General features: G+C 34.6%; 34 protein-coding genes across 63 annotated transcripts; 18 read left to right on the forward strand and 16 right to left on the reverse strand.

The window, feature by feature from the left end:
• The first annotated feature begins 8107 nt into the window (after positions 1-8107).
• LOC140866029 (uncharacterized) lies at positions 8108-10843 on the forward strand. 4 transcript variants are annotated; one of them, XM_073270888.1, is made up of 5 exons: positions 8108-8716; positions 9457-9600; positions 9717-10131; positions 10249-10277; positions 10380-10838. In XM_073270888.1, exons 1-3 carry the CDS (start codon positions 8151-8153, stop codon positions 10078-10080), a joined length of 1074 nt encoding a protein of 357 aa, XP_073126989.1. In that variant the 5' UTR covers positions 8108-8150; the 3' UTR covers positions 10081-10131; positions 10249-10277; positions 10380-10838. The 4 variants fall into 4 exon arrangements, with proteins under 4 accessions (XP_073126989.1, XP_073126988.1, XP_073126990.1 ...); XM_073270887.1 differs by having other exon boundaries at positions 10249-10407; positions 10728-10837; XM_073270889.1 differs by having other exon boundaries at positions 9460-9600; positions 10249-10843.
• A 5051-nt stretch (positions 10844-15894) lies between these two features.
• Positions 15895-17736, forward strand: LOC140867636 (exopolygalacturonase-like). The gene is made up of 4 exons (XM_073272690.1): positions 15895-16050; positions 16135-16437; positions 16753-17268; positions 17376-17736. The coding sequence occupies exons 1-4, from the start codon at positions 15901-15903 to the stop codon at positions 17601-17603; spliced, it is 1197 nt and encodes a 398-aa protein (XP_073128791.1). The 5' UTR covers positions 15895-15900; the 3' UTR covers positions 17604-17736.
• Positions 17737-17911: 175 nt separating this feature from the next.
• LOC140865380 (pentatricopeptide repeat-containing protein At2g42920, chloroplastic) lies at positions 17912-20131 on the reverse strand. The gene is made up of 2 exons (XM_073270003.1): positions 18309-20131; positions 17912-18183 (listed from the first exon to the last, which is right to left on the reverse strand). The coding sequence occupies exons 1-2, from the start codon at positions 19902-19904 to the stop codon at positions 18178-18180; spliced, it is 1602 nt and encodes a 533-aa protein (XP_073126104.1). The 5' UTR covers positions 19905-20131; the 3' UTR covers positions 17912-18177.
• Positions 20132-22923: 2792 nt separating this feature from the next.
• On the reverse strand, positions 22924-24809 carry LOC140866953 (glycerol-3-phosphate acyltransferase 1). The gene is made up of 2 exons (XM_073272016.1): positions 24008-24809; positions 22924-23850 (listed from the first exon to the last, which is right to left on the reverse strand). Exons 1-2 carry the CDS (start codon positions 24761-24763, stop codon positions 22963-22965), a joined length of 1644 nt encoding a protein of 547 aa, XP_073128117.1. The 5' UTR covers positions 24764-24809; the 3' UTR covers positions 22924-22962.
• Positions 24810-27055: 2246 nt separating this feature from the next.
• Positions 27056-34011, reverse strand: LOC140860023 (protein MEI2-like 2). 10 transcript variants are annotated; one of them, XM_073262763.1, is made up of 15 exons: positions 33868-33928; positions 33729-33774; positions 33505-33533; positions 32383-32422; positions 32114-32251; positions 31562-32028; positions 30948-31106; positions 30740-30856; positions 30487-30638; positions 29538-29629; positions 28506-29439; positions 28337-28421; positions 28191-28259; positions 27885-28064; positions 27057-27697 (listed from the first exon to the last, which is right to left on the reverse strand). In XM_073262763.1, exons 4-15 carry the CDS (start codon positions 32408-32410, stop codon positions 27590-27592), a joined length of 2529 nt encoding a protein of 842 aa, XP_073118864.1. In that variant the 5' UTR covers positions 32411-32422; positions 33505-33533; positions 33729-33774; positions 33868-33928; the 3' UTR covers positions 27057-27589. The 10 variants fall into 10 exon arrangements, with proteins under 10 accessions (XP_073118858.1, XP_073118864.1, XP_073118866.1 ...); XM_073262765.1 differs by lacking the exon at positions 33729-33774 and having other exon boundaries at positions 33841-33917; XM_073262760.1 differs by lacking the exons at positions 33505-33533; positions 33729-33774; positions 33868-33928 and adding an exon at positions 33366-33412 and having other exon boundaries at positions 31562-31668; positions 31744-32028; positions 32383-32472.
• Positions 34012-55007: 20996 nt separating this feature from the next.
• On the forward strand, positions 55008-61401 carry LOC140894437 (mitogen-activated protein kinase 20-like). Its single transcript, XM_073302943.1, has 10 exons — positions 55008-55521; positions 56942-57350; positions 57688-57815; positions 57913-57972; positions 58482-58631; positions 58740-58895; positions 59458-59669; positions 59746-59844; positions 60266-60408; positions 60519-61401. The coding sequence occupies exons 1-10, from the start codon at positions 55498-55500 to the stop codon at positions 60980-60982; spliced, it is 1845 nt and encodes a 614-aa protein (XP_073159044.1). The 5' UTR covers positions 55008-55497; the 3' UTR covers positions 60983-61401.
• A 1004-nt stretch (positions 61402-62405) lies between these two features.
• LOC140894333 (transcription factor PAR2) lies at positions 62406-62804 on the forward strand. Its single transcript, XM_073302830.1, has one exon. It carries the CDS (start codon positions 62429-62431, stop codon positions 62783-62785), a length of 357 nt encoding a protein of 118 aa, XP_073158931.1. The 5' UTR covers positions 62406-62428; the 3' UTR covers positions 62786-62804.
• A 1909-nt stretch (positions 62805-64713) lies between these two features.
• On the forward strand, positions 64714-66228 carry LOC140865497 (peroxisomal and mitochondrial division factor 2). Its single transcript, XM_073270159.1, has 2 exons — positions 64714-64899; positions 65085-66228. Exon 2 carries the CDS (start codon positions 65094-65096, stop codon positions 65982-65984), a length of 891 nt encoding a protein of 296 aa, XP_073126260.1. The 5' UTR covers positions 64714-64899; positions 65085-65093; the 3' UTR covers positions 65985-66228.
• Positions 66229-69434: 3206 nt separating this feature from the next.
• On the reverse strand, positions 69435-70657 carry LOC140894559 (xyloglucan endotransglucosylase protein 1-like). The gene is made up of 3 exons (XM_073303107.1): positions 70348-70657; positions 70056-70249; positions 69435-69962 (listed from the first exon to the last, which is right to left on the reverse strand). Exons 1-3 carry the CDS (start codon positions 70618-70620, stop codon positions 69587-69589), a joined length of 843 nt encoding a protein of 280 aa, XP_073159208.1. The 5' UTR covers positions 70621-70657; the 3' UTR covers positions 69435-69586.
• A 2406-nt stretch (positions 70658-73063) lies between these two features.
• LOC140894367 (beta-D-glucosyl crocetin beta-1,6-glucosyltransferase-like) lies at positions 73064-74420 on the forward strand. The gene has a single exon (XM_073302872.1). The coding sequence runs from the start codon at positions 73064-73066 to the stop codon at positions 74417-74419; it is 1356 nt and encodes a 451-aa protein (XP_073158973.1). The 3' UTR covers position 74420.
• A 2793-nt stretch (positions 74421-77213) lies between these two features.
• LOC140894380 (xyloglucan endotransglucosylase protein 1-like) lies at positions 77214-78670 on the reverse strand. Its single transcript, XM_073302890.1, has 3 exons — positions 78328-78670; positions 78013-78206; positions 77214-77878 (listed from the first exon to the last, which is right to left on the reverse strand). The coding sequence occupies exons 1-3, from the start codon at positions 78577-78579 to the stop codon at positions 77479-77481; spliced, it is 846 nt and encodes a 281-aa protein (XP_073158991.1). The 5' UTR covers positions 78580-78670; the 3' UTR covers positions 77214-77478.
• Positions 78671-82414: 3744 nt separating this feature from the next.
• LOC140894379 (phosphatidylglycerophosphate phosphatase 1, chloroplastic/mitochondrial) lies at positions 82415-89387 on the forward strand. Of its 3 annotated transcripts, none has more exons than XM_073302886.1 (6): positions 82415-83145; positions 83228-83305; positions 83504-83577; positions 83680-83787; positions 85108-85200; positions 89322-89387. In XM_073302886.1, exons 1-6 carry the CDS (start codon positions 82512-82514, stop codon positions 89370-89372), a joined length of 1038 nt encoding a protein of 345 aa, XP_073158987.1. In that variant the 5' UTR covers positions 82415-82511; the 3' UTR covers positions 89373-89387. The 3 variants fall into 3 exon arrangements, with proteins under 3 accessions (XP_073158987.1, XP_073158989.1, XP_073158988.1); XM_073302888.1 differs by lacking the exon at positions 89322-89387 and adding an exon at positions 85758-85778; XM_073302887.1 differs by lacking the exon at positions 89322-89387 and having other exon boundaries at positions 85108-85378.
• On the reverse strand, positions 85758-89307 carry LOC140894378 (taxadiene 5-alpha hydroxylase). Its single transcript, XM_073302885.1, has 3 exons — positions 86968-89307; positions 86603-86790; positions 85758-86181 (listed from the first exon to the last, which is right to left on the reverse strand). Exons 1-3 carry the CDS (start codon positions 87932-87934, stop codon positions 85885-85887), a joined length of 1452 nt encoding a protein of 483 aa, XP_073158986.1. The 5' UTR covers positions 87935-89307; the 3' UTR covers positions 85758-85884.
• A 2564-nt stretch (positions 89388-91951) lies between the features above and the next one.
• Positions 91952-93509, forward strand: LOC140866248 (uncharacterized). The gene is made up of 3 exons (XM_073271195.1): positions 91952-92300; positions 92519-92864; positions 92957-93509. The coding sequence occupies exons 1-3, from the start codon at positions 92165-92167 to the stop codon at positions 93300-93302; spliced, it is 828 nt and encodes a 275-aa protein (XP_073127296.1). The 5' UTR covers positions 91952-92164; the 3' UTR covers positions 93303-93509.
• A 2381-nt stretch (positions 93510-95890) lies between these two features.
• On the reverse strand, positions 95891-97879 carry LOC140866182 (uncharacterized). 2 transcript variants are annotated; one of them, XM_073271093.1, is made up of 2 exons: positions 97820-97879; positions 95891-97446 (listed from the first exon to the last, which is right to left on the reverse strand). In XM_073271093.1, the coding sequence occupies exons 1-2, from the start codon at positions 97827-97829 to the stop codon at positions 96398-96400; spliced, it is 1059 nt and encodes a 352-aa protein (XP_073127194.1). In that variant the 5' UTR covers positions 97830-97879; the 3' UTR covers positions 95891-96397. The 2 variants fall into 2 exon arrangements, with proteins under 2 accessions (XP_073127194.1, XP_073127195.1); XM_073271094.1 differs by having other exon boundaries at positions 95891-97320; positions 97820-97878.
• Positions 97880-115753: 17874 nt separating this feature from the next.
• Positions 115754-120860, forward strand: LOC140894719 (probable galacturonosyltransferase 15). Of its 3 annotated transcripts, none has more exons than XM_073303308.1 (7): positions 115754-115907; positions 116112-116483; positions 116598-116641; positions 117781-117966; positions 119153-119734; positions 119832-120134; positions 120308-120860. In XM_073303308.1, exons 2-7 carry the CDS (start codon positions 116228-116230, stop codon positions 120590-120592), a joined length of 1656 nt encoding a protein of 551 aa, XP_073159409.1. In that variant the 5' UTR covers positions 115754-115907; positions 116112-116227; the 3' UTR covers positions 120593-120860. The 3 variants fall into 3 exon arrangements, with proteins under 3 accessions (XP_073159409.1, XP_073159410.1, XP_073159411.1); XM_073303309.1 differs by lacking the exon at positions 115754-115907 and adding an exon at positions 115920-116011; XM_073303310.1 differs by lacking the exons at positions 115754-115907; positions 116112-116483 and having other exon boundaries at positions 116601-116641; positions 117786-117966.
• Positions 120379-125006, reverse strand: LOC140894717 (zinc finger BED domain-containing protein RICESLEEPER 1-like). Of its 2 annotated transcripts, none has more exons than XM_073303307.1 (4): positions 124812-125006; positions 122037-124025; positions 121874-121942; positions 120379-120515 (listed from the first exon to the last, which is right to left on the reverse strand). In XM_073303307.1, exons 2-3 carry the CDS (start codon positions 123982-123984, stop codon positions 121884-121886), a joined length of 2007 nt encoding a protein of 668 aa, XP_073159408.1. In that variant the 5' UTR covers positions 123985-124025; positions 124812-125006; the 3' UTR covers positions 120379-120515; positions 121874-121883. The 2 variants fall into 2 exon arrangements, with proteins under 2 accessions (XP_073159408.1, XP_073159407.1); XM_073303306.1 differs by having other exon boundaries at positions 120393-120529.
• Positions 125007-126652: 1646 nt separating this feature from the next.
• On the forward strand, positions 126653-127993 carry LOC140866310 (HVA22-like protein f). The gene is made up of 5 exons (XM_073271281.1): positions 126653-126851; positions 127053-127079; positions 127174-127296; positions 127415-127658; positions 127731-127993. Exons 1-5 carry the CDS (start codon positions 126805-126807, stop codon positions 127755-127757), a joined length of 468 nt encoding a protein of 155 aa, XP_073127382.1. The 5' UTR covers positions 126653-126804; the 3' UTR covers positions 127758-127993.
• A 922-nt stretch (positions 127994-128915) lies between these two features.
• Positions 128916-134589, reverse strand: LOC140864712 (uncharacterized). 2 transcript variants are annotated; one of them, XM_073269038.1, is made up of 5 exons: positions 134475-134589; positions 134199-134245; positions 133524-134094; positions 130030-131914; positions 128916-129856 (listed from the first exon to the last, which is right to left on the reverse strand). In XM_073269038.1, exons 1-5 carry the CDS (start codon positions 134499-134501, stop codon positions 129768-129770), a joined length of 2619 nt encoding a protein of 872 aa, XP_073125139.1. In that variant the 5' UTR covers positions 134502-134589; the 3' UTR covers positions 128916-129767. The 2 variants fall into 2 exon arrangements, with proteins under 2 accessions (XP_073125139.1, XP_073125138.1); XM_073269037.1 differs by having other exon boundaries at positions 128916-131914; positions 134475-134587.
• A 12556-nt stretch (positions 134590-147145) lies between these two features.
• LOC140863102 (serine/threonine-protein phosphatase 5) lies at positions 147146-156387 on the forward strand. 2 transcript variants are annotated; one of them, XM_073266263.1, is made up of 13 exons: positions 147146-147487; positions 147613-147782; positions 147892-147963; positions 148770-148920; positions 150164-150376; positions 151413-151521; positions 151683-151800; positions 152805-152952; positions 153147-153395; positions 155203-155328; positions 155429-155529; positions 155726-155800; positions 156028-156387. In XM_073266263.1, exons 1-13 carry the CDS (start codon positions 147403-147405, stop codon positions 156085-156087), a joined length of 1677 nt encoding a protein of 558 aa, XP_073122364.1. In that variant the 5' UTR covers positions 147146-147402; the 3' UTR covers positions 156088-156387. The 2 variants fall into 2 exon arrangements, with proteins under 2 accessions (XP_073122364.1, XP_073122365.1); XM_073266264.1 differs by lacking the exon at positions 150164-150376 and having other exon boundaries at positions 147151-147487.
• Positions 156388-157130: 743 nt separating this feature from the next.
• LOC140860408 (uncharacterized) lies at positions 157131-158609 on the forward strand. The gene has a single exon (XM_073263425.1). The coding sequence runs from the start codon at positions 157158-157160 to the stop codon at positions 158607-158609; it is 1452 nt and encodes a 483-aa protein (XP_073119526.1). The 5' UTR covers positions 157131-157157.
• A 3364-nt stretch (positions 158610-161973) lies between these two features.
• On the forward strand, positions 161974-165139 carry LOC140865745 (ubiquinone biosynthesis O-methyltransferase, mitochondrial-like). Its single transcript, XM_073270489.1, has 9 exons — positions 161974-162220; positions 162321-162410; positions 162625-162703; positions 162841-162918; positions 163117-163165; positions 163829-163878; positions 164111-164260; positions 164694-164774; positions 164882-165139. Exons 1-9 carry the CDS (start codon positions 162009-162011, stop codon positions 164987-164989), a joined length of 897 nt encoding a protein of 298 aa, XP_073126590.1. The 5' UTR covers positions 161974-162008; the 3' UTR covers positions 164990-165139.
• A 1166-nt stretch (positions 165140-166305) lies between these two features.
• LOC140864201 (glutamyl-tRNA(Gln) amidotransferase subunit A, chloroplastic/mitochondrial) lies at positions 166306-170984 on the reverse strand. 2 transcript variants are annotated; one of them, XM_073268198.1, is made up of 10 exons: positions 170428-170984; positions 169127-169450; positions 168536-168715; positions 168341-168435; positions 168085-168160; positions 167848-167925; positions 167518-167611; positions 167362-167411; positions 166915-167028; positions 166306-166770 (listed from the first exon to the last, which is right to left on the reverse strand). In XM_073268198.1, exons 1-10 carry the CDS (start codon positions 170950-170952, stop codon positions 166678-166680), a joined length of 1629 nt encoding a protein of 542 aa, XP_073124299.1. In that variant the 5' UTR covers positions 170953-170984; the 3' UTR covers positions 166306-166677. The 2 variants fall into 2 exon arrangements, with proteins under 2 accessions (XP_073124299.1, XP_073124300.1); XM_073268199.1 differs by having other exon boundaries at positions 166308-166770; positions 169139-169450.
• A 167-nt stretch (positions 170985-171151) lies between these two features.
• On the forward strand, positions 171152-173433 carry LOC140864385 (large ribosomal subunit protein eL20y). Its single transcript, XM_073268539.1, has 4 exons — positions 171152-171211; positions 171362-171477; positions 172472-172535; positions 172909-173433. Exons 1-4 carry the CDS (start codon positions 171197-171199, stop codon positions 173248-173250), a joined length of 537 nt encoding a protein of 178 aa, XP_073124640.1. The 5' UTR covers positions 171152-171196; the 3' UTR covers positions 173251-173433.
• Positions 173434-182213: 8780 nt separating this feature from the next.
• Positions 182214-185588, reverse strand: LOC140860409 (uncharacterized). Its single transcript, XM_073263426.1, has one exon. It carries the CDS (start codon positions 185586-185588, stop codon positions 182214-182216), a length of 3375 nt encoding a protein of 1124 aa, XP_073119527.1.
• Positions 185589-186506: 918 nt separating this feature from the next.
• LOC140865791 (urease accessory protein G) lies at positions 186507-189243 on the reverse strand. Its single transcript, XM_073270562.1, has 7 exons — positions 189094-189243; positions 188791-188967; positions 188512-188572; positions 187466-187667; positions 187221-187342; positions 187025-187129; positions 186507-186851 (listed from the first exon to the last, which is right to left on the reverse strand). Exons 1-7 carry the CDS (start codon positions 189171-189173, stop codon positions 186768-186770), a joined length of 831 nt encoding a protein of 276 aa, XP_073126663.1. The 5' UTR covers positions 189174-189243; the 3' UTR covers positions 186507-186767.
• A 6777-nt stretch (positions 189244-196020) lies between these two features.
• LOC140863004 (actin-related protein 2/3 complex subunit 1A-like) lies at positions 196021-202376 on the reverse strand. Of its 5 annotated transcripts, XM_073266082.1 has the most exons (16): positions 202238-202376; positions 202059-202142; positions 201865-201950; positions 201547-201623; positions 201218-201312; positions 200738-200807; positions 199570-199639; positions 198511-198584; positions 198385-198424; positions 197781-197862; positions 197448-197536; positions 197285-197370; positions 196977-197040; positions 196549-196643; positions 196386-196444; positions 196021-196287 (listed from the first exon to the last, which is right to left on the reverse strand). In XM_073266082.1, exons 2-16 carry the CDS (start codon positions 202126-202128, stop codon positions 196223-196225), a joined length of 1122 nt encoding a protein of 373 aa, XP_073122183.1. In that variant the 5' UTR covers positions 202129-202142; positions 202238-202376; the 3' UTR covers positions 196021-196222. The 5 variants fall into 5 exon arrangements, 1 of the variants encoding a protein (XP_073122183.1); XR_012143814.1 differs by lacking the exon at positions 196021-196287 and having other exon boundaries at positions 196549-196636; XR_012143813.1 differs by lacking the exon at positions 196021-196287 and having other exon boundaries at positions 196391-196444; positions 196549-196899.
• A 637-nt stretch (positions 202377-203013) lies between these two features.
• On the reverse strand, positions 203014-207286 carry LOC140865622 (uncharacterized). The gene is made up of 11 exons (XM_073270310.1): positions 207102-207286; positions 206778-206819; positions 206479-206623; positions 205735-205964; positions 205488-205545; positions 205082-205159; positions 204874-204962; positions 204268-204349; positions 203927-204115; positions 203671-203819; positions 203014-203338 (listed from the first exon to the last, which is right to left on the reverse strand). The coding sequence occupies exons 1-10, from the start codon at positions 207254-207256 to the stop codon at positions 203673-203675; spliced, it is 1215 nt and encodes a 404-aa protein (XP_073126411.1). The 5' UTR covers positions 207257-207286; the 3' UTR covers positions 203014-203338; positions 203671-203672.
• Positions 207287-207769: 483 nt separating this feature from the next.
• On the reverse strand, positions 207770-216615 carry LOC140865066 (probable LRR receptor-like serine/threonine-protein kinase At1g07650). Of its 5 annotated transcripts, XM_073269570.1 has the most exons (24): positions 216345-216614; positions 216030-216204; positions 214836-214907; positions 214473-214541; positions 214291-214362; positions 214101-214172; positions 213936-214007; positions 213565-213636; positions 213416-213487; positions 213233-213304; positions 213078-213149; positions 212843-212911; positions 212669-212734; positions 212342-212404; positions 212220-212258; positions 212032-212087; positions 211544-211926; positions 210925-211120; positions 210357-210500; positions 209906-210024; positions 209420-209630; positions 209074-209314; positions 208619-208769; positions 207770-208303 (listed from the first exon to the last, which is right to left on the reverse strand). In XM_073269570.1, the coding sequence occupies exons 1-24, from the start codon at positions 216454-216456 to the stop codon at positions 207926-207928; spliced, it is 3048 nt and encodes a 1015-aa protein (XP_073125671.1). In that variant the 5' UTR covers positions 216457-216614; the 3' UTR covers positions 207770-207925. The 5 variants fall into 5 exon arrangements, with proteins under 5 accessions (XP_073125671.1, XP_073125672.1, XP_073125674.1 ...); XM_073269571.1 differs by lacking the exon at positions 212669-212734 and having other exon boundaries at positions 216345-216615; XM_073269573.1 differs by lacking the exons at positions 216030-216204; positions 216345-216614 and adding an exon at positions 215170-215226 and having other exon boundaries at positions 214481-214541.
• A 7034-nt stretch (positions 216616-223649) lies between these two features.
• Positions 223650-227937, reverse strand: LOC140860410 (protein trichome birefringence-like 43). The gene is made up of 5 exons (XM_073263427.1): positions 227693-227937; positions 224875-225046; positions 224617-224795; positions 224285-224443; positions 223650-224215 (listed from the first exon to the last, which is right to left on the reverse strand). Exons 1-5 carry the CDS (start codon positions 227935-227937, stop codon positions 223930-223932), a joined length of 1041 nt encoding a protein of 346 aa, XP_073119528.1. The 3' UTR covers positions 223650-223929.
• Positions 227938-232469: 4532 nt separating this feature from the next.
• Positions 232470-235082, forward strand: LOC140860317 (heat stress transcription factor A-4b-like). The gene is made up of 2 exons (XM_073263275.1): positions 232470-233216; positions 233743-235082. The coding sequence occupies exons 1-2, from the start codon at positions 233001-233003 to the stop codon at positions 234784-234786; spliced, it is 1260 nt and encodes a 419-aa protein (XP_073119376.1). The 5' UTR covers positions 232470-233000; the 3' UTR covers positions 234787-235082.
• A 4021-nt stretch (positions 235083-239103) lies between these two features.
• LOC140894520 (cytochrome P450 72A225-like) lies at positions 239104-241518 on the forward strand. Its single transcript, XM_073303038.1, has 5 exons — positions 239104-239485; positions 239682-239899; positions 239969-240211; positions 240315-240698; positions 240788-241518. Exons 1-5 carry the CDS (start codon positions 239212-239214, stop codon positions 241211-241213), a joined length of 1545 nt encoding a protein of 514 aa, XP_073159139.1. The 5' UTR covers positions 239104-239211; the 3' UTR covers positions 241214-241518.
• Positions 241519-244498: 2980 nt separating this feature from the next.
• On the forward strand, positions 244499-246843 carry LOC140863744 (cytochrome P450 72A225-like). The gene is made up of 5 exons (XM_073267362.1): positions 244499-244838; positions 245121-245335; positions 245414-245661; positions 245755-246136; positions 246267-246843. The coding sequence occupies exons 1-5, from the start codon at positions 244565-244567 to the stop codon at positions 246690-246692; spliced, it is 1545 nt and encodes a 514-aa protein (XP_073123463.1). The 5' UTR covers positions 244499-244564; the 3' UTR covers positions 246693-246843.
• A 3057-nt stretch (positions 246844-249900) lies between these two features.
• On the forward strand, positions 249901-251888 carry LOC140865485 (cytochrome P450 CYP72A219-like). The gene is made up of 5 exons (XM_073270146.1): positions 249901-250171; positions 250327-250541; positions 250635-250879; positions 250973-251354; positions 251463-251888. The coding sequence occupies exons 1-5, from the start codon at positions 249901-249903 to the stop codon at positions 251886-251888; spliced, it is 1539 nt and encodes a 512-aa protein (XP_073126247.1).
• The last annotated feature ends 16525 nt before the right edge of the window (positions 251889-268413 follow it).

A 268413-nucleotide genomic window follows, 5' to 3' on the forward strand; every position in this document is an offset into this window, starting at 1 on the left:
ACGTTGGTTGATATACATGTATGAGGCCCACCATATCTGGTTATTTTCCAATAAACTGTTTTCTCCTTGAAAGATGCGCGAAGACCCCAACGACATCTGACGGTGGAAGAATCATTTTTGCATTGAATTTTCCACAAAATACGTGTGCTCTCAACAACAAGATATTCACGCCTAGAAACTCTGACCGAATAATCCTTCACAGATGCAATCAGATCTTTTTTATTCTTGAAAACCATGTTTACACATAGTTATCCTCTCTCCTCATTATAGTATCTTGTCCGCATGTCATGAGGTACGCCAATAGAATCAAAAATCTCTTCTCCAAAATATGTATTAAAGAAAGATGGCATATCAGAAGTGGTAGAAAAGAAAGGAATATCTTGCCTCTGTAATTTCTGACGAGGTGGTGGACGAGATGATGTTCCATCATCAGTATTTGCATGGATATTCACATGTACATCATCATTCACATCTTCAACATCGTCATCATCTTCTTCCTCAGACTCCTCGTATGACATCTCTGGCTCTGTATCGCTTATCTGGATATCTTCATTTTCACTCCTAGGATCATCAACACGTGGCACAAAGTTTTGAATTTCTGAATTCCAATTTGCTTCACCATAATTTTGTTCCCAAATACGTGTACTTTGCGGCCAACTTGCAGGATCAGGTTCTGATTGAAACATCCTAGACTTATAAATTTCTAAAATGCGGAAAATTTAAAAAATTTTCTTTTTCTTTTAATTTTAAAATAAATACTAAGTAAAATATATATATATATATATATATATATATATGCCCATACATATATGTACAACCATAAAAGAGATTTAAAATTTAATAAATAATTATGCAACATAAAAATAATTACTAAAACGTCTGAATCATGCAATACTTAAAATAATTCAAAACAATTTAATCAACAGTGCATACACTAAAAAGTTGCATAAAAATAATACTTAAATCTCAACACTGGAATAAAATCTTCAAATAAAATAATGTTTAAAATATTCATGCATAGAACACTAGCACGATGCAGACTACGGTCACGGGGCCACTGCAGCTCCGCTCATACGTCCTCACCACCGGTAGGGGTAACCTGCTCCTCTACGTACTCACCTGCACCATATCAGTGTAGTGAGCCTAGAGGCCCAACATGCATACTAACAAGGGTTTAAAATAATTTAATACACTTTCATACATAATACTTAACCTATAAATGCATGAGCATGCCTCAAAAATATTAACATAAATGTTGCTTAAAGAAATCACTGAATTATACATAACATACATAATATCATACATACTTGAGTTGTTGAGCACTTATTTTCTTAACATCGAATGGTCATATCCGTAAGTGTGACCCATACTTATAGTGCGACTGATCAGTCTAAGAAACCATCGTACGAGGCTGGTGGCGAACCACCCATACATAAATGGCAGAAACTGCCCATACATAAATGGCCACACTACTTCAATTTCCACCTAAAATATTTTATTTGCTCAACCATAGAACTTCAATCATAGCATAAAAATTGATTTCATGAATGCATGTACTTTAAATAAATTGTGTGTCCTTCATTTATATTTAATTTATTTTATAATATCATATAAATATTCAAATAACTTTTCATGCATAAAATAATTAAATATAAACTCAGGACACATGAAATTTCTCATGGTTTGATTCAACTGATGTCCCTAGACATACAAGCCCATTAAGACTAACTTAGGCCCAATAACACTGTTCCTGTCCCAATGGGCCCAAAAGCCCAAAGACTGACCCAATAACTTTCATGGGCTCCCAAGCCCATAAAAATTTCTGGCCAACTTAAAAATTTAAATAAAAATTAATAAAAGCCCAAAAATAATTAAATTAACCCAAAATAATTTAATGGAGCCCAAATAAATTAAATGGTACTAATTAAATTTTTGGGAATTTAATTAGCCCATTTAACTCCTAATTAACTTAAAAACTTAAAAATAAAAATACCCGAGCCCAATTAAAATAACCCGGACCCGGACCCAACTAACTTAACCCATATTATTTTAGACCCGACCCGGATCCACCAACAACCCAAAAACCCGAAACCCTATTCTTCCCTCTTCCCCCTTGCCGCGGCCGCACGAGCAGCAGGCCTTCACGGCCTGCTGCAGCCCAGCTCCGACCACCGTGGCCAGAGCCCCGCCGGCAGGACCTCCCCAGGGTCCTGCCAGTTCGAACCATGCCCTGGCCCGAACCCCATGCTGCCTCCTTCCCCAACACCGAACCCTCTTCCAAGACAACCCTAACCTGCGCGCCCATGGCTTCCCTTCTGAAACTCGATCGGCCGTGACTCCTAGCCCCAACCCAGCCAAAGCCGACCCATCTAGACACTCTAGGGACCCCGTAGGACCTAGCCAGCAGCCCCCTTCAAGCCATGGATAGTAAAAACGTGAGCATGAACATCACAAAGCCAAAACCGAGTGCATAAGAGAAAGAATTTGAAAACTTGCTGTCAAAAATGATAGATCTCGATGCTACACACCCACACACATACATACACCGATATAGGATTGAAAAGAGAAGAAAATCATGCCTTTCACCGTAGACGAAGAGAAAAACCGAAAGCGAGACGATTCCGGGACGACGGGGCGACGACGATGAACTTTGGACCTTCAAGACCGAGACTATGGAGTTTTCTTGGGGATGACTGGCCGAAGAAGATGAATATTGAATGGGGTTGGCGGCTGAGCTTAGGGAAATCGTGGGTTTGGGTAGCTTAGGGTTAGTCTAGGTTTTTAGTTTTAAATAAAAAAATAGGTTTTAGGATAATGAAATAATAATTAAAAGTTTTAAATATAAAACATAAAATTTTAAAACTCTAAATAAAAGTTACAATCTGATAATTTAAATTAAAAAAATACAAAAATCCCGAAATTACAAATTTAGGGAATTTTAAAAATACTAAAAAGTCAATATTTTGGCTTATTTTGAATAAAAATGGACTCCTAAAATTATATAAAATTAAATACTTAAATTTTTGAGATAATAAAACTCAAAATAATATTTTAGGGCTCTAAAAAGGCTCATAAAATAATTTGGGTGGAAAGTTGTCATCTCGTCCGTCCACGGTCCCGTCTACGCGATCAAAACAATTAATTAAAATACTAAAAATCATAAAAATCACTAATTATGGGTTAAATGCTTAAAAATAAATTAAATCATGCACAAATAATTCACATAATTATTTAACCCATAAATCTAAAATTTAAATAATTAAATATCCTAATTATGCATGCGGATTTACGTATTTAAAAAAATACCGGGTGTTACACTGATGTTCCGGCGATATATTGATCTCACGATCTACTTTCAGGATAAAGATACATGTTGTCCATTCCTTCGGTGACGTGTAAAATATCCGATTCTTGGTCGACATGACCAACGTGATGGTCAATTTGGTTTGCTTCCACGTACAAATGCAATATACGTATATTGGGAGATTGCATCATAAACTCTAAAGCGTTGTCATCGACAAGATTGACTTGAATTTCATGCCAAGATGAATTTTCCATGAAAGAATATTTCGTTGACAATTTGAGAGTAAAAGTAGTTGGATCAATCCTCAATATTTGATGCACAGCTTCAACCAACTCGGACAAAGTAATGGTACGTAGAACTCGCATCGGTCTAGTATAAGGAATACTATACACAATCGATCCACTATTCACAATAATATGACCACCAAAATATAAAAATATATCAATGTTTTCCATTCTCGATATATTTTTTTGAAATAAAAATGAAAAACGGATAAAAGAAAAGAGAAAATTTTAAAGAGTTTAATATTTGTATGAGTGATATCCGAATAATATTTGTGAACATATATATATATATTAATACAATTACGCGTAGAATTAATTGTTTACGCGTTAAATTAATTCTTTACACGTTATATAATATATTTAAAAATTTATTACGCGTTCAATACGCGTTATATAATATATTTAAAAATTTATTACGCGTTCAATACGCGTTTTTTTTAATTAAGTCAGTGTTAGATGATTTAAAATAAATTTAATTCTCCACTTAGGCATAGCGTCCGCGCTCCGTGGCGCGGACGCTGCCTATTTGGCAGCATCCGCGCCTCGTGGCGGAGGACGATGCCTACGTGTAAATGAAAGTCCGCTTTCAGATTTGGAGTTTTACAATATTTGTAAATTTTTTTTAATTTTACATTATTTTTGAAATTTATTATTTAATTTACGGTAAAAATAAAAAAAACTAAGATACAATAGTTCATTTTTCTTAATTTTATATTCACATCCAGCTAAATAAAAGATGCTCACTGTTTATCGCCTTTTTCAGTTGGATATCATATATAGCTAGTACCATATGATCTAGGTGATTGAATTTAAACGCTATGTTTTGCTTTAAAATTTGCATTGAGAATTTCTGAAGGAAATTTTGTTTAGAAATTTCAATTTTTCCTATATTGTATTTTGGATTATGCTATTCGTTTTTCTTATTTTTATAGTTATGTTATAAAATAATAATATTTTTTGTTAAAATATAATTAGTATGATGTTGGAATTGTCTAAGAAAGAAAAGAGAAGTAAAAATAAGAGACAATAAATTACGAAACAATAAAACAGTGAGAAAACAAACACTCGGTATTTCGACGGATATGAAAAAAAAAAAAATCAAGATATAACTTAATTAAAATTGTTTTAATTATGAATACAAATTGTTTCACTTTATTTTTATTTTTATTGTTTGATAAAAACTTGAATACATTAATCACACCAAATTATCTGAACAGAGTTCAAAAACAAAGGGATAGCAGGAAGGTTCAATCTTATTCCATGGGTATTATTTCATGGTATAGGTGGAATTATGTGATAGATGCAAATTATGTGGATCCACATAATTATGTGGGGCCCACATAATTAATTATGTGAGATCCACATGATTTGCATCAATCACAAACTTTCATATCACCCCATAGATAGATCGAATTTTCCGGGATAGCATCCCTGAAAATTAAATCTTTCCTACCCTGTCCACAAAGTTGCGCCATTAAATGCGCTGCATTATTAACAAAACGAGAACAGTAGTGGAAAGATATTTGGTAGAAACATCTTGATAACCTCAACTAGCTGTGCTTCCATGACAAAAAGAGATAATGTTCTAATCACATTGAGAGCTTCCGACTCAACAATCAAGTATAGTTTTCTTTTGCTATGGCAACCGCGTCTTTAACTGCTACTATCTCGACAAAATAGACCGTGAAACAACCAGATAAATGTGCTGCATTATTCACTTTATTGTTGATGATTCATATACTTGAGATAAAAATATCGAAGACTTATTAGTTGAATATTGGTTAGATCTCGGGTTGACCTAAACCCGACCCATATATATATCATGACAACTGAACATTTTTTTGAAAAAAATATAAGAGTACATTTCGTTGAATTTTGGACGAAAGGATTTGAATTTAAAGGGGTATTTGAACCAAATTTAAAATTACTCTATATTAGGATAAATTTGAATTCACTCCATTAACTCAAACAAATTTAATTAGTTAAATTTTGCTATTAAAACCAATTGATTTGCTTTATAGATTTGAAATCTGGTAGATGAGATCCTAGCATATGGATAAAAAATAATTAAAATAATTATATTAATATATATTAAATAAATGCATTAGTTTCACCAATACAATAGATCACGTACACCAGTAAAAAGATCAGAAGCGGACAAAAAGAGTAAAAGGACTAAAATCCGATGCAAGAATTCCGATCTTAAAGCTGAACATATCGACAATTATTACAGCACACTATAATATATCAATTGAAACAACATGAAAACCAATCAAAGCCTGAGTCAAATTAAATTGAATGATTCTTAAAGAATCAAAGAAAACAATCTCAAAAATGGCAGCCACAGCACAGATAGAAGACACACAGAGTGGAGACAAGAACAATGGCTTCCACCACATAAACAACCTTGAAAATAACATCGTCCACTATCCATTTCTGCAGCCCCCATTGTTTCCATTTCACAGAAGAAATTCTCCATTGCACCACCACCCGCGCTGCTTGTACTTCATCCCCTTCAATGACCAAAACCTCATCATCGATCTCAGTTAAGTATTTAATATTCCTCTGTGTTTTGTACGTGTTTGATGTGTATCTTTCTTCAAAAGTTAATTTATGGGAGATTTAAATCGCCAGCACCTTTGTTCACAGCATTGTTTGCATAACGGGCAAAAGGGTATATTTGCTGGCCGAGGCTAATAGTTCTGACTGGACTACCTAAACGAGCCGTCAAAAAATCTATGTAAACGAACGTTTTGCATTTCATCAAAAACTATAGCTATCAATAATCGTATATATAACTTCAATATTTTAAACTCTAAGTCGGTCCAAGCGTATATCAAAGTATCAAATGTTGCTGCCTTCAAGGGTGTTCAAGTTTGCGTCAATCCAAAGATTTACCCAAAGCGTACTAAAAGGTAGCTCTTGCGGATTTTTACGTAAAAAAAATATATATATATATATCAAACGTTGCTTGCGCAACTATCTTACAAAACCCGAATATTGATATTGTGATGGAAGAGAATAGAGTTCTTTTTCAATTATTAACTAGTAGAAATTGCCATATTGGCACTTTAAAAATATGAATAAAAAAGGAAAAAAAATATATAATTAAGCCGTTGAAGGCAAAGGTCTATAGCTCACAGGAATTTGGCCCAAAGATAGATTAAACGTCCTCTCAAACTATTTCCTCCTCTATGAGCTTAAACAACTGTTGAATTATTTTATTAGCTTGACATGATGGATCATTACCTTATATACAGTTTGATAAATATTCGAAAATTTAATTGACTTTGCAACAATAATAAAATATAAAAAAAGGGATGAGGATCTTGAGCATTTATTATTCCAACGAAAATAGATTTTATATATACGTCTTTATTATTTAAAACTTTTTTTTTTTTGTAAGTATTTTGTTACTAGAAAGCTAAAAGTAATATAAAAAAACTATTGGGGGAAAAAGTTAGTAACATGAGACATGTTAGCTAGATAAACTCGGACTTGCTATTTATTATTCTCTTGACTTTTTTGTCGTCGTCATCTTCCTATATTTGAACGGCATACATTGTTTCTCATTCAAAAGCAAATATAATGAACTTCAACAATCAACACATAAGACATAATCATTTCATATTAGTTGATTTCGAATTCCAACACCAAAATTTAAAAATAATATTCGAAAAGTCAATTTGCTAATAATTTCAAAAAAAGTTGGATATAAAGTTAACTAATATACATATAATTTACAATCCAATTATGCGAATAAGACCAATGACTAATTACAACTTAATATTTCAGATATAAACCCACAACGGTCTCATAAAAAAAATTAGATGGATGATTTATATTCAATCTGACACGAAAATCTCAAATTTGAAATAAGTTATAGAGTTAGGGATCCAGTTGTTACAAAATCCCTCCTCAATAACACAAAAAATGAAATTAAGTAAATATATATCATAACAATAAAGCCACTACTCTTTGTTTCCCCCAATTTCAAAGATGAAAAATTTAAAAGACACGCGGGTACAAATTAAACTTTTCGGATATGTATGAGGGGAAAATGTCAACATTAAAAAGTAAACTAAATACGCGTAATAAATTTTGTAGTAATTAATTACATAGATGTATGTACTTGCTTATTTTGAGTCAATTTTAACATTTTGGTAATTAATCAAATTAACATGAAGAAACTTTCAACTTCCAAAGGGTACATTTCCTCTCCAAAAGCATATTCACATTAACGCAAATTATAGGCATCGCATGTAACATTCAACATCATTTCATCATGACCATCTCTTAATCTGCACCAAGAAATTAAAAATAAAAAGTAGATCTCATGAGGAATCATAAAACTTATAATACAATTTTTTTAAAAAAAAAAAATATTGTGAAAAGAATAATGAGTTTAATTCATTTAATTAATTATAGTTGTTATTCGACCGCTACAAAAAGGAGAGGAAAAAGCACGTCAAAAAGGTTAAACCAAGTTATCCCAAGCTAGCACACAATAAAATGAAAACAAAAGTCTTTTTTGCAACCCTTCCAAGAACAATAATTGATATATGTTCCCTCAAACCACTTCTCTCCATTCACATCTGGATCAAGAAATCTCTGATCCATCCATGTCTGATGAAAATAACAATATTATGAATTCTCAGCAAAACAATATTAATCCTAATTTTCACAACTATCCAAACATGGGTGGTTCACATCAAGGGTTTTCGTTTCCCTTCAATATTATTTCTGACCAAACCTGCAGTGATTTCAGCCCTTTTATGCACAGCCAGCTGCCGCTGAAGCATGAGCAAAACCCTAGTCCATTCGATCCCTTCCAAATGACTTTCACAGGCGGCAGCTTGCATGAGTACAACACTATATCGAGCGCTTTCGACTTGTCTTGTTCATCATCTGATCATCATGCAGTTTATAATCATTCTGTGAATATTAATGATTCGTCGAATCAGAATGTTGTTTCTGCTGCCGAAAACCCAGCTTTGTCCACGAATTCTTCGGTGTCGGTTTCTTCATCCGAGGCTGGAGCTGCAGAAGAAGAAGGTTCTTCAAGAAGCAAGATGAAAGATCTGTACCCTAAAGTTTGTGAAGATGGGGATGTCAAGTCCAAAAAAGAGTAGGTTTTTTTCATTTTTTTTTTTAAATGTTAATTTAATTTCTAAAATAATTTTTAGTTTTTGCGAACTTGAATTATAGCTTTTACACTAAATAACATCGAGTTGGAAAAAAAGTGGGTTTGTTTGTTTTCCTCTCTTTTTCGGAATTTGGAGCTTGACATTGAAAAGGTTGTCATTAAATGATGCATTATTAATTATTAAGTACTTCCGTGTACATAATTAGATAAACTTAATTATCCTACTTGGATGAATTTAATTAGCTCAATTTCAACGATCAAGAAACCAGGCTAGGGAAGATATATATAGTTTGTTTCCATTTTTCTTGAATTCATAAATATATTCAATTTAAATCCCTTGTTTTTAAGAAAAAAATTTAATTGATCAAATCCCTTTTTACTATATTGCATTTTCCATTGTTTTAACTCGTCATATTCAATATTTCAAGGTAGCTTGAAATGATGATGCTCCAAATTAAAATATGATTGTAAGTAAGGAAAATTAGAGTGTAAATAATGAAAAATGCCACCTCCAGTGCTATTAATTATCTGAGTCTGAGTCAATTATATTAAGGATATATACACAATGACAAAGAAAACTGATCAGATGTTATCCAGCACCAATTTTTCTTGGTTGGTTATTACTAATCATGTAATATTTTTTTTAATTTGGTGCTCATATATAGTATTTCTTTTTTAAAAAATAAATTCATGATCAACAATTTCTTGTGATATTTTTGCAGCAGCAAAGCGAAAAACAAGAAGGAGAAAAGGCCAAGAGAAGCACGCTATGCCTTCATGACCAAAACCGAGATAGATATACTTGACGATGGATATAGATGGAGAAAATATGGACAAAAAGCCGTAAAAAACAGCCCCTTTCCAAGGTCTTTGTCTAAACAACCAAATGGAATTTTTCTAATTGTGTTATATACACTCATCACAAGTACATACACTGATCAAAACTGTGAATTTATTATAATGCGGGGTTTTCGCATTTCAGGAGTTACTACAGATGCACAAGCAAAAAATGCGGCGTTAAGAAACGCGTAGAGAGATCATATGAGGATCCTTTGGTGGTGATCACAACCTATGAGGGCCAACACAACCATCACAGCCCCGACACTCTCCGTGGCAACGCTATCGTCGCTATGTTGCCGCATTCTATATTATCTCCGCCACTTCCTCCAAGCTTCACTCATGGCTTCAATATTTCTCCCACCAATAATATGATCCATTACCAAAACCAACAAGTCCCCAACTATTACGCGCATTTGATGTACCCACAACACCAACCGCAGCCGCCGCCTGATCAAGTTCCTGACGATCGATACCACCCATTTTCTGACAAGGGATTTCAGCTCTAGTTCATAAACCTCGTCCTTGAATGGTTATCATTAAAGCCAACTATTTTCGGGGTATGTATCTTACAAAAATATCGTTCTTGAATTAATTTGAGACTAGCTAGATTATCGCATATGAATTAAGCACTCATATCTGAATGCAATATAATTTTCGCTATATATATTCAACAGGGATTAATTGTATAGTTCAAGATTTCAAGGTAAGAAGCTCTATGATTGATCAAATTAAGGAGGAGGACTTTATTAGGTTTCAGATATAGGTTAGCCATCTAAACAAGAAACGATATTTTTTGAATTGCCAGAATTTGATGATCAAGTTTGATACAGCAGGTACGTAGTAATTCAATTACTTGACTCAAAATTGCTATTATTTTTATTATAATATGTTTTTAGGATGCTTGGAAATTAATATATATTACAACAACCTTATCTAAAACTAAAAGGTTATTGTTGGAGCTAGTTGGAGAAATCTAAAATTTATCATCTCCAACAAATGAATATTTCTCTCAGTCAAGTAATATTCAATGTTAATTTTCTTAAATGCAGTGTGTACAGATTTTCATTTCGTTTTTTAAGGATTCCGTATGAATATATATAAGTTTTTCAACATTTTGCAGCACTTTTATTGCAGCATGTATGTTTCTTTTCAGGCTAGATAAGACCTGGGACAAGAGAAGTATCTATCTCTACATTTACATTTCATTAGTGAATAAAAATAAAGAACATATATATAAAAAATATATTTAAAAAAATGTTATATGTACACATATAACATACAATTGGTTACACGTTGTCATTGAAATTACAAAAATATTTAACTAAAGAGATGTTTTCATTTGTGCATTTTGGGATAATTCTGTAATTTCAAAAGCGGTGTGTATTTGTGAGTATAATATAACCAAATGTGTACGTGTACATAACTACAAAATATATGGCAGAAATAGTATTTTAATCACAACTTTCCAATTGCTTTGTGACGAATAAAAATATATAATTATTTACAAAACAGTTATTTTATATGATTGATTGATTAAAACCTCCACCAAATTAATTACGGGCAAAAAATTTGTAAGAACCCTATTCTTGTCACGGCTTCTGCATTATTTGATTAAATTAATGCCGTGTATATGTATTTTAATTTATATATATTGACAAGTGGAATCATAATTATGGTGAAACTGATCTCTATATATTCCTTCTGCCTCATTCTTTCACTATATATATAAAATAATATATAGAATTTTGGTAAAAGAACACTGGCAAATATAATGCAAGAAAGAGCTAGCATGACATTGTTGACCTTAGTTTCTGCAAATAATCAATTGGTAAGAAAGCATATATACATACGTGTTGTATTGATATCTCTTCATTAAGGAGCACTGTTGACAATATATAGCTAGGTAGGTTTTGTTTGGTTTAATGGAAAGCGACTTTTAAATATTGAGATTTATATTTTATATATCATGAAATATAAATTGACCATAATTCATATTTTTATAAATTAATAATTAATAATATACGAGTGGAGGAGAAATACATTACACGTTTATATACATGAAATTTTTATATAGACAGAGAAGTAAGCAAAGGGATAGTTCCGATTTTTTTTTAAAAAAATATTAACTGCGCCTACAAATTAGGCAGGTTCGTGCTTCATGCATGCTTGAATGAGTGAATAAAGTGAGTCAAATTATAAAATATTCAATAATTAATCAAGAGTGCTTTCCGATTGTATTTTCAATTATTTATTTAATCGTCCTTTTATCCTCTCATAAAATGATTGGAAAGCTACGTTACTCTCTTCCAAAGATTGGTGGGTCAACTTATCAAAAATATATATATTGTTGGTCATAAAATAAAGCCCATCAGATCAATTCCAAATTTTGTTGAATGACAATAACAAGAGCAATATGATTATAAAAGTATATCAAAATGTACTCATTATAAAACTTAAAATAAATGTGGAAAAATTTGGACTCAATCAATCATACTAAGTATAGGACAATGTCTTCTAAGCATGACGAGCTCATGTGCACAAATTAAAGAGATGATTCTTCTCACGATCATCTCATCTTCTATCCATACATAATATAATGCTTAAAAATGGTGTTATTTAGATTCAAGTTTATGTAGAGTTATGCTTAAAATATTCATGTGTAACGTGTTATATTAAAATTTATCTACTATATTACACACACAACACGTGCACGTTAATATGAAGAATTGGTAATGATTAGTGTATTGATTTGATGATAGACTAAAGAGGGAATCCAATTAAAATTGATGGTACTGAAATCTAATAAATGGGCCACATCTTTTTGAAAGTGGGCCAGAAAAGGGCGATGGTTGGAGTTCATCTATAGTCCACATCAAAACCAAATTGAGATTGAAATTGGAGAGGCCCACGTTGATTGATTTGAGATAAAAGGCAGCTCAGCTCTACTGGCCATCCTACGAAACTTGTTCATTGCACCTATTCCATTTCAAGATTATCATCACAAATTCCATTTTTTCTCAATTTCATGGCATGGGACCTTTCCATCCAAGATTTGACATCTTATTCGTCTTTTAATACAGACATTCCATTATTCACGATACTCCTTACAGCCGGATCTACACTACATATATTAATTCTTTTCAGTTACATTAATAATATATATTAAATTAAACGACTATATATTATTCAAAACAACTCCATTTGGATTGGAACATTTGCTTCAGATTAGGAAACCATGGATTTCATACGATTCCATGGGGTAAGAATTTGAAAACCATGATTGGGTTTTTTTAAAAAAAGTAAATGAGAATGATAAATGATTTCTAATCCCTACGTTTAGAAATTAAAACAAACTTTTGATTTTGTTAATGTTTTATTTTTTTATTTTTTTGAGCTAGGGGAGGAGATTTTTGTTATAATTGGTTCTCGAACTCGAGATGGTCTGGCGAATATATATGCACGACATGATGAGGCGGCCGACGATCCATATTTGCAGTAAAAAATAATATTTTCATGAGTCCGAACAAATGAAAGATTTTTCTCACAAAGATAATAAGTGAGATAGTCTTACACGAATTTATTTATTCAGATAAAATCCACGATCACAAAAACTGAGACGGTTTATAGATTAATATTTGAGACGGATCTAACATTTGGGTCTCAAAAAAAATATTGTTTTTTTATTAAAAATATGACACGAATAATTTAATATGTGAGACTGTCACCCAAAACCTACTATTTGACCATTTGTTCTATTGGCATGTGAAAATCGAATTCATGAACAAAGAATGTAAACCAATCCTTGCGGAGTTGCCGTGAATTATTATTATTATTATTATTATTATTATTATTATTATTATTATTATTATTATTATTATTACGGATGCATATATTATTATTATTATTATTATTATTATTATTATTATTATTATTATTATTATTATTATTATTATTATTATTATTATTATTATTATTATTACTACTACTACGGACGCATATATATTAGTTGTGCGGACAAAAGGAAACTTTCTATAATAAATTTCTTATACCAAATTTAAATTGTAAAACCAAGAGGCCATTTTGTCAAAATCTTATAATATTGTCCCCAAACATCTTTGTGATTTAATGAAATAATTGGATGATTGTGATATAATTTTTTTAAAAAGACGATTATATCCTCAAATCAAAATTTTAAAGTAGATTAAATTTGTATTTTAAAAGATAAAATTTTCGGTATTTTTTTGGCATAAACGCCCTTGTAGATTCGAGGAAGTAATTATTTTTTCATCACGATAAAAATTTGATTAGAAAATTATGGTGTTACATTGTGTTTACTTATGAGGAAAAGAATGTGTAGGGATGATTTGTATTGTGATAATTAAAATAATTGAATAGGATATACCGTGATTGTGGATAAATAATAACATGATTAATTTATTTTTAATTGATGAAGATCGTGATTAGAATTTAGAATTGTGATTAAAAAATCACTAGTTTTTAAATACGATTACGATAGAAGGTAATGGATTAATTAAGGGTTTATTATGAGATTTTTTTTTATTTTTCTTTCTATTTATAAATCATAGATTGTTTATCCTTTACTTTAATCAAATGAAGGATTAAAAATAATTCTCAAATCCAATTATTAACGAGTATCGGTGTTTTAGATTTTTTTTTTAAAAAAAAATTGTAAGTCTATACTGTATAAATTGGATAAATAGCAATATTAAACTGAAATTTGATGGTTGATTATTTCTTAATTGATTTTTTTTTTCATTTTAATAAGAACAAAAGTGGTATGAAAATATGCATAATAGTATGCTCCATATGTTCAATATTTTTCTTAACTTTAGAATATGTATAGTTGTATAGTGTTTTTTATTAAAAAAATCTCAAACATTTAAAATCGACTCCTTGTAAATTTTACTGTTAAATTAAGTTGGATCGATCGATGAAATAAATTATGTTGATATCAAATTCATATAAATTTATTAAAATTAATGTAGCGAGATTTCATATTTCATTTCAAGAAATGTCTTATTATAACTTTTCAATAAGCATTTTATTGTATTCTTTCAATATTTTCCAAATGAAATAAATATATATATATTTTAGTACAAGTACATTAGATATCAAATTACATCAAATTGTAACGCTAAAGAATAAAATTTTCCGCACACAACCGACAGGACTTGAGCATGGACTCGAGACGTGCTTATCTCGAGCAAAGAAAATAATTAAATCAACCTAAATAAATTAAGAAACTAACCCGTAGTCAGCGATAATCGAATATGAGACCTCTTGGTTTCAGGAACTCAATCTTGACCACTAGGCCAAGACCTCATTGACAAATATATATTTTTAAAACACTTATCATTTAAATTATATTATCTTTTACCTAAAAAAAAAGCAAAGTATATTATCCGAGGGTAATTATGAGGAAAGAAATTATAAATTGGGGTCTAAAGGGTTTCTTTTTTTGGGCTATAATAATTTGATTTTTCGCTTAAATATAATTTGATAATTGAATTAAATAAATTTGATTTGATTTGGGCCGAATCTCAACTCGGCTCGTGGATGTAACTTTAGCGAGTTATTGATAATGAAAGTAGCAAAGCCCAAAAGACATGCTAGTACAAAATGTTGTACATAACTTTCCTTGCGGAAAAAAAGAAAAGAAAAGAACCTCTAAATACATTAGGTGTATCTTATTATTATTACAATAATTATGATGATGAGAAAGTCAAAATTGCCCTAATTTATTTGAATATCTTTTAAAAATTGATTATAATTGATGTAATTGAAAATTGCCTTGGAAACCAATTTGTTCATAATGGAATCCCGAGTGCAAATTCTTGGGTACGCACACAGACTAAAAAGACAAAGCATTAAATGTTTCGGTTAGAAGTATTTGACTGTCCCAGAATCCCAACAGTTTCTTTTGCAATTTATCATTCCTTAATTAATTCCCTTTTGCCCAAACAAATGATGGCTAATATTTTTTTTTTCCTCGTGTGCATGCAATAAATTAAATAATCATTCTTTCTGGTCAACTGTTGGTAATCTTATGCAAAGAAAAAGGAAATTAATTCATTAAATAATATGGCTATGGATCTTCGTGGATTGCAGCATCGCATTACGACGACCTATCAGTGGAAATTACAAAACCCCATTAAAATTCATTCTCCAAATAACTACCAAATCATCCCATAAATACACTCCACCAGTACTATACGTACAGTGTTTGTGTGTGTATATATATATACAATATAAACTCATCATATATATATACATTCCAAGAAAAAAACATAACCAAATCAGAAGAAATGAAAATGGAATCGGTTTTCAAGATGGTTTCATTTCTTCTCTTAATCATGCCGGCCGTCTCGCTCGTTAATGGCCGCAGGCCACGTGGGGTACTCTTCGATGTCGTGAAATACCGCACGGATAAATCCGGGCCGTTGGATATAACTCAGGTGAGTCTCTTTTTGTCGTTGAAATGATCGAACAGAAAGAAGGAAAATCTTGTTTTTTTTTTTATTTCTTTTTTTTTGTGGCAGGCGGCGCTTGATGCGTGGGGAGATGCGTGTAGGCATGTAGGGGGTGGTCGGGTTCGGATCCCTCCGGGGAAATTTCGGCTGGATTCAGTGACGTTTGTCGGGCCATGCAAGGGCCCGATGACCTTCCTCATTCAAGGGGTTTTGATAGCTCCGACGGTCAATTTTTTCAGGGATACTTGGATCGGTTTCCGGTACGTAGATGATTTAACGGTGACGGGCGGCGGCGTTTTGGATGGCAATGGGGCGGTGGCATGGCGTTACAATGATTGTGCAAGGAATCCTAAGTGCAAGATTCTCCCCGTCGTAAGTTCTTTCGTTACTCACTTACTATTTACTCTTCAGTTTCTTTTACCTTTTTGGTTGTTTTTTTTTTTTTTTTACGTCGAATCAATTTTTTTCCATATTAAGTTGAATATGGTAACGATATTTATTACTTTCTTCCCAAAGAAATGTGGTAAACCATGATTATTTGAATAAGATGATGAAAAGTTCAAATAAAGCGATCGAGTTAATTTGCCTTTTGAAGTTAATGGACGTTTCATATTCTTTTGCCATCTTTCTGCCATAAATTTCTCCTTACAAATTAAAGCATTTAATTTTCTTGTTTTTCTTTGGCAGACGTTCAGGTTCGATTTCATAACGAATGCAAGGGTCCGAAATCTTGCATCAATCAACAGCAAAAATGCCCATATCTTCCTATTCGCGTCCCACAACATGAACATCAGTCGTTTACAATTGACAGCACCTGGAAACAGTCCCAACACAGATGGAATCCACATAGGACTCTCAACAAAAATCAAAATTGCGCACACCAAAATTCAAACAGGCGACGACTGCGTATCCATGGTCGCAGGCAGCCAGGACATTGATATTTTCGACGTAGTTTGCGGGCCTGGCCATGGGATAAGCATCGGAAGCCTTGGGAGGACTCATGAAAGGGAATATGTTTCTGGTATACACGTTCGGAACTGCACTTTCGTTGGTGCACAAAATGGACTGAGGATCAAAACATGGGCACCCTCTTTATATAGTGTGGCTTCTGATATCAGGTTTGAGAATGTTATCATGCAAAATACAGGCAATCCTATTATCATCGATCAACAATATTGCCCGTCTGGGAATTGTAAACTGCAGGTAAACTCCAAGTTATTTCCTGAGTTTTTTTTTTTAAAGCTAGCTCCCCTTTTGTCAAACCATGTTAATTACACATTCTGATGACTCTGTTTTTTTATTGTCTCTAGAGTGTCTCAGCGGTGCAGATAAAAGACGTGACATTCAGGAACGTAACGGGGATTTCGAGCACAAAAGTTGCCGTGAATATACAATGCAGTGCGAGTCTGCCTTGCAAAAATGTTCAGCTAGTAGACATTGACTTGTCCTATGGTGGCCAGGGAGGACCGGCGACATCTTCGTGCTCTCACGTGCGTGGTTCGGCTTGGGGGAAACAGAAACCGGGCGGTTGTGTATAGGAATTTGATTTAGCGGTTTCTGCATCACAGGGGTGGTTAAAAACTTGTATTTTTGTTATAACTTCTCTAGAACCCGAAATATCTTACTACATGTAGTGGTCTATTAAGTCATTTAAAGACCAGCATCCTCATGTTAAATCATAACATTTGAAGGATGTAACATTCTGCTTTTATGAAGTAAACTTTAAGTTTTAATATCTATCTTACAGAAAACAAGTGACTGGAACACAAAGTTTAAATCTGAGTAAACTATTTTTGTATCTGTACATGAGACTCTGCTCCCTGCCAAACTTTTGAGGGGCAAGGTTTTGAAGCTCCGATTTCTTTGCTTCATCCTTATCGTCAGTCAATCCATGGCTTTTCCAGTCTCAAGCAGAAAATGCAGCTGCTAATATTGTTGCTCCAAACACGAATAAACTCACGTAAAGTATTGAAAAAATGCATGAAACGACCGAATGGGAAGGGCAACACCACAACCTTGGAATATGCCAAGCTATGCTGTACTGTGAGGCTCTGAGCCATGGATATCAAGTTTTATTTAAAGGATTCCTGCTTGAATATGCCTCGATATGTTTCACGACTAAAAAGAAGAAACAAAAGATGTCTTAATTAGCACAAAATATCTTACATTCTGATCCAAAAGTTCTAACATTTGATATTGACCACAGTAAATAACATAGGAATATAAAGCTCATGCTTCTAAACCTCTATCATAACTGTCTCGTTCTGTAAAGACCACAAATCCGGCACTTGAAATTGCCACTTCCCACCTGCTACAAATTCATGCACTTCCCCATTCACTTCAATCAAACTACATCCTGGTTGCTTCTGCATCTGTTTATTCTTCATTGAAATTCTTTCCTGTATTGCTTTCCTGATATGACCCGAGGCTGCATAAACATTCGACATAAGCACATGAGCACTAGGGTCACCAGGATTTGATAAAATCAAATTCTTTGCTGCCCATTCAGCTATATCAACGTTGCAGTAACTGCTGCAAGATGATAGTAATGACCCCCATATAACAGCATCGGGTTTCATCGGCATGCTTTTTATCAGCTCCACAGCTTCTTCAATGAGTCCTGCCCGTCCTAGCACGTCAACCATACAACCGTAATGCTCAATGGATGGCTCGACTTTATACTCTTCTTTCATCAATAATAAGTATTCCCTGGCTAGATCAACTTGACCCGAATGATTGCATGCCGTTAGAACTCCAATAAAAGTGACAGCATCAGGTTTTATGCTCGAAGACATGAGCTCCAAAAACAACTCATTTGTTTCATTTTCAAAGCCATTGGTTGCTAAGCCTACCAACATGGAGTTCCAGCATGACAATCCTTTTCTTGGTGCACTTGCAAACACTCTTCGTGCCATTTCAATGTTTCCGCACTTGCAGTACATATCTATTATTGATGTTACCACAATAACATTCAGTTCAATATCATTCTTCTTGATATAGTCATGGATCCATTCTCCTTGTCTAAAAGCTCCTAATCTCGCACAAGCATTCAACAAGCTTACTAACGTGAATCCGCTTGGTTTGATGTCCTTCTCCCCCTGCATTTTATCAAAAACATTCAAAGCCTCCATCCACTTTCCATTTCTCACAAAGCCACTTATCATAGTATTCCAAGAAACTTCATTTCTAAACGGCATTTTATCAAACAATCTACAAGATTCCTCAACTTCCCCGCACCTTGCGAGTCCCATAATCATTGAGTTCCAAGCAACAACATCGAATTCATCATCCTCATCAAATAATTTTCTCGCATCCCCCAAAAGACCACAACTTGAATACATATGTATAACAGAGTTTCTTATAAAAGAATCAAATCCCATTCCTAGTTTAATGATTCTTCCATGAAGCTGAGCACCATCTTTAGCCAAACCGAGTTGAGAATAAGCCTTGAAAACGGAAGGGTAAGTCAGATTTCCCGGTTGAACCGCAGAACAAGCCAACATTTCCATGAAAAGAATAATTGCAACAAGAGGAGATGAACTCTGAGAAAACCCTCTAATAATAGTATTCCAAGTGAAAGGATTCAACTTTTCGATCTGCCTGAATACCAATAGCGCATAGTCCATGTGACACGCCGGGGAAGTGGCGCAGAAGGCCAAGACACGGCTAGCCGCTATGGTGTCTTTTACTAGACCAGTTTTGATGAGTTGGGCATGAACTATTTTCAAGTCTTGGATCGTGCTGCACTTTGTTTCCAGCATCGAGAGAAATGGCTGGTCTGAGATAAACTTTGAGATAGAGGTTGAAGGTGGATTGAAGGAGCAAAAACATGGTGGCATTCGACTCTGTGTGTGGGTGTGTATCTTTTCTCGTTAAATCGTGAGTATGATTGAATGATTATCGAGACTCAAAAGAGTAGCTTCTTACCTTTGCTCCCACGGAGAAGAAAATGGAGTTCCGGTGAAAGCAGAATCATCGGGGACAACGGATAAGGTGTTATGGAGCCAGTGTGAAGATAATTTGATTTTGTCTTTTTGGCTTTCATTTCTTCGTAGCTGTGGATAATTATATCATCATTACAAGACCATAAAACCAACTTGAGTAATGGGTGATAATGGCTTTCTTTAACTAGTAAAATTTTTGGGCCTAAAAAAAAACTAAAAAAATTGATTTCGAATATATATTGAATGTGGATTAATTGATATAGGCTTTTCTTGAATCATGGCTTTATAATGCATCAAACTATATATAAATAACTACTATAGTCGGACTAAAATTAAGTTGGCCCATATAGATTGACCCAAGCCCAACAAGACAATTTGATCAACACAGGCCCTATGAGTCTAGTTTCCAACATTTGTTTGTATCAACTTTGTTACGTTTTTATGTTTATTTTCTAAGGTTTACTAGTGGTTTTGTGCCTACATTAATTACTTTACTCAACTGAAAAATCTAAATTAAAGGTATTCTTGAATTAAATTAAGAAATTAATAAAAGGAGAATCATCTTCCCCATTTTGATTTAATTTGAAAAAAAAATTGTAACTTTGGTCTTGTATGTGCTTATTTGCAAGTGTGATCATCTTCATTACCAAAATTTCAGTTTGATATTATATATTTAAATTTTACAACATTAAATATCAAAATTGCAACTAGAAAAATATGCATGCCCTAAAATACATTTTTCTCGGTTAATTAATTAATTTGGTTAGAACAATTAAAGATTGTGTCTCAAGTTCTACCAACTGGTAAACTGATGTTAGAACTTATAACCAAAATAACAAGTCTTACAACTACCATAAATCCAGTCGTATATATTTAATTGGCTCCCTCTTCAGTAGCCTAATGGCTATACTTTTAGTTCATTTGATGTGGCCGATAAATGGTAATTGTTTGTGGAGTATATTAATAATAATATGGTATGATTGGTTAAAAGGTTATTTGTCATAAGTAATGAATTTGTTGGTTTCAATGATTTATATATATATATCCAAGCATTTATTGTTGCATGGGGACATAAATTAATATAATACCGAGGATTTGTGCATGCATGGAATGGGTCTTATAATTTGTGGCCAAGTACATTTATCCATTCATGTTCATCGTTCATCCATGGTTTTTATATAAATATAAAATTTATAATTTGTACTCCTGCCAACACAGTTTCATTGACTAACTTATCGCATAGGACTTGGCTAGTGCGGTTTACTTGACTGTCATGATTTGCAAGCTATAGCGTCACTTCGAGGTTTAATACTCAATGTGCATCGAAAAAAAACGACAGCAGATTCTCACGTCATATTTTTTTATTTTGATAATTTGGTTCGCTAGCCCAATCAGCACCGTCAGTTTCCCTCCATTAATTTATGTTGACTTTGCGATCAGAGGGTGAACCTAAAAAATTTATGAAATTAAAAGAAAAAAATCACCTAAAAGTTTAAATTTCATTAAATTTTCTTACCAAACAATACCCATTCTGTGATATGCTTGACTGCTTGAGGAACGTCGATTAACTTTTTATAGAAAAAATAAATATATCTTCATTTATCATAATGTTTGCCATTATTTTGTTGTGTATACATGTTATACACATGATATATAGCTAGTACTGACCATAATTTCATATAATATTTGCAGGTTATTTTGCAGCATCACAAATTTGTATGTTAGTTTCCTTTCCTTATAAGTATATGTAAAAAAAAAAGTTATAAAATAAAAATAATTGTTTTTTTTATCTGATATAATTTTACGAACCCAAAACAAGCACATATATATTTTGTTATTTGGGCATGCGCTTTATTCATAATAACTAGGACTATAATATAATATATATGTGTCCTTAATAGAAGCTGGCCACGTGTATTGAGTCGGAGCTGACTCGAGACAAGATTGTGATAACTTGAGACCTAGTTCGCTATTTTAGTTAGTTCAACTGCCCGTTGGCTAATGCAACCTGAAATAAGGTCAAATTGAAATTTGAAATAACTAGCTAGCTAGCCCCTTCGGCTATGCTAAGAAAAAAAGATTTAATGGCCGTGGACTTTAGGCCACATCTAGAGGTGTCAAAACGGGTCAGCGGGGCGGGTCGACCCACAACCATCGTAAGGCGGGTTGGGGCGGGCCGGCCCACCTTTTAGGCGGGTTGAGAAAACACCAACCCAACCCAACCCACCTATTTAGGTGGCGCGACGGGCTAACCTGGCGGGTTCACGTTTAAATTGACGGGTTTTAGCGGGCCAACCCGCAACCCACCATTAGGCGGGGCGGGGCGGTGCGGTGCGGGACGGCCCACTTTTTAGGCGGATTGAAAAATTATCAACCAAACCCATAAATTTTGTATGGCGGGGCGAGCCAACCCGACGAACCTAACTCATTTTGACAACTCTGCCACATCTATTCATAAACACATCTATCCATTTATGAATTCACATAAATAACAAGGATATATAGATAAACTATATTCGTTTTCACAATTTTTGATTCGATGCTAAGGTTAGGTGACATCGTCGCATCAACATTTCTAGTGATAAAGTGATAGGTGGAGTATTTAGATGAAAAATATATTAAAATCGGGGAAAAAAATACTTATTAGTGGACTCAATTAAACAATAAATTTACTAATGACGAATGCAAATTCTCTGATAAAAATGTAATCTTTTCATAGTTTGATAGATAATATATCACTGAATTAAAGGCGCTGAAATTAATAGTACAAGTGATCAGCTTAATATATAACATCATGCACCTTGTCCATGAAATTACACACAAGAAAAGGGGAATTTTATACCCACAATTAAACATGAGAAAAAGAGGTGGTATATATATTTAACACAAAAAAAAATAATAATAATACCGGTAATTCGCTAAGATAAATAAATATATATAATGTAAAAGAAAATCACAAGAAAGTTTTCGTTATTTTATCCTGGACGACCCCTTCATTCCCTGCTAGCATCAAATACTTGTCTCTTCTTGTAAGTGTAGTGCATTCAAACCCCAACACATTGCTCAACTCTTTCTGTATATAATTAGCCACTTCGCAGCAAGTTTTCCCACCGGCACAAGTCAGCTCCTTGGCCAACTTTCCCAGAATTTCAACACTGTAGCTTGGTCTAGGATTCATCATAAAAAATATGGGGTCCAAACACTTGAAACCTCTCGCTGTTGTCCCATAAAACATGGTCACGCTCGTGTTCATCGCGACAGGAACTATATCGTCCGCCAATTCCGCAAACAAAGAGCTGAATCTCAGCAGATACGGCTCCCTGCATGTAGTTCCTTCCGGGCATACAACCAAGTGACCTTCTTTCAACAATTTCTGCATAGTTTCACCGTCTTGTTTTCGGTCTCTCGTTAGCCTAACTGTTTTTATCGGAGCCAAGATTTCGGACATTTTGCTGAGGCTGTAAGTTACAGCAGTTAAGGATTTACCAAGTGAAATGCTAAGAAAAACAGGATCAAGAAGGGTTCTGTGAGTGCAAACATAGAGTACTCCTTTGCCATTTGGTGAGATGTTTGGGGCCGATCCCTTCACTCTCAGGTTGATTCCGCTTAAAGAGCCTAAGAAAATGGCCAGTTTGAAAGGAAAACAGACTCCAACAAAAATTCTGAAGATCGAAAGTACAATCCCGACAGGAAGCCACATGAACATGGAGAGAGTTGCAGAGGGAGTGGGCAAGAAAGCTAGCCGGCCGTCATGAAAAACCAGAGGCTTTGGATATTTGTTTCTTGGCATCACTGAACTTGGATTGCATTTGGTGTCTTCTTTGTTGATCACGTATGCTTCCTGTCAAAAGTTTGGCAAATCATTCAGTCCCACAGAACAAGATAAAAAAATTAAGCAAATTAGGGGAAATTGAAAAAAGATCACATGATCATCAACATATAATTTTCTTGGATAAATAATTTACACAAAAAGTCTAAACTAAAGGCTTCATGCATACCTTGCATAGGGAGATAAATAAGTGGTCATCAAAGCTTGAAGTTCCAATACCAAGATCTGGCCTTTTATCACCTAAGAATTCTTTAAGAGCCTTATACTTTACAAGCAACCCAGCATCAGATACCAAACCAGTGAAAAACTTTCCTAGAGTATGCAACTCGGTCCCTACAACAGAATCAACACTTAGATATTCCTTAAGAAACACTTCCACCATCACTCTCGGCACACTCGTGAACACCATTTTAGCTCCTGCTGAATCCAACACCTCATAGGCATGAAGATTCAGATTCTCAAGATAAAACTTAGGCAGAACAGCTCTCGAAACACTTTCCATGTCTTTACACTTGAGCCCACAAAAAGTAATGAATATCATCATCCTCATTTTCAGCTCATGGTTCAAAACACAAAGAAAAGGACATGATAAGAGAAGCAACAGAGCTCTGAAAATGCTGCCACCTTCAAATGCAACAAGCATAAGGTAAGGAAAGAAGGATTGGTTCCTTAGCAATCCTCCGTGGATATCACAAACAACGGTTTGCGCCTTTCTTCCATGCAGATTGCATTTGGTTACACTCGGATACAAAGGGAATTGGTGAGAAATTTTCGTGGTGAATGGGTTTTTCAGCAAGAAACCATGGTTCTTGACTTTCATTACAGCTCGGTAGCAAGAGTTGGCCAAAAACTGGTACAAGAACCAGTCTGCCAATCTGAGGAGCACCATTGGGAACTCCATTGTTTTTAGCGGTGATGTTTTCATTTGAAAGTGTCCGAAGAAAAAAGTTATATGGATTCTGAAAGAAGGAGAAAAGCAGTATATATGGCGGTGAAGAAATAAGGGACATATATCAGTGGTATTTATAGTGAGAGGGAGGGAGTGGGGAAGGTTGACCATAACAAATTTGGGAAATGCTACGTGTACACATTGAGTTACATATTGAGTTACATGCTACACATGAAATTATAAAATTATTTCTTCACTTGAATTAGAAAAAATCTTTCCAAAATACATTAAGAATATTTATGTAATTTCAAGTACAATGTGTAACTCAACGTGTAACTCTCAGTGTACATGTAGTATCACCAAAAAAATTTTGTTCGCGTATTGCATTAATTGTCATGACTGAAATACCAATTATTGTCATTTTAAAATTATTATTACGTTTTCTGAGAAATTGCACTACGTGTGGTACATGCATTTTTCGAAGAAATTTCTTCAAACATTATGTGTTTATGTTACGTTTTATGTTGTAAAAGCATATGTCATGTGGACAAAAACTTTAAAAATGTAGAGTTTTAAATCTATATATTTCTTTATAGTATATTGTAATAATTGGTAGGTTATGTGTTGTTCACTGCCAAATGAATATTAAAAAAAAATGTAAAATGTTATCTGAATATGTGTGTGTTTTATAATAAAGATAGGTGTTTTGATTTTACAATGCGCGTTGGATTGTGGGCTTGGGACCTCCTGTTTCTATCACCATTCTTGAGATAAAGTTCAGAGAGGGCAATCAATGTTGTTTCAACTGAAACTCTAAAATTTATTTCTGATCAATTTTGACCTTTTTACTTGTATTTTTTAATGAGGGGAAAATTGACAGAGAGATGAAATCACTGCCGAAATTAATTAAGAATCCCACCAACTGTGCGTATATAGTTGACCTTTTTTTTTGTGCTTAAAAAATCTTTAACACCAAATTGTCTGTTTCATTAAACGATGATATAAAATTGTAGACTTAATTTCATGAATGAACTGAACTAAAAAAATTGTATATTATATATATATGTGTGTGTGTGTGTGTGTGTGTGTGTGTGTGTGTGTGTGTTATGAATAAATTGAATTCAATATTCTCAAAACATATAGGACAACTTCCGATGTTGCATTTAGGACGACTTCCAATACTGATATATTTAAAAAAAATTATTTATAATAATTTGCACGTTATTTACATTAATTACCTAGTTTAAGAGAGAAAAAGGTTTATCATCATGTGTGTGAACTTACATTTAAAATTTGAAACAAGCAACCTACAAATCAATTATTACAAGGAAGAGACAATTAGGGAGTTGTTAATTATAATTCCAATGAAATTTTAATTTCACCAAGAATTTAAACAATTAATTAGTTTGCTATTTACCAATGCAATATTATTGATTTGATCCGATTAATTAGTGGTTAGAATAATCGGAAAAAATGCATGCCAACATATATATCACATCATCATAATGAAAATTTCAAATTTGAAGGCATCTTTTGAGTAATTCAATTCTAACGTATATACGGTTTGAAATCTTCTTTGAATCCAAGCTCATGCAATTCTCGTTAAAAAGTCTGGTGAGGATTTAATCATTTGATGTGGATTATCTTATAATTCATTCTTGCATGAATTTTGCATGCAACTCTGTAAGTTTGAATAGTCCAACCACACCTAATATGTGTCCTTTTGGTAGTACATATGTATCTCAAACAATTCTTTTAATTAAATATTGTATATACAATTTTTGTTACATTTCTTCTAAAGTTCGGATTTTTAACATATCGTGCTATGTCAATTAATATACACAACTTTCTCAAAATTTTGAGTTTCTGTTGATCCTAATTGAAGACTCGAATGTTGTATATTGCTTTTTGTAGTCGATGCATCCATTTGGCGTTTGTTGGTCTCATTTGTATTTTATCATGTCACAATAATTTCATTTGCAACATGTTTAGAGTTTGAAGTAGTCTTCACGGGCTTGATGTGACATCAATTTGATATTGTTGATATACTTTGGTGTTTTTGGCTTTTTGCCATTCAAGCATTTCAATTCTTATGAAATATATTATATATACATTTTGAGCATAATATATTATATATACTTCCACTCAAAAAATATATTTTATATATACCAAGTACCAAGCTACAATCTACAATAAGATTTTGGCATTCATGAAACCCTAATAACATAATAATATTTTATGTTAACATTACCATTTACTAAATTTCTTAAACGAAATCTTGAACTGCAACTAATTTTAGTACAACACAAATCTATCATACGTACTTACACACTTGAACGTGGGTGTGCCCAATGTACTTATTTAAGTATTTCTAAAAATGACGAGATTTTTTTATACAACAGTAAGTAAATCATATGTTCTGAAGCCACAAAGGTATTAATTTGATGTCATAAACTCTTGGTTCAGATAGGACAAGAACACAGAAAAACAAGACGAGTCTCCAACTGTACATTGCCCAGAAAATCCTTACAGCTCTCCGACACTCAAATCAGCTCTATAAACTACTGTACACTTACCAGAACCGAGGGCATCACAATAGAATAAACCGAAAAACTGGGCAAGAATCCGCCTCGCCTTGTTCCTCTCCCTTTGTTAAATATCACTTGCTGCTATGACACATGTTGAAGTTCCACTGCCACTGCCACTGCCTCGTCGAATACCCCCAACCAAGGGGGAACGAAAATCCATATCCATCACAAGACGTTGACATTTTTATGTACGCGAGAATTTCTATACAAAAAATTAATAATGTTCCACCAATGATTATTGAGAATCTACAACTTCACCAACAGATTTAAGGTGCTACAGCTTCTCATCTGAATCGTCCTTTGGGCTGTCGAGGGAGTCTCCAGCATAAGATCCATCTGGCTGACGTATAAAAACATTCAAGTTGCCAGATGGAAAAGATTCCTAAGTATCCATGAAAAAGAATGGAATTAATTACACAAATTTCTTACAAGTTTGTACTGCAAAACCAGTAATTATGGTGAGTGGAGGAAATATACAAGGAAAGTTGTTTAGCTCGTAGCTAGAACTGGAAAATTCTTATGTGCCAATAAACCAAAATTAAATAGCTCCAAAAAAAACATTAATGTACCAGGTAACCAGTCCCTTGGCCCTCCGACTGGAAAATAATTGGTCGACAGCGTTTGTCTTCATTCATTAAACTCGAATTCTGGAAGTGCGAGACAAGACCTGCCTTTCCTTGGATTCTTGCATATGCCAAGGAAGCAACCTTTTCACTATTGAACTTTTCCCATTTCTTCCCATTAAACACCTAGCAAGATGTGCATGATCAATTGATTTGTCAATTGAAAGATCAATATGTTATAGAGAAATATTGCTTGAAAGTATATTAGATATCTAGAATTCCTGATTCCATAAAAAATTTTGGTGCACAAACCTGATAGAAAGTCACAATGTGTGAAGGAGACACCATATTTATGAAGGCATACCCCACATTGCACTTATTCTGGACCAAAACAAATACACATTGATCACCAACAGTGAAACAAAAATATATATGGATACAACCAAATGCGAAGTTACCTTAAAATCGATCGGTAAATAGAGAAAATCATATGTACCCTTGTGGGTTTCATCGATGGCTGCAAGCAGCATCTTCGACGTGTATCTTCAGAGATGTAAAGAAGAAAGATAAATAAAAATCAGCAATTGAAAATAAGAAACCCACACAAAGAAAATGATTGAGTTTTACTTGTTTGGGATGTTTTTAATCATCAAAGTGGTCCTGCTATCTTCACCATTCACGATCTTTTCCAAATCAAGTTGATACTGCCTTTTATTTTCCGTATGGGTACCACTCTCAGCCCTTCTATTCCGAGCCCGGTCAAACAGTCCGTCGTTAATTATCGTTCCCATGCCACCAAAAGAGCCATTCTCAAAATACAAAGGACCGTTTCTCGACAGTGGAATCATTCGGGAGCTAGGAGAACCACTTTCCGTAAAGTTTCCCGCAAAAGAAATTCCTCTGCTCGCAGCCCCAGGAGAACCAAGATGCACTGCATGAATACCATGGTTGAGACCATAATTTTTTACTCCAAAAGCTGCTGCTTGGTTTATATAGGATGGTTCTGGCGATTCTGGGAAAAATCCAAAATGCCTGTCTAGTTGAATACCAGATGGAGCAGATCCCACATGATGACCTGAACCAGCAAACGAGCCATGTGGACTAGTATGTGGAAAACCAATTCCTTGCTTGCTCAATGGGAATGGACGTCCTTTCAATGATGATGACCAGGGTGAAGAATTTAATTTTTCTGAGGTGATAGTAGGACTTCCCCAGAGAAATTGAGGACCAGAAAGCGTTCCATCACTCGAAAGCTTGGAATCACCAAATGGTGAGACAGGATCACAACTCGAACTTAACTTGGGATCATAAACAGAGTAAGGATGCTGATATGCAGCTCCTTGTGCTGTCTCAGATTTAGTAATTACTTGGCTAACCCTTCTGGGATCTTTACCTATAGGGGCCATCTTCGGAGAGTTCGAGTCATGGGTGGGAAGAATAGAGGCCAACCCAGGCAAGTGATTGCTTCCCCCAGGACTAAGACTTACCAAATTAGACATAGTCGGACTATATGCATGGAATGAATTGTGCTCAACTGGGCTGCCAAAATTTTGCCAGCTACCTACAAATAAAATGTCACCAGTTAAAGTTCCAAATTATGCAGGAATGATCCCAGAAACAAGAAATGGTTTTAGATACATAAATCGCCCATCAACATGCCTGGAGGAGAGTTGGCTATGGGCGAACCGACATGATGCAGGAAACCTAGGGCTTCATCTTGATCCGGCTCTAGACTCAGCTGCTGAATTAAGCTGCATAGAGAAAGAACAACCATTGTTGTTATAACTATACTTGAAATTTGTTTCCTACACCAATGAGTTTCGACGGAAGATTTGACAACAGTTCAATTAAAACTGTGGACCGAAACTAAAACTAGAACCTACAATATGAACCCTTTTTCAGTTTTGTTTTGAAATCACAAACCATATGAAGAACCTAAAGGTTCTATTCCCGTTTCCAGGAATTATAATAAGAAATTTTTTTCTTAAAAAATAAAAAAACAGAACTGAGGCCAAAATCGTAGCCAACTTAAGTACTCTAAATTATTTGACTTGCAGAAATTAAGTTCAATACCTGTTTCGAATTTTTTCGTTTAGCCAAAATCCTAATTCAAAATAATTTAATCTATTTGACAAATATAAATCAAATTAAAAACGTGCTTTTATTTAAACTTTAAAAATATCCATAACATTTTGTAATACAAGTAATCAATATTTAATCTAATTAATTTAATGGTGTGGTAACCTCAAAATCCGAACCACTATTTTTCTTAACCACGATGAATGAGTTCATAAAGTATCAGAAACCTAGGTTTCTACACGCACCGCGCGTTATTTGTAAATATGCACATGCTACAGGGTCTAACTTAAGAACAGCAACTAAAGAAGACAAGAAGTCAAATTTCACATTAACCATGTAGCAGTCGAAGTTAGATTGAGATTCTGCCATTCTTACTTTAACATATCACTGTGTCAACAACATAGATAGATATTCAAAAGTTTAAAATTCACCAGAAATTCAATAAATCTCAAACACAAATGGCATAGATCAGGGTTGCACAATAAAAGGAGAAAATCAGCATCTAAGGATTGATAACGAAATAATGTACCTTCTACGAGCTCCACCAGGTCGGCTAGGTTCAAGTTTTATGCGCTTCCCAGCAATGTCAATTCTATTTAAAGCCTTAAGAGCTGCATCCGCATCTCTTACGTCATAAAACTCGATAAACTTGTGGTGCCGTTTGTGTGGTGTTTCCCTTATCTGAGGTCAATACATCACAATAAAAATAGCAATTTAGCTATCAATGCAAAGAAACTCCTGGAGAAGAACGGTGACAAATTGGCACAACAGTGAAACATTACCTCCTTAATTTCCCCATAAGCTCCAAATATTTGGCGAAGATCATCATTGGACACAGATGCATCCAAATTGAAAACAACCAGAGTCCCTTGGTTCACATCCTTTTCTGATGGGTTATCCTGCATAAACCAAGAAACAAAGGATAAGAAAAAATATTCAATTCAAAGACAATTCAATTAATTATGATATGAATTATATCTTGGTTTGCACCTTTGGAATTGAAAAATGAATATCGAGTTTTCTTCGTCTCAGGGGCTTGTTCTGTAATGAACGCATTGCAGTTCGAGCAGCTCTGATATCATAGTAAGATATCATCACAAATCCCCTGTGCTTGCACGCAGTATAGAGAGTTCTGATATCTCCAAAATGCTATTGAGAGGGGGAGGAATAGTGAGAAAGGTAAAGTGGAAAAAGTTCAGTATTTTTACCCTAGTCCTGAAAATAAGTAATACCTAAATAATATTGATAATTTACACTTCCATCAAATGCACAATCCTTTGAGAGGCAAAATAAAGAATTTTCTCACAGTTTAAGGAATCTAATCATGTTTTTTGTTCAAATTAAAGCGATGTTAGTTAACAGGTAATTCTTTTGAGCGAAGACAAAGCAACTTGAGTCGATGTGTCAAGCTTGAACAGAAATTTACTAGTCAATTGGCACGGCTGCTGCTCTAGTCAGTGTGAACAATCATTGCACCATACAAATTCATACAATTCAATGAGTTTTCGTTCTCTTTTTGCAAGCAAAACAATCAAAAGGTGAGAGACAACTAAACTATGTGGACAGCGAACCAAAGAAACAGGATTATATTTATTTAGCAATACCTCAAAGAGAGACTTAAGTTCAGAGTCCTCCACGTTACTGTTGATATTCCGAACAAATAAAGTTCTTGAAGGGTGCTCTCCGTATGGATGCTCACCACTTACAGTTCCTGCGCCATTAGCCAAACCATAATGAGCAGCACTGGCTCCACTGGTAACATCAGATGTAGATAACCGTGATATACCATTGACTAAACTCTCATGGCTTTCAGATTCTATTTCCAGACCCCCTCCACTTTCAAAGAAGTCATCATCCAAATCCTCGAGTTGAGTCGGCAACCCAGTAAGATCGAAATCATCCATGAGACCGGCGAAAAGTTCATCTTCATCACCTGGAAGACCGCTTCCTATTGCACTTGGTTCGAGGTCTTCGAGTGGATCCCTATCTTCATCTCCCATACGAAATTTACTAAGGCTAGGAAAATCATCATCATTTGGTAGGCCAGTTTGTCCGGATTCGCTAAATTTAACTGATAAAGGAAGCATTCTAAGAAATTGTCTAAAGCAAAAAAAAGTAAAAACATTATAATCAATCATTCAATTGCAAATGCTCACATGTCTCATGTCGTATGACAGGTAACGAGGTAGAAAACAAGCTAGCATCACTAGATGTATGATATACATCAGTCCCGCTAGGAAGTCTCCATGGATTTTTCTCTTTTGAAGATGACGGTGAGAATGGAAGTTTATGACCTACATACACCAATATGCAATAATCAAGACATCATGGTAAACAAGAACGAATTCCTTGATATCATACGTTAACATCTGTTGTGAACAAATGATTGATAACACTTTGATGAGGACGACAGGGCTAAACTAACCAGAAACATTTTTCAACTGTTTCTCCATTGGAATCACTTCCTGCAGAAACAAAACATTAAAAGGAACCAAATCGTCATAATCGCTCTGAGCTGGCAAAGCCATAACAAACTGAATGTCAGCATTTCAGCCTTCGAGATTAGGTTTCTCAAAAATGCCTAATTGACACAAGGATAAAACAAAATGTTGATTGGGGGAAGTGCTACCTACATACAGTAGTATCACGAGCAGCAACCACAATCAATTACAGCTATCCAATCAAGTGTAACCAAAGATGAACGATAAATAAATATGGGTTTGTTAATTATAAAATAACAAAGATAAGAGCCTAGACCAAGTTTAGGAACAGCAAACAGATAGTTTCACTAATTTTACCGTTTCGAAGATAGCAATTACAGAAAACAAGCTCAAAACCACACAAACACATTGTAAGTCGAAAACAAGATTTTGACCTTCTATACCAAAGCAGGGTACAAATAGCAAAAGCTGTATCAGAATTACAAATGAACAAAGCTTGGACCATAAAACCACTTGATGGATGAAATAAAAAAAATTCTGAGTGAGAAAAAAAAAAAGGACAATAAATAAGGGACAACTACAAAAGGAGGCATTTATAACGAGTTTTTATGTTCTAAACTCAGAATATAAGAATCGAAGTGAGAGCGTTATTCATGTGAAAACTCCACCCGTAATCGGTGAAATACAAAGGATACATATAGATCAACCCGTTTAAAGAAAAATACAAACCCCTTTTGGTCAAACTACGCCCAGGCTTCAAGAAGGAAAAAATCAACAAGAACATATTTTCCAAATCACATAAACGACCACTATCCGTGAACTTCAATTGGAACAAGGCATGTCCAAAAAAAAACACAAACCACCGAGAAGATTTCATAATTTAGGTACTGCACAGTGCACACCATATAAAAATCGTAACTTTACCTACAAAATATCTGAATTGGATGTTTTCAATAGAAACCATTACCTTTGAATACCCAGTTAAGCATAATACAAGCAAAGGAAAATAGAATAAAAACGAGACCAACCTCAATTAAACAGTCAAAATCGAGCATAAAAATCCCAAAACAACAGAGATATAGAAAGAAAGAAGGGGGAAAGAGTACCTCATGAGCAAGATGAAGAAGACTGATAACTGCCAAAAAAGAAGATGTAAGATAGAGAAAGAAAGAGACGCAAAGAACAAAAATAATTTTTTATTATTTATCAAACCAAAAAATCAAAGGCTTGATTAAAAGGGAGGCCACTGGAGAGTAAACCACAAATTTACAAGCCCGCAAAAATCGAACAAATCAAATCAAAAACAGTATCGTAGAAGCAAACAAGTTACTCTCTTGTACTCTCACTCCTCCCCTGCATAATACCCAGTAAAATGTCTGCAAAAGAGACGGAGAGAGCTAAAAAATAAAAAATAAAATCCCACAGAGATGGAAAAAGGGTACGATTTTCTAGGGAAGAGAGAAACCCACGAAGCAAAATGGTCCAAAGGGAACAACACAGTGGAGAATGATTGGAGGGAAAAGAGATGGATGATTGATTTTACTTACCAAGAAAATTGAATTGATTATTCTTTAGATTAAATTGTTTCAAAAAAAATTCAATCTTTTGTTAATTGCAGATACGAAATATCCTTGCTTAGTTGCTTTTACATTGGTGCTTCTTATTAATTTCCCATACCCGTAAGGCGCTGTTTGGCACTCTGTCTAAGAACAGAGCTCTCCCAAATATGATAATTTAGAAAATTAACTTATGTTTGGCTGACATCTATGGTATTCTAAAAAAAACACATATTTGATAAATTAAAACTAATGTCTTTATGTACGCGTAAATAATTATCTGAATATTATTTTTGTCATTTTAAAAATAATAATTTTTCTATGTTTTTATTAAAATTGATGCAACCATCTAAAGGTTTTTGAAATTAGATAAATATAATATTAAATTTATAAATGTAGATAAATATAAGATTGAATAATTTAAAAAAAATTATTTCAGGACGATAAAAAAATTTAAACAATAAAGTTATAATGAAGAAATAAGTGTAGTTTTAAATAAAATTTCACCAACTTAATTTGAAGTTAGTTAATATGAGGCATTATTTAAATTACATAGGAAGATGTTATTTTTAAAATAATGATAAATATTATGACATGACAAAAAAACAAATTCACCAAAATTATATATCTAGTTGATACTGCTAATAGACATATTAAAATGGGCGAAGTTTGTCTGGTTGATCCAACCTGTATAGAAAATTAGGTGAGTTTGTTGGCAATTTTTCAACCCATTAAAATGACTGTCGATCCGCGGCCCGCTCCGCTTAATGATCGGTTACGGGTCAGCTAGTCCCAACTCGTCTAATTTCGCATAAATTGAGATAAAATCTGCGGTTCAAAACCAAATTATAACAACTCCAACTTTAAAAATAATTATATATAAGTACGTCATCTAAATTAATTGGTGATTTAATTTTTAAAGGTCTTTCCATGTGTTTTTTATGATTATTATAAAATCCTTCATCTGTTTAGATATACGTGTGTGTGTTTTTTATTCACATAAGAACTTGAAGAGATAAAAATTGCGATCGTTAATGTGCCTCTCTCCTCCTCTTCCTAATAATGCATCCAAACAAACCTTTGGTGTTTTGATTATTTTTCTATTAGTTGCTATATTTGGCTGCAATTAAATTTGGTTTGAGGTCCGTTGACCGTACAAAATTCATTGTTCAGGTGTCTTATTTAATACAGTTTATATTTATAATTATATTTATACGGATATAAAATAAATAAATAAATAAATAAGGCTCAATTTTCCGTAAATTACAGGAAATGCCACCCGGCAGATTGTATGGCAGTTGGCCAGTTCATATGGATATTGATAAAACTATGCGGCAATTGCAGTACAAAAATTGTACAACCCACGCCATCAAATTTGAATTTCAATTACATAAAGTAAAATATTTAATCTTGTGATGGATACCTAATTAATAATCAATATCTTATCATATCAATCGAAGTGTTTATAATTACTAAAAATAAGTAATTATTAATATTTTTTCACATACTTGTTAATAGCAATTTTATAATTACTTATTTTTACAAATTGCAAACACTCCATAAGTTATATCTAAAATAAATAGACCCGATACATAGCCATGATAGTAGTATTTTTTTCGATACAATCCACGTACATTATGGTATTTTTATTTATTTGATTTTTTAAATACATTTTATAATAAACACATGTTTTTTATATCTCAATGATTACTCAGATTATGGACGAGTTATATTTATTTATAAGTCAAGTCGAAACAAAAATTCATCTCATGGAATTAACATGTGAAATGATTTCACAAAAGTTTTGTTTATATTGTTTAATACATGTGATAAGTGATAAGGAAAGTGAAAAAATAATAAAAATAAATCAAAACCATCACTGTTTGAGAGAAAATGTAGGATGGATTTGGGCCATATGTGTCAAAATTATGTGTTTTCTAAAATTAATTTATATTCTTTTCATATTATATGTTTAGTTCCTTTTGTTTGTGTGCATATGTATGAGATTGAGTTTGCTCAAGACAATAACACGGTGACATGTATCGTTGTCAACTTTTAGAAGAAAGGAGCTTGCATTAATTTGGAGTGGATGATATTGGCTTATTCCTTGGCATGTTTTGCTTGAAAAAATGGGAATGCGATATTTTTACAAAGAGTATATAAAGATGGATATATGAGGCAAAGTAGTGGACTTAGGTAGCGTTTGAAAATTTTGTTAAAAAAAAATCGAGAAATATTTTTTAGTATGGTTGTCAAAAATCTATTTGTACAAATGTACCCTATTTATTTTTCTCAATCACTAAAACTTCAAAACTTACATATAAAAAGCATACATAAAATAAAAATCACGAGTACTATATATATTGAGTTAATTATATATATTAATTATTATTTGTAGTTAATTGGATTTTTTAATTTATTGATATATATGAGTTTTATTTCAAGTTATCTAGGCTTCTAAATTTTGTGTATATATAAACTATTTCATTGAACATTCAATATATTGAACATGATATGCTATTGAGTAGAAAATAACATCATAAATACAAAGTAAATCTATAATCATGTACATTATTAAATTCAAAAATTTATACTTTATAAAATATAAAACAATTATTCAACTTATTTTAAAGAGAAATTTTTTTGATTCATTAACCCATCAAATTTTCATGAATTTTTTTATAAAATATAATTTAATTATTGAAATACATTCACTATTGAATATAGAAAATATTTATAAGGATATTGATATATTAAAATTTTGTGTCATTACTAGCATGATTGATGTTCAAAATTGTTTTTAAAATCATAAACAAGTTGAAAGATATATGAATAATAAAATACTAACATATATCTAATATGTATATTGATCCTATGATTTTTATTCATATTTTTTCATATAAAATTAGCCCCCTACGCCAAAATCCTGGGTCCGTCCATGGTACAAAAGATCCATAAAAATGATAATCAATCGGCATCAATATTCACAAAATACTCACAACTTCATTCATTACGTGAAAATTTTTAATATTGGCTAAAAGCCTTAACTAGTAACGTTTTGCTTATAATAAACAAATAAGATGAAAAATTATAGCAACGGACTCATGATGTGTTATTTTAAAAAGTTATTCCATAAATAGTAACTTTGAAAGTCCACTAGCCCATTGGTACGAGTCTTAGGACTCCGTTTACACATGGGCCATGAGATTATTCGGCCTTAAGAGGCTCGAAAAAGTACGTAGCTTATAATTGGGCCTATTGATATATCTATCGACCAATGAACTTTATACAACCGGCCCAGTTTGAGGTGCTAAAAGGATTTGTACTCTAAATTTCATACATATAAAATTTTTTGAAATATCTTACTGTAATTTTTTATTCAAGTAAATATCAATTCGAAAATATTAAGCAAACAAGATCTCACGTTGTTTGACAAGCACATTAAAAGTTATCCCCTCAAGAAATCTACATAACATTGACAACATTTTGTCAAAATATTTTTCCCAAAAACAGAAAAATTAAAATAAGATATTGTGTGTATTTCTTAAATAACAATAATGTTTTTTAAAAAATGCATTTTGTTCCCCTTCTTTTTTCAATACAAGTTAAAATAATCTTATAGAACATTTTTCTGCAACATTCCGTGCGACACCAATAATTGATTGTCATGTGCATCAACCATCAAGTTTCAACATATTTTTTATTAATTGTATCAGATCGTCTCAAGAGTTAATTTTATTATACGGATCTTCAACTTGATCTATACATACAATGAAAAGTAATACATAAATATTAACATTTTTAAGGTCAAATCGATGTTAATTTTTTTAAAACTGATCAGTTATAAGATTTCATATGAGTTTATTTTTTAATAAAATTAAAGTATCATCACTTTTTTAAAAAAACAAAATCATCACATATATCTTTCCGATGAAATTGACAAAATTTGTATAATAATAAAATAATAAAATATTAAATCAGACACCGATTACCATATACAATCAGCTTCCACAGAATATTTACTTTTATGTTGAGTGGGTGATTTGCTTTTCGCGAACACTTCAACTCCAACGACTTTTTAATCTAATTTAGGCAGTGTTTGACTGAGTTTATGAAAAGCAATTCTTAGCTTTTTTTAAACAAGATTTCACAAAATTTCAAAATTTTATTAACGAAGAGTTGAAAAGTTTTTTTTTAAAAGTTCTATCAAACACTACCTTAGAATCCCATTTTTCCGTGAAACAAATGAGTTTTTTAATTAATTTTTATCACAAAACACACGTGATACTACTATATTGGTCAATTTTATGAGACATGTTTTTTATTTGGAATATACATGAAAAAATATTGTTTTTTATTATAAATATAGACAAAATTAACCCATTTCATGGATAGAACAGTGATACCATCTCGTAATAAACCTAATCTTTTTTATCATCGTTTCAATTATTTATTCATATATTTCACTATGAAAAGTAAAGTCGAGAGTGACATTTGACCTTTTGGTGGTTCTTTTTCCTAGATTTTGCTTTACATATATACATGAAACTTATCTAGTATTATATTAATTTCACGTGTAAAGATAAATAAGTATTTTATTAGGATGTAACTATTATAGATTATATGTTAAAGCATGAAAATGTTGGAGAGAAAATTGAAGGAAATTGGAGATATTTACGGAAATTACCGATTTTATCCGTAAGATAGGTCAACCCAACTCATATTTATAAAAAAAAAATACTATTTTTGACATAAAAAAATTATAGTATTTTTTCATGAGAGACCAAAATAAAGGATCCGTCTCGCAAAATTGATCCGTGGATCGTTTTACAATATTTTTGTGATATCGAAATTAATAACAAATATTATTTAAGTGTAAAACGGGACCAAAAAAAAAACTATTTGTATCATAGGGGACAACCAAACTGTAAATACCATGATTCATAGCATCTCGTCTCTAACAGGTTTGCTGCTCCTGTGGGCAAGAATTGTGTGGACAACGAGGTCCATTTAATACCACCCTGATTTCAAATGGTAATTGAAATTGTGGCCAAGCTCAAGAGTATCGAAATGAGGTGTCTGGAAATTATAGAGTATGACAACTCATTGTTTTATTACAACCTTTTAAATTATATATTATATATTAAAAGTATATTATTTTGATTTTAAGAAATTAAAAATATAGATAGATAGATTTTATTTGTGCAAAATAGGTTTATGGGTTATCATGTCTTCACTTCTCGAATATGTTCTGGGTATACAAATTGTATAAAATCTTATAATGTCGTGTATGAAACGACACTTTTCAAATGATAAAAAAAAAAAAAAATTGAACCATAAACAGTGTTTTAAAAATCTCCGCCTAGGCGGTGGGCGGCGGCATGCCACCTCGATTAGTGGCTGGGCGACGCCTCTTGGCGTCACTCGATTAACTGGCCACCTAGGCAGCCTGGGCACCTGTCGCCTAGGCGGTTTAACCATTAATAATAATAAATAAAACTTTTAATTTTTTAAAATAAAAAAACAAACTTAAAAAGAAGAGAAAGGACCACAAACTCATAATTAAGAGAGAAGAAACAAAACCAAAAAAAAAAATGGAAAAAAACAAAGAAAAGCCACCGTGAACTTGTCTTCAATCTTCAACCTTACTGTCTCCCCAACTATTGAGTATTGACTATATTAGTATATATTTTACTATATTATTAAAATTTTAAAATAATTTTATACAAAAAACTGGAAAAACATAAGACATAAAAATTATTTTTCATAATAAAACTAATAAATATTCTAAGATTTTAATTTTTTAGGTTAAAAAAAACCGTATAGGCGGCTAAGCGCTAAGCGATAGGTCGCCGCCCACCTATCGTCTAGCGCTTTTTAAAACATTGATCATAAATATGTAGTTGGTAATTCGAACGTATAATGTTGGTTAACTATAGTATAATCAAATTGGAGGCTTAGTAGGATGATTAATTCAAAATCCCACCAATTAATAAATCTAATCAAATAAAGAATAACTAGGTGGCTTATGTGATTAGTTTATTTCTTCACTAATATGAGATAATATAAATCTTGTTTTGTCTCATATTTGTCACACTTTCTTTAATTTACTCTACACGGCAAACAAGAGTTAATTGTAGAGTGAATTGTGAATAAATTTCTAAACTCAAACCTAACTTTTTTATAAATTTCTACAATAAAAATTCTTTCTTAAAACTCCCTAGGACCACCAAACTTGTTCAAATCCAATGTTTAATTCTTGTACCCAATTTATGCATTTATGTACTTCATTTATGCTATTTTTGTGCTCAATTATGGTACTTGAATCATCCGCAAAATTGGTATCAGAGCTTTAGGTTAATTATTCAGACTTTATATTATTCGTTAATTCATACTTTTCTTTGTTGTGGAGAAGATTTTCTACAAAAGATGACTTCAAACGAAGGTTTGAATCAAGAGAATTTTATTCATATAAAATCTTATAAACAAGTTAATCTACTCATAATAGATTACTTACAACAGGTTGTGATTAATGCTCTTAATTTTGAAGGGAGTAAGAAAGATGATCTCTAACTCTAAATTTTTAGAGATTACCCCAGATTCCTCTAAACTCTCCGGAGATCTTAGAGAAATTCAAAAGACGGTACAATATTACAGCAATCAGCTGTATGAAATACCTCGGAAAATTGAAGAAATTCTTAAGAAACAAGAAGAAATTCTTGGAACTCTAAAGGATCTTCAAAATAAAATCATAAATCTAGAACACACTTCTGGTTCTAGAAAAGGAAATACAGGAGGAAGGTTACCACTTTCGTTTGGTACTGAACCGTTGTTAAATCAGAAAGGTAAAACCAAAATGGTTCAAAAACTTTAACTGATGATGAAAGGATGATTAATCTTATAAAAGCAGTATCAGAAAAAAAACACTATCTGATGACTACTTTAGAAAGATTAAATCTCGAGGATCTACAAGATCTTGCGGATTCTTTTGCGAATCTCAAAGTAGTAGATCTAAAAATGAATTCTCCTGAGGGTGAACAACCCATAGGGAATCCCCCAAGATATGTGGTTAAAACAGAAGAACCACGTAGTGAGTTCCAGGTTGGAGAAAATTCACATCCAGCAGGAACCAGATCAAGAAGGAGTAAAATCCCACTCCATCAAACTCCTTACGGAAAAACTGTTTTAGATCCAATACATCCTTACGGGATTATGTTAAACCTTGATGTTTTGGACTTCAAAAACAGAGAAGATCTTATAGATGATTGGACGTCAGCTATAGAAATTGCAGCAGGGACATTAGATCTCAATAAATAAGGATTCATTAAACTTCTAGAAATGAGTCTAATGGGATCTGTCAAGATTGCATGGGAGATGACTATGCCAGATACGAAGGAATCAATATTAGCAGGAGAATCCCTCTGCGAGATTGGAGAAAGAATGGTCACCCTATTTAAAAGTACAATTCATAGGGGTAGACTATTTCAATAATCAAGATACAGAGAAAAAGAGAAGATATACTCAAGCTCTGTATAGCCTCGAGTTACATGATATCTGTTTAGTTGATGAATACATTATGTTATTCACCAAATACAGATGAAATTCAGGAGTCGAGAAAAATGTAGCTATTCAGCTATTTTTCGCAAAAATGCCATGTTCCTGGAGAGAAATGTTGATTAAAGAATACGTTCCAGATCATCTTGATACATTGGCAAGACACGCGTCCTTTTTGAAAGGAAAATTGGCAGAATGGTGCCATATGACAGCGTTACAGAAGAACTACAAGAAAATAAGGGGTATAGATAAACGTACACCTTTATGTTGTAGAGAAAATAATCTTCCAACGATCATTGAAAACAGATCACATGGATTTAAAAGGAAGAAATTCAGAAATAATCTCTATAATAAAAGAATGAGAAGTTCTTGGAAACCAAGAACATTTTGGTCCAAACAAAAGGCCAGATCTTATAGATCAGGAAGAAGAAGTGGACCTACAAGAACATCCCCAGTAACAAGCTCATCACAAAGCAGGGGAAGAACACCATCAAGAAGAACTTTCAGAATAACTCATACAAGAGCAAGTGAAAGTTTGAAGGATTGCAACTGCTGGACATGTGGAGCAAGAGGACATATATCTACAAATTGTCCAGAAAACGAGAAAAAAAGAGTTAAACTCTTTGAAGCAACACCAGATATGGATGATGCGGTCTCCTTTCAAGATCTAGTCCAAGTATATCAATTTGAGGATATCCCCTCAGATGAAAGCATATACGAAGAAGAGATATTGTTTAGTCAAGAAGATTCTGATGATGAATCAAAATCAGAATCAGAATAAAGAAGAAGTGTTTCGGCAGGAAACACATGAAAGTTTGGCTGGATTCTTTAGCCAAACCACGATATCTCATAATATGGTCCAAAGCATTATGAAAAAAAATCCAACGTTACAAAAGTACTAGGGATTTTTGGCAGGACAAGTAGAAAGAGTCTTAGGCAACCTAGGACTTAGACAAAGAAGACATAATTTGATTTACAAAGTATCCAGAAGGGAAATGACAATCCCCATGGAGTTAACAAGTAATCAAATAGAGATGCAGTTAATTCATTTTGAAGAAGTAAGAGAGGAATTGCAAAAGTTGAAAAGTGAGGTAGCAATGACGATGTCTTGGATTCATATTGGAGCAATCCAAATAATGATTAAAGCAACTTTTAAAGAAGGAATAGATTCACCTATATATATCGTAGTATGCGATAAAAGAATGGGGAATATTCAAGATGCTGTCCTGGGTACTATCTCAAGAAATCTTTGTGCAGGAAAAATTGTAGGAGTTATTTATCCAAGAATAGGCCATATTCTATTACATATCAAAACTTCAAGGAAAAAAGACGAATGAAGGAAGGTAATAGGTCATATTCTATTACATATCAAATTGCATATGTTCTTTCTAATACTCACCATTCTGAATTATTTATTAAAAATGAGTTCATTGAAATTCCAGAGATCTTTGGGAAAGTTGCTCATGCGATATACCCAGAAAGAATCGAGTTTTCTTTAATTCAGGAAACAGACATTTAAATTCAAGACAGACCAGTTCTATACAGAGACCTTAAAATAGAACCTCGAAGGTTATCTTTCCAAGGAAACCGAATGACAAGTAGGAGATGGAACAAATCTCTTATTCAAGAAATTCCACCAGAAGAAAAATAGTTTTCTATAATAGGAAAACTTAGATCTCCAGAAGGATGGAAATAAGTAAAAATAGTATTCGAAATTACAAATCATCGAAACTAGTTCCATTGTAACTCGATTTACTATTTGGAACAACAGGAAAAAGGAACTTACCAAGGATTGATAAATATTAGAGAATTGAAAGTTCAAATCTGTGGAATTCCAGGAAAAGAAGTGGATCAGCTCATTCTTGGCCTAGAGTTTCTGGAGGACCATAAACCATGGAAACGCCTTGAAAAAGGAATAAAGTTCATGGCAAAAGAAAAGACTTGGAGGATTTAATAAGAATTCTACGAAATGGAAAACCAAGAGAATTGGATAAAGGACAATCCCTTAATCAGATTCGAAAACTCTGTTTACAAACAGAGAAAGAAGCAATTGTTGAAATTAGTAAGTCATGAACATGATTTACTAGAACGCATTGAAGAGGTAGAAAGGAGTAACCATACTCTACCTTCTGAAGCCTTAGGAAGACTAAAGGCGAATAGTCTTAATCGGATTACTGAGTTACAACACATGCTGTTAAAAATGGCAGGGCCATTTAGTAATCCCTTTAAAAAATGACAACAAGTGCATTCTCCATATACATTCCGATAGGGATGTTGTATGAACAATATAAGACTGAATACTTTGCAGCTTATATTGATTCGGGAGCAGGAATTTGTACAGCAAAAGAGGAGTCTTCCCTGAAGAATGTGAAGAAGAATTACCAAAAATTGCTGGACGAGATTTCTCTAGAAGAATTTTAATTCTTTGTAAAGGAATAAAACAAGCAGATATCCTTATGGGAGGAGCAGGTCAGACACCTTTGTACAAGGTAAAGACACCACCAATCTATTTCCATGATACATGAGCTGATATCCTGTTGGAAAATAACTTCTTACAAATGTTTAAGAAGTACACACAAGACAATGAGTCAAGAAGGTTTATGTTCACTACAATTTGTGATCATAAAATTATCGTTCAAATACTCAAGGTTGCTTTTTATCGACAATTGCTGATAATATTTCGCAGCCAGCGTGGTGATAAAAGACAAATTTTTCACCCAAAAATGAAAGATTCAATAAAGTTTGGATAAACCATGTTGAAAATAACAACAGAACAAGAACTCCAAATAGAGGATATGGAGCTTCTCAAGGTAACTCTACATCACAGAGATATAGAGTTAGAAAATAAGGTATCCCTTGAAGATGTCAAAAAGAGGCTCAAAGAAAGTTATAACGAACATCCTTTGGCATGGTGGGATAGAAATGAACTCAAAGTCAGTCTTACTCTAAAGAAAGACAAAGAGTATGAATTCGTCAGATATAAGTCTATCCCGATGAACTTAACAGATCAAAGGGATATGCGAATGATTATCAAGGAATATTTGGACCTTGGTCTAATCAAAGAAGGAGTTTCACCATATAGCAGCCCAGGATTTCTGGTCATAAATCATGGTGAAATAAAAAAAGGAAAACCCAGGTTAGTTATTAATTACCAAGGTATTAATAAAATCCTGAAGTTTGATGAGTACTTCATATCCAGTAGAGAACATCTAATTAGTTGTGTACGAAATGCTAGAGTGTTCTCAAAATTTGATCGTAAGTCTGGATTCTACCAGATAAGAATGGAAGAAGGCATTAAGAAATTCACAGTCTTCTCTACTCCACAAGGACACTATATTTGGGAAGTTATGCCTATGGAATTGGCTAATGCACCCCAAATATTTCAAAGAAAGATGGATAACCTTTTTAAGGATTATTTCAAATTTATGTTTGCTTATATTGATAATATTCTTATAGCATCAAAAAACATCGACGAACATGTTAAACATTTAGAGATTTTCTCTGAAATTTGCAAACAAGAGGGATTGGTCTTATCTGAAAAGAAAGCAGTCATAGCAACAAGAAAAATTGAATTCCTTGGTATTGAGATTGATGAATCCGGAATAATTCTACAACCCTATATTGTGGAAAAGGTAAAGAATTTTCCAGATAAACTCAAAGACGTAAAACAACTCCAGAGTTTTCTTGGAGTAGTTAATTTTGCAGGGATGTTCATTAACAACCTAGCAATGTACAGAAAGGTGTTCAGTCCTTTGTTAAAAAAGGATGTTAAGTTTATATGGACCGATGACTATACTAAAGGGGTAAACCAATTAAAGGAGATATGTAAGAATCTCCCAAAAATGGCTATACCCGTAGATGAAAATGATCTGGTGTTATTCACGGATGTCAGTGACGAATGGTGGGCAGCAGTCCTTACCAAGATCACCCCAGATGGAGAAATACCATGCAGATACTGTAGCGGTCTTTTTTCAAAATCAAAGGCCATCAGATGGCATATCAACGAGAAGGAATTTTATGCAGTTAAAAGGGCTTTCGAAAAATGGTCATTATTTTTACTTGCTAAAAAATTCACACTCAAGGTTGATAACACCCAGGTAAAAGCTTTCCTAAGAAATAAGATTGAATCTAAACCTGAGAAAGCTAAGTTATTATGATGGCAAGCATTATGTCAAAATTATATTTTTGACATTGTTATTATTAAATCTCATGAAAATATTCTTGCAGATTTCTTAACAAGAGATGGAAGGCAGTGACGTGGATTCCATCATGAAAATGCAGAGGCAACACAGGGAAACCTTGGGTTGCTTCAAACCGAGTTCAATCAGTTAGCTATTAATGTTGAAATGGCCGACAGGTTACAATAAGCTGATCGGATCAAAGTATCTAATCGAATACAGGATGTATGCAGGATCAAACACAATTTTGGGCTGCTATTCAAGGGCCAATTGTGAAGGCTATAGAGAAACCATTGGTTTCTCATAAACAAGATATGCTAAAACCACTGGTTTTAAAAAAACAAGAAATACAATCACCGATTGTGAAACAAGATGTTGAGGGATCTAAAACTCAAGAAACAAGTGTGAATCTATCATCAGTCTTTGATGATTTGGATGAAGCAACAATTGACGAGGATAACTCATCAAGTCAACCCTTCGCCTCTGGGGTAAAAAAGAAAGAGATCAATCTTAGGCCCAACACAGACAAGGGCAAATCTAAGATCGATACTAACCCAGCTATTATTTCTCCATTTCAGGTTTATCAACAGATGTGGGAGAAATTAAGTACAAGAAGTGAAATTAACCCTAACACTTGCAGGGTTGATGTAGCAGGGATATATCCAAGGGTTTGACTAAAAAACAATGTCAATCCTAAGGATGTAAAGCTCTGGTATGAATTTGGGGCTTTGGCCTCAGTTTATACAACGTCACCAAGCTTTCCGGAGATATCACAGTTACAAAAATGGATTCAGGAAGCAGTCCAAGAAACATGGGCAAATAACGACCATTTGTCCAAAGGAGATGTGCTTGAATTATATTTCTTTAGTGCAGCTCCAGAACCAACCGGAAAAGGATCACACGAGCCCTTTCATTTCATCAAGCTGAGGAGACCTGACATGAATAATAAAAAAATCATCAAGGATCCCCTATCTGAAGAAATACCATTAGTGTCCACTTTTGGAGAAGATGAAATTTCAACCAGAAGGGCATGAGGTATTTGGGTTTGTCTCACCGAGATGGACAAGGTCAAGTTTTCGTTCAAATTTTATCAGAATTCTGTGAACGGAACATTTCTGTTAAACACATTGACAGGAAAAACTACGGCTTTTGCGGAAGAACTCTTCGAAAAGAAGAGAACTTTTTGTGGAACAACAAGCTGCCGGGGAGTAAAGAGACTCGCCGAAAATTTTGTAACATGGCTCATATCGAAAGATGGTCAGAAAACATCTGCCCAGAGTATCCAAACCAGAAGGAGCCAGAATTCGAAAAAAACTTCAGACCCCGAACGGATTGAAAAGAATTTTCCGAGACAAGCAAAGGTGGACAGGGACCACCAACGATGCATTTTTTTAGGGGACCACTGCAAAAGCAGAAGATGCCCCGACAACAATAAAAAAGGCATGTGAGGAAGATAGAGCCAAAAAAAAAAAAGGACAGCATGTGACTCCTCCACCAAAAGATGCCATCAATAATGGCATAAAAGGACAAGACAAAATAGCTGTAAGATACCCTGAAGTTTCTTGGTGAAACGAGTGAAAACTCAGCTATAAATACAAGCGTTCAAGGAAGCTGAAGACATCGAGCATTTCCTTCAGTTTTCTTACAAATAAATTGTTGTAATATTTCTCTTTCTATTGTAATAAATTTTCTGTTTATGTATTTCAAGAACAAAGCTACTATGAGTAGCTAAACAAGTTGTCTTCTTCTCTTCAAAGGAGTTGATTTATGTAATAATATTATGTCTGAATGATTTTTCTAAAGTTTCTTGTTCTTTCATGCTCATATTTTATAACTAAATTCATATACCATACGCCTTAAGGTAGAAAATGAATTAAGGCTGTACTAGGTTTCGTTGAAGGAGCTTGTGCAGAAACCATCTGTTGCGACTGCGTGGTTGGAGTATGAGGAGCACTTCGTAAAACTCGGCAGGTATGACCCGACGACACTATGGTCAAAGAGGTATTTGAATTTAATTCATCTTACGGAAGCATGTTGGACCATAATCCAGAGTATATCGGCTGGAAACCTTGCGTAACCGATAGTTCTGCTTGGCCTGAACGGGTTCGATAGGTAAAACAATGCCACGTACAAATGATTAAATGCTAAACACTTTGTTAAGACAAATTTGGAAACGAAGTTGAAACAAAGAAATTTGAGTGTAGGGAGTTAAGAGAAAGAAATGTTTGGATTTGGAGATTTTAAAATAATTTGCCCTTAATTGTATAGAGATTCAAACTCTATGTACAAAGTCCAAATTTCAAAAAACACTCTTAAAATATTACTTTATCCGTCATAATTATATAGTTTTTTTTTTCTCTTTTTTTTTTCTTTTTTCTTTTTTCAATTTATCATGCACTTCTATGAATTCCAACAATATTCAATGTTGAGAAGAAACTTGAAGAATGGCAGAAATCTGATGCAATATCGAATGCCTAGTTCCTCTTTATGAATTTATCCGAATTCATGTTTTGAATGATGGATTTCAATCCGTCGATAGATCTCCGCACATAATCTATCATCATATTAGTATATTACGCGTCTTCAAAGTTTATAAACAATTAATTCTACATGAAATTTTCCGTTCTATATATTTGATACAATTTACACTAATAAACAATATATCCTACATAGTTGGGATACGAGTATAAGAGGAGGCACGTTAACATCCCAAAACTTGTACAATTTAATATATATTTGTAATTGGTTTTAAATTATGTAATATATATAATAAATATTTCATTATATCCTATCAATAATTCCAAATAACCCTACTATATATATATATATATATATATATATATATATATATATATTAAAGTATCGTGAGCCACAGTCCTTGCAAGCTAGCGAAGAAATGAGTTGATAAACGAAAGAGACAACCTATCTGCCTGTTTTGATAGGTAAAGTTTCTTTTCCATAATTTTAATATGTGACAATAAATGCTCTCACACACAATACAAGGCCCATTCCCTTATTTTAATAATATATAATATATAATAACAATAATAATGAATGTTGTCCTCTGTATAAATTATAACCAAACGAAGTCGGCAGCTTTGTCAAGTTCACGTTTCGAATTGATCTCCTTAATTGCCCCATCCTAAAGTCGATTGGTCGAAGGTAAAATTCAACGAGGGGCAAACAATAATCAAAGAAATTAATTACATTTGGCCCTACTAGTTTGGCAGATCATTTTCCTCGTGTTTAATTAATACTAGTGTGACATCCGGAGCCAAAAAATTCTAGGGCGGTACATGGTCCGCAATATGGGTGGTTAATACCTGAAAGATGGAAACCCCACCAAAGAATGGGCGACGGGTGACATGAATGAACCGATCCCACACCGGAATGAGAGGTACAAAAGATTTGATATGTACAACTCATATTAAGAAGGTGCATCTTCTTTTCGTGAGCTCATCACATAAGAACTTCAAAGTTAAGCGTTCTTGACTTGGGGCAATTAAAGAATGGGTGACCCCCTGGAAAGTTTTCCAGGGTGCGTGTGAGTGAGGACATAAGCACGCTGAAAAAATACGTCTTGATACAGTGTGGCGTTACAACTAGCCACTAAGCATACACATTGCGTGTGTGAATCATAATATATAAATATAATGTATTGTTTATTTAATGTTTTTTAAAATTTTAAAGTACTTAGTTTATCCTTATTTTTTGTGCTGTGAATTTTTTGCCAAATTTATTAAAAATTTAGTTGTTGTAGAAATTCAGTTGCAAAAAAAATTGACGAGAAGCGAAATGATAAAAAAAGTGATAAGAGAAAAAGGTGGGAGAAGTGAGTAAGAGGTGGAATTGGAAAAAGAGTGCAGTGGTATAACTATAAAAGAAACAAATTGGAAAAAATCACCATGACACCAAAAAAATAGTTTGTATATGTCTCTCACATTTAATAAAATAGTAAAGATATAAAGTGGTTAAATTTAAAATTGTACTTTTAAAAGGGATTAATATTCTAGAAGTTTGTCAAATTATGAAAGTATATGGTGTGAAACAGTCTCATTAATTTATATTAATTAGACGGATCTACATGACCTAGATTACAATAATAAACAATACTTTGACATAAAAAATAATATTTTTTATAGGTAAAATTAAATAGGATATTTGTTTCACAAAATTAATACGTGACGAGTTTTAGTGAAAATAATGACTATTTTGTGGAAAGCAGGCTTCGCACAACAACGACAACAACAACAACGACAACAACTATTGCTAATGCTTAAAATAATATATTTCGACTCCTGATAATATTGTGCGATCGAAAATCGAAAACTTTTAAAAAATTTAAACGTCCATTATAATGAATTTAAGTCTGTTTTATTTTTTGTATGAGAGTTACAAACTTATAAAGACAACAAGGAACATAAACACAATTATGGGTGCAAACGAGTCGAGTTCGAGTATCATATTACTCGAGTTCGAGCTCGAACTCGTTTTTTGTTTACTCGAACTCGAACTCGAGCTCGAGCTCGATCGAGTGAATAATTTCATACTCGAGCTCGAATCGTGTATATTTTGAGCTACTCGAGTTCGAGCTCAAAAAATAAACATATATATAAATATTTTTGTTGACAGTAACATATATATAAATAAATATATATTATATATATTTTATATTATTTATATTATATATATTATATTTATATATTATTATGTTTTATAATATAAAAATACATATAAATATAATATTATAGTTATATATATTTTTCTCTAAAAAATAGTTATATATATTTTTAAATTATTTTTATTTATATAATTATATATTTTTATATAATTTTTATTTTTATTTATATAATTATATATATATCTTATCGCCACTCGAACAAAAACAAATGAAGCTCGAGCTTGACTCGAGCTTTTGACCTAACTACTCACGAGCTACCCACTAGTAGTTTGATTCCCTTACACCTCTAAGCACAATATATTGCAACTAAAAAAATAGTAACAATCACAGTATATTGCTTTATATGTCTATCTACGTGACTCATAAGGTTCGAAGGATGTTGGAGTTGGTGGAACATGTAAATATTTAAACAGTGATCTGAATTTTTATTATTCTGACTAATACCTTATGTTACAAGCCTATTTCATAGGCTTATTCAACGATTTACCTAGCTAACGTGATTTGAATGCTACTGCGTTAGTATATATACTTACCAAATTTGTACCTAATGATAGCGATTACTACTGGTTTTCATGTCATAATAATAATAAAAGAACACTGAACACACTGATATAAAATGTTTTTGACCTCAAAATTTGATTTAATATGCATCGTTAAATATACAGGAGTAGAAGTATAAGAACTAGTCATTCCAATCAGCGGTAAAAACTTACTTTGTATTTGAGTAAATAGAATTTACTGAATTTGTATGAAAAGCAATCAAATCGAATTGGTTGTTGTCCCAATGGGGTGTTCAACTGCAAGCTATTGCGTTAATCCGAAAATTTACCTAGTGCGCATCGAAAAATAGCAGCTGCGGGTTTCAAGTTATAATAATAATAAAAAATAATCAAAGTTATTAAACTAATTAACTAATTCGATCTGATTTTATTTAAAAAAATAATCAAAGTTATTAAACTAACTAATTCGATCTGATTTTATTTGAGTTGAACATAGATTTTATTTTTTTACACCCTACAAACGCATGAATCATGAGTCATGAGACTCATGACCCTTCTTTCCCCGTCCAAAATTAGTGGTCAAAATCAATAATAATAAAACCATAAAAATTCGAAATATTCAAGTATATAACCTCCCTTTCACGCCGAACCACTGGTTCCATTAAATTAAAATAATTTAATATTTTATGGGCTTTTTTTTAATTATTTCACAAAAAAGAGACCCACTACAAAAAGGGCAAAATATAGCAAAATCCAACCGACTGTTTTGAAAATTTTGGAGTTTTGTGTTAAAGTACATACGACGTCAAAAATATAAAACATGTGTATGTAAGGTCCACACGGATGCCTAAGTTTCAGCATATCATTTTAAAATGGGAAAATTGCAAATTTAGTCCTGTATGTTTGTCACTTTGCGATTTTGGTCCTTTATGTTTTCACATTTCAGTTTTAGTCCTGTATGTTTCGATTTTTGGCAATTTCGGTCCTTTTTCTTCGAAAATGCTGACGTGGCACTGTACACGTCAGCTCCACATCAGCATTGAATTTGTGCCACGTCAGCGCCACATCGGAAAAAGGACTAAAATTGCCAAAAAAATAAAGATAGCGGACTAAAACTGCAATCTGAAAATATAAAGGACCAAAATCGCAAAGTGACAAACATACAGGACCAAAAAAGCAATTTTCCCTTTTAAAATCATGGAAAAATCTATAAAAAATTATTGAGATTAATAAAAAAACAGTAATTTTTTTAATAAATGGATTGTCTTTGAATTAACCTACTTAATTAGGTGAAGACAAAAAGTACTTGGATTTGCATCGTTTGATCAGAATTTTGATTCATAATCTAGAAGGATATGCACAGGTTAACTAGGCACTCGCACATTTTCATATTCAACATTATAAACAAATAATGTCACCAAGACTCGAATTATTGATCAAATTTTATTCATTTTTAATACAACTTTAGATACATGTAAAGCAGATTAGATACATAAAATGAATGCAATACGTTGAAACTCACTTGCTAAGTTTACTGCATTAATCTAGAAGTTTGTCAAATTAACACCGAAGAATTGATCTAAAAAAGTATTCAGCTTGTTTTTTTTTAAATAATAACAATAATAATAATATTATCACTTTATAGAAAGCGTTGATGTAATACAGTGGGCTAATGGCATTTCACCCTTTGTGAAATATCTATATACCACAAAACCCCCTATAAAAAATAATTAGCTATAAAGTTCTTTATTTTTCAAATAATTAGCTAAAAAATTTTTGCAATGAAAATTATAGTTACACGTGCTTGAAATGCAATTTGTCATATTTTTTGAACTTTTTATTTCTACAAATGACAAAAATACCCTCAAGTCTATTAGTAATTTAGTATATTACTTATTATTGGGTTTTTTCTTGGACCTTGGTTCAACTATTTAAATGTGATTTTTGAATTTTATTATTTTAATTTTTTTAAATTTTATGAAGTTGGAAAACACCATTATTTGAAATAGTTAATTCACGAAATTTCTCACCAAACATGTGTTTTTATTATGTTGTACTGTTAAAAATAAATAAATAATGCAAAACATTAATAATATTATTGGTAATAAAAAAGTAACATTCAACAGAAAAATAATAAAAATAGTAGTGAAATTTGAATACAATATAAGGGTGTTTAAAAATCAAATTATTCAAGTTAAAAGAATTTATCAAAATAAAAATATATAATTAATGAAATTCTAAACTTTTATGATTTCTTTAAATAAATTAATATTTGAATTAACGATTGATCTTTAATGTATCTCATTGCATTGAGCCGGATTATTCGAATATAATTTGATTTTACATTATTAAAATTTCTATCTAATTAAAATCATTGTATAATTATACTTAAAGATTTCTCGCTTTCAAGTATTATAGAAAATTTGGGTCGTAAAATCAAAACAAATTTAAAATGATTTATTAATTTAAATTATATGATTGAGAAAATTGATTAAATTTTTTTTTTTATATCATCTTGAATAATAACAACATGTGATTAATTTTGAATCATTTGAGAGATAAAGAAAAATGGATTTTTTACTCATGTATGTATAATTGAAAGTTAACTGAATAGTTATTTCATTTTGCTAATGTTATTAATTCCATGTTAGACGTTTTATTATTATTATAATTTATTTAATATGTTTTAGACTATTAATTCTAAAATAATTACTTTTATTTCGTATTATTAATTCTTATATTCATTTGAATATTACTATTTTTATTTAGTTTATTATTATAACCAATCATATTATTAATGATTTTTATTATGAATTTTAAAAATTACAAAATAATAAAAATAACATGTTTGGTTAGCAAGTTGGTGAATTCACTATTTCAAATAGAAAAAGTTAATCACAAATAATATTATAAAAAAATTGAGGGTATTTATGTCATTTTAGCTAATAAAAAATGAAAATAAGCAAGACATTTTGTATTTCAAGCACGTGCAACAATAATTGTTGACGTAAGAGTTTTTTAGCTAATAATTTGAAAAATGAAGGACTTGATAGCTAATTATTTTTTTATTGGAGGTTTTTATGCTATATAGATATTTCACAAGGAGGCAAAACGCTATTAGCCCGCAATACAGTGATTTTAGTTTATTTTTTTGTTGGAAGATAGTATTTTTATTTCATTGGCTTTAAAGGGATGACTATTTACTCTATTTGAATTTATAGATTTTTTTGAATCTGATTAAATAAATGGATAATTAATTATGAAGATTTTCGGATTTGAAGATAAAAACAAATTTGGTAACATTTTATCCATATTCGATCAAATATCCAAATAAAATTATATATATATATATCTATAAATATGTTTATACATACATACATATTATTTTTTAACTAGCGATAACGTACATGCGTTGCGTGTGTAATGTAATACATAAATATTATGTGTGGTGTGTATAATTATATAACATTTATTTTTAAAGTGTGTTCTCTTAATATGATATGTTTTTTTTTCTTGTAATTTGACACTTTTATGGGTTTTGTTTGTTTTTATTTTTATTTTTTTTGCAATTTGAGATTGACATACCAAGAGACTTACTTAAGTGCTCTTGCTTAATATATAGTATATAGATATTAAAAAAATATTAATTCTAATATGTTTTTGCTGAAAGCATGAAAGAGGATAGTTTGATTTTTGTCGGATAATATAGTTGAGTTAAACTATTTATAAAATTTTGTTCAGCTTGCTAATTTGTTTTTTTTTTTTAATTTTTCTATCATTCTGTTAAGAATTCGGAAAATATGTCTAGCTTTATCCAAATAATTAAAGTTTGAAAAAAAAAATACAATAGTAGATTGTAAAATATTTGTGTAAATACAATTGTATGAGGATGATGTTAAACTTGAATAGAACATCAGGATGAAGATGAGGGTAAATACAAATACAATGGATGTAGATTTGAGAGAGAAGATATAAAATCCTAATCGAATCCGATCGATTGATATCCGTAATGAACTTTGGTTAAAAAAAAATAACGTTTATTGAGGAAAAAAAATTAATTTTATTAAAAATAAACATTATACTACACATATATATAGGCAGGCAGCTCCGCCATTGCCACGGATACGTAGCGTAGACCTTTTGGCAAGCATCGTTTAATTACTGAATATAAACACACACACACAGAGTCATCTGCTGTATTTACAAAACCCCTTTCGCCCCCAACTTTCTCTCACTCTACTCTGTGTCGGTGACAGATCTCAACAACACCCCCACACCCCACCAGCTGGAAACGGTTCCTTTAGATCCACACATTCTCACACTCTTTGTTTACTTGCATTTAATATTTGCAGAAGAGGGTGATTTTTTTTTTTTGTGTTGGTAGAGGAAACTTGGTGGTGGGTTTTGATGTTCTGTGATTGTTGCTGAATGAAGATGAAGGAGAATACTTGCGGTGCATGAAGGATCGGTTTCTGTTTGATTTCACTGGTAATTCCAGGCGGAAGAGGTGGGATTCCTCCTCTGAGATCAGAAGCGGCGGTCGATGGAGGAAACGTGGTTCTAGATTTTTTTTTTGTTTGAATTGAGGGTTGCTGCGGAAATTATTTGAGGGTTTTGAATTTCGTCGACAATGCAGGCGGATCACCGGAAGAAAGTGAGCTGTTTGTTCGAGATTTTTAATCCATTCTGAAATTAATCGAGTCAAAGAAAAACTGTTGATTTTTATTTCCATGTTCTATGTATGTGTTTTCTGAAAACGAGTTGCTCTAGTATTCGCAATTCGACCATGCTTGTTTGTCTAATTCGTGTTGATGATAGGATCATGTTTTACCTATTACTGTGCAGTTATGAATTGAGCTGCTCTTGGCGTGATTTTAGAAAGTCAATTAGGTGTGTGGACCGAACAGTGAGTTGCATTTTGTAGGCTAATTGTACTGTTGGTCAATTGAGATCGTGGGATTTTTTTAATGATTGTTGAAATCATGAGTAAGATTTTGTTTAATTCAGATATTTGCATATATTTCACGCGGATGTTCTGCACATGAAAGTTTGAAGAAATGAATGCTTTTGACTGCCCTCACTTTTTCACGTCCTTTCATTTTCTTGTTTCTTATTATGGCATAATTATGCGAGGTACTTTTCTTTTTCTTTTTTTTTTCCTGCATTTTACTGGCGTCTAATTTTGTTACAAATCGGGAAATCATCCTTCCTCTGCCTTTTCTTCGTTGTATTAATCTTTGGATCATTAGTTATTGTACTCGCACTCCTTTGACTCATTTCTCCCTCTTACAAAGTATATTTTTGGTTAATGAGATGATGACAAATTACATTTTTGCACTTCTATAATGTTATTACTTATCGATTGTGAGTTTCAATAACTGTGAGTTTTGAGTTAAATTGAATTTGACTTTTAGATATCCTGTCCAATAGCTCCTGTTTAAAGATTTGTTTACTATGGATTATTGGGGAAGTTTGTTTTGCCCTCATGGTGATTTTGATCTTCAAAAAGAAGGAAAAGTTAGAATTTTTTTGCGCTAAAGTAATTTATACAATGAGTATCATTACATTTAATGTTTTTGGTGTACAGGAGACTATGATATGCATTTGGTTTCATTAGGTTGCGCTTGCATTGATGAATTTGATTTGTAGGAAGATATTTGATTTGAGAAAGTATTTGATGAATGATCTGCAAATTCCTTGAATTGTGTACATCCAAAACTGTCAAAGAATTTGAAATCTATCAATCCAAGCACAAGTGCCCGAGTACTCAACTCTTTATCAATAAAAATTGTTGGTTCTGAGTAGAACTTTGTTCTTCAAATAAATAAGTGTTCCATTAATCACCTTTTTTTGCATCATCTGTATGCAAATATTTAAATAATTTTTTCGTCAGTTGGCAATTCTCAGGCATGTGCTTCGGTGCACTCTGTTATCCTCCTCTAGGAAAATCACATGTTTAATGCATTACATGTTAAATTGTATTATCTTTCATGTGTTTCAGCATTCAACATGTACTGCAAATTATATGCTCTGTATATTCAGAGGACTAAAGTTTCTTTGTGCTCGGTGAACAGAATTCAGCAGAAATGGACTTCTTTTCAGAATATGGTGATGCAAGCAGGTATAAAATTCAGGAAGTCATTGGAAAAGGAAGTTATGGTGTTGTTTGCTCAGCAACTGACACCCATACTGGTGAAAAGGTGGCAATAAAGAAAATACATGACATTTTTGAACACATTTCTGATGCTGCTCGAATTCTCCGAGAGATCAAGCTTCTCAGGCTTCTGCGACACCCAGACATTGTTGAAATCAAACATATCATGCTTCCACCTTCTAGAAGGGAATTCAAAGATATCTTTGTTGTTTTTGAGCTGATGGAATCTGATCTACACCAAGTCATTAAGGCCAACGATGATTTGACACGAGAACATTATCAGTTTTTCCTGTACCAATTGCTTCGTGCCCTTAAATACATTCACACAGGTGATCCCCGCTGTTACGTTTCTCTGACTATCTTGTGTTTTGTTCCGTTTCTTTTGTTCAGCTGTTGAAGACAAAAAGAAACTAATAATATCAGCTTAGCTGTCACATCTGACTGCTGGATTTTGGTGTCATCATGAATTTCTGTGATGATTAGAGTAATTTTAATATACTAATATGTCATTCAGCTAATGACTTAAAATTGACAATTGTCAACAGATATGGCTTATGTTGTGTTAAAAATGTTTTCAGCATCATTAAAGCATTTGACGATTTAAGCTAGTTAATAGTTCGTTTTGAGTTTGGGAGAGTGTCTGATGATTTAAGTCTTTGGATGCAGCTAATGTTTATCATCGTGATTTGAAGCCAAAGAATATTCTTGCAAATGCAAACTGTAAACTCAAAATATGTGATTTTGGATTGGCTAGAGTTGCTTTCAATGACACGCCTACAATGATATTTTGGACGGTATGCCAATCAAAAAAATATGTACCTTAATAATCCTGTACACTCACTACAACTATTTGCCTGGTTCTTAGACTTCTAAGTTATGGCATAAATACAGGATTATGTAGCCACAAGATGGTACAGGGCTCCAGAATTGTGTGGTTCATTTTTCTCGAAGGTATCATTCTACATTTTCTTGGTTTTTTCATTGTAATTTAATTCTAAGGGAGTCGTCGTTATTGACTGTTATGTGTGAAAAGGCTGTGCATTACCCAATAATCCCATTCCATATCAATATGTGAGTTTTTCTCTTATTCCTAATTTTTAATTCAAATTACAAATCATTTTCCATGCCTATTAAATCATTTTTATAGCGTATGGGAAACATGCTGCGTATGGGAAACATGCTGATTTCCTTGAAAGGGATTTAGATTTAATTTAGGTGGATATACTGAGGTTGAAACATGTTTATTTCATGTGAGTTGCATGGGTTCTGATTCCCTTGTATTCCATTACTCATACTATATATTTGCTATCAGCTGTGATGATTGCCCCATGTTTAGTAGTTATTATAATCCTCTATTTGAACATGTATAGGTTTTTTCCTTGTCAGTGTTTTATAGCATCAAAATACACCCTTTCTCAGTAACTAGACGTGATATATCTTGGTTTTTGGTTGCTTCTCAGTATACAGCAGCGATTGATATATGGAGTATTGGCTGCATTTTTGCTGAAGTTTTGACTGGGAAGCCACTTTTTCCTGGAAAAAATGTTGTTCACCAGCTGGATTTGATAACCGATCTTCTAGGTACACCTTCAAGGGATACCGTTTCTCGAGTAAGTTAAACCTTCTGTATGAATTGTGGTTACTGGTATTTGAAATTGTTTGGCAGTATGGACAATCTGACCTATTCGTGATATTTGAATTATTGTATTTTTGTGAAGGTGCGAAATGAAAAGGCTAGAAGATACCTCACAAGCATGAGAAAGAAGCAACCTGTTCCGTTTGCTCAGAAATTTCCAAATGCTGATCCTTCTGCCCTTCGACTCTTGGAGAGGCTGCTCGCTTTTGATCCTAAGGACCGTCCGACTGCTGAAGAGGTTTCAAATCTCCTAGTTTCTTCTAAAACTAATTTTCTGTGTGGAGTCCTTTAAATTTAGGTTCCTATTTGGGAACTTTATACATACATCTTTTACTCACCTAGGTTAATCATAGGAGATATGACATTTACACAAAATTAGCTTCTTTAATCTTATATGGTCTTAATGCTTTTGAACACCAGATCAACCCTGCTTTTTGTCTGAATGTTTTTAGAAATGTAATGTAAAGTGTTAGAATCGGCAGTAACTTTGTGATCAAGTAACATGTATGACTACAAAATTTCATCAATTTCTATAATTTTTCTATATATATTAGAATTAAACCGAAATAATTATTTTTTAAGCTGATAGCAACATGATTAAGTCTCTCGTTCTTTCCAAGTCTGGATTTAGATGATAAGCTGATCTTTTAGAAGATATATTTAACACAGTCTATCCTAAATTGGTTGTCTTTCCCTTATGTGCATTAACACATCAGGGATTTGATCTTTAACTTTATGTTCTCCTTTGAAACTGGCTACATTCGTGGTCATTTGTTATTTTAGTTTCTCTGCATTTTCAGGCATTAGGTGATCCTTACTTTCGAGGATTGTCCAAAGTCGAGAGAGAACCATCCTCTCAACCAATTTCAAAGATGGAATTTGAATTTGAGAGGCGGAGGGTCACAAAGGAGCATGTTCGAGAGTTGATATTTCGGGAGATACTAGAGTACCATCCTCAGTTGCTGAAGGACTACATCAATGGTGTTGAGAGAACTAATTTCATGTATCCAAGGTGATAACTCTTTCGTTATTATGTCTGTCCTCTACATTTCAATGTTGCCGGTCCTGAAAAATATGCCTCTTGACAGTGCTGTCGATCAATTTAAAAAGCAATTTGCTGCTTTGGAAGAAAATGGTAAAAGTGAACCGGTGATTCCCCTCGACAGAAAGCACGTTTCTCTTCCCAGGTATATGCTGAGCTTAACCTGTTATATTGTAGAGGATTTGCCTTTTAAAGTTGCATTGTAGAGCATACTTAAATTTTCATATTTCATAATTATGAAAACTCATCTTACCAAGTCTTATTTCATATTTCATTTTGAAGAATATCATAACTAATCCTAACTTTCGAAACAAAAAATCTGCAAAATAGTCATGTATTATGTCACACACCATTACATCACACACACGTGTGCCTAGTCGCTAGTGTAGATTATGCAAAAGCAATGATGTATCCTGTTGAAACCATCTCACTTCATTCTTCCTATCTTAGTTGCACAACCCAATTGTGTCCTTTTTGTGTTGCCATATCTTTCTGTTATCATGTCTGATCTCTCACATGCCAGACCTGTTGTGCTGTCATGCATAAAACAATGTTTGATGATGCAGGTCGACGATTGTACCCAATACAGTGCTTCCCAAGGAGCTGGCAACTATTGCAAATGCCAAAGATCCGCAGAATGCTGAAGAATCTTATGGGTTTCGTAACAGTTTATCAAGAAACTCACAACCCCCACAGAGGATCGTACAAGGTAATTTTGCATCTTAAATTGTCGGTCCTTCCCCATTGTTTTGTTCCAGTTGAGTCGTCCTTGTCTATTCGGTGAATTAATTTGTTCACCCGGAATCTTTCCGTGCTCAGCAAAACCAGGGAATGTCCGTGGTCCAGTTGTGCCGTATGAGAATGGAAATGTCATCAAAGATTCATACAATCCTAGAAATCTTGTAGGAAATGCAGCCCTTTCCACCCAATCATCTCCCTCGACTTACTATTACCATAGAGGTTCGCCTGGACAACCAGAAAGACTGGTAACTGAAACACAGAGAGACTTATCTTCACTTTCCAAACAGATACAAAACTGTGGCATGGCTGCTAAGTTAGCTCCCGATATAGCTATTAACATAGATTCCGCCAGTCCATATTATACTCCACAAGCTGGAGCGACCAAAGTCGACCACAATCATGTTCCAGACAGTGTCACTATCGACACAAATCTACTGCAAGCCAAAGCTCACTACAGTGGACTCGGCATTGCCGCAGCTACAAATGCAGCTGCCCATAGAAAAATTGGCAGCGTTCAATACGGCATGGCAAGTATGTATTAGAGAAAGGTTTGAAGTTAATGGAGTGAAAATGGTGAGATTTAATGGATGGTGGATTCGGACCTATAATCCTTTGTTGGGAGGATTGAACACATTGTAATCATTGGTGTGGTGTACAGAAGGGGAAACATAGTTTCTTGTGAGAGCCGATACGTCTCTTTTAGTCGTGGGATCTCTTGAAAATTTCACATCTCTATGAATAATAAGATGGCATAAAGTTTACGGTTGCAAAATTTGTTGTTGCTTTTTTTATTGGAAAAGGTGGAATAATTTGTTTTAGGCGGTCAAAGAATTTTTGAGATACCAGTCCAAATTATTTTCTTGTTGGCAAGAATTCAGTTCAACCTTCCATGGCGTCATTCGACTTGTGTCATGATTTATCGTGGTAGTGTGAAAACAATGTATATTTTTTTTATGGAAGGGAAGATATCTTTAACATCAAATCAAGCGATTCTCCAACTTTTTTACTGTCATCTCAATCTGTGTGGCATGTGAAGGCAAATAGAGAATCATTAAATTAATCGTACTTCCTCCTATAATCGAATCAGATCTTGTCTTTACTAATGGCAACTGATCCAAGAATTTACTTATTACGAATGCACGAAAAAAATTTAAAGTAATGCAAGCAAATGTCGTGTGTGGCGGTAACAAAATGGGGGTAGATTTTGCTAGCTAGGTGGTGTAATGTGATCACATGGAACCCTAAATGCCCTACGGTGTCTCCTAAAAGTCATAATTACTAAACTCACCCTAAAATTTCCTCTACAGCCGACTCATGTCCCCTTCTAGGAAACACCATTACTTGTCTTTTATTATACTAATACAAATTAAATGCACACATACGGACCTCTCTTTGAATCAATTATCTACGTACATATCATATATTTTATGCGTAAATTAAAGTAAAAAAATTAAACCAAATATTTAGAATATTGGCCTCGATTGTTTTATGTGGCTAATTATGGGAATAGGGTGGTGGAGGTGTGGGGCTCTAAAAGACCATAGAGGGCGAAGACATAAGCTAGGGGATGCACATGGGGGGAGGGGAGAATTAAGGTGTAGGGTTCGAGAATTTCATGTGATAACATGTGCTTTTAACCTTTTCAAGCTGCCACCCTATACATCCGCCCTTAATTCGTCCCCACGACTTTCCTAGATCTCATTTTATAAATTACATTTTTTTTTCAATGTGAATGATGAGTTATAACTTATAAGAGACCATTGTGAATATTTTAACCAAATTATGATACATGCATGTCGAATTTTATGCGCAAAAATTATGATTATTCACCATAAACAAGTGTGTTTATATAGACCATGGTAGGACCAGCTTCGTTGGCATTGACATTTCTTTCTTCCGCAAATAATTTAAGACACAACCCCCCCTCCATTTCCTCGTATCTCTCCATCCTTAAATCTCTTTCTTTCTCCCCTTCGATTCTTTCTTTAATGAAGAATTCCGACACAACTATCCCCACCTCCGAACCCGAATTAACCGACGCCGCATTATCGGAAAAACCAACGGTGAAGGGCAGAAGGAGAAGAACCCACACGAGGAAGATGACGATCTCGAGAGACGACATCGAAGAATGCAGGGAAAAAGATGAGGATGATGATGATCAGTTTGAGAAGAAGATTGTGGCGTTGAAGAAAATAGTGCCCGGAGGTGAAACTCTAGCGGTGGAGAATCTGTTTGAAGAGACTGCGGATTATATAGCGTCGTTGCAGTACAAAGTGGAGGCTTTGAGGTTTCTTGTCACCTTTGTTGAATGCTCCCAAAATAATAAACGGAAGCTTGGTGGTTAATTGATTCGTAAACACATGCTTTTTCTTCATTTTATAAGTTATAACATTATTATTATTTGCTCTTTAAAAAAATTATGACATTATATATATATAGATCTTGATTTATGATAAAAGTTTTTTTTTTTTTTCCAATATTCTATTTCCTTATGGCTATGATATCGATCAAAAACTTAGTGCACATCTTCAATCAATAATATTATATTGTTTTTTGGATCACCGAACATGCATGCTCATGACAAAAAGCGAGATATTAATTAAGGTAAATGATGTGATTTATATCAAAATTAAAGAAAACTTAACCGATGAGTTTAAAGTACTCAATTGCTTTTTTTTTTTTAATTTTTTCACTTTATTACATTTTTAGTTTTTGGCATCAGTGCTTTCAAGTATACATATACACGAATTGATAAACAAATAATTAATGTGTCTCCCACCACCCTGCACTAACAGTAGTTACTAGTTACTGCATGCATGTGAATAATAATAACATTGATAATTAATCATCACTTAACTCAACTTCAAAAGTTAGCTAAAAAAAAAATCAATTACCTAAATCTATATATTAAACTTCAAAGATATTTACGCAATCGATGTTAGACATAATTAACACATCAACATATATATATATAGCTAGCTAGAGATCGAAAAAATATAGTTTAAATTGTTGTGCACATTATTCAAATGCATAAGTGTCTTCACTGTTATATATTAATATTACTGTTATTATTACAATTTATTTATTTTTTTAAAAAAGAAATAACCAATGACATTAATGTTATAAATTATGATATCAGAAAAAGACCACGAAATCTTGGGATTTCGAAACAGGCATATTCATGGATCAGCCACAACGTGATGGGCGGTACCACTTGCATTGAAAGAAAAAACAAATTATATTATAATATTTACACCCTCACTTTTTCTACCTTTCAATTTCGCGACATGAGATTTGGAAAAATGTTAAATGTACACTTTGATTTACATAAATTAATAATTCTCTTATAATTTTTCTCATTAAATACAAAACTATCCATGATAAGAAATAAATATCTCGTTAGTCAAAGAAAGTTTTGTAATTAATAAATAAAGGTGTAAACCAAAGTATACACTATGGTGCATGTACATCTAGCATTACTCATAAGATTTATATTTATTCTAACAACGTCTTGTTATTTTGTATAAAATCTTTCCAACTTGTCATGTTGTTCTAGAAACCCAGAGAAGAATACATTATACATGTGAATTCAGCCCGCCCTTTTGGCACAGAAGGAAAATTACCGACCCAACTTACTTATTTTATATGGTATAGTTGGCTGTTTCGACAAACCTAACCAATTTTATGTCCAAATTGATATGGTGTGCCGACTCATCATTTTGACATGTTAGAGAAATTATCAATCAAACCTATTTATTTTGTATAATAACACGAACTGCATGTCAATTTTGACATATCTAGATCCTCACACAACCAGGAAATTATATATTTAAAACAATTAATAGATAGATTTTATTAAAATTTTATTTGTGAATAATGAATTACGATGTTTAGAATAATGTTTTGTCGCTATTAAATTGACTAATAATCTGTTACATTATAAGTTCAGATTAAACAGTGAAATTTAAAATCAATTTCAGTAAATATTTCTCACCATGTTTTGTGTGCTAGTATACTATGGCCGAAGCAAACATTTTCCGCGTTGTTATATAGGTACAATACACTGGATTTAACTATTTAAGGGTCAATAATTGTTTAAGAAAATATTTAAAATTTCCGAATATAAAATGATGGGCCTTTGGATAAATTGGATTATGTTATTTCGTTTTGCAGGCTGGTCCTTTGGGTAAATTGGATTTTGTGATTTCCTTTTGCAGGCCAAGGCCCACCACACTTCTGAAAGCACCGTGGCCAGTGGCCACTTCGCGACAGCCCACCACACGTGCTACGAACATTTCTGAAAGCGCGGCGGCCAATTATCCCAAACCCTAATTTGGCATTTTTGGAGAGGGAAGGGCAATATATCGTAAATTTTTGCTTCGTCGGAAATCCGATTTGACGCCGTTATTGCCGTTTGTTTTGCCACATTTGGTTCGCTGCTTTGGATATTTTGGTTGAGGTCTGCTATTAGCTTAAACTAAATACATAATGCTGTTTTTGTTTATTTATTTTGTAATTTTAGAGTATAATCATCGAGCTTTGTGATCTCGTCGAATGTTTTATTTTTTTTCTAATTACTAAAAATTGAAATGATTTCTTGTTTGTCGGCTCAATTTTGATGCTTTTTTTTTTGGTCTTGTTTAGGGATAAGAAATGGCAGATGAGACGATGATCAATGGGGAAGTTTTCGATGATCCGGAATTGGAAATTACTGGGGATGATGCGTCGGATGCTTCAGGGCTCAATCAGAAGGTCGATGACCTTAAGCAAGAAAACAATGAAATTGCACGGGAGAACCGGGAATATAAGCAGAGGATTGATTTGTTGAAGGACTCTGTCAACGTGTTAAGAGATGAGAATGTGGAGCTAAAAAAAAAGGTTGATGAAGCAAAGTCAGAAAATAAGGCTTTAGGAGCAGTGGCAGCTAGAGCTGCAGAACTGGAAGCTGAGGTAGCAAGGCTGCAGCATGATCTGGTTTCTACCATTAGCGATTTGCAGGAGTCGACTATTGAATTATCCGATTTGAAGAGGGATTTGACAGGGGTGAAAGATAGGGAAAAGGAGAAGGATGTTAAGTTGGAGGCCTTGCAGAAAGAGAAGAACTTGCTGTTGTCCAAAGTTGAGGATTTGGTGGTAGTGCAAAGCAGTATTAGGGGTGAATTGGAGGGAAAAGATAAGTATATCTCGGATTTGAAGAAGAAAGTCGACGACTTGGAGTGGGCTGTGGGAAGAATCAAGACTTTGGAGTCGTTGAAGAATGATTTGGAGAAGACAGTTGAGAAAATGAAGGTGGAAATAGGCGATTTAGAGAGTAGAGTGGATGAAAAGGAAGAGATGATTAACGATTTCATAATGAAGGAAAGAGCAGTTCTGGATGATGTTTATGGTGTTATTAATGGGAACGCTGCAGTCGTGGATGGAAGGAAGGGATTCATTGGTAATTTGAAGCAAAAGGATTGGGTGGTGATGGCTGGCTCAACCTTTGCTGCCGTAGCTGTGATGGGGGTCGCCTGTTATATTCATCAGGCTGCCAGGAAACAATGATTCCCTCATAATTAACATTTCCAAGTCGTAGAGGTGAGAAAGGCTTTCTGAATGGAGAAGATTCAATTTTGCTTAGTCGTTCCCTATGGTTTGTTAACTTCGATTTCTTTAATAAGAAATTTGGTTTACTTAGCTGACAGTTTTATATGTTCGAGAGCTAGTTCTCGAGAAACATGTTTTGCTTTCAAAATTTGTGTGGATTGAGTATATCGTGGAATAAAATTCACTGCATACATTACTACGATTGATTTTGGTAACATAGTTTTGATCACGAGGCTCCTTTTCTTTTTTGAAATGATACAAATTTCCTTTTGACATGTGGATGTCCTTATTTCTTCAATTCTTCTTACCTAAAAATGATGCCTATGTGGTTATGTTAGCTCTGTTCTACTCAAATGGTGATGAGAGTTTTCTACATTATTGTGGTTCACTCCAAGTAATGTTCGGTGATTCAAGAATTTGGAGGCAGCATGTGATAATTAATGTATGACTTTTAGTTTCTGTACATCAAATGAGATAGGTCCTCGTGTGCAAAAAAAAAAGGGGTACAAATGGTTAGCAAACATTACGAATTACTCTCATTTGAAGTAATCATAGTATTTTGTTGTGTTTAAGACATGTAACAATATCTCTAGCTAGGTGTAGCATCCTTGAACCCCATTTATCACAACATCAGAGGTGCAGTAGATATCACATAGATAATCTGGGGTCTATTTCAATTACCAAATAATAATAAAATTATATCACTGTCATATGATTTATTATAGCTATATTTTGGCCAGACTTGTGAAATCACAATGGTTTAAATAAGATTCACTAATAATATTCGATCTCTTAAAAAATATATATCATAATCTTTATAATAATAAATTTGATTGTTAGGCAATTTCATATGGTTTAATTAACAATTAACCAAAAATTTGTTTCCCCAATTAAGTTCATAAATCGGGGTCATTTTTGAGTAGGATTGGTTTAGTACATCATTAAATTTACCATACGATCGATCATCGATATAAATTAATATTTAGATTCTAATATACGAATGCAAGATTCCCCTTGTAATCCAATAAGATAAAGTGCTAATTTTTATCCATAATTTTTATAGATTAAAAAAATTAATCTATACGTAATGAGTCGGCTACATGCTGTATATCACCCCTAATTAATTATTTAGCACCGATTTTTACGGCAGTTTCAATTTTCAACCTTTTTCCCTTTGTTCACATCTTCACCCAAGCTTTCCTCATCCTCGTAATTCGCGTAATCTCCATAACCCACACACGCCCTTCACATTATACGTTACGGATTCCTCTTTGTTTCAATGTACAAGCATTGTACTCTGTGAAGAAAGGGATAAAGAAACTGTGTCAAACTAGCCACCCACGCAAGCCTTCAGCTCTCCGCCATGGCTTTAGGGGTACACTTTTTTCAACTCGGGTTTTACTTTTTTTCCTTTTTAATTTTTGCAAAATACATTTTATTTATTTGCTCTAGTCCTTGATGGGTTTTATAGATATTTTATGTATTTGCAAAAACTGGATTTTGCATTTGTTTAGATGTAAAACCAATATAATTTTTCCTGACATCCCTCTTCTTTTTTTTTTTCCCCTGTTCCTTCGATGTCAAATCAAGTTTTTGCTATTTTTAGTTTATGTTTCTGGTGAATTGAAACTTTGATTTAGTGACATTTTAGCTTTTTGACAAAATTGAGTTTTTTTTTGGGCATGTGTCTATATAGTATATACTGACCATTTGTTATCATTTTTTTTCTTGGGAAGAAAGATTTGTACTTTATATCTATGAAGTAAAAATGCTTTTTTTAACCTTTATCTCTTTGCTCAAACCATTGTTTTTTCCTTTCTGTTTAATCATTAGATGTTAAAACTTTCGCATTTTGTTGCATTTTTTTGGCAGTTCTCTGGTCGACTTGCATTTTGCAATGTTAGAAGAATTAAGGTGGTTTTTCATGAAGTGTATATTTTCAAGGTAGTCAAAGGCAAAATCCTATTTTAGGCATCTCATTTGACTTTGAGGGTTAAATGTTATATTCATGTACACTTTACCACTCCCTCTAAATTTCTTATCAACACAAAGAATCATTGAAGACATGAGTTAGGTCAGGGTTGTTTAAATGCATGGCATCAGGTTATGGCATAAATATTTTTTTGAATTTATCGTTGTTGAAGTATTCAAATACTCGGAAATCTTGAATAACAGTTCTAACATTATTCAACAGTCTTCTTTGTTTTATGCATCTTTAACATTTCTACCTATCTTCATGTGTATTTTTTGCATTAGACCTAAAGATTTGTTTTGGTGTTGATGAAAATTGATATGGAATTGTTTCCTAATCAATTCAGTTTTGTAAGGTAGGAAATAGATTGATGAATTAGTTATTAATAGGCCATCGAAATTATTCAGTTTTTTCATTCACATTGTCACCAATATTCTTATTTTCCCATCACTTGCTTTGTGTCAGTGAGTTAATTGCAAAAGCGTTTCATATTTTCCCTTCCATGAGTTCGTACTTTAGGATAATTCAGGTTTTTGATGAACTGAAAAATAGTGAATCCGAGTGATGCATTTAGAAGATGGCTAGGATAATCGAAACCATTGTCAAACACTCTTTTTCCTCTTCTTCTTCCCTTTTTTTCCTATATATTTTTTTAAAAAAAATTTGTATCAGTTCTTTTGTGCTGATTTTGATAACTTGCTGAGCCCGTTAGATTACAACTTCGCGCATGGAATATCAAGAATCTGACATTTGTTTTCATTGTCTGTAAATCTCATTTCCCAGATCTTGAAATGGCCGGGATTCTTTGCTTTACTGAGATCAACGGCGACATAGAAGTTAATAGGCTCATTCTGAAGGATGTAGGTTGATAAATATATCATCATTCTCGTAGGGAATGAAGCCATTGGTCCGCATTGGATAATGAAACTACTGTAGCACATTGAAATTGCTTTAGGTTGCGCTTGAATTGAAGTATTTCAAATCCATGGATTTTGATTATAATGTTAGTGTTAACAATAGAACATAGAGGAATCTCAAATTTATAACTTAATTATTTACACATGGATTAAAATGAATTTTAAATCACCACTTTATTGGATGAACTTAAAATTCATTCTAACTAGCATGAATTATCATATAACCATAAAAAAAATGAATTTGATGTTTGTTGTGTAACTTCTCTAAACAATAAAAATGCATTTTAAATCCATGGATTTGAAATACTTTCTATCCAAGCGAAGCCTTAGAGCGGGATTGATTAAAAAAATTGCATATTTTAGCTTTTCATTATCATTCAATTCTTTCCTTGTTTTCATTTTGGTTTTTAGTAGCTCCTCCTGTTTCTTAGTTTTCTTCCAAGTATGCTGTTTCTTGAAGTATCGAAGGGAAAGAAATATAAAGGGATCTTGGCAGATAATGAGTGGCAGAACCAACCGGAAAAGAATAATATTTATCAATATATATACTTTCTTTTAAAAAACTACATCCTCAGAACACAAGGCAACATTGAATGAAATAATGAAAGAATAAAGAATTCCTGGGAACTGTAAATCAAATTACATATGAGAAAAAAAGAAAGATTGAAGCTTTAGAATCTTGAGCTCTTGCATTCAGCGGGGATTCCCTGTGGAAACCTCTTGGTATCAGTGCAGTAATTGTAAATCATATAGTTTTGTTGAACCCATCTCAATCTGTTTCTTCCATTGGCATCTAGTGCCTGAGTCTGCCAAGCCTGATTGTTATTCAAGGAATCCCCAGGCTTCGAAGAAACAATGTTGAAATTCCTGTAAGTCGCCACAAATGGAGCTTTAGTCCAATCTGTCTTGACTCGGCCACCTTGTGTCGCCCAGTCATCTGCATTCCATAAGCTGCAGTATACTCTCATGGCTTGACTTTTCGGGTATGGAGTCCCGATTGCTTCGTTATTGTTGAATACTCTGAGTGGAATATTGTCCACCAAGAATCTGCAATAAGAAAAATTGTTCAAACCCCATAAGAAACTGAAAAGCTTTGTCACCCAAATATAAACTTCAACTAGCTAGTTTCATTGTACATACATTATGCGTTGGGAATTCCAGACGATGGAGTATGTGTGGAATGCCACCGTTGGATCGAACCAGAGGCGGAACTGCTGTTCTTTGTCTCCTTTCCCTTGTGCATAAACATTTGTGTGAATGGTGTATGGCTCTCCAGAAGAATTTCCCAAGAACTCGAAATCAATTTCGTCGTGCCCCGCACCCTGAGACGACAACTGTACAGAGGTAGAAACACATACGAGTTAGATAGATGGAACACAATCTGATGGTGAGTGAGAAGGTAATGAAGTATGACTACTAAATCACTGCTTACAAAGAATGTGGTGACAGTTCCGGCAGAATTTCCAGGAACAAGCTTGAGCTGTACATCGAACCGTCCCAGCAAATACGCGTTCTTGGACTGGAAGCCGGAGCCGGAATACTGGTCCAGGGACAAAGTTAAGACACTGCCACCTTCAAGAATCTTGCCACGGCCTTGGCCCCATGAGATGTCAGCATCCCTGTAGAAATCAGCCGAAGAGGTGATGAAGAAAGAAGAAGCCATGAAGATGGAAAGTAGAAGCATGGTTAAATTTGAGATTGCCATTCGGAGATGAGAATGTATGAAAAGATTATGAAGAGAGATGAATGAAGTTGCATGGTGAAATGTGAGTTTATATAGAGATTTGTTGGGGTCGGGGCCAGCTAGCTGTGTATAAAGTATCCGTGTTAGTGTGAGCTGGATTGGAACGCGTTAAAATTTTGGCATTTATTACCAAATATTAATGCCCATAAATCCCCAACTCCACGAAGCTGCTTGATTGGGCTGTGGGCTGCAAATTAATCAACAGAGGCCTTTTGATATAATAACTTGCGGGCCTACATTACTCTTTGAAGTTTGAACCATCACACGTAATCACTGAATTCACTCCCACACCGACAATATGTATGGTGTGCATGGGCTAATTGCATTAATATATCTTTTGAAAAGTCTAAAAGTCATAAAACTCCATAAGAAATATTAATTGGCTAATACATCTCTCAGTTTTCCAAAATGTAGCGCATTTCACCCCTATGTTATACAAAATCGGGCATATTTATACCATTTTATAGCGGTTTTTATGCTAATTTTTTTAAAACATAGGGTCTAACATGTTATTAATTATATACAGAGTGTTTTATGACTTTTAGAATTTTCACCGGGGGTGTTGATGAAATCGTAACCCTTGGATCAATGCATGTGGAGCCCATTTAATTAAATATATTTGTACTTTTGAATTTTTAAATTAAATATTCATCTCACTCATAATATAAAAATATATTATAAAAATTTGTTTATAAGGTTTTTAATTTGAATATAATCTCTTGAAATTCACAAAAAATTATTTAATAAAAATTTTAATTTGTAAGAGACAATATTATATATATATATATATATATATAATTTGGTACATTAATTTTTATTGAGTAAATTGGTATGTAAGCACGTCTAAATTCGAAATTTATATCCGAATAATATCTTATATTGTTTACAAATATTCTATCGAACTATGGACATATATAAGTAGAATCGAAAGCCGGGTCAAATACTATCACACTTTGAATTTTATTTATGTACCCCCCATAAAACAATTAAAAATTTCTCGTAAATTTATTTATGTTTTCAAATAATGTTCTTGTTGTTCCGATGAGTTGCATAATTCCATGTGAAGATAGTAAAGGGTTGGCACTTGATCCCATCATCCACATCGATTATTCATATATATAAGAAAATTATTATTATTATTATCATTATTATTATTATTATTATTATTATTTGCCCTTGACCCTTAATCACATTTTTGAGATTCAAACTATTCTACTACGTACTGTCAAAATAGTCCCTTGACACGATAAAAATAAACTTAAAAGATGTTGATTGATTTGCATAGCCAATGCCAATATAAACCAAACCCATCATTAATTGAGATCTATATAAATTCAAAATTTTATTTATGCTAGTGGGTCATGACACACACAATCCATGTCGTCTGTCTAAAAAAAAATTGAGAAAGTGGATTTTTAAAAAATTGAAAATTAATGAAAGTCATCAAGTTTTGAAATTGAAATGCTAAAACAAAAAATAAGATGAAAATAAAAATATAAACATGGAATTGAGTGGATATCCATGGAATTATGAAAAAACTTTAACAACATACCAAAAGTTAATTGCTATAAGGTTTAACTTTCAATAATAGTATAATTTTTTGAAGTTAGATATTTCGAAACATCGACCGTTAAGACATTATCTCATCTTGGAAGCCAACATGAAATTTTACTTCAAATAGACTCACAGTAATCCATTAAAAATTAAATTTGGTAAGTAAATCTTAAATTTGTAAGGAAACTTTATTTGAAATTTCATATTATTTCTCGATCGGGTCAAAGCAATTATTACTTATTAGCAGTAACTCGCCTTATATTTGGATCATTGGAATATAAATTTCAATAGTTGAATACAATTACCAAATTTAAAATATGTATTTTTTAACATGTAGATTTGTTTACCTATTTACAAATGTGACTACATTTATGAAATTAACAACAACGTAGAAAAAAAAACAACCATATATTCTAAACACCAAAAAGTCATCCAATACTCCAAATTTAACAAGTACTAAATAAGTAGATATAATGAACTAAAATTGAAATTTGATTGCGTAATTAAGTTAATTTAATCGATTTATTTCCTAAATTGACGTATAAATGATATGGCTCGAAGCCAAAGATTATGTTTCCTTTATGATACCAAGAAAACTTCACATATCAGTTCCTAATTTAGCCATATCATCCAAAACTGAAAAGGACGTTTCCTTACACGTCCATTTGCAAAAAAAGGAATGTAGAATATTCAACAATTATTGTGGATTTTTCCCTTATCCAACTTCCACAATAACCGTTATAAATCAACTGTCATTCTTCAATCTCTGCAAAACCTATAACCAAAAAAACTAACAGCATAATTAAGCTTCAAGTTCACAAGTTCTTTTTTCGAGTCAATGGGTTCTCTAATGAATGGCAACAAAACTCTGCATGTTCTTATGTTTCCATGGATTGCTCATGGCCACATCTCTCCATACCTTGAGCTAGCCAAAAGGCTAGCGGCTAGAAACTTCATCGTCTATCTATGTTCCACTCCCGCGAATCTGAGTTCCATAAAGAACAAGATTAGCGAAAAACTTGCTCCCAAGATTCAACTCGTTGAGTTACATTTGCCTGTTTTACCTGGTCTTCCTGCTAGCCTTCACACCACAAATGGCCTCCCACCACATCTCATGCCAACTCTCAAGAAAGCATTTGAGATGGCGGCCCCGAAATTTGCTTGTATTCTCAGGGCCATCATGCCCGATTTGCTTGTGTACGATTTTCTCCAGCCATGGGCTCCTTTAGCTGCTGCGGCGATGAAAATACCTGCTGTTGAATATATCACCAGCAGCTCCATTATGACAGCCTTCATGTTCCATTCTTTCAAGGCACCGGGAGTTGACTTTCCGTTCCCTGCTATATTTTATCGTGATTATGAGGAAGTCCATCGTGCCAAACTGCTGGAGTCGTCGGAGGACGAAAAAGTGAAAGAGATTGCTTTCCAAGGGATCGAGAGGTCTCATGGGATAGTTCTGGTGAAGGGTTTTGAAGAAGTTGAAGGAAGATACATTGGCTATCTTTCTAAGTTGCTTGGCAAGAAAGTTGTCCCTGTCGGGGCGTTGGTTTCTGACCCTGGTCTTGAAAAAGATGAGTCTTCCGAAGTGTTGGATTGGCTGGACCAGAAAGGTGAGAAATCCACTGTTTTTGTTTCCTTTGGAAGTGAATATTTCTTGAAGAACGATGATATGAAAGAACTTGCTTTCGGTTTAGAGATGAGCAAAGTGAATTTCATATGGGTCGTTAGGTTCCCAAAAGGTGAGAAAATTGAGCTTGAAGAATACCTACCAAAAGGGTTTTTGGAGAGGGTTGGAGGTAGGGGTCTCGTGGTTGAGGGGTGGGCCCCGCAGACCAAAATTTTGGGACATAAGAATATCGGTGGATTCGTTAGCCATTGTGGATGCAGTTCCATGATAGAGGCCATGCATTTTGGCGTCCCTATCATAGCCATGCCGATGCACCTCGACCAGCCGATCAATGCAAGGTTGATCGAAGACCTTGGCGTCGGATCCGAAGTTGTCAGGGACAAGTATGGGAAACTGGACAGGGCGATAGTCACGGAGGTGATTGAGAAAGTGGCGGTCGATAGGTCCGGAGAACCTATCCGCGACAAGGCGAGAGAGCTGAGCCAGAGGATGAGAAAGAAGGAAGACTCGGAAGTTGATGAGGTGGTTCATGAGTTTGTGAAACTGATATGCTGCAATGGCAAACGTATGTTGCATTGATCAAATCTTCATGCAATATTAGTTATTTGGTTTAATATGTTTTTGTTCTGTCTGGTTTTAGTTTTTATACATAAGACCGGACAAGTTTAGGTTTATGTTTTTGTTTAGCATTAGTATCCAATCTGGGTATACATGCAACTCAATGGTCAATATTTTGTAATTAATTTGATCAAATTGTCTCTTATTAATTGCATTTGATCAATATGTTATTAATAATATATCTGCTTATTTGAAATGACCTCCTACTAACACTTATATATATTATAAATTTTGCCAAGTTAATTAACATGTTATGTTCCAAATATATCATTTAAAATATTTTTGATATATATACAGATATATAAATATATATAACATTTAAAAAGTGTTTGACAGAGTTTATAAACTTTTGAAAACAACTTATAAATTATTTTAAAACTTATAACATCTTTAAATTTGTTTGACAAAGTTTTTGTCAAACAACTTATTAGCAAAATGCTTTTTTCAATTCGAGTATCTTAATTTTCACTCCCAAGTTCGAATTAAAGATATATTTTACCAAAAAAACGAATTGATAGATATTTTTGAACTAGACTACACCGATTATAACTTTAGTTTTATTTTTATTTTTTTTACCTTTCGAGTGGCAAAAATATATTCCATGATACAAATTTATCATTAGTATTATTATAATTCCGATCATTATAATTTTTATTTAGGAATCTCTTGGATTTATTTGCGGTATAGATATCTGTTGAATGATATCGATCGAGTCCTCACCCGATTTAGCATTTCTAATCCTAATCTCTCGATCGTATCCTTTTATATATGGAAACAGAATCAATTATCCAACTTTCTTAATTTCTCAAAGATATAAAATAAAAAATTGAGAAATACTAATTGCAAGAACAAGAAGATCGTTTCACAAAATTCCGAATGAGATTTTTTCGATCGAGATAATTAATCCTTCCCTCAAAATGTTTAAAAAATCACATTTAATTACGATAAATATTCTCTTATTGGATCGTGAATCCATAATTCTTCTGACTAAAATATTGTATATGAACAAGTACTATAATTAGTAAAGTCTTGTTCTTGTAAAGAAATGTTGGCCCGAAAAAAAAAAGTTCGAGAAAGAGAAAAAAAATTAAACTAAAATCATAAATATTATAAGAGAAGTGAAAATTTCTATCATATAAATAAGAAACTCAATTTTTTTTTTTTTTGGGAAGAAGAAACTTAACTTGAATATTGTAAAATTGGACAACAAATAATAGAAAAATATTTTTAAAAAATTCATTAAATAATTTTCTAATTTAATATTAGCGTGTAAGCGATGTAACCCTCTATGTAATAATCTTTGTACACATAGCATTATCCAAATCAAATCAATACTATCAAAAGCCAAAGTTATAAAAAAAGTATTTTCTTTCCATTAAGCATAAATTATAAATTTTATGTGAAGATACATACTATATATATACACACACAGTTAAGATCTGACAGTTGATCCAACGTCGATTATTTATGAACTTTGCAATAAAAAAATGTTATTTTTAAAATTATTTTAATCATATAATCAAGTGTTTTTTAGATTCAAAATATTTTACTACTGTCAAAGCCGGGCAGCCCTCACGTCACGATAAAAATAAATTTAAAAGGGAAAATTGCTTTTTTGGTCCTGTATGTTTGTCACTTTGCGATTTTGGTCCTTTATATTTACAGATTGCAGTTTTAGTCCGCTATCTTTATTTTTTTGGCAATTTTAGTCCTTTTTCCGATGTGGCGCTGACGTGGCACCAATTCAATGCTGATGTGGAGCTGACGTGTACAGTGCCACGTCAGCATTTTCGAAGAAAAAGGACCGAAATTTCCAAAAATCGAAACATACAGGACTAAAACTGAAATGTGAAAACATAAAGGACCAAAATCGCAAAGTGACAAACATACAGAACTAAATTTGCAATTTTCCCAATTTAAAACAAGTTGATTATAAATCAGTCAATGCCAAGGTAAACCGATCGGCCATTAATGAGCCTGCAGTCAACGTTTTATTTATTCAGAATTTCACCACTAATAAATTATATATCTCATCTTCCGGATTTTGAAATTCTACCCATGTAAAATAAGTTGAGCCTACATGAAATTTTAACTTATTAAAAATTTATTTATAATAGACCATTAGTGACCCGTTAAAAATCAAATTTGGCGAGTATATCTTAAATTTGTAATGGAAACTATATTTGAAATCTCAGGTCAACTACTAGGCAGTGTTTGGAAGAGCTTTTTAAAAGCAATAATTTTTAGCTTTTCCGTTAACAGAAATTTGAAATTTTGTGAAATTTTGTTAATGAAAAGCTGAGAAGTGCTTCCTAGAAGCTCTCCCAAACACTATCTAACAGTCCAACACTCGCCTAATTAAGTAATTGGATGATTCAATAATAAAACGGTAACATTATAATTTTTCGTGTTATACTTTTCACGTTTTTTTAAAAATTTTTTTTTGATCTTGCTCTCATTCAATTCAGGATTTTATCATAGTATTTGGCACGTTTTTTAAATTTTAATCACTTTTCACTCGACTTTTAATTTGATATCGAAAAGTGATGACACATTTTAAAAAATTGATAACGTTTCAATGTAACACATGCGTTCTTGCGAAAAATAACTAAAAAAACATGCAAATTAAATTGTAAATTAACAGATAACGTGATTAAAATGAAAACGTACAGGACCATAATAAATTTCAATATAGATGAATATTATCAGGACCAAAATTCAAAAAAAATATTATGCCAAAAAAAAAAATCATAGGTATTCTACTATGTAAATTTGTTTTCAAACTTCGAAATGTGGTAAATACACCAAAACAACAGGAATTAAATAAAATAAATTCTTATTAAAAAAAACACCCATATATTTTAAACACCAAAATTTATTCCGTGCTCCAATTGTTTCACATTAATTGGAGGCAAAAAATAAAGAAATATATATCAATCAATTAAAAATAAATAAACACAGAGCAAAAATATAGAACTTTGCTCAATCTGCAGCAATGGTGGCGGCTGCGCTTCCATCCCTCAAAACCTTGGGAGCTTGCATTCACTCGGAAAAGTACTATTTGGAAACCTCTTGGCGTCGGTGCAGTAATTGTAGATCATATATTTACTCTGCACCAAACGGATCCAGTTTCTGCCATTGGCATCCAAACCCTGCGTCTGCCACGCCTGGTTCCCTACGGTGGAATTTGCGCAAGAATTGCCGGACCCGCTAACAACGCAGCCATTGGCGTTGTAATTACTGTAATACGCAGTGAAAGGAGCCAGCGTCCAGTTTGTTTTCACCGTCCCGCCTTGTGTGGCCCAGTCATCGGCGTTCCACAGACTCGCGTACACTTTCATTGGCTGCGTGTTTGGGAATGGGATTCCTTTTGCTTCGTAGTTGATGAAAACTCTTACCGGTTTGTTATCCACCAAGATACTGATTACCCACAAACAAGAAAATGAAACCATATAAGATATTATGTACGTAATGTTTTCTTCTGTATATAACATTGATTGAAAACAATGTGTTTGTGTAAATGTGTGTGTGTACGTGTGTATGATGCTGCTTACATGATTCGTTGTGAGTTCCAAAGAATGGTGTAAGTATGGAATGCCACCGTGGGATCGAACCAAAGCCGGAACTGCTGCTCCCGGCCGCCTACGCCTTTGGCGAAAACGTTCGTATGCAAAGTGTAAGGCTGCCCACTGGAATTCCCCAAGAACTCCAGATCGATTTCATCGTGGGCATTCCCTTGAGACGACATCTGCGTGCAGTTTATTTATCGATCAGCTCAGACGTAACAAAAATAAAACTTAGAAGTGATTCCTATAAGCTCTAGGAAACGCTATTTTACTATATTGGTCTTTTTAAGAGACTGGACTTACAAAGAACGTAGTGACGGTGCCAGCTGAGTTGTTGGGCACCAGCTTCATTTGCACATCAAATCTTCCAAACAAGAACTGGTCGTTGGATTCGAAACCGGAGCCGGTCGATTTATCGAGGGACAGGGATACGAGTTGTCCTCCGTTGAGTATCTTACCGTTTCCATTTCCCCATGTTACGGTGACATCTTTGCTGAAGTTACCTGCGGCCGCCGCGCCAAACATGAAGGCCACGGCCACTAAAAGCTTGAGCATTTTCTCTTTTACTCTTTAATGGGAGATGGTTTTGCAAAGAAAGATAGCGCGTAGGAAGATTAGTAATGGAGATGATCGGTAGAGTTTTGAATGCCTTTTGTGTCTTCTGTTTGTTGATCAAGAAAAGGATTTGTATATATAGGGGAAAATGTTAGGCCTGCCATAGTTGACATGCTTTCCCAAGGGTTCATCACAGGAAGAAGGGATCCAAAACAACTGCCTACAGCTAGCTAGTTTTTTGGTGGGGAAAGTTTATTAAATTAATTAATTAATTGATATGTTAAGCATAGACAATTAATGAAACTCCATTTGTCCTCCAACCATTGTTTCATTTTATGACAAAAAAGATAAATTTATAAATAAAGATAGTACTCTATAAATATATAAATTTTTGAAGAATCTAAAATAGAAACATGCATGTAAAGTAATAAGTTTTTAACTTCTTTAATACCTAATATTTATATGCATGATAAAATGTTTTTAAAAAAATATTTTTTAAAAAAAATCTAAAATCAATACACATATCCTCACGTATTCTTGACTAATTTTCCCTATGAGGCTAATTTTGGCAAAGAGGATTAATACTTGGAAACAATTTTTACTCGAGGAAGGATCTTCTATTGTGTGGGGGCTAAAGTTGACATCTTCCGAAACGCGTATGTTCTCTTTTAAATTCCTTTTCCCCAAAAGCTTTCTGTGTACCTGTCTCTTTAATATATATATACATATTTTTATACTTTGACTCGTTCCATATTTTAATAACTGCGGTGGATTAAAGTTTGCTAATATAAATTATTTGGATTGCTAATAATTAAAAATTGTTCCTTAATATTGTATGATTAACTTTACAACAATAATAATTACTATAAAATTAATTAGAAGTTGTTCTTAGAGCTTTGCCAAATATTTCGTAAATCATTCCAGTTGTCATGCCTACTCGAGCCAATTCAGCCTTGATTTGAAAGATATATAGGAAATTTTCATAATTTATTGAACATAATTTATATACACGATTGATTCAAATACAAGATTAGAGTGAATATTGAGATTAATACATAAAATATGGAATTTCCATAAAAAAAAAAAGAAGAGATAATTAAGCTTGGTTATTTAGAATATACTGCGGGGTACGTAAGCGAATTTATTTCGAGGAAAGCACGATCGAACATTGCGAACAGTTTTCAACTCTTTGAACTTTTTTATTTTCAGTTCCCTTTCATGACTTCCATCTGGCTTCTACCCGTCTTCTGTTGCCAGCTGGCTATAATTTTCAATTTTACAATAATACGATAATATATATATATATATATTTATATATATATATATAATAGACTGCATACTTCTATTATAATGTTTAAATTTGGCTCGGAAATGAACTAAGAAATAACTGATTACAAGGGGATATTTTAATTTAATTTAACCGAAGAAATTGTTCAAAATACGATAATTTATTAATCATTGTAATTTGTTGGGTGTAAGTAACATATGGTATTATGATTATTCTAATTTTTCGAGGAATCCCTGCAACAAAATATATATAGGGATAGTACTTCCATCTGTTATAGCTATGCCGAACGTATAACGTATTAGCACATTCAGGATGGTCTTCGGACCTATTTCTTTGGTGGTCCATACGATAGTAGTCTTTAGGCGGGTGAGAAAGAGGTCGAGTTCATATTAATTATATCTTAATGTTAAATTGTTCAAAATTGATTTGATAGTAGCCTTTAGGCGGGTGAGAAAGAGGACGAGTTCGTATTAATTATACCTTAAAAGTTAAATCGTTCAAAATTGATTTGAAAATATGTTATTCATAAAAATATATTAGTTACTCTACGTGATCAAATTAAATTTAGGCACTTAAACACAAAATATGAGAATAATATCTTTATATTCGAATCTCATCGAAAGTAAATCATATTCACGACATACTATATTATAAAACTTCAAGTTTTTTAACATTTCCATAACTTCCTTAGTATTTATTTTTTATTTAATTTTTTAAACTACCGTTAATTTTTTTACAATACGAAAGTTTTATACTAATTTTTTTCTAAAAATTATATTTCGTAAATCTATTAAAAAAATGAAATAAGAAAAGTAGAGATCGCATTACGATTTCTCAATAATCGAGTTTCCAAATAATTGATTTTAAAACTTTAACAGTCGAACACTTTTTTCCGAGCAACTCGTATAAAAATTAATTGACACAAGCAATTAGTTCCTTTTTTTAATTGTTATTTGGGATGCAATCGCCAATCGCCAATCGCCATCCGCAACTTCCAACAAAAGAAAGCTGGATTTCGTAATCCAATATTTTCCAATGCTTAACCCAAATGGGAAAAAAAAATACAATTAATAAGCACACGTGTACTTTTATAATGATTGAATTGCTTAATTATATGAGATAATATACAAGCTTAATAACTGAAATAAATATTAATGATAGGGACGATCACTTGTTCTTTTGTAATATTTGATAAATTTCATTAAAAAAATTAAGAAATTGATAAGTTTCAAAAATAATAATACAAGGCTAATGTTATTAGGAATCAAGATTCGATGAAAGGAGTGGAGTTGACAACAATTCGTTTTGAGATAAATTTTCATATGTACCATAGTTTTACAAATGTTTGCATCTTTTCGATTTTTTTATAGACGGTTCAGATAATAATTTACCATGTATGATACTTATGACCTTCTTGTGCTATAGCATTGGAGTTTCGATCACTCTTTGATAACCAAACTTTTTAAACCATACAACATATGAAAAATACGGTAGCACATTCTGTAGCTCGAGAAGCTCTCTCTAAATTTTCAAATTTGGAATAGATTAGCAATCGTTTTTCACCTTGATTTTCAATTATTGTAGCTCACGGATTAGGTAGTATTTGGAAGAGCTTTTAAAAAACATTTCTCAACTTTTTCTTCACAAAAAAATGAATTTCGGTGAAATTTTGTGAAGACCTTACAAGTTTCGTCGTAATGGATGATCTATACTCTAAAAAAATTGATGTAGCCAAAAAAATACAAATACTGGTACGTAAGGTCTGTAGTCGGAACCTTGCAACGTAGAGCACTCACATAGCGTAAGGTGAACACGTAGCGTAGAGTGAACCTCGCAACGTAAGGTAAACACGTAGCATATAGTGAACCATTGCAACGTAGAGTTCTCACGTAGCGTAAGGTGAACACGTAGCGTAGAGTGAACCTCGCAACGTAAGGTAAACACGTAGCGTAGAGTGAACCCTGTAGCGTAAGGTAAACACGTAGCGTTGAACCCTGTAACGTAAGGTGAATCTTGCAGTGTAAGCTGAAACTTCGTGGATCGTCACCTGCGTCACAAACAAACGTTAGAGGCGTTGGGCGGTTTCTCGACGTAGGCACTCCGACGCTCAAGTCACCAAAGAGCACAATGATAATCTCTCAAAATAAGAAAGCTCAAGTTAAAAGAGAAAAAATGAGAATGTACCCTCGATATAAGATAGACACATCTATTTATAGATGTTTTAGGAGAAGCAAAGTTGTGTCATGCATTTTTTTGATCACTAGTAATAATAAAAAAAATCTCGGTGACTAGGCGTGCTCTGTGAGCCAGCAATGATAATAATTCTCATAACTTTGGAATTTTAGTATAATAATAAGTTAAAATGAATTTAAAATGTATCATTTTGAGTTGAATAAATAATTTCTTATTTTTACTTGGATCTACAAAATTTAAAACTGTCAATCAAGGCCCAAGATAGTGAAGCCCAACAAAATAAAGCCCAACGAAATAAAAAGATTTCGCGTCGGAAGTTGGAAGGCTCAGAATCTTCAAAGAAACGGACAAATTAGAATCCCTAATTTGCCCAACTTTACGAAATATTCGCAACAATTATGATTGTTTACCAAATGCATAAAAAAGTCTGATAATCAATGTTGAATTGAATATGCACTCCATTTCGATTGGTTCATGGCAGGCATGCTATGACTATCCTCTCCCGAAACATCTCCCTTTTCACAGCAAGGTGACACTGGATTCCAAACCCAGGAAAATACAGTGCAAAAACTGTAGCTTACTCACTCTCGCTGCCACAAACAGCTGCAGCAAGGAGCAAGAGAAGAAGCGCAATCGTTATTACTCGGAGAACACGAATTACTTGGATCAAGAAAAGCACAAGCTTTTTCAAGAGTTTTACTCTTCGTTTGAAATCCAGGAGCCTCAGTTTGAAGAAGGTGAAGAAGAGATAGGGTCTGTGATAGATTGGGGCATTCCATCGATCATGTGGTGGGCGGATTTCAAGGCTGCATTGGGGCAGAGGATTAATTTGGAAGGGATTACGTGTTCCGTGGGGATTTTATCCAAATACCGGCACTTGGTGATGCCGCATGCTAGTGTACCTGATATAAGGTATATTGATTGGGCTGAGCTGAAAAACAGTGGGTTTAAAGGCGTGGTCTTTGATAAGGATAACACTATCACTGTTCCTTACTCTTTAAGCTTGTGGGAACCACTTGCATCATCCATAGAACAGTGTAAATTCTTGTTCGGAGATAATATTGCGGTGTTCAGTAACTCTGCTGGTACTTTTAGAAACCTTCTAAAATTTGTCGTTACAAGTCTATTCTTTTAATTGAATGAAATATTTAGAGTACGAAATTTTAGGATTGCATGAGTATGATCCTGATGGTAGAAAAGCTAAAGCCCTCGAGGACGCTATCGGAATCAAAGTAATAAGGCACGGTATGTGTTTCCCTTTTCCTTTTGAAGCCTGCGATGCTGTTCTAAAATGCATCTACTTAGCCACTCTTGAATTTAATCAGGAAGTCAAATGGTTTCCATGCATCTACTTAGCCACTCTTGAATTTAATCAGGAAATCAAATGGTTCCCATGGATGACAACGATATTTGGATATCAAACTTATGTTTACATTAACACAGGGGGAAAGAAGCCAGGTGGAAATGCTGATGAAATCGAACAGAACTTTGGTTGTGAGTCATCAAAACTTATCATGGTGAGATCCTTGATTTGTGTCCAATTGATTTAGTTAATCTTCTGCTATTCTTTCTCTCTTGGGATTTCACGACATCAAGTGTATTAATTATCTGAAGGACAGGTGGGTGACCGGCCCTTCACTGATATTGTCTTTGGAAACAGACATGGTCTCTTCACGATACTGACTGAACCATTGAGTCATACAGAAGAGCCTTTGATTGTGAGGCAGGTTGGTCAAATGAACTTATTTTATCTCCCAAGAATCTTAATTTCAGCAAATTTAATGATTTCAAGCATAAAACGATTTGATTCAGAACTCATTCACGCTGAATGCCTATGAGAGAGATGCTTATGTAGTGGAAAGTAGAGTGTTTTTAGCTTCTGGATATCGATAATTTACAATGTACTGGATATTGGAATAGATTACAGCAGAGTTAAGTCCCACTTCTTGTTAGGTATCATTAGTATCTCAAATGAAAGTCTACGATTGAAGTTTGATGTCAGTGAACAATAATTTATTGGCTGTGATGGTGTTTACAACCTCCATATTTCAAATCACGCCAACCTTGCATATGATCCTTGCTATTTAAAACAAAATTTAAGCACAAGTGAATAGAGATGTTTATTGGGGACAAACATTATGGTACATGAAACTGGAAGAAAATGCGATCATTGTGTTACGGAAAAGTGGGATGAGTAGTTGATTTTGTCAAATATAGTGGCTGATGTGTATGGTTATAATTTCCTCAAAGATAAAATATGCAGGGGAGTGAGTGGTGAGTAGTGAGAAGTGAGAGTTTAAATCGATAGGAGTGTAAGTTGGTTTTATCGGTGCCAATATGATACACCCCGTTAGAATTGTTATTTTTGGGAGAAGTTGGGAGATGTTTACGGTACTCATTCCTGTTGTTTAGGTTGTTGGATTTTCACTTCAGATAGAAATGATTCCGTAGATGTTATCATTTTAGCTGATGGAAATATTGTACTTCAATCTTATGAAATTTACTTGGTCGATGCTTGAGCTTCCCCATGACTAGTTGCCATGCAGTAAAAGAATTCAAAAGAATATGAGTTCAAGTTGTGATGCAGGCTGCACAAATATAGTTCTAAGCATTAAGAAATCACTTCTTGCATTCTTTTTTGCTAAATGACTCCCTTGCCATGGTGCCTTAGTTTATTCTCTTTGTTTTCCCCTTAAACGTTATCACTGCAGTGGCTGTAGTTTTACAAGGAGACAATGTGAATCTGTTTCTGTTAAATTGCTTCTTGTATATAGTGTCCTAAAAATGAAAAGTGTCCTTCAATAAATTAAAGCAGTAATTGTAAAGATCGGTTCATTTTATATGTTTTTTTCCCAATTTGTTCTCTGTTACTTAGTATCTTGACTGATACAACTGGCAAAATCAGGTGGTAATTTTGAATATGGATACAAGCCTGAGTCTTGGCTTTTTAAATAGTCATCTGCATCTCTCCTCATGCATTACTTCTTTCCAGCTTTATGCAATACCTTTTTCGCAGAACCTTGACTGATAGAACCAATGTCTGACAGGTGAGGCTGCTTGAAGTGGCTATTGTTAAGAGATGGTCTGAGAAAGGCTTGAAGCCAATCACTCATAGGCTTCTTACCGAACCGACGAAGTGTGTAAGTGATAAACCACTCTGATACATGTTTTTGTTACTTAGGAACACAAATCTTTCTTTATTTATTTGCTCTTACTGTTTATTCAAGATATCTTGAAGCAGATTAAGAACAAACTGTATGTGACATTGCCTTGCACACAATACCTTGTGAGAAATATATTTATGGATCTCGTTCAGTATTCTGTCACACCATAGCTCTTTCTGGTCTCTTTACAATTATTCTTAAAAGAAATTAGGTGCAAATGTGAGCAATCTAGCTTACTATATTACATTTCTTAATGATAAATTTCATTTTATATATTTTTCTTTTTGCATAGCATTCAGTCATCATGTGTCCATACTTGCAAGTAACATTGAACTTGTGACTCGCGATCTCTCATCATGCCAAGTCTAAGTTCAGTATTATCTGGATTACACGATGACATGATGTGCTTTGGAGAAAACTAGGTTGAAATGTTAAATGCTAGTTGTCAGAAATAGACTTCAACTTTAGAATGTGCGAGAGGACTAAAGTGACGTATTACTTTTTATATAATTATTCTGTTGCTTGTCTGTCAGGACTAATGCGCCATGTTTGTCATAAACATGTCTTGTATGTGTCCAGACATTAGTCATTATGTAAGAAGACTTATATATAATATGACTTCAAAGATGATTTGAGTACATATTTCGAACAATATTGGGTTCATGGCAATTTGGGAGAAATCTTGATGGGCATTCCTTGAGAAGGGAATGGAAGTGGATCACTAGCAATTGGCTCATCAGGATTTACCAAGGACCAGTCATAACGTGTTACTACATAGTGCACAAATATGAGGATATTTAACTTTGCCAACTGGTATCCTGCGCATAGTCTAGGTCCTCCTCCGAATGGTACAAAGGCATATGGTTGAATTGGCTCTTCGAATCTACTTGGATTAAAACTCAAAGGATCTTTGAAATACTTTGCATTGTGATGTGTTCCATATGTAGTCCAAAGCACCTGTATCAAAGGATAGCAATATGGTTTAAATGCACAGACCTTAAATATTGTGCTAGTCAATTTAACTTTAGGGCCTTCTATAATTAAGAATAAACAACTCTTCCAGATCCCTAGTTTTACTTATGTTAATCGTTGATCACTTAATGTCTGCCTCAGAGATCTCAGAGTTCATAAGTTTCTTGATTAAATGAACTTGTCGATGGGGATTTCTTACCGAACTAATCATCTTAACTAAAACAAAAACGTGTGATTTTGCAGATTTAACCTTCCTTTCTGTTTATTTTCTTTAGTTTAAGGTTACTTATGAGAATCCAAATTCGATCAAATATAATGTAGTTACTCCTGGCGTAGTATTTCCTTTAATATTGTATTATAGGAGGTTGTATCTCCACACTCCAGCATCTATTTAAAAGCTTTTTACCTTCCATCCTCTTGGAATTGTGAAGCCTTCATATTCAATATCATCAATTGCCTTTCTGAAAGATCCGAAAATGGGAGGGAAAATCCTCATACTCTCCCTTGCTACTTGCCAGGTATATGTCATCTTCTTCGTATCTTCATATGTTAATGTTTCATCCCCATTTTTGCTTCTCAAAATCTCATCATGTTCTAACATATATATGATAAGAGAAACAGAACATGTTAGTTGACTAAATGACAAAAATTAGATTGTTTTCAGTATTCACAACGTGGCACTTATGCTGCAGATAGCTTGAGTTATCTGAATCTACTATGAATAAAGTATTTGTAAGTTTTACCATAGTATTTTTTGAACCTAAAAGATACCTTTAAGAAGGTAAGAGTAGCAAGTTGGATGAAGAGCCAACATCCTAAATGTCATGGCAATGGCAAAAGACGTGGTGTCATGTGCTGCAAATACAAGCAAAACTATATTATCCAACACTTCTGATTCACTTATCCCGCCATGAATAAGTTCTGCAACTAATCCAGAAAGTAGATTATCTTCTTCCTCTGCTGCCCCCCTCTCTCCCTCCAGTTCCATATCAAATCTCTTCTTCCGAATAACATCAACCAACATCTTCTCTATATCCTTGCGTGCTTTCTTAGCCCTTGAGAACTTCGATCCTGGAACATTAATAGGTGCAGCAAACACACCTTCTAATACCCTTTCGAAAATCTCCAACATCCCTGGTTTCACCTCAATTCCAAGAAAACATTTCAACACAATTGAAAATGTCAAAACTTTTGTCAAATTGTAAAGACTGATGGTTTCTTTGCCACCATCCCAGTATTTTTCAAAGTGAATTTTAACCATCCTGCATATTTTTGGCACCAGAGATTCCAGACCAGAAGAATTGAGACTTTTGGCCACGATCCCATGCAGAAAATGATGCTTCTCCCCTTGCTTTTCCATGATCGAATTCGTTCCCATTAGCTGCACTGATGAAGCAGGCCACGAGCTTATAACTAACTTGAACTCGTTTGACAGAAAAAACTTATTGGCTTCTGCTCCATTAACCACAACTGTAGGGTATCCCATAAGCCTTGTTTTGAATGTTTTCCCATATTTTCGGATCCGGGGTCCAACAAAATCTTCGTATAGTTGGTTCTTCCTTTGTGCTTTGTAGAAATCTAAGGTTTCACCAATCCAGGGCCATCCCATTTGGCCTGGAGGAAGCTTCCTGCTTTTGTGCTTGGTCCAGTTATATCGTATCAAGAAAAGGGCTAAAATGATGGGAAAATTAACTAAAAACAATGGAGAAGTAACAAAATTCATGAATGAAAAAGACATGAATAAGATTGAGGGCGAAAGATTCAGATTGTTTTTTCCCTTTAATTTGTGCTCTGAATTAGCGTTTGGACTATGGTTAATGCTGCTGGTAATCTTGTTTATATATGCTATGCATGAGAAATCTGTAATAGAATATTATTATTAATTTTGTCTGAACAAGGGTTGAAAATTGAAGAATAAAATAAATTATTTGGACAGCACATCCAAATAGTGATTAAATTCGTGATCACAAGGGTATCCCTAGAGATCTGGTTTTTCTTATAATTAATTTAGATGGAACTCGAATCTTTACACACTGATGTGATTATAGTCAAGATTTGAAGAAGGAATAACTAATACATAAGGGTTCTGAATTATTTTAATTTGGGTGATTTCATTTTTAGGAAGTAAAATAAAATGAGTTATGTTACATGTACACGTTAAGTTACACATACTGTTACACGTTATTTTTTAAATTACAAAATTATCTCATATACATTAACTAATGGAAAAATCTCTTCATTGAGATATTTGTGGGACTTAAAAAGTAAAGTGTAACCGAATGTGTAATTGAACATTTACATGTAGCATTTTTCAAATATTAAACATGTAGATGTGAAATTTTGATTCCTTTTCTTCTTTACGAAAACATAAAATAAAAATGATAGGACTTGGGTGTCGAATAAAGTGTCGGGTACTTTGTGCGAAGACACTGCAAGATATGTTATTAAAACAATCATGCATATGTAGTGGATCTGCATGGGATGTGGACAGCATTGTTGACGGTCCGGATTGAAAAATTTTGCCGAAAATTAGATACAATTTATTAGAACTTAATTTATCAAAAAAATCAATAATTTGGGCTTAATCTGTTGGTATCGTTTGGCTCGTAGATATGATAAAAAAATATGATATAAAAATAATAGATTAAAGTATATGGAGATATAACAATTTATAATCTTTGTAGAATTTGTGTCAAATAAGAGTATATTTTTTCATTTTAAATGTTTGGGAATAAATCGATAATAATAATAATTATTATAATAAATAAAATGGTCAAATTCTACTTCAGGGTTGGAATAATGCTGAAATCTCTAAAGATTAGTGAATCTTACCAAAATGTTTAGATTATATTTCATTAATACAGCCCGCTTCACATGTCGGTGATTTAGTCGCCCAACCAGAGACATACCAACAGTAACACATGCTCTGTTGGTTGGTATTTGGTCATACTTTATTTGCATATATATTAGATTTATTTTATGTAAGTTTATAAGATTTGTCTCAAAACAAAACACATTATATCTTTCCATTATCAAAATTAGTATTTTATGTGTTATCATCATCTTTACTTTGGTGGTTGGCTTCCCAACTGGTAAAAGTTACATCTCCACCTTTTTCTTGTCAGATTTTACAAGCTCAACTTAATCCACTGATTGGATCCTATTATTCGCAATAATTTGTACACACCATTATTATTATTATTATTATTATTATTATTATTATGATAAAAACTCTCGTCAAATCTTCTTTAATTTGATGAGACAAATGTTTTACTCGACTCCACTTATTAAAAAATATTAGTTTTTGTTCAGCTGCTATTACTTTTCTCATGATATAAAACAACTTATAAGTTCTATGAGCTTATAAGTTATTTTAAGAGTTTATAACTTTCAGATCTTATAAAAAATAAGCTCTTAAAGTGTTTGGATTAATTTATTTTAAAAAATTTAAAGATATTGATGTGTTTAATATTATAAAATATTTTTATTGTCAAAATTACCAAAATATTAATCCTTTGAAAGTAACGTAAATAATAATATATATATACAAAAATATTTTTAAATTTATCATAAATGTTAAACATATATTTAATATATAATATTGATATACAATATATTATATGATGCACACACGATGATGTTGTGTACACTATTATTTAAATTTAAACTCCTTATAGTAAGTGACTTTTAATATGTTGGTGAAATTTTATTATTATTTTAAATTTTATAAGTTGGTGAATCTTTTTTATAATTTCAAAAGTATCCTTTAGTCTCTCAATTTATATTCTAACTTTTCTCTTTTCATTATATTTTTCTCTACTACAAATTTTATTTGAAACCCGATTCTCATTATATTTCTTTTATATATTATTTTTTTCTCCATTTTTTAATACATGTCATATGCATCGTATCTGTCACGAGCCGCTGATGTACATGTATTATACATATGCTCGGGACCTTATGTTTGTAGGTCATTAGACATGGTCTGCGCTATACATGTAGCTTAGTGAAAGTTCTATTGGGAGGATAATAGCATGCAACTTGCAAGTGAATATAAGCGATTATTCATTAAAAACATCACGCGTTTTCAAGTCAAATAGTACCCAAAAAAAATTTTGAATCTCCAATTTTTTTTATATATGTAGACCAGTGTAACACAAGCAAAAAACAGTAGTCAAAAGAGGGGCCATTGACAGGGATGAAAGCTCAGAATTCAAAGGATTGAAAATATATATTCATTTACGATAAGAATTGAATGTGGCCTCTATAATTTTTTCCAACTCCTTCACCTACTTCTCTGCCACGCTCATTACTCCGATTAAATTCATACATTACACCTAATTTATTTTCATCACTGTGTAGTAAAGTTCAATTGCCCCTCATTTGATACCCACACTAGGTAATCAGATTTTTTATGTGGTCCACATGTCCCTAATTAAATGAGTTATTATCAATGCATAATTAATTATATTAGGAAGTTCATTTGAAAACCAAACAATTTGAGAATTATAATTCCAAGTTCTTTAAATACCAAATGTATTTATTATTACAAATCAAATTGCTCGCTCATAATTAATTAATCGATATCCATGAAATGCATGCATGAATCATGATGCATGTGGCCAATATAATAATAAAGAAAAAAATACACGGATAATTGAACCAAAACGATATGAGAAGATTTTAATTTTTCCGACTCGATCGGCCAGAAATGGACTATTATTCTATCCATGTTACGTATGTGAAAATAGAAATGCATGTTACGTTGTGGAATGACTTCGCAAATTTCTTCTCTATATTTGCTTTCACCTTTCTTAAGTTGAAGTTGGTTTTGATAATATATTTTACGTATCATAGTTTACTAGTTTAGAGATTCTATATATAGATAGAGACTTTATTCTATATTTTATATAATATTTTACGCAAGGAGCTGGTCCCAAGTTCAATAGGATACAAGGCTAATTTGTGTTGAAAGAAACCAAGCAATTAAGCAAATGAGCGAGCTTGAGCAATGCGCCACAAGCTTATATATATGTGCAAACGAGATATATGCCATTCATTAACAAGAAAATTCACTTTTCAAATGGAAATGGTAGAAAATCATGAAAGATTAAAACCTGTTTCCCCCTCCGTCCAAAATATAAATTCACATTTTTTTCATCCATCCCAACTATAGTTTATTTTTTTATATTTAATATTATTTTATCTATTCTTTTACTACTAATCTATTTCTAACAGATTTTGTTTATCCTATTAAACATTAATTAAATAAGGTAAAATTGAATTGACCCTACTCCAAGGACCACGTATAGTATGATGTCTGTTAACCCAAAAAAGTTGGGATGTGAAATGGGTAAAAACTAGTCAAACATTTAGGCAAACACTTGACAACATTTTACAAGGTGTTGGGATAAAACAAAAAATCAATATAATAATTTCATTCCTCAAAATCTCATAATATATTAAATACAAAATCCTGAGTAAATGTATGTAAGCAACAATTACAATATATTTGAGGTATCTTTACTATTATTCAAAAATAGTATACTGGTTCTCATGAGTCCTAGTGCCACCCAATAAATGGAAAAAAAAAAAAAAGAAGATCAAATTTATGTGTGATTTTTATACTATCATGATTAGTATTTGAGGTATCATGCTGAAACTAAGCGCGCGAAGGTTTTCGAGTTGCAAGGCCAAGAACACACTCTGAGAGTGGAATAGAATTCTTTTTCGATAAATAAAAAAAAGTAAAAACAGTACGTACTAGGGAGATTTAAATGCGCCTGCAACACATACAACTAACCACATACTTGTTTACCTGCTTATATTTACTTCTGTCTCTGATGATCACTCTTTATATACACTGCTGCCTCTTTGGATCCTTCCTCATCTCCGAGCAGCACTCTTTCTTCCTCTATTTTTCTTCAAACCCATTGGAATTAGTTTCTTGAAATTAAGACTGCAAAAAATGGAGAGGTTGAAATGTAAGCATGCGATGCTGCTTCTCATGTGGGCTGCATTGCTTTCCCAAAGCTTGCTCAATATTCCTGTCATGTCTGCAGCAAGTTTTGAGGATCAGAAAAACTACTATCCTCCAATATCAGGTCATTCTCAGACATATATAAGCTCATTCATGCACAACTAAATTTATTACGTCGATGCATGTTTCTTGACGCATGCTTGAAAGAACTTTCAGTGATCAAGAAATTACAATGAAAGGGAGTGAGTTTTAACATTTGAATGCAAAAAAAAAAACCCTTTTCTGATTCACACGAGTGTTTCAAGTACATTGGCGAAATCATCTGTGTTTTTCGTGTTACAGGATCATACACCCCTCCATCACAAGGTTCAGGAGGTGGCCATGCAACTCCAACACCTTCTCATGGTGGCGGCAGCGGTGGAGGTTCTACACCAGCCAACTGCGGTACCCCACCGAGCGGCGGACATCACCGAAGTAGTCCATCTACTCCAAGTGGAGGCGGCGGATACCACTCCCCTCCCACCTCAACCCCTTCCCCAACGACTCCGACACCAGGTAGTGGAACTTCCCCAACCACCCCAGTCGTCAACCCTCCAATCGTCACCCCGGGGACTCCAAGCACTCCCGGTGTCACAATTCCGTCACCTCCATTTTCCTTTGGTCCAACCTCTCCACCTTTTACTTGCATGTAAGTAACCACTTGAATAAATATATATGATTCAAAATATCTTCGGGTCAGAAGAAAGGCAATATTTAACTCACTTTACCCGCAAATTGCAGTTTCTGGAGGAATCACCCGACACTGGTATGGGGATTAATTGGGTGGCTTGGAACAGTTGGCGGACCAGTAAATGGAGGAACAATTGGTGGCACATTCGGTGTGCCTACTGTACCTGGATTTAGTCCCAACATGAATGTGCTTCAGGCTCTTTCAAACACACATACCGATGGCTATGGAGAACTTTACAGGGAAGGTACTGCAGCTTTCCTCAACTCCATGGCACACGCCAGGTTCCCTTACTCAACCACACAAGTCAGGGATAGTTTCATTGCGGCCCTTAGCTCAAACAAGGCAGCATCAGCTCAGGCAAAGCTCTTCAAGCAGGCTAACGAGGCTAGAACTTAACCAAGAAAATCTGAAAAGCACTCAAATTCTTTTATGTTATGGATCACTATTTCTGTCATGTTAGGTTTGGTTCTTTGCTGCATTTCCAATATTGTTTGTGTGAAGTCCTTTAGAACGAGATTGTTTACTTTACTGTAATGTCATAGAATCAAGATGGATACCGACCTTATGCTTTCTTATTATAATAATATTAGTTGTTTGCTTGTATTCCATATTTCATCTATATTTCTGATTCAACCGTTTACTTTTCTACGACATTGAGAAACACAGATTTGTCCTCAAGACAGTTCCAGTCTTTAAAGCAAGAAAATGAATTCTTACAGTATACAAGTTGCATATATAGAACATAGTAATTTTTTAATGAATTCAGATTAAACTAGGCATGGCAACGTGGTGGATGTTGCAAGATCTACAAAGAAAGTGGAAAAATATGCTAACCATATATTCATCACAGGCGTGGGAGATATTAATTAATTAATTGACAGGTGAGAAAGTAATTGACCTTACCTTCCAAATGTATGTAACAATATATAAATTTTTACATGCATCATGAATAATTCATGATGCCCTTCATATAAGAATTTGTTATTATTCCTTTCATGATGATTGTACGTATGAGATGATATTTAATTAAGCTTGAGAAGTTCTCTCATGAAATGTTTACTAATTGTTAGGGCTTCCCTACTAATAACCCATAATTTGAATTAGTTTCATGTTAGCTCAAATCTTGCTTAATTTATATATTAAGAAATACGCCATCCTTTGAATTAATTAATTAGGTTTCAGAGTAGCTCAAGTATTGTTAATTATACTAACTTTGAATTAATTAATAAGCCAATACTAGTTCAAATATCAAATATATTGATTATATCATAGAGCTGCCCAAATATTTATCACTGGTATTGATGGAAGGAATAAATGCAGATACAACTACAAAATAAAGTTGGTGATAGTGGCTAAATTATAAACAGAGTGACACTACAAATCTAAGCGGTTGAGCTGAAACATGAAAATAAATGTTACATGGTTTATGTCATGCAGCAAATGCTAGTGTCAGCCATCATGCAAGATTCTTGAAGTAAAATAAGGGGTTACTGTCACAAATAATAACAGGAGCTTCACTTGTGGAGAACCATAAATTGTGGAGCTTAACTCTCACATCTGGGACTATATTGACTTGCTTTAGCCTGCAGCTCCACCATCCAAATCTCTCTGCATGTCATGGGATTTCCTCAAACCAGATAAAACCAGACCTTCACAGCTTGATAATACAATAATGAGGCCAGCAATCGATAAACAGCAAATCTTTCTATCAAAGTATTTCAGTATATTCTAACATAAAGGTGGGTGCATGGGTAAGGATGATATTTAATTAATGTAGAGACAAGTTAATGTAGAACAGAAGTCCTAGTTATGGTTAGACTGCTATTGAGAATTGATGCCAGTCTTCATTTTTTTTTCTTTTTATTGGGACTGATGCAGTGCATAAGGAAAGGAGACTCCACAATTGTTTATACAAGACTATTGATGAATGGAATTGGGACCATGGGAACCAATAGATATTGCTACACGTGTGGCATTCAAACTTCATGCAGATATTTATCTCCCTTTCATTTTCTGCTAGATTGCAGATTTCTTCCTCACAAGCATGTTATCTCATATTTTAGCAACTATTTAGAAATCAGCTTTCACTGAACGCAATGCATTTCATGCCTTGCAAGTAAAAGGCCAATAGCCTGATGTCAGCTTCTACTGTGCTTATAAAGATCTTGACCAAATGACTACGGACACATATTTCGTCCTTAGTGGTGCCAGATAAGAAAGAAAGAGTGCCACCATTCATACTTCAGCCTTACCCAATTATCAAACATTATCCCTTGTCGAATGTGGAAGTAAAGATTGGACTTATAATCGTCGACAGTGGAATTCATATATGTTATGGGATATTTAACTTTAGCACTTAAAAGATATTTGATCTAAAGCTGTGTTCAGAGGTTTCTTAAAAATCAGTCCACCTGACGAGCTCAAGGGTTACCTTGGGTCTTGGGTAAGACATAGTCCTAATTGTGCAACTAGGCAACAAAAGTTTTCCGTTCAGATATGAAACCGTGTCTACTTTTTGGTATCTAATTTGTAGGCGAGTATAAAATAACAAGATTTCGATCAGCAACCAATGGATTCCGTGGCACATCTATATCCAGATGACATGCAAGTCCAGAATGACACCAACTGCCACAGCATTGATCATAAGGGGAGGTAAAGCTTGTTAACGGTAAGCATCTTTAGCATTTCAAGCTTAGGAACACTTGCAAGCATGTGTTTATACAACCGTAAGATCTCTCTATATGTTTAAAATTAGGGGGAGTTGTTTCTACAGTGGATCCTCCATTCATCTGGTGTATTAAGCACCATTTTAAAAAAATGATTAAAACAAGAAACAAAATTACAATAATACTTCATAAGTTACATGAGTGATGCCATTTCATTGGTAAAGTGACTGCTTGCTGTCAAATTAAGAAAAAGCATGGCACAAATCATCCGCCAAAATATGAAGTTATTCCTCGCCAAATAAACACATACGTAAAAATACAAACACTGTTTACAGCTATCATTATCATTCTCTTAGCTCAAACTGTAAGCAAGGTAGTTCTAACAATACAAATCCAACGACAGCAGATATGGTGTGCCGAAATTAGAGATTCATTCAAAGATTGTACAATCGAAACAAATAAATGTATTTGTCAACAATTTAATGTAAATATATCTCCTAGTACTTTCTAAGAAGATGGATCAAATTACTTCACCAATTATTTTAACAAACAGTTAGAGCAACAAGACTCTGTCTCAAGGCAGCAAGTCTACTCAGCATGTGAAGATGTATGGAGTCTCTAACTTTCGCATCAGAAACTAACTGGCCAGTTTCAAGCTAAAACTCGTTAAAACTTCTGCTTGCACAACTCACAAATTTGGATAGAGGAGATAAATATAAAACGATGTTCTGTTGCTCCAATCTTGAATCAATTTCAGGTCATGACAGAAACATCATGTACAATTCTTGCCCAGGTAGAAGGAATGCAGAATGTGACAGGTGAGCATCAACTCTTATGAGATTCAAACCAGTCAAAGATTTGCTGAGACTGTATGCTGGTCATTTCATGATATGCAAATGCAAGATTCATTTCCTCTTGAATGTGATTGACCAATGATTTATCTGGAAGAAGGATATTTCTCTCCTCGAGAGCAGTTTTCCATGGTATTGCGCGCCCATCGTCCCTCATGTAACCTTTCTCATCGATAAAACCTCGGTCCTGAAAAACTTTGAACAATTTTGCTGACAGCGATTGCTCAATACCAGGAATTCTGTTGGCAAATAATTCAGGGGTCAAAGGGAATTCCATGCACTTAATTTCAGTAACATCAATTCCCATCCCACTCATAGCCATCATATACTTCTCAATCCTCTGTTTCCTCGTTTCATCTTTGGGCATGTGCACAAAAAGTGTAGCAGGGTAGTCCTTTGTGATATCTAAATGATTAAACTCGCCTTCAGCAATCATTAAAGAAATACCTTTGAATCGTACCTCCATGGCAAGCACAGAAACAAAATATCCACCAGAGGATGCACCTAATGCAAATAAAGGAAGCTTTCCTAGCATTCTCTCAGCCACCCACCATTGAATAATATCTTTAGCAATCCATCTTTCCTTCCTAGGTGCCCAACAACGTCCTTTACTTGATATGGCAAGGACAGCAAATTTTCTAGCCAAAGCATGAAGCACTATGAGCCTCTCCTCAGGCAAACCAACACAAGTTGGGCAATTGGGGGACGTATCCCAAAAGTTCGCTGCTCTGCCATTACATCCATGAGCCAAGAAAAGAACTGCCTTGGGTGAGTTGGGTATCTGCCAGATTAAATCGGTCCCGTTCCTAAACTCCACTGTGGGATCTAATCGAACTAAAGAGTCAAAGCTATTCCATTTTTGGCTCTGAAGCTCGGGAATTGAACTGGATCTATAGCCTATTTTCCCAAACATAACAAACAATGACACCATTAACAAAACCAGAAACAAAAGAAAAACTGAAAGCTGAGTATTTCCCGCACTTCTTGAATGGTTCAGTAATCTGTTTCCGCGCCTACACATGGCTGAAAACCACATATTATAACATGAACATTACATGACCGAAAAATACTCCAAAAAATCAAATGGAAGTTGAAATCCGACGTAGAATAAAAATTATTCTCATTTCCTTGAAACTTTAAAGGTTGCATTTCTTCCTATGAATGAGATTTGAATCATTAAAAATAATCACATTAAACCATCAAGTCAGCTCATAGTTTTAGTTGTCATATATTTCATCAAAGAAGTCAAATTTTCACAGTGCAAGATGAGAATTCAATAACAACTAAACTTGACAAACAAAATTTTTTTGAAAAAATAAAAATCGGAGGCTGAATTGCTACGAACCGAGAAACAAATAAATCGATTCAGGAGCATTTAGTTGATAATCACAATCACCTGGAAGCATAATCAATCAGCGGTATTAATACGAAACGCGAAATGGATCCAGATTCGTTTGATTGCGAAGAAAGATTTTTTTTTAAAAAAAAAATTATTACTCTTTGAAGTCAAAACATTGTCCAGTCGGGTACTTTGGATGGGCTATTACATGGGGCTCTGTACAATGGCTGGCCCATGGGCTATCGATAGTCTACACAGGCCGAAAATTCCTGCTTAATGGATTTGTTCCTACTTGTTTGGGCATGTACGATGTGTGGCCACATATGGATTGAAGATTTGAAGTCAACAGTAATTAATTATAATTAATATTGGGTAACTTCAAAATAATACTAGAGCTTGCCTTCATATCTTATTGCTAAATGTCTCGTTGGCTTAATTTTTTTGAAGTTGTATATATGAATTTGGATATTTGAGTTAGTTTTTTGGGTGGAGTTGGTTTCAGTCCATGATGTTTAACACTTATATTTCAACCGTGGTCCAATATTTAATTTCTTTCAGAGCGAATTATACATATATATAATATTTGTATCCATATGATGGAAAATTTTATTTATGAAATGATTGAATAAAAATCTTGCTCTCGAACACCTAATATTGCATACATAAATTTAAATTTGGGACCGAATGGCATGTTGTAGGGTTGGAATGAAGGAGGGCATGATGTAAAACGAGAAGATGGCGAGGATGGCTCTTTTGTTGACAAGTTGGCCAACCAAATTATTTGATCCCCACGTTTCACTCATTATTATTATTATTATTATTATTATTATTATTATTATTATTATTATATATATATCCTATTTTCCCCCTATAAAGTGGCTGATGCACTCACAAATACACACTTCGCTTCTTTCAATTCCAAAAATTATATGTTCCAGTGATCATAATTACATCATATAACATAAATATCAAATATGATCTCATTTATTTCTTTATAATATACATTTTAAGCCTATTATATATTATATATATATATATATATAATATATATATTTCAAAGCCCGAAATGTGTGGGGCGTTGTTTAGTTATTCTCCTCTCATGTAAGTGGCGTTTCCATATAATCAGCTCCGACACTTACCATGTGATGTAAACTCGTTGTTCTGTGTGTAACGTTTCTGCCATCAATTAATTTTCTTGACTTTTATAGGTTCATTTCATGTTCATTTCAGTCGTACATCTTTAAGATAAGACTTCAATATAAATATATCACGTTGTCTCGGCAATGCTCACATAAATATTTACGGTCGACGTTCATCATATCAAATATGTATATATAGATACCGTTTGGTATCATGGATGAGATGTACGATAAATAAATAAAAACATGATGAGATGTGGATAAGCAAGACATAAATATAAATAATATGTTGTTTTGTATGTTTTTGATTTTGTAGGATTATTGTGTTTATCTAATTATCATTGTCAATTTTACACAATTTCACTTATATGACACTCATCCTCCAATAATATCATGGCTTGAGAGATATTTATCATCAAACATACATCTAATGTTATACTGGGCCTTGAGATATCATTGAGTTAACAAAAAAATGAGAGAAACATGAGATGAGTAAAATTTTGTGTTTCATCTCACTTTCATCAAATGTATCAAACGATACCATAATGTGGTGACGAAATATGTATTATCTTTTATATTTTTAATAGCATCGACCAATTATTTTTAAATCAAATAAATGTGAATACTTAACAAAAAAATTATAATAAAACAAAATGTTTAGTTGATGTTTAATCTCTATAATATCGTTTGGTACATTGGATGAAAGTGGGTGATCCATAAAAATTTTCTCATCTCATCTTTCTTTCATTTTTTTGTTAAATCAATGTCATTTCATGGCCCGATATGACATTAGATGTGGGTTTGATGAAAAATTTCTTTCAATCCATGATATTAGTGGAGGATGGGTGTTATATATGTGAAATTGATAAGGACAACTAAGATATTCTATAATAATAAACACAAAAATCCTACAAAATTAAAAACATACAAAACAACATATTACTCATATTGGATACCGTTTGGTATCATGGATGAAATGTACGATAAATGAATAAAAACATGATGAGATATGGATAAGCAAGACATAGTTATAAATAATATGTTGTTTTGTATGTTTTTTATTTTGTAAGATTATTGTGTTTATTCTCTTAATTGTCATTGTCAATTTCACACAATGTCACTTATATGACACTCATCCTTCATTAATATCATGGGTGGAGAGGTATTTGTCATAAAATCTACATCTAATCTCATACCGGGCCATGAGATATCATTGGATTAACAAAAAAATGAGAGAAACATGAGATGAGTAAAAATTTGTGTCTCATCTCACTTTCATCTTATGTACCAAACAGTACCTTTATGTATTACTTATCCATATTACATCATGTTTTTATAAAACTTCTATTCATTTCGCATACGTCTCATCCATGATATCAAACGGTATGCCGAGATTATTCAAAACCGATAAATCGAGATTTACCGTAAAATTGGACAAGCTGTACCACCACGTTGTGGGACTCAAATCCAAGGTTATTTGTGTATTTCAATAAAAGCATTTATTCACTTTTTTTTTTATTTAAAAAAAGACATTTTATCTTAATTAAAGCAATGATACTTTGTTCAAGATTATTTAAAACTGAATTTACCAAAATATTAATTTTCAATTGACGGGTATCCAAAGTCACCGATATTATGTAGTAATTAAAGATTTGTGTGGACACATTGAAATTTATCACGTCGGCATTAAAATTTAAAATCAAGCACCCCGAAAGTCGAAAGCGCATTAAAATATACCTATAAGAAACAGAATCTCAACCCCCAACAGTTGCCCTTAAAAACGCATTGACTTCCTTGCACGAGTTTATCACTTTACATGTACATGAGAAAGAACGTGGGCATCCATACAAGTCGTGTGAATCACCATAAAATGCAAAAACGTACTTTCTTTAAAAAGCAAAAAATTAAAATTTTTTGACGTTGAACCGACTGTTCAAGGTACTTGTTCTAGTGATGCGATGCGGACCCTTTATTTTAGTTTATTAATTTGGCTGAAAAAACAGAAGAAAAATATTTAAAAACGCAGCTAACATATCATACAACAATATTTATAATAATTATATTGTGAGATTTTGTATTCGATATGACATAAAATTTGATAAATAAAATTTTTGAATTTATTTTTTATAGTGTAAATTGTATATATTGTACAAATTTTGTTGTACATATAACATTACTCAAATCAAAAGGCAAGCATATAAAGTATTTTTTTAGGGGTTCTTATTGAAAGATGTATCAATATTTACCAAAGATTAATTAAAGTTTTAAAATAGCATAACAATGTGCATTATAGGAAATCAAAAAATAACAACAAAAAGACTATCCCACGAGACCTCTTGCTTAATACATACTAGCAAATAAGCACACACAATGTGTGTGATATAAAAGAAAAAGAAATGAATGTGTTTGAGATTTGAGTGGAAAATATGAAACGTGAAAATGTAGAGAAGTGGGGTGATGAAAAGTGCCAAAGTGGGTTGATGATAGTTTAGATATTTTTAAAAACAGACCAAGACATCGATTAGTTATTCTAGTATGCTCACCCTTAAGAAATAGTAAAAGATATTACATTGGTTTCCGTATATATATTTATTTTTTTAACAGATTAAGGTAGTGTTTGAGATAGCTTCTAGAAATCAATTTTTAGTTTTTTTTCACGAAATTTTGTAAAATTTTGTGAAGGAAAAACTAAGAAGTGCTTTTTAGAAACTCTCTCAGACACTATTTAAGGATTTTATTGAAAATTTAAATTAATAATCAGATTTTCTATTTTATGATTGCTTGATTGCTTTTAAGAAATTGTTACACATTTTTCTAAGACTCGGTTTATATTGAGAGAGAATACAACATATATATTTGGGGACGACTGATTAAGTTTTCACAAAATTTTGTAAGTTAAGGCTCTAAATTTATTGGGTTTTTTATATTAAGGTTGCGTTTACTTGCTGTGATAAGTATAAGATTATATAAATAATCCTAAGCAATCACATGTTTACTTGCTTTTTTAGGGCTCGTATTAACTCATAAAGTCCATCTATAGTTACCTAATTTATATTTTAAACTTTAATGATTTATCACAAAAAAATGGTGTGATAAATAATCATTATGTTTTTAATTAAAAAAATTACACTAATATCCTTAATTTACTTCCCAAAAAAATAATATGTGAAAATCTCATTTAAAAAATTATATAACATGGATATAAATTTCAAATAAGTTAAGATATATTAATACATTTTATTTAATTTACATATACGAAATGCCCATTTTAAAATTATAAAACATGAAAAAAATTCTAATAATTTAATATATGATTAATACATTTCATTATAATTTATCTTTATTCATGGGGAAAAAAAAATTTAACTCAATTTATTATTTTTTTAAAAATAAATTAATAATATTTATACTCAATAATTTTTGTCAATTAAAATAATTTACATGTGGATTAATAATAATTTATATTTTTCAATAAAAATCACAATCTCAATTTTATTTTACAAATAAAAGCTAAAAATAAGATTATATATTATACATAAAGGACAAAATTGTAACTCGTCATTTAATCATATATAATATCAATCACAACATTGATCCATTAAAGTAAACATGTGATTATTTATGCATCATTATTCAACATCCTATAAAATTAGTTTAATAATCTTAGTATTATTTATCTATATATAATTAATCTCACTAAGTAAACACAGCCTAATAGTATTGGTGTACGACTGATAAATGGATTATGTGCACCGTTAATTGATTCCACTTGGAAGTTTATGGAATGCCTACTTCAATTAATTGTACGTTACCATGTTATCGTGCTTCAACATATTTACTGTAAAAAAAATTGTTAATGACCCATTAAAAAAATTAATGTTGATTTTTTTTTTTTTTTTTTGGAGTAAAATGATGAAGAATTCATTGTGCCTACAAGTCATATTATTATTATTATTATTATTATTATTATTATTATTATTATTATTATTATTATTATTATTATTATTATTATTATTATTATTATTATTATTATTAATTATGAAAAGACTATTTTGAAAGAAAATGAAACACGAAATATTCAGTGTGTACAACTCATGAAATGGAGTCAAAAATGGTGCCAGCCACGGAGTGTCGGTGAAAGGTTCCCACATGGCAAATATAGATGCGACATTGGTGCTTCCGATTCCGTATGAATATATATTATTGCTTCGAATAACATTTATGTCTCGTAAGAGCATCTATGGTTTATTTTAATTTTAATTTAATATTGGTTTCTAAGCTGAGTATAATACTCCTTTCAAAAAAAAAAAAAAAATGGAGTAAAATACTAATAAAGATATGATAGAAAAATTACCTAAAGACATGATAAAAATATTTTTGGGGTAATTATTTTAAAATCCCTAAACCTAAACATAAATTTCTCCTAACTCCCTACATTCAAATTTTTTAGTTTGCACTCCCTAGTGGTCCCCAATTTTGATTAAACAAGTATTCAACTAATCTTTTGTACTTTGGCGTTGTTTTACCTATCGAACCAGTTCATGTCGTGAAGAACTATTGGTTGCGCAAGGTTTCCAGCCTATATACTTTAGATTAGGGTCCAACATGCTTTCGTAAAGTAAATCAAATTTAAATACCTCTTTGACCATAATGTCGTCGGGTCATACCTGCCGAGTTTTACGAAGTGCTCCTCACACTCCAACCACGCAGTCGCAACAGATGGTTTCTGTACAAGCTCCTTCAACGACACCCAGCACAGCCTTAATTCGTTTTCTACCTTAAGGGTATGGTATATAAATTTAATTATAAAATATGAACATGAAATAACAAGAGACTTTAGAAAAATTATTCAAACATAATATTATTACATAAATCAACTCCTTTGAAGAGGAGAAGACAACTTGTTTAGCTACTCATAGTAGCCTCGTTCTTGAAATACATAAACGAAAACTTATTACAATAGAAAGAGAAATATTACAACAATTTTATTCGTAAGAAAACTGAAGGGAATGATCGATGTCTTCAGCTTCCTCAAATGCCTGTATTTATAGCTGTAGTTCCACTCATTTCACCGAAAAACTTCAGGGAATCTTACAGCTGTCTTGTATTTCTTTATGTCATTATTGATGGCATCTTTTACTAGTGGAGGAGGCAGCTGTCTTGAATTTTTTATGCCATTATTGATGGCATCTTTTACTAGTGGAGGAATCACATGTCTGCCACTTTCTTTTGGCTTTATTCTCCTCACATGCCTGCTTTATTGTTGTCGAGGCATCTTTTGCTTTTGAAGTAGACCCCTGTGAAAACGCATCTTTGGTGGTCCTTGTCCACCTTTGCTTGTCTCGGAAAAATCCTTTCGATCCGTTCGGGGTCTAAAGGTTTTTTCAAATTCTGGCTCCTTCTGATTTGGGCATTCTGGGCAGATATTCTCTGACCATCGTCCAATATAAGCCATGTTACAAAATTTTCGGCGAGTTTCTTTACTCCCCGGCAGCTTGTTGTTCCACAAAAGATTTATCTTCTTTTCGAAAAGTACTTCCGCAAATGCTGTAGTTTTTCCTGTCGTTGTGTTCAACAGGAACGATCCGTTCATAGAATTCTGATAAAATTTGAATGGAAACTTGACTTTGTCCATCTCAGTAAGACAGACCCAAATATCTCATGCCATCTGGTTGAGATCTCATTTTCCCCGAAAGTGGACACCAAGGGTATTTCTTCAGTTTTAGGATCCTTGATAAATTTATGACTATTTATATCAGGTCTCCTCAGCTTGATAAAATGAAAGGGTTCGTGTGATCCTTTCACTGTTGGTTCTGGAGCTGCACTGAAAAAATATAACTCAAGCACATCTCCTCTGGACAAATGATCATTATTTGCCCATGTTTCTTGGACTGCTTCCTGAATCCATTTTGGTAACTGTGATATCTCCAGAAAGCTTGGTGACGTTGTATAAACTGAGGCCAAAGCCCCAAATTCATACCAGAGTTTTACATCTTTAGGATTGACATTGTTTTTTAGCCAAACCCTTGGATATATTCCTGCAACATCAACCCTGCAAGTGTTCGGGTTGATTTCATTCCTTGTATTCAATTTCTCCCACTTTTGTTGATAAACCTGGAATGGAGAAATAATAGATGGATTAGTATCAATCTTAGATTTGCCCTTGTCAGTGTTGGACCTAAGATTGATCTCTTTCTCTTTTACCCCAGAGGCGGAGGGTTGACTTGATGAGTTATCCTCATAAATTGTTGCTTCATCCAAATCATCAAAGGCTGATGATAGATTAGCTCTTGTTTCTTGAGTTTTAGATTCCTCAATATCTTGTTTCACAACCGGTGGTTGTATTTCTTGTTCTTGTAAAACCAATGGTTTTAGTATATCTTGTTTATGAGAAACAATGATTTCTCTATAGCCTTCACAATTGGCCCTTGAATAGCAGCCCATAGTTGTGTTTGAGCTTGCATACATCCTGTAATTCGATTAAATACTTTGATCCGATCAGCTTGTTGTAACCTGCCGGCCATTTCAGCATTAATGGCTAACTGGTTGAACTCGTTTTGAAGCAACCCAAGATGTTCCCGGAGATGCCTCTGCATTTTCAGGATGGAATCCACGTCATTGCCTTCCATCTTTTGTTAAAAAATCTGCAAGAATATTTTCATGAGATTTAATAATAACAATATCAAAAATATAATTTTGACATAATGCTTGCCATCTTAATAACCTAGCTTTCTCAGGTTTAGATTCAATCTTATTCTTTAGGAAAGCTTTTACCTGGGTGTTATCAACCTTCAGAGTGAATTTTTTAGCAAGTAAAAATAATTGCCATTTTTCAAAAGCCCTTTTAACCGCATAAAATTCCTTCTCGTTGATATGACATCTAATGGCCTCAGATTCTGAAAAAAGACCGCTACAGTATCTGCATGGTATTTCCCCATCTGGAGTGATTTTGGTAAGGACTGCGGCCGACCAATCGTCGCTGGCATCCGTAAATAATACCAGATCATCTTCATCTACGGGTATAGCCATTTTTGGGAGATTCTTACATATCTCTTTTAATTGGTTTACCCCTTTAGTATGGTCATCGGTCCATATAAACCTAGCATCCTTTTTTAAAAAAAGAACTGAACACCTTTCTGTACATTGCTAGATTGTTAATGAATATCCCTGCAAAATTAACTACTCCAAGAAAACTCTGGAGTTGTTTTACATCTTTGAGTTTATCTGGAAAATTCTTTACCTTTTCCACAATATGGGGTTGTAGAATTATTTCAGTTTCATCAATCTCAATACCGAGGAATTCAATTTTCCTTGTTGCTATGACTGCTTTCTTTTCAGATAACACCAGTCCTTCTTGTTTACAAATTTTAGAGAAAATCTCTAAGTGTTTAACGTGTTCGTTTATATTTTTTGATGCTATAAGAATATCATCAATATAAACAAACATAAAGTTGAAATAATCTTTAAAAAGATTATCCATCTTTCTTTGAAATATCTGGGGTGCATTAGCCAATCCTATAGGCATAACTTCCCAAATATAGTGTCCTTGTGGAGTAGAGAAGGCTGTGAATTTCTTACTGCCTTCTTCCATTCTTATCTGGTAGAATCCAGACTTACAATCAAATTTTGAGAACACTCTAGCATTTCGTACACAGCTAATTAGATGTTCTCTACTAGGTATGAAGTACCCGTCAAACTCCAGGATTTTATTAATATCTTGGTAGTTAATAACTAACCTGGGTTTCCTTCTTTTTATTTCACCATGATTTCTGACCAGAAAACCTGGGCTACTATATGGTGAAACTCCTTTTTTGATTAGACCAAGGTCCAAATGTTCCTTGATAATCATTCTCATATCCCTTTGATCTGTTATGTTCATCGGGATAGGCTTATATCTGACGAATTCATACTATTTGCCTTCCTTTAGAGTAAGTCTGGCTTTGAGTTGATTTCTATCCCACCATGCCAAAGGATGCTCATTATAACTTTTTTTGAGCCTCTTTTTGACATCTTCAAGGGATACCTTATTTTCTAACTCTATATCTCTATGATTTAGAGTTACCTTGAGAAGCTCCATATCCTCTGTTTGGAGTTCTTGTTCTGTTGTTATTTTCAACATGGTTTCTCCAAACCTTCTTGGATCTTTCATTTTTGGGTGAAAAAGTTGTCCCTTATCACCACGCTGGCTGCGAAATATTATCGACAATTGTCGATAAAAAGCAACTTTGAGTCTTTGAACGATAATTTTATGATCACAAATTGTACTGAACATAAGTCTTCTTGACTCATTGTCTTGTGTGTACTTCTTAAACATTTGTAAGAAGTTATTTCCTAACAGGATATCAGCTTCTGTATCATGAAAATAGATTGGTGGTGTCTTTACCTTGTACCAAGATGTCTGACCTGCTCCTCCTATAAGGATCTCTGTTTGTTTTATTCCTTTGCAAAGAATTAAAATTCTTCGAGAGAAATCTCGTCCAGCAATTTTTGGCAAATATTCTTCACATTTTTCAGGGAATACTCCTCTTTTTGCTGTACAAATTCCTGCTCCCGAATCAATATAAGCTGCAAAGTATTCAGCCTTATATTGTTCATACAACATCCCTATCGGAATGTATATGGAGAAAGGACTTGTTGTCATTTTTTAAAGGGATTACTAAATGGTCCTGCCATTTTTAACAGACTGTGTTGTAACTCAGTAATCCGATTAAGACTATTCACTTTTAGTCTTCCTAAGGCTTCAGAAGGTAGAGTATGGTTACTCCTTTCTACCTCTTCAATGCGATCTAGTAAATCATGTTCATGACTTACTAATTTCAACAGCTGCTTCTTCCTCTGTTTGTAAACAGAGTTCTCGAATCTGATTAAGGGATTGTCCCTTATCCAATTCTCTTGGTTTTCCATTTCGTAGAATTCTTATTGAATCCTCCAAGTCTTTTCTTTTGCCATGAACTCTATTCCTTTTTCAAGGCGTTTCCATGGTTTATGGTCCTCCAGAAACTCTAGGCCAAGAATGAGTTGATCCACTTTTTTTCCTGGAATTCCACATATTTGAACTTCCAATTCTCCAATATTTATCAATCCTTGGTAAGTTCCTTTTTCATGTTGTTCCAAATAGTAAATCGAGTTACAAGGGAACTGGTTCCGATGACTTGTAATATCGAATACTATTTTCACTTCTTTCCATCCTTCTGGAGATCTAAGTTTTCCTATTATAGAAAACTCTTTTTCTTCTGATGGAATTTTTTGAATAGGAGATTTGTCCCATCTCCTACTTGTCATTCGGTTTTCTTGAAAAGATAACATTCGAGGTTCTATTTTAAGGTCTCTGTATAGAACCGGTCTGTCTTGGATTTGAATGTCTGTTTCTTGAATTAAAGGAAACTCGATTCTTTCTGGGTATATTGCATGAGCAACTTTCCCAAAGATCTCTGGAATTTCAATGAACTCATTTCTAATAAATAATTCAGAATGATGAGTATTAGAAAGAGCATATAAAATTTGATATGTAATAGAATATGGTCTATTACCTTCCTTCATTAGTCTTTTTTCCTTGAAGTTTTGATGCAACGTCAAGGCTCGACTAAAGTCCCTGTCAGGTAAATTGTAGGCTATTCTTGGATAGATAACTCCTACAATTTTTCCTGCACAAAGATTTCCTGAGATAGTACCCAGGACAACATCTTGAATATTCCTCATTCTTTTATCGCATACTACGATATCTATGGGTGAATCTATTCCTTCTTTAAAAGTTGCCTTGATCATTATTTGGATTGCTCCAATATGAATCCAAGACATCGTCTTTGCTACCTCACCTTTCAACTTTTGCAATTCTTCTCTTATTTCTTCAAAAGAAATTAACTGCATCTCTATTTGATTACTTGTTAACTCCATGGAGATTGTCATTTCCCTTCTGGATACTTTGTAAATCAAATTATGTCTTCTTTGTCTAAGCCCTAGGTTGCCTAAGACTTTTTCTACTTGTCCTGCCTAAAATCCCTGGTACTTTTGTAACGTTGGATTTTCTTTCATAATCGTTTGGACCATATTATGAGATATCGTGATTTGGCTAAAGAATCCAGCCAAACTTTCATGTGTTTCATGCTGAAACACTTCTTCTTTATTCTGATTCTGATTCTGATTCTGATCCATCCTCAGAATCTTCTTGACTAAACAATATCTCTTCTTCGTATATGCTTTCATCTGAGGGGATATCCTCAAATTGATATACTTGGACTAGATCTTGAAAGAAGACCGCATCATCCATATCTGGTGTTGCTTCAAAGAGTTTAACTCTTTTTTTCTCGTTTTCTGGACAATTTGTAGATATATGTCCTCTTGCTCCACATGTTCAGCAGTTGCAATCCTTGAAACTTTCACTTGCTCTTGTATGAGTTCTTCTGAAAGTTCTTCTTGATGGTGTTCTTCCCCTGCTTTGTGATGAGCTTGTTACTGGGGATGTTCTTGTAGGTCCACTTCTTCTTCCTGACCTATAAGATCTGACCTTTTTTTTGGACCAAAATGTTCTTGGTTTCCAAGAACTTCTCATTCTTTTATTGTAGGGATTACTTCTGAATTTCTTCCTTTTAAATCCCTGTGATCTGTTTCCAATGATCGTTGAAAGATCATTATCTTTACAACATAAAGGTGTACGTTTATTTATACCCCTTATTTTCTTGTAGTTCTTCTGTAATGCTGCCATATGGCATCATTCTGCCAATTTTCCTTTCAAAAAGGACGCGCGTCTTGCTAAAGTGTCAAGATGACCTGGAACGTATTCTTTAATCAGCATTTCTCTCCAGGGACTTGACATTTTTGCGAAAAATAGCTGAATAGCTACATTTTCCTCGACTCCTGAATTCCATCTGTATTTAGTGAATAACATAATGTATTCATCAACTAAACAGATATCATGTAACTCGAGGCTATACAGAGCTTGAGTATATCTTATCTTTTTCTCTGTATCTTGATTGTTGAAATAGTCTACCCCTATAAATTGTGCTTTAAATAAGGTGGCCATTCTTTCTCCAATTTCGCTGAGGGATTCTCCTGCTAAGATTGATTCCTTCGTATCTGGCATAGTCATCTCCCAAGCAATCTTGACAGATCCCATTAGACTCATTTCTAGAAGTTTAATGAATCCTTCTTTATTGAGATCTAATGTCTCTGCTGCAATTCTCATAGCTGACGTCCAATCATCTATAAGATCTTCTCTATTTTTGAAGTCCAAAACATCAAGGTTTAACATAACCCCGTAAGGATGTTGTAACACCCGGTATTTTTAATTACATAAATCCGCCTGCATAATTAGGATATTTAATTATTTAAATTTATGATTTATGGGTTAAATAATTATGTGAATTATTTATGCATGATTTAAGTTATTTTTAAGCATTTAACCCATAATTAGTGATTTTTATGATTTTTAGTATTTTTATTATTTAATCGCGTAGACGGGACCGTGGACGGACGAGATGACAACTTTCTAGCCAAATTATTTTATGAGCCTTTTTAGAGCCTTAAATTATTATTTTGAGTTTTATTATCTCAAAATTTTAGGTATTTAATTTTATTTAATTTTAGGGGTCATTTTTTATCCAAAATTAGTCAAAATATTGACTTTTTAGTATTTTTTAAAATTCCCCTAAATTATTATTTCGAGATTTTATTTAGGTGATCAGGTTTTTAAATGTTTATTTAAGAGTTAAGTTGTATTTTAACTATTTTTAAAACCTTTTTATTAAATTATTTAACCTATATTCTAATTAACCTAAAATTATATCCCTAAACCCTATTCTAGCCGATCACTCCTTCTTCCCTAGCATCAGCCGTCACCTCCATCTTCTTCTTCACTGAACCAACCTCCAAGAACACCATAGCCATTATTTCGAAGGTTCCAAGCAAGCCAAGGCATCCCGTCGTCGCCCCGTCGTCCCGGAAACGTCCTACGCGTGTGCTAATCGTCTTCTACGGTATTAAGGCATGATTTTCTTCACTTTTCAAACCTATATCAGTGTATGTATGTGTGTGGGTGTGTATCATCAGAATCGATATTTTTGACAACAAGCTTTTCGATTTTTCCTCCAAAATTGCTCTCGGTTTTGACATTGGTGTTTGCATGCTCACGTTTTCATGTCCATGGCTAGGTGGGCTGCTGGTCCACGGTTAGAGGGGTACCTTGGGGTCCCTAGGATCGAAGGGTGGGGTCGGACATGGACTGGAAGGGGCTAGGTTCGGCCTGGTTCAGACTGAACCATGACTGCCCATGTTTCTGCACAGTTTAGGGTTTCGGAAGAGGTTGCTTCGGGTTCCTGGTTTGGTCGTGCATGGGGCTGGGGCCTGGTCAGGCTAGGTCCGCCCGGACGTGGGCTACGTCCGGGCGGCGGCGCCCCGGCCAGGGGCGGCCGGAGCCGGCCGGCAGCAGGCCAAGAAGGCCTGCTGCTCTCGGCCGAGGAGAATGGAGGAGGGGGCAATCGGGTTTTAGGGTTTCTAGTGGGTTTCGGGTCGGGTCTTGGGTCCGGGTCGGGTCTAAAATAATATGGGTTAAGTTAAGTGGGTTCGGGTCTGGGTTATTTTAATTGGGCTCGGGTATTTTTTATTTTTAAGTTTTAAGTTAATTAGGAGTTAAATGGACTAATTAAATTCCCAAAAAAATTTAATTAGTACCATTTAATTTATTTGGGTTACTTTAAATTATTTTGGGTTATTTAATTATTTTTGGGCTTTTAATAATTTTTATTTAAATTTTTAAGTTGGCCAGAAACTTTTATGGGCTTGGGAGCCCATGAAAGTTATTGGGCCTGTTATTGGCTTTTGGGCCCATTGGGCCAGGGACAGTGTTATTGGGCCTAAGTTAGTCTTAATGGGCTTTGGTTGATTTATGGGCCAAGTCTTAAGTTAATGGGCTTGCATGTCTAGGGCCAGCAGCTGTATCAAACCATGAGAAAATTGCATGTGTCCTGATTATATATTTAATTATTTTTATGCATTTAAGTTATTTTAATATTTATATGTTAGTAAGAAAAATTAAATTAAATATATATGAAGGACACACAATTTATTTAAGTACATGCATTCATGAAATCAATTTTTATGCTATGATTTAATTCCTATGGTTGAGCAAATAAAATATTTTAGGTGGAAATTGAAGTAGTGTGGCTATTTATGTATGGGCAGTTTCTGCCATTTATGTATGGGCAGTTTTCTGCCATTTATGTATGGGTGGTTCGCCACCAGCCTCGTACGATGGTTTCTTAGACTGATCAGTCGCACTATGGGTCACACTTACGGATAGGACCATTCGATGTTCAGAAAATAAATGCTCAACAACTCAAGTATGTATGATATTATGTATGTTATGTATTATGTTATTTATGTTTATTTATGTAAGTTATGTTACGAAATTTTTAAGCATGCTCATTCACGTATATGTATGTATTAGTATTAAATTGTTTTAAATTATTTTGAACCCTTGTTAGTATGCATGTTGGGCCTCTAGGCTCACTACACTGATATGGTGCAGGTGAGTATGTAGAGGAGCAGGTTACCCCTACCGGTGGTGAGGACGTATGAGCAGTGCTGCAGTAGCCCCGTGACCGTGACAGCTTCTGAGTCACCATGCTTGAGTCTTATGATACATTTTATTATTTTTTTGGGTTGAGTTGTTTGGAATATTTTATTAAATAATTTAGTGCATGCATACTTTTTATTTATTTTAATTATGCAGTATATTTTTAATTTATAGGGTTGACTCAGATATTTATTTAATTCATAGAATGCATTTTATTTAAGTATTTAAATTGTTTATTTATTTAGTCATGAATTTATTTTAAGATTTTATTCTGTGCATATATGTATGGGCATATATGTACATATTTTATTTAGTAGTATAAAAAAAAAAAAAAATTTCCGCATATTTATTTATTATAGAGTTAGGGTCGTTTCAGATGTATTGGATCTAAAACAGTTTTTCCGTAAGGAGTTTGATGGAGTGGGATTTTACTCCTTCTTGATCTGGTTTCTGCTGGATGTGAATTTTCTCCAACCTGAAACTCACTATGTGGTTCTTCTGTTTTAACCGCATATCTTGGGAGATTCCCTATGGGTTGTTCACCCTCAGGGGAGTTCATTTTTAGATCTACTACTTTGAGATTCGCAAAAGAATCCGCGAGATCTTGTAGATCCTCGAGATTTAATTTCTCTAAAGTAGTCATCAGATAGTGTTTTTCTCTGATACTGCTTTTATAAGATTAATCATCCTTTCATCATCAGTTAAAGGTTTTTGAACCATTTTGGTTTTACCTTTCTGATGTAACAATGGTTCGATACCAAACGAGAGTGGTAACCTTCCTCCTGTATTTTCTTTTCTAGAACCTGAAGTTTGTTCTAGATTTGTGATTTTAGTTTGAAGATCCTTTAGGGTTACAAGAATTTCTTCTTGTTTCTTAAGGATTCCTTCAATCTGCCGAGGTATTTCATACAGCTGATTGCTGTAATATTGTACCGTCTTTTGAATTTCTCTAAGATCTCCGAAGAGTTTAGAGGAATCTGGGGTAATTTCTAAAAATTGAGAGTTAGAAATCATCTTTCTGTCGTAAGTAATCTATTGTGAACAGATTAACTTGTTTATAGGATTTCATATAAATAAAATTCTCTTGATTCAAACCTTCGTTTGAAGTCATCTTTTGTAAAAAATCTTCTCCTCAACAAAGAAAAGTATGAGTTAACGAATAATATTAAGTCTGAATATTTAACCTAAAGCTCTGATACCATTTTTTGCACATAATTCTTTGTTCCAGAATAAGCATTAAAACATGAGATATAAGCACAGAGATCTTTAGATATAAGTATAAAACCTTCAGATCTAAGCACAAAATAATCCATATTGAGTACAAGAATTAAATATTAAAATAATCAAGTTTTGTGGTCCTTAGAGAGTGCAAAGAAAGAATCTTTAAGGGAGGGAGTTGGGAGAAAGAAAGATTTGGGTTTGGGGATTTATTCATAATTGACTCTTTTAACAACCTATAGTTTCTATATTTTTACTTTGACAAGTTAATTTATTCAAGATTTTTAATAATTTAATTGACAATGCTATATGTATTATGTACATAGACTCTTACATAGAGGTGTACACGCCCTATTAAATTAGGAAATAATTTTAAATTCTTTTAAAATTTCTTTTTTTTTCAACCTACAATTTTTTGTCTTGCTCAAAAAAATATATCAAATTATTTTAAAATGTTTTTATTTTCAACCTACGATTGTTTATCTTTTTCAAAAAAACTCTTAATGAAAATATTGTTATTATTAATTTAATTATTTATTGTGAAATTTTAGGGGTGTCAAAATTGAATCCGACCCAAGTTGATCAGTTACTATAGGATTAAGACTGATTTTTGGGGTTCAGGTTAGACCCAAAATATTTGATTTTTTTAAAATTTTTAACAAAATAATTAAATACACATAATAATAATTAATATATTTTGATTTAAATACATAATAACAATATCTCACTTATATAGTTCTATATAACTTAAATTTGAAAGTCCAAGTATACAAAATTTAAAATAAACTTACTACACAAAATAAAAATTATTTTTAAAAATCAATGTTTTACAAAATAATTATTACATGTTTAAAATCTATAATACAATATACAATATTTTTTTTTCAAACATACAATATATAAAAATATACTAATTATTTCTTAATTCTAGAAATAAGTACAAAAACTTTTTATAAATTTCTCAAACCAAATCCGAATAAATCAATAATGATCGACTCGAACTCGACTAACACGATCAACATAAACCAATATGATTTGATTTTTTATTTTGTTTTTAACAAAATAATTAATTATTACACATAATAATATTAAATATATATTTTATCCATAATAAATTTAAATATATAATAATAAATCTCGCTTGTATATGATTTAAATTTGAAATTTTAATTTTAAAAATTTTAAAATATATTTTCTATAAGAAAATAGACAATTATTAATTTTTAAATCAATTAATAATTATATTTTCATAATTATATTTTAAAATTTTATAAAATAATTATTTTTGTGGAACTGAGTAAAATTAATTCTACAAGTAAGTAATAAAAAAATAATAATATTTTCTTAAAAAGTTTTTTGAGTAAGACAAAAAATTGTAGGTTGAAAAAAAAGAAATTTTAAAAGAATTTTAAATTCTTTTCTAATTTAATAGAGCGTGTACACCTATATGTAATGGTCTGTGTACATATAACATTGTCCTAATTTAATTATATTACTTTTAACTGCACGTACTCTTGCACAAAACAAAGATGACAGTAGTTCAACGTTTCATTATATTATATTATATTTTATGACATGAAATCTGCAATTCGTTATCTTTTGGTTTGTAACACAATAGCTCACAACATATGTTAACCAGGTAAATCATAGTCCATAATAGACAAGTCTTGTGAATATATTCATCCAAAAAAATATAAGGAAGAATCGAAGTTTTGATCATTTATCAAGTATTTATCTACTCCATTAACTCGCACATTCCATAAAATCAATGATTTGTTTTATCAGTAGGGGAGATATTTTATGAACTTGAAAGAAGGAAAAAAAATGGAAATCTTAGGCTATTGAAAAGAATACAAAAAATAAAAGATAAAATAAAAAACACAAAATTTTTTAAAAACAATCTCACAAGTCAATTTTATAAAACATATATTATATTCTGGTCATCTATTAAAATATATTATTTTTATTTTAAAATTATTAATTTTTATTGTAAATATAAACTTCAATAAAAACGGTTTCGCACCAAATCTAGTTTTCGATAATGCCTAATTCTGACGTAGGTTAGTAGTGAGAGTGATGTCATCTTTTCTTTGACAAAAATTCAATATACAGTCAGATGGAGACTCGAATAAGTTCATGGATACGAGCTCTCTCGCACACGCAAATACTGATGCCGTTGGCATAAATTTCTATCCTCAGCTTTATTGAATTCCCAAAGGTAATTTTTATTGTTGCACTGCCTTTTTTTCACAAATGAACTCTCTCTCTCTCTCTCTCTTTTTGTTTATTCTTGTGATCTGGTGTTTGAATTGATTGGAATCAGTATGTTTTTGGATTAATTTGCTCTTCTTTTTCTTTTCTTTTCTTTTATTTTTTGGTAAATCTCTGCTGATGTTTATGCTGCGATGAATTTTTTTCGCAGGCGCGAAGATTTTGGAGTTCTGATCGAAAAGAAAACCAAAGGAATGGATCTGGAGCTGAGATTTGAAGTGCGATGGGCGTTTTTATAGAGCAGCAGCAGGAATCGTGGCTCGTAATATGAAACTGTACATATCCACGACTAGGACTAAGAGAGTCGCAGCATACAGTGCCACCGCCGAGGGCGCCGGCGTTGGAGGTACTCGGAGTGAGATGAAAGGGAAGAATCCGCCGTCGACTGCGTTCGGCCGCAGATTGTACCATCGGACGGCGATTTTACCGGTGGTGCTGTTGTTTGGTCTGGTGTTGCCTTTACTCTTCATTAGAACTGCTTTTCTAGTACTTGAATCCGCCGCTCTTTGCTCTTCCTCCATCGGTAAATTTTAGGCCTTTTAATTTCATTATCTTTCAATTCTTCGATATAATCTTTAAATTTTACTTTTATGAGCTGGCTAAAGTGTGATTGCGCGTACATGACCATGTAATGTAGGGTGTATGACACTAAGGATTTTTGGCGGGAGCGATGCTGCTCTGGTAAGTCAAAGTGCTGCTTTTTTGGCTAGATTAAGAAGATGTACATATGCAAATCACTATGCATGAAATTTTTGCCAACTGATTGATATTTTGAGAAATTTGGGCGACCAAGTACCAAATACTTGCTTTTTAAGATATTTTGCGAAATTTGGACGACCAAGTAAACCCAGATACTTACTTTTTACCGTGAATTTTGTTTTTTTTAAAAAAAGATCGTGGACAAATTACTGAAATAGTACGAGGATTTATTTTACGTCTGTAAATTGGACCAAAAGGCGACTGTATAAACAGTGGGTACAAATTATTTCGCGATTGTCGGTATTCAAGCTTCACTCGGTGCTTGGCTAAAAAGTTGGCAAGTTGCACTGCCAGCCGATTCGTTAAGCCAGCTTGATCTTATTTAATTATTCCCTTTTCATCCTTCATTTGATAATGATATTAATAAGTAATAATACTCAATGAAACATGGGTCGTCTCTGACGTGACATGAAATTAAGATTTCTATTTGTCTGAAGATAAACATGAAAATGAGATTTTAACTACTACTTTTTCTTCTTCGTTCATTATTACAGTTGAAAATTTAGACTCCTGCTTTTCCTTTAGATTTATATAATACCCAGAGGTTACATCAGGTTGAAATTTGAGCCCCAGAAGGTTTCTTTTCAATTTGATCATTATATCTAGAATTGACCCCGAACTTTTAACTTTTTCGTCTGGAGTAATTTGGATATCTGAAAAAGGTCCAGCAAATGAAATCAATGGATGATTCATGATCACATATTTCGGCATCGTATGCATAATGAAAACAAATATTTGTAGAAATGACAATCTTTTAGAGATTTAATATAGAAGAAAGATTCAGTTTGAGAAAGGGTTACCATTTAATGTGGAGATTAAGGTACTTGAGTTTTCGCGAATGGACTATTGTGATAGAAAAAGAAATGTGAAAACAAACTCTTCAACCCCGCAGAGGGCATTCTGTTGTGATTAATAAATGCTGGGTTCACCAAATTGTTAAAATGATGAATGTAAATGTTTAAAAAATAATGATAATAATAAATTGTTGAAAAGATTACGCCAGTATTGTAGTTATGTTTTGCTTATGATTTTCTTCCTATTTTGTGGCACTGCTTAAAAAGCTCAGAGAAGAGCTGACACGGGCCCTACTGGAGGCAACCACTAGTAATGATGAATATGGGGGTGGAATCGGAATTGGAACAGTGGAAGGTTCAAATCTAATACCAGTTACATTTAAGGATCTAGTGGAGGACATGACGTCCAAGAAACAAGACGTTAAAGCCTTCGCTTTCAAGACCAAAGCCGTGGTGAGTTAGCAAACATTTACTGCCATTTATTGCAGCCCATCATCCTATTGGCTATTGCTATTGCTATTGCTATTGCCTATTCTTGTGTTCTTTTTCACTTGATCACTACTCACGTTAATGTCCACTCTCATAATGGCCTGCAGTCACTGTCCTGCCATTATTAGGCATAAATGGCTCCCACTTCTTTTTTACCTGAAAATGTATGGTATCACCCAAACCACTTGTTTCAGAGGGGAAAAATATAGCCTTACTCAGGGGGCCTTCTATTTCTGAAAAATATTGCCATTTACCCATCTCAACCGTGTTCTTCTACGTTCACCGTTTTTTAAAATGAATTATCTTAAATTAAAAATTAATCTCCATAAGCCTCCTCCCACGTGTCTAAGGTAGTGTTTAGGAGAGTTTTTAGAAAGCATTTCTTAGCTTTTCGTTAACAAAATTACAAATTTTTATTAAGTAAAAGTTGAGAAGTGCTTTCCACGCTACCTAAGAAAATCGGTGTCCCATTTTAGCCATGTGAAAGTTGGTGTTTTGCGGCTAGGTAAAGTACTACTGTACTAGGTTCGGTAATTCCGTTCAAATCACTTTATTTATGCCTACTTGTACCTTCCGGGTTTAATGGTCCTTCGAAGTAAAACATGTTCGGCATAAAGACATAATGCTTGCATAGATTACTAGAGGAAACCAAACATAAACGAAATAAACAAGTTATTTACTTTCGCGTATGCACGACAGAAACAAAGATAAAAGTTTATCGATCCCATTCACGAAGAAGCAATATTAACTTGTCATACAATCAATCATACACAAGGGATGGATTTGGGAATCCTGAGGGGTCACTCTTGACTCTTTATAGAGAACTGTGTAAATGGTGATTTTAAGTATTATCTGTGCTTTTTCTGCCAAAAGGTTAAAGCCAATATGAAAAATGGAAAATGAAAAACCGACAACATTACTTGATATGTGATTAGCAGAATCTTGAACTAGCATCTCTTTAGTTACCGATGTAGTCTAGATATGTAGATCATAAATGTATTTTAACAACATATGTTTTATGACGGGAATCGAGATCTTATATGCTAATAAAAAGAAACATTTCTCTAGAGGTTGTTTGTTGACACACATGTAATCAGTGCTTCGACATTAAACAAATGACCTTCACTGAGCTTTTGTATTTTATGCGCAGATTGAGAAGATGGAACACATGGTTAAAACAGCCCAGTGGCAGGAGTCTGTTTACTGGCATTTAGCTGCTCATGGATTACCCAACAGCATGCACTGTCTTTCTCTTAAGTTGACCGAAGAGTATGCCATAAATGCAGTGGCTCGTTCTCGCTTACCTTTGCCTCAATACGTTTACCGCCTCACTGATACTTCATTTCAACATGTTGTTCTTTTGACTGACAATGTCCTGGCTGCATCTGTTGTAATATCCACTGCCATTAAAACTTCAATCAATCCCAAAAACTTGGTATTTCATGTGATCACCGATAGGAAAACATACACCTCAATGCATGCATGGTTTGCATTGAACGCAATAGAATCCGCAGTCATTGAAGTCAAGGGCTTGCATCAATACGAGTGGTCTCATGATGTAAATGTCGGTATTAAGGAGGTGTTTGAAATTCATCACCAGATCATGAAGTACAATTTGAGAAATGCAAAGAAGGAAGGCTTTGATAACAAGGAAGATTATGATCACAAACTAGGTGTTCTAATCCCCAGCAGCTTTTCGCTTTTGAATTACCTCCGCATTTATCTCCCCGAGGTAAAAATACTTGAATTTTACTAGCATGAACTGATTATGATAATCTATCATCCTTACAAATTAAAATTCATCTGGTGTTCAATTTTCTGTGTCGCAGCTGTTCCCAGATCTCGACAAGGTTGTGCTATTGGACGATGATATTGTAGCACAACACGACTTGTCATCTCTATGGGACTTGGACCTCAATGAAAAGGTTGTGGGTGCAGTTGTAGATTCATGGTGTGGAAGTGGCTGCTGTCCAGGAAGAAAATACAAGGATTACTTCAATTTTACAGATCCAATCATAATATCTGACTTGGACCCAGATCATTGTGGATGGCAATACGGGATGACCATCTTTGACCTAAAAAAATGGAGGAAGACAAATATCACTGCAGTGTATCACCAATGGCTCAAACTTGTGAGTATCTTCCTCCGATAGTAATGTTAGTAACCATGTTAATTCCTAATCAATCAGTCCCACATTCTGAGTGGTCAATCAATCAATATAAAGATTTAGAAGTACATAAATATTGTTTTCCTGACCAAAATGGTAGTTATGGCTACTTCATTATCCTCTCACATGTTTTGTAGAACCTAAACTCTGGTTTTACACTATGGCATCCTGGAGCACTTCCTCCCGCCTTGATTGCTTTCAAAAACCATGTGCATCAAATCGATTCTTCATGGCAACTGGCTGGTCTGGGTTATCGTTTTCCCCAAGTTGATGAACAGATGTCAGAAGCTGCGGCAGTTTTACACTTTAGTGGGCCAGCAAAACCATGGCTCGAAATCACGTCCCCTGAGGTAAGAGACCTTTGGACTAGGCATGTAAATTTCTCAAACGATTATATAAGCAAATGTGGAATAGCAGGCTAAAGGGACAAAGTTATATCCCATAGCTCAAAATTTTGAGTTACTTGTTACTGTTTTAGGCCATGGAGTATCCTCTGTGACAGAGGGAAGTAGGTTTAGCCTTCAGCCTCTCACAGGCCATTCTCCCTAGCTTGTTGATAAGTAACAATAGAAGGTAGATGAAATACATTTACTCTCAAAATCTATATATCAAACACAAAGTTTATAGTAGGAATGGCATGTTCGATGTATATTTGTAATTTTCCCATAAAGAAAAAACATATTCTCATGATCCTTAGACATTTGTTTAATTTCGCTTATATTTGCTCACATGTGATGCCCTGTTTGATTTGGTGTCATGCTTAGCTAGCTAGCGTCGAAAACACAGGCTTCGTTTGGCTTGAGATTGTATTAAGTTCGATGGCATTTTTACTTTGAGCATGAAATCAGCCAAATAGGTGCGTGTTTAGAAACAAGGAAGGATGGGAAAAAATATCATTGTACACAGAAAACGTGAAAACGGAACTAAATGTTTTGTAAAACAAAACCAAACATGGCCTATTTATTATTCCAGGCATGTTAAGCTTGTCGGCACCATCAATAAACCGAATTATTATGGGTGAAAACTTGTATCCATACCAGAAACACAGAAGATACAAATGCTAATAAATACTTGTGGTTAGTTATATATTTGGAAACATTGAAAATTATTTAATTTATCCAAAAATAAAAACTAATTAACATAAAAGCAAGTCCTTCTTAGTATAGATCACCACGCACATACCTAGCTCCAAAAAATTTTCAAATTCGGATAGACTAGGCTAAAATTAAACCTAGCCCCTCCCTACCAAAATCCATGCTCTCATTTTAACACCAAATGGATGACACCATCACAAGCAAAGGGTCTACTTGTAACAGCTAGTTAAAACATTTGAATAATTTAAAGCCTAATACATTATTCATCGTTCAATCCCTAGTTAATAATATATGTAAGGCTAGCAACGTTAATATCTGACCAAAACCAAGTTGCATGTCAATATAGCACAGTCAAGCACGTGCTTTCAAGGATTTGAAACCCACCCTCCATTCTAACCCTATTCCTCCACAAGTAGTGTGACTTCAGAATTCAGATAATAAATTAATAATATACGATGAAGCCCACTGCATCTGCCAATGATACTCGAAATGTTGCTACTTCAGGAGTTCTACACAGAAGTTATATCTTCTACCAAATAAAGCTTCTAATATTTCAGAGAAAAATGCTGACTAAATTTGTAGATGGCAGCCGAAAGCAGAAAATTATACCAGTAATATGTTAGTTTGCATCGTAGCGCAACGCAAAGGTAGGGGTCGGGAGAGATTTCGACTCTGTCACTGCAGAATAGAGAAAAGTCATCTGTTAGCTGCAACCACACAAAACTCAGTAACTCACAAATAGAAATGTGGCAAAGAAAAAAAACACGGTTACCTTCTATTTCATGCTGCATCCAATCCTGGGAACAAACCAAAGCTTGCAAACTATCTGGCTTGAGTGGACTCCAGCAGTGATTAAGGGCCCTGTCCCGAAAATCAAATAGAGACTCAAGGGATACTTTCGAGATCGGAATCCCTAAAATGTTGCGCGCCATCATGGACAGCACAGGATATCTTGGTTCATGAACCTTCCACCAATTCAATATACTGAAATCCGCACTTCGTGGGAAGAGTGGTTCCTCCAAATACTTGTCTAGGTCAGATTTTATGTTTTGGTTAACGGAATTTTCATGCAGGAATCGGTCAAAGCCAGTAAGTCTATCCTTAACAGCACTACCACTCGTTTCTGAATTTGAACATTGACCATGAGCCGCTAATGGGCTGTAGATAGCATGACCATTGTACAAAGCTTTGATACAATTTGAAACAATATCTATGCAATCTAGAGCAGTATCACCATAAATTTGTGGATAGTAGTACTCCACTAATTTCATTTTGAACCTGGGATCTAAGATGGCTGCAATGGCCATAATCAAGCTGCATTTCTTCCAATATTCGTCAAACTTTGTTTTCAGTTTCAATGCTAAACTGCTAACGAAATCATCTGGCTTCTGGCACCACTCGATCAGTTGCAGATGAATGTCACAAATCTCAGCAAAGTATGAATTAGCAGTGGAATGCTTGCCTCCTGCAAAGACATTGGAAACTTCATGAAAGAACTTCAAGATACTAGTGATAGCTCGCAGTCTGTCCCAATCTAAACAAGATGGGAATATTGAGAAGCCAGGGTCATGTTCTTGCAATTGAGACAGTGCTTCTTTGTACTCTAAAGCAGTTTCAAGCATTAAATAAGTCGAGTTCCATTGAAATGGATTATCAAGAGATAAGAGTTGCTGGCAATTAGTCCCAACTATCTGAACCATCTCTTCAAACTTTTCTCTAGTGGCTTGACAATTTTGAACAAATCGTATAGCTTCACGAACTTTGTCACTGATCTCTTGTGATGTTCGAAGTACATCTTGGACCAACAACTTAACGGTATTTGCTGCACAGCGTACATCAAATAATTGGCCCTCACACATCAGGAACTTGTGCTGGCTGAGTTGGTCTCTGATTCTATGGACAATCCTGTCATAGGTGGAACAGTTTTCAACAGTCAATGAGAACAACTTTCTATCAATATCCCAGCTCCTAAGATTTGTCATGATAACCTCTGAAAGCAAGTCTTCTGCTTGAGAGGGATCAATGGCTAAAAAATTCAAAACCTTCTTCTTTAGTTCCCAAGAATCATCGATAAAATGTGCTATCAAACTCAGATACTCTGTATCTCCATTAGAAGTCCATCTCTCAGCACTAAGGCTGACTTTGCCAGGCAGTTTATCAAGCTCCTCATATACTCTCTGTTTCTCTTTTCTGTAGATCTCCATACAGTCAGCCTGAACTCTATCAACAGTCACAAGATCAAACAAGGGCTGAAGATTTCGAACGAATGTCTTGAAGCCTATGTCGTCAACCATGCCCAATGGATAACCATGCATAATGATCATGCGTGCAAGATCTGTCTGACTCTTCCTCTGATCAAGATTGAAATTTCCCATGCTCATATTTCCACTTTTTAGCCCTTGTTCACGGGTGCTACTTGCAACAGTGACCATCTCATTCTTTATTTGAACAGGGTTGTACTTGGTAAGGGCAAGGGTGCTTTGCTTTCTCTTGCCCCTTGTCAAGTATTGAGTAATGTCATGGTTTGATCTTTTACAGCACCTAGTCAAATGATTTCTCAAATGAGATGTTCCACTGGTACTTGACCCGCTAAGTATTCTTTTACAGTGCCGACAGACGGCCATGTATGTTTCACCTCTTTTAACTCTATCAAAATCATTCCAGACAACGGATTTCAATCTACTAGAGTTAACAATGACAGTTTCATCTGAGCCATCCATTTGATTTAAATGTTATTCCTCCTCCGCAGGCTCAGACAAACCTGAAAACGTAAATTAAAAAAATTATGACAAACTTAAAACAACCAAGAGCATATTTGTTCGGATCGTTTTCTTTCAGAAAGGCTAAAGGAAAAAGTGAAAGAAGTCAAAATAACAATACTCTAAAAGAAGAAAATTAATGCTGTTTACCGTCTTCAATTCTAGAATATAAATTTGGAAGTGACCAAAAACTCGTTCTTGGCCGGAAACTGTAATTTGTGCATCAAAACTCCTATGGCTTAAGCAAAATCATATAAATATAAAACAGAAAAAAGGAGTAAAAGCCATAAAAAAAAACCACTGCAACAATCAGACCAGTTCAACTTACACCGTGCTAAAATCCAGCAACGTTAAGAAAATTTGCTCCCATTTCGAACTAAGGACTTAACATTCGAAACAAAACGCCAATTTATACATGCACGGATGCATTAATTCCAATCCATGTTCAAAAATTCGGAGTTAAAATTTAATGACGGAATAATTGATTAAAAAACCCACAAAAAAAAAAGGCCAGCCCATGTCCTGTTTGCTGAAAAAACCCGAACTTTGATGGTATAAGAAACCGACCCGATGAATTAATGAACTCTTCGGGTTAATCCGGAAATTACTCACAAAACCCTAACACCGGATTGATCCATACCCGTTCAACGTCATTCGATCCTCAATAGTATTATTTTATCATTGAACCGAAAACATAACAAATATCACTATTCGAACTTCAGATAATATCCATATCACCCAAACCACACATGGCTTCATTGCAGATGCTGAGAAAGGAACAAACTTACAGAGAACCGGAGTGAAATCGATAATCGCAGCGAGAACTAGGGTTTCTCCAGCGGAATGCTCAATCCATATATGCGGATACAAAATCTTTTCTTTTTCCTTTTTTTACGAAGAACACAAAAATCTTTTTTGGGCTAAATTTGGTTGGGAGATTGAAATGGAAAATTTAAGAAGAGCTGAGTTGATTTAGGGAAATTATTTCTCTGCCAAGGCGCCAACCCGATTGAGTTCGTAGTCAGTGGGCTACTCTTTTGGGCTGGGTTTGGGCTTGATCGTTTCATCCACACTTTTAGGCCCAGTCCGAGCCCACTCTATAGGTGGTTTGGTAATCCATTTTATTCCAGGAATATTAAGTTTAATTAATTAATTAAGGAGAATACAAACATCATTACTTTATTAGTTAATTAAGAGGGTGTTTGGCTAAATTTATTAAAAAGAGCTTATTAGTTCTTAGAGCTTAAAAGCTATTTTACGAGCTTATAAGATGTTAGAACTTATTTTAAAAATAAGTTGTTAAAGTGTTTGGGTAAACTTATTTTAAACAACTTAAACAGCTTATTAGTTCTTAGAGCTTAAAAGCTATTTTACGAGCTTATAAGATGTTAGAACTTATTTTAAAAATAAGTTGTTAAAGTGTTTGGGTAAACTTATTTTAAACAACTTAAAGATATATTTTTGGTATTATAAGATCTTTTTATTGTCAAAATTACCAAAAAGAGTATAATTCTATGAAAATAATATTTTGAGTTATATATATACGAAAATAGTTTTAGAATAAACCTATATTAAAAATAAAATTGTTTTAATATTATACTTTTAAAAAAATTTATGTGATTTGTAATTTTTTTAAAATAATATTTAATATATAATGAGTAGAGGATAAGATGAAGATTTATTAAAATATTTAAGGATATTTTAGAGAGATATAATATTAAAATAAGATTTTTTTAAAAAAAAAATACCTCCTCCCTTATTTTTTTAAAAACAACTTATAAGCTATCAAACATCTTATTTTGACAGCTTATAAGTTTTTTTAAAAAAAAATTTATCAAACACATTTTTAAAGCTTAAAAGCTCTAAAACAGCTTATAAGCTGTTTGAAAGAGCTTTTAAGCTATGTTAAACACCCTCTAAAACATTACTAAAATAAAATATTTAATAATATTATAATTAGAGTAAGGATTAATGAAAGTAAATCGCCCCCACCTAGGTATGATGAGTCGATGACAATTAGCATCCACCGACGCAAGACCTTTAAGTTAGGTTAGGTTAAAAGGGAGCTTGACTAAATCAGCATGCCTTAATTAATTTAATGATGGAAACATCAAGCAAAGTCTTGTCGATGGCTTATTATAGTCAATCGGACAAAAAGATCAAAAAACGAAGACGAAATATCGAGCTTGAAATTCAGTTATGATAAATATCTTCCATAGCTCGAAGCAAAGACTCAAGCATGTGGTCAAATTTTCTTACACAATATACAATACGTGAAATGTCTAAGAATACACATTAACTTTTCGAACAATATCAGTATCCAAGTTTATTAAGATCAAAATTAAATTGTGGTCCGGTACCCCCATTAATTAGAATATCAAGTTTTCAGGCTCGAGACAAATAATACATGCGACGCATTAATATATTTGGTAATATATCTCTCATTCGAGATTTTGCATTAAAAGGTAACGATAAGAAATCTTTATTTTCATGAAGAAGAATTATAGTCGTCTATCGTGCGTGGTGGGGTGGGTTTGGGCGTGTGTGGTTCTTTATTTTTAGATTTAATATCCCTTTCTTTTTATCACCCTTTCTACCACATAAATTGCTCTTGGGGAATGACATATACTTTACTTCATAGCATTAAATTCCAAACCCAATAGCTAGGCTGTACAAAACCAAAGGCTTAGAATATATTGCAAGTCCAGAATTTAAATCCTATATTTCACCGAAGAAAACAGTTCATTGTTTTGGAGTAGTGAAGAAAACAAGAATTTGGATATGGGTTTTCTCGGGACAATCGCAAGGAATTTGGATACACTTGCTGGGTATATTTTTTTTAATCATTAATTCATGCCTTAAAGAACGTTAATTTTTTTTTCATTCTTTTGTGGTGTGTTCGTTCGTTTAGAGAATGTAGCAAATCATTTTTTTTGTTTTGTAAAATTTCTCCCACTCCTAGTTTACAAATGTAAACGTGTTGATATAATAGTTAACAGCAACTTTACTTTGTTTTGATTGTGAAACAGACCTGGAGTGATGCTGTTATATCCCCTGTAAGATCCTACAATACATGTAATTTTTTTTATGTTTATTTGGTTCAAAGATTGATGAAATAATATGAATGCCAAAATTTCAATGGATCAACAGATATGCATCCATGAGAGCAATTGAGAGCCCTTCAACACTAGATGATCAGCAATGGTTGACATACTGGGTTCTGTACTCGTTCATAACGCTGTTCGAGCTTTCTTGCTGGAAGATACTTGAATGGTAATTCGTGTTATCGTTTCTGTCACATAACCATTTAACTTACTAGCGTTTATAGGTCGATAAAGGGTCGCGAACATACAAAAAGTCAACTTAAAATGCATGTTGAATGTGCACACAGGATTCCGATATGGCCATATACCAAACTGCTATTTTGTTTGTGGCTGGTGCTGCCAGTATTCAATGGTGCAGCTTATATATATGAGAATTTTGTGAGGAAGTATGTGAATATTGGGACTGTCAGCTCGAATTATCCCGAGGGACAGAGGAAGGTTCTACTGATGATGAGTCCTGATGCAAGAAAGTCTGTTGAAAGATACATCGAGAGATACGGGCCGGAAGCCTTTGATAGAGTAATCAAAGCGGTAAGAAAGTAATCGAATGATAGCCCCAACCCCAAGCAAAAACACCAGATGATTCGATTATTTTTGTTGCAGGCTGAGAAAGAAGCAGGGAAACGCTGATGCATGGAACATATATCAACTGATCATAGAAAGCCAGAGCATGGGGTGAAGGATACAGGAGAGTAGATCATCAATAAGTATAATGCTTGTAAATTTTTCGGATTGGAATTTAAGTTATATCATACAAGGATCTTAAATAAAACCAGTACCTATATCTAACTTTGATGGAACCAAGTAATAGAACAGAGGACAAAGTATGTGATTTTTAGCTGCTGTTTTCATTGAATCATTCTCCTTTTGAACATAATGGTTATCTTTCTGTCATGGTGTTTCATAATTTAAATTTCTACAGAAAGGCTGAAAAGTCAAAAGAGGATTCTTGGCTTTTGATATAAATCAATTGCTAACAAACAATTCGTGCACAATGGATAGAAATAAACGGGAAATTTCAAGTTACCCTTAGGATAATATCATAATTATGCATCTAATGGTGGATATTTAATAAAAGGCGTGTGGGGTTTGATGCTGAAAAATCAATGAGATCCCATATGTATTGATAGATGTCCGTCGTAAGATGAAGTCTTAGGATACCACAAGGGTGGCATCTCATTACCCAAAATAAACTGTGTTATTGAGTTCACAGATGCCAGAAATAGTTATCCATGAAAACAGATGTTAGCATTTATTTTTGTTCTCCTTCCTCGTATCAAATTTTTCTTCTTCCCTACATCTCTCCAGACTCCACATGATAATTAATTAATTTTAACTAAACTTTTCATCGTTTCTCAGAAGCACTCTATTAGTATATCTAATATATGTTATTTTAAAATTTTAAATAACTTATCCAACCATTTTTTGCAAGATTTGACACGTAACAATTTACCAAAAACCATACTTCCCTTGAAAGTCTACTCCCCAGGCAAAACCAATCATCGTGATTACCTTTTTTTCCTCTGGAATTGAAGATTCCGTTTCTGATGTGTGGATTCTAATGACAATGTTAAGTTTTTACCTGAATAAAATGATCTAGGTTGCAGTAAACAAATTGACAGAAAGTTAGGCGCCAAGACTTTTATATATGTCCAGGAGCCTGTTATATTAAGACATATCTTCTTTCTTTGTGTCACACAATCCCCATCAGCAACTATACTTGCACGATAATCCGCATACGACCAGTTATTCTCAGGACAGGATAAATATGCAACAATGCATGGGATATATAACACCATCAGACTAGAACAAGGTGGAGTGGCATATCATACCTGCGTGGTACGATTTCGACGATGAGGTTAGAGGTTCATATCTGCGTGTCTATTCGACGAACTGTAATGTTTTTTTCAAATTGCAAGGAGTGATACATCAAACCGGAGTGTATATGGCAACCGCATGATCCCATTGTTGAGGCTTGAGATCATATCTGCTTGTATATTCAACAAACTACTGTCTTCCAAATATACTTGCACATTTAGCAAATGGCAAGGTACATAGTTCATAAATTTCAGCTTTGAGGAAATCACAAGCCACATGTACATACAAATTGTTACTTCTAGCTGATGATAAAAGGGAGCATTCCTCGAGCATTGCAAGAAGGGGGGGGGGGGGGGGGGGGGGGGGGGGGGGTTGAAAGAAGTAATATGATCAGTTTCGACAAATATGATCGGAACAGTACTAAAAAATGTAGATTTTCACACTCCAAAAAACTGAAATCTGCTGTTGTTGCCGCAAGGGGACCGCTTTGATACAAATGTTGGAAATCTTCAGTATATGCTTGTTCCAGTTGTCAGCCTAGCATTACATGAACTTGAAAATTGCAATTTCACTGAAGAATAATTCTCACCACTTCCTAATTTTTTCAAAAAAAAAAAAACATTTGGCTAAGTGGCTTTATCAATATCTTAAATCGTTTTCGAATCTAATACTCATAGGCTTCGATGGGACATTGAAAATGTTACTGAAATCCTAAACTAGGGATCTTTTGGGGAGTAAAGGAAAATTTTGGCACAGCTAAAGTTGCCTTTATGGCTTTCTTGTTGTGATAGAATCCTCTAGTGTCAATTCTTACTAGATCCTTTATCCAGTATTCTTTTCGTTGCAATATATTTTTTGGCCAGCAGATCCGTCCACGCATGGGATGGCAATAAGCTTTAGGTTAAGAGACGCTGAAAAAATCAATCCAATAGATTAGTTCCAAGCATTGCAAGTGAATGGTGTCCACCGCCAAAAGTACAGTTTGAGTGACAGTATCTGAAAAATCTTCCCTCCTCTAAAACATCAACAAAGAATGGGGTTGGATTCAAAGAAGAACTTTGAGTCTGAGTAGATAGGGCTTCACCTTCAATATCCGGGTGCATGAAAGGAAATCTGACAGCTGATTTAGGACTGTGAAGCCAATTCTGGTTGTTTTTCAGTTCATTGGCCCTACATATCACAATGGGGTGTGAGTCCTGAAGAGCAGGTATTGGTGTGGGTAGCTCAAGGCTGAATATCTTAGATTCGCATGGATTCGTCAAGGCTTCTGCGAATACAGGTTTACTTCTGTTTACTGCAAACGAAGCATCTGGAGAGACAGTACCATATAAAGTCTGGACAGGAAAATTATTCTTGTGCATTGTAGTTTGACCATGAAGCTGAGGGAGAGAATGCATACTTTCTGAACTGAATTTCATTTCTGATGGACAGGTCAAAGTGTCTCTGAGTTCTCCTAATCTTCCACCAACTATAAATTCTTTACCCATCAAACGAACTGTTGAAATAACCTTCTCATTTCCTGGAAACTTCTGGAAATCTAATTCACAATTTCCTTTCCCATTACTTTGACATTTAGAAAAATCAAAATTTGACGGAACACCAAGAGATTTTGCTTTTAGATTGTCCTGAAAAGGACACAAGTTCAACTGATCCACTGATGTCCTACAATCCCAGTTTCTGCAGTCTGGATTATTACCCAAGCATTTTGACATGACATTGCTAGGTGTAGATAAACTGGGGGAAGGATCTGCAGTCGTGCTTGAATTCATCTGACAAAAGTCCCAGTCAACACTTGAATTTAATTTGATCAACTCTCCTTGTAAGGTCAGAGGCAATCCTAAGAAACTTTCAGTTACGCCATATATGCCTCTTTTTTCACAAAGATATCCTCGTTGGTTCCCATAAGTCGAGGCACATAAAGAATGCATATATTCCATTGGAGAAATGGTAGGAAATGTTTGATACAGAGAAGGATGGGAAAATAAATTTTCCATCTTGCTTTGAGATGAAACTTGAGGAATATAGTTGACTCCTCCCCTATTATACAGATAAGGAACTGAAGGCTTTTTATATGCATCCAAATAATCCTCCAAACACAACGAATGGAATCTTGCACCAGAACTCCGTAAATCTTCAACCAGGCTCCCACAGTTAGGATTCGATGGATCACACATCATCTTGATATTTTGAGTGTGACAACACTCCAGAGGCCTGCAAAAGAATCCAGGAGGATAGGCATGCACTGGAATTTGAGGTGCTTCTTTGAGGCCACTTTCAAACAAATATCTTTTTAAGTCGTGCAATGTGTTTTGTTCTGATGTTGCAGACCCGCTAAAAAATTCATCCATTTTGTGCTGCTTTAAGTAGTTAGTTGTATCGATCGAACACCAATGGAAAGTTGATGGCTCCTTACATGAATGTCCAATGCTAATCTCCTTCTGTATTCTGTTGGATAGTTCCTCATTTCCACTGGTTTCCCCAAAACTTGAATCATTTTCTATCCCCTGAACATCATCTCCACAAAAAGAAGCAGCAACATCATCCATATCTGAACCATTTAATATTGGCACCTTCAAACATTCTACAGAAAGCAATGATTTTCTCGCCAATTTAATCATGTCATCCTTTTTGGAGAAAGTAACGTGTTTGTTTTCTTTTTGTTTTCCACGATTATTCAATTGAAGAGGCTCCTGCAAGATATTTTTTGCTGAATTCTGAACCGAAATTATTTTCGAGTGATTCTTTAAAATACCACGCAGAGGAAGTATTTGGTGGTGGTTCTCCGACATAAACTTATAAGCTTTATGAGACTTGGTCTTCTCATCTGCATCTAAATCACGCGGTCTTGACTTTCTCTTCTGGATCGAAACACGATCATGTATACCATATTCTGACTCCGTATTGTATAATGGAATTAAATTTCCATTAGCATTATCTTGAGTTCGCGATTTGAGCTTTAAACTTTTTTCCTGCCAAGGTTTGGAAAAGATTGAAAACAGAAGGAGAATCTATCACAGGCAGTGGCAATAGAATAAAATATATTCCCAGTAAAAGGTTATATGGATAAGAAATTATTATCATGATTAAATTAAGAGAGAACATTTGTGATTATAACTAAGTAAAACATTATAACCGACACAAAATGCTATTAACCTACAAGTTCTCCATAAAATAAAGGTTGTAGGATCTTAAAGAAAATAAAATCTTTTTCAAACAAAGAAAAAAAGTTAACGCTATTTAGTCCATAATTATAAGCTGTGTTGACTTTGTTACATTTTACGCTTAACAAAAATTCTAAAAGTTATATAATACTACACTCAACACACAACGACGGAAGGTAAGTATGAAGTGAAGATGAGTTGAGAAGGAAGCCAAAATATGGATTTAGCTTCATCAGGAAAAAAAATCTAAAAACTAGTGATATCTTATGTAACTGATCAACTGAAAAGAAATAGACTACACCAAAAAAAATATTGCTGAAAAATGTTATTAGTGATATAGTTTCTTTCTTTGCAATTACAAAACCTTTAATTATGTTTAAGGGAAATATAACAGGTGAATAGCTTATGATTTAGTTTCGATAGCCGTCTTTTTAGGCATACATTCGTGACAATAAGGTTGCTTTCGCGTTGAAGGATTTGAAATACGATGATTCTCAATTTCATATAATAAATACATTCTAGTTGTCTGAATGACTCTTAAACTTAAGGATTTCAAATCCTTTATCTACAATTTTATGCTACATTTCAACTTCAAAAACCCTATTTCATTCCAGTAGTCCTCCCAAGGTTAGAGCAAATATGCTGTAACAAATAAGCCTAGAATTGAGTATTCCATCTATCCCCGCAAAAAGGAGAGTGACAGTTTACTTAATAGCTGATTGATCCCAAGTCTACACATTGGTGTAGATGAGGATAAATCTGTGGCATTGTGCTGAAATATGCGTCGTCTCAAATTGCAATCATGAAAACTGTCAGATTAATAAAATAGACCGATATTAAGATACACCAAAATATCAAGACAATGATTGTTCATGAGAAACTTATGAATTTACTGTAGACGAAACAACGTGATTGATTTAGAACACTTTCTAGCTACCTCATAAAAAATATCTATGATAACCGTACTCCACATGCTGGGGCACCATCCCTCTTCCCTAGGTTGCTCATATCTCCCTAACACGAGAATCCCATCTAATTTCTGGGTTTTTAAACTTTCATATCTTTTGTATCGAATCTCATAGCAGCAAGTACAATAACAAAACTATGGCTCACATCTTTAAAGGTAAGCTACCAGCCTACCAGTATCTTCACCGATATTGATTCTATTTTATAATACAAGTAATAATAATGTGGTACCGTATTCTGGTTGAATCGTACCAAAAATGAGCATTCATGTTTCAACAACTAGATTAGAATCCAAAAGACCGTAAATACCCCCAATATTTTATGCTAAAGTAGTAAAGTTAATCATCATTCCTCAAGATTTCCTCGATATTTCATGATGGTAATAAACATTAAATTAAACCTGAAATATGAGTATGTGTAAGAAACATAGAAGAAAACCAAAATCACTAACCTTGTTTGGAACTAAGATATCCATTTCGTTATATCCTCTCCTCATCTTGCTCTTGAAGTTGTCCCTTGCTTTCTTCGTATTATTCAGCTTCCTCAACACGGTCTCCTTATTTTTCTTCTTTTCCTTGCTCTTTTCATTCCTTTTCCCTTTGAGGCCCCACTTGGAATTAGCGGAAAACCCATCTAATTCTTGATCATAATTATCTTTCTCCTCACCGCGAGTAATCACCGTTTTCACGGGGAGCGGCGCCGCAGCAAAAATCTCCACAATTGACCTCTTCTTGGGAGCCTTTACTACTCCAACACCTTCAACATCCATATCAGATTCCTCCACATCCTCTACGCCTCTCAAAGAGGTTTCTCCTTTTCCTTCAACCCTTTTCTTCTTCTTTTTTGAGCTTCCGACATCAATAGCCATTGATGAACGCGAATATTCGAGCTCATCAACCCACCAAGAGAATTTCTTGACTGTGATCGGAGGAAGGAATGAATCTACAGTTCGTTCAGTGGGAAAGGCATCAAAGGGCCAACTTTTTACCATGTCAACACTTCTCATCCTCGATGCATATTCTCTGCAGACAAACAATTACCCAGCACAAAATAAAACGCTTATCGAAAAAACACACGTCGTATCGGCAAAAAAAAATCTTAAAGATGGCATCTTTTTGCTACTCACCGGATAGAAAAACCCTCCTGCATCTCGGCGTCCAAAGCTTCCTTCACCTAGTGCGAGAAAGGAGCATAAAACCACGCAATAACGCAAATGTAAACCACACGGAAGCTACAGCTTGTAACGAAAGCAAAATTAAGAGTTAAAAAAACAAACAAGAAACAGAAAAAGCACTGCCGCACAGAAAGGATTACAAACTTCCCGATAGACCCATGAATTTTACAAGGAAAAATCACAGCCAGAAAAAGAGATGCGAATCACAAAAGAGAGAGAGAACAGTACTAATAACTTGGGGAGAAGGAATGGCATGTAAGATGGGGAATTCTTTATGCGTTTTCCCGCTTGAAAAGGAGCAGTAAGAGTGAAAGCGTGGTGTGTGAAATGGTGGTGTCAATCCATTTTTCCGCTCCCTATTTATGACTGAAAGCGACCTATGAGAACCCCAAACCGTAACCTGCGTACAAAAACTTTTGATGTAACTTGTAGGAATATTTTTAGTTTATTTATATTTATATTTATTTAAATAGGTTTTTTTTTACCCTATCTCACGGATTTTATATACTAATATTCCACGCACTAAAAATTCGCGTGCATAAATATTTTATATTATATTTAAAAATAATAAATATTTTTTTTTATATTTTTAAATTGAAAGATGATAGTTATTAGTATTAAAAAATATTTTTGTTCATCCATTAATTTGACTAAGATAATTATTCTAAGGGGTTCATGTATTATTATATTGTATAGATGCATTATTATAGTGTATAGATATATAGATACATCCGTAAAATTTTATATTTTTGATATAAAAAAATATAATATTTTGGATAAATGATTCAAATGAAATATTTGTCTTATAAAATTAATCCATGTATATTTTAAGAGTTTTTGTATATTTAATTATTTATAATTATAATTTATTTGCATTCACCTCTCTGTATTTCATGCATTTTATATTTATTATTATATGTACTTTGCGAAAGGTAAAAATTATAATAGTGAGGATGATGTGTGGATATGAATGTTATATACATGAAATATAATAGAGTTAAAGTGCAAATTATCTATCAGTCTATTTTATTTTATTTTTTTGTAGATATTTGATATTCATCTCATTTATCAAACGTGAAAATTATAATATATCAATGGAGATAAATATCAAAATATAAAAATAGTGGTGTTAAAAAGCATAATATCCATATATTTACTTTTTTTTTTTGTTTTTTACGTCGAGAAGAAAATTATAATTAAATTTTGAACTCGAAATATTATCTCAAATTTTAGATTTTTTTGCCAAATTTATTATATATGATCTGGTTTCGTTATTTCTTTTTCCTACTGTTTTTATATAGTTTTACGCTCACATATTTTAAAATTATTACATTTCAAAAAAAATTATTTAATATTCTCAAAAAGTGTGTGTGTATATATAATATCCATTTTGATTGTTATATCTGAACTTATGTTTGACTTTTATTTTATAATTTGCGTAAAAATTATATCAACATTTATATATATAGTTATTTTATCTCAGACATCACTATGTGAACAACGATGAGTGTCATGAGATGGTTTCGTGAACATCTGACGAAAAATTAACTTGCTCATGAAGGGCCCAACAAAAAATCGCAGCATCTCAGCACAAACATCTCACGGGCAATGGCGAATTTTTTTTAAAAAAAGTATGTATTTATAAATTTTTAATAATTTTGGATTAATTTTATATTAGTTCGGATAACTCAATTCAAAATATTAAAAAATTTGAGAGTTTACAATTTAATCCGGATAAATAAAAAATCTTGGCTCCGAAATTACTCATGGATGCTCATGCGGTCTCAAGATCAACATATCAAAATTGATTGATTGTTTAATTTTGTGTGTGTATGTGTTTCATGGATATAAATAATGAAAATTCATATAGCACATAACCAAGGACGGAGGAGCCACATCCAACCTGTGTGACCCAATTAAAAAAATAATAATAACGAGCCTAATGATTTCGTGTTCTTCCCAAATTCATTCTCATTCTTTTGTCAAAAAAAATATAGTTTAAACTCTGTAGGCCCACATAATTTTTTCTGATGAAATTCGGTACAAAACGTTAAAATATGGTACAAATACATGATATTTGAGTATCAACTGTTTCAAATCTAGTACAAATGTATGATTTTTTAGTACACAAATATGTAAATAAATATCGATATTAATGACATGTTGTCTTCTTTGAAAGAAAATCGATACAAAATATCAAAAATATGGTATTAATATATGATATTTGAGTATCAAATATGTTAGATCTAGTGCAAATATATGATTTTTGAGTACTAAGAAAATATTGATACTAATGACACATTTATCTTATTTGAATGGAAATCGGTACAAAACGTTGAAAATATGGTATTAATATATGATTTTTGAGTACCAAATGTGTTAGATATGATACAAATTTATGATTTTTTAGTATTCAAACATATGTTGCAAATTAATATTAATAAAGATGTTTCAGGTTTTGTACTCAAAATTTTATTTCTCATACCCGATCTTAAATAATTAGTACTTGAATATCATGTATCCGTACTATATTTTCAATATTTTGTACCGAGTTTTTTTGATTTAGTATTCAAATATATGTTGCAAGTTCATATTAATAAATATTTTCAGGTTTTATACTCAAAATATTATTTTTTTATACTCAATCTTGAATAATTAGTGCTCGAATATCATGTATTCGTACCAGATTTTCAACGTTTTGTGCCGAATTTCATCCGAACAAATTATGTGAGTCCAGGGAGTTTAAACTATATTTTTTCTGACAAATGACTGAACATGTATATGTATTTTGGGTTCAGTGACTGAATGCTAATTTACACTATATTCAATCCAGGGTTTTAATGACTTTTTAAAATGATAAACTTATGTGGATTTTTATTGAATTTTATGAAATCTCACGGATTTACAAACAGACTTCCGTGGATTCTTTGTAGATTTTTCGCATTAATTTTATAGAGATTTGTAAATTTTTCATAAAATTACATGAATTTGTATATTTAATATATCTTATCATTTTTCGTGTATTTATTTTAGAAAATAATTATTTGACATAAATAAAAATTTAATTTGATTTTTTTTATTATTGATGAAAATAAATTTCATTTATTTTAAATGTATATATATATATATTAATTTAACAAAATTAAAAATTTTTGCGGTTGTGTAAAGTTAATTTTTTTTAAACATATGATAACTTATAAATTATTTTATCAATTATATCATAAAAATTTATCTGTCAATTTTTATTTTTTTATCATTTCTGTTATGCGACTATTCAAATATTTGAATTAAGTCATGTTATAATTTTTTGAATCATATATTATTATTATTATTAAATATTATAATTATTGGTATAAATCATATATTAAAAAGCACAAAACAATTCAAAATTTTCAAATTTTTGAATAATAATTTTTATTTTGATTTCAAACTATTCCAAGAAATTTAGGAAAAAAACGAAGAAATACGTGAAGATATATATATATATGTATGTGTGTGTGTGTGCATTTTGAATATGGAAGAGAGTGGGAATGTGAGATAGATAGGAGCGAGGAGATGTGAGAAAGAGATAGAAATAGTGTGTTTAATTTTAGAAATCCATCCAATTTTTTTTTGAGTTAGATCATAGATATTTTTTATAAATATAGTTGTATCGTGAGCATTAAAGTTTGTATGTCAATGAATTTCATGGAATTATTAAAAGTTCATTGACATTTGAATAACACCATACATTTGTAGATTTTTTAAAACTCAAGGTTGAATACCACTTGACTTTCAACACTCTAAAAAAATCTATTTTGAATACCACTAGACTTCTAAAATCCACAAAAATCATCAATTCTCCTCCATTGAATGCACCCTCTAAATCTGCAAATTTGTTATTGATTTATGTAATTCAGAGTCTATTATTTTGATTTTCGTTAAAACAAAAAAAAATCATCTCATATAGATTTGAAACTCTAGCTCTGTAATGGTACATAATCACTTATCAAATAAAATATATTCGTGTTTAATTTAGATAACTAAAAATGAGCAATCAAAATATTAGAGTTATTTACAAATGTTATTTTACATAACACATAGAAATATATTATATAGGTAGTGTTTGAGAGAGCTTCTAGCTAGGAAGCACTTCTCAACTTTTTCTTAACAAAATTTTGAAATTTTGTGAAGAAGAAGCTAAAAAGTGCTTTCTAGAAGCTCTCTCAAACATTATTATAAACTAAATGTGCACGTATTTGCAGGTTGATAAGGTAAATTTGTGCGCAATATAAACATTATATATTATGTTCGCAATTAAACGTATACTCATCGATCATGTCCTTACTTTCAAATATGTGTAAAATTGTTTACTTTTTCACACAGATTAATAATTAAAAAACAAAATTTACAAACATTAATGATTAATCTTCCTTATCTTCCTTGTACCCAGGTAGGTGCGGCTCCACTAAGGGACAAGAGGGGGGCAACTTAATTTTTTTTATTTATAAACATACTAAAATACTCCTACATTTAAAATACAATTGTAATTTATGAATATAAATTAGGGACCAAATACGAAAATATAAGAGAGGGGCAAAAAAATTTAACTTAAGTTTAATTGTTTAATGTATGCAAGGTGACCCAAAAATTTGTGGCGCATAGTCTAAAAAAATTGAAGCCCAAACATTAAGTTTTTAAACCTAAGCACGAATGAGTTTTAAGATTTTTAAACTAAAAACAAATTGTCGAAGCAAGGATCAAAGGCATACAAGATTGTGATTTTGACTTTGATTTTACCAGTCGCAACAGCTGGAGTTAACATATAATTTTTTGCTGTGAATATTATTACGAATATTAATTACTTATACTGAAAAATATATATTATGTAGTTTGTCGAATAAAATTATTATTAATTATTTTCAGAAAATGTCAAGTCATATGGATAAATTGTAAGTTAAATTTGAAATCTAACAATATTATTTTAATTTCAGTACCATATTAAATTTTGTTATATGTAATGATTATATATATGTGTGTGTCAGTGTGTGTGATCTTTGGTTTTGTCCGGCTGTCCTCACTTGATAAAATTTTTGTTCCGCCTTGCTTGTATCCTTATTTATTTTATTCAAAATTTAGTTTCACCTTTTCATATACTTATATAATAGAGGTATATTAGTAACCATAAAAGGAAAAATTCTTACTGAATGTAGAAATTGGATTATATATTTGGGACAATTTTAAAAAAAAACTATATATTGGAGATTTGGGAGGGATGAACATTTAATATATGTGATAATAATATACTCGATCTCATAAAAGATATTAAAGGCCTTTAATTTGCATGATATATCTCGTGGCATAATTTATCTTATCTTTTCAGACACTACTCTAATTATATATTTAAAAGTGAAGATTTATCAATATTTTTAGGATCACTGAAAAATAGTATGACTCATATATATTGATAAATCTCAACTCTTAAATTTATATTATCATATCTTTTTAATCGCAAACCTGGTAAATATCTAAACATACCCCCACACATATATATATATATATATATATGGCAAAATTATCTTATACTGATATATTGTTCACTTCTATTTATAATAATAAATTCAATCTTCCGTACATTGTTTGCTACTTTTTTTTTTCGAAAGAAGATAATAGCATTAAACGGAGTCAACAACTATTACATCGGAAATAAAGGAGGGTGAAGGGGAAACACGACCTTCCGAATCAGACACAGAACCTACTACCCTAGCTAAGGCATAAGCAACTTGGTTCGCTGATCGCTTGACAAAAATGGTTGCTACTTATAATATTGTGATTGAATCAAAATATTTCTTTAATTTCCTCATCATTTCATGCCTCCATTTTACTTATCATGATTCAAACTAGGGCGGTTTTCTGATCACTATATTCAAACCAAATTGTGATGTACGGTTGGGTTTGAAAAATATTTTTTATCGCGGTTTTTTATATAAAAGTATATGTACAGTTTCGAATGGTGATACGATTTTTCTTATGAACAAAGAGTGATAAAAAAAACTTACAAACAAAAGAAAATTTTAAATAAATAGAAGCTAAAATTAAGTTAATAATAATATTAATAATATTAAATGAACAATAATGTCTTTCAAATAAAAATATAATCTAAATTATGTAAAATAAAAATTATAGAATAAAACAATAATTTAACCATGCAATCTTATAGTTCAAAATAATATCAAGCAAAACGAAAGAAACAAATGTTTTAGTAAATAACTAGTATTACTTATTTCACAAAATATTTGAAGTTTTCAACAAAGTTTCGAAGAGAATAATACTTATAGTTGACAATTGAGAAAATATAATAAATTATTTGACCACAGTTAAAGCAGTGACATGAAAATAATTTTTATTTAATAATCAATTTTGCTCATATACTTATTTTTTTATTTATAAAAAAAGTTTTAAAAGTATATTTTTTTTCAGCCTACAAATTTTTCCTTAAATGTGCATGCATCATAAATAAGAATATAAAAAAATTAATGGAAATGTGAAATAGTATCATTAAATTTTAATCCCTCAAGTTCCGTTTATTGTATTTAATTTTTTTATTTTGCATCATCATGAATTTAATATTATCATTTTGAACATTGTGTAAAATTGAGTCAAAATTGAACAAAAACTCTAATAAAATTAGGCTTTATTTACTAGCCGTTTAATGTTAAATATATAATATTAAATATAATCATAGTAAAACACTACGCGGTGCGATCTGTACGGTTCTTCATTCAAATTGCCATCACACCATTATATGAAGTGTTGTTTGATTGTTTATTTTCAATCGCGGTTTTAGTAAAAAAAAATCACACTTGGTGGTGTGGTGTGGTGTTGTGTGGTACGGATCGGTCGGTTTGAGCGGTTTTTAATAAAATTTGATCGCCTCTAGCTAATTCAAACTTTAAATTAACAGCGTCCGAATTTTGATTGAAAATTAAGGATGCAAGCCGCATCATATGTATTTTATGTGCAAATTAAAAGCTCTCGTCATAAATATGATCTAAATTGGATTTGTATCCGTATGAATCTCAAGCCTTTAAAACGAATATGGATCTAATTAGTAACTTCCAATATATAACTACGAGAACATTGCCACGGGCGTCGGATTCGAATCCGAATTCGGAACCGTGGATACCATGATAGTGTTTACAACCTCTAAAAATAAGTGATTATATAGATTCGCTTAACAAATTATATACTTTATTAATCTCATACGATTTTGTGTGATGATAACGCTAAAATACATATAAATCAATTAAAATTTCATGGTATTAGCTAGATAAAGAAAATATGATCGCAACAATTTAATGAAAACAACCAAGAACCGTTAGCGAATTCCTAACATGCTATGCATTTTAAACGAGACAAGCTATAGATTAGCACAACAACTGCACAACATACAGTGGATCGCGAAGTCTGATCAATGTTCTGGATATATATATATATATATAGAGTTTTGTTATGCTGTCCATCAATCGTGTCAATCTCTGTACCCTTCATGTGCAATAGTTGAGTGTTTTATACATGATGGGCACAGAAATTGGCACGGTTGGTGGACAACATATCAAAACTCTATATATATATATATATATATATATATATATATAACAAAGTACAAGGAAGAGATAGAACAATTGAGACAAATAATAGTCATTTATCTACATGATATAAACAAACAAAGATTCAGCTACGAGCAATGTTTGTTATCAATTCAGACAAAAGACGACATCGAAACCAAATTGATTTCCATCTACGTATCTTCAAAGTTCTCGAGTACTGTTTGTAAACTCTAAAAAATATTAAAAAGCTAAGTTACCTTAAATTATGTATAAGAAGATTCTATCAGTACACAATTTTTTTGCGAATATATATTGCACAAGGTACATGTGAACTTAACCAGGAGCTTTCAACAGTACTGTGAACATATATGTCCAACTTCACATATTTCCCTTGAAATTATACTAATTAAACCCCTAAAAAAATCGTCAACCTTTTTTTTTAAAACAAAAAAATTAACTGGGAGATGTACGTTTCCCTTATCTCACGGTAAAATTTGTCGATCTTATGGAATTGAGTTTACGCACATTTTTTGTGTTCAATTTGAGTCAAAATATATACCAGTATTGTTTAGTTACATTAAAAAAAATGCACTCATCATTGTGGCATTGTATTAATTAAAATTTGTATGATTAATGAAAAAAAAAGAGTTAATTAGGATTCAGTACCTATTCATAAGTTTCATTATAATTCAGTCCCTGTCAGAAATTTTGTTTTTCTGCACTCTCTAATTCACCAAAAGGTTTGTTTATACTCCATAGGCACGCAAAGCATTTTCGAAGTGAAAAATATGTATAAAAAAGTAAAAATCAGGTACACATGTATGAAATTTTAGTACCAAATATTTTTAATATGGTATAAAAACAAGAGTTCTTGGTATAAAGTTTTTTGTGTTATGTTTTATATATTTAAAATCGAAAATATAAATCATAATTTGGTACTCACTTTGAGGCAGTTGATGCCATAAATATATAAATCAGTTCTCAAATTAAATATATTTGTACTCAAATTTCTTAAATTAGTACATATAAAATTGTTAATTTTTGTGATTTTTGAAATACTAATGTATGTATTGATTAATAATGAACAAGTGCATTAACGTCAATATTTGGTATATAAACATGTATGTAAAATATCCTTTTGATGTTAAAAAATTTGTTTCAATATTATACTCAAAATCTTAATTTTTGTACCAGATCTAAAACTAATAATATTCAAATTTCATATATTAGTATCATATATTTAACTTTTTATACCTATTTTTATACATGAAAAAAAATGTGAGACCAAAGAGTCAAAACAAATATTTATGACATAAGTACTGAATCTTAAGTTATTATTAAGCTTAGAAACTGAATTCGAAGTAGCCAAAAAAATGGCCAAAGGTGATAAATATTCCAATTAACAGAAGGTGATGGCCATGGCCATGTTGCATGTTGTTAACATAGGAAAAAAGTTGGAACACAAATCGAGAGAGTTGTCCCCATCTTTTTTCCTATATATTCTCGAAATGAATAATATTACTGGATGAGTACTCTCTCGATCTGCCCACAACAACCTACCTCTCATCATTCTGTGATTTCATTTATTTCTGCCTAGCTACCTCAACCTCTAGCTCCCACCTTTTATTATTATTATTATTATTTTTTTAAAAAAAAAAAATTGTTAATTTTCTCCAAAATTCATGATTGATACCAAACACCAAACAGTACCCCTTGCAATCATCGCCAACCGCAAGTCCGCAACATCATGCACTGTGCCAAAATCATTTTTTTTTCTTTTTAAAATTAAAAAATGTCTTTTGGGTTGATTGTATAATATTCAATTTCTCCTGTGAATTTGTGGAAAAGTTTGGAATGGTCGAAGGGAGCAAAGGAATCCGCGATGCCGCGAGCTTACTTTAAAGTATGGAAATGGGGTTGTGTTTTGGGAGAGCACATTTTATATATATATATTTAGTGACTGTCACTGTCTTCATCGATATATACGCTTGCTACAATTAAATTGCTACTACAATTTCATTATCGCCAATTCTACGTACGAAACGATATCGAAATTGAAAGAAAAAGTTTCAATTAAAACCTAGCTCCGATACTCGGATTAATGGTTTTGGTCTACAAACTGTCAAAACCAAAATCGACGAGATATAATTAAACTTTGATACTTGCTTCTGAGTTGGGAGGGTTAAAAATTATACGTTACCTTTTTATTCGACGTCTTCCGTCATAGAATTAATGATAGAATCACGTTTATTTCATAGTGTAAAAATGGAGACTCCAAGTTAAAACTTTGTCTCAAACTTTGTATTGGTAGACAGGGGTAAGTAATTCTATCAAAAACCGAATCGAATTAATCGAATTATTTTTAGGTTAATCTAACCGAATCGAACCGAACCGAAATTATTTTAAACCGATTTAATCGAACCAAATTAAAATCGATTATTTCGATCGATCACCGAATTAACCGATTTTTTTACAAAATAAATTTTAAAATACAAAATTTTATTAAATTAATGATTGAAATATGATATTTTTATCATAATAAAACACATTAAGTTTTTTAAAAAATTAAAATAACAAAAATTAAGTACAATATTAAATATAAACACATTAAAAATATTATAAATTATACGTAAAGCTTAAAAAAAAATCGAAATTTAATTATTTATAATTCGATTAATTCGTTTAACCGAATTGTTTCAAACGAAAACAAAAAAAAAAACTGAACTGAATTAATTGATTTAACCGTAATTTTCTAACACTAAAACCGAATTTTCAAATTAACCAAACTGGATTTTCGAATTCATTCGATTCGATCGATTAATTCGATTTAACTGAAATAATGCTCGACCCTATTGGTAGATAATTATAAATCATCGCGGCTCCTTCCAAAGAATCCAAACTATTGTTAGTTAACCGGTAGAAGCTATTACACCAGGTTAACATGTTGCCGTAAAATGTTATTTTCCCTCTAGAGAAATCTGCTTGCGGATTGAATTGTTTATATTAAATATAATGTACAAAACACTCTGATTTGGTACGAGAGATGAGTTAATTGAATGATTAATAAATGAATGATAAAAGACATGATTGGTAAGAATTGGTAATTTGTGTTGAAAATAATATAATGTCTGATTTGATTTTTAAGAGTAAAATTAAGTTAGAGTCTATAATTGATATACAAAAAATACCATTTGTTTTTTTTTGTAATTAAATTAATAACGAGATTTTATATCTTCCCCCAATGCATATACAGTTGAGATGTGAAAATTCATGAAAAACAAGGCATTTCATTTTTTTCAAATTCCATTTTTTTTTTGAAAAAAATGGAATGCCTTGTTTTTCATGAATAGGCGAGATTTGTAATAAACTTTTGAGACAATAGGCGAGATCCTGGGTCGGTTCATCAACGAAAACTGGAAAAAATCGATCACAAGAATATGGTGGTTTATGGGTTGGAGGGAAATGACATAATTGGAATTTTTACAATTGATAAAGATGTGGTTAACTTATACTAGGGGTGAGGAAGGTTTATTTAACAACCCCTAATATCATTTTATCATGACACAAATGGATAGACTTGTTTAGTAAAAATGCTACCAAACAATGGTTAAAAATACAACTCACCCACAATCTTACCTTATCATGGCTACCAAACACTGCCTCAAGTGATACATAAAATGAAGATGATGCACAAGTAGGAAGCATTATAAATCAGACAAGTACGTTTCACACCAAATCATTCGTGGGCGAACAAGGTTATTGCGAAAAGATATCCCTATTGTTCTGTTCTATAAATTATTTTTAGAATTGATTTTCGAAAAATTAAATCCAAGAACATGACACCTCTTCGAATTTAATTGTTTGCATTGATATTTTTCAATAATCAATTCTAAAAATAATTTATAGAACAGAGCAATAGGGATATCTTTTCGCAATAATTCAATTATCATGTACCATATCGTGCAGGAATTTAGTGGATTAGTAATACTGTTTAATGTATTTTAATATTTTGAAATAAATTTTTAATTAAATTAAAATATAATAAGTAACGTGGAATGTTTTTTTTTAATGGATCACGTTCCTGATAATTTTTTTTAAAATAAAAAATTAGATGATTTTTTAACAATAAAATTTCTTCTTCTTCTTTTTTAAAAAATAAAAAAAGAAAAGAAAAGTATGATATCACATACGAGTATAAATGCACTTTCGACAAACTAAAACCTCGAAGACCCACCAACACTATTTCTATTAGATGAATTTAACAATGATTTATATATTTATAAACGACAAGTGAGTGACATTTCACTTTATTAAAATATTTAATTTATCAATTTTTCCATCTTCGAAGTTTTGTTTAGAAACAATGGTAAATGGATTTTATGAAAAGAACAAATAAAATAGAAATGTAAGTATTACCGGCCATTACATTTTGCAAACATTTAAATAATGGGTAAGTTATATATGAGAAGATCTCATAAATGTTTATACATGAGACAGTTCGACTCGTACTGGAATATAATATTTTTTTATGAGTCAAGTCGAGAAAGAGATACGTCTCATAAAATTAATCTATGAAACGGTCTCACAGAAATTTTTACATAAATTGTTTAGATAGAGATGTGTGATTAGGGATGAATTTTGTTGCTTCAATTTGTGTTTTTATCTCATGCTATAATTTGTTACCAAAAATTATTTAAAAAATACAGAATAATTTCAATAAGTATTTTTGAATGGTGTTTTATTTTTTCAAAATTGACTCGAAAGAGACCTGCTACTAATTAATTTATTTGGTTTATAAATATTAATATTCTATTCTACACTTCCTAAAAACCAACAAGACCATTCCTAAATATGCATTCAATCACATTCCACTTCTCAATTTTTTCATACTTCATAACATTTGTTTCTTCAATATCTTGAAAATTATGTAGCTCATTTCCAAAATGTAATTTATTCCAAAAAAAAGTTCATAATCGACCAAATTTTTCTCAACATATAAAAAGTTTAAAAATAGCATATAGTTTTAACTAAAAGAATACAACTTTACTTTGCGTGTACTCCGATGGTTAGTCTTTAGTAAATAAGAATTTAATGTTTTTGTAATTTTGACAAAGATATTTTTGATACATAAAAAATACAAAAAATGATTATTAATCTAAGACCTTAATGTTTTGTAATATAGCAATTTACCCATAGTATAAATTTGGTTCGATTTTAATAAAAAAAGAAAATTAGTATCTTGTCTCATTATCGTATGCAAACGTCATTGCCTAATCAACGAGTGGTGTTTAAAATACAAATGAAAGATCGATTGAAGCAGATTCCGACCGGCATGGATAGAATTTGTGGAAGTATACTTGGGGGGACTAATTTGGTACTAAACTAGGGTTTGCATTATTGTTGTCGCGGAATTATCAATCACACCTAAAAGCCCTCTTTCTTCATCTCTCCTTCCCTCTTTTACACGCAGACACACAACAATTCTTGACACACCAACATTCGATCGAAAAGCCAAAAAAAAAAAAAAAAGAAGAGAAAACGATAATTGCACTGTTTTACCTCGTACTATGCCCCCTAGCATGGCGACAGAAGATTCCAACAACGATTCGCAAGCTGAAGAACTCAAAACCCTAGCTAACGAAGCGTTCAAAGGTAATCTGACCAAACATCTACCCATATTATCGGATCTTATCTTAGGAGTACCCGTGTCTTGGTGCCAGGTTTATTGTTACTGTCGATTTTCAGGATGGTTGTTTTTCTGTGTTTTTATTTTCCAGCGCGCAAGTATTCTCAGGCAATTGATTTATATACTCAAGCAATAGAAGTGAGTAGCGATAATGCGGTATACTGGGCTAACCGTGCTTTTGCGCACACCAAATTGGAGGAATATGGAAGTGCCATACAGGACGCTACCAAAGCTATTGAAATTGACTCCAGATATTCCAAGGCGAGTTTCGGTTTCTTTTGGATTTCTTCTTTGAAATCGATGCGTGTATTTTTTTTTAAAAATATATTTGTAAATGTTGGTTGGTTCTTCTTTTTCTTTTTTAATACAGGGGTATTACAGACGTGGTGCAGCATATTTGGCAATGGGAAAGTTTAAAGATGCTCTTAAGGATTTTCAACAAGTGCGAACTGTTCATTGTGTTTGTAATTCGTTCGCACTTCATGAAGTTATATGGTTTCGGTTTAGCAAAAAAAAGATGTTTTGCCAGGTTTTCTTGCAAATGATTAAAAGCATGTGCCTTTGTTAGGTGTTCCGTGTTTTAAACTTTTTTTTTAAAATATTGCATGCGATGGAAATTAGAGGGAAGAACAATTAGATTAAAAGCATTTAGGTGTTCTGTGCTTGAATTTGCTAAACAATTGGACGCCCATTGATGGAAACTATTCAAAAATATAATATGTGATTGAACCTGCATATTACGGAGTCATGATTCATGTTATATAACAAATGAAAGTGACAAAGGAAAGTGTTAGGTTTTTCGCTGCATAAGGACGGAGGAAGGTTCCATGGGAATGGATAAGCTAAATGTAGAGCGTATTCATGTTGATACAAATACAATTTGAAAGATGTAGCATCTTAGAATATGCTAATGAGGCTCTACACTTTAGTGGATGATCAAAGATAATGTATGCAGTTTGATTTATACAAGCAGCAGAGACGTTGCCGTGTAAGACACAATATGCCTGACTATAGGAGAGAAACCCGCCGGTTATGAGTTGATAACCTGCAAAGAGAAATGCTGCTTAGGTCGTGATACTGCTATTTGCTTAGCATATGTACTTGAGATACGTGCGCCCGTGCACACACACACACACACACACACACAGATATAACTTTTCATTCCTATTTTTGCATATGATCTGACAAGTTAATGAGAAATTAATTGTTATGGTCTGTTTGTTGAAACTTTACTTCATATTAATATAGGTCAAAAAGATTTGTCCAAATGACCCTGATGCTACCAAGAAATTGAAGGAATGCGAGAAAGCAGTTATGAAGCTAAAATTTGAAGATGCAATTTCTGTACCTCAATCTGAAAGACATTCAGTAGCTGATTCTATTGATTATCACACTATAGGTATGCGATAATGTTATCACTGCCAACTAAAATTATTTGTCACCTCTTTCTTTGTGTGGATGGTGTTAAAATTGTTTCCAGTCTTATCTGGTCTACTACCAACACTTGTGTCCCCGAAATTTGTTAATTGTTGTGACACTCCTCTTAGTACAGTCGAGTAGCAGGAGTTTTGAGTCTAAAGTTTTAGGTGGTGACGTGGTGTTCGGATGTGATTTCTTATCTTGGCATTTTGAGAATGGGTAATCTGAGTTTGCTTAGAAACTGTTGTAATGTGTTATGAAAGTAGAAAATATTTTAAACTTGCAATTGATTGGTGAATTGGAAAAAGGTTATCTAGATGGGGTTCAGAGATGAGAAAGCTTGTTTCCGAATCCCACCAAAACACAGGTTTAATGTTTAAACTTGTAATTCCTAGCCTTCTACCCCTCTCTATTTGAGGGATACTGGGAATGGAACATTTCAATTACCGATCGAAACCTCAGATCTATCAATTAAGCAATATTTATTTTGAGATCTACCTTTTGAAGATTTTTTCTGCTGCTTAGCAGCTATCTATTCACGAATTTCTTTGTACTTGAGAGCAGTGTGTGGAGTCTCAATATTGAGTTGTATTTGGTGTTTCTAGTTACAATTTTTTAATCTAGCAACAAACCCCTTTTCACCCATTTAAACCTTGCATAAATGACCAAGTTACTCTCCAGTTCTCATGACATCCTTTGATATTTACGATTCACTCATTCACATTTTATTATTTTGTGGTAGTTGAACCTTTAAGTAGTAAGCTTATTATATTTTCTTTTTTTTCCCCTTTTTAAGAAATATCATTTGTCAGAATTATTTTTGTTTCCAAAAACTGGGTTTAAATTGTGGACTTAAGTAAGAATGATCTAAAGTTTTTAATGATTCAAATATAAATCCATTTATTAAAGTGTAATGGGCTATTGACCATTATAATAAATTTAACAGATGCTGACAAAGGCACGTGAAATTCTTTTCCTTGATATATCATCATTTTGGTAAAATAAATGGTGATCACTAAACATTTAAGATATTTTGTTATAAAATAAAAAAATAAATATAACAAATGGATGAAACCATAATATAAGTTTTTTTGAAACTGAATTGTAAGTGTCAAATACAATTAGTTTAGGTAAACCTTATACTTAGTCATGTTAATAAATATGTAACTGTGGATGTCGGTAACTCTTACACTTACTAGTATATTACTATTTTATCATTATAGGGGATAGGGCAGGCTCATCTTTTGTTTCCCTGAGAGCTACTGCTGTAGCAGCGGCAGTCGCTGTAGTGGCAGTAATGGCAGTATATATGGGGGCTAAAGCAGCCATAGCAGTGGCAGCGAGAGCTGTGGTGATGATATTGGTGGTCTGGGTAACATTTTGGCATGGTCGCCGCAACGAAGGTGTCTTTACCAAGGGTCAAACATTTGACTTAGGTAGAACTTTTAAGATAAACTCAATTAATGAGGACCGAGGAGATATAAACTCACGATCTTCTAAGTTGGAAAAGTCGACCTTTTAATTGTGGATAAAATATAAGTTCTAGGCAAGTCTGTGTGTGAAAATTAGTTTAACACAGCTAAATATTATCATCTCTTTGATGTTGCTGCCTAATACAATTGCGTTTGTTGACCCAAGGAACTTTAGTAGTTGGAGATTAGAGTTCAGTTGTTCCCTATGGTGTCTGGTCTAACTCTACTGAGTGATAAGTAGAAGAGAATTGCTATCAACTAGTTGGACAAACCACGAATAATTGTCTGTTCTCAAGTAAGGTTTCAAATTTTCACCAGTATATCAGCTGCAAAGTTCTAAGTTTCAGACGGACATGTTTGAAAAATAATTTGTTGAAATTTTTAGATATAGAATGTGTTATCTGATGACTGATGCTGCTTCTTTTTTCTCTCGTTTTCTTGCCAAATCAAAAGTTTAATTATTATTGAACCACTCTCAGGTCTGCCTTGCAAAATTTCTAGATCATATAGTGAATTGGGTTGGTTGTTGAACCAAACATAATCTAAAGTTGTATCTTTAGTGGAACCAAAGACAAGTCATAACAAACTTTATTTCAGACCCCTTGTTTGACAAAAAAGCGCCAACTTGTTAGTGCCAGATAATTGAGGCCTAAATCAGATCATGACATTTCAAAACTTGTTCGTTTTGGTTCAGAAGCATAGATTAGGAGAAAAGAATTGGTGTGGAATTGGCGATGCGTGGGTGATATTGGATTTTTGAACAATGTTAGTCGTCATAAACTTATCTGATGAATCCATAACATTTATGATCTGGGTTTAAGGTGCTTACCAACAGGCTTAACATTCCTGTTTAGTTCTTGATGTTATTTGTATGCAATTATTCTAAAAAGAATGCCAACTTGCTAGAACATCATAAAAATATTTACTGCTTCATGCTCTATATTCCTTAACCAATTTATAAACCTGAAAAATTAACAATGATTGTGTTTTCTGTTCTTAGACGTGGAATCTCAATATACTGGTGCTAGAATAGAAGGAGATGTTGTGACTTTGGAATTTGTGAAGAAAATGATGGATGATTTCAAGAACCAGAAGTGCTTACACAAAAGGTATACAATGGTACATACTACTTTGACTGTCATATGTTGTGACAAATTTAAAAAAAACTTTATATTTTGGAAGGTCCAAGTCGTCTATTTTTAGATTTGTGAAATGATATTTTATAGAAGAAGTTAGATGGATCTGAATGTTAGTTTCCATTATATTACAGATACGCCTACCAGATTGTGCTACAGTTAAGAGAGACGCTTCGGGCACTGCCATCTCTTGTTGATATCAATGTTCCCGATGGGAAACATTTCACTGTATGTGGTGATGTACATGGCCAGGTAATTCCTCTTCTGTCATTAATTTTCTCTGAACAATCTTGGTTTGTTATCTTTGCCTTATTTTGTGAGCCTCACTTAACATGATAATTTTCTAAAATGCATGTTCAACAATTGTTTTGTATGTGCAAACATTATTTCCTGAGGACTTGCACTCTTTTACTTGGCGGTAACAACCTTTCTTTGTATATTCTGTTAAAACTATTTGTATGCTAAGTATGTTGAGAAACTTGCAGCACATTGCTGGGTATAGTGGATTTGTTGAGATACTTGATTAACTTTCAGTTTTCTTTAGCGTTTGGAAGGTGTAATTAAAAAAAGTATGTTTTGCATGTAAAAATCTATAACTCACGCATCTAGCCCTGATGATGGACTCAACTTTTAAAATGTTTTGATATCATTTTAAGAGTTTCTCTTGTTTTGTATCAATTATTGTTTTTGTTGGTTGCTTATGTGGTTTGGATTTCAGTTGACTGACATCTCTTTTGGTTTATGACGTGTTACAACTACACAAAAGTTTTGTTTGATATTTTTCTTTTTTCTTTTTAAAAAGTTACTCTCTCTCTGTACATACATACATATATATATATGTATGTATCTATTACTATATACCAAGGGAGAGTGCATAATAGAAACTGTCATTTGGTGAAGCGTTTTCACATTCCAATAATACCTTTTTAACTTCACCCACTATCCACATTAATTTTCTTTTTTTTTTTTAATAAAAAAAAACCTCATCCAATCATGTTAATCCACACATTCCTTTTTCTCGCAAACTCACCATTTTTACCACGTAGCGTCTACATTTTGATTGGTCGATCACTAAATCTATTAATAATGTAAATATTAAAATTTGTATTAGATTTAGATTTAATTTGATATAGAATTGCATAAAAAATTCATTAAAAAAACTAATGTAAAAAAGTAAAATATTCCATGCGTGTGCATTGTAGCTAGCATGTATGTATGTATGTTATTGATTGATGATTCATATTTGGTGATTGCAGTTTTACGATTTAATGAATATATTTGAGCTCAATGGGCTTCCATCAGAGGATAATCCGTATCTGTTCAATGGAGACTTTGTAGATAGAGGTTCATTTTCTGTTGAAGTGATACTCACACTATTTGCCTTCAAATGCATGTCGCCATCAGGTATCCTCCCTATGTTCTTGAATTTTGGATTTCATTGCACTATACAGTTTATTCCGTCACTGTTAGGGTACAAACAGATTGAACCAAGTGGAGTATTATTTATTTATTTTTTTAAAATTGATCTGTTCTCACTTCTCAAAGAATTACTGCACGTAGGATTGAATCTGATAGTATTTTTTCCGCAATGGTTTCAGCTATGTACCTTTCTCGAGGGAACCATGAAAGCAAGAGCATGAACAAAATATATGGTTTTGAGGGCGAGGTCAAGTCGAAATTGAGTGATAAGTTTGTGGAACTATTTGCTGAAGTGTTTTGTTGTTTACCTCTGGCTCATGTCATAAATAAGAAAGTTTTTGTGGTCCACGGAGGACTTTTCAGCGTTGATGGTGTTAAGCTCTCTGAAATCAGAGCAATTGATCGATTTTGTGAGCCTCCTGAGGAAGGTAAGCAAAAGATGTGGTGGTATAATTATTTGTTAATTTTGTTTGACACTTCTGTTTGTTGTACGCTTGTATCCATGTAGCCTTACAAGGAAAAGAGCTTCAAAGATATTTATGTTTTTACCCATTTCCATGGCATTAGTTTTACCCAACGTTGTTCTCGTTGACGCTCTTAAAAAAATTGACTGCTTTTAACTGAAGCTTACTTATACGAATTCTAGTAATTACTGATACCTTAACACACATTTACCTGGTAATGGGTTAGAGCACCCACAATGGGTGTTCAATGCATTGTGGGTGGGTGTTAATAACACCCACCCCAAGGAGAGAGGAGCCGGGCGTTAACGCCCGGCTCCACTATTCCTTCTTTTTTTTTTAATTGTGCGTGCATGCACGGCCAGACACTTTGTGTATGCACGCGCCATTAGGAGAGTGAAAAGTGCAGACGCGTGGGGCCCGCGTCTGCACCTTTAATATTTTTTTTTTCAATTTTTTAATTTAAATAAAATATAAAAAATGGTAAAATTGTTTGAAATGGTCCAATTTTTAATATTGTTTTAAATTAATAAAATTAAAACTAGAAAATAAGAATATTATTTAAATAATAAATATAAATTTAAATATTTTAAGATATGTTTAAAATATATTTATTAAATGAAAAGTAATTTTATATTGATTGTGTGGAATGTGGGACCCATAAATAATGAGTGTTATTGTTAAAAGGGTTGTGGGTGTTATAAGGTATGCGTTATTAACAGTGGGGTCCAAAACTTTTGATGATGTGGAGAGTGTTATTGTGTTAATAACGAGATAGCACTGCGGATGCTCTTAGGATGTTCGTTATATGCTCGTGTCTCATGAAATATATGTTGACTGGCTTATTTTTCGGAATCAGTATTCCCAAAATTCTTGATGACTGTTCCCTATCCCTCTCTTTTTTCTTTAGGAAAACTTCAAGTAGGATTCTAGGATATTAATTATTATACACGTGTTATAAGGGGACCGAAATCAGGAGTAGGAGTGGATAAAGGGAATATACTAAAGTGAGTGAGGAGATTGAGCCGATTCAAGAGTTCTGTTTATTTGTGAGAGGATGTATGAACATTCTTTACTCAGTTAGACAAGTTGTAACTCCCGTCTGCTTTATGAAATCTCTCTTTACAGAGATCTCATGGATGTTTTTTTTAACCTCATTTTAAGGGAACCGGAAAATATAGTTTTGAATTTTAAAGTTTGGGTTTATCTGGTAACCTGATTAAATGCTCTAGAAAGGTGGTTTCAACACGGCCACTTCTGACCCTTCTATGAAAGCTGATGTTTTTTTGACACAAAATTCTTGTATAATAATTTGTAATACAACCTAAGATTTTTTTTCCTTTACATGGTGCTACGGTAGTTGAAGCCTGATTGTACCTGCTCTTCCTTGTCAAGTAGATCCTAGGTTATGAAGTTGCAGTAACACTGCATTCGATTCCTCACTTGTATCACCTGGAGCAAGGGTGTCGTGTTGATGATATCTGAAGGATCTATTTCAATGTCTACTGCTTTGCCATCTAAATTTTGGATAAGAATTGACTGCCTTTTGTGATTTGTAAACGTTACATAGGGTTGCTTCTAACATCCTAGTTCCTGTGCTTTTTTGTTTAGTTGAAGGCATATCTTGTTACTCTTCCTAAAGATGATTGCTTCTGCAGTTAGGTTGATAATATCATAAGCTGAATTTTTTAGACAATTAATAATCACATGTTACACGATGCTGTTATCTGGGGTGTAATGGCAAATGTCATGCATTCTTTTCTATGGTATTCAGGGTTGATGTGCGAATTGCTATGGAGTGATCCACAACCTCAACTTGGGAGGGGACCCAGCAAGCGTGGCGTTGGTCTTTCATTTGGTGCTGATGTAACAAAAAGATTTTTGCAGGACAACAACCTAGGTTGTTTTCTATGGATTTTATTCAAGTCCACGGCATTGTCTATGCACTTTATATTTTCACAAACTAAACATCTTCACCTCAACTTGTTGATGCTTTACAGATTTAGTAGTGCGGTCGCATGAAGTCAAGGATGAAGGTTACGAGATCGAACATGATGGTAAACTTATCACCGTGTTCTCTGCCCCAAATTACTGCGATCAGGTAAACTTCTTGTCTCCATTCGTCTTACACCATATGATTGTTTTGAGCATTTTTATGCAACCATGTCGTTCCACAAACATGTACGGGAACGGCAAACTTGCTTGTATAATGCTATCTTGCTTTTGTATGGGATAGTTTTTTTTCTGACTTTATCTGATAGCCAGATTCTGGTTAATATTTTATCTGCTTGTTGCAGATGGGAAACAAGGGTGCCTTTATTCGTTTTGAAGCTCCTGATCTGAAACCAAATATCGTCTCCTTTTCAGCTGTGGTTAGTAGCTTCCCTCCTGCACAAATGCCCCTAACCACATACCACAAAATTAGCAAATGAAAATTTTTACCACTATCGTTTTCTGGCGTACCTTCTAAATTTTACCTGGAGGGCGGTTTGAATCCTAGTCTGCGCGAAAACAACCATCCCGTTTCATTTTAGCATGAATTTACACTGTTATGGTTAGATAACAAATTTTGACAGTGAAATCTTTTGATCAATCACAGCCGCACCCAGACGTCAAGCCAATGGCCTACGCAAACAATTTCCTGCGAATGTTCTCATAAACCGTGATCTCCTGACCTGGGCTGCCTTTTATCCCAATTCTTCACGCTTGTTGCCTAACAAGTGCAAAATAGCAGCAGAGGGCTGAAAGAATTCGTTCACGTCAAGGGAAACACGTGTATTTGCCTATACAGACGGCTCTTTTCTGACTTGCCCCAATGTGGATTTCAAAGTTATAGGCTTAGCAGGCTACACACAGCGGTCGCCATCATTTGTATTCATGTTATATAATCATTGCTCATTGTGATTTTAATTTGCCTTGGATATCAATAATCAATTTTGCCTTATTATGCTACGTATCAAGCCGCAAGTAATGAGCGTCCCTTAGTATTCTTTTTTAAAAAAATTATAAAAATTTAAGGGTTGCATCATTTTTTTTGTAAAAAAAATCCAAAACTTCTCATGTCCAACTAGAATGTGGGAAACATAAAGGTTTAGCAGCAAGTCTAGAGATCAATGTTTATCAACTTGTGAAGTTGAATTCAAATTACACAAAATTTACTAATGTACGAATAAGGAGCGAAAGGGACATTCCATTCGAGCATGAAACATCTTTACACAGAAAGACATGAACTGTGTAACCTGTCCCATGAAAATTAAAATCAATGTTGAAGCACCGGTTACTTACACTGTTACCCTTTTCCTTTTTTCATCATCAAGTCATTTCCCCTCTTTCCCTTTTCATCGCCATTCAATCATCAAGTCTTGATCAAATGAAGCACTCCTCGGTTTTTGACGCAATTATCATGTATTTCGTGTTGAATCTTTGGAAATTTATCATTCTTAGTGTTCTTGTACTAAACCATTTGCCAATAATTTATCCTTGATCACAAAACATGGACTGTAAAATATGGGAAGATTTGAATTGCCATCTCCCGGCATGGTTTCACTCTCATGATAATAAAATTAGATTCTTGACCCTACATTAGCTTCAATTTTCTCACCCAAAATCATACCCCACCCATCACGTCAATCAAATCTTTGCACAATTTTCATTTACCCATCTCCCTCTTTCTAGCGTTTGAATCCGAAGAAGGCTCCCCAGCATTGTGAGACCACCATTTCCACTCCAATGACAAATTTTATTCACCAAATTCAACTCAAAATAAAGAAGATGCTCTGTTCATTTTCACGTCCATGTTCCCTTCAAACACTTCTCCTAACACTAATTTTTCTTTCATTATCTCCTGTCTTCTCCACTATTCAGATTGATGCAAACAGCCAGCCAAACAAGTATCCCCCTCCTAATATGGATCCACTTGAACTTGAAACCTTGTTCAAGATTATGGAAACCCTGTCATCTGATGAAAATTGGAGAGTTTCTTACCCGGACCCTTGCCAGCCGGGTTCATCCTGGCCGGGAATCGAGTGCAAGATTACAGGAGATGACATTCTTTTCCATGTAATTAGACTTGATTTTGGCACCCCACCAAATCCAACATGCAAGAAAACAGCCACGTTTCCTTCAGAAATCTTTCATCTCCCGTATCTTGAATCCATTTTCATTTTCCAGTGTTTCACTCATGCCCCGACAGTTATTTCGGTCTCACTAAACGAATCGTCCATCAATTCTCCAATTCAACAGCTGAGTTTGAGATCAAATTCTAGACTTGTTGGCTCAATCCCACCTCAACTTTCCTCTTTGAAATCACTCCAAATCCTCACATTGTCACAAAACAGGCTCGCAGGGCCAATTCCAGTTGAAATTTTCAGTTTGAGTTCACTTTTGCACCTGGATTTTAGCTACAACTTCATCACTGGAGCAATCCCCTCTGAAGTAGGCGATTTTAGAAACCTTGTGGGCCTTGATTTAAGCTATAACAAGTTCGTGGGACCAATCCCATCTGAAATAGGACAGCTAGTTGAACTTCAAAAGCTTGACTTGAGCTACAATTCTTTAACTGGAAGCATTCCAGAAAGCATTCAACAGCTGCATGCTTTGGTTTTCTTGGATTTGAGCAGCAACAAATTGAGCGGGAGACTCCCAGATGGATTCAAAGGGTTGCAGAATTTGCAGTATTTGTTATTGGAAGATAATCCAATGTTTATATCTCTGCCATTGCAATTCAGTCATCTCAAGAAACTTCAAGAACTCAGGCTCGGAAATTGTGGCTACTCGGGAACAATACCAGAGAAGTATTCAGAACTAACAAATCTAAGCACACTTTCATTGCAGAACAACCGTTTATCAGGTGAAATTCCAGCGGGTTTCGGCAACCTGTCACATATATATCACTTGAATTTGAGCAGAAATTTTCTGAACGGGGTTGTGCCTTTTAACTCAAGTTTCTTGAAAAGGCTTGGAAGAAACTTGGACCTCAGTGGCAACCCGGGGTTGTGTTTGAGTCCATCTGCAGCGGCGGATGATGTTCATGTTGGAGTAGATGTTTGTGGGAATAATAAATATGGGTCATCAATTCAGCCGCCGGAGAAATCTGAAGCTCCAAGGGATCATATCACATCATTTTGGTTCAATGTTGCTCTGATTTTTCTTGCACTGAATGAAATATTGTGTCCTGCTTAATGGTTTGCTGAAGTTTCTTGCTGATCAAATGTTGCTATTTTGATTAGTCTTATGTTTCTTTGATATTGGTAGGTCATAGACTCGTTAATACTCGAGCAGAACCCGAATCAAGAAAAATATAGTGATCACATTTTATACTCGAGCTCCAGAATCCATAAACCACTTTTGAAGTCATAAAGACAACTTAATTTAAATGGTCTTTTAACGGATTCGACTAATCAAAAAATCTTTTCATACATCATTCTTTTCTCTTCGTCTGTCTGTTCTTAATAAGAACATCAATAAGAGCTCCCCCGTGTCTTGATTCGTCGTCGTGCAGTCGATGTGAAATAGGTAACATTTGATTCTGGACATCCTAGTAGTTGTAAATTGAGTTGCCTTTGGTTCTAAAATATTTGATGATATTACAAGTGAATAGTTGCAAAAAGAGATCAACCGGAAACGGCACTTTCTTACTCGCCATCTCAATTCACCACATCTGCTATAACATGAGAATTTTCAGGTCACTTACCTGACCTGCAATATAAAAAAATTCGGTCAGAAACAAAAATGACAAATTCTTGGTTTACAAAAATGACAAATGGAAAATAAATAATAAATGGTAAATTTTTTTTTAGGCGTAATTAATTTCAAGAAATGGTAGAGGATATGACATAACAAGACCACTGGAAAACAAGGACAAGTTCACAGACAGGAAATGGATCCCACATTTCTATTTTGTTACTTTTACCTTTGTGGTACAAAGGTTGCACCTTCTCTTGCAGGTTTGCCCCTCAGTTTTCCTTTGATGAATCCAAGCTGTTGATGCAAGAATTTGGGTCAGTTCTGAAATTCTGATTAGTGATCTGTCTTTTTCGAACATGCGGAGGTTTCTTTTACTGTCATATGTTTTTTGCCATTTGCAAAATCACCACTCACGGTTAAAAAATTGTTAAAAAATATTGGTTTACAGTTACTGCAGGCTACAGTCCCTTTGTACAGAGAAATTTATGTTACTCCTCCTTTACATGGATAATCAACATAATAAACATTGTTTGAAAAGTTCATCGGGCAGATTTCTCAAGAGTTTGCATATACTCCACGGTAAATAAATAAAGATGGTACATGTATAATAAATATACACGGCAATATTGTGAAAGTGTTTATTGTGGTTATATGAACTTGGGTCTGCAGGTTGTTCATTTATAACTGTCTCATTCTCATTTGAACTATATTTAGAATTCATTTTGAAATATTGTGTTTCGGTCGGGTTTGGATCCTCTGCTGTGTTGAATACACAACATCGGATATTGTGCACTTTTTACCCAAGATGATACTTTACAATCTACATACTGTCAGATAAATTTGTAAAGTTGTCAGATGAATTGAGATGATCGACTAATCATCTTGTGTAAAAAATGCACAATACACTGTGTTTTCAGTCACACTAAAGAATCCAAATCCGTTTGTGTCCTTCACAACTCCTTATGTTCATTTTATTTGAGGTAATAATAATATTATTGAGTTTCATTACTTTACATGTATTGCAAGACTGAAACCAAATGACCTATAAATAAGATTCCTACACGCCTAATAAGTAGCTAGGTACCAAGATGTAATGGTCTAAAGATATAGCTGTCCTAGTAAACACTACTAAAAACACTGAATAAATGGGGGGGCCTTCATTCAATTCAACCTTTTTTTCCCCTAATAATGCCATCCACTATCGGCTATCCACTTCTTTTATCCCAGCTCCTTATAATTCGGTGATATATAAATCTACCTTGCATTCAGATTAAAACATATTTCAAATCATTATATTATGTAACAAAAAAGTATGAGAGACTTGTGTAATTAACAGCAAAAATTCACCAAATGAATAGCGTTTGCTCGTAGCAAAAAATAAAATAAATTACAGCATCACATAAAAAATGAGTGAAAACAGTAGTTGAAAACGTGATGTGCACACAAACACAAGAAAAACTTCTACTAGATTACAAATATTTAGTCAATGAATGTTTTTTTTTTTTGGTTAATATTTTAAAATGAAAAAAAAAGAAAAAGAAGAAGAAGGTACATTTGCTTTGATTATGAACGGTTTTTGTAATTTGGTAAAAATCTGTTCATTCATGCAAAGAATTTATGTTCATGAATACTTTGTATCCATATATAAAATCAAATCAGTAAAGCACATGCTAGAAAGAATAAAGTTCACTGGTTCAATGGCTACGAAACAAAAGCCATACCATCCTCTTACTATTTTTCCTTAGAAAATTTTAACTAATCAGAGTAAGAGTAATGTTCACTCAATCACTTGTCACCCCAATCCCTCAATCGATTACTATTTTCATGTGGTAAATTTAATGATACGTCAATGCCCCAAAAATTAACTTATCCGTGCATTTTGACTTCTGTTGCAACCCAATAAAATTTTAATTTTTTTTAAAAAAAGAAAACAAAATCTACTGTTGTTCTTGAAAAATAATCACATCTACACTAAAAAAACATCATATTGGTATAATATATGTTTTCTTTAAAATTTATTAAGATTTTTAGTATATTAATTGTATAATATTCTTGTTCAAACTTTTTTTTAGATTTTGAGGAAACATGGAACAAAAACATATACTGTATGATTTGGTATGTGAAAAGGAAAGGTGCACAGAAGAACATATGAATCCCATTACATTCAGAACCTCACGTGGGGAGACTGCCCGCTTATAAGTTTGCATTGTCATGTACTATTTGAAAATTCGTACACTACTCTCTATCTATATATATGCTATGGAGTTTGGTTTCATGTAACTAGAATTATATCAGAAAGCAAGGTGTTTATTAGTAACGGTGAAAATAACACAATTTGGCACATTGCTTAGCATGTGACATCTATGACAAACAAAATTATATTATATTCAAGTGAGAAATATTAAAAAAATATATAAAATAAACCCGAATTACTTTTTCTAAGGCTTTAGTTTCTCTAGGGGTGAGCAACATTTCGGTTAAATCGATCGAACCGGATTAATTCGAAAATTCAATTTTTTATGTAATAAAATCGGTTTGGTTTGGGTTATTGTTGTGATTGTTCGGTTAAATTAAACCGAATGAACCGATTATATTTTTTTTGAGGCAAGAACCGATTATATTCTTTAGTTTAGGGCCATAATAGTTTCGGCCATTGGGTTTTGTTTTGATTGGCCCAGGTTTTTTTTAAGAAATAAGAAAATCGGGCTTCTCACACAAAATTGTGCCCATTGGGTTTTAACGGAATGCTCAATTTACTGTTTAGCCTAATATACGGTGGCCCAATAGAACACAGCCTATATAAACAATCGTTGGCCCATTTTCTGAAGCCCATTGTTTTGTTTTACAGTATCGTCGCCAGGTTAAGCAGCGGCACTTCTGTATCAGCTTGCTGCAATGGCTTCAAAGCTTCTGTTGAAACGACTCCAAGCCCTAACCAGGTCCTCTCCAAGGTTCCACAATAAGTTTTTTCGATCCCAAAATCGATGCTTGAATCTTGTAAGGCATTATTCGGATTCCGTCAACAGTCCACCAGCTCCCGGTTTTCAGTTAAAGAGCTCGTTGAATCAAGATGAGCTTAAGAAGTTCTCCGCCATTGCTGAGACATGGTATTTTCAAAATTTTTGGCGATTTCCGGCTTTTTTTCATTCCAGTTATTGTTGAAGATTTTCTTCTCTTTTTTGATGTTTTTTGTTGAATGAATTGGAGGTGGGATTCGGAAGGACCGTTTAAGCCATTGCACGTGATGAATCCTACCAGACTTGCCTTTATCAGGTCCACGTTATGCCGGCATTTTGGGTAATCATAAATTATTCTCAATCTTTTCGAGTTTGAAAAATATGTTTCTTAATTCTGCTAAACCGTAGTTTCACTCTGAGTCAAGAGGTTATCGATCGCTGTTGAACGTTATCAGGCCTACTTGTTGTAGGAACCTGAGAAATGGTGTCCCGCCTTGATATTCCTCTCGTTCTTGTTTTTCTTATAAAAACTAGTTGGTATCGATTTGTTTCAGAAAGGATCCACACTGTCCAAGGCCATTTGAAGGATTGAAATTCGTGGATGTTGGTTGTGGAGGGGGTATTTTATCTGAGGTATGCATCTTAATCTTTGGCTCTCTGGGAGGGTAGTAATATCTATCCCTTGAGACGGGCTTAAGCCTTTTAAATAAACTTGGGTACTAAAGTTCCTGTTTTGAAGTTTTCTAATGACTTATCCTTTTAAATTTCAGCCTTTGGCTCGCATGGGTGCTACTGTAACAGGAATTGATGCGGTAGACAAGAATATTAAGATTGCACGTGTTCATGCGGTATGTTACTCTTAACTACCTAAGTGTCATTGTATGAGCGTGGGAAAAAGATATTATGGGCATGCCCTTCTTGATGGTTTCATTTTGTTACAAAAGGATTTGGAGTGTAGCAGATTTACATTTTCCTCAAGATTTTACCTTTTAATGAGGTTCATCTTTTATTTTGCTATTCATTTATAAGAGTTTGCATCTTTGCAGGATCGGGATTCAGTAACTTCTTCAATTAATTATCAATGCACAACTGCTGGTACACATCATACTTGTTTGTTGCTGCGAAGGTTAAATTATTGATCTGTCGTTTGTGCTTTTTCAATTTTAATTAGTCTTTGGATTCTTTGTGCATGTCGCGTTTTTGTATTTGGTGGTAACTCATTTCTGCTTGCTATTCCTCAAATCTTACTATTTTCTTCCAATTTCCCTATCTGTGCTCACCCACAATAACGAGCACAAGATTTTTGTTAGCTCTTCCATGTGTTCTTTTTTATTTTTCCTGTAACACCATGGGCAATTATATGTTTGTTTTCTTTCTGTTTTTACCTTCCCTGTTCTTTTCCTTTTTTGCCTTTAATGTTTGATGGAGCAAGCAGATTAATGGAAGTGATTAAAGCGTGTGTGATCACTGATCTGTATTTCCTTTTGCTTTGGCATGGAATGTGATTTATTGTTGTTCACATCTAAAAATTCCAAAAGTATAAATGTTTCATTTTTACATCACCGTTTTACTCGGATTGTTTATACAGCACACCATGTTAACATTTAAGATTCTGTGTTTCATAATTTGCATCCGTTTGTGCTTTGTTAATGATTTTAACATCTTTATATATTTCTTTCTGTCATTCATTCAGGAAACCTTTTCTTTTGAATTTGAAAACCTTTGTCAAAAGCTGATGCCATCATTTTTGTTATACAGAAACATTGGTGGAAGAGAGGAGAGAATTTGATGCTGTAATTGCTTTGGAGGTGTGTTAGCTTATTCATACAAATGCAGTTACCAATGGTGCAACTTGTGGAAAAATAAGGGTTGCACTACTAATATGGCTTCCAAAGCTATTTACTAATACTGTTCATTCTGCATGGAATGAGTGGATTCTTTGATTGAATTCAGTTTTTTTTTGTTTAATTATGTTCATTTTCCTTATTATCGTGTTTATAAGAAAGTGGACAAAATCTGATCGTCTAGCATCCTACCTAGGTAATTGAGCATGTGGCAGATCCTGCTGAGTTTTGCAAATCTTTGTCAGCATTGACAGCTGTTGGTGGAGCTACTGTAATCTCAACCATTAATCGATCAATGAGAGCTTATGCAACTGCCATTATTATTGCAGAATATGTCTTGCATTGGGTATGAATACCATACAACCACTCATTTTTTCGCACTGTTCGTATGCTTGTAGACCGTGGACTAGATAGAGGCATACGTAAAGTGTCTTACTTAGTCACCTTGAAAGTGTCGCTTGTGCGTATCATGTGTGTTTACATTTATCCAACTTTTCTTAAACCTTTGATGCGCGCGGATGGTCACGTGACAGTATCTGCCACTTGTATTGACTCCAGTGAATTTTTCTAAAAAAATTCTTCTGGAAAAGTAATATGATGCAATGCCTACAGATGAGTGTTATCTGCTTCTAAATTTTGACTAATGCATATATTTTCTTGAAAACCATCTCTATTTACCAGCGAAATTTACGTGTAAAGTATATAAAATATGACTTAAAAATGGTCCCTCTTTTTCATCTTTGTTTGGTATTAAAGAGTAACATTTTGTTAACATACAGCTTCCAAGAGGTACACATGAATGGTCAAGTTTTCTCACGCCAGAGGAACTGGTCCTAATCCTCGAGCGTGCTTCAGTTCATGTAAGCATAAAATAAAAGTGGCTAGCTTTCTCATTCTTGTTTTCCACGGGGTTGACTGTCTCGTTTTCCCTCGTTTGATTTTTGTTTGTTATTCCCATTTTCATCAGGTTCAAGAGATGGCCGGGTTTGTCTACAATCCTCTGTCAGGGCAATGGTCTCTCGCTGATGATATCAGTGTAAATTTCATTGCATTTGGAACAAAACAAAGCGCATAGAATAACAGAATACACTGCTTTTGTATAGGTTATTTAATTCATTTTCCGGTTTACTTCGTTTGATGCATTCATACGCACGCCCCTGCAAATATGTATTCATGCATGCAACACTTTGCGATAAAATCATACCAACACCAATCTGATGTAATATGTAACTGTAGTGATCAGTTTGTAGGTTGTTTCTATTTGTTTTAAAAATAAAATGCATTTTTTTGACAAATATAAACATTCCTTTTTCTATTCGTTATCAATTATTATTTTCAATTTAAAATGATAAATAAAAAATAAAATACAAATATCATTGCTTTTTATGGGTGGAGTTCATGCTAGCATGATGATATGATTCTCGTGTTACATCTAATGGTCCAAATTTGATTTGGATGTGTCAACCCTTTTTATGATAGATATTTGTTTTTGTCGTTTAATATATATATGGTTATTCATAAACTGATGCTTCTTTGTTTTGGAATTTCATTTTACTCTAATAACCAGACGCTAGAGACTAAAACAAAATGTGATACACCTTTTCTCCCAAAAGAATCCAAAAGTATATATGCGTGCAATTCAAATAAAATACATTTTTAACTTTATACGTGAATACATTATACAACAAATGTTTATATCTGTATAATAAAAATTATAACGGAGGGGAGGTTCTCTTTCTGAGAGAAATAACGGGCTAATTGCATCCACACCCCTGTGAAAAGTCTAAAAGACATAAAACCCTCTGCGTAAAATTAATAGCATGTTAGATCCTATGTTTTAAAAAAATTAGCATAAAAACCCCTATAAGAGGGTATAAATGTGCCCAAATTTGTATAAAATAGGGGTGAAATGTGCTACATTTTAAAAAACTGAGGGATGCATTAATCTATTAATATTTCTTAAGGGGTTTTATGCCTTTTAGACTTTTCACAAGGGTGTGAATGCAATTAGCCCAGAAATAACTGATAGGATTTAATTTTACTCAGGAATTTTATATGAGTAGACTAGGTGCAAAATGCCCTTTGTTTCCTGTTAGGTTTTTTTTTTAGTTTTTAGAAAAAAAAAAATGTAAACCATACTGCATTATTAAGCTAGTAGTTGCAAGAGCTTATTTAACTGTTTTCGAGCTTCTAGTTAATGAAATATTTGGAAATTATATGTAAAAACTGAAAAACAATTGGAATAAATCATTGCAAACACTCTTTACACATGAACTAAAATAAACCTCAAGGTACATATATAATGAAGCATCATGGCTTGTACCGAGTTCAAACTATGTTCAAAGTTGTTACATTATCCAAAAAAGCACAATAAGAAAGTGAGATTTCATTCAATGCCACATTATAATGGTCAAGTTTTTTCGGGAAAATAAGCAAAACCAAATATTAAGGCAACTAATGAAATTTGACGCTATACTATCTCGTGAAGGTGAATAAATTTAAAGTAATTTATACACGTTCTCTGTCCTATGTCTTCAATTTTCGGGTAGACAGATCACGGTCAATGACATGAATGAACTTCACTCCTAGTCTAACTTAAAATCCATAGCACAGCTAACTTTTTCAAGAACATCTGATAATGATACAAAGGAATAATAATTTTTTTTAAAAGTAAAAAGGTGGAATGAAAATCTGTAGAAAAATTCGAACCAAAAATCTCATCCTCCCGCAGAATATTTGCATGCAATCGACACCACATGGTGATTAAGAACCCCATTCATCAGCTATAATTGGTGGGATAAAAGAACCACCCTGAAGAGTCTGCTCAAAGATATGCCCTACACTCAACAACTTTTCCTGCATCATCAACATTCAGACAAATGCATCAGAACTTACTTTATTTTCTTATAGGAAGAGGACGCATATTAGATAGCATTGAGAGATGTATAGTGGCAGAATGAACAGGTTAATTTTTTGGCTAAAACAAGAATATTTCCTCACCTCATCAAATGCAGCTCCAATCATTTGAATTCCTACGGGCAGGCCCGCAGATCCCCCTTCAACAAATCCACATGGCACAACCAATGCAGGCAGACCAGCCAAGTTAACATTGACCTGCGTTTACAGATAAAAATTTAGAAGAATGGCAAATCAGAACCTTGCATGCGCAGCAAAGATGCCTTGTAACCTTTGTGCATCTCTCCCTCTACACATACACACACACACACATTTGAGATCGTTTCACCAAATGGGAAATGGAAAATGTTTTTCTACTCTAGCAATTAAAAATGATTTGGGTGTAAAGAACAATACCCCCTTAACCCCTTATGATGTAGGAACCACAAAGACTCGCGGCGCAGATGCACAAGATAAGGGAACAACAAAACACCTGAAAATCTCCAAATAAATACACAACTGCAAAATCTAGAAGTGTTTCTAAAAACTCACAGTCATTATGTCTCCTGCGTACATGGCCAGTGGGTCATTTTTCTTTTCACCTGGACAAATTACATAAATTTTTTTTTGAATGATTTAAAAAATAAATTATGGGTCCATAAACCAAAGATGAAATAACGCGCAACGTGAACTATGCAGGTGTCATACCAATCTTATAAGCAACAGATGGAGCAGCAGGAGTTATCAAGATATCATTTTTGTCCAAAGCTTCCTTGAAGCCATCCCGAATAAGAGTCCTAACCTGAAACAGCAGCAAGGAAAATAATCAAGTACAGAAACAAATAACAATATGATATACACTCATGACACAATGATTACACCAAATTACTTCCAGGGCGATAGTTGATCAGCTTATCAAACATTGAGTTTCAAATATTCTAGAGCCACAGTAGAATGACCAAACATACGATATTAATTTTCTTTATCTAAGTTGTCTCATCCATGAACAATATAAAAACAAGGAATTGGTAGCCAAACCTGCTGGGCACGCTTGTAATATGCATCATAATAACCAACTGAAAGTGCGTAAGTACCCATTAGAATTCGCATTTTAACCTGCAATAAGAAGATAAATGTTGCAAAGTGAATATCTGGAGAGGTTTTTTTCAGACAAAATAATGGAATAACAGAAGAAACTTTCCACAATAATGCATGCCATAAACCCATAGCACAACAATGAGCTATTTTTCCCCAATAGATTCTCAAGAGTCGTACCTCAGAACCAAAACCTTTAGCTCGGGAATCCCCATAGAGAGAATTAAGCTCTTCTCCAAAAACTTGATTGCCATATCTAAACAGAATAATAATTAGATACAACTTACAAGGTTTCTGCTGTTATTCCATACAATAAGTATTGGGTAGTTTAAAATACAGATGATTATATACTGCTGTCTCCCAAATCCGTCAATCAACATCCCACTAGTTCTCTCTTTGAAATTTGAATTCTCATAAATGAATGTTGTAATATAACCTGACACCATCATAGCGAGACAAATTCGATGATGATTCAGACGAAGCAAGGATATAGTAAGCTGGCAATCCAATGGAAAATGATGGTAATGAGACCTGCATCATGCAAAAAAATACCGAAAGGAAAAAATTATGAGTCTATCAGAGTGGCATACATAAAGGAATATTAGGAAATATATGACTGAGAAAAGGAAACCTCAGTGACAATGCACCCTAGTTCCTCCAAATGCAAAACAGCATTACGAATTGAAGATATTACTTCAGAATCAACCCCATCTCCAAGCGTTTCAGATATCACACCAACTTTCAGCCCCCTCAAGGGTTTAGACTCCAAGTAATCAATTGCAACAAATTGTGATGCATAGTCAGGAACTTCCTAAAAATTGTATGTCCATCAGGATTAAGAGACAGCTGAAGAATCTTGAAAGCATGACTTGCACACAACTCTTTTGTCTTTATCCTACAGTTCTGAACCAATGTATAGGAGCCAAGGATTCGTTTTTAATCTTAAGAAGGTAGAAACTAGACTAAATGGCTTGATTAGCACTCTCCTAGCCATAAAAAAGGTATGGCACTTAAAATTTGATGCATGATATTTTATACACACACATGTATAAAAAATAAAATGAGGTTTGCCTTCATTTATTCCCAACAACCGAACTATTCACCTTAACTCCTACACTGGTTATATGATATTTATGGTGCTTGATGGCATTTGATAATACCCCTTTAATTTGGCTTAGTAGAAGATTGGACGCTAGTGAAGCACGAATGCAGGTTTAAGTACTTGAACATTTACTTTCTTGCTACTGGTTGCATCAAAATTATCATATCCCGAAACAGTGTGAAGGAGAATTCCTGCATCAGCAACAGATGAACCCAGGCATCCAATAACATCCAAGGATGACGCATAAGCCACAAGTCCATATCTTGAAACACGCCCATATGTTGGCTTCAATCCAACAACCCCACAAAATGATGCTGGCTGCCGAACACTTCCACCAGTATCACTTCCCAGAGAAACCATGCACTGTCTGGCAGAAACAGCTGCAGCTGAACCCCCTGAAGACCCTCCTGGTACCCGTGACAGATCCCAAGGATTAGCCGTCACCTAACGAATATGAAGATGTGTCACCTGAGTAAACCATATCCAGTTACATGCTGTAATTTAAGCTAATTCTTCACTTTGTAACAGTTTATCAACTCAAGGAAAAACAGACGAAATAGTTGTAACAAATCAAAAGAGCTCTGAGCCATCTAAGTATCTTATCATGATTTTAATATCCATAAAGATCTTATTCAACACTAAAGGACTGAAAGTGCTGCAGTTATTTGTGATTGACCGTGCTATTTGATCTGTGCTGTTGGCTCAATAACCGAATATTCAAAGTCAAATCATGGACCACTTCTTTTTCAAGAACACCATCCATGGTTGATATAGGAATATAAGGTCACTACACTTTACTTTGGCACCTTTTACAAGAGAACATATAATGAATTATTTGAATCCATCTCTCCACCAAGTATCAGGTGTTACTTCAAATTTCAACATGGTGATTCTCTACACAGGGTAATGCAAGTAAAAATGGAATCAGTTTTAATCATAGTCACTAAAAGTTTGCAAAGCATGCGTCTCGACTCTAGGGGTACCTAGAATCTATACACAAGTCAAGACACAACTCTTCAATGAATCTCCACAACGAGACAAACAAGTCATAATGCTGCCCAACAGATTATTTCACCGGAGAAAGTGCATCGCTGATGTACATAATAACAATACCGCAACAAAAAATATATGCTACAAAGTGCAAAAATTGAGACTTTCTCCGCCAAGGAAAAAAAAACCAATATCCAGACATTTTACGGAAGTCCATAGACTGAAACTGTTTGTGAACAGAGACAATTTTAATCCGTCAAACACGTCCAGAAAAATTCACAAGCCTCAGTCCAGTTAGCCACATTGAACTTATTACCGATTCAGATGACCAGTTTTACGAGCAGGGAACCCAGTTCACTTAGCCACATTGCGAACCAAGTAAAGTACATGCAAAAATCAAACTCAATCATTGCTAAAGAAAAGATACTGACTTGATAAGCAGAGCCTTCAGTTGTACTCCCCATACCAAACTCATCTAAGTTCGTCTTCCCAACAATGATAGCCCCCGACTCCCTAAGCTTCTTCACTGCCGTGGCATCAAAAGGTGGCCGATAGTTCTCCAAAATTCTAGACCCTGCGGTCGAGGGCATGTCGGAGGTGCAAATATTATCCTTAACCCCGACCAAAACCCCAGCCAGGGGCCCCACTTCATCATTGTTCCTAATTTTATCATCCAGCTCCTGAGCCTGCCTCAACACGGCTTCTTCTGGAGAGACATAGAGGAAGCTTTTAACTTGAGGCTCAGTGCGGCGGAGGCGGTGGAGGAAGGACTTGGCGAGGTCGACGGCAGATGTTTGGCGGGAGAGGAGTGATTTACGGGTCGTGAGGATATCAGATGGCGGAGAAGAAATGGCGGTGGCGTTGGCGGGGTTGGGTGAAGCGTGTAGGCATTGGAAGGTGGTGGTGGCGGTGGCGGGGGATCGGAAGAGACGGGGCGGTTGGGCTGAGGATAGCATTTTCCGGTGGTGAACTGGAATGGAAGTCAGGGACTCGGCAGTTTATTATCTTGTTCGGAATTTGGGCTCCTTACGATGGGCACATGATAATATATTTGATATGGTCTAGCCCAATATTCGCCTTTGGCCCAATAGAATGACGAGCCCATTTAGTAGGGTTTCCTTCCATTTCTCATGCGCACGATATATAAATTGAAACCCTAACACTTTTTACAGGCGAGGCGCACATCGAAATCCACTGGAAATGGTGACATTCAAGGTACTTTTGTTGTAGATTCTCTAGCTGTCGTGTCTCTGAACTCATATGTTCTTGTAATTATACTTGTATATGCAATGCGTGAGGTGTTTGATTCGTGCAATTCGGGTTTGAAGCCTGATGTAATAATTGACTGGCTTTGTACTTGAGCAGTTCCACCAGTATCAGGTCGTGGGGAGGGCACTTCCGACGGAGACAGATGCGCACCCGAAGATCTACCGCATGAAGCTTTGGGCTACTAATGAGGTCCGAGCCAAGTCCAAATTCTGGTATTACACTCTCCGTCTTCTTCTTTATTTCCAGCCTCCCAATTGGACGCCATTGGATGTAAAAAGTTGTTACCTTGACAATTCACTAGGCTTGATTGGTCTATTTTTAGTTTAAGCCTGGTGGTTCTCAAAATTTTTAGGACCCCTTTAAACCAATTTAAGCTTCAACTGAAACCATGAATAATTGCGAATCAAAAGAGAAATGTTTGTGGGAGTACCAGTGCGGGAGTCCTGATATGGCAGGAGTCTTTTGTTTATTTATTAACATTTATTTGGCTATATAGCCCAATGCTGTATCTACTCTATCTAGGATTCAAGTGTTCTAAAGATCAGTAGGAATAGATTTTCCTTATTTTATTTTGGTCGGTATTTTTTATATAGAAGAATGACATTTTGATTGGATTACAACTTGATTTGTTTAGGCTCTAAACCCTTTATCTTATCTTTTATGATTAATGCTGGATGTATTCAGTTTTTTTTTCCGAGCCCTGGTCTTGAAGTAGAAGCAAGTTATGTTTCTCAGTGGCACATGACTTCATACATAATATGAAATGTTTTTTTTTGTTTCTTGGTTTTTTTTATGTGGAATATCTAAGTAATATCTCTCACGATGACCTTATAAAACCGGCTTTGGTATACCTTAGTGATATCTCTCACGTTGGCCTTATAAAACCAGGTTTGGTATATTTTAGTGGTATCCATAACTAACCCTCAAGATAAGTAAGATGAGAAAATAAAATAGGTTGTGTTTTAATTTCTATATATTTTTAACTTCCTGCAAGCTTCTCACTTCTGATAACTCCCAGCTTGCTTATCATATAGGTAATTTACTTTAATTACCATTAATATTTTTTTGCAACTTGTTGAAACATTTTTAGATGAACACAATTTTATTTAGACTTTTAGTAGTTAAATGTGTGCTCTTCCCACTGGTAAGTTAAAGATTTGAATTGATTACATTAAATGGGTTTTTGATAGTGTTTTATTTGTGAAGGTACTTCTTGAGGAAGCTTAAGAAGGTGAAAAAGAGCAACGGGCAGGTTCTTGCTATAAATGAGGTAAATGATCCAATAGTTCAATCTTCTGTCTGATCATTTCAGTTTATTTGATTTGAATAAAAACAGATCTAAAGATATCGGCTCCCATTTAGACTACCTCACTGTTCGAGGCTGTAACTTTCCTCCATTAAGCATTAGGATTTTAAAAAAAACATTCCACATGCTCGATTCATATTTTCAGAAATTCTGCCCTTGTGTTTGTGGTTGTGTTTACTGACATTATTGGATCATTTTCATAGATACTCTAATGATCTCATGTTCATTTGATACCGATAATGTGTTGTTCCTATGTGATATCTCGAGAAAACATGTTGATCATTGCGCTGACATTCACATTTAGACCATCATCTGTCTTTCCCCTGTGGGTTTGTAGATTTTTGAGAAGAACCCAACTACAATCAAGAACTATGGAATCTGGCTGCGATACCAAAGTCGAACTGGATATCACAACATGTACAAAGAGTACCGCGATACTACCTTGAACGGTGCTGTTGAACAGATGTATACAGAAATGGCTTCTCGCCACAGAGTTCGACATCATTGCATTCAAATTATTAAGACTGCAACTATTCCCGCTAAGCTGTGCAAGAGGGAGAGTACTAAGCAATTCCATGACTCGAAGATCAAGTTTCCCTTGGTGTTTAGGAAGGTGAGGCCGCCAAGCAGAAAGCTCAAGACCACGTACAAAGCATCCAGGCCCAACTTGTTTATGTAAGCTGATTGAGTTTAGCGATTGCCAAATTTATATCCTCTCATTTTGTAGTCGGTAAATTGAATCCAGTTTTTGGTTTGATTTTTCTAATCATTGGACAAATGTTCTCTCTACTAGTGTTGATCTGAAGTGAACTACGATAGATTATTCGTGATTATGAATGATCGAGTTCTATTTTTAATTTAAGCGGACTTTATTGCTGATGCTTTCTAGTGTATTTAGTAATTTAGAGTGTTCAGCCGTTGTGTTTTAATAGGCATTTTGCAATGTTGTAAATGGCGGGAGACAGTGGCGGTAGGCGGTCTTAATAGGCTTTTTGCAATGTTGTAAATGGCGGAAGGCGGTGGCGGGGCGGTAAGTGACCGCCCACCGCCTAGGCGGTTGAATTTGTTTAGCTATTGCATAGGTAATTATATACTAGCTTATTTGTACACCCGTTGTGTGTGATGAAAAAATTGATTTTTTAATTAAAATTAATGTTTTTTAAAAAAATTTAATAAATTTATGGGAACAAAAAATAAATTTTTTTGGATTAAATATTAGTCATAAGTTTATGATAAGTAATTTAAAGATAATAAATTATATATTTATATTATTTATTTTTCACCATTATTTTTCAAATAATTTGAATTCAAATTGAGGTCATACCAAGAGACCAAGTTGATTTTTTTAAGGCCTTTTCACTTAATAAATAGTATAGATAATCATGCAATGTAATCACAAATAGTCAAAATTTTTATGTAATATATATAACTAAATAATATTTATGCATAAAAAAGTTTCATACAATATAATACAATTTAAACAAAGTGCAAATAAATATATGCAAACTAACAAGACAATTAAGGTGGTGGCTGATGGCGACAACGGCGGAGGGCGGCTGGAAGCGGTTTGAGGCAGCGGTGGCTGATGGTGGATGACACTTGAAACCAAAAGTAAATGCAAAAGAGAGTGGTGTTTTTATTTTATCTAGATTTTTTAAATTGATTGTCTTTGCCTGGTTTTTAAAATTATTTGACTTTGATAGTAGAATGAGATTTTAAAATCATTCACCGCATTGACCGGCTCGCCCGCCTGATGGCTTTGAACCGCCTCAAAGACCGCCTTAAACAAAGGCGGGGCGGTCGAGGGCCGCCTATCGCTTAGGCGGTGCCTAGGTGGCCACCTTGACCGCCATTTAGAACAATGACATTTTTGCATGTTTATTCACACTATTTCCTTTGTAAAAATTTAAAAATAGACTTCTATTTTTTCCAGAGTCCTGATGAGTAATTTAGGTCAAACTTCATTTTGAAAAGTAATATTTTCAAGTGTATTTGATACTGATAGTATTTAAATATATATCAAATTAAATCATTTGACTTGAGTTATTTTACCAGCTATACCGCAAAAAATTACATTTGCTTCCCTTTAAATAACGCCTTTGGGTTGGATTCACTTGTATTTCATGAAAGAAAAACGCGGAGCAGCTGTTTCTTTTTCAAGAAGCCTTTGTATAATCTAAGTTAGAGAAATTGTTGGTAAGTGATGTGATCATGTATGATATACCTCAATAAAGTGATCTCCTGGGATGAGCTGAAGAAACTCCTCCAAATAAGAGATGAACTGCTGCTGACCTGAAACCACTAACAAGAATGTTAAGGGGGACCGGAAGGTGTTCCGGCGTATCCCCTCCGACGCTCAAGTCAGATGCTAGGATAGCGAAAATATAGAGAGTGGTGTGTGCCCACGAGTGAAGAATTAGGATGCAAATAATGAAAATGAACCTGATATTTATAGGAGAGAGCTCCGGATTTAGCGCCTACCTTCCTTATCAAGAATCCGCAAATCCCGGGATCACAATCCCGAATATTTAGGCTGAGATCTCGCCCGAATCTTGTCTGACAAAGGAAATGACAAACATTTAATCTGAGCTGAACTGTTATTATGAGGACGCTATACTACCTGGGGTCATATGGAAAAGGGATGAGTGATCTATTGCTGAACCCCTGAACTCAACCCGAGCACTGATCCTAACATCTTAGCTAGCTCATCAAGGTTGTCCAACCCCTCTACCGAGCTAACTCCCTACTGACATCGGGGCTGAGATGAATTCCAGAGCTCCCAACCTAAGATGGAGATGATGGTGGAGGAGTTTGAAGGAGGTCCTAAGCTCCCGAGCTGAGCTCCCGAGCTGAACTGGATGATGGTGTGGAGGAGCTTGACTGAGCTCCCGAGCTCCCGAGCTCCCGAGCTGGGTGATGGTGGTGGAGGAGCTTGACTGAGCTCCCGAGCTGGGTGATGGTGGTGGAGGAGCTCGAAGGATCTCCCGAGCCGACCTCCTGGACCATCCTGTCTATCTAAGGATTGATCTTTACCTTAGGGTCGTCTTTGCGCTGAGGTGATTTCCTCATCGGGGTATCACAAGTCCCTCCCATAAAAGTCGAATTGAGGTCAAAGACTCGAAATTCGTTTTTATGTTGAGATGACCCTAAGTGGATGCCGAGCTAAGGTGCCTCACCGAGCCCAACTGTCATTCCGGCAAGTACTATGTAACGGTAATTTTTTGAATTCTACTCGATCTGAGCCGTCCACCTGTCCCAAGATCAATGACCTGGATTGATCCGAACTTTCTATAAATAGGCCTCACTGTAAAAATATCATTTTTACTTTCTCCGTCTCTTGTTTTTGTGAATTCTCTCTTGGATTCCTTTCTTTTTCCGAGCTCCTTTGCTTTTCTTTCCTTCTCAAAGTTTCCGAGCTCCTTTGCTTTTCTTCCCTTCTCAAAGTTTCTGAGCTCCCTAAGTAAGTAAACACTCCTCATGGCTACTTCTTCCCGAGCTTATTCTGGAAGCTCAGACGAAGTATTTGCTGAGGTGGATCGATTTGATTCCCTCACTCTTACTGCAGGAGAGCCTACAGGCCAGGATCTTGCTTTCGCATCATCCCCTGCTCGGGATGATGACCTGGGCTACGACCCTGAAGCCCCTGTGGTGCCGTGGTATGAGCAATACCCCTCCGAGCTGGATGCTTCGGATGAGGACAAGATAAGAGCTCTATCCCACGCCCCTAAAAATTACGAGTTTATCATTCCTGACCCCACAGACCGAGCTAACCACCCTCCTCCAGGATTTTATACTTTTTATTTAGATCAGCTGGAGGCAGGTCTTAGATTTCCCCTCCCCTTACTTTTCCAACAGCTCAGCCGATATTATGAGCTTCACCTAGGACAGTTCACCCCCAACTCCTTCCGAACTCTTTGTAGTTTTGTAGTTCTTTTTAGGACTCTGGGCTTTGAAGTTAACTGTTTTACCATTTGTAACTTCCTGCTGCCCAAACGTTCTGAGGAGGGCCCCTTTTATTTTTCCTGCCGACCCAACTGTAAATTTTTTAAGGGTTCTCCCAGCTCCAATAAAAATTGGAAAAATGCCTTCTTTTTTGTATGTCCCTCTGACGATTGGGACATATGTTCTGCTTGGAGGGATGTTCTCCCCCTCCTACCTGTTCCCACCCCGGGCTTTCGTCAAGGGGAATTGTTTATCGGAGCCCAAAGGGCTATAGGGGGAAGGTGCTTTGATGTCTCTGCCCTTTTGGCAGAGGACCTGCTATGCCACCATGAGCTCAGCTCGGCAGATGTTTCCATTCGAGGAAACTTAGGTACGGCCTTTCCCCCGCCCGTGCTCTGCTTTACTAATATTATGCTATCTCATTTCTTGTCCTGACCTTCCCTATGTCTCTTGCAGAAAAAAGGGTTATGGACTCAGCCATGAGGAGAATGTTGGAGAAGAAGAAAACAACTGCCCCATCAGGGAGCCGAGCTGCAGGGAGCTCAGCCAAATCTAAAGCCCCTTCACCACGGGCCACCAGCAAGCCGGAGCCTTCTGCCACCCCGTCCAAAGGCTCCAAAAGGCGGGCACCGTCAAGCCCTCACCCGGAGGTAGTGGAGCTGGACTCCGGGAAGTCTTTTATTTCGGAGGTGGCGCCCTTTCGTCAGTTCAGGGCGGAGAAGCCTCAGACTCCCGTGGTCCGGTGCAGGACCAATTTCTTCGAAATGTACCACGATGCCCTGCGCATTGTGGGGGTCGGGCCTACTCCCACGGCTGGGTCAGTCCTCCGGGATATGATTTCCCAGGCTGATGCCGATTATGTGAAAAGCCTTGGATGGGCTGAGCTGATGCAACGTTCTAACACTGCCTCAGCTGAGGTAACCTTCCTTTGTTCAGTACTTTATGTTCTTCTTTTGCATTCTCTTTTAATTGTTCTTTTCCTTTCCTAGGCTGCTGTCCTGAACGCCGAGATGTCCCTCCGAGCTTCCATGACTCGAAAGCAACTTTCTAAGGATGCCCGAGGTTATGAAGCTCATTTTGCTGAGCTTAGCCAGTTAGCGGAGGAGGCGAAGCTTGGTTATGAGAAGGAGGTAGCCAATCTCCGAGCCCAGATGGAGGAAATGAGGATGGGCTTCCAAACTGAGCGGCTGAAGCATCAAAATGACCTCCGGGTTTCCGAGGTGCAGAAGGAGAATCTTCGGGGTGAACTCAAGGGGTCCCATGATCAACTTGCTCAGGCCCTTCAAGAACTGGAAGATTCCCGAGCTGAGCTTTCCAAGGGAGCTGAAGGCTTCAAGGAGGCATTCTTGAAGTCTGATGAGTATATGGACGAGGTGGCTGCTCAAGCCTATGGTTATCTGGCCAAAGGGTTCGACGGCTGCACTCAGCAGTTCAGGGCGGCAGGCTATCCTCCTAAAGGGACCCCTGTAGACTTCCTGGACCTAGACGGGTTTGCCCTCTCCCTTACCTCAGCAGAGGCAGCAAAAGAGGATGGGGGCGCAGATGAACAGGGTGAGGATGAGGGCGAGGGAGAGAATGAGAGTTAATTTAGGGTTTTTGGAGATGTAAACATTTAAATTTTTGTCAGATTATGCAAACTCAGTTCTATTATTATTCTTTTAGGTTATCACAATTTGAGTTGCGATTACTAACACCTTAAAATGAGCTGAGCCGAGATCCCTGGAGGGATGCAAAATTAACACTTAAAAATAAACGAACACCCAAAAGGCATTGAGCTGAGCTTACCTCTAGGTGGCCGAGCTGATCTCCTTAAGGGGAGGTAAAATAACCACTTAACAATAAAACAACACCTGAAAGGCCTTGAGATGAGCTGATCTCTAGGTAGCCGAGCCGAATTCCCTAAGGTGGCCGAGCTCTTGAAAGGGAGGCAAGATAAATACTTAAAAATTAACCAACTCCCGAAGGTGAGCTGAGCTGATCTCCTGAAGGAGGCAAAATAGATGCTTAAAAATTAACTAACTCCCGAAGGTGAGCCGAGCTGAGCTCCTGAAGGGAGGCAAAATAGATGCTTAAAAATTAACTAACTCCCGAAGGTGAGCTTAGCTGAGCTCCTGAAGGGAGGCAAAATAGATGCTTAAAAATTAACTAACTCCCGAAGTTGAGCTGAGCTGAGCTCCTGAAGGGAGGCAAAATAGATGCTTAAAATTAACTAACTCCCGAAGGTGAGCCGAGCTGAGCTCCTGAAGGGAGGCAAAATAGATGCTTAAAAATTAACTAACTCCCGAAGGTGAGCTTAGCTGAGCTCCTGAAGGGAGGCAAAATAGATGCTTAAAAATTAACTAACTCCCGAAGGTGAGCTTAGCTGAGCTCCCCGGAGAGAGCACAGTACGGATTTACAAATAAACTAATCATTCGGAGGCGCTGAACAGAGCTGATCTCCTTAAGGGGAGCAAAGTACTTGTCTTAAAATAAACTAACACCCGGAGGCGTTGAACAGAGCTGAGCTCCCTAAGAGGAGCAAAGTACTTGTTTTTAAAAATAAACTAACACCCGGAATCCGAGCTGAGCTGTAGGAGCCGAGCTGAGCTGCCGGAGCCGAGCTGAGCCTCTGGAACCAAACTTCCGACCTGACCTAAAATGTGTTCTCAGATTGCCTAATTGGGCTCCCGAGCTCCCCAGCCAATATTCCTGGACCGCCAGCTCATCTACATGAGACCACTATGAAGTGACCCGCAACTGAACTGCGCCCGAAAATCAGGGTCGAGGTGACTAGACTAAGGCAAAGGGCTGAACCAAAGTCAGGGGCCTAAGAGGCGTGACTAAGGTGATGAGCTGAACCCAAGTCAGGGGCTCAAGGAGCGTGACTAAGGTGATGAGCCGAACCCAAGTCAGGGGCTCAAGGAGCGTGACTAAGGTGATGAGCTGAACCCAAGTCAGGGGCTCAAGGAGCGTGACTAAGGTGATGAGCTGAACCCAAGTCAGGGGCTCAAGGAACGTGACTAAGGTGATGAGCTGAACCCAAGTCAGGGGCTCAAGGAGCGTGACTAAGGTGATGAGCCGAACCCAAGTCAGGGGCTCAAGGAGCGTGACTAAGGTGATGAGCTGAACCCAAGTCAGGGGCTTAAGAAGCGTGACTAAGGTGATGAGCTGAACCCAAGTCAGGGGCTCAAGGAGCGTGACTAAGGTGATGAGCCGAACCCAAGTCAGGGGCTCAAGGAGCGTGACTAAGGTGATGAGCTGAACCCAAGTCAGGGGCTCAAGGAGCGTGACTAAGGTGATGAGCCGAACCCAAGTCAGGGGCTCAAGGAGCGTGACTAAGGTGATGAGCTGAACCCAAGTCAGGGGCTCAAGGAGCGTGACTAAGGTGATGAGCCGAACCCAAGTCAGGGGCTCAAGGAGCGTGAGGTGATGAGCTGAACCCAAGTCAGGGGCTCAAGGAGCGTGACTAAGGTGATGAGCTGAACCCAAGTCAGGGGATCAAGGAACGTGACTAAGGTGATGAGCTGAACCCAAGTCAGGGGCTCAAGGAGCGTGACTAAGGTGATGAGCCGAACCCAAGTCAGGGGCTCAAGGAGCGTGACTAAGGTGATGAGCTGAACCCAAGTCAGGGGCTTAAGAAGCGTGACTAAGGTGATGAGCTGAACCCAAGTCAGGGGCTCAAGGAGCGTGACTAAGGTGATGAGCTGAACCAAAGTCAGGGGCTCAAGGAGCGTGACTAAGGTGATGAGCCGAACCCAAGTCAGGGGCCTAAGAGGCGTGACTAAGGTGATGAGCTGAACCAAAGTCAGGGGCTTAAAAAGCGTGACTAAGGTGATGAGCTGAACCAAAGTCAGGGGCTCAAGGAGCGTGACTAAGGTGATGAGCTGAGGCACATTTACATCAATATTTCTGAAAAAATAACTGCTTATAGATAAACGTAGAAAGTAGCTTGTACAAATTACAACTTAAAGGAAAATTGAACTTGCAACATTTAAGAATAATATTTGCGTAAATTGTAAGCGCTCCAAGGTCTCTTCAACATCTTTCCTTTTGAATCCTCCAAGTAGTAAGCATCCGAACTGAGCCTCATCACCACCTTGTATGGTCCTTCCCATTTAGGGTCGAGCTTCCCTACAGCCACCTCCTGAACTTTTCTCAGCACCAAATCTCCTACCTGGAAATCCTTCCTGCGCACCCGACGATTATAGGACCGAGCTATCCTGTTCTTGTATGCCTCCATCCTGATAGCAGCAGCTTCTCTCTTTTCACCCAAAAAGTCTAAGTCTTCCCTCCTTCTCTTTCCATTTTCTTCATCATAGAAAATGATCCGAGCCGACTCCTCTTCAATTTCTACTGGCAGGACGACCTCATTTCCATACACCATACTAAATGGAGTCTCTTCAGTTCCAATTCTTGGTGTGGTACGATATGACCATAACACACTAGGGAGCTCTTTCACCCAATTTCCCTGGGCTTGGCCTAAACGCGTCTTCAAGCTTTGCACCAAAGACCTATTAGTCACCTCCACCTGACCATTACTCTGAGGATAATGGACAGATGTGAAGTGTTGCTGAATTTTCATTTCTTTACACCAATGCACTCGAGCCCCTTGAAACTGCCTCCCATTGTCAGATATGAGCTTACGTGGTACTCCAAATCTGCACACAATATTCTTCCACAGAAATTTCAAGACTTGCCCTTCAGTAATTCGAGCTAAAGCCTCGGCCTCAACCCATTTAGAGAAGTAATCAATGGCAACCAACAAGAATTTCTTTTGAGCTGGGGCTGGAGGGAAAGGACCCACAATATCAATTCCCAATTGATCGAAAGGACATGCTGCTACTATCCCTTTCATTAACGCTGCTGGTTGGTGCTGAAGTCTACTATGTCTTTGACAACTATCACAAGAAGTCACCAAAGTTATGGCATCCTTCAGAATAGTGGGCCAAAAATATCCCGCCAAGAGAACCTTACGAGCTAGAGAATAAGACCCTAAATGATTACCACAACACCCCTCGTGTATCTCCTTTAGGACATAATGAGCTTCTTTGGGGCCTATACACTTGAGAAGAGGTCCGGCAAATGACCTCTTATAAAGAACTCCCTCCATCATCACAAAGCGGAGACTCCTCTGTTTCAACCGATATGCCTTCTTCGGATCCTTTGGTAACTCCCCCTTCTCTATGTAATCCAAGAGCTCCTTTCTCCAGTCACTCTCTTCCTGAGCTAATGGTGAGAGCTCAGTAGAGGGTGTCAATTCCACTTGCACAACAACTTTCCTGGTCTTCCAGCTATGAAGTGAGCTAGCCATCTTGGCGAGATAATCTGCTTTTTCATTGTCCTCCCTCGGAATTTGTTCAAACAACACCTCATCAAAGAAACCCTTAGCTTCCTCTATCGTCCTCATATATTCCTTCAGCTTTTCATTTTTGACTTCATACGTTCCATTTACCTGCTGGGCTACTAACTGTGAATCAGAGTAGAGGTGCACCCGAGCTGCCCCAGCTTGCTTAGCTGCTCGGAGGCCAATCAACACAGCCTCATACTCTGCTTCGTTATTAGAAGCTCGAAAATCCAACCTAACTGCTAATCTGATCTCATCTCCACGAGGGGAGATCAAAAACACCCCCACCCCACATCCTTCACTATTAGAAGAGCCGTCAACGTATACTTTCCACAAATCCTCTGCTTCCATATGTCTCGTTTCGGCAAGGAAATCAGCTAACGCTGGGCCTTAACGGCCGTCCTTGGTTCATACTGGATATCATACTCACTGAGCTCCGTAGTCCACTTTACCAACCTTCCCGAAATATCAACTCGAGTTAATATCCTCCCAATATGGCTGTTGGTTAGCACCACAATAGGATGTGATAGAAAGTAAGGTCTGAGCTTCCTTGCTGTCATAACCAAGGCTAATGCTAACTTTTCCACCTCTGAATACCGAAGTTCTGCACCCTTAAGGGCATGTGAGAAGAAATAGATAGGGTGTTGAGCTGTTCTCTCCTGCCTAATAAGTACTGAGCTAACGGCCCCTTCCAAAGCTGATAAGTAGATGTACAATGGTTCACCAGGAATTGCCTTAGCCAACACAGGGAGCTCAGCTAAGTAACTTTTTAAGTCATCAAATGCCTTCCCGCATTCATCATCCCATTCAAACTTCTTGGCTTTGCGAAGCACCTTGAAGAAAGGTAAGCTTCTATGGGCTGATCTTGATATAAATCGAGACAAGGCTGCAATCCTTCCTGCCAACCTTTGAACTTCTTGCAAGTTACGGGGAGCAGACATGGATCGAATAGCCTGCACCTTCTCAGGATTGGCCTCTATGCCCCTCTCAGTAACCATATACCCCAAAAACTTACCTCCCCTGACTCCGAACACACACTTCTCCGGATTAAGCTTCACCTGATAAGCCCTCAAAGTCGAGAAAGTCTCCTCTAGGTCGGCCAGCAACCCCACATCATCCTGAGACTTTACCAGAATATCATCTACATAAACTTCCATATTTCTGCCAATTTGGGAGGCAAACACTCTGTCCATGAGTCTTTGATAAGTGGTCCCTGCATTCTTCAAACCAAAAGGCATCACTCTGTAACAAAAAGTTCCATGAGAGGTGGTGAAACTTACTTTGTCCTGATCTTCCTCCACCAGAGGAATTTGATGATACCCTTGATATGCATCCATGAAGCATAAGTACTGATGATCTGCCGTTGAATCAACCAATTGATCAATTCGAGGCAGGGGATAGCAATCCTTTGGGCATGCCTTATTTAGGTCCCTGAAATCAACACACATCCTCCACTTGCCTGAACTCTTAGGGACAAGGACCACATTGGATAACCAGGTAGGGAATTGCACTTCCCTAATGTGTCCTGCCTTAAGAAGTTCCTCTACCTCTTTTTTAATGACTTTATCCTTGTCTGGACCAAAGTGTCTCTTCTTCTGTTTTATCGGTCTTACTCCCGCAAGAATATTTAATCGATGAACCATAATTTCTGCACTGACCCCTGTGAGCTCCGATACAGACCAAGCAAAAACATCTTTGTTCTTCCTTAAGCAACCAACCAAATTTTGCTTCACTGATGGGCTCAGATCAGCAGCTAATTTGACAATCTGAGCTCCCGGGATTAATTCCACCTTCTCATGACCTTCTTCGGACATCAGAAGCACCTTCTGTCCGTGTGTCTTCAATGTTCGACCTATTGAAACCATTCCTACCTCCCTCTTCTTCTTCTTTGAATCAATCCTTACCTCATTCACATAGCATAACCGAGCTGCTTTCTGATCACCCCGAACAACCCCCACTTCTCTTCCACTTGGGAACTTCAACTTCTGATGATAGGTAGATGCCACGGCTCGGAAATCACTCAGGGCAGGGCGCCCCAATATTCCATTGAAAGAGGATGGTGCCTCCACCACGGTGAAGCAAGCCATTTTGGTTACTCTCTGCTCTCCACTCCCAAGGGACAAGGGGAGCACTATCTGTCCCAATGGTTGCAGAGCATGACCCGTGAACCCATACAACTCTGTGGTGATTGGATCCAATTCAAATCCTTCCAATTTCATTTGGTCCAGAGTTTCTTTAAAGATAATGTTTACTGAGCTCCCAGTATCCACAAAGATACGAGCCACGTCATAATTGGCTATGGTCAAAGTGACCAGTAGGGGATCATTATGAGGTAGCACCACATCCTTTAAATCTTCCCTTCCGAAACTGATGTTCGGGTCAGTGGGACAGCTGAGTTGCGAACTTACCTCAAAATTTTCCAACCTACGCCCGTGAGCTTTGCGAGCCCTTCCCGAATCTCCATCCGTACTACCCCCGGAGATCATATGGATAACACCCCGATCGGGATGATTTGCAATCTGTTGCACCCTATCTCCTCGACCGTTTGGAGAAGCTCTTCCCTGATGATCACCTTGATTCTCTCTATCTTCATTCCTTTGATTCCTCCATTGAGGAGCTCGGCCTTGGCGAGGAGGATTTGCTCTTTGAGTCAGCTCAGCTCTGATTCGAGGGTCATCATACATGATCCTTTGAACCTCCTCACCTAGCCTCTGACAATCATTGGTGATATGCCCATACTCCTGATGAAAATCGCAAAACTTGTCAGATGGCGGTAACCGCGGGCCTTTCTCAGCATTGCGGGGCCTCACAAGTGCTCGCCTATCCTCACATACTTGCATTGCCTTCTCCAGGCTCACCGATAGGGGTACATAGGGGTAGGGTCCTTTGGCCCTGTTCATCTCTTCTGCCACCCTCTTCCTTCCTCCTTCTGTCTTTCCCTCGGCCTTTGCTCCCACCTTGGCACTAGGCTTACTTCCAGACGTTCCTTCCTGTCTCCTCTGCCTCTGTGCATCCTCCAAATTCACGTACTTCTCAGCTCTACTAAGGAGCTCATCATAAGTCAAAGGAGGCTTCTTGACTAAGGATCTGAAAAACTCCCCTCCTCTCAACCCTTGAGTGAAAGAGTTGACCAAGGTGTCCGCCGTGGCAGCAGGTACTTCCAGAGCTGCTGTATTGAAGCGCTGAACATACTCCCGCAACGATTCCACCTCAGATTGCTTCATATTGAACAAACTGAGAGAAGTCTTCAAATATTTCTTGCTACTCGCATACTGGTGTAGAAAAGCTGAGCTGAAGTCATTGAAACTCTGAATACTACCAGGCTGTAAAAGGTTGAACCATTGCTGGGCTGACCTTACCAAAGTAGTGAGGAAGACCCGACATTTAATTGCATCTGAATATCTATGCAACAAGGCTGCATTTTCAAATCTCCCCAAGTGTTCCTCCGGATCTGAGCTCCCGTCATACTCCCCTAAAGTAGGCTGCTTAAAATTTGCAGGGAGTTCCTCATCTAAAATAGCCCGAGCAAAAGGACTTTCCCTTTGTATAGGCCCAGGCCGACCTCCTACTTGCCGACCTAGTCTCCTAATCTCTTCCCACACCGCATCCATTGGGTTTGGCTGACCCACGGGAGGAGGTGGTGGATTGTGACCCATGGCCGCTTGCACCGTTTGAGTGATGAACTGACTGAGCTGATCTACAATCATATCCGCCACATTTCCTCTTCCCCTTCCTCTTCCTCTTCCTGCCATATCTACGTCTTAGCTCGATGTTCCCACAGACGGCGCCAATTGATATACCTCAATAAAGTGATCTCCTGGGATGAGCTGAAGAAACTCCTCCAAATAAGAGATGAACTGCTGCTGACCTGAAACCACTAACAAGAATGTTAAGGGGGACCGGAAGGTGTTCCGGCGTATCCCCTCCGACGCTCAAGTCAGATGCTAGGATAGCGAAAATATAGAGAGTGGTGTGTGCCCACGAGTGAAGAATTAGGATGCAAATAATGAAAATGAACCTGGTATTTATAGGAGAGAGCTCCGGATTTAGCGCCTACCTTCCTTATCAAGAATCCGCAAATCCCGGGATCACAATCCCGAATATTTAGGCTGAGATCTCGCCCGAATCTTGTCTGACAAAGGAAATGACAAACATTTAATCTGAGCTGAACTGTTATCATGAGGACGCTATACTACCTGGGGTCATATGGAAAAGGGATGAGTGATCTATTGCTGAACCCCTGAACTCAACCCGAGCACTGATCCTAACATCTTAGCTAGCTCATCAAGGTTGTCCAACCCCTCTACCGAGCTAACTCCCTACTGACATCGGGGCTGAGATGAATTCCAGAGCTCCCAACCTAAGATGGAGATGATGGTGGAGGAGTTTGAAGGAGGTCCTAAGCTCCCGAGCTGAGCTCCCGAGCTGAACTGGATGATGGTGTGGAGGAGCTTGACTGAGCTCCCGAGCTGGGTGATGGTGGTGGAGGAGCTCGAAGGATCTCCCGAGCCGACCTCCTGGACCATCCTGTCTATCTAAGGATTGATCTTTACCTTAGGGTCGTCTTTGCGCTGAGGTGATTTCCTCATCGGGGTATCAATGTATATTAATTTTTAAAAATAATTTTATCTTAAAATAAATTTTCAATGAATACAATCATATCGGCGTAGTTTCCCTTTATAAAAAATTATTGTTCAAATTTTCCATTTTCATGATAATCTTGTATATAAATACAATGCATATTATTAGAAAAAGAAAATTCCAAAAAATTAAAGGAACCATTCAAGTATTGCTATTTTAGAAAGAACGCGGTAAAAAACATACTAAGCAGTAAGATTTCCTCGAGGATAACTGAAAACGTCTTTCGCACATCTTTTATTTGGATTTCAAAGAAAGTTGCATGACAGATACAGCATATTGCGTTGATGAAGTCATTTGCGCTTCTTCCCTGTTGCCACTTCCCAGGCCTCTAAAATGTGGCCAACTATCTCCTTAACACCAACACCATGCTTTACCTGCATGAACATTATTTTAGCTCATCATCCGTATCACCATATGCCATCTAAGTCAACAGAAAAACAAAATGATTCAAAGGAGCACCCAAAACAGGATGATCGAAAGCTATCCGACTTAAGAACATAGATAAGTTACGATTTTAATGTCCTGGAGTAGTGAAAAATTACAAAACCTGAGCAAAAACAAACGGACCACCATCCCTCATTCGAAGTGCATCACGTTGCATGACAGATAAATCAGCTCCAACTGCAGCAGCAATGTCTGTTTTGTTTATGACCTACAATTGGCTCAAAGGTAGACTTGAAATGATTAGACTGATTTAAAAATTTGACATGAGAAACACGGAAGCAGCAAAATAGAACGCCTACCAGGAGGTCAGCTTGTGTTATGCCTGGACCTCCTTTCCGAGGGATTTTGTCTCCGCCAGATACGTCTATTATATATATTATGTAATCAGCCAGTTCTCTGCTGAAGTTGGCAGCCAGATTGTCTACATGCAAGCAAGAAAAAATCAGGGCTTGTCTCAACATTCTTCACTCAAAATACTGATGCATTATTTAATGATTTTAGCAGCAAATATAATATCTGACCACTTGTACGAGTTCAGAAATACCTCCCCCAGATTCACAAAGAAGTATATCTGCTTTATGCAAGTTGGATAATTCCTCAAGAGGCCCGAGATTAATGCTGATATCTTCTCTGATAGCGGCATGAGGACAGCCACCTGTTTCTACAGCTCGAATCCTTTCCTCAGGAAGTGCTCCATGCTTTATCAAGAACTCACCATCCTCTTTAGTGAAAATGTCATTTGTTACCTATGATAATGGAAATAAAACAATCCATCTCAATCCAAGATATAAATCTTCATGTATTATAATGCAAAAAATCATTGTATGTTTAAAAGATATTTGCAATCTCCCAAAATAAAAGCACGCATCATAGATCCGAATACAATTCCCAAAACTATATTTTCTTTCAATTTATATATAACAGCAGAATTTTATCATTCCCCAAAAATACTCTATAATCACATAAATTTTTTCTCTTCGTGCCAAATTTAAAGCATCTCATTATCAATTAAAAGAATTAAATACATATGCGTTACATCACCAACCTAATAAATTATTATATGGCATGACATCTACTGTAAAAACTATCTCATCAAAAAATGAAACCAAATATAATCACATTATACCATGCAATATCTCAAAATACATTTTCGCAAGACCTACCAAAAACACCACAAACCTCACCATAAATTTCTCCAATTTTTCCAGCACTAATCATCACCTGTAGTGGCCCGCTAATGATGAGTTAAAACTCAATGATCAAAGATAAGAGCCAGGGGCTGAGGCTGCACTAGAATGGCTAAAATCAAGCCCCTTCAGCTTGCTTGAATTCCAATGTCCATAGCTTTTAGGTCACTGTAACCCACATTTATGACGCATATTTCAAGAGAGACATATCAGTGCTCCCAACTAGCAAATATTCGTTTTTGTTTGTTTGTTTCGAGTGAGATTTCACTAAAGATTTTGTCTTTGATTTGTGAATTTGGTGGTGAATGACTGAGTTATGCTCGACACTAGTACCACATCTTAGTCTTAATAAAGGAATACATCATATGAAAGGGAAAAAGCATCATAAAGAAGGTATACATACAGCTGCGAGACTGTACTTGTCCCTTAGAAGTTGGCATAAAGCAAGCATCAAAGCAGTCTTTCTGCAGAATAACAAACATTGGGTATCAAAACAAGAATACCGGAGAAATATAACTTTTCTTATTAGGCATAGGCTAAACAATTTGACTAAAAAACTTGACACATGAGAATTCACAAACAGTTCGACTGCACAATGGATAAACAATTCCCAACAAATAACAACAAAAAATCAGATTAAAAGGGACCATCTCACATAAATTAAGCAAGAAATTGGAAATACCCAGTTCCAACAGGCCCACCAATTCCAATGGTAAAAGCTCTTTCATTAAAATCCCTGTTAACAAGTGGAGGTGCTCTTCTGCTAAAGTAGCCTGGCGAGTAAATGGGTTCGTGAGTGTGAGGTGCCAGTCCATCATGGCTATGATACACCTTCCCATCTGGACCAACCCATGTTTCCCTGTTGAAATTCGAAACGCATCATCGCATCAGATTCAGGAACACAGCACCACATTGAACAAAATAACTTTACTCGAAAATGAATTAGTGCGTTGAACTTGAGGGGGAAATGGAAACGAAAAACTACTCGTGAGTATGATGGTCATGGTGGTGCTCATGGTCATGTTCATGGTCATGGTGGTGCGCATGATGCTCTTCAGACGCCATTGGATGAAAGTTTGCAGCGAGTTTGGCGGGGAGTCAACTCTTGCGCAAGCAATTGAAGGTGAAAGAGAGCAAAGTCAGTACTTCTTGGACTAAACTGAATTTGTAGATCCAAAATTTGTCCATTAACTTAAATGTAAAATAATAATAATAATAATAATAATAATAATAATAATAATAATAATAATAATAATAATAATAATAATAATAATAATAATAATAATAATAATAGTAGTAGTAGTAGTAGTAGTAATAATAATAGTAGTTTATTATACATAGTAAGCTTAAAAATTTTAATTGTTTTTTAAAAATACATTTGAAAAAATCAAAGTTCAAAATTGATCAAGCCAAACCAAGTGAATCGGACCAAACCGAAATCCAGATTTGATTTTTAGTTATTAATAATAGTTTGATTTTGTTTGCAATTTTACCAAAGGAATAAAATTGGTTAGGTTCGAGTTTTATAATATCGTTCTCATTTCCATGGCTAATAAATTTAGAATTGTTGAAAAATATTATTATTATTAATATTATGTTGAATATTGAATGTTGAATATTGAGTTGTAAAATGTGGAAAATTAGTGTGTGATGATGTAGATGATGTATTTATTTTTGGACTAATCTCAAATGTGGATCTATAAATAGGTCTTCATTTGTGATGAAAAACACAATTGAGTTGAGAGAAAAATATTATAAAGTGTGGAGTTTAAGAATATTTTGAGTTTTGGAGTTTTTACTTTTTACCATAAATTTTTACTTTTTCACAACACGTTATCAGCACGATCGCTCGAAGGTTCTCTATAATTTCCGACGCTCCAAAATACAAGAAGAAGTCAAAAATATTCAACAAGTAAGAATTTTTATTTTACTGTTTATATATTTTTATTGTGTATATATTAATATATAATATCATGTTATGAAAAAAAAAATAAGTTTTTTTTCAAAACTTGTTATAAATCCTGGGAGGATGTTAAGACGACATCCCACACTCCCGGTAAGAGATACGACAAGTATAAAAGCCTCTAAGGTTTTTAAACAATAACGTGATATATATTTATTATGTATATATATTAACTATATTAATATATAATTTCATGTTATTATATAAAAGGTTGTCTATGACACTGACCTTATAATAACGTGATATGATATATATTATTGTGTATTTATATACTAACCATATTTGTATAATCTCATGTTATTATATAAAAGGTTGTCTACGACACCGATCTTATAATAATGTGATATGATATACATAATTATTTAATTATGATTATCATTATATGCATTGCATCATTATCACAAATTTTTATTCAACACATACTCGATTTTTTTTCTTTACCCCCAATGGTCACAAACGGCTAATTTTTGCCCTATAAATATGTTCACTCAAACTCATTTTCAATCACACCAAATTCACTCTTTCTCTCAAAATATTTTCTCCTCGGTTTTTTTTTAAAAAAAGAAGAAGATGGTGTTTTTGACCTTTCTAAGGCTATTTTTCATAACGACTATGATCATCATGCTCACGAGTTTTGTACTCACCGGTGATTTTCCACCACAGATTTTTTTATCTATTTATATACGCACTTGTAATTTTCGTCCTTCCATTATTTTGTATTATCATACTAATAGAAATTAACTAATAAAATGCATTGTTATTTTTCTAGTACCACCATGTCAAATTTGGCAAAGATTGAATTCGTTGCGCTCGATATCACTGGAAAGAATTATATGTCATGGACTCTCGATGTAGAGATGCATCTTGAGTCATTGGGTCTAAGTGATACCATTAAAGAAATTAATATATCAACCTCACAAGATAAAGCAAAGGCAATGATTTTCTTACGCCGACATCTTGATGAAGGGTTGAAATGTGAGTATCTCACAGAAAAAGACCCAATGATTTTATGGAAAGGGTTGAAAGAAAGATTTGAGCATATAAGGGAAGTAATACTTCCGACCGCCCGTGATGAATGGAATTCGTTGAGAATCCAAGACTTTAAAAAAGTCAGTGATTATAATTCTGCGATGTATCGAATAGTCTCGCAATTAAAATTCTGTGGACTTGAAGTCACAGAGATGGAAATGCTTGAGAAAACGTTTTCCACTTTTCACGCATCAAATATAACTCTACAGCAACAGTATAGAGTGCGTGGTTTTACGAGATATTCTGAACTCATTGCATGTCTTCTTGTGGCGGAAAAGAACAACGAATTGTTAATAAGAAATCATCAATCCCGACCCACTGGATCAACGGCATTTCCTGAAGCAAATATCGTAATGAAAAATAAAACCAAAATCAAAGACATAGACCAAAATTTGGTCGTGGACGAGGTCGAGGAAGTGGGCGTGGGCGTGGACGTAAAAATTATCGCGGTCGTGGTCGTGGCCGTGGATATGAAAATAATCGAGATAGTTATTTCAATAACTCATCTCAAAAGAACGTCACGAACCACCCACCAAAAAGGCAGCATGAAAATACGAGTGAAAATGAAAATCACTCAAAAAGATCTGAGAGTGTTTGTTATAGATGTGACACTCCAGGACATTGGTCACATATTTGTCAAACCTCTGAGCACCTATGTAAGCTCTATAAAGAATCGACAAAGGGAAAAGGAAAAGAGACCAATTTTGTTGAAAATAGTGACCATTTAATTGGTTCAACTAGTTTCAATGCTTCAGATTTTTTGAATGATTTCGAAGACATTGATTAAAATATTGGTGGGATTAGATTGTAACAAATTTGTATTTTTTCTTGTATTATAAAGCATGTTATATTTTGCATTTATATTGTACTTAATTTTTCTTTATTGCATTTTTGTGAAGTTTGATATGGAAAATGCTATGAGCAAACATGGAAATAATATCATGGAAATTTGCATACCGGATAGTGGTACAACGCACACTATTCTGCGAGATGAAAGATATTTCTTGGAAATAAAACCAACAAAAACAATGGTGAATACAATATCAGGTCCTGGAGACTTGATTGAAGGTTGTGGTAAAGCACAATTTTTGTTACCAAATGGTACAAAATTTCTGATAAATGATGCTTTATATTCACCACAATCGAAAAGAAATTTGTTGAGTTTTAATGACATATATTCTCATGGATATGATACTGAGACGATAACTAATGGAAATCAGAAATATATGTGTCTTACCACATATAAATCAGAAAAGAAATATGTGGTTGAAAAATTATCAATGCTCTCTACTGGATTGCATTATACACATATAAGGTCAATCGAATCAAATATGGTGGTTAATAGTTCTTCAATATTAATCAATTGGCATGATCGATTGGGACATCCTGGTTCAATAATGATGCGAAGAATTATTGAAAATACGCATGGTCATCCATTGAAAGACGAGAAGATCTTTCAGAATAATAAGTTTCAATGTAAAGCATGTTCTCTTGGAAAACTTATTATAAGACCATCTCCAGCTAAAATCCAAACAGAATCACCCATATTTCTTGAACGCATTCAGGGTGATATTTGTGGGCCAATTCATCCACCATGTGGACCATTTCGATATTTTATGGTATTAATCGATGCCTCTAGCAGATGGTCACATGTATGCTTATTGTCAACTCGGAATGTGGCATTTGCAAGATTAATGGCTCAAATAATAAAATTGCGGAATCAATTTCCCGATTATACAATCAAGAAAATAAGACTTGATAATGCTGGAGAATTTACTTCCCAAACTTTCAATGACTATTGTATGTCAATGGGAATTACTGTTGAACATCATGTTGCTCATGTTCATACACAGAATGGATTAGCTGAATCATTGATTAAACGTCTAGAACTGATTGCTAGACCAATGATTATGAGAACAAAACTCCCTATTTCTATATGGGGACATGCAATTTTACATGCTGCGGCATTAATTCGCATCAGACCAAGTGCATATCATAAATTCTCCCCATTGCAGCTTGCATTTGGTAAAGAACCAAATATTTCTCATCTAAGAATTTTTGGATGTACGGTGTATGTGCCTATTGCACCACCTCAACGATAAAAAATGGGTCCTCAAAGAAAAATCGGTATTTATATCGGTTATGATAGCCCATCAATCATTCGATATCTTGAGCCTCAGACAGGCGATGTGTTTACAGCACGTTTTGCTGATTGTCATTTTAATGAAGAAATCTTTCCAATGTTAGGGGGAGAAAAGAAACACATCGAAAAAGAAATCACATGGTATGTACCATCATTGTTACATTTGGATCCAAGGACCAAATAATGTGAGAAAGATGTACAGCAAATTGTGCACTTGCAAAGAATTGCAAATCAAATACCAGATGCATTTGTAGACACAAAAGGGGTAACAAAATCATATATACATGCTGTAAATTCCCCTGCTCGAATTGAAATTCCAAAGAAACAAATTGAAGACACTCATGATGTCATAAAACGCTTGAAGCGTGGAAGGCCAGTCGGTTCCAAGGATAAAAATCCTCGGAAAAGAAAAGGCATAGAGAAACACGATGATCATAAAATAGAAAATGGTATTCCAGAAGAAACACCTGATGATGAAAATGTTCTGTCAGAACCACAAACTGACGAGAATCGTGAAATCTCTATCAATTATATTAATACTGGAAAAATATGGAACCGAAAAGATATAGAAGATATTGATGAGATATTTTCTTATAATATGGCATGTGACATCATAAATGAAAACGAGGATCATGAACCAAAAACCTTTGGTGAATGTAAAACTCACATGATTGGGCAAAATGGAAAGATGTCATCCAGGTTGAATTGGATTCGCTAAGTAAACGTAATGTTTTTGGACCTATAGTCCCCACACCTGAAGGTGTAAAACCTGTTGGATACAAATTGGTTTTTATTCGAAAGCGAAATGAGAAAAATGAAATAGTAAGATATAAAGCTAGACTTGTTGCACAAGATTTTTCTCAAAGGTCTGGAATTGATTATGAAAAAACTTATTCTCCTGTTATGGATGCAATTACGTTTCGATATTTGATTAGTTTGGCAGTGTCTGAAAATTTGGAAATGTGTCTGATGGATGTTGTTACAGCTTTACTTATACGGATCACTTGATAGTGATATATACATGAAAATCCCCGAAGGATTTAAGATGCCTGAGGCACAAAGTTTAAAACCCAGAGAATTTTATTCTGTAAAATTGCAAAGATCATTATATGGGTTGAAGCAATCCGGCCGAATGTGGTATAATCGGCTAAGTGAGCACTTGATGAAAAAGGGATATGTAAATGATCCAATATGCCCTTGTGTTTTCATCAAGAAAACAACATCCGGATGTGTAATTATTGCTGTATATGTTGATGATTTAAACATCATTGGAACGAATAAAAAAATTCAAGAGGTTATGATGTACTTGAAGGAAGAATTCGAAATGAAGGATCTTGGAAAAACCAAGTACTGTCTGGGTTTGCAAATAGAACAAAAAAAATGTGGAATTTTTGTTCATCAGGAAAATTATACAGAAAAGATCCTTAAACGTTTTAATATGGATAAATCAAATCCATTAAGTACTCCAATGGTTGTAAGATCATTAAACATAGAAAATGATTCATTCCGTCCATGTGAAGATGATGAAGTTATTCTTGGTCCAGAAGTACCATATCTAAGTGTCATTGGTGCCCTTATGTATCTTGCAAATTGCACTAGACCAGATATATCTTTTGCTGTAAATTTATTGGCAAGATTCAGTTCATATCCAACAAAGAGGCACTGGAACGGAATTAAACATATATTTCGTTATCTACGAGGAACGACAGATTTGGGACTTTTGTACTCAAAAGACACCAATCAAAGTATCATTGGTTATGCCGATGTTGGATATTTATCTGATCCACATAAGGCACGTTCCCAAACCGGATATGTATTTACTCGTGGAGGCACCGCAATTTCTTGGCGTTCACAGAAACAAACACTCGTAACAACTTCATCAAATCACGCTGAGATTATTGCGCTACATGAAGCAAGTCGTGAATGTGTTTGGCTAAAATCAATGACACAACATATCCAAACTTCTTGTGGATTATCAGTAGACAAGAAGCCTGTGACGTTGTATGAAGACAATGCTGCATGTATTGCTCAAATGAAAGAAGGATACATCAAAAGTGACAGAACAAAACATATACCCCCAAAGTTCTTTGCCTACACTCAAAAGCTTGAGAAGAATAAAGATATTGATATCTGTTATATTCAATCAAGTGAGAACTCATCAGATCTCTTCACAAAGGCACTTCCCACGACGATATTCAGAAAACATATATACAACATTGGGATGCGCAATCTGCGGAATATATGAAGAATCACTCATGTTAACATGAGAGGGAGTTTACGTGGCTGCACTCTTTTTTTCTTACTATGGTTTTTATCCCACTGGGTTTTTCCTAGTAAGGTTTTTAACGAGACATTATAAAACACGTAATAAAGACAGTCATCATATCACGATCATCATCACAAGGGGGAGTGTTGAAAAATATTATTATTATTAATATTATGTTGAATATTGAATGTTGAATATTGAGTTGTAAAATGTGGAAAATTAGTGTGTGATTATGTAGATGATGATGTATTTATTTTTGGACTAATCTCAAATGTGGATCTATAAATAGGTCTTCATTTGTGATGAAAAACACAATTGAGTTGAGAAAAAAATATTATAAAGTGTGGAGTTTAAGAATATTTTGAGTTTTGGAGTTTTTACTTTTTACCATAAATTTTTACTTTTTCACAACAAGAATATATCATTATTAGTCATCATAATATTTTATATATTCATGAAGACATAATTCTAAGATTATTATGAGAACGAATTAAAAATATAGAATTCTCATTATAAATCATGCTAAACCGTTAGAATGACAGAATGTACCACAAAGGAGCGCAATCAAATTTTGGTTTCCAACTACTACAGAAACATTAATACAAAAAGCCATGATCAAATATGTTCTGCAAAATACATCAATAACAAACTGGTTGGCATCAAATATGAGAGGATAATCGCTGCTGTGAATGCGGCCGACGAACATCATATCCTCAGAAGTATTCTAATAAATCTTGTTGAGTTTCCAAATCCCATATTACTACCTTTCCATCCAATCCTGTGATTAATATTTCCGATGATAAATAAGTGTCCTGCCATATGTGTGAGTACCTTGAAGAAATAATACTATACAAATTCAAGGGCGCCTAATCCAACCTGAAGTGCTGAACCTGGTGACCACAGTATCCCCTGCTTTCTTGAAGGGGACGATGCAACTAGAATTTGGAACAAGGAAAAAGTAGCTTATTTTACTGCTGTTGTCTGATGTCAAAGGCATCTGTAGAGTAAAGGTGAAAATGAGGAGTAAGCATGACTGTACTTGATACAGTTGTCGTGTGTTCTTGAAGGTTCAATGGCGTCGCTGCTGCTTCCATATCTTGATTGGCCATAAAATTTTCCTAACTTTCCTGAAAACTGGGTAAAAAGAACATGAAAGACATAAAATGAAGAAAATTGCCTACAGCAAACTTAAAGAGGAAAAAGTTTTAAAACACAAATATGGAAGGGATGGTAGGACGAAACTTGTAATTCAGAAGACAATAGACAGGACTCGCACCTCGAAAAAAATGAGGTTGATGCACTATTATAACAAGTAAAATGCCAAATAACTTGTGCATTTAGATATTCAGGATCAGGATGCAGACCTCCGGTGCAATTTGGACTAGATATTCTGAATAGTCAGTAATCGACTCAAGGGTTTTGCATTTGTTTTCAGAGGGATTTAAAGTTTAAGATAAAAATGCATACCTGTGATCCATATTTTGCACTTGACGAAGATGTCTTCCTCTCATCAAGATACCTCAAGAAACTCCTAAAGATAGTAAAAAAAATACAGATCCAATTTTATAGAGAAGTAAAACACTTGCAATGAAGAATGTAATCACCGATTTTTCTACAACGGGTATGCATATACAGTCGTCAGTCAGTGGACGAAAAATGGACAAGATAAAAATATCTTCTTCTTCATAAAATTATCAAAAGTAAGATGGAAACCAGATGAGATGACAATCAATCAATCATAGAACAGAAACAGTTTATTCCAGGTGTTAACTCACCATAATCCCCTTTCATCTGCAGCGAATACCATAGGATTACAATCAAATCCCACACCGATAACCATTCTCTCGGAAATGAATAAAACCTAAAGCATATGTATCAATCAGTGATTAAAATAAACGAAGAAACTAAGAAAATTACAGAGAATGGATGCTGACCCACATCACGAAGAGGCAAATCATGGAATGCCACACTTTGAGCTGATGGAGAAGGGCCGACTTCATCAACAAAGTAGATCATTGAATTGTGACCTGAGGTTTTATCCCAATTAAATGTGCAAATATTTACTAATTACTCCATGCTTAACTAAATCAATATAAAAAATTTAGATGAGGTAAAATAAATATACAGGAATCACTTTTTCTAGAGGTTGCAAACACTCCCTAAGAAATAAACCCATCAATTAAATTTCAGACAAATACCAACTGCATTTGGATATCTTTGCGCACAAGCAAAGATCATTCTGACAATGAAGCAAAGTGATGAATTTCTTACCTACGTAGGCTAAGGTATTGCCACTTGGAGACCATTTCATACCGAAAGCCCAACTAAATGAAAGATCAAGCTGCATGATTTGCTGCCTCAAGCAAATAAAGCAAAAGAAAATCAACTGGAGATCAAGTATTCCATACAGACAAAAAGATGGTGATGGCAAATGAAACTTACACGCTATTGTTTCTGAATGAAACATTAATATAAATATTATGAATCAATAGACATGTTTTTCTAGCCGTTGTTCACATATTTATTCGAGTTCTCTAAATTATATTAGTTTTCAGGTGCTTCACAAATTTGTGATTCTTCCAATTCTTAGGTAATGTAATTTCCTTCCCAAATGAAATCAAGGGCGTCATTTAAATCAAGAAAACAAAATCAAGGAAAATCGGTGTATTCCTTAAATTGCATAAATAATATATTTCATTAACACAACACATTTGCCAGCTCTTGTTTCTAGTACTGGCATTTCTAGCAATAAATGATATTACCAGGACTCTTGTGCCGTTATTTTCTACTGGAAGCATAAATTTATAAATTTTATCACTCTAATGGACCAATGGGTTCTTTCTTAACACAAGCTTAAATAAGCATAAAGTAGTACCTCTCCAAATTTTGAATCTGACGAAGAAACTGAAGAGTCCCTGGTTAATGGGAGACTGTCAGATATCAGGGAAAAATGTTTGATTCAGAAAGCATGATAATTTCCAGTAACTTCGTGGTAACATACCTTGTGTCCACACCTTTGATGAAAGTAGAGAATACTCGACATTTTCCATCTGTTGATGTTGTTGCCAGTAATGCCTAAAATATCATTACAACAGAAGGGAAAAGGAAGAAGGTCAACCAATGTATTTAACTCAAGGAGAAAAATCTAATACACTTGTTGGACATCATCTATATGTGAAATGGTACATGAACTGGCTGCTGGATTCAATCAGGGAGCAGATAAAGAGGGTGACAATGAAGAGCAATAATTCGCTATTAATATTTATATTATTTAATAGAAGCTGAAAAAAAAAAAACTCAAGTGCATCAACTAGTGCAATACAATTGAATTCATAAAAGCACAAGTTATTGGCCCTGTTTGCAATTTGTGCTCTCGAACCATTTTGCCACTTCATACACACCGTGGTCAGATAACAACTAAATAAAAAAAAAGTAGCAAGATTATCCCATGTGTTCAATCTATTCATTTGTTGCAAAATTGGTAGTAAACGGGAACTTTATGTCTTCAATGAAGGTCCTCCACTCCTTTTGGCCACATATGGGAATCATGGGTATTGAATCTTAGCAAGGACTAAGGAGAGGGAAAACAGAAAGCATTGAAGATTAATTTTCATCACATTTTTCTTTGGACATAGCATATAATCATTTCAAATACTTCGATGAAATTGTGTACGTCGGAAAATTCATCTCATATAAATATTAAGATATTCATGATGAAATTAATATGAGCATTTCACATTTTCCTTCAAAACCAAATTATAGAAAATTATTTTCTTTTTTGCACGAAGTATCAGATTAAACATGGTCCTTACTCCTTATAACACTTTAGTGGATATTCCAAAATCAATAAAGCTTACATTCACGTGTGTCCCATGACATGCACAGATGAGTGCTTCCACTTTAAATAAGAGACATAGAAGATGGCATATGCCCTTTTCCGAAAGGAACAATGACAAAGTGGCAAAGTGAGAATGTGCATTTGAAACTGTATGCAATTATGCACTGAGAACTGGCCACTTAGATAATATGCAAGTGCAGATGATAACTGACAATAACTCACATTATTTGGGTGCCAAGCAACACTTGTCACAGAAGATTCATGTCGCTTTCTAATAACCTTACTTACCCACCTGGGAAGTAACAAAGTAGATGGACATTAGCATCAAGATACTAATATTTACACATGCAGAAAGACAATGAGATCCCTAAAACATAAAAAATGCAACTTGTAAAATCCAATTGGTCAAAAGGAAAATAGTAATAGAGAAAAATATGTTCTCAAAAAAAAAAATAATAGAGAAAAATATCTTCTCAGATAAACTAATTTTGACGCCCAGAAATTAAGCCATTGAACTAAACAATGCCTTCGACAAGGAAGAATCCGAATTTCAATATGTCATTCATAACTCTGAATAAACAGGCCGTGCACAGCATTCTGGAAATGATGTTTACCCAGTTGACTGAAGAGGCGCAATGTCCAGACATTAAAGAATGCATTTTCCCATTTGTAAATTGTATCATTCTCACTTCACTAGTCTCACCTAATTTGCCAGCCATTTTTAGCGCCATATTGATTGCTTGCAAGATTTAATCAGTTCAATCCTGATCATAAACTTTTTCTTTTTTTCAAAAAATAGTCTATAACAGCAAATAGAAAAGAGAACTTCCAAATCTAAAATAGCACGATTAGTTCTGCTTGCATATCCAGGATTATATGCTTGAATCCAGGATTAGTTCTGATTGCAAATCATAGCTTAGAATGTTTGTCTGAAATCAACATCTAACGAATTTCAATCTAAAATAACACGATTATGTAACCACATTCCTTCTTCCACTTGCCTTAATTACATAAGCTCTCAAGATAAGCATGTAAAAAGAAAGAACTAATTACATAATGTCATTTAATATCAGGTTGTATTTTAAATTGATTGTGCAGCATGTAAATACAATCTTTAGGAATTTATTATCTAACATTCTTTAGGGCTCTGAAGAGATATATTTCAAAACAAAGTACTGAAAAATGCACACTATTCCATATCGATGTGCGCATACAGGTAGAGAACATGAACTTGTGTTACTAATGGCTTCTAGTACCATTAATTAACAGGCTGGATCACAAAATAGATAGATATTCACATCAAAAGAGCAAAATAATAAGCATGCTCAGGTTGAAACAGAACAATGCAGTGCTACTCAATTGATAATATGCGACAACTGAACAATCGTACCAATTGTTTTCTTGCTCGTAATAACATATACAAACAGTTTTAGCTCCACTTCCAACAGCAAACTTATTTTCTGTAAGAGAGAGCCAAACCATTAGAAAACTGAACCGGACCCTGTTAAAAAATGGTTATTTTGACCTAAATCAAATGAAACCTGCGAAGGACCTTAACGACCACACACTATAATGTCAACAAAAGTTTATATTCGGATGATCAAAGAACAAAATCTCAGACAACAGAAATTACTCACAATTTTCAACAAATAAGAGGGAGCAAAAACTTTCAATAATTCCATTACCTACAAACTTTAAAAAGAACTGCTCATACTCACATCTATTTAAAAGTCAAGCCATACTGCTGGTGTCTAAAAATTACATGAAAATTATACCATCATGTTACTCAATATTTGCTAAAAATTGCTATAAGACTGTTGAAATAAATTATAGTCCAAACATTTAAACAGTTTATAACAGACATCCATACCTTTTGGACTCCAATGTACACAAAGCGCAGCGCGATTTAGCCTAAGGATAACAAGTGTTGGCACCCACTGTGTCATTTCTTGGGACCAAACATATCTAAAAAGAAAGTTTAATGGGGTCAGTTACAACGAAATTCGATTGCAACAACAAGAAAAAATAAAGAGGAGGGCCTTGAAATTGTGTTCGAAGTGAGGAATGAAGCATGCAACACATTTTGCCTTCACTTAAAAGTTGTCATCTTTTACAAATTTCAATCAAGTCAAACGGCAAGAAAACAGATGCTTTGAGTGATACAGACAGAACAACAGGTGTTCAAATACGATCACTTACGAATTTCTATCATGTGAAACAGTGACTATTCTGTTCGAGTTTCTGCTCCAATCTATTCCAGAAACAATTTGGTCATGCTGCGATAGAAAAGACCCAAAAAAAAAAAAGTGAGATGCAAAGTGCAGTAACTGATGCGCCAAGCGAGTTCCATATAAAAATGAAAAGCTACTCAAAAACTCCATCTAGCCAAAAAAAATTTCTAAAAAAAATGCAAAACCCCAGTTGCTAAATCCTCAAAGATAAAGCCTTTTATAATGAAAGAGAAACTTAAGAGTAATCTGCCGATATAAATAAATACAAAGCCACCGTGAGTTTTACCTTCTGAAGAACATGGATCTTCTCCCACTTCTCTTCCAACAACTTATAAATGTGCACTTCGTTATTATTCGGACAGAATGCCACCACTGAAATTGGAGAGGAAACATATCATCACCAATTCAACTACTAAAAAAATCCCACAAGCACGCATCACGTGAGCAAAAGGAAATCATGAGATTCGATATGGGAAGTACTGGATTCATCCGGGCTCCAAACATGGCAAGTAATGCACTGAGCGAACTGATGAACTGAAACAGCGGCCATAAACTGGAATTTATCTGCAGTTGTTGATACAAAGGGAAAGGTTTAGGTGGAAACTTGTACGATTTCAACGAGAAAATCTGGAAAATAGTAGATCGGAATTCAAAATCACCCGGAAGCAAATTGCCGAGGAGCTATACTATGATCTTCTCTTCTACAGCAGGTGACAGACGGGAAGTCGTTCCCGAGTTCGTTCTTTATTTTGGTTGTATACTTGTCCTTATTCCTATTTTAGCCTTCAATGGTGCTCCAAAATTGGATTCTTTGAACAAAATTTATTTAATAGAGCATGTTTTTTTTTTTTTTTTTTATATGAAACAAGTCGTGAAGCCCGTCGAAGCGTGAAAGTGCTTCAAGCTTTTCAAGCGCCAGCTTAGAACGAGCTTAAGCGTGAAAAAACGTTTTAAATATTTGCTATAATCTTAATTATTTTAAAACAAACATTAAATAAAATGTTAAATTAATTATAAATATATGATTTAATAGATAATTCAAGTTCTAAACTATACATATACACATTTATAAAAATGTTTTCATTTTAAAAAATAAATAAAATCTTTTGTTTTAAAAAGCGATCGCTTATCGACCTTAAGCGTATTAAAGCTTAGCTTAATCTCGTTTTTAGAACATTGATAAATAATAATACATGGCAGCTTGTCTGAAACTTTTGCAAGTCAATCTAGTACTCTACTGATTTTTGCTTCGTGACTCTGATATGCTGGCTCGACTTTTAATTCTTTCCGTACTACTGGGGGCAATTGGTGAATCCAATCTTTACCGATTTTCAAACGATATTTCTAAAATCGAATAGCAACACAATGCTTTTTGTTGGAGATTATCGTAGGTACAAAATCAATAGAAGAATGGACACAAATTGATATACCAAAACAACTTTCTTTTTGTTCTTTTTTGCCAGTGTTGTTCACTCTACATTTCATGTATAAAATCTATACATATACTGGAATTTTTATACATTAAAGTGGAGTGTATGCAACAAAAAGCAGAATGCAAATAGTCTTTCTTTTTTTTTTTTCCCTCTCTCTTTCTGTGTTGGTTTGTCGACCAGGAAAAGCAAATAATAACCTTGAAATATATAAAAACTAAGATTATATTGGTCAAATACCAAAACTTCAACTTTAACCTAATCCTTTTCTCTGATACACATTTCTTTTGAAAGCTCTCGTTAGCCCCTTCATCGCTCGGGAGTTTATACCTGGAAATCGAATGACCACCATTAGAGTGAAAGGAAGTTTGTGGCATGAGTACAATTTATAAATATTCTAATCTAACAAAGTAAAAGGGCCAAAAAATTCAAGAATATTTGGAGCACTAAATACGAGAACAAACAAATCCACATTACCCCAAAATTCCCTATTTGTTTCAGAAAATAAAGATGAAAACTAATCAACTTGCAATGACAACAAAACAAAAATGAATAGAAAAAGGCATTGAAGAAGAATATATACGGGATTTAGAAAATAGAAAGCAAGGGGAGAGGAACAAACAGATAAATGTAGGAAGAGCAATCAGGAAATGACTCCTAACCTTCAACGTGAAATCCAAGAGGAGAACCCCACCAGTGGAACCAGAAATATCAAACCATAGCTGACAAAGCTATCAATTTGCTGCACATTTTCAATCTGGTCAAGAACAGTATTCCAAGTGCGTGTAAACGGACAATTTACATGTTTATCCTGCAGAATAAATCATCCTCGTCACTTCGACGCACAAGGAAACTGGATGGTCAAAACAACAAATTAAAACATGGCCTCTATCTGAAAGAGTATAGAGTGCTGCTCACTTGTATGTTAGGCTCGGCTAGTTCTTGTGGAAATTCTGAAGTTTCAAGTGTTCTTCCTTTATCCCTGCCCGACGGATTCTGATGCATCTCAATTCTAGCTTTATTTGAGTGTCTGCCAGAGAAGGCTCGATAAGCTGAATCAGTATGGATTGTCTCCATAACAGACCCAAAGAAGTTGGTCACAGGTACCTAAACTCAGTATGAAGGTCAAATTAGGAACAATTAATAATCTGATTTTAGGTGATATTCAGTCGTAATCTCCTCAATCTTTCTTTTTGAACTCATCTCCCTTTTTACAACAATTATAGAAAAACAACGCAAGCTATCTGATTACCATATACCTCTGCCAGATGTCGTTGGTATAAATCCGTTCGATAGTATGCAGTTGACATCAATAGGTTTGGATTATAAGAGTTGAAAAGACTGAAATACAAAGGGAAAATTCAAGCCTCAAATCAACAATTCTGAAGTTAGGTAAAAGGAACATGTAGAGCAAGATTAATGACAACAATATATAAAGATTTGGTTTCTTGTATGTGGAATAGGGAAACTGATTTTCATTTTATCCATTAACTTCTCTATTAAATTTTCAAAATTTGATTTTGGTGCACTAACTATTATATTTTTTTGGCTATTTTGATTCGATTGCTGACGTAACATCTGACAAGTTAGCAATTTTTTATGTCACGCCAACAACAATTACACCAAAATAGGTGAAAATTAAAAGTCAGTGTACTAAAACAAAACCGTAAAACTTAATGGACCAAAAAAACTATTTTTCCCCGTGCAATATTATTAGAACAAGCACAATCTGGTCATTCAATTAAAAAAGTCACTATATTGAGTTGCCATCAAATTCTGATCAAGGATCACCTTATAGCCTAAAGATCAAAAGACAGACCCGGGATTATAACAGTTATCATGCATATGTTCTCTTTCAATTTTACCTGCTCAACGAGGCATTGTCGTACATGTTTAACCTCTCAAAGAAAGCAAGAGTATAAAATGTGAACCTATCCACAACAGATACACCAACCTGTACCAAAAGAACTAATGAGAAAAAATACGACAAGAATTCAAGACTTGACACAGAGATTAAGAATAAAATCTACCAATCTTCGTAAGCAAAGAAGATAATAGATAGGTAAAATTTACATCAGAGTCCAAGTGATGTGAGTATGAATTCTCTCCTTTCTTGCTACTTCCAATAGCCAAAACACCGGGAGATTGAAGCTGCCAAACAAAAAAGGGCACTTCTTTTTTGTCAGTTAATTCTGTAAGGAAAAATTCATACTTATTGCACCTTGAGAGAAAGAGGGATACTGAATAAACACTGAAAGCATGATAAAGCAGTGCACCCTGTCAGTTTAAACTAAGGGAAGAACACTTCGTGTAAAATACAACGTAACTAGAGAATCTAAATTTCCTTTTGCCATGATCATGCGCTAGCTGTGTTCATGTAATTATCAACTGAAGCAAGAAAAACTATTCCAACCAAGGCACCAGCTAAAAACATATGGCAAGGATATCATGACACAAAAAAAGGGAAAAACGCAATCACCTGAGAAAAAAGAGTGGCAGCTTGGCAAGTATCTACCATTATCAACAGCTCCTTAAATCTGATAATTTCAGAACATAATCCAGGCAACAGTCGTTATTTCGTATCGACCATTAAAAAAAATTGGTTGGTTTTCTTACATTTCATGTCCAAAGAAAAGAGTGAGGGAAGAAAGAGAGAGAAGAGCCTTCAAAGACTCAAAGAAACCACAAGTGCTTTCTAAAAATTAACCAGCTAGACAAACCCTTACCTACGCTTTTCCTTCATTTGTTTCACTGCATCAGCTAAGTCATGGCTCTGAAGCTCCTCTGCGTCCTGAAATTTGAGAAACTCATCCCCACCATGCCCAGTCATGTAAAGAAGTATGTGGCTACCTTCATCACTCAGAAGTCGTTTTGACCTTGGGACAGCTGTTTCATGACGTCCCGTCAACACTCTCAGAAAATTTTCAACAGTCACTTCATAACCTCGATAATCTACCTAAATTTGAGAATGGCAAGTCATTCATGAGAAAAACACTAGGAAATTTTGAATCAAATAAAAATGTTCACAGCCATCAGCCATCAGCCATGACTAGAGAACAAAATCACATGTTATTTATTTAGAGAATCGTCCTTTAATGGAATTTTAGTGCTTAGTAGAGGAGGTTGAGGTAAATAATAAATTTTCACTTCAATTCAGTACTCCACAAATAGCAAGAAGAAAGCATTAAATATATCTCATGAAAGACTCAATCATAAACTTTTCTAGGTATTTTAAATGATTAGTGGAATAAAAGCACACCTACTTGAACTCATTACTCACATCAAATGTATATATTCTAACAAACTTGTAACCAATTGAAGGCACAAGAACAATCATTTCAATAGTGCCACGAAAACATCACTCCGTTGAAATCAAGTCGCGTATATCAACTGTATATAAACATCACAAAACGAAGCTCTCTGAATGGAATTCATCGGGGATCCAAGTATCCAACAGAAAATAAACTTACCTCAACATTATCTCCATACAAATTGAGACGGTGATTTTCATTGTTGAAGACCTGAGCAGGGAACTTGTTTCGAGAATTGCAAGCCATATCATCAGCCAACATAAGAATTATCCTTTCATCAGGAATTCCTAACCGTTTGACAGTCCTGAAGATGACATACAAATTCAGAAAACAAGGGAAATTAAGATATGTATGCATTATTTTTCCTTGAATAGAAAGCACAAATATCAAGTTTAGAATATTACAACAATAACAGACAACAAACAATGAAGAAAATGTAGAAGCAAACCAACTGTTACCTATACAGGGATAAAGTATTTGCCATGTGCCGATAATTAAACCTGAAGGACAGAAACAAAAACAAATCAACATATTCACATTGAATTTCAAAAGGGGATTCTGGATACATAACATACACCAATTCAGGAGTAACAGTTTGATTCCTCTTGGAGGTACTATTTAACGCATATCATTTGAAATTTGGGAACAAAATCAAACTCCTTGACAATCGAGTACCGGTACTCCTCAAATTGATCAACTTCTCCACAAGCCCACGAGTTTAAATTAGCAGAAACAAACTTTTCAATGAAAGAGCAGCTGAACTCAATGAGAAAGAAAATTACCAGAAGCGCGAGGTGCAGACAAGAACTGCCCAGTTGTTGGTGTGCATTGTGGAGGAAGAAGAAGAAGAAGCAAAGGCACTCGACGGGATCGCATTGGAGAGACACAGTAAGAGGACGGAGATCAGAAGTTGCCAAGATTTGAACAAGCTCTCCATTTTCTATGAAATTTATCAAGGGACGTTGGCTGTGCCTCCTTATTTATTCAAGGAGTAATTCTTCTTGTATTTTATACTATTTTTTTATTAAAAAAAAAACTTATACGATCGAGCATTTGAGAGAACTTGATAAAAATCGTATCGACTCCAAAGCTTATTTATTTACTAATTTTGTCCTTAAAAAAGCATAAAATAAATTATGAATGTATTATTAGTTTCATTGTTCGATGTATTAAATTAGTTTTCACAAAAGCATAAAGGAAAAATTAATAATATAAGGTTACATGCTTCAATTGCTAGTATTTACAATATCTAATATATTATAAATATATAATGTTCAATGTTTACTGTTTGGAAAAGCTTTTAGGAAGCACTTTTCAATTTTTTTTTAACAAAATTTCAAAAATTTGAAAAATTTTGTTAAAAAAAAATTGAGAAATGCTTTCTCTCAAACACTAAAGTATGTACGAATGTTAGATGGTCTTTAGAGTGCCAAACTTTACCACAACATCATTGGAAATCGATAATTAGAAAATGATAATTAGAAACTAATAATACTAGGGATATTAATATAGAAAATGCAAACATAAAAGCCATAGTATATACAATTGCTTACAAAAAAAAATTCTCACCACAGTGCATATATAGTCACACGCAACAGAGTTCAAGTTACTTATCACATACATCTTCATTGGTTATTTGCAAAATGCTATTCTCTGCTTTGTCAATCACTGAATGGGATGAATCAGAATAAACCGGTGTTGACATACTATTACTTCGGCTGGGATTTTGCCAGAAATGGTTTCTTATGGCCTTGAATTTCGGATCCACGGTTGAAAAACTGGGATCAGAAAGTAAATCTTGCACTGCAGTTTGACCTTCGAGCATGCTCACTGCTTGAGACATTATCGGCCTCAGAGTTGGGGCAGCATTCGTGCACAACAGGGCCACATTCAGCATCACCATTGCCTCTTCCGGCGAGTAGGCCGAACCCAACTCCGGGTCAACTAGTTCCAGTAGACTACCCCTTTCTTGCAAAACATACGCCTGGTGAAGGTTTTCGACGCATATCAGAAACAGTTCGAATAACCTATGACATCACATGTGTTCAAATTTTATTTCTAGTTTTTTCTACCTTTGCCTTCATTTTTTTCCCCTCGTATGCATACGAGTTAGGAAGACAATTCTTCACAAGAAATTAATAAATTTGGAAACTCATCTAGTTATCGATTTCTATTTACATGAAAAGAAAAATTTATAAACTTCTGGTTGAAAATATATGGAAATTAAATCCGTGGATAAAACTACAGAAATGTCAGAGGAAAAGCATAAATCTTAAATCAAAGGTACAACAATGCATACCCAGTCCAGAAGATAAACAAAGTCTTCCACTGGCCTATAGTTTGTGTTGCTTTTACCACTGACTATTTCCAATGCAACCACACCGAAGCTGTACACATCTGCTTTATTAGTAAGGTAACCACGCATTGCATATTCAGGAGCCATATAACCTCTGCAAGCCAATTTATAGAGTTTTCAGTCAACACAAAACTTCTGTTTTCAACAGTCGATTAACAGGTCATAGACTTGCAATACATTGGTTAAAATGTTATAAGCGTATGCCTAAGAAATGTACGGAAAGGTATTTTGGGGCCATTGCTATTTACCTTACCCTCTTAATTTTTTCTATACTTTTATTTTGCAAATATGATCTCACTCCTTCAAACTGTTGGAGTTTTAGTTTCTCAGCTGCGTGAAACTTTTGGCGCAGTCGTAAAAGCCAGCAATTTTGTGACACAAGTCAGAACAGAACTTACATTGTTCCTGCAATTCGTGTACTAATATGAGTATTTTCATCCTCGTTGAGCTTTGCCAGGCCAAAATCCGATATCTTGGCATTTAAGTCTTTATCTAACAAAACATTGCTAGCCTTGATATCTCTATGGACTATTTTCAGCCTTGATTCTTCGTGAAGATAAGCTAAACCTCGAGCTATGCCAAGGCAGATTTTTTTCCTCGTGGGCCAGTCTAACTTCAATTTTTGTGTCACATCCTTGCCTATAGTCATAGAACCGTAAAAAATAAGCTTTCTAGCGCAAATCAATTGTTTTGTGTACAGAAATGTTTTAAACCAGACAAATTGGAAAATAAAACGATACTTACCAAAAAGAGCACGCGATAGACAATTGTTTTCCATGTACTCGTATACCAACATTAACTGATTCCCTTCAACACAACAGCCATAAAGCTTTACTAGGTTCGGATGTTGCAATGCAGATATCATTCCTATTTCATTCACAAATTCACGTGTCCCTTGTTTAGACTTCGAGGACAGTTGCTTCACAGCAATTATGGTCCCATCGGATAAGAGACCCTGTTATGGATGAAAGCAGCAAAACGGTATTTCGATAAAATGGGAGGAGTCTAAAAGTGTGTAAGGGCATAGCCAAGTTCGTAGACCAAATTCAAATAGCTAATATATACCATACTATTTTTACAAAAAAAATTTACTAAGTTCATAGATTTCATTTTTAAAAATTGCATATTTTTACTGTGAAACAGAAATATTTTCTAGTGTTTCATGTTTTTATGATAAGCTTAAAGCAAGCCATCATTGCCTAATGTTGATGGTTAGAACAATCATAGTACCTTGTAAACAGAGCCAAAACCACCCTCACCAATTTTGTTCCCTAGATCAAAGTTCTTCGTTGCAGCCTTTATCTGTCTTAATGTGAATAGACCTGTCTGTAGATCAAGGCCTCTAAGCTCTGTAGATGGTTCAGGACTAAAGTTCATCAGAACGCCAGAACTGAGGTATATTGATTTAACACAGTAAACAGCTACTACCTATAATATTTGTTGATACACGTGAAGGAGAGGAGTTGAACCCTCATCCCTCATTTGTGAGTTGCCACTGGCCACACACTCCTACCTAATGGGAGGTCGCATAATCCCTTGTACTCGACTCATATTATGAAATCAAAGTGTGTGTGTGTATAGTTACTACTTTGTGGTACTGTTTAAACAAGAAAATGATAAATATCGAAATGAAATATTTGTGCTGAAGCTTGAGAAAATAGTAAATTTCGGTCAGTTTTACCTTTGTCAGCAGAACTTTTGCCTCCAAGATACCCTGCCTTACGCAAAACACCGAGAATCAGAAATAGAAGGCAAACCGCTCCAGCTGTTGCCCCAGCCAACACAGCAGAATTAATTTTTTTGTGATGAACCGGAGGTTTAAAATCTGCAACAAAATTTCGCATACAAAAAGTTAAAATAGCTATATACTATAGTCGCAGCTATACATTACGTGTTCTTTGGGATTCTATGGTTCAGCTCACCATACTTGACAAGAAGTGAGATACAAAGCCTCATATAAACTATTAAGTTAGAACATAAGCTCATACCAGAATAGTTAACACGATCTTTTACGTGTAGAATGTGATGTGAAATTTTTAGTATCCCGGACTGCGGTTCAGAATGAAGACTCTTAGTAAGATGGAAGATCGCTTCAAATATGTAAGAAGATCATGGACAATATATCTTTTTACTGTTTCAAACATCAACTAAATAGGATTTTATTTGTAGCGATTTAGAGTCATCCAAAACAAGAAGCAAAAATGTAACAAGAATCCAGAATGTTCTTAATACAAGATATAGGGACATACTAGGATCTACTGACATGGCTGATATTAAAGGGCCATAAACTCCTCTCTCTGGAATCCCAGTAGTCCCTCTTCCTGCCCAGTATAGATGGACCTTCAGAGTATGGTCCGTAACTGTTGCAGTGAACGTCTCTACAATGGGCTTACCAGGCCCTCCAGCCTTGGCTGCAATATCAAAATCCTTCAAAACCATTTTTCCCTGCATTCAGTTAATGGTATACTGTATCAGACTGGATACTCCATTCAGCTAGGACACGTGCAATTTTGCGGGCTGGGGGGGGTGATGTGTCACAAAATAAATTATTATTATTATTAGAAACTAATTCACTCAAAGCATGAGAATGGTATTTATATGGCTCACATGCAAGCTGGAATCAGAGAATAAATAGCTGAAATAATTATCCAACGAATACATGTGCATGTGGTGGATATTGGGTCAAAAAATGCCAGAATAACCATCTATGTCCACAGTAATGAAATAGGACGAGGACTGTGTCCGCAAGATTCAAACTTATAATTTCTTGCTTTGGTGGCATGTTAAAAACTGGTTTTCCCAACAATTCGAGCTTGTGGAAGGTGTCCAACAGAAAACATTTATATATAACACCTTCATTGCATTTACCTGCAAATAAACATCAAATATGCGTCTCCCGAGGCTGTTGAATGAACTGTCATTCGTAAAAGTGATTTCAGCAAAGTGAAGTCTCACGGTGTAGTTTCCATTTATTAGACAAAGGCCGTAGTAAGTGAGGGAAAGGGGAGATGCACGGGCAGAACTATAGAGTTCTGATTCTGGGGCAGTGATGTTATATAGAGGAGAAATGCGGCTACTAATGTAGTTATCTGAATCAAGATCGTTGTCCATGAAATTCCCTGTGCTGCTAAATGCCCAGTTCTGCTTTGAGAAAAACATTGAAGCACCTCTGGGCTCTAAATCAGCTTCATATATTGTATTATTGTAGGTTACTTCTTTGCCGCCACATTTAATGTACAACGAGTAAAACTCTGTTCATTGACAGTTAAATGAGATTCATCATGATTTAAACAAACTATAAATAAGTAACTAACATATAGACATATAAATAAATTCTTGAATGAACAATGTCTCACGCTGATTTCTATCTGAACATGGAAATCCTTGCTCCAAACAAGAGTGAATCCTGCCTCTATACCAAAGAAAATGTATAAATTGTTGGTACAATTTGAGGAAGGTTATTTGAAAGGAAATGGTGTAACACAAATATGCTATTGTAAGTCATAAATAAAAACTCATTCTCCAAAAAAATAGACGGTCTTACAATTTATTAGCTGTTGATGAGAAACTTTCCACCAAGTTTCTGAAAGAAAAAAATATGCGTAAAAAAATTGATGGTACAAAAATAAGGTGGAAAGCAGCTGGTTAAAAGTACAAAACATTTACACGCTCCCTCGTGGGCATTCAGGTTGTGAGCTTTCTGATGTAAAATTGTTATAGGAGAGATCTCTGCATGTGAAATAGCGAGTTAAACACGAGAACAGATGTCATACAATTTGATTAAAGAAACAGGCCTGACATACTATTAGTTGTATAAAACCAAGTTGTTGCTGAAAGTCATTTTGTGCACAATCATTGGAATCAAATTTGGGGTGCTGTACTGTTAACAGTAAGTCATAAAGTAGACGGCACTGTAAGGACTATGAAATATGACGAAAATATGTGTTTTTGGATTAAAATGTAAGGAAACACAAGCTGCTGAAAGATCTTTACGCATTCTTGTTTCTTTTAACAATCCATTCTGGAATATGTCCAGTAAGCTTATTTCCTGTCAAATAGCTAGTAAAACATAAAAAATGACCATAATTTAGTGTATGCTTGCTCAAGGAGTAAATAATAACCATTTGGCAATCAAATGCAAATGATCAAAAAGGCACAAGAACTTACAGAAAATCAACTTTTGATAGACCAAAAGAATCTGGTATCTGTCCACTCAAATTATTAAAACTAAGGTCCCTACATTTGTAAATACAATGAGATTTCAATTACTAGGTTCGTTGTCCATGTAAAACCAATATAAAAATACACAACCTGTAAAGCATTTCATCCTTTGATGGTGTATTAAATTAGATCAGAAGAGTACAAGGACTCAGAAAATCCAATGAAAAAGTCAATTACTTACAGATTTTTCAATTTTTCCATATCTGAAAGGTATTTAGGCATCTCTCCTTCCAGTAAGCAACTCCGTAGTATCCTACATTACAAGGTCACATATAAAACTCCCATGTTGAAGTACATTGATATCAATAACCAATGGAAAAATTTTATGTAACTCACAACACTTTCATTGACATCATATTGCTTAATGGGGGAAAAGTTGACCCACCACCAATTAAATCACTAATCCTCCTGAAAATTATAAACAAATATAAAATAATTAATATAGGGTATATTATATACCAACACAAGCAAATGAAATGTTTTGAAGTCCAGGGAAGAGACTTCTATAAAGTTACTCACAAGTCAGTTAAACTAGTCAAGGCAGAAATTGACGAAGGAATAGGTCCTGAAAGAGAGCAACCTTGTATGTGCCTATGACATGAGCCCAATTTTAATAATCTACGAAAATATAGACAGCTCTATTGATAAAAGAGTGCAAGACGCCTTACAATTTTTCAATCTGTGTCCAGCTGCTGATGAAGTCCGGTATCTTCCCTGTGAAGTTATTGTCACTTATCCTCCTAAGAATTTTACACTATAAGTCTTTCGCCAAGACAACCACATAAGTAAATTAATTGTGGAGTCCTTGTAAAAACATATCAAAGAAGAAACACTATAAGTCTTTCGCCAAGACAACCACATAAGTAAATTAATTGTGGAGTCCTTGTAAAAACATATCAAAGAAGATCTCAAGCCCAACGGAAAGGGAAAAAAAGAAAAGAAAAGAAAAGAAGGATTTTTTTATTTACAAAAGAAGCAAAAGAGAAAAGATCCTACAACATCGAAAAAGAAGCACAAAATGAACAAGCACTGTGCTCACATATCGGTTAAAGAGGTCAGCTTGGAGAATTCCACAGGCAATTCCCCAGTGAACGCATTTGATGACAAAACACTGTCGAGACAATATAAATAAGTCAATGTTTAGGATTTGGTGAAAAGGATGCAAACTTGAGGAATTAGAATCTGGATGAGTGCTAAAACATACAATTTTTGTAAATTGAGCAAGAGTCCGATGTCCAAAGGAATGGCTCCAGAAAAGCGGTTCCCCTCAAGACTCCTGTATACGTAATTTCAAAATCATTTTGAAACAGAACAAAAAGAAAACTGCCGTTCAAACAAGAAAACTTCATAATATGTCCAATGCATAAAATAAAAGAGAGTATACTTAAGCATACAGGTTCACAAGGGTGGTAATTTTGGTTATGACCATTGGAAATGGACCGGATAACCTGTTTCCCATTAAAGACCTGCATCGTTCCACCAAAAACATGTGCAGATTATCTATGTTATGCTACATGCGGAGCAAAAACTTTTGAAGCAATAAAGGAATCAAAAAGTGCTGGGATTTCAAAATTACAGATCAACCAAGGTCATTGTTGCCCACTGAAGGGGTATAGAACCATTAAAATAATTGCGGCTGAGATCCCTGCAAAACACAAAAAGACAAGTGAAAACATCAAATATTGGGCATGGACAAGGATCAAACACCATTTAATTCTTTACTGACTGAACGGAGTCCTTTATCTAAGTAGGCAAATTTGTAATTTTGTCTGCTTAATATTTGAGGTACAAGTTGGATTTCCTTTATAAACTTCTATAATTCATTGGGAGGATGTCTTATCTACCAAATGTACTTCATAATTTTCAATAAATTTCACTTCTTATCAAGAAAAATGCACTTGCAAACATGTTCAACGTGAACTTTGTAAAAATGACTCACAAATGTTTAAGGTGGCGCAGCTTGGCAAATTCTGGTGGAACACTTCCGGTTAAATTTTGTGATTTCAAAGCTCTGCAGTAGTTTAATGCAGAATGTTAGAAACAGCCAGATGACTATCCAACAATGCCCACCAATAGAACAGTGCAAAATATGGTTCCACAATACATGAGAGTATGTGAAATTTCACCATGACCACTTGGCCCGTGGGTCGATTGCACATTGAAGTTCGAAAAATCAAGATTACAAGCATTTGGATTAGCTATGTGAGTTAGTAGTCTATGCAGGGAGTACCAAAATGTAAATTTTGGAATTGTAGTTTTTAAACTTAAATTACATTTAAACTTATTTTGACATTGGAAACGGATCAGCGTGCACCCATCCATGTACGTTTAAAATGAATCATCTTTACAGTGATGATTAATTATGTCTGAATCATCTTAAACCTGGTTTCAAAAACAATCATCCCGAACTTACACCAGATCCAAGTGATCAAACGCGATCCTAAGGTAAAACAAACATCCGAAGTATTCGATAATAGCATGAAGCCAATTATGGGATTCAAAAAAATTAAAAAAGTTAATAAGGAAAGAGAAAAAGGAAATAACGATAAGTATCTAAATAGAGGACAAGGACAAGATGTATTTTTCCATGACAAATATATCTTCACAGACTTCACTCCGTGGTGTGGAACTCGGAGACAGGCGTGGACCCCACAGCACGCCACTGCCAGCTGGATCAACAAATGGAAAGTCAAAAATAAAAACGCTGACCGTCTATTCAGTCAACGATTTGCATTCTGACCACCCAACGATGTACGGGCTAAACTTGCGCCTACGGCTATGGACGCAGCTGGTTTCCTTACTGCACAAATCTAAGATCCGTAGAACTCTATACGTTCACCGATAAAACCAAGAATCCTCGTGATTTTTTACTAAGGCACTTACAAACATTAAAGATCCCCTCCCGCACAAATATGGTTAAAGGACAAGAAATACAAGCACATGTTTCTTCAAAGCGATTAGCTGTGCATAAATATGTGAATCTTTCCCGTTTGAGGTGTTTAATTACTGCTCCTCTCAGTACCCTTAGCTCAACCTCGAGTAATAGTATATATTAGGACAACCATTTTGGGTTACTACAGCTTGGATTTGAGAGAGAGAAGAATGGCTAAGAATCAAGAAGATGAGTACATACATGCTAACAACATGGCAAGAGGAATTCTTATCAAAGGTGCAATCACAACTGACAGAGCTTTCAAAGCCTTTTCTTGTAATGGGAACACTCCAATTTCCTTCACCACTGCAAGGATCTTTGCTAAAATCCCAGTCATTCTTCCCCAACCTTCTCCCGATCTCTTTCAATGCCCTCACTGCCATCAAAGAAAATAAACTTTAGCATGATTTCCAACTGGGATCGAGCCAGATATCAATATTCTTAAATATTTCTCATGGTTTAACTCTAAATGAAAATTTAATCGCGAAAAAAGTAGTTCCATAGTCTGATAATTACCTTCTTCTTCTCTGAGCCGCTGCTCCTTGGCCTGTGTGGCTGCTGAAGCAGAGATTGTGTAGAAAACGAAATGAAGATATGAAATGAGGCATAAAAACGGAAGCTTTTTCATTTTTGTCACTGTACTGGGCTTATCCAAGGTGCATGGGGCCTCAGAGCAACGCTGTTAAATACCCATCCACGCCACAGAGTTCACAGAGAGCATAAGAAGAGTGATGAAGATGAAAATTACAATGGACCACCCCAAGTTAACGCTAATTAGGTAGAGACCCCAAGATTTTTGTTTTGCCCCAAAATATGCGTATATCTCATAGGAAAATTTATCATCATAAAACGCTTATATGACCGTGTTTACGTGGTGGCAAAAATTTCCGAAATCCCGACCTTTTCAGAATTTCATTCCATTTCCGTTCAAAAAAAATCCCAACCCGAAATTTTTCCGACCCGAACTTTTGAGATTTTTCTCATCCCGATTAATATCGGGAGCGGGATCGGGAATAAAGCCTTATCCCAACGGGATTCCCGACCCGTCCCGAAATAATATAATTACATATTATATTATTAACTTTATTAATATAATAAGCTAAATATTATTAGGTTTCAATTCATATAACACTTAATTGTGGACTTAATTCGCATAATTTTTATTGTTGGGATGATCAAATTGTAAAATCACGAAATTCAATTTTATTTTTGTGTATTTTTTTTAATATTTAATTAATAATTTAATTAATTAATATTTATAATGATCTAATTAGAACAAATATGTATAACAATACTCAAGAGATTAATTTGACAATCTATTTAACAAAATTTATTTAGTAATTGTATCCGAACATTTTATTAATAATTATTCGATACATTTTTTCTCTTAACAAAACTTTGAAACATTATCCGAAATATTTTAATATTATATGTTTTAAGTTGAATATTTATTTTTATTTATAAATATAAGTTTCTAAATAGTATATTTAATAAAATTATCAAATTTTTTTATTTTTTGAACGAAATCTTGAACTTGAAAAAAAATTCGGGATCCCGAACATTCGGGATCCCGAATAGTCGGATCCCGAAATGTTTCGGGTACGGGATCGGGAGAAAAAAAAAATTTTCCGATTCTTTTCGGGACGGAAGTTGGGTAGGGGGTTTTACGGGATGGATCCTGAAGTTGGATTTTACTTTATCTATGAAAAAATTGACAGGTTGATCCGTCCCGCAGCCCAAACAGGTCAGCCCGTTCAAAACCGCCTCCAAATAAATCTAAAATATCAAAAAATCTTACTTTTTATTATAATTTATGGATTAGACCGACCTATTTGTACATAAATACATGAGATGTGCTTAATTATCAATATCTATTACACTCTACTTCGGTCTCTTGTTTTTTGCTTAATTCATGCTAGGTCCCTTGACTTTGTTGATATAAGTAAGATAATAACAAAAATATTTTAGGTCAGAGGTGTCAAAATGAGTTATTTTTGTCGAATTTGTCCATCACGTCATATAAAACATGTGAGTTGGGCTATTGATTTCTTAACCCATCAAATGATGAGCAAACCTTCCCCGCCACTTAAAATAAGTGAACATTAACATGTTCTCTTTTATGTTTTCAAATGTATTTATCTATAGTTATGTTATTGTTAATTGGACAAAACCATAATCAATGTGTAACGTGTTGCCGATAAATGCAGTATTAATTTGAATCAATTAGTTTTTTTCAAAAAATTTGTTCAATCAATTAGCAGGTGTTTGACTAAGTTTATTTAAAATGACTTATAAACTCATATGTTTTATAAGTTGTTTTATAAACTTATAAGTTATATGGTCTTGTTTTAAAAATAAATTGTTAATGTATTTTGGATTATAGATTTTCGTTGTTTAATATGTATAAGTATTTTTTACTATGTACATATACAATATATAGACTAGTCTTAAAATATTAGGGTGACAAAAATTTCCGAAATTTCGACCCTTCCCGATCCCATCTCATCTCATTCTCGTCTCGAAAAAATCCCTGCACGAAATTTTTTTGACCCAAAGTTTCGGGATTTTTCCCATCCCGATTGATATCGGGAGAAGGATCGGCACTAAAACCTTATCCCGATGGAATTCCCAACCCGTTTCGAAATAATATTATAATATATTTTATTATTAATTTTATTAATATATTGAGCTAAATATTATTGTGTTTCAACTCATATAACAATTAATTGTGAACATAATTCGCATAATTGTTTATTGTTGAAACGATCGAATAGTATAATAACGAAATAACATTTTATTTTTGTGAATTATTTAAAATATTAAATTAACAATTTTATTAATTAATATTTATAATTATCTAATTAGATGATGACTTGTTAGATGCCTGAACGAACAAAAGTAAGTTTGATTACTGGCATTCCCTTTATTTTGGCTTCATAATTTTTTTTTAGATCTTGTAATATCCCCACTACTCGGCTTTCTCTCCTTATATTTTTTTTTTTGCAATTTTTCCTTCGTTTTGGAGCATTTGAATGAGAGAAACTCGAATATGATACAAAAGGGGTGCTTTTGATATTTGTGATGTACAAAGGAGTTGTTTGAGATTTTTCATAGAATTTTTATGTTAAAAAAATATTTTTTGGGATTACCCTCTTCCTACCCGACGGGATCCCGAATATCCGAGATCCCGAACATTCGGATCCCGACACTTTTCGTGTGCGGGATCGGGAGGAAAAAAATCTCAATTCTTATCGGGACTGAAATCGATTAAGGGGATTACGGACGGGGTCCGACCCGATCTCACCTCTACATAATATCAACAAAAATTATTATTTATATAATTGTAGTTATAATCAGTATAATAATTAATATTAATTTATTATCTAGTAACAATAATATTTATAATATAACAATTATGTAAATATTTGTTGTTATAAAATAAGAAATTTGAGTAAATGGACTCGATCAACTATTTTTTTTTATTTTAAAATTATCCCCAAGACCCAAGTGTGTTGAAATACAATTGAGGAGGTTATATTCTTTGTAAAAAAATGAATTTGACGGAGGTCCAAAAAAAACCCCTTAAAAAATAGAACATTATTCATAATAATAAGTATATTAATTGCAATAAATTTTATATTAAAAGAATAATAATAAATAAATTTTATTTTAATAATAAATTTAATTAGATATTAACCAATTTATATATTATTAGGGTACATTTGAAATATTATAAAATATACAAGAATAATTTGGTCTTTAATCGAGATTCAAATAAGACGATCTTAAGAAAATGTAGGGTACACAACTTTTTTTAAAATTATGAGTTATTTTTAAAGAAATTGTACAAAACAAAATTTCAGAGCTTAAAAAGCTTTGTTAAACACCTTCTAATAATACAGAATCCATAATTTATGGAATTTTTTAAGAAAAGTATTAGGATCTACCATTTGAATAATATTACAAGTTTTCTGTCACACACTAAAATGAAATTTTAAACACGTAAATTTAAATTCATTTCCAATTTTACAATCCCAAATTCAATTCCAAATCCTATAATTTATTAACCCAAACATAATATTAACATGACAACATTAAATATTAATTGATGGTGCTCCATGTCGGAGTAATATAATTTTTGTTGAGACCACACACTTTTTTGGATCACCCTTTCTTTCTGACCCTATACATCTATCTTTATAATCCTATACATCTAATGCAGTGACTAAATTTAGATCCAAATAAAATTAAAAATAGATCATCTACTACGGGTAAGACTATGCTGCACTTGGAGTTCTTCTCCAGGTGCAACATAGCCCTTGGATCAATATGGCCCACATGAAAATATGTGGGACCCACATGTTTTCATGTGGGCCCTCCTTAATCCAAGGGCTTAGCTCCACTAGGTGTAGCACACCTGATGGAGCATAGTCTTACTCCATACATGTGGGCCCTCATTAATCCAAGGGCTTAGCTCCACTAGGTGTAGCACACCTGATGGAGCATAGTCTTACTCCATCTACTACTGTAGTACTGTTGTCAACTAATTGATATACGCGTATAAATAATATAGATACAATGAGCACTCGTGATGTATATATATCTATAAACTAAGACTCTGTTTGGTATCGTGTATTATTAAAATCTCGATATAACTTATCTTATTCAATCTCGCGTTCTTTTCGACATATTATTTATTCATTTATTAATTATTTATTTTACATCAATCAAACAATTAATTATTTATATTACGTCAATCAAATCATTAAATTTAAATCACTATATTATCCCTTATAAATAATATATTCATATTTTATTTATTATTAAAAGAACAAAACGGTAATGATAGATAATTTATCATTACGTCAATCAAATCATTAAATTTAAATTATTATATTATTCTTTATAAATAATATATTTATATTTTATTTATTTTTAAAAAGACAAAACGATAATTTATCATTTTTTATATAAAATTTAATAAAAAAGGACAAGATGTCATCTCAACGTGCTCTCATAAGTGAAGCAAACTGATGTTTATCGTATCAAAACTCTATATATGTGTATATATTTGGATGTAAAATCTCTCTTTCCTATCACGATTCACATTCTCGTGGAAACGTTGACGAACTGGCCGATCATGGAAATTATAAAGCATTCATTAATTAACCATGAAAGTCAGCCCATTATAACAAGCTGGCAAAATTCAAGCCCACGTCAAAGGCAAAATAATTGACCAGAGTACAATTTATATCCTACTTATTATAATTTTAATTTGTAATAATAAAAAAAGAAGACAAATTTATCTCAATTTGAACTCAATTACTAAGTGTAACTCAATTACTAAGTGTAAGTAGGTGGTATATAGTACTGTATCAAAAAATACATACTGCAGTCTACAATTTTCAGTACCTGTAACTAGCATATGGATTACACCGAAATTTACAATATACCGATATTTCGATACGATATCGGTATATACCGTTTATATCAAAAAACCCTATATTTTTAAAAATGTATAAATTTATTATTTAAAAGTATTATTGATTCAGCCAAAAAATGTTTGTACCCGATAAATTGTTTCTGCAAGATCCGGAGTATCAACAGTCTCTGGTATGTTCTCAGTCAAAATTTTCGATGAGTTGTTCTTACGTCACAAAACAAAGTCAGAGGAGCCGGAAAGGTTCTTAGAATAGGCACTCCGATGCTCAAGTCAGTGATTTCTCAAAGAATAATAATCGAGAGCAGAACGTTATAGTGCTAAAAAGAGTTTGTACCTTAATAATGAGGTGACTTAAGCTATTTATAGATATTCGAAGAGTTTTGCGGGTTTGAGCCTCTTATGAGCTTTTGTCGATTTTAGGGACTTCTGAAAGAAATATAAATCATAATTAAATAAGTTTGGACCCTAAAAATATTTGGACTGAACCTTTATGATCGGGTCTGGGCCCAATAGATTATTTGGGAGTAACCCATCAATTATATATTTTAAAATTTTATATAATATTTCGATATACCGGTATATATCGAAAATTTCAAATTTCATATTGTTATCGTATCGAATAATTCGATATCGTTACTGTACCGTACCAAAAATTTAGTAAATTAGGATTGTACTCGTACTCTCTAAAAAAAATTATAACATTATCAATTATATCTTTATTTTATTTATATTTATTAGTCATCGAACATGGATAAAAATTTTCATAGTTAATTATAATCTAATTATCTCAAATCTTATCAATTAAACTAAACTTTACTCAATATATTTTACATCACAGTCAAATATTTTACTAAAAACAATATTATTTATTCCGACAATCTCTCATTTACGTTGTGTTAACTTTCAAATTTGTAATAACAATTTTTTTAATTAAAAAAATGATTTAACATGACACTTTCTCATCTGATAAAAAATTATTTTCGTCCCCTTAATTGAATTTTATGGCTCCATCCATGACCACAATATTAAATAGATCTATCAATTGTCTTGGTGACAAGATCAAGATATTATAAAATTTGGAAAGTGATTAATTGAGAGAATTTTTACAAAAAAAAGGTACTTAATTATGAAGCACAATAAAAAATGATATATATATATATATATATATATAAACATATTAAATATCAATACTTTAAGTGCAAATTGCTCAAAAATTCCCAATGCAAACATGTTTTGCTCTGCACTCCCTAGTCATTTTTTTGTACCACATTTTTTTGTTAATTTATACCACATATTGTATAGTTTTGTACCATATCTTGTATTGTTTTGTACCATATTTTATGACTAGGGACAAAAAAAAAACATGTTTGCATTTGGGGATTTTTGAGCAAATTGCTCACACTTTAACCCTTTTTTGGGAACTAAAAATCGAAAAAAAAAAAAGGTTAATTGGGATTTCATACAAAGCCGCTGGCTCAGATGAAAAGTCATTCATTCGACGATCTGATTTATTTAGAATGAAAAGTGAAACGCGTTTTCTCCCCTTTTCACGTTTTATGTTGTCGAATAGGCTAGAGGCCAAAATCAATTGATTGCGAAGAGGACTCATATATCTATTTATTGCCCACATTCTATATTATATAGAATTTAAATGTTTTTTGAAAGGTATATAATTTAATTTTTTTAATGTGTATTGTTGAGACGTGTCTTATTTGTCTATCAAAACATGTCTTAATCTGTAGGCTCGTTATAGCCGAACCACGTGAATTGGTGTTCTTGATTTCTATTGCTTTAAGTTTATCGATTTGATTGTTAATCTTCTCGATTGAGTAATCTCTGTGTATGTATTGGATTGGGAATTCTCGGTGTTGTTCAGTTGTTCTTGAAAAAGTTGTGTCGAATTTAGTGAATAGATTGGCATCTTAACACGTATAATCCAGTTCAACAAACTCGAGACATGCATGCAAGTTGCCCTCGGCCCAAGTCCAGAATTTTGCATGAAGAAATTTGGTAGTTTTAATTCATATCATCATTCAATCAAAAAAGTACTTTCATTTTTCATTCTTAATGTTTGGTTATATATTGATTTTGAACTTTTACATTAATAGAAGGTTTTCGAGAATTTTGATAATTTTGTTTTGCAATTTTAGTTATTATTTCAGTACATCATCGCCACATAGAATAAAATTTAAAATTTGAAAAAAAATAAAAGATAACATATTAAAATTTTGATGATACATGTAAAAGATTAAAATCACAAAAATAGAAACATGAATGATCAAATTTATAATTTTTTCTTAAATAACTGAATAAAAAGTTGCATTTTTTCCATGGGAGAGTATACATAACATTAAAATTTTGAAATTTTTCCATGTGAGGGTAGGCAACGTCCCCGTATTTCCTGGGTCTTTTTAAATGTAAGAAGTGAGTCGATAAATATATTATGCCGGCCAGCAGTTGGACATTTAGTTGGTTATTTAGTTTCAGTTGGGAACTTTTCAAGTTTTAGTTATTATTTATCAGTTGGACATTAAAACTGAAGTTTGCATAGGATTTGGTGATTCAATTCAATTCAATGCAATCACTTTCATCGATCTTGTAACTCTCGACCATGATGGTGCATGTATGTTTTGTAATGTGTAAATGACTTCTAGCTTCCTAAAGAGCAGCGTACAAGAATTCGTTCCAAATGTCGGGAACTCCGGCAAGGCACCAGTGGGTGCAGTCGGAGATAGCGGCGTGGCCTCCTCCCCAATAATCAGAAGGATGCCCGTCTATCCTCAGCTGCGAGGCCATCGTAACATTCAGCAAATGCACTGGTTTTGCCATGGAATTCAGTACTCTTTCCAATACTATTTCCCCTGGGTGACGCCCCTGCCCGCCTAGATATTTTAGCGGCTCCATCTGGCCCTTGCAATTCGTCGCCACCTTTGATCCTTGACCTCTGAATTAATAAAGGTTTAATGTTGTAGAATATGGTGATTTTATTGTCATTTCAATCGAATATTTTTACCTGTCATGATCAGGAGAAACACCCTGGAAAAATACTCTGCTCTTTGTTGTATCAACGTTACCATCTATCCATTTAGCCCATGTTGTCAGTGCTTTCTCGTAAGCAGCCAACCGGTCCATTTCTTTCACTGTAGTATTCCCATAAACAACCAAATCCCAACTGTGAAAACAAACAAAAGAAACAAGAATCAGAACTAAGAGACAGTACGAAGATCTCGCGTGCAGACAAAATGGGCCGTTGAATACCCCATTGAGCGTTATCCCAATGAAGTAGCATCGACAAGACCCCAGTTATTAAAAGAACTATCTAAGTCGAAAAGTTGTAAGCTTTACGGTTGTTTTCTTCCGGAGTGAAACCACCAATGCCAGGAGTCGAAAATCATGACATCCATTTTGCCCCAGATACTGCTAGTGCTTATGGAATCCAGCCTCAGCACCCTCTTCCCGCTAGCATCATCCGTGATATCCACAAGGAAAGGGTTTCGCAAGAGCATCAACGAAACGTCGTACTCCTACACATTCAAATCATAAATGGCTCGGTAATAAAAATCGACACAAATGGAGTATAATATATATATGCATGAATCTCACAGGGAATGTGAAAATGGAAAGGCCGCCTGTTCTTTGGGAGGTGTAATGTGCCCTTGGGACAGCTGAATGAAGCAGGCATGATAGAGATTGCCACTGATTCAGACTGAGTGAATCTCCCACAAATATCAGACGCTTCCCCTTCATTTTTGCCAAGAAATCCACGCCGTTGAACCTTCAATAATCAACATCAACAATATATATACATATATGTTACAAGAACAAAAGATTTTCTTGGTTAATTTGTGAGCATAGAAAGGAAAATGGAAGATGTATATAGAGAGAGATCTGCAAATAACTGGTTTAAAATGTCCAAGAAAGTTAAAGAATCTATTAAGGTAAATTATGCCAAAAATCAAACTCAGAATTTGGTATATGCATGCCATAAATAGCTAGTCGTGATTTCAATCGGAAGTGTATGTTCTAATTACCGATAATAGAGGATTAATAAATTTTCAATTATTTATTTGAGGGGGTTATCAACATCGAATCATCATGTACACGAGATGATACCCACATCAATAGAATGTGAACACAAGAAATTCGTCAGATTCAAAATTGTTATTTTTGGCAGGGTCACAGAGTCAGGTTAATGCGGGCAAAATCAATCATTGATTTTTTCGAGGAAAAAATTTCATTCTCAAAATTATTTAAAATTTTCAAAACATCCTAAATTAAATATACATATATATATTATTTTCAAAACATCCTAAATTAAATATACATATATATATATATATAATAAAGATGATATACACACACGTACAAAAGGATTAATGATAGTTAATATAGTATTTCATTTAATTGATATATTGTAGTTTATTTGATTTGATTGATTAAATTTTATATAAAAATAATAAATTATTATTTTGTTTTTTTAAGAATAAATAAAATATAAATAATATTATTTATAGGAAGATAAATTATTCATGATTTGATTGATGTAAAATAACTAATTAATAGATAAATAAATAGTATGCCGAGAAGAATGCGGGATTTGATAGGATAAGTTATAAATGTACTAATTATACTTGTACCAAACAATACCTTATGGACTGATTTTTTATTTTTTTTTCCTAATTTTCCTGGATAACAACATTATTAACTGAATTTTGTGATATTCCTTGTGGGTCTCTTAAAAATTTTTTAGATAGGGGTGGGAAAAATATCGAAATTTCGATATACCGAAGTTATTATACTGAAAAAATATTGAATTTATCAAATTTTTATTATACCGAATATTTCGGTATGGCACGACGATGATATTGAATTTTTTTGTACGATAACGGTCTAAAATTTGAAATTTTTGGTATATGTCGGTATAACAAAATGCCGAAATAATATTAAAAAATTTAAAAATATATAATATTTATAAAAAATAAATTTTAAAAATATAAGATTACATTTGGGTATGAAACGGTATATAACGATATCGTACCGAAATTTCGATATGATCAGTTTGCTATTTATATATACCAAAAATTTCGATATAACAAGAATTTCGATAATATATTGATATAACATTTTCATATAACGTAATTTTCGATACGATTTTCAATACAATACAATATATTACTCTTACTTTTAGATGTGCATTGGACAAGTTCATTATTAATGATAATGATGGTGATTTATCATATATCGGTCTGATTCATATACATATATGCATGAATGAACCACATCACAAGCTAAGGTTGTCCCTCGCCTCTAGCTAACAAAAAATGTTAAAATAGTTGGTTAATTTATGTTTTATAATATATATGATTGAAAGCAATGCAGAAATTAAGAAGCAAACTCACTTGCGAATTGGTTTGCCAAATTTCACATCACATTGAAAAGGACATAAATAAAGTAGATTAATATATTCAAAATTTCAAATTATCTTCCAAAATTTAACCTGTTGGTCCCTGAGAGTGCACAAATTATATTGATTTTTATATTAGATGACAACGTCCTGATAAGTACGTAAATTATTAAAAATTTTGGATATGTTTCCTTATTCTCTAATGGGGGAAAATCATTTAGTTAATATTTTGCCAGACATTTTAAGAACCTAGCTCAATTCATTTATCAAATATTTAAATTGACCCTTAATTATCTATATATTTTTTTTGAATCGATTGTCTAAAATTTTATAATAATTACATGAGACGGAACGAAAGATTTTTATGTGACAAAAAAAAAAAAAATCGAAAACAAGATTCAGAATGCATTTTTAAATAACTTTTTCCATTTCAAGTACTTATCAAAAAATTCGAGGTGCCTTGGATTTTATTTCCTATACCTACCTACATGAAAATATTTTTAATTTTCATTATGATATAATTAATTTATGTTATTTAGATTTCTATCACTAAAGTTTGCTAGCGAAAACTTTAATTTTAGTTTTGTAAGATGACATATATATATATATATATATATATATATATATATATATATACTAGTACCCACAACCCGTCGCAACCCATCATTAGATGGGCCGGGATGGGCCGGCCCAACTATTAGACGGGTTGGAAAAACATTAACCTAACCCACCTATTTATATGACGGGACGAGTCAACCCGGCGGGTTCACGTGTAAATTGAAGGGTTTTTGCGGGTCAACCCGCAACCCACCTTTAGAAGGGGCGGTGCGGGCCGGCCCACTTTTTAGGCGAGTTGGGAAATTGTCAACCCAACGCACAAATTTTGTATGACGGGGCGGACCAACCCGACGGGCCTAACCCATTTTAACACCTTTAAGTATATACATATCATGCAGAATCAATAGCCACGATATATCCACACATTATTACAAAAGACAAGTCATGAAAATTACGTACCTCCGTAAATTGCATCCCTTGGGCTGCCATCTGTATTTCATGTAGTCTTTATCATGCCTTCCATTTTTCTGGCAATCAAACTGTTTGTAAATAAAAGGACACACTGCTGAATTGTAGAGAGGATATGAGCTATCAAACACCCAATTTCCTTCGTAAATATCGCATATACTTTCCGCGATTTTTCCATACGCAGAGTTCGAAAGGAATAAAGAAGTTATTACTACTGCAAGAACACAGAAAGCCATTAGAGAATTAAATGGATATATGCATGGGAGAAAGCTTGCTCGCTTTTAATTTGTTCTTTCAGTCCTGGAGGGATTCAGCTGTGAAATATACAGTGGGATCATACGTACTAATATGGATAATGCTATATACACCACTTTGGGAAAAATTTAAAATGTATTTACATTGAATAAATATTGACTCGTTTAATTATATGTTATATATATCTACAAAAATAGCTAGAAATATTCTTGTTTCATCTCATCTCATTATAAAAATGGAAAAAGAGTAAAAATATTAGGCTGTGAATTATTATTTAGATATCACATAAAAACCGTCAACGATTAATATGATAAATTGTGGGAAATAAAATTAAATTTTTTTCCATGATTTTAGATTAATATATAATATGTGAATTCATCTTTTATTTAAAAAAAATCGATATAAAACCGTATTTCGTCGATCTAATCAAAACTAAAATAAATTATGCATGCGTCACATATGTCTAGCAATAATTAATATATGGTTTTTGGTTTGTGAGAATTTAATTTTGTGATTAAGAGGGGGGCCGGGATCGGAAATCATTAATTCGAAGAGATATCATAATTTGCGTATAGAATATATAATTTATAATTTTTAATGTAGTATATATGAATTGTGTAAAAATATTATTGACCTTCTTTGAAATCTGAACATTAAACTCTTCAAATTTTGAAATAACCAGTAAAAATTGCAATGTACATGTTTTAACAGGTTGAAATTTGAATTTTAGTTATTCAAGCCAAACAAAAATTAATAATTAAAAATATCACATTATTTAATAATATTGATGGATTCTGAGACCATCCCCAAGGCATATTGTTCTTCGAAAAAAAATAAAATTTGACTCATTGTAAATTTATATCTTAAGATATGACCGGTCTAAACGAATCGAATCGGTTCGATAAATATTTAATTCGTATTCGAACTTATCAAACTCGAGCCGAATCCGAATATGTTCGAACTTTTTTTCGAGCCAAACTCGAGCCAAAATTATTTTGTTCGATAGTTCGCGAATAATTCACGAGCCTTAATATTTTATCAATATAATATAATTATATAATAAATATTATACATTTTTTTACTTTTTTCGGACATTTCGAGTTTTTCAAATCATAATATCCAAGCAATAGTTCAAATAGTTCACGAATAGGTTCGAATATTTCGAGTTGAACTCGAACTTCATTTCGAGCCGAGCTCGAGTCAAAATATTTGAATTTTTCGAACTTTGAATCGAGTTCGAACTCGAATATACTTATTTCGAGCCGAATTTGAGCCTTAAATTTTTATCATTATTCGGCTCGATTCGGTTCGTTTGCACAATCACTGACTCATGTAATTAACATATATATTTCTATACTTCTATATATAAGATATAATTAAATTTGATGTTGTGTCATGTTCCGTCAATTTAATTAATTTCAATTTACCTTGATTTGATTTGACATTCATTATTTAATCAATTATGATTTATGAACATGATAAAAGTTTTGTAATTTTTCTCCAATATTATGCAGTGATATTATTTACGCTAGCAGTAGTATTTAATTAAGTAAAAAGGAGTATAAAATGTTTTTTTAGATGAGTATAAAATGTTTTATGGCTTCTTAAATGCTACATTCTATATGAAACTGTCCGGAGTCCGGACGACGTTTGACCCTTTGTTTACATAAAAAAACAATTTATGGACATATGTTAATTTGTACGAGATGAAAAATTCAAGGATTCCAAGTTTAGAACACAATTCAATCCACCCCATTTTTGCATTTTTTTAAGGTTTTAATTGCTAAAATTAATTTGAAATATAGCTAATTATAATTATTTAATTTCACCATTGTACGTAAGAGTTGCTAATAACACTGATTCGTAAGAGAATATTACAATAGACTCTTGTATATATAAATCGGGATTAATCATTTTTATACAGACCGCGAGTTGATAACAGATTAAAATATTTTGCTAGAAGGCTTTTAATTATGCATATATAATAGTTTAAGCCTCATAATTTCAGCAAAAATAAAGAATGATATTTTTTAATTAAAAAAAACCATTGTTGATAATTAGGCTCGAATAAAGTCAAATACCATGGATTAATGTGGACGAAATCCATTTTATCTGTTAGATTTTTCAAAGAAATTTCTTCTAATAAAAAAATAATCCAGGAAATTTATAATATTTGGAATTGCACATATTATTACAATAAATTAAATATTTCAAAATTTTCCAGTAAATTACATATCATCAGCAAATAAATTAGTATTTTTTGTTTATATATGATATATTAGTTAGTGATATTTTATGGAAATAATTATGTTTTGATGTACTGAACTAAATTTTTATACGCGTGCAAAAGTTAGATTTTTTAAAAATACTCGGCAAAGTTCAAACTCATCTTATTATAAACCATCCATTCATACCAACAGACAATAGGTTAAATTTTATTTCCGAAGTAACTTTGATTTATCTGCTGATATGGATAGTTATGCGAGCAGCCATTTAGGTTGTGTTATTATCAAAATTCAACGAACAAGAATCACCAAATTAAATTTACTTTTTAACTAATTAATTACATGGTCAACTATTATTTAATTTTTTTTAAAAGGTAACTAGTATTTAATTTCAACCAGCACTAAAAAGAAAAATTCCAAAAACGAGGCGGCTGAAGTCAAATATATATCATGTACACCTATTCCTTCACCCTACGATATGAAGGGCCTTTTCTCGTCTTCACACACACGCACACAAAATAATAATAATAATAATAATAATAATAATAATAATAATAATAATAATAATAATAATAATAATAATAATAATAATAATAATAATAATCATGATGATGATGATGATGATGATGATGATGATGATGATGATGATGTTGATTGTTGATTGTTGATTATTGATTATTGATTATTGATTTAAATTCCATAAACATCAAAAACAGGAAAAATCTTCGTCTACAAGATGCATGGACAATGTTTGATGATTGCCATATTCAGGTCCAAACTGAAAGACACCGCATATATTTGAATCACTCTAGTAATTACTACTCGCTCTGTCCTACTAATTAATTTAGGTTTGTGTATGTTTTCGTAAATATATTAAAAATTTATTTGAAAATGAAAATTTTATAAAGTAATTTCTCATTTATCTTTATTTAATAAAATTTTTAATAGGATAAAATTTTTGTGTAAATTATGAATAAATTGATAAAAGAGTTAGAAAGATAACACTAACTATTAACAAAAAAGACGGTATAATTGAGATAGATGAAAAATAGAACGCAAATATAAATATAAAGAAATTACCTCGGACACAATAATGTCTATTACAATTTTATCTTTCAATAATCTATCAATTGAATTTGAATCATTTGGTCGAGTGACTGTTGTATCTTTCCGATATTATGCTACCCTCCGGGCCCCAATAATAATTAAATAATATAAGGAAGTAACTCGAGTAATTTTAGTTGAGTTCGACAAAGTTAAATTTGGTCAAGCACTTGAACGATATCATGATTAAATCCATCTGCAATTTATTTAAAAAACAATTAGTGAGATAAAATAGTAATTAAAAGGAAAAAATTGAAGAAATAATTTATAATTGAATACCGCATATTTGAAGAGTTCTTGTGACTGATTAATCACCTATTCATGTGTTTTTTTTTTTTTTGGAATAATCCTTATAGTTCATGTTAACGTCTCATCTACACTAAAAATATATAAAGGATGGATGATCGCGTTGAGTTCAATCTAGCATATGAGTATTACCCCAATAATAAATCTAATATCTCACAATTTGTTACGTCAACATATATCATTAATTACGTTTATATGTAAAAATACAAATAATTAAATACATGATTTGAATATTACCCTTAATGTAATATCCATTAACCCGATAATCGATTGTTTTGCTTGGCAAAATTCATTTGTAATTCATAACAATACACGTGTCATGTGAAATTGCTCCCAGCATATCTTTTCTCAATTGATAACGAGCAAGTTTCTTTTTGGGAGATGATTTTATTTGTGATATTTCATCTAAACAGTAATAATGCCTTTTTTTTAATAAATCAAATAAAATATTGGTTTAACAAAATTGTCCGCCAAACGTTTAATGAAGTCTCTAAATTGATAGAGTAAGTGAGTGCTTAGTTAGATATCACGAGCATCTAGTTAGTTAATCAGTTTAGACATGAGACTTGAGAGTTTTTATGATCGATGATTTTTCATTTTTTCTACTATGGAATCACTGATGAACTATCAAAATGGAGTCCCATTTCACATAATTTGAATGGATCTGACTGCGTCTTGTTCATCGCAACTCTCTTCTCGTCAAAGTTGAATTCAACATTCGAAATAAATTTTTATTTTTTATTAATATTTTGAATTAAAAAAATGAAAGGCATCTTTGAAAATTCAAAGGGTCTCACCCAACACCACTTTCATCTCGGTGATGAATTATGTATACTGTGCAGCTGTTGTGCTCAAATTATCACAAAACAGAACTGTTGAAAGTCAAGTCTACTCTTCTTTATGGTTCACTCATTTTTTGATGCTGTCCTCAGTCAAAGGTCAAATTTTGACGATCGTGCCAATTGGGGTTTTTTGTTTTTTGAATAAAACAATTGGGGTTTTCTCTATATATTATTCTTTCATCTGGGTTTTGTTTCTTTTTCTCCAAGACAATCTTTATTTTTGAAGAGTCGCCAGTTTTCTGTCGTGATAATAAACAATTAAAGTCATTTGTTTTGATTTTTTGACCGAAAATATTTTTGAGGTTTTTGTATTTTGTATTTCTTTACAATCGATTGGAATTGGGTGATTGTGTGCGCGTTTTTTTTCCTCCGATTCGAGGTAGTATTTTTGGTGGGTTGAATTTGTTTATGACCGGAAGAAAATATCGAATCTCTATAGAAATTTCAAGTGGTTTGATGGATTTCTGAGGAATACTTGGGTATTTGATCTCGGAGATATATCAAAGGAATTTTGGTTTTTGAAGTATATATCTATATATTTAATCAATATAGTTTTGCTAATTTGTGATGGATGCATCGAATGGTGGTTCTAATTCACCGGCTCCATTTCTGGTGAAAACTTATGAAATGGTGGATGATCCATCGACTAATTCTGTAGTTTCTTGGAGCCACACCGGTCATAGTTTTGTTGTTTGGAATCCGCCGGAGTTTGCTAGAGATTTGTTACCAAAATATTTCAAGCACAACAACTTCTCCAGCTTCATCAGGCAGCTGAATACATATGTAAGCTCTCTGTTCTATGAAGTTTATTGATCATCATCTCAATTTCCATTTCATGGAGCTAAGCTCTTTTCCCCTTATGTTCAGTGTTATGTATTTGTGGAAATTCATTTATTTGTTTATGTGCTTCTGTGATGGTTTGAAAAGGCAGTCGATCGTACTATTGGAATTCGAGCCAATATTGCACAGTAGGCGGTGTTATGATTCGAAAGAATTGAGTTGCATTGTTTTCAGTCTTACAAAATCTATGAATGTTTTAGTGTGGATACCTCGACTTCGTTAAATAGTTCTTTTTAAAAATTTCTAGCTTTGGAATGAAGTAAATAGAGGAAGGCGAGTGGGGCGATTGCTGCCATTTCTCAATGTTTTCTTGCACTTTTTTAAAGATGTCCCAAAATAAATTCTACATCCTCCCAGTTAAATTTCTGCATTTGGAGCTTCTTTTTCTGGTTTGATTTTTAGTTGTCAAGATTAAGACAAGATAGTAACTGTGAGATACTTTTACTCATCATTTCCCTGCAATCTGTAGGGTTTCAGAAAGATCGATCCTGATCAGTGGGAGTTTGGAAATGAGGTGTTTATTCGAGGGCAGAGGCATCTTTTAAAGAACATACATAGGCGAAAGCCCATCCACAGTCATTCAGGTAATGGAAACACGGTCCCATTGAGTGACTCCGAGCGAGAACAATTTGAAAAGGAGATTGAGAAACTGCAACAGGAAAAGTTTGTACTTCAGTCGGAAGTGGACCGGTGTGAAAATGAAAATCTAGAATACAAGTATCAACTCAGGTCATTAGGGCAGACTTTGCAAACTATCAACCAACGGCAGCAGCAGTTGATGGCCATCTTGGCTCAAATGCTGCAGAAACCGGGATATGCCTCGAGTCTCATGGACGAGGTGGAGCCCCATAATAAGAAAAGAAGATTGCTAGCTTTGAATTATTTGCATGATGAAGCCAATCTGGCGGAGGACCAGAGCACAACCTTGCAAGATAGTTCGTCTCTGCCATTGAACTATGAAGTGGTTGAAAAGTTAGATTCTTCCTTAACGTTTTGGGAGAAGTTTTTGCAAGAAATCTGCCAAACTCCATCACAAAATTCGCACGAGTTTAATGTGCCCTCTTTGCCTTCACCAGTTGTTATCACAGAAATTCCGGCATCATCTGGGGATTCGGATTTGAGTATTCCAGCTTCCTCACCTGAGTGCCAAATGGCGGTGTCACCTTCCCAAGATCGCCATTCCTCCCCGGAACTGGCTACATCTTCGATTTTTGTTGGTATCCCGGCTATATCATCCATTCGTATTGATCCAGATTCCAGCTACAAACCATCTGGAATTGATGTGAACATGAGCCCAACCAAAACCCTAGATACAGAATTGTCGAAAGATCAAGAGCAAGGCAGCACCGTTCCTTCCCTCCCGGTTGGCGGTAATGACGTCTTCTGGCAGCAGTTTCTTACGGAGGCGCCTGGTACTTCTGATTCACAGGAAGTACAATCAGAAAGACGAGACCTGTATAACAGAACAGTCTTGGTTGGTTTACAGATGAATTCAAGCCTTGGTGGAATATAGATTAACTTGCCAAACTGATCCGGATCCAAAGTACCTAGTACAGCCACCAAATCTTGTTTCCTGACCGGAGAGATTAAGGGTCCACGGGCAATGCTCATTCACTTCAACTCTAGAATCTTGTGATGGTATATATATAGGTAGTTAGATTCATATCTGTATTTTTTCAATCTTCATTTTGTTTGTTTTTGTTGCCCCTCTATGACAGCGAGGTATAGTGTTTTGTGAAATATATAATAAGAGTCTCATCTCTAACATAGATATATTAATGAACCTCCTTGCTCCACTTTTATGTTTTACACGAAAATTTTGTTCTTGGGATCTGCCAGATGTTAGCAGCTTCATATGAATTTTTTATGAAAGCCTGAAATCTTGCCTGAGAATAATTCTTACACGGCATGCTTGTATTAAGTGGCATGGAGTTGCAGTTTTCTGGTTTGGGCTTGAAACTTTGTTGCTGGTGATCATAGCGAAGGAGATGGAATTAGTGTTTAGTTACTTGTAAACGACATGTGAGGTTTCTTTCGTATTTGTTTGGGAGAGTTTTATTCAATCACTTAGATATATATATATATATATATAAATTTCATGCATGTATGGGCCATATTTTAGTATTTAGTTTTAAAACACAAGTTAAATGTAAAATGTTATTTTTTGTAAGCTTGCTCAAGAATTAACGCTAAAACTGCTACATGTTTCGAAACTACAATAAAAATTATAAAAATTTTCAAAAACAGGATGCTCGGATTCGGATAACTCAAACTTTGTTAATAATTTTTTTTTAAAAAAATGGGTGACATTTCAAAATTATGGGAGTTGCTGCAAAAATTGATTGATGGCCATAACCAAGAGAGATCAAATAAATAAATTTTTTAAATTTTTTTTGTGAGATTGTTGTGAGATATATATCTTCTCCGATCTTATAATATCCTATCTTTTATGTTAAAATATTATTTTTTATTTTAGATATAGATCTAGTTGACGCCGTGAGATGATACATAAGAGACGCAGAGAGAGACGAGACCGGAAAAATTAGAAAATTAACCTTGGTCAACCATTTTTTTTTAAAAATGACATCTTGCAATGTATTTGAAATACACTAAAAGATGTTTTATAACGTAAAAAGCGTAGATGCCACTGCTAGGAGTGAATTGCATTGGGCAAGACCTATGCAACAAAATCACTCAAAAAAATATTGACAACTCTTGATTCATTTATCAAATATTAACTCACTCCACTTTCCAGAGCACTCTAGAAACAAAACTAATATTTTTTATTAGGCTTGGGGAGCACTCCACGACGTTGAAGTTTCAGAGTCTAGAGGCGAAACTGGGTTCACAAAAATCTTATCCCAATCAATGATATCGCAATTTTCAACATGATGGAGCCCTTCCGTTTTATTTTATACTATTAAGTAAGTTTAACGTGCATTGCACGGCATATACGATGTGGATTGAGTTAATAAAGAGTTAAAGATCATAATTTTTTTTCAAAAAAATTATATATATTTATATAGGAATCAAAATAAATTTTTCTTTTGAAAAGTCCGAATATTAAAATATTAGTATCAGTGTCCTTGATTTGAAGCTTTTGTAGTAATACGTACTACAAAAGACCATTTTGATGCAATCTTTTTGAAAAGCTACAAGAAAATATACAAACATAAAAACACATAATATAAATGAGAATATCAATCATAGACATGGAAAACAAAACAAAAACTTAAATTAATATAAATTAAAAATTATTATATATAACACAAAAATATTGAGAATAAAATATTAGTCATAACAAATACGTTGACGTTTGACTGTCCAACAAATTCTTCATTCTTAAACTTTGAAATATGTAGATGTCATCCATTTTTGTCATTTGAAGAAAACAAATTAAAAACTTAAACAAAAATTTAACACACAAAATAAATTAAATACAAATTGAAAACTAATTTAAAACAATAAATTAAATCCAAAGACAATATAGATAATACACGATTCAACTCACTTTTTTTTAATATATATTAGATTTTTTAAAAAATATATATATTTTTCTAGATATGTGTTGTTATTTGATTGGATTTTGTGTTCTCGTTCATTGGTTTTTTTCTTACATTGGCATGAATTTTTTTTTATGATTAGTTTTGATTCTGTTAACTAAGTTTTTTTGTCAACTCATCTGTATTAAGATATTATATATATATATATATATAGAAATTTTCAGCTCCAAACCAATGATGCTCAACTCGTCCCCGACCACTAAAACCCGGTATCGTGTTTTAGTTATGCGAAAAAGCAAAAAAAATTTTTTTAACTAAACCCGGTATCAAGTTTTAGTGGTCGGGGACGAGGTGGAGAAATATTTTTGGGCAGCTGAAAAGTTTTCATATATATATATATATTAGACATTATATATATTATAAAATCTAAAAAATAAATACAATAAATCAAACATAATTAATTAAGCATATAAACAAAAATTTAACCCACACAATAAATCAAATGTGCGCAAATTGAAGACTAATTTAAAAAAAATAAATTAAAGTCAAGAACAATATAGACAATACACAATTAAACTCTTCATTTTTAAGATAAATATTAAATTATTATTATTATTATTTAAATTTGAAATTTTTAAATTTTAATTTATGTTTTCCACTCTCACATTATATATTTCTGGGCAAAGGGTTTTTTTGTTAATTGCCAAGGATCTGCAGTTTGGAGCCTAGTATGCCCATCTTCAACTAAAATTCTCCATTTTTCATATTTTATTTCTAAAATAAAGATAAGTGATCTCTGTTTCCCAACTTTTTATAACTCATATATTCTAAATATTATTAAATTCTTCAATTTTTCTAATTTTTATATTTTCATTCCCAATAATTAATTTATAAATAATTACATAATGTAATATTAAAGGAAACTTAACTCAATAAATGTTTGTAATAAATTGAATTTCGTGGTCACACTCATTTATACTATGTTTCAACTTTTATTTGTTCCAATCATATAATTTGATTTTCATATTTAATATCACATTCCCTGATTATATATTCATGTTTTTTTCATACAAATTAAGAAAAATCATTAAAAAAATAAATTATATATAAACTTCTCATTTTATCCATATTTAATATATTTAAAAAATAGTTGCACAATTTTCAAGATATACTTAATATAGATATTATTAGTAAAAGTGTATAAAAAACATTATTAAATATATAGTGTAAGCTTATATGTTTGGGACAAAAAAATGTATTCTATATAATCGAAACGAAGAAAGTATTATCTTTTTACTTTTATCAGTTTACCTATGTTAAATTAATAAATTAATATCGTTCACTGCTTGTACAATATTTTTATTATATAAAAAATTTATTCAAATTAAATAAAGACAAACCTAAATGAATGAGACAAATGAAATATAATATATTAAATAATGATGTAATGTATTATTTTCTCAAACAAAAGTAAACGTATATTCGACTCAAAACGCGTTTATTTTGTCATCAAATTGCAAGAAACACACACGACACAATATTAATGATATAGACATAAAAAATAAATCAAAATAATCATAAATAACACACATAAGTTTAACAACAACATACAAATGGACCATTAAAAAACTAATATTTCGAATTATTCTATGTCGGTCACAAATAATCAACAACATCCCAAAATACATAGTAAGTCGTCAAACCTATCAAGTTAATTAATAAACTCCACAAATGTTTGTAAATAAAGCTAAAATTAATTAAAATTTTAAAAAAACATTATGCAATTTGGAGGATGTCATTTTCATATATTGTGTTATCCTCCAAATCTATACTCGATTGATTACTGCAATGATCCTCCAAATATAAAAAATCATCAAAACTGATGACATGCATGAGATTGAACTAGAGATTTTTCTTCAATAAGAAAATTTAAAATAGAATTCCATTACCTATAAACACCACCAGAATGAGTCACTAATTATTTTATTTCAAAGGCATCTTATTAAATTGATTCAGTCACTTAAGCAAGAAGTAAAATATAAAATATGCCCTTATGGAGATATCCAAGTTGGTGGAGTAGGTGAATTTTTGGTCAAAGGTTAAACGTTCGATTCCTCCTACCAACATCTTCTTAGACTAGCATGTCACACATGACTTGTCTAGTGTGATTTACCTGGCTAACGTAATTTGCAGGCTATTGCGTTAGTACGGAGGTTTATCCAGTGCGCACCGAAGGTAGCGGTTGCAGATTCCAAAAAAAAAATAAAAATAAATAAATAAATAAATATATATATATATATATATAAACAAGGAAACTCGATCGAAATAAAAGTCAAAGTAGACTGATACCAGTGCTTCACAAGTTCCCATACTTCCTCTCCATTCACCTCTGGGCGAACAAAATCATATTCTTTAAATTAACGGAAATTTTTTTGATGGATATCTTGTACGCAGCGTTGGCACTTTCTGGTGCCATTCTAGTATCAGTATATGGCTGGAAACTGTTGAATTGGGTGTGGTTGATGCCCAAGAGAAAGGAGAAACAGCTGAGGCAGCAGGGATTTCATGGCAATTCTTACAGATTTTTGTTTGGGGACTTCAAAGAAATCCTCGCCATGATCAAAGAAGCCAAGTCCAAACCCATCGCTTTCTCTAATGATATAATCCCCAGAGTGTCGCCTATGCTCCATGAATATCTCAGAAAATACGGTGTGCTACTATATAGCTTCCTTCCACTTTCGTTTATCATTTTGATGTAAATGGGCAGATTAAACCGGACACGGATCCTCTGTAGTTTTCAAACAGCACATGTTGTTTTCAGAGGATCCGTGTCGGATTAGAATTTAGAAGAAACTCGACATGATTGTTTTTGTTTTTGTTTTTTTTAAATTAACCTTGAAAATAGGAGGCAGAAATTGCTTCAACTGGTTTGGTCCAACACCTACAGTCATTATCTCCGACCCGGAACTTATCAAAGAAATTTTGTCTAAAAGTTACGTTTTCCAGAAGCCGAAATCTCCACTGGGTAAGCTTCTAGCACAAGGAGTGGCAGCCTATGAAACGGAGAAATGGGCCAAGCATAGAAAACTGATCAATCCCGCCTTTCACCTCGAAAAATTAAAGGTGACACATTTCGAGATCTATTCATCATTTTGTTCTTTAATCTTACTTTATACTATTTTCTTGGAGTAGAATATGGTTCCCTCGTTTTACTCTAGTAGCTGTGACATGCTGAGCAAATGGGATGAGATTGTGTCGAGCAGAGGATCCTGTGAGTTGGATGTGTATCCTTTTCTTCAAACCTTGACAAGTGATGCCATTTCGCGCACTGCTTTCGGCAGTAACTATGAAGAAGGAAGGAAGATATTTGAACTTCAAAAAGAGCAATTCGGGCATTTCTTTGATGCTGCTCAGCTCCTTTACATCCCTGGATGGAGGAAAGATTGTGTCATTCATTTTCTTGATTGTTGCGTTTAATTAGTATGGAGTATCTCAATGCTAAGTTGTCGTTTCATGACAATGTTCGAATCGTGGGTGCAGGTTTTTACCAACAAAAACAAACAGAAGGATGAATGAAATTGTGAGGGAAATCAAGTCGTCGATACTAGGAATCATCGATAAAAGAATGAAAGCAATAGAATCAGGGGAGACCAATTCAGATGATCTGTTGGGTATACTTTTGGAATCTAATTTTGAGGAGATTCAGCAGCATGGGAAGGATTCTGGGATGAGTTTGCAGGAGGTGATCGAAGAGTGTAGGCTTTTTTACATAGCTGGGCAGGAGACAACCTCGTCGTTGCTAGTGTGGACGATGATTTTACTAAGCAAACACTTGGATTGGCAGGTTCGAGCCAGAGAAGAGGTTCTACAAGTTCTTGGAAGTTCAACACCAGATTTCCAGGATTTGAACCACCTGAAAATCGTAAGTATACGGGCTTGTTCCAAAGTTACAGTTTCGATCCTTACAAGATCACAAACAATTAACATTTTAGTACACACCTATTCATCCAGATTACAATGATTTTTCACGAGGTGATGAGGTTGTATCCACCAGCAGTCATGATGAGTCGATTCATACATAACGAAGCTACTTTGGGGGAGCTAACTTTACCAGCCGGAACTCAGATCTTCTTGCCCACAATTTTGCTGCAACACGACAGCACTATATGGGGGGACGACGCGAAAGAGTTCAATCCAGAGAGGTTCAGTGAAGGAGTGTCCAAGGCAATGAATGGGAAATACTCATATTTTCCATTCGGCGGGGGGCCGCGGATATGCATCGGGCAGAACTTTGCTATGTTGGAGGCAAAGATAGGAATGGCCATGATTTTGAAACATTATAGTTTTGAGCTTTCTCCATCTTATACACATGCGCCTGATGTAGTGGTAACACTTCAGCCGCAATATGGCGCACCCCTAATTCTTCACAAGCTGTAGGCCGAATCTAAGGTGTCTGTGCATCGGAACGAGACCATATACTTGAATTATCGGGTCGAGTTAGTATTCTTCTATGGGATGGTTGCAGGTTGTAGTTCAAGAATAATGCGCCACACTTGTTTGATATATTTGATAAATGTTGGAATTCAAATCGGAATGGTGATGCGTTTTAGATTATAGATCATGCTACTCTAATGTACTCGGCCAGTAGAGTGGTTGAAGAGTAGAGCTAGTAGTGATCTCAAATTATAATGAACAAAAAAATATTATTAGTGTTATTTTTTGAATCGACAAAAAATTGTTTTTATGCATCTCTCAAATAGAAATTAGTTATATATACTTGTGAAAAAAATTCAAAATTTCAAATGTATTCAACTTGTTGGATCCATGTCCAAAAGATATCAATGTCCACGAATGACGAATTATGGTAAAGCAAAGGCCCAATTAAACTTTCCATGACAAACGAGAGCTCCATGGTGGGCCTGGTTTTAGCTGGGCCGATGTTTTTGTCCATTTTGAAGGTGTGTATGTATACGGTATATAAAGAACAATAAAAAATAAAGGAGTTTTCTTCATTTTAATACACGAAATATTAATAAAATGATAAATTAAAACATAAACTATTGAAAGTGGTTTAATTGGTACATGATCACATTTTAAATTCAATTTACTTAAATTGATTAAAATATGCCTCTCATTCTCACGTCGAAACATATTTGCTTTCGAAATAACTCCCAGGAAATGAAAAATGTGATAGGTACAATATATCATGAATGTTACACACGTTATATATTATTTTCTAGAATTAAAAAATTATGGCAACAAACAGATTTTTCAAATTAAAATTTATTTTATAATTTCAGAATTAACGTATAGCAGTGTGTAAACTTTATTGAAAAATTTATATTCAGTAAAAGAAAATTAACATTAAAAGTTAGGACTAGTTACGGACGGTAGCCGTGCAGAAGTGGGAGTTTCGTCTACGAAATACTTGCTGCCGGAAATTTATATGTATAAAATACTATAAATTAATATTCGATAAATTAATAAACTCAATAAAACAATAATTTTTTTCGGCCCCGACTTGAGTCAATATGCTAAATTAACAATTTTAATAAATTAATAAGATAATAATTTTAATTTTCTAAATATATATATAAGATGTTTATTTTTTCATGAAATAAATTTCAACCGATTTATACATGTCTAGGCTTTGTTTGAACAATTACTTTAAAATATTTTTAATGTTTTATGAGTGAAAAAAGTTAAAGTATGTGTTTGGATAAGATTTTTATAAAAATTTTTTGATTTTTTTTTTTTAAAAAGTGTTTTCCATGTAAAGTTTTTTAAAAACAATCGAAATATGTTTTTAAAATAAAAAACGCAGGTTAAACGAAAATTAAGAGGTTTTATACATAGAATAGCCAGTTGTCCAAAAACCAGCTTCTTGATTATTTTTAACTTTAAATTTTTTTTATATAATAGTTGTGAAAAAAACATTTTCAATTTTGAAAACGTTTTTATAAAATAATTATCCAAAGAAATATACGTATTATTAATAAAACAACTTTTAAAACTTTTTGTAAAAATTTAGTAAAAAACACTTTAAAGAAAGTTTAAAAAACCGTTTTATAAATAATTTGTACAAATAGTGCTTTAATATTTGAGTAATGCTAGATGTATACCTCGGTTTACACCCTTCCTTATTAATTATAAACTTTTCTTGATCAACTATATATTTATTTCTTATCATGGATATTTTGCAATTAATAAGGAAAATTAGGAAAATTTTAAGTAAGAGTGTAAACCAAGGTGTATACTACAAAGTGTACATCTAGCATTTTTCTTAATATTTTAACTATTCTATTCTAGATTACTTTTCAAATTTTCCAATAGTCCAATTCCACGGTTTGCATATCGAAACTATCCATATATAATAAATGAAGAATATAATTTTCATATGATCCAATACCTGAAAATCGAATCTTCCGTTGAAAACTTGCAATATTATTCTTATCGATCGAATAAATTCCGTTGCATAATTGGGGACCTCCTAATTTTCTTGCGTCGTTCGTGTCTCCCTTGGACAGTTGGAACCATGGGCGGACCCATATAGGGTCCGGGGGCACAAACCCCCCTCAATTTTTCATACAAAATTTTTATTATATGTTTGTACTATTTATTTAATAAAAGAAAATATAATATATGTCAATTTTAATTCATATTGGTGTTATATATTGAAAAATAAAATTATTTAGAAACTTATCAAATAATATAATAAATTATTACGCATTGATGACAATATTGTAAATTTTCTGGTTGTCTTTTAATGATATAAATTATGCATTCGTGATTTTTTTATGAATTGCATCGTTTAACATAGTTAGAATTTTATTTTTACTTGAATTATATTTTTTTGATCTCTCAATTTGTATTTTTTTTATTTTTAAAATTGTTAACAGAGATATTGACAAAATGAACTAAATTTAATGTATACAAAATAGAAAAAACAAAGTGGTCACCTAAACTACCACTCGACGGAGCAACACGTGACTTTCCTTTTAATTGCGCCCTTGAAAAAAATTTATGGGTCCGCCCCTGGTTGAAACCCTCAATCATGTGAAGTGCTTGGGAAAAGTCATTTATTTGATCTTTCTTTTAATCAGTTTATAATTCAAATTAAAGATGCATATGAGTCGAGAGTGAATTTAATCTGTAGGTAATTTTATTATAAAATTGATTCAATCAGTTGAATTAGAAGCGATGTAATACATATACATTAACCAAAGCAAAAGATTTGGATGAGACGGCTCATGGCATATCAAGTTGGCTATGCCATCCCAAAGGGCACTGCCTGGTATGGCGTGACAGAATATGATTGGATAAAATTAGTGGGCTCCTCATGCTCTGTCATACCATTCCAGAGCAATGGGGCCCACTGATTTTAACAAATCATGATCTCCCACGCCATCTCAGGGTAGTGCCCTTTGGGGTGACATAGAATTTCCTCTTAGAGCCCACTGATTTTAACTAATCATGCTCTGTCACGTCATCCCAAGACAGTGCCCTTTAAAGTGAAATAGAACTTTTCCTTATTTACGTACTATAGATAACGACCGCGAGTTGTTTATAAAATAATAGTAAAAAAGAGACTGGGAGAACGAGAATAAAAGTCGAACAAGAAATCTACAAGTGTTTCCCAAGTTCTTTTGACCAGGAAAGGTAAGAAACAGGAGAAATAGCTCGTCTTCTATTTTCCTTATATAAACCGATCATTCTTGAAACTTGGATATAACAAAATATACACACTTTGGTACACAAAACACACCGAGAAAATTTTATACTTTGACGATGGATATATTTTACGCAGCATTGGCGCTTTCTTGTGCCATCTTAGCATCAGTGTATGGTTGGAAATTCTTGAATTGGGCGTGGCTTAGGCCTAAGAAAATGGAGAAACAACTGAGGCAACAAGGATTTAATGGAAAATCTTACAGATTTTTGATTGGAGACTCCAAAGAGATTATCGCGACGAGTCAAGAAGCGCGGTCCAAGCCTATGAACTTCTCGAATGATATAATCCCCAGAGTGTTTGCTGTCTTCCACGAATATGTCAAAAACTATGGTACGTTGTTATTCTAAAAATTTATAAAGTATTCCCCGCGAAATACCGATGGATTGGAACTGGAGCCTTGGCAACTGCGTGACGGCGAACCATATATGCTCAGATGTCACATATATATGTAGTTCATATCATGATAATTAGAAAACCATGTTGTACGTAGCGAAGGCCATTGTTCCATATCTCAATTAGTTCAAGTATATCAGTCATATATCACATATATTATTTATGAAAGAAGAATAAAAAATGTTTGTTAATCGACATTTTATCAACTCGAATTTGCAGGTAAAAATTGCTTTTTGTGGTTTGGTCCAACACCTACAGCCCTTATCTCAGACCCGGAACTGATCAAAGAAGTTTTGTCTAAAAGTTACGTTTTCCAGAAGCCTAAATCTCCCCTGGAAAAGCTTCTAGCACAAGGAGTTGCTACCTACGAATCTGAAAAATGGGCCAAGCACAGAAGACTGATCAATCCAGCATTTCACCTCGAAAAATTGAAGGTATACTCATCACTTTCTTTACTCTAACTCCATCTTTTCATGTAATTTTAGTTTATATACACTCTTTTCTTGGTGTAGCACATGCTTCCCTCCTTTTACGAGAGTAGCTGCGACATGCTGAGCAAATGGGATGAGATTGTGCACTCGAGCAAAGGATCCTGTGAATTGGATGTGTGGCCTTATCTTCAAACCTTGACAAGCGACGCGATTTCGCGTACTGCATTCGGCAGTAACTATGAAGAAGGAAGAAATATATTTGAGCTCCAAAAAGAACAAGTCGGGCATTTGTTGAATGCGACTCTGCTCTTTTACATTCCCGGATGGAGGTAAAGATTATATTACTCGATTTTCTTGATAGTGGCATGTAACATCTGAGTATCTCGTCGTTTCATCAAATGTTCGATCGATGCTGTGTGCAGATTTTTGCCAACAAAGACAAACAGAAGGATGAAGGAAATCGTGAGGGAAGTGGAGTCGTCGATACTAGGAATCGTTGATAAAAGAATGAAAGCGATAGAATCAGGGGAGGCTAATTCAGATGATCTTTTAGGTATATTGTTGGAATCTAATTTTCATGAGATTCAACAACATGGGAAGGATTCTGGGATGAGTTTTCAGGAGGTGATTGAAGAGTGTAGGCTTTTTTACATCGTGGGGCAGGAGACAACCTCGTCATTGCTCGTGTGGACGATGATTTTACTGAGTAAACACTTGGATTGGCAGATTCGAGCCAGAGAAGAGGTTCTACAAGTTCTTGGAAGTTCACAACCAAATTTCGAGGATTTAAACCACCTGAAAATCGTAAGTACCTTTTATTTTTATGAAATAATAACACTTACATGTGAAAGTAACATTATAAGGATCCAACTAGAGTCTAGATATATCTTATATATACAATTCATTAACACTTTGTTCATGTCAATTTATTCAGATTACCATGATTTTCCATGAGGTAATGAGGTTGTATCCACCAGTAATCGCGCTGGGTCGAATCATACACCAGGAAACTAGTTTGGGAAAGTTAACTTTACCAGCCGGAACTCAGCTCTTTTTGCCCACGATTTTCCTGCACCACGACAGCACTATATGGGGGGACGACGCGATGGAGTTCAATCCGGAGAGGTTTAGTGAAGGAGTATCAAAGGCAATCAACGGGAAATTCTCATATTTCCCATTCGGCGGGGGACCGCGTATATGCATTGGACTGAACTTTGCCATGTTGGAGGCCAAAATGGCAATGGCCATGATTTTGAAGCATTATAGTCTGGAGCTTTCTCCATCTTATGCACATGCGCCTGATATGGCCGTATCACTTCAACCTCAATATGGTGCTCACCTAATTCTGCACAAGCTGTGAGCCAAATTAAATCTAAGTGTCTATGCATCAGAAGTTGACCATGTACTTGACTTAGCGGATTGAATTTGTTTTCTTGAGTATTATGAGTTCTATCTTGTATAATATATTCCAGAATAATGCGTGAAACTTATCTGATAAATGTTGAAGTTCATTTCGGAATTGGTGATGGATCATGTATGCTACTATATATAATGATAACTAGCGTCTCTCGCACGCATTTCATGTATATACATATATTTTTTTAATACATAAATTATTTTATGCTAATTAATTCATCTTGCTTTAAACATTTATCATCGAATATATTAAGATTTAAAAATATTTAGTAATTAATTTTTTTTAAAAAATAGATTAAGATATAATAATTATAGATAAATTACCAATAAATTTATTACTTCATGTTTTTTACATTATTAATATTCTATTGATGAAGATATAAGTGTAATTTGCATTTAGACTTTACAAAATTAATTGAAAATTAATTAATACATGGTTCAGATTTTTTATTAAATAGTTGGATGATAAAAAATTTAATTATATAAATAATTTTTAAATTTAAATGTATCGATTAACTCTTTGATCCACTTCCAAAAGGACCAAAATGGACCCATTTGCGCTTTTAAAAAAGAAAAAGAAAAGGTGTATATATATGGAAATCCCTACAAAAAGAAAGAAACATAGAAAGAGAGTGATTTGGCGTAGTCCAATTAGGGATGACGATTTTTTTCGAATTCCACGGAGAATTCGATATCCGATCTGAATAAAGATGAGTATAAAAAGATTTTTTTGGACCCGATTAAATAAATAGATAATCAGGTATGAGGATTTTCGAGTTTGAGAATAGAGACAGATGTAGTAATTAACATCTGACTCATACTCACATCCAACCCGGATACGACGGAATACCCGATTATATGCATATAAATTTATCTATTTATTTATATTAAATAAATGTTAATTATAATTTATTTTTTGTTGAATAGTGGTAGTTGGATGAAATGAAGAAAAATATTAGTACAAAGATAATGTAATTTTTATAGTTTAATGATATTGTAATATATTTTTTATAATATTTTATTATTTCTTTGTATTGTGTTTAGTTTGTTTTTTTTATCTATAATTTTTTCTTATTTTTTCTAAAGAGTTTGGTAAATAAACATAATTTCATCGAAATAATTCAAATTTAAAGAAATACAATTGTAGGTGATAATATGGTATTTGGGTAGGGTATAGATATCAGATCCTCCGACGGATATATGAAGATGATGATGTAAATTGAATACCCATCATGCATGGGTCATGGATGGGGATGGGGATGGGGATGGGGATGGGGATGAGGATGAGGATGAGGATGAGGACGAGGACGAGGACGAGGACGAGGGGATATAATAAATGAATATGAGGACGAACGTATAGAATTTGTTAGAATATTTTTCAGAATATTTTCAGAAATTTTGTTGTCGATGACGAATAAAGATTTCCGCCCCCGAAAGCTCTTCGAAAACATCACGACTGTTCGCGAGTGGATGCTTTGGTTCATGAACGGATACATTGTTTGACTAAGAGTCACACTCGTTCAGATACGTCTTTTCATTCTCTATAAATAGAGGTGCATCATCAGATTCAAATTTCTTGAATAAGATTATTATCTCCATTATATCCTGAGAGAGATCTTAAAAACATCTCTTAAAAAATAGCGTTTAAAACGTGCCTTGGAGTTCATCATTAAATCCTTTCTAAATTTACGAAATTCTTCAACAGAATCTTAGCCAAACATTACCCATTGTCATTCTTAAGTCCAATTTTGTTCAAATTTCTCAATTTCCATGGTAAAATACCCTATTACCACCTACAATTTGATTTTATGAAAAATGGTAAAATAACAAACTAAAGTGGCATTGATAATTAAATTCCTCTAATTGGTCATCAAATGTGTTAGATGTGATTTGCTTTTTATATGCTAGTAGTTTTGCACGCATGTTGATATGAAAATACTAGATATAACATAAAATTTATGTGTTTTTATTTTTTTTATTATCTGAAAGAAATTGGAAAATAAAATTTATTACCAAGAATCATATATATTATACAGAAATAAAAGAAAATCATAAATGATGAATTAGTTTGAATAATCCTAAAAATAAATATTAACTTTAATTTAGTACTCCTTTAAAATAGGACGGGGAATTTAAATATAATAAAAGTAGTTTAAGGGGGGAAAAAATACTAAAAACCAATGTTCCGTTTTCTAGATAGCTTGCACCACAGCTTGATGCAGAATTGACTTGCATGATTCCATATAAAACTTGTCGGCAGGCGATGATAATTATTTTCTTCATGAAATAAATTTCAAACTGATTCAATCACAGTCAATAGTTCAACTATTCTAGATTAATTTTCAAATTTTCCGATAGCTTAAACACTTGAAATATAATAAAGTTAACACCAAATACAAAAATTACAAAACATTGATTAGATAGTATACTAACCTCCAAAGCGCGAGTCCTTGCCGCAAAATATTAACAATAATAGAATGAAAAAGGAAGGCGCTAGTATGAGAAAAAAGATTTAATCGACCTTGGTATGAATAGGTTTTTTATGAGACGTTCTGACGAATATATATCCGTTAGACGAGTTGCTCCGATCCATATCATATGTGAAAAATAATGTTTTTAACATAAAAAAATAATTTTTCATGAGTCGAGTCGAACATTTATCTCATAAAATTAATTCGTTAGATGGAAGTTTTTGTGTAACAATATTCTTAGTGTACATTCAATGGTCCACAATGAGACGTAGAAACTTCATTTCTTGCCGTGGTTGGAAAATTGTTCAATTTACAATTCAAAGATATATTCATATGATTTCTCAAGCAATTCTCGTGCGCAACACCTTAATTTAAATTATAATTTTGAAATGTAATCATGTCCGAAAATTTTTTCCCCCCTTAATTAATCACGACAAGAAATTTATGGATCAACAACACTCAAAAAAACAATGTTTTTATGCCAAAAATGTTTTCTTTGTGTATGTGTGTTTTTTTTTTTATCAACTGTTGTCTTGAAGGATATAAACCGTTGTCAATGTGCTCACTTCCCACATAATTTTATAAACCGATCATTCTTGAAACTTGGTTAACAAATTATACATATCATATCCTTTGATTAGCAAAAACACACCGATGAAAATTTATGCTTTCACGATATCGATGGATATATTTTACTTAGCATTGGCACTTTCTTGTGCTATTTTAGTATCAGTATATGGGTGGAAATTCTTGAATTGGGTGTGGCTTAGGCCCAAGAAAATGGAGAGACAGCTGAGGCAGCAAGGATTTAATGGAAAATCTTACAGATTTTTGATCGGAGATTACAAGGAAATTAGCGCGATGACTCAAGAAGCGCGGTCCAAGCCTATGAACTTCTCGAATGATATAATCCCCAGAGTGTTCATCTTCCATGATTCTGTCAAAAACTATGGTGTGTATGTGTTGGTATTCTGTAGTACATCCTGGTTTGGTTTGATTCTTGTACCATTTTTCAAGCTCGAAATCGATTTCGATATTAGCTAAGAAGTTGCGTGGTTGATTTCCTGCATCGAGATTGATCGACTTTTTATCAACTTGAACTTTCAGGTAAAAATTGTTTTATGTGGTTTGGTCCAAAACCTACAGCCATTATCTCAGACCCGGAACTGATCAAAGAGGTTCTGTCAAGAAATTATGTTTTCCAGAAAGTTTCTTCTCCTCTGTATAAGCTTCTACCTCAAGGAGTTGCTGCATATGAAGAGGAGAAATGGGCCAAGCACAGGAAACTGATCAATCCTGCCTTTCACCTCGAAAAATTAAAGGTAAAAACTTCAAAATTTTACTCATCATTTCATTCATTAATCTTACTTCGTGTTGTCGTTTAACTTTATAGTACTCTTTTCTTGGAGTACTAGAATATGGTTCCCTCATTTTACTCTAGCAGCTGTGACATGCTGAGCAAATGGGATGAGATTGTGTCGAGCAGAGGATCCTGTGAATTGGATGTGTATCCTTATCTTCAAACCTTGACAAGCGATGCGATTTCGCGTACTGCATTCGGGAGTAACTATGAAGAAGGAAGAAAGATATTTGAGCTCCAAAAAGAACAAGCCGGACATTTCTTGAATGCGGCTCAGCTCCTTTGCATTCCCGGATGGATGTAAGATTATATTACTCGATTTTCTTGATTTTTGTGTGTGAGTATCTCGATAATAGGTGGTTGTTTCATCACATGTTCGAGTGATGTGTGCAGATATTTGCCAACAAAGACGAACAGAAGGATGAAGGAAATTGTGAGGGAAGTGGAGTTGTCGATACTAGGAATCATTGATAAAAGAATGAAAGCGATAGAATCAGGGGAGGCTAATTCAGATGATCTTTTGGGTATGTTGTTGGAATCTAATTTTCATGAGATTCAACAACATGGGAAGGATTCTGGGATGAGTTTGCGTGAGGTGATTGAAGAGTGTAGGCTCTTTTACATTGCTGGGCAGGAGACAACCTCGTCATTGCTCGTGTGGACGATGATTTTACTGAGTAAACACTTGGATTGGCAGATTCGAGCCAGAGAAGAGGTTCTACAAGTTCTTGGAAGTTCAACACCAGATTTCAAAGATTTGAACCACCTGAAAATCGTAAGTTCTTTTTAGAAAAAAATGTTACATGAAAGTTACTATTGGATTTGGACCCCAACTAGATCTGATACGATCAATTAACTCTTGTTCATGTCTCTCTATATTCAGATCACGATGATCTTTCATGAGGTACTGAGGTTGTATCCACCAGCAATCGGGACGGGTCGAGTCATACACCAAGAAACTACTCTGGGAAAGCTAACTTTACCGGCCGGAACTCAGCTCGTCTTGCCCACGATTTTGCTGCACCATGACAGCACCATATGGGGGGATGACGTCGAGGAGTTCCATCCGGAGAGGTTTGGTGAAGGTGTTTCCAAGGCAATGAACGGGAAATTCTCATATTTCCCGTTCGGCGGGGGGCCGCGGATATGCATCGGACAGAACTTTGCAATGTTGGAGGCCAAAATGGCTATGGCCATGATTTTGAAACATTATAGTTTTGAGCTTTCTCCATCTTATGCACATGCACCTGATATGGTGCTAACACTTCAACCCCAATATGGTGCTCACCTAATTCTGCACAAGCTGTGAGCCAAAATCTAAGTGCATGTGGGATTATTTTCATTCAATAATATGGTTGAACTTGGAATATGTGGAACACTTGTAAGTTTTGAATTCAATTTCTTTTACTAGATTTGTGTCATGATGTTAAATTTATAAACGGGCACTGTTGTAGCAATTTAAAATCCATAACTTCTTCAAAAGAAAGGCCCAATTAAATTTTGAATCTTCTGTCTCAAAACTTGTGGCCTTAAGAATATACATATGTTTGGGTAGGTTGGGCCTTGATTGGGTCCGACCCATTTTTTGGCCTGATCCGTGAGATTCTCTGTAAATCTGTAATAATATGATATGGAACAAATATATCCTTATCCTTAGCCGAAAAATGAAGCAACTTCCTTTATTGAAAATAACAAAAAATGATGGGACAGAGAGTTGGTGAGGAGGTGTTCAAGCGGCGCTACCAAAAAAGACAAACTAAACCCATTTGTTTTATTTGATTGATCTATTTTGAAGACTTTATTGTAAAATTAATATATTTCTATTTCTGAAGTGGGAATAAAATTTTGATGGGGTCATTTTGTTACTTTAGTATGTGTGGTGGTTTGAGCTTGGTGGATAGGGTTGAGTGGGTGAGATAATAATGAGATTAATTGAATAAGAAAACTGGAACGGTTGGGGTAGGTGTAGCATCTCTGATAATAAAAACCATATTACATTAGCATATATCGTTTCATTCGTGCTCGATTCGTGGACGAGCGGATGAAATATGTGCAATATGATAATTATATATTAATATATTTAAATACAATAATAGTATATAACACTGATAATGATATATGTGTAGCGACCCAACCCGAATTTACTACCTAATCAGAATTATAATAAAAACGCACGCAATAAAAGCTTAAAGCGTAAAGTGCGGATAATTAAAATACAACAAATCCAATCGGCAGAATACAACCGACGTTATCACAAGTGTATAAATATTGTTATACAATCAAATCGAAGGTTCAGGGTAAATAAATCCCTACCCTGTACAACCTCGCACTCCCCAAGCTCAATCCTGCTGAGAGCCGCCTGGACCGTCCAGCCTCAAACCTGCCCCGCCACAAGGTACACAACGAATACCCAAACACAGGGGCGTGAGCTAAAACGCTCAATACGAAGCAATGATATAAATACAAATATGTGCACACAGATGGTTTAAAACTCAAGTGAAAACACTTGCTCATGGCGCCGGGAATATACAGTACCGGCTAGAGAGCTACTTCGCGGGGGACTCGTATACTCCATATCAGGGCTGAGCCAACCCCATCCTGACCCGAATCCAAAACAGGATACAAGTCTCATATGAAAACTGTCATACCTGACTCGAGTCCAAAATAAGATCATTGTTCCCTATGGAGACTGTCAATGACTCACATCTCTCCGGATGCAGTCATACGTAAAATCATGTATGTGCTAAGACGGTAAAAACATGCTAAAACATGATAAAACATATAGCACATACTCATGCAACATATAAGCAAATATATCATGCCGACTATCTCGATCAGTACTTACGTACCTCTAACACTGGTCAAACCTAGCTCCACTGACCTAGACTCCAAGCCTACTAGTTCAGTCTACTGCTACTACAATGCAAATATCCATGTATCAATAATAAAGCTCTAAAACCCTTAACTAAGCTATTGCATACTCCTAAATATTTTTAGGATGCCAAAGCTATACCTGCGTCCGTCGTTAGCCTTTTGTTGACGATAGCCTCAAAACTAGGTCGTAGCTCCGCAACGATGTCTAGATCACTAAGACACTTCCGGATTCCCTGTAGGATGCCTAGATCTCCCTAGATCTGAGTTAAAAGGCTTAGGAATCAGAGAGAAGAGAGGGAATTGGTGCGAGAAAATGAATTCTCGGACCCTCTATTTATAGGCAACGTTCGGAGCCTCCGAACCCGGTTCGGACCGTCCGAACTTGATCGAAACCTCCGATCGTACCTTCGGAGCGTCCGATTGCTCAATATTACGTCAGCCATGACGTCACCTTGCTGAAGTAAGCAATGACGTGTGCCCTGGTCCAGATCGGAACGTCCGATCTTACCGACGGAGCTTCCGATCCACTTCGGAGCCTCCGATCCTGAGTTCGGATCCTCCGAACTCGTTCGGAGCCTCCTGACTTGGTTCGGAGCTTCCGATCCATCCGAACCCTTGGGACCTTCCCGGCTATTTTCGAGTGTTCTGAATCCATTTCTGAAGTCCGTTACCCCAACAGGAACTTACTTAATCATGTTTTACTTAATCTAAATATGATCACATGATTAATTACTCATTAATCACTAATTAGAAATGCGGGTTACTACATTCTCCCCCACTTAAGAAATTTCGTCCTCGAAATTTAAGTCTTAGAGGAAAACATAAATAGCCAACCGAATGTTCTTTAATACAACTGAACAAGTACAAACTCGATATAAAGAAGTACAAAATCTCAAAATAACTCGGGGTGCTTGGCTAACATCCGGCTCTCCAACTCCCAAGTAGCTTCCTCTGTCCCTCTGCGTTGCCACTGTACCATAACCAATGGTATGCGCTTATTACGAAGTACCTTGTCCTTCCTGTCAAGAATCCGCAGGGGTTTTTCCACATACGATAGATCTCGATCTACCTTTACCTTGGTCGGATGCAAAATATGCGACTCGTCCGCCACATACTGCCTCAACAAGGACACGTGGAACATATTGTGGATCTTCGAAATATCGGGTGGCAAGGCCAGACGATAAGCCACATCCCCAACCTTCTCGAGTATCTCGAAAGGACCAATAAATCTAGGTGTCAGCTTACCCTTGCGACCAAACCTCATCTGAAACGACCCTAACTCTCTAATTATAAATAAATATGCGGAAATTTTTTATTTTTTTTTATATTCCTACTATATAAAATATGCACATATATGCCCATACATACATGCACAGAATAAAAAGATTTAAAATAAATAAATAAATAAATAACTTAAATAAAATTGCATTCTTTAAATAAAATAAATATCTGAGTCAAACATTTAATTAAAAATACTGCAATAGAAAAATGATGTAAAATTTGCATGCACAGAAAATATTCAAACCACAACCACTGAAAAATATTGTAACGTGCTGACATAACTAAAACATGCAATATGACTCAGACATCTATCACGGTCACGGGGTCACTGCATGTCCGCTCATATGTCCTCGCCGCCGGTAGGAGCTACATCCTCCTCTACGAACTCACCTGCACCATACCAGTGTAGTGAGCCTAGAGGCCCAACATGCTAACATAACAAGGGTTTAAAATAATTTAAAACAATTAAATATTAATATATAACATATACATGAATGAGCATGCTTAAAAATATCATGGCATAAACATAACTTAAATTAACTTAAATAACATAATACATACATATTATTGAGCAGTTAAATTTCTAACATCGCATGGTTGTATCCGTAGTGTAACCTTAAATCATACATTAAATACTGATCAGCGTGGAAACCAACGTACGTGGCGGTGATGAATCACCTCTTAAATTGGCAGTAAACTGCCCTTCAATAGTTCACATATGGGGACGAATCCCCCTTAAATTGTCACACTACTTCAACTTCCAACATAAAATATTTTATTATTGCTCAACCTTAAACATTTAATTATGCATAAAATTATTTCATGAATGCATGTACTTAAATAAAATGTGTGTCCTTCATATATATTTAATTTAATTTCTTACTAACATATAAATATTAAAATAACTTCAATGCATAAAAATAATTAAATATATAATCAGGACACATGCAAATTTATCATGGATTGTACCGAACTGCTGGCCCTAACACTCAAGCCCAATTTCTTAAATCTGACCCAATAACATACTTAAGCCCAATAACATTGTTCTAAGCCCAATTAAAATAATTTAAAACCCATAAAACATTCTAGGTCCAATAACAACTTAAACTGGCCCAATGGGCCCAAAAGCCCAAAGACTGGCCCAATAACTTTCATGGGCTCAAAAGCCCATAAAATTAATGGACTAACTTAATTAAAATTTTAAAAGCCCAAATAAAATTATTTGGGAGTCCAAATAATTTTATTTCTAATTAATTGGCCCAAAAACCAATTAATTCATAAAATACTTTAAAAATAAAAAGACTCGAGCCCGGCCCACCGAACCCGAACCCGGACCAACTTAACCCGACCCAATACTCCACTGACCCGACCCGGGACCACAGACCCGACCCGGAACCAAACCCTAACCCTAAACCCGACGCCCCCCCCCCCCTTACCCTGCAGCCCACGGCCGCCGCGAGCAGCAGCCCTTTAGGGGTTGCTGCCGCCTCGCTCCGCTGGCCGCCGCCGAGCGCCGCCGCCCGGACGTAGCCCACGTCTGGGCGGATTGAACCTAGCCCAGCCCCGGTCCCCATGCACCCTAGCCAAGGAACCCGAAGCCCCTTAATCCAAAACCCTAGTCTGCGTCTACCATGGAGCCGACCACCTCTTGGCTTGATTCTAGGCTCGTTTGGCTCGAGCCCCTCGAGCCACTTGAGCCTAGACCGACCTTAGACATCCTATCAACCATGACCAGCAGCTAGAACGATCCAAGCCAAGGAAAATCGTGAGAATGATCAAGCAAAATGCCTAGACAAGTCTCAAACCTCAAAATCGAAATATTTTCCTTGAAAACTTGAATATTCGATGCACAAACAATACACACGCAATAATAACTGATAGGTATGAAAAATAGGGAAGAAAATCATGCCTTGCACCGAAGAAATCGATTGAACACGTACGTAGAACGTTTCCGGGACGACGGGACGAACACACCTTCGAAGCTTTAAGAAAATCGAGCTATGGAACCTCCTAGGCTTGTTGATCCAGGAAGAAGATGAATAATGGGGGAAAGGGAGGCGGCTAAGAGGGGTAATCGGTTAAGGGTTTGGGTAGATTAGGTTTTGGGGTTTTTTGTTTAATTAAAATAGGTTTTAGGATAATTAAAAGTTTTAAATATAAAACATAAAATTGTAAAACTCTAAATAAAAGTTAAAATCTGATAACTTAAACTAGATAATATAAAAATCCCGAATTTACAAATTTAGGGAATTTTAAAAATAATTAAAAGTCATTAAAATGGCTAAATTTGGATAAAAATGGACTCCTAAAATTATATAAAATTAAATACTAAAAATTTTGAGATAATAAAACTCAAAATAATATTTTAGGGCTCTAAAAAGGCTCATGAAATTAATTGGCTAGAAAGTTGTCATCTCGTCCGTCCACGGTCCCGTCTACGCGATAACATAATTAAAATACTAAAAATCATAAAAATCACTAATTATGGGTTAAATGCTTAAAAAATAAATTAAATCATGCACAAATAATTCACATAATTTATTTAACCCATAAATCTAAACTTTAAATAATTAAATTTCCTAATTATGCATGCGGATTTACGTATTTAAAAATACCGGGTGTTACAATTCTCCCCCCCTTAAATTGAATTTCGTCCTCGAAATTAAAGTACTTACCCGAACAACTCCGGGTAGCGAGTCCTCATGTCTGCCTCGGTCTCCCAAGTAGCTTCCTCCTCTGAGTGATTCAGCCACTGGACTCTGACCATCGGTATGACCCGCGTCCTAAACCTCCGCTCCTCCCTTGCCAAGATCCGCACTGGCCTCTCCTCATACACTAGATCTGGTGGCAACTGCAAGGGCTCGAAATCCAACACATGCGACGGGTTGGAGACATATCTCCGAAGCATGGATACATGGAAAGCGTTGTGCACTGCCGCTAGCCCTGGTGGTAGAGCTAAACGGTAGGCCAACGTGCCAACTCTCTCCAAGATCTCGAATGGCCCTATATACCTCGGATTAAGCTTGCCTCTCCGGCCAAAACGCACTACTCCCTTCATAGGTGACACCTTCAGGAATACGTGATCACCTACAGCGAACTCCAAATCTCGTCGTCTGGCATCTGCATAACTCTTCTGCCGACTCTGAGCAGTCCTCATCCGATCTCGAATCTGAGTCACAATGTCAGCTGTCTGCTGCACAATCTCAGGACCCAGTAAAATCCGCTCACCAACCTCATCCCAATGCACAGGAGATCTGCATCTCCTCCCATACAATGCTGCATAAGGAGCCATACCTATAGACGACTGAAAACTATTGTTATAGGTAAACTCCACTAATGGCAGTCTAGTCTCCCAAGAGCCCCGAAAATCAATGACACAAGCTCTCAGAAGATCCTTGAGAACCTGGATCATCCTCTCAGACTGACCATCTGTCTGGGGATGAAATGATATACTGAACAAAAGCCTAGTCCCCAAAGCTGTGTGCAGACTCTTCCAAAACGCAGATGTGAATCTCGGATCTCTGTCTGACACAATAGACACTGGTATGCCATGCAGTCTAACAATCTCTCTGATGTAAAGCTCTGCATACTGTGTCAAAGAATAAGTAGTCCTCACCGGCAAGAAATGAGCTGACTTGGTGAGTCTATCCACAATCACCCAAATCGCTGTGCAACCTCTGGCACTCCTCGGTAAGCCAACTACAAAGTCCATCGTAATATTCTCCCATTTCCATTCTGGAATAGGAAGAGGTCTAAGAAGTCCTGCTGGACGCTGATGCTCTGCCTTGACTTGCTGACAAGTCAAGCACTCTGACACCACTCTCCCGATGTCACTCTTCATTCCGGGCCACCAATACAATAGCTGCAAATCTTTGTACATCTTCGTACTTCCGGGGTGAATGGAGTACGGAGATGTGTGAGCCTCTGCTAAAATCTCAGCTCTCAACTGATCGACGTTCGGTACCCATATCCTACCACGGTACTGAACGATACCATCCACCACTGTATACAAGAGGTTACCCCTGGCCTCATCTCTCTTTCTCCATCGCTGCAACTCCTCATCAGTAGACTGTCCATCCCTAATCCGATCTCGCAGAACTGGCTGCACCGTCAACACTGACAAGCTCGGTGCAAGACCACTCGGATAACACTCCAAGTCAAATCTCTGAATCTCGCTCTGTAGTGGTAACTGTACGGTCAAACATGATACCACTGACGACTTCCGACTCAAAGCATCGGCCACTACATTAGCTTTACCCGGATGGTAGCTAATGTCACACTCATAGTCCTTCACCAACTCCAACCATCTGCGCTGTCTCATGTTCAACTCCTTCTGTGTGAAGAAGTACTTGAGACTCTTGTGGTCTGTGAAAATCTTGCATTTCTCTCCATACAGATAGTGCCTCCAGATTTTCAAAGCGAAAACCACTGCTGCTAACTCCAAGTCATGCATCGGATAATTCTGCTCATGCACCTTCAGCTGCCTCGACGCATACGCAATAACCTTACCACACTGCATAAGCACTGCGCCTAAGCCTAGTTTAGACGCGTCGGTGTACACCACTAACTCCTCGTGTGGTATTGTCATCGCTAACACTGGTGCAGTAGTGAGTGCTTCCTTCAGCTGATCGAAGCTCCTCTGACAGTCTGAACTCCAGATAAACTTCGCATTCTTCTTGGTCAAGGAAGTCAAGGGTACTGCAATAGAGGATAAACCCTTGATGAACTTCCTATAATACCCTGCCAAACCCAAGAAACTGCGAATCTCTGAAGCATTCTTCGGAATACCCCAATTCTGCACTGCCTCAACCTTAGACTGATCAACTGCAATCCCATCCCTCGAAATAATGTGGCCAAGAAATGCCACCTGCTCAAGCCAAAACTCGCACTTGCTGAACTTGGCATACAACCGATGCTCCCTCAAAGTCTGCAAGGCTGTCTGAAGATGCTGTCTATGCTCCTCGATGCTCCTAGAATAGATCAAGATATCATCAATGAAAACTATGATGAACTGATCTAGATACGGCTGAAAGACTCGGTTCATGAGATCCATGAAAACCGCTGGAGCATTGGTCACCCCAAATGGCATCACTAAGAACTTGTAATGCCCATATCGTGTCCTGAAAGCAGTCTTGGACACATCTGCATCTCTAACACGCAACTGATGATAACCAGATCGCAGGTCGATCTTGGAGAACACCGAAGCTCCCTGCAACTGGTCAAATAAATCCTCTATCCTCGGCAGTGGATACTTGTTCTTCACTGTGACCCTGTTGAGCTCTCGGTAATCAATGCACAGTCTCATACTGCCATCCTTCTTCTTCACAAATAACACCGGAGCTCCCCACGGAGAAAAACTAGGACGAACAAAGCCTTTCTCTAACAACTCCTGAATCTGCTCCTTCAACTCTTTCATCTCGGTAGGAGCAAGTCTGTACGGTGTCTTAGAGATAGGCATGGTGTCTGGCACTAAGTCGATGCTGAACTCCACATCTCTCACTGGTGGAATTCCTGCAACATCCTCCGGAAAGACATCCGGAAAGTCACGAACCACCTCTATCTCTGATAATGATCTGCTAGATGGCTCTGAAGTCGTGACGATACTCGCTAGAAACCCCTGGCAACCCCGTCTCAACAACTTCCTCGCCTGAATATGAGATATCACCTGAGGAATATCACTGCTCTGAGATGCATGAAAAGTGAATGGGTCGCCTACTGTAGGTCTCACTGACACTGATCTCCGACGAAAATCAATCGAAGCTCCATTGACTGTCAACCAGTCCATGCCCAAAATCAAATCGAATCCACTCAATGGCAAAACCACCACATCTGCTCGAATGGAGTATCCCTGCAGCTCCAACTCCAGTCCTCGAATGACCTTCGAGGTAGAAATAATCTGCCCTGACGGCATAGTAACATCATACCCACTGTCACTACTCTCAGGTGTGATGCCTACCCGCCTGATAAACTCCAGGGAGATAAATGAATGCGTAGCCCCTGAATCTAGCAACGCAAATGTGGAGTTGCCTCCAACTAGAATTCTCCCTGCACGCAGAAAATTCCCAACAATTTCATACCACTACTAAATTTTCCCCAACGAGTCACTACTAATTCTTAATTCTAATCACAAGTAAAACATGCTTCCTATTCTAACATGCAGTTAAATAACCCAAATAACAACAAATTCCAAATTAAAGACGAAATTTTAACCAAAGGAAAATTATTAAAATGTTAGGGGTAAGATATACCGGTGATCAAGGAGGTGTCTGGATCTACCTCCTCGGCCTGCATCACAAACACCCTACCAGCGGTGTTCTTCTTCCTCGGGCAGTTAGCTATCTGATGCCCTGGCTCCCTACAGTGGTAGCAAACTCCTGCTCCCAATAGACAAGGTCCCGAATGCATCTTCTGACACTTCGGGCAAGTAGGATAAGCTATGGCATTAGGGGCCCCGCCCCTCTGCTGTTGTGGCCTCTGCTGTGGATTCGGGCCCTTAGCCGGCCCTGTAAACTGCTTCTTCGCAGGAGGCTGCGAAGATGGTCGCTGATACCCAGCTTGAAACTGCCTCTTCCCTTGCTGCTCTCTCTGAATCTCTCTCCGACCCTCCTCGGAACGCAAGGCTCTACTGACTGCAGACTCATAAGTAAGGACGTCTGCCATGCGAACATCATGCTTGATATCCGCCCTCAAACCCTCCACAAACTGCCTCAACTTCTCTGGTGGACTATCTTAAATCAGAGGCACAAAGCGACAGCCCCTCTCAAACTGACTCACGTACTCGACCACTTTCTTGTCCCCCTGACGGAGACTCATAAACTCTCGGATCATGCGACTGCGCACATCCTCTGTGAAGTACTTGGCGTAGAAGATACGCCTAAACTCTATCCACGTCAGTGTAGGAAGGTGAACTCCCCTGACAGCACCCTCCCACCAAAGCGCTGCGTCACCCCTCAGCATGTACGTCGCACAGTTCACCATGTCGGTGTCTGTGATCCCCATATAAGCAAAGATGGACTCTAGAGAGCGAATCCATCCCTTAGCCACCAAAGGATCGGTGGTACCAACAAACTCCTTGGGTACCTTCTTCTGGAACCTCTCAGCAACGTCCTCCTCATGGGACAACCTAGGACGAGTAGCCTGCTGCTCTAACAGAGCAATAATCCCTGCCATCATATTCGCATTGGCCTGCTCCAATGCTGCTAGAGGGTTCTGCGGAGGTGGAGGTGTAGGTGGAGATCCCCCACGTCTGTTCATCGGTCTGGGAGGCATTCTGCACCACCACATATTTCTTTACGTAAATCGCCATGCATAACTAAGTTGTTTAAAATTAATGCTAACTTAAATTCTAAAAATTAAATCATGCTATAAACACTTAAAACTTACAGACCGGTAGCGTGGATTTCTGAGCTCGCATAGCAGTAATGACCCCTCCAAGAACCGTGCTCTGATACCAACTGAAACGACCCTAACTCTCTAATTATAAATAAATATGCGAATTTTTTTTTTTATATTCCTACTAAATAAAATATGCACATATATGCCCATACATACATGCACAGAATAAAAAGATTTAAAATAAATAAATAAATAAATAACTTAAATAAAATTGCATTCTTTAAATAAAATAAATATCAAAGTCAAACATTTAATTAAAAATACTGCAATAGAAAAATGATGTAAAATTTGCATGCACAAAAAATATTCAAACCACAACCACTGAAAAATAATTAAAAAGTGTAACGTGCTGACATAACTAAAACATGCAATATGACTCAGACATCTATCACGGTCACGGGGTCACTGCATGTCCGCTCATATGTCCTCGCCGCCGGTAAGAGCTACATCCTCCTCTACGAACTCACCTGCACCATACCAGTGTAGTGAGCCTAGAGGCCCAACATGCTAACATAACAAGGGTTTAAAATAATTTAAAACAATTAAATATTAATACATAACATATACATGAATGAGCATGCTTAAAAATATCATGGCATAAACATAACTTAAATTAACTTAAATAACATAATACATACATATTGTTGAGCAGTTAAATTTCTAACATTGCATGGTTGTATCCGTAGTGTAACCTTAAATCATACATTAAATACTGATCAGCGTGGAAACCAACGTACGTGGCGGTGACGAATCACCTCTTAAATTGGCAGTAAACTGTCCTTCAATAGTTCACATATGGGGACGAATCCCCCTTAAATTGTCACACTACTTCAACTTCCAACATAAAATATTTTATTATTGCTCAACCTTAAACATTTAATTATGCATAAAATTATTTCATGAATGCATGTACTTAAATAAAATGTGTGTCCTTCATATATATTTAATTTAATTTCTTACTAACATATAAATATTAAAATAACTTCAATGCATAAAAATAATTAAATATATAATCAGGACACATGCAAATTTCTCATGGATTGTACCGGACTGCTGGCCCTAACACTCAAGCCCAATTTCTTAAATCTGGCCCAATAACATACTTAAGCCCAATAACATTGTTCTAAGCCCAATTAAAATAATTTAAAGCCCATAAAACATTCTAGGCCCAATAACAACTTAAACTGGCCCAATGGGCCCAAAAGCCCAAATACTGGCCCAATAACTTTCATGGGCTCAAAAGCCCATAAAATTAATGGACTAACTTAATTAAAATTTTAAAAGCCCAAATAAAATTATTTGGGAGTCCAAATAATTTTATTTCTAATTAATTGGCCCAAAAACCAATTAATTCATAAAATACTTTAAAAATAAAAAGACTCGAGCCCGGCCCACAGAACCCGGACCCGGACCAACTTAACCCGACCCACTACTCCACTGACCCGACCCGGGACCACAGACCCGACCCGGAACCAAACCCTAACCCTAAACCCGACGCCCCCCCCCTTACCCTGCAGCCCACGGCCGCCGCGAGCAGCAGCCCTTTAGGGGTTGCTGCCGCCTCGCTCCGGCCGCCCCTGGCCGGAGTGCCGCCGCCCGGACGTAGCCCACGTCTGGGCGGATTGAACCTAGCCCAGCCCCGGTCCCCATGCACCCTAGCCAAGGAACCCGAAGCCCCTTAATCCAAAACCCTAGTCTGCTTCTACCATGGAGCCGACCACCTCTTGGCTTGATTCTAGGCTCGTTTGGCTCGAGCCCCTCGAGCCACTTGAGCCTAGACCGACCTTAGACATCCTATCAACCATGACCAGCAGCTAGAACGATCCATGCCAAGGAAAATCGTGAGAATGATCAAGCAAAATGCCTAGACAAGTCTCAAACCTCAAAACCGAAATATTTTCCTTGAAAACTTGAAGATTCGATGCACAAACAATACACACGCAATAATAACTGATAGGTATGAAAAATAGGGAAGAAAATCATGCCTTGCACCGAAGAAATCGATTGAGCACGTACGTAGAACGTTTCCGGGACGACGGGACGAACACACCTTCGAAGCTTTAAGAAAATCGAGCTATGGAACCTCCTAGGCTTGTTGATCGAGAAGAAGATGAATAATGGGGGAGAGGGAGGCGGCTAAGAGGGGTAATCGGTTAAGGGTTTGGGTAGATTAGGTTTTGGGGTTTTTTGTTTAATTAAAATAGGTTTTAGGATAATTAAAAGTTTTAAATATAAAACATAAAATTTTAAAACTCTAAATAAAAGTTAAAAAAATCTGATAACTTAAACTAGATAATATAAAAATCCCGAATTTACAAATTTAGGGAATTTTAAAAATAATTAAAAGTCATTAAAATGGCTAAATTTGGATAAAAATGGACTCCTAAAATTATATAAAATTAAATACTAAAAATTTTGAGATAATAAAACTCAAAATAATATTTTAGGGCTCTAAAAAGGCTCATGAAATTAATTGGCTAGAAAGTTGTCATCTCGTCTGTCCACGGTCCCGTCTACGCGATAACATAATTAAAATACTAAAAATCATAAAAATCACTAATTATGAGTTAAATGCTTAAAAAATAAATTAAATTATGCACAAATAATTCACATAATTTATTTAACCCATAAATCTAAACTTTAAATAATTAAATTTCCTAATTATGCATGCGGATTTACGTATTTAAAAATACCGGGTGTTACATCATCACCTTCCGGAAAGGTGACACACGCAAGAAAACATACTCTCCTACCTCAAAATGAAGTGGCCTGCGGTGAGTGTTCGCGTAGCTAGCCTGTCGATCCTGGGCTGCCTTAATCCTGCGTCGGATCAACTCTACTGCATCAATCATCTGCTGAATCATCTGAGGACCCTCAACCTGACGCTCGCCAACCTCGTTCCAAAACAAAGGTGTACGACAACGGCGTCCATAAAGAGCCTCAAATGGTGCCATGCCAATGCTGCGATGGAAACTATTGTTGTAGGCGAACTCCACCAATGGTAAATGATCATGCCACGCTGGACCAAAATCCATCACCGCCGCGCGAAGCATATTCTCTAAAGTGCGAATAGTACGCTCCGACTGTCCGTCCGTCTCTGGATGATAAGCCGTACTCAAGCTCAAAGTAGTACCAAGGGCTCGCTGGAAACTACCCCAAAATCTTGAGGTGAATCTCGGATCTCTATCGCTGACAATGCTCAACGAAATCCCATGCAATCGAACAATCTCTCGCACATACAATTGCATCATCCTATCAAAGGTGTAATCGCGGTTATAGGGAAGAAAATGCGCTGACTTCGACAACCGATCCACGACAACCCAAATAGCATCACAATTCCTGGAAGACATAGGCAAGTGGGTGACAAAGTCCATCGTCACATGCTCCCACTTTCATTCAGGAATCTCTAAGCTATGAAGTAACCCTCCGGATCGTCTAAACTCTGCCTTGACTTGTTGACACACAAGGCATCGGGATACGAACTGATAAACGCTGCGCTTCATCCCTTTCCACCAAAATCGAGTGCGAAGATCCTTATACATCTTCATGCCGCCTGGATGTACAGAGAATCGACTGCGGTGAGCTTGCGATAAGATCTCATCCCTCAAAGTAGAATCCTCGGGTATCACAACTCGACCAGAAAGACACAACAGACCGTCTCCTTGCAGATGAAAACCAAAAGTATTATCACCTTCAGCCAGCCGGGCCAACTTCTGAGTCTTCAGATCAGAATTCTGAGCTTCCCGGATTCGTCTGTATAGCGCTGGCTCTGCAAGCACAGAAGAGACACGAATCCCTTGTTATTCTTTCTTATGACGGAACGTGAATCCCAAAGAACAATACTCCTCCACTGCCCTTGAAACCGAACTGGTACGAAGGGAACTCACATAAACTTTGCGACTAAGCGCATCAGCAACGGGATTAGAAGAACCTGGATGGTACTTGATCTCACAATCGTAATCCTTCAACAGATCCATCCAACGACGCTGCCGCATGTTCAACTCAGCCTGAGTGAACAGATACTTCAAACTCTTATGATCGGTGAAGATCTCGAATCGTTCTCCGTACAAATAGTGACGCCATATCTTAAGAGCAAAGACAATGACTGCAAGCTCTAAATCATGTACGGGATAGTTCTCCTCGTGAGTCTTCAGCTGTCTGGAGGCATAAGCGATCACGTGGCCATTCTGAGTCAACACACACCCCAAACCCTGGAGAGAAGCATCAGTGAAGACTAGAAAACCACCTGATCCAGACGGTAAGGCAAGAACTGGAGCTGTCGTCAGACGACGTCTCAACTCACAAAAACTATCTTCACAAGCATCAGACCAAACGAAAGAAACGTCTTTCTTCGTCAACTGAGTTAAAGGCTTAGCTATCTGAGAGAAATTCTTCACAAAACGACGATAGTATCCTGCTAAACCAAGGAAACTACGAATCTCAAAAGCTGTAGTCGGACGTGACCAATTCAAAATAGCCTTTGTCTTGCTAGGATCAACAGATACGCCCTCCTGAGAAATGACATGACCAAGGAACACCACTCGGTCAATCCAGAAGTCACACTTACTCAGCTTCGCGTACAACTGTCTCTCCCTCAAGACCTGCAGTACAATATAAAGATGGTAGGCATGCTCATCCATGCTGCGAGAGTACACCAAAATGTCATCGATGAACACCACCACGAACTTATCCAGAAAGTCACGGAAAACTCTGTTCATCAGATCCATAAAAATAGCTGGATCATTCGTCAAACCAAACGGCATCACTAAAAACTCATAGTGTCCATACCGCGTACGAAATGCTGTCTTAGGAACATCCTCTTGTCGAACTCGCAACTGATGATACCCAGACCGAAGATCAATCTTCGAATAGCCAGATGTACCCTGCAACTGATCAAAGAGATCATCTATCCATGGAAGAGGATACTTATTCTTCACTGTCACCTGATTCAACTGACGGTAATTGATACACAATTGCATTGAACCATCCTTCTTTTTGACAAACAGTACTGGGGCTCCCCATGACGAAACACTAGGTCTAATATAACCCTTATCAAGAAGATCTTGCAATTGCTTCTGCAACTCTTTCATTTCTGACGGTGCCAATCGGTAAGGAGTTCTGGAAATCGGTGCAGTCCCTGGCACTAACTCAATGACAAACTCAATTTCCCTTACTGGTGGCAAACCTGGAATCTCATCCGGAAAAACATCTGGAAAGTCACGAACCACTGGTATCTCTCGGATATCTGGCTCTCCTAAGGATGCGTCAATGGCGTAGATAAGGTAGCCTTCCCCGCCAGACTCTAAAGCACGCCGGGCCTTCAGAGCTGAAACCACTGGCATCGGGGGTCGCGCTCCCTCACCATAGAAATACCATGACTCATCATCCTCTGGACGAAACTGAACAAACCTCTGATAGCAATCCACTATCGCTCGATAGGTAGTCAATAGATCTATTCCAATGATGCAATCAAAATCCTCCATCGCTAGAATCATTAGGTTCGCACTAAGCTGATGTCCCTCAAAATCTAAAACACAACCCACAACTAGACGCTTGGCTAAAACCTCGCTCTCCATAGGAGTAGAAACCACTAGCAACACGTCTAAAGGAATAAACGGCAATCTATACTTCTTAGCAAAACGTGCTGAGACAAAATAATGCGATGCACCGGTATCAATTAAAACATATGCAGGAAAACCACATAAACTACAGATACCTGCAATCATCCGATCGCTGTCAGCCTCTGCCTGCTCCTGGTTAAGCGCAAAGACCTGACCCTTGGTACGTGGTCTCAACGAAGAGTGACCCCGAGAAGGAGTCTGAGTAGGCTGTCTCTGAGACTGCTGCGGATGCTGGCGCTGCTACGAATACTGCTGCTGGAAAGGTGGCCGCTGGTACTGAGGTGGCTGAACAGATGCTTGAGAACCTCCGGAACCACTCGCTGCCCCAATCAGCATAGAACAATCTCTCTTCATGTGACCCTCCTGGCCACACTGGAAACATGCAGTGGTTGATCGCCCACACTGCCCTGGCAGATGTCTGCATCGGCACTGAGTACACCGATTCGGTCTCTGTCCACCAAAACGATGCACCCCACCAGATCCAGAGGAAGAAGAAGAAGTACCTCCTTGCTTCTTGAAGGAGTGTCCTCTTGGACCCAAAGGACTAGAGCTCGCTGGCCTGGAAGAAGAAGAGTAAAGTCCTCTGTTCCTCCGAATACTATTCTCAGCCTGGCGACAACGGTCCACAAAATCCTCGTAAGTCCCATCGCCGCCCACAGCAAC

This window comes from Henckelia pumila, chromosome 4 (genome assembly GCF_033568475.1).
Source record: "Henckelia pumila isolate YLH828 chromosome 4, ASM3356847v2, whole genome shotgun sequence".
In the NCBI taxonomy this organism is placed as follows: domain Eukaryota; kingdom Viridiplantae; phylum Streptophyta; class Magnoliopsida; order Lamiales; family Gesneriaceae; genus Henckelia; species Henckelia pumila.

Excerpts from the sequence above, each read along its gene's own strand:
- LOC140894378 (XM_073302885.1), bottom strand. The coding sequence starts at position 87,934 with ATGTCTTTTTCATTCATGAATTTTGTTACTTCTCCATTGTTTTTAGTT. Across the intron at positions 86,791-86,967 it reads CTACTCTTACCTTCTTAAAG|AACATGATGAGATTTTGAGA; the intron begins GTATCTTTTAGG and ends TATATATGTTAG. Across the intron at positions 86,182-86,602 it reads CAATTCCAAGAGGATGGAAG|GTGCTTTGGACTACATATGG; the intron begins GTAAAAAGCTTT and ends CCTTTGATACAG.
- LOC140894379 (XM_073302886.1), top strand. The coding sequence starts at position 82,512 with ATGCACTCCATTTCGATTGGTTCATGGCAGGCATGCTATGACTATCCT. Across the intron at positions 83,306-83,503 it reads AATCAAAGTAATAAGGCACG|GGGGAAAGAAGCCAGGTGGA; the intron begins GTATGTGTTTCC and ends ACATTAACACAG. Across the intron at positions 83,578-83,679 it reads AGTCATCAAAACTTATCATG|GTGGGTGACCGGCCCTTCAC; the intron begins GTGAGATCCTTG and ends TCTGAAGGACAG.
- LOC140863004 (XM_073266082.1), bottom strand. The coding sequence starts at position 202,128 with ATGGCCGCTGTTTCAGTTCATCAGTTCGCTCAGTGCATTACTTGCCAT. Across the intron at positions 199,640-200,737 it reads TACGAGCAAGAAAACAATTG|GTGGGTAAGTAAGGTTATTA; the intron begins GTACGATTGTTC and ends GTTACTTCCCAG. Across the intron at positions 197,371-197,447 it reads ATGATTTGCCTCTTCGTGAT|GTTTTATTCATTTCCGAGAG; the intron begins GTGGGTCAGCAT and ends CATATGCTTTAG.
- LOC140894717 (XM_073303307.1), bottom strand. The coding sequence starts at position 123,984 with ATGGATGGCTCAGATGAAACTGTCATTGTTAACTCTAGTAGATTGAAA. Across the intron at positions 121,943-122,036 it reads GATGCAGCATGAAATAGAAG|TGACAGAGTCGAAATCTCTC; the intron begins GTAACCGTGTTT and ends TCTATTCTGCAG.
- LOC140860023 (XM_073262757.1), bottom strand. The coding sequence starts at position 33,387 with ATGCTTAACTGGGTATTCAAAG. Across the intron at positions 29,436-29,533 it reads GCCAACTCTCCTCCAGGCAT|CTGGCAAAATTTTGGCAGCC; the intron begins GTTGATGGGCGA and ends ATTTGTAGGTAG. Across the intron at positions 28,260-28,336 it reads ATTTACCGATCGATTTTAAG|AATAAGTGCAATGTGGGGTA; the intron begins GTAACTTCGCAT and ends GTTTTGGTCCAG.
- LOC140865791 (XM_073270562.1), bottom strand. The coding sequence starts at position 189,173 with ATGGCGTCTGAAGAGCATCATGCGCACCACCATGACCATGAACATGAC. Across the intron at positions 187,668-188,511 it reads ACAAGTACAGTCTCGCAGCT|GTAACAAATGACATTTTCAC; the intron begins GTATGTATACCT and ends CCATTATCATAG. Across the intron at positions 186,852-187,024 it reads GTCCGTTTGTTTTTGCTCAG|GTAAAGCATGGTGTTGGTGT; the intron begins GTTTTGTAATTT and ends ATGTTCATGCAG.
- LOC140865497 (XM_073270159.1), top strand. The coding sequence starts at position 65,094 with ATGGCAGATGAGACGATGATCAATGGGGAAGTTTTCGATGATCCGGAA.
- LOC140894520 (XM_073303038.1), top strand. The coding sequence starts at position 239,212 with ATGGATATCTTGTACGCAGCGTTGGCACTTTCTGGTGCCATTCTAGTA. Across the intron at positions 239,486-239,681 it reads TGAATATCTCAGAAAATACG|GAGGCAGAAATTGCTTCAAC; the intron begins GTGTGCTACTAT and ends CCTTGAAAATAG. Across the intron at positions 239,900-239,968 it reads TTCACCTCGAAAAATTAAAG|AATATGGTTCCCTCGTTTTA; the intron begins GTGACACATTTC and ends TTCTTGGAGTAG.
- LOC140894367 (XM_073302872.1), top strand. The coding sequence starts at position 73,064 with ATGAATGGCAACAAAACTCTGCATGTTCTTATGTTTCCATGGATTGCT.
- LOC140867636 (XM_073272690.1), top strand. The coding sequence starts at position 15,901 with ATGAAAATGGAATCGGTTTTCAAGATGGTTTCATTTCTTCTCTTAATC. Across the intron at positions 16,051-16,134 it reads GGCCGTTGGATATAACTCAG|GCGGCGCTTGATGCGTGGGG; the intron begins GTGAGTCTCTTT and ends TTTTTGTGGCAG. Across the intron at positions 17,269-17,375 it reads CTGGGAATTGTAAACTGCAG|AGTGTCTCAGCGGTGCAGAT; the intron begins GTAAACTCCAAG and ends TATTGTCTCTAG.
- LOC140864201 (XM_073268198.1), bottom strand. The coding sequence starts at position 170,952 with ATGCTATCCTCAGCCCAACCGCCCCGTCTCTTCCGATCCCCCGCCACC. Across the intron at positions 168,436-168,535 it reads TAGGGTGCATTGTCACTGAG|GTCTCATTACCATCATTTTC; the intron begins GTTTCCTTTTCT and ends TGCATGATGCAG. Across the intron at positions 167,029-167,361 it reads ACGCAGGAGACATAATGACT|GTCAATGTTAACTTGGCTGG; the intron begins GTGAGTTTTTAG and ends CTGTAAACGCAG.
- LOC140865622 (XM_073270310.1), bottom strand. The coding sequence starts at position 207,256 with ATGGAGAGCTTGTTCAAATCTTGGCAACTTCTGATCTCCGTCCTCTTA. Across the intron at positions 205,546-205,734 it reads CAAATGAAGGAAAAGCGTAG|ATTTAAGGAGCTGTTGATAA; the intron begins GTAAGGGTTTGT and ends TGAAATTATCAG. Across the intron at positions 204,350-204,873 it reads GACAATGCCTCGTTGAGCAG|TCTTTTCAACTCTTATAATC; the intron begins GTAAAATTGAAA and ends TTTGTATTTCAG.
- LOC140894380 (XM_073302890.1), bottom strand. The coding sequence starts at position 78,579 with ATGCTCAAGCTTTTAGTGGCCGTGGCCTTCATGTTTGGCGCGGCGGCC. Across the intron at positions 78,207-78,327 it reads GCACCGTCACTACGTTCTTT|ATGTCGTCTCAAGGGAATGC; the intron begins GTAAGTCCAGTC and ends AACTGCACGCAG. Across the intron at positions 77,879-78,012 it reads TGGAACTCACAACGAATCAT|TATCTTGGTGGATAACAAAC; the intron begins GTAAGCAGCATC and ends GTGGGTAATCAG.
- LOC140865745 (XM_073270489.1), top strand. The coding sequence starts at position 162,009 with ATGGCTTCAAAGCTTCTGTTGAAACGACTCCAAGCCCTAACCAGGTCC. Across the intron at positions 162,221-162,320 it reads TCCGCCATTGCTGAGACATG|GTGGGATTCGGAAGGACCGT; the intron begins GTATTTTCAAAA and ends AATGAATTGGAG. Across the intron at positions 162,411-162,624 it reads ACGTTATGCCGGCATTTTGG|AAAGGATCCACACTGTCCAA; the intron begins GTAATCATAAAT and ends GATTTGTTTCAG.
- LOC140894719 (XM_073303308.1), top strand. The coding sequence starts at position 116,228 with ATGAAACTGTACATATCCACGACTAGGACTAAGAGAGTCGCAGCATAC. Across the intron at positions 117,967-119,152 it reads CTTTCAAGACCAAAGCCGTG|ATTGAGAAGATGGAACACAT; the intron begins GTGAGTTAGCAA and ends TTTTATGCGCAG. Across the intron at positions 119,735-119,831 it reads TCCGCATTTATCTCCCCGAG|CTGTTCCCAGATCTCGACAA; the intron begins GTAAAAATACTT and ends TCTGTGTCGCAG.
- LOC140860408 (XM_073263425.1), top strand. The coding sequence starts at position 157,158 with ATGACAAATTTTATTCACCAAATTCAACTCAAAATAAAGAAGATGCTC.
- LOC140860317 (XM_073263275.1), top strand. The coding sequence starts at position 233,001 with ATGGATGCATCGAATGGTGGTTCTAATTCACCGGCTCCATTTCTGGTG. Across the intron at positions 233,217-233,742 it reads TCAGGCAGCTGAATACATAT|GGTTTCAGAAAGATCGATCC; the intron begins GTAAGCTCTCTG and ends TGCAATCTGTAG.
- LOC140865485 (XM_073270146.1), top strand. The coding sequence starts at position 249,901 with ATGGATATATTTTACTTAGCATTGGCACTTTCTTGTGCTATTTTAGTA. Across the intron at positions 250,172-250,326 it reads TGATTCTGTCAAAAACTATG|GTAAAAATTGTTTTATGTGG; the intron begins GTGTGTATGTGT and ends TTGAACTTTCAG. Across the intron at positions 251,355-251,462 it reads ATTTGAACCACCTGAAAATC|ATCACGATGATCTTTCATGA; the intron begins GTAAGTTCTTTT and ends CTCTATATTCAG.
- LOC140894333 (XM_073302830.1), top strand. The coding sequence starts at position 62,429 with ATGAAGAATTCCGACACAACTATCCCCACCTCCGAACCCGAATTAACC.
- LOC140894559 (XM_073303107.1), bottom strand. The coding sequence starts at position 70,620 with ATGGCAATCTCAAATTTAACCATGCTTCTACTTTCCATCTTCATGGCT. Across the intron at positions 70,250-70,347 it reads GAACTGTCACCACATTCTTT|TTGTCGTCTCAGGGTGCGGG; the intron begins GTAAGCAGTGAT and ends ACCTCTGTACAG. Across the intron at positions 69,963-70,055 it reads TGGAATTCCCAACGCATAAT|ATTCTTGGTGGACAATATTC; the intron begins GTATGTACAATG and ends TTCTTATTGCAG.
- LOC140866953 (XM_073272016.1), bottom strand. The coding sequence starts at position 24,763 with ATGAAAACATCACCGCTAAAAACAATGGAGTTCCCAATGGTGCTCCTC. Across the intron at positions 23,851-24,007 it reads TATTTATCTCCCTATGCAAG|GAAGCATACGTGATCAACAA; the intron begins GTATGCATGAAG and ends AACTTTTGACAG.
- LOC140865066 (XM_073269570.1), bottom strand. The coding sequence starts at position 216,456 with ATGAAAAAGCTTCCGTTTTTATGCCTCATTTCATATCTTCATTTCGTT. Across the intron at positions 213,637-213,935 it reads CTGACCTCTTTAACCGATAT|GAGGATAAGTGACAATAACT; the intron begins GTGAGCACAGTG and ends TAAAATTCTTAG. Across the intron at positions 213,488-213,564 it reads TGGACACAGATTGAAAAATT|GCACATACAAGGTTGCTCTC; the intron begins GTAAGGCGTCTT and ends CTCATGTCATAG.
- LOC140894437 (XM_073302943.1), top strand. The coding sequence starts at position 55,498 with ATGCAGGCGGATCACCGGAAGAAA. Across the intron at positions 59,845-60,265 it reads AAGCACGTTTCTCTTCCCAG|GTCGACGATTGTACCCAATA; the intron begins GTATATGCTGAG and ends TTGATGATGCAG. Across the intron at positions 60,409-60,518 it reads CCCACAGAGGATCGTACAAG|CAAAACCAGGGAATGTCCGT; the intron begins GTAATTTTGCAT and ends TTCCGTGCTCAG.
- LOC140860410 (XM_073263427.1), bottom strand. The coding sequence starts at position 227,937 with ATGGCTTTCTGTGTTCTTGCAGTAGTAATAACTTCTTTATTCCTTTCG. Across the intron at positions 225,047-227,692 it reads AAGGGATGCAATTTACGGAG|GTTCAACGGCGTGGATTTCT; the intron begins GTACGTAATTTT and ends TGATTATTGAAG. Across the intron at positions 224,444-224,616 it reads CACTCCGGAAGAAAACAACC|TTGGGATTTGGTTGTTTATG; the intron begins GTAAAGCTTACA and ends TTGTTTTCACAG.
- LOC140866029 (XM_073270886.1), top strand. The coding sequence starts at position 8,151 with ATGTTCCCTCAAACCACTTCTCTCCATTCACATCTGGATCAAGAAATC. Across the intron at positions 8,717-9,456 it reads GATGTCAAGTCCAAAAAAGA|CAGCAAAGCGAAAAACAAGA; the intron begins GTAGGTTTTTTT and ends ATATTTTTGCAG. Across the intron at positions 9,601-9,716 it reads AAAAACAGCCCCTTTCCAAG|GAGTTACTACAGATGCACAA; the intron begins GTCTTTGTCTAA and ends TTCGCATTTCAG.
- LOC140864385 (XM_073268539.1), top strand. Across the intron at positions 171,478-172,471 it reads CGAGCCAAGTCCAAATTCTG|GTACTTCTTGAGGAAGCTTA; the intron begins GTATTACACTCT and ends TTATTTGTGAAG. Across the intron at positions 172,536-172,908 it reads AGGTTCTTGCTATAAATGAG|ATTTTTGAGAAGAACCCAAC; the intron begins GTAAATGATCCA and ends GTGGGTTTGTAG.
- LOC140860409 (XM_073263426.1), bottom strand. The coding sequence starts at position 185,588 with ATGGCAGGAAGAGGAAGAGGAAGGGGAAGAGGAAATGTGGCGGATATG.
- LOC140864712 (XM_073269037.1), bottom strand. The coding sequence starts at position 134,501 with ATGCCATTCCTTCTCCCCAAGTTATTA. Across the intron at positions 134,246-134,474 it reads TCCTTCTCCCCAAGTTATTA|GTGAAGGAAGCTTTGGACGC; the intron begins GTACTGTTCTCT and ends TTCTCGCACTAG. Across the intron at positions 134,095-134,198 it reads CAGGAGGGTTTTTCTATCCG|AGAATATGCATCGAGGATGA; the intron begins GTGAGTAGCAAA and ends GTTTGTCTGCAG.
- LOC140866248 (XM_073271195.1), top strand. The coding sequence starts at position 92,165 with ATGGAGAGGTTGAAATGTAAGCATGCGATGCTGCTTCTCATGTGGGCT. Across the intron at positions 92,301-92,518 it reads CTACTATCCTCCAATATCAG|GATCATACACCCCTCCATCA; the intron begins GTCATTCTCAGA and ends TTCGTGTTACAG. Across the intron at positions 92,865-92,956 it reads TCTCCACCTTTTACTTGCAT|TTTCTGGAGGAATCACCCGA; the intron begins GTAAGTAACCAC and ends CGCAAATTGCAG.
- LOC140866310 (XM_073271281.1), top strand. The coding sequence starts at position 126,805 with ATGGGTTTTCTCGGGACAATCGCAAGGAATTTGGATACACTTGCTGG. Across the intron at positions 126,852-127,052 it reads AATTTGGATACACTTGCTGG|ACCTGGAGTGATGCTGTTAT; the intron begins GTATATTTTTTT and ends ATTGTGAAACAG. Across the intron at positions 127,080-127,173 it reads GTGATGCTGTTATATCCCCT|ATATGCATCCATGAGAGCAA; the intron begins GTAAGATCCTAC and ends ATGGATCAACAG.
- LOC140863744 (XM_073267362.1), top strand. The coding sequence starts at position 244,565 with ATGGATATATTTTACGCAGCATTGGCGCTTTCTTGTGCCATCTTAGCA. Across the intron at positions 245,662-245,754 it reads TTTTACATTCCCGGATGGAG|ATTTTTGCCAACAAAGACAA; the intron begins GTAAAGATTATA and ends TGCTGTGTGCAG. Across the intron at positions 246,137-246,266 it reads ATTTAAACCACCTGAAAATC|ATTACCATGATTTTCCATGA; the intron begins GTAAGTACCTTT and ends CAATTTATTCAG.
- LOC140865380 (XM_073270003.1), bottom strand. The coding sequence starts at position 19,904 with ATGCCACCATGTTTTTGCTCCTTCAATCCACCTTCAACCTCTATCTCA.
- LOC140863102 (XM_073266263.1), top strand. The coding sequence starts at position 147,403 with ATGCCCCCTAGCATGGCGACAGAAGATTCCAACAACGATTCGCAAGCT. Across the intron at positions 148,921-150,163 it reads TATTGATTATCACACTATAG|GGGATAGGGCAGGCTCATCT; the intron begins GTATGCGATAAT and ends TTATCATTATAG. Across the intron at positions 151,522-151,682 it reads CAGAAGTGCTTACACAAAAG|ATACGCCTACCAGATTGTGC; the intron begins GTATACAATGGT and ends ATTATATTACAG.